The 288,358-nt window shown below is 46.5% G+C and overlaps 2 protein-coding genes and 2 long non-coding RNA genes across 7 annotated transcripts; 2 read left to right on the forward strand and 2 right to left on the reverse strand.

Annotated features, from left to right (window-relative positions):
* Positions 1-42,570: 42,570 nt before the first annotated feature.
* On the forward strand, positions 42,571-78,559 carry LOC146177672 (angiotensin-converting enzyme-like). The gene is made up of 7 exons (XM_084581614.1): positions 42,571-42,666; positions 74,141-74,311; positions 74,949-75,107; positions 75,229-75,314; positions 76,594-76,736; positions 77,733-77,921; positions 78,528-78,559. The coding sequence occupies exons 1-7, from the start codon at positions 42,571-42,573 to the stop codon at positions 78,557-78,559; spliced, it is 876 nt and encodes a 291-aa protein (XP_084437740.1).
* On the reverse strand, positions 71,672-198,332 carry LOC146177673 (uncharacterized). 4 transcript variants are annotated; one of them, XR_014701062.1, is made up of 5 exons: positions 198,147-198,330; positions 153,034-153,182; positions 135,695-135,792; positions 135,509-135,580; positions 71,672-71,690 (listed from the first exon to the last, which is right to left on the reverse strand). XR_014701062.1 is itself a non-coding variant. In XM_084580532.1 (5 exons), exons 1-5 carry the CDS (start codon positions 198,228-198,230, stop codon positions 114,255-114,257), a joined length of 444 nt encoding a protein of 147 aa, XP_084436658.1. In that variant the 5' UTR covers positions 198,231-198,332; the 3' UTR covers positions 114,066-114,254. The 4 variants fall into 4 exon arrangements, 2 of the variants coding, with proteins under 2 accessions (XP_084436658.1, XP_084436657.1); XM_084580532.1 differs by lacking the exon at positions 71,672-71,690 and adding an exon at positions 114,066-114,295 and having other exon boundaries at positions 198,147-198,332; XR_014701061.1 differs by lacking the exon at positions 71,672-71,690 and adding an exon at positions 114,578-114,878 and having other exon boundaries at positions 198,147-198,329.
* On the forward strand, positions 126,218-130,446 carry LOC146177674 (uncharacterized). Its single transcript, XR_014701063.1, has 3 exons — positions 126,218-126,523; positions 127,258-127,306; positions 130,280-130,446. It is a non-coding gene; the product is annotated as an uncharacterized LOC146177674 (long non-coding RNA).
* Positions 165,588-170,489, reverse strand: LOC146177675 (uncharacterized). Its single transcript, XR_014701060.1, has 3 exons — positions 170,157-170,489; positions 168,996-169,400; positions 165,588-168,269 (listed from the first exon to the last, which is right to left on the reverse strand). It is a non-coding gene; the product is annotated as an uncharacterized LOC146177675 (long non-coding RNA).
* Positions 198,333-288,358: the final 90,026 nt, after the last annotated feature.

Raw genomic sequence — 288,358 nt, forward strand, 5'->3', positions numbered from 1 at the left:
ACAGAGAATCAGTACTCATAAGAGAAGCGAACTGCCAAAAAACGAACTGAATCGTAAACGTCTTTCATGGAACCAAATAATAAGGGCCGATCGGTAAAATTAGAAGAGGCCACTAAGTTTGTGAAACGCACATCGTGGTTCTCTTTGTCTACCGTGAATATGATAGTAGCGATGACAATGACGCTGCAATTAGTGACAATGATGACAGTATCAATGATAATGACGGTGCATATAGTTGGTAATGATAATGAGACCAAACGTGATGCACCGAGTGTAGCAGCAACACTCCGGCTTTCGCATTTATGCAGTGTAGATTCCACAGTGCTATCGGAATTTTCACCGTGCATGCACATGACGTCTCGTTGAATAAAGCACGTCTCTTCCCTCCTTGCTGTCGTCGCGGGTTTCTTCACAGTGCATTCCTCTCAATGCGCTGAGTCACGGCTTAACCAAATGGGTATGATATTTGTTGGTTGGTTGGTTTGTGGGGTTTAACGTCCCAAAGCAACTCAGGCTATGAGAGACGCCGTAGTGGAGGACTCCGGAAATTTCGACTACCTGGGGTTCTTTAACGTGCACTGACATCGCACAGCACACGGGCGTCTTGCTTTTCGCCTCCACCGAAAAGCGGCCGCCGAGGCCGGGATTCGATTCCGCGTCCTTGGGAACAGTAGTCGAGCGCCGTAACCACTGCGCCACCCCGGCGGGGTGGTATGATATTTGTATTGCGTCAGGTTCGATTACTGGCAAACTTAAACAGATTGAGACGCGCTATAAAGACGACTACCATATCATGCGGGCTTGGCATGAATGACAGCCAGGTCCACTGCAAAAGAACCGAAACCTCGGTGAGTAGGTGCACCATTGAAAAACTAAAACTGCGCCGCAAAGATGGCCACGAACGGAGGACAAGCGCTCACTAACAACTCAATTTATTGAAGTAACACATGTATAACACATGTATTAATGCACTGCAACAGAACCAGGATGCACATGCTTCCCCAAATATTCTAATCATGAGAATCAAGAGATTTATTCTGACAGTCATGAAGGAGTACCGAAGCTGTGCTTACACACGTGTCACTATATATATGAATGTGATAGGCTTTAATTTTTCTCTTGTTAATTTGTTCCTATGCCTGCAAATAACCTTGTTTTCTTTTAAAAACGTTGCGCGCCATTTTTATCAAGGGAATCGGGGATATTACTCAAGGAGTAATCTCTGCAACGTAAGCAAGGTTGGAAGAGGGGTGACCTTTTAACGATGGGTAGGTGATTATGTCTACTTAGGACAGATAGTAACCGCAGATCCAGACCATGAACGAGAAATAACTAGGAGAATAAGATCGGGAAGGAACGCATTCAGCAAGTATTCGCTTATTATGGTTAGCTCCTTACCGGTATCGGGCTCAAGAGGAAAGTATACAACAGTTGCATCTTACCTGTACTCACTTCTGAAACTGAAACGTGGAGGCTAACGAAAAGGGTTCTGCCGACGTTCAGGACAAAGCAGGGGACTATGGAGCGAAACATGGTTGATGTAACGGTAAGAGCTAGGAAACGCGTAGATTCGGTCAGAGAAACACCTCCAGTGAATGACATTCTAGTAGAAATCAAGAGGAAGAAATGGGCGTGGGTGGACATGTAGTGCGTCGATAGGGAAACCGATGGGTGCTTAGGGTAACAAATTTGATTCCAAGGATTGGAAAGCGTAGCAGGGGGCGCCACAAAGTTAGGGGGTTGCATGGGGCAAGAAGTTCGCCGGGGTCAAGTGGATGCAGATAGCGCAGGATTGGGTTAATTGGAAGAGTATGGGATAGGCCGTCGCCCTGCAGTGCGTATAGTGCGGCGGATGATGATGATTATGAACAGTGATTCTCTTTTAGTTGCGGATCTCTGGAATCGCTAAGATAAAAAATTACCGAAACAAGCAATATGACTTCTTAATGGTTCTGATACTTTTTAAAAGTATGTTCAAGAAAAAAGGTTAGTAAGAAGCTAGTAAGTGCAGCAGTTATTAACTTCGAATAGGTTTTACTACCTTTTTACTGCCCTTGAACTAACCCGCAACTTTTTGAGGTAGTAACAGCTCCCATTACTAACAAGTGAGTTTCTGATAGTAGTTTCGACGAATTAAATGCTAGAATCCCTGGGCAACTTTACCATGGTATCTGGCTAGCATAACTTTACCAAGATTTTCAGAAATACATGTTTAGCTCTTCTTGCCAGTCATATATTAAAAGTTATTCCCGAATTAACGAGATACATTATTTTCAATCATTTAATGGCGATCGTTTTTTTTTTTTGAAAGTGGTTTGGTGCACATTTGAAGCTAAAGAAAGAAACATTAAAGAATTTGAGTTTTCGTGCCTAATGCGAGCTTCTGGCGGCGTCATGCGGTGAGGAAAAAAGTCAGAGTGACACTTAGCTCTTCCAGGAAAAGCCAGCAGTATAGTGAACTAGGACGCAGTCAGTCACGGACAAACGCTCAAGTGCGGATGGCGTCACTTTAGAAGCAATACATTTTTTAAGAAAATTGAAAATAATTTGTATTCACGTAGCATAGCACAGGGATTTTGCGCCTACTGCTGTTGTTTTGTTCATCTTAACATTGTGCTTTCTACCAGTGCAACAGTAATGCACAACGACACGAAATCAATACCTTTCCACCTCGCATGTAGTGCCTGCAATCAACTTTTATTCCATTTTCTCTAGGTATGGTCCAAGCATCAATACCCTCTAAGCAAGGCAAGCGCTGTGTTCGGCGCCTATGTTTAGTGATTTGGAAATACCGGAAGAGAGTTCAAGCCAGCGGGCAGCATCGGCAGGAAGATTTGATAAATGCTTTGCTGGATGGCGATTTAGGGATGGTGCAGAAAAGGTGCGCTTGGAGGTAAGATAATATGCGTTGTGGGGCTAGTTGGTTCATACTAAGATAGGGTTTATGCGCACAAAAAGACGACACAAAAAGACAAGGGAGACAGGACGGAGCGCATCCGTCCTGTGTCCCTTGTCTTTTTATGTCGTCTTTTTGTGCGCATAAACCCTATCTGAGGAGGTAAGATGCCCGTTTTCATCTTCATTGCCTGGAATGCAAAGACTTGCGAAATGCAAAAGTAATTATTTATCGCCATTGTTAGTAAATTGTTGCCGCGCGTTTCCTGATCCTGACAAAAAGTAAACGCCGTAGAAATAATGCCAACTCTGTTGAAGTGAAATAGAACAGAGTAAGCTGTAGTGGCCAATTGTTACAGACATTATGCTCAACGAAAGCGACACATTTTCAGAGGACAGTAGCACATGTTCTGTTGTCGCCTTTCTTTGTCCTGTGAAAATGCTGTTTTTGTTGAGGATAAACACCGCTGAAAGTAAAACGAACCTAACACCGTAAAAATTATGCCTTGTGCGAAGGAAGTAATGAATAATTTTGTTTTTATTTTTTTTTTTTGAACTCAGGTTTGCACAAATCTAACTAAATCATGTTTTTTCCGGACAGTGATTACATCGCAATTCTATTTTGTTTTTTTAGTAATATGTAGGTTTGTTGTAAACCCAAACATTGTGGACATTTTTTTATTTTTCGGCGCCCGCAGTCCTAGAATTGTTTTGTAGCAAAGTGTAGGTTTGTAGTAAATTCAAATCTTTGCTGACATTTTTTTTATTTGTCGGGAACATAAAACTTGGTCACAAACGTACTTCAAGACCATATCAGCTGAGGTTTCTGCTTCGTTTTATATAATATTATTGGGTCCTAGTGCATCTTCTCGAGCTACGCGCGTCTATAGAAATATGTTTCTGTAATCTGTACGCAGTCCAAACAATTCCTGCAGCCTTGTCGCAAACTGGAAATGATTTAGTCAAGTGAAACCAGTTGCTGGGCTAGTTGGTGCATTTCACGGAAAAGGAAAAATTCACAGTGCTGGCAATACACACTCACAAATAGACACATAAAATAGACGCCGACTCCAACTTTTTTTTTTTCGAAACGACAGGAAAAGGAAACTTTAAAAAAATGATTTTCTTAAGTTTGGAGCCAGCGCCTGTCCTGCATGTGTGTCTATTTGTGAGTGTGTATTTGTTAACGCTGTGAACCTTCCCTTTTCTGGAAATGATTGTATAAAATGTCCATCCCAAAGTTTATATCTGTGTGTATTTGTATCTATCTTTTCGGAAGAAGCTTCATTTTGGTGAAATGCACTTACTAGCTCAGCAGCTGGTGTTACTTGACTAAATCATTTCCAGTTTGCGACAAGGTTGTAGGAAGTTTCTGAACTGCATACACATCGTTTTTTTTTTTAGAAAGTTTCATTTTGGGGTTCTTTCAAAACCGAAGATGTAGTCAGCGCCTAACTTGTCACAGAGCAAAAACAGCGCAAACTTCACAATGGACAGAGAAGGGCAGACGAGACACAGGCGCTGCCCTTCTCTGTCCATTGTGAAGTTTGCGCTGTTTTTGCTCTGTGATGAACCAACTAGCTCGAGATGTCTTCTTCAAGCCTAACTTGTATGTGTGTATTTGTGAGTGTGTGTTTGTTAGCGCTGTGAATGTTTCCTCTTCTAGAAATTATTCTATAAAATATCCATCCCAAAATTTATATCTGGGTATTTATATCTATTTTTTTATTTTATTTTGGTGAAATACTAGCCTTGCAATTGGTTTTACTTGACTAAATCAGTTCCAGTTCACGACAAGGGTGTACGAATTTTTTGAACTGCATATATAATTCTTTTTTCAAAGACGAATTTTTATTGTGGTGTTTTGAAAAAAAAAAAAAACTATAGAGTCAGCGCCTGTCCTGTGTGTGTGTATTTGTTAGTGCTGTAAATCTTTCCTTTTCTGGAAATAATTGCATAAAATACCCATCCCGAAGTTTTTATATGTATGTGGTATCATAATTATATGAATTTTGCTTTGTGTTTAGCAAAAACAAAACAGCCTGTAAATCTGAAAGCACCGGAATATATGAAATAAGGGTAACAATTTTCTGTGAAATTTAGGTGTGTTCAATATATCTGCGGACGTATTATTTGAAAAAAAAAAATCTGAACAACAATTTCATAATTTCAAAGTCTTTATTGCTCCCTTTTATTGTCATTGAAGAAGTGGTTTTAAAGTATGTCAATTCTGTAATACTTGGAGATCACTTTGCTACTGAATGGTAGAACCTTTGCCTCTGCATGGTTGTGAATGAATTAAAAGTCACATTTCCTGATGAGGCCAGTAAGTATAAATGCTATAAATTCATTTATGCCTTCTAATTTCATTAACTTGAATGTTGCATTTTAGGATATCTACCCAGCATCGGAGCGCGTCCGGATGAACCCTGATGACGCCGGCGCAATATAAGCTGGGTTTGAAGATATTGTCACGGTGTTGGCGACCAGGGCTAGGTTAACAGAGCCGGCACAGGTGGAATTGCACGGTCCGAGTTTTAGGTACGTCCTGCGAGTCCGGAGCCGATTCATTTCAACGTCGTTTTCACTCCGAGCGCCCCCAGGCAATATGAAGGTCGAATGCTTGGACGTCATCGTGGGACTGACGCATGCCATTGAGCGCTACTCGATATTTAATGCCAGGCATTCACCGCGCAACGAAAACGTTTGCGCAGTGCTAGAGTATTTCTGCAGCCTAAGAAGCTCACAGCCACTATGCCTATTATCTCTCAGGGCGATTTCTGCCACTGAACAGGGCATAGCCACACTGCCTTTACAAATGAAGTGAGTGTTTGTTGCCCGGAGATTTTGTCGTCATCATTACTTGAAGAGTGGTGCAAACACGGCAAAATTACTTATCTTGTTTGCACATCAGCTCAAAGTTGCGCCGAACTTGAATCCGATGACAATTGACCGCATATTACAAGTAATACAATTATTCTAAATTACCAAAACTTCATTAAATATTCAATATTTTCACAAATATTTTACCTATCAATGCATATATTGGCTCCGTACAGGTAGCAATTGATAGTAGGTTTCTGCTGCAGTAAGCAGAACCTTTAGGCCATGTAGTATTTTATACTAAAGAAAAGTTTGCACATTATACTACCTTTAGCAATGGTAACCCATAATAAGAACAAGTTATATGTTGTAATAAGCACTACGACCTACGTAGTATGAATCTCTAGGTGCGGTAGTACTGCCTACTACCTAGAAGGTAGCATATTCTCCTACCCTTCAATTGCAAACTATAACGCACGAAGCTGTTTGTGTTCACTAACCTACTACTAACTGGCGCTAGTACTGTTCACTAACTTCATGGGGTAGTAAATTTCACTAGCTGTATTTTTACTACCTCGAGTAATTAAGAAGGTAGTGATCTATGGGACAAGTAAAATTTTAGTAGTTACTTAGTGAATTCTGTAACTTTTTTTAAAAAAAAGGGATACGGCACGAGAATGCAGCGTTTCACATTGCCGTGTAAAGATAAGAAAGTTATGTTCGCATGTGAGAACGGCATAAAGTATTGTGCAAAACCTCGTACAAAGCGGGCCGTGCCCAGAACGCAGCATATATGTACAATTACTACCGTATTCTTTCGGCCCAGCGGGCGCAATCGCATCACGACCACCATCGTACTGCTCCCGTACACTTCCACACACCGCCTTCTGCAGCTCGGCCCACACATCACAACAGAATACCTATTGGAACTCCAAAGGACAGACCAGCTTACGTGCCTTCGAGACATGAGAGTTGGCCGGGCCGTTCTCAGCCGACTAAGCTACCCACAACTGAAAACTTGATAACTCCATTCCAGCAGACGTTTCACGCCATCCAGCCTAAACCGGCAGCTAAGATTCGAGATGCGGCAGTCCTGAAAAGCATGCGTCCCAAACTTCACGCTGGCCCGAGGATTGACAAAGCCAAGTCACTCCTGCACAAACACAGTAGCGACCAAATCTTACTACATACCGATATGAATTATCCATATTGTAGAGACGCTATGGAGCTAGTGGTTATATACACTACTGGCTCAGTTAAAATTACGGCCTCCGTTCAAGGTAACAAGCTGGAAAAAGACGGCTGACGAGAACGCCATAACCGTCGCAGTCGCTTACACTTTAAGGCCGCAGGTTACAAACGCAAGAGCAGTCTGACATACAAAAATTAGATTTTCAAGCTGCGTGCATTCTTCGCGAAGACTGCAATATCTGTGTAAGCTACGCTCTGTTGTCGCCAGTATGTCAAGACACATTCCGAAACATTAGCATCAGGTTGACCCCCCTGTCACGCCTCTCTACCCTGCAAAAACACTGGGAACGCACTCGCTCGAAAAGCAGCGTTCTAAAACAGCGCACATAAAACACGAAAACACAGAGAAGCAGCCTTCCGGGCGCTGCAGGAGAAAGCGATGCAGGAAGTAAAAAGTAAGCACAAAGTTCACAAAATACTTCGCCGTAAACAAATAATGCTAACAACGTCTCAGCAAACACTCACCGATGTCGAAGATGTGGCATGGCGTTAGCAAAAAACTCATAGACATGCCCCTTGCTGCAAAGAACTCCGAGGTACATTATAATATTCAGCGATGATCTGCACAAAACCACCCGGCGGCGTTCCATCCATATATCTCTTCATGCCGTCCTCCTGTGAGCATTCCCTGGCCACACGGAGCTGACGACTCGGCGCCAAATGATCGAGGGGACCGAGAAAATATCGGTGGGGAACGGGACCATCGATTGAGAAGCATTTATATCTTTTACTGAAGCCACCCTCGCCAGCACCAACCTGCGAGACCAGTTACAACTGCTTTAGTGGGTCTGCAGGATAGCGGCGGTCCATTAAATCCTGGACAGTCAGCTCAACGCAGAAGAAAGAGATAAACGTAATAAACATTTTTCCTCCTCCTCTCCTCTGGGTACTTGTACCTAACAGCCCGCTGAAATCGTTCGTTCAGCACTTCCTTGACAGCTTGCTGTCTGGATATTGGTATGGAGATAAGAACTGTGAAACTTTGGGCCGCATTACTATCTGGCTACATATGTGGAAGGTTATGATGAATTATATCCACACTTTCCCGATAGGCCAGCTGACGCAAACATTGCAAAGTCCTTGCTAATTTCAAGATTCGGTGTGATAGGTCACTACCCAAGACCTGCAAAAGGTAATAGTTACCTCCATCGTTATCACCAATCATTCTTCTATCATGGCTGATCTGTACACCATCCGTAGATTAGACTCAAAGCTAGAATACAGCCCCTTTGAATTCAAGTTTTTTTACACGACACACAGGCCTACTCACGTAAAAATGGTTCGAAATAAGGGTTACCGGCAGTTTGGCTTGGCGCAGATGGTGCACTTGGTCTTCTGTTAGTTTTGCTAAAGAAGAGCGAAAAAGAACAATTGTAGCTTCCTGTCTATTAAATATAGAATAAATGAAAGCTGCAATTTAGAAAGTATAATACTGAGAGGCGGGCTACTTGGTGACTAGCATTAGAAATCATCTTGAAACCGTGCATTTTTTTCGCCTCGCAAAATGCCGTTGCCAGGTTCTGGCGCACGTCTTATAGCTGAAATGCAGTGATGCTCTAAGGAGAGCAAAATGTAGAAGCCGCCGCTGCTTCCTATATCTTTATGTTCGGCGGCGTCAAGAGCCAAATTAACTCACCTGGACCTCTGTACTCGTACACGCGCCAACTCGCTCCGCGCTTCCGCTGGTGACCTTGTATGAGACCCCAAGCTCGGTGCCGACCAGTCACGATTTAGTGTGACCGCACTACATTATCAGTGCAGTGCACAAAGAAACGGAACACACGGTGAACCTTATTGAAATTAAAAAAAAAAAAAAGTTTGTGAGGCCTGTGATATTCATACTTTCCGCTTCTCCCTGGCAGACCAGACAGTGTGTTTACGATGCTGAGCACGAATGGGAGGCACAAAACTAGAACATCTGGCTGCTTGTTGCGTCCTTTTAGCATTTTTTTATGTGACTATAAAATGATTTATATATGTTATTCCCAAAGGATAGACAATTGGGCGAGTTGGTATCCATTGATATTGGAAGGGCACAGCGCAAAAAGACACGGGACGAAAGGAAGAAGACGTACACATGAGTGTGACTCGCAACTAAATTTTTATTAGAAAGCAACACATCTTTATACAATTCTTCAATGACAATAATAACAAGTAATATAGCACTTGCGCAAAATACATTAGAAGGGGCCAACAAAAGATATGAAAAGTTATAATAACTGAATGATAGTTTTTTCCGACACGTTTTTCCCCCTTCTCCCTTGAAGGTTAAGGAAACGATTAAGAATTATCAAGGAACGCCACCTCTTTATCTACTAGTATGATCGAAGGCTGGCTTATACATTGGGACTGTCTTTTTTAGATCAGGTTTATTCGCCAAGGTTACAGAAGCCCGTACTTAATTATTCATCTGGCCATGCAAAAATTGTAAAAAATGTAATCCTTTTTTCTTGCATCCGCTCAGGCCTACTTAACTCGTGCCGTAACATACCAGAAAGTGTACCTTCGCAGATACGCCGGCTGGAAAACGCAGGTTTTCCAGTTTCTGTCATCTCGGCAACTTGTGAAAAGCTTGTACAACTGGTAAGGCAGGAGTTTGTGAATCCAAAAAAGAGAAATAAAGCAGATAAAAAAGTCGCTGTAGTTCCCTATGCCCACAAAGTAGCCCACAATTTGAAGAACGTAGCAGGGCGTTTTGATGTAGGCGTAGTGTTTAACGCGCCGCATAAGTTGAGTGGGCTCTGTCGTGCGATAAGTGATCGTCATAAAAAAATGACAACTTTTAACCCCTTTAAGTGCTAAGTGTCACACAGGTCAGCTACTGTACAGTGCGCATGTGCCGTAGTGTACGAAATTCCATTGGCATTTACCAAAGCTTACATAGGACAAACCGGAAGATGTATAAGTATTGGTTTACGAGAACACCATGATCCCTTTCTGACACTAATTACTCCCACTTGAAAAACCACTGTAGCAACTGCATAAAATATAAAAATAGAAACAAAACCAACGGCCGCCCTTTAGTTACGAACACAAAATTTTATTTAGACACCGGGATAAAGCAACAAGAGAGCTGATGGAGGCGTACCTGATCCAAAAAAGACAGTGCAATGTATAAGCCAGCCATCCATCATACTAGAAGATAAAGAGGTGGCGTTCCTTGATAATTCCTAATCGTTTCCTTAACAATTAGGCTTCTAAAGAGAAGGGGGAAAAACGTGTCGGAAGAAACTATCATTCAGTTATTATAACTTTTCATGTCTTTTGTTGGCCCCTTCTAATGTGTTTTGCGCAAGTGCTATATTACTTGTTATTATTATCATTGAAGAATTGTATCAAAAATGCGTTTCTTCCAATAAAAATTTAGTTGCGAGTCAGCGCTCGCGTGTACGTCTTCTTCCTTTCGTCCCGTGTCTTTTTGCGCTGTGCCCTTCCAATATGAAATGTGATTGCCCTCGAAACACAAACTTGTTCAGCTTAAACTAAGCCCAAGCAATACGTTTTGTTCGCGTACGTACGTTTGGATTGTGCTCTTATATTCTTAAATTCAACCCTAGCTTGCTCGTGCAGTGAATGAGAAGGAATATTCATAAAGCGCCGCTTCGGAAGCCTCAACATCGAGGGACTCTAACTTAAGCCTCTGGGTCAGCTACGGCGATCGTTGTGAATTCAGTATTGCGGGACATTTAGAATGCATTCAACTTCTATGTCCGCTTCGGGTTGCGAGTGTTTTGCCTTCTTTGGCACGACCTATTAACTAATAATATTGCCACGTGCCTAGCGCCGCGCGACAGCCGTGCTCTATGCCGACGACAACAACGAAGCGGTTGTTGGCACGAGCGGCGCACTGGTGCGGGACTCTGTGATCGGAACTACAAGACGACCTTATTCTCGGGTCCTCGTCTACTTGTACTTCACGGCTCCCTGTGACCTGAGTCGTGAGAACATATCTTTACTTTCTTACATAACTCTTAGCTAAATTCAAATGCATTATACAGTTTTTGCAGGTGAGCCAGGCATTGGTTTGCGACACAGCGACTCAAATCAGTGCCATCAAGTCAGTGCCAACCCTGCAAACACAACTGACGAACCTATTGTCGAGCGACTATTTCCTGCTTTATTCGCATCTAAGATTATTCGTACAATATTTTCGGTTCTTCTTTTTTCTTGATGCTTGTACCGTCTCTGCGATGATACCAGCTTTTTACTTGGTAGTCTGTGCCTGGTTATAATTTAGACTACTGACAACGCAAGTCGATATTTACGCGTGTCTAGTAGCAGGACCAAGCGGAAAGTGAAAACTGCCCAATTTCATGCCATCCTTACTTTTTTCTGCCTGCGATAATCGAAACAGCAGGCGTGTATCGTTCCATGGCATGTAAATCTGTTTTCTACGCACTTCGATGTCTGACAACTTTGTTTACTGCTTTTGTGTTCATCTGAAGACGCCTTACTTGACTCCCTTGCGATTTAGTCAGAAAAGCTGACTATTGACGCCTTCAAATATTCGTGTTCTGTGAATGCTTTGTCGTATATGGCTGGCCTGTGTTAGGCACTTTTATAGGTTTTTTACGTACACGGATGCTTTGCACCGAGCAGTAAGAAGAAAGTCAGCTTTACAAGATAGATCAATAGCAACGATGTTTCTCATTTTGTCATGACATGATTGGGAAACTAACAATAGAAGCGTGTTTTGCATGAGAATCCGTTAATAAAGAGAAAATAATTTCGGAATTTTGGAAACCTTTATGTGTTACATCATTCGTTATTATCATTTTAAGTGATATGCGTGCAGGTAAGATAACGTATAGAAATAAATACAAAATTGGTGTTTTTGTTGACAAGTCTGTGCTTGATTTTATTTCCTTCTGACTCAGACCCGACACTTGTTTGCCATAAGGCGAAGTGTTTGTCGAAAGCAGATCCAGGAAAAACAAAAAGAAAGGGCACGCGGCGAAAAGCGTTTCGTAGTGTGCTGTTTAGTCTTCGGCTCAACCAGAGTAGGTGTAAGGAAAATGTAAAGAAAAACTATATTGCATCATTCACTTTCCCGTAATAATGTAAGGCACCTGAACATACGATATGTGACGCAAATGTTCTCTTGTTCTGCTAACGTCAAAGCTATAGTAAAGTATGTCCACTGACTTAGGATGCTTGTAGATAACTTCATCATTTTAGTTCGATGATATATGCTTTTCTGCATTGCAGATTATTATAGCGATTGTAATAAATCCAGACTTATTTATATCCTTTATATTTTACCGTATTGTATATCAAACCCACGTTTAACAGCAATAAAAGAAGCCTTAGGGCAAGGAAATAAATACTAGGGGGATGATGAAAACACAACGTAATCACTGATAGCTCTAATGCCCTTTTAAAGTTCTGACCTCTCGACTGTGGACGAGATCGTGCGTGAGTCATCCGCGGAGTTTCTCGCGGCATTCTGAGCATTGGGCACGCAGATACTGAGTAACTACACTCGAAATCAACAAATCGCGTTAAATTAGGTGAACGCCTGCAAGCAAATATTTGACCGGCATGCTTTAGGCACGGTTCGTTAGGAAGTTATTCAAATTATCACAAATCAGCTGTTACTAAAAATTGGACATAAAATAGTTATTTTATAATATCAAAATATCAGGCGACGATAGAAAGCTTACATATTGGCTCTATAAGTATTTTATACTGCAAATAAGGGGCCGTCAGGACAGGGCAGCAGTACCGGCTTGAAGTATGCCTTGCCGATATGAATTTTGTGGCACTTCCGACAGGACTGCTTTGTTGGGTCTGTACCTCAAGCGAGTTTTATATAAGGAAAATTTTCACTAAATCCTGGCTGGCACTGCGCACAATGGCGCACGGATTAATGCTTGTATTATGAAGCTCTTATAAGAATTTTTCCTCCGGAGGAGCTGCAATTTTTAACCTTTCCTTGGCAGCCGCATCAGAGACCTAATGATTGAATGGCTATCGCAGCGTGTATTTTGCGCCCTAAAGAAATGTGGTTTTTGGATCAAGCTGGCTTCAAATTCCGTATTGTGCACGTTTATTTTCATCAGCAGTCATTAACAGGGAATAGAAGGTGATGCCTCGCATCCGCCTCCACATCCGCCTCGTATGCAAGAGGATCGGGGTTCAAATCCCGGTGCCGCGCAATTCTCCACCGGATGAAAAAAAAAAAAATCCGCTTGTCGATGGAATTGCATACACAGGTTTGGGGTGCGACCTGATGCTGGTGAACACCTCCGGCAACGCACTCCCTCACCAGAACAGGAGTTGGCCACCCTGGTGCAGTAATTGGCCGCAACCTCCTATGATAAGCTCCATAAAACACCGGCCCTCAGTCACCAGCGGCTGCGGAACAACTGACCACGGCGGCGGTCAGACCTGTGACGCAGCAGGGGGTGCTAAGAAAGCCTGGCTCCGCTGGACAGGCCGCAATTGGAAACTGACCCTGGCAACGTTTAATGCTAGAACCCTAGCTAGTGAAGCTAGTTTAGCAGTGCTGTTAGAGGAACTAGAGGGCATGAAATGGGATGTCATAGGGCTTAGTGAGGTTAGGAGGCCGAATGAGGCATATACTGTACTGAAGGATGGGCATGTACTGTGTTATCGAGGTTTACTAGAGAGGCGACAACTAGGAGTAGGTTTCCTTGTCAATAAGTATATAGCGGGTAATATAGATGAATTCTATAGTATTAATGAGAGGGTTGCAGGCATCGTAATTAGGCTTAATAAGCGGTATAAACTGAAGGTTGTACAGGCCTATGCACCTACATGTAGTAGTGATGACCAGGCAGTTGAAAGCTTCTATGAAGATCTAGAATCGGCAATGCGAAAAGTAAAGACGCAGTATACTGTACTAATGGGCGACTTCAATGCAAAGGTAGGGGAAAAAAACAGGCAGGAGACAAGGCAGTAGGTGACTATGGCATTGTTTCAAGGCATAGAAGGGGGGAGTTACTAGTTGAGTTTGCAGAGCGCAATAACTTACGAATCATGAATACCTTTTTCAGCAAACGGAAGAACCGGAAATGGACATGGAAAAGTCCTAACGGAGAGACTAAAAATGAAATCGACTTCGTAATGTGTTCAACCCCCGCCATTATGCAAGATGCAAGAGGTAATCGGGAAAGTGCGATGCAGTGACCACAGGATGGTGAGGTCCCGAATTAGCCTAAATCTCAAGAAGGAACGCAACAGATTAGTAAGAAAGAAACCCATCAACGAATTAGCGGTGTGGGGGAGGGCAGAAGAGTTCAGGATCTCGCTACAGAATAGGTATTCAGCTCTAACTGAGGATGGCGACATTACCCTAGAGGCAAGGAACAATAATTTCAGTGGTATCATTACTGAGTGCGCGGTAGAAATAGGCTGTAGGATGCTTAGAGAGGATACCGGTAAGCTGTCTAAGGAGACGAAAGATTTGATTAAGAAACGCCAGAGTATGAAAGCATCCAATCGAACAGACCAGATCGAATTGGCCGAGATATCAAAGCTAATCAATAAGCGCAAGGTGGCCGATATAAGGAAGTATAACATGGAGAAAATTGAGCATGCTGTAAAAAATGAGGGAAGCCTTAAAGCGGTAAAGAAGAAATTGGGCATAGGCAAAAACCAGATGTATGCGATAAGGGACAAGGCGGGCAACGTCATCACTAATAGGGAAAAGATAGTCAAAGTAGTCGAGGAGTTTATACAGATCTCTACAGTAGCCAAAGTAGTCAGGACCGTAATGAGATTGGCGGTAGGGAAAAACAGTCAGACGTTCCACTAGTGACGAAGAACGAGGTCAAGAAAGCACTAGAAACTATGAAAAGGGGGAAATCAGCTGGAAAGGATCAGATAACTACAGATTTGCTGAAGGACGGGGGGGATATCGTGCTAGAAAACCTGGGGGGGATATCGTGCTAGAAAGTGGCCACCCTACGTACGCAGTGCCTGGTATCATCGACGGTACCGGAACCATGGAAGAATGCAAACATTATCCTTATTCAGAAGAAAGGGCACTCTAAGGACCTTACAAATTACAGTCCAATCAGCTTACTGTCTGTTACGCATAAGGTATTTACTAAGGTAATCGCTAATAGAATCAGGACAACCTTAGACCGCAATCAAGCAAAGGAGCAAGCAGGGTTTCGGAAACGGTACTCTACTATCGGTCATATCCATACCATCAATCAGGTGATAGAAAAATGCTCGGAATATAACCAGCCTTTATACATACCATTCATTGATTACGAAAAAGCATTTGACTCAGTTGAAACCTCGGCGGTGATGCAGGCATTGCGAAATCAGGGGGTAGACGAGCCGTACGTGAAAGTGCTGGAAGATATTGCCACGTGCCTAGCGCCGCGCGACAGCCGTGTTTGGTGCCGACGACGACGAAGCGGTTGTTGTTGGCACGAGCGGCGCGCTGGTGCTGGACTCTGCGATCGGAACGACAAGCCGACCTTATTCTCTGGTTTTCGGCTACGTGTACCCTCACGGCTCCCTGTGACTTCAGTCGTGACACTGGTGGAGGTGCTGGGTAAAGCCAAGATGCCCTGAAGTTGGTTCGTCGTGGCAGGCCAGGAGGATTTCGTGCCTTAGATCAGCCGGTATGACTAGCAGGTATGTTTTTGCACTCGGCGTGGAATTCTTCTTATAAAGCACCCCATTGCGGAGGCAATACGACGACAACTCCCGAGCAAGATACCGGGGTATTGTAGGATGCCCACCTTCAAAATGGTCAACAATCAGTCGCAGCTCATCGTCGGCACGCTGTTTGGAGGCGAGATCGGACGTAGTGACTGCTCCGAGGAAGCTATCGTCGTCGGTGGCATATGACGAAGGAGGGCCGACGGGCGCGCGGGACAGGCTATCAGCATCGGTGAGCTTCCGGCCAGACTTATAAATAACATCGAAATCGAACTCCTACAGGCGCAATGCCAAGCATGCTAAGCGGCCACAAGGATCCTTTAAATTTTTCAGCCAACACAACGAGTGATGGTCAGTGATGACACGAAACGGTCCGGGCGGAACTTGGCGGAAAGGTACGGGCGGAACTCGGCAGCGGCCCAACTACCGCCAAACATTCTTTTTCAGTGGTGGAATAGTTACACTCAGCACGGGAAAGTGCACGGCTGGCGTAGGCAATTACTTTCTCGACCCCGTCTTGGTGCTGAACTAGAACGGCACCAAGGCCGACGTTGCTCGCATCCGTGTGTAACTCTGTGTCGGCATCATCGTCGAAATGTGCCAGGATCGGGGGTGACTGGAGCCGGCGTCGTAACTCGTCGAAAGCCATCTGCTGCTCGGCGCCCCAGGAAAATGATGCGTCATCTCGAGTCAGGAGAGTCGGAGGGCTGGCCATTTGTGCAAAGATTTTGATAAAGCGAGGATAATAGGAGCACAGCCCCAAAAGCCGTCGGACTGCTTTTTTGTGGGCGGGACTGTGCAAAGTTTTTGATAAAGCGACGATAATAGGAGCACAGCCCCAAAAGCCGTCGGACTGCTTTTTTGTGGGCGGGGACGGGAAAGGCAGCAACGGCAGCATGTTTCTAAGGGTCAGCTCGGATGCCATCAGCACTCACGATGTGCCCAAGAAACTTCAATTCGGTGAACCCGAAGCCAATATATATAGTGGCTGCACAGCAACCATAGTTCTGCATAAAGAAAGTAACAAAATTCCCATAAAGAAAGGTGTTAGGCAAGGAGACACAATCTCCCCAGTACTATTCACAGCTTGTTTAGAGGAAGTATTCAGATACTTGGAATGGTTGGTTGGTTTGTGGGGTTTAACGTCCCAAAGCAACTCAGGCTATGAGAGACGCCGTAGTGGAGGACTCCGGTAATTTCGACCACCTGGGGTTCTTTAACGTGCACTGACATCGCACAGCACACGGACGCCTTGCTTTTCGCCTCCATCGAAAAGCTGCCGCCGAGGCCGGGATTCGATCCCGCGTCCTTGGGAACAGTAGTCGAGCGCCGTAACCACTGCGCCACCCCGGCGGGGGGATACTTGGAATGGGAGCAGTTAGGGATAAGGGTAGATGGAGAACACCTCAGTAATCTGCGATTTGCTGATGACATTGCCTTGCTAAGCAACTCGGGGGATGAACTGCAAATAATGATTGATGACCTAGACAGGAAAAGTAGAAAGGTAGGTTTGAAAATCAATATGCTGAAGACCAAGGTAATGTTCAACAGCCTCGGGAAGGAACAGCAGTTTACATTAGGTAGCGAAATACTGGAAGTAGTAGGCGAATATGTCTACTTAGGACAGGTAGTAACCGCAGATCCGGACCATGAAAGGGAAATAGCAAGAAGAATAAGATTGGGATGGAGCGCATTTGGCAAGCACTCGCAGATTATGACTAGCAGCTTACCGGTATCGCTCAAGAGGAAAGTATACAACAGTTGCATCTTGCCTGTACTCACCTATGGGGCTGAAACGTCGAGGCTAACCAAGAGAGTTTCACTTAAGTTGAGGACAACTCAGAGGGCTATGGAACGAAAAATGGTGGGGGTAACATTAAGAGATAGAAAGCGTGCAGAGTGGGTCAGAGAAATAACTCAAGTTACCGACATTCTAGTAGAAATTAAGAAGAAGACATGGACATGGGCAGGACATGTAGTGCGAAGAGATGATAACCGATGGTCGCTGAGGGTAACAAACTGGATTCCAAGGGAAGGAAAGCGTAGCAGAGGGCGGCAGAAAGTTAGGTGGACGGATGAGATTAAGAAGTTCGCAGGGGTCAAGTGGATGCAGCTAGCACAGAACCGGGTTAAGTAGAGAAATATGGCAGAGGCCTTCGTCCTGCAGTAAGTATAATCAGGCTGATGATGATGATGATGAGAAGGTGATGCACCTGATTCCATAAGAAGCGTAGTTGAGAGATCGGAAAACGGACGAGGAAACGAACGAAGGGAGTTAGCCACGCAAAGAATCGCGGTGGTTGTCCCACTTATGAGGAGAGACCACACTAGAGACCTAGGGGAAGGCAATAATTCAGTGACTGGTAAAAAGAAGGGGTGTGCTTTGTTGAAGGCTGGTAAAAATTACGGTTCGCTTTGAATGTATCACTTTTTGGGTTGATTTGGGCACGTGTCAATACTTTCTCAATTCAGATCATTTTTCTTAGAATGGGGCTCAACTACGTAGTTGACAGGAGATGTTTTTGAAGGACTCGGTATGGACCGTGATACCGAGCAAGAAGCTTTTTTGAAAGGCCGGTAGTTGTGGTAGGAACCCAGAGCCAGACCAGGGAGTTGGGTGCATATGAAGGTGCCTCGCCAGTGTCACGATGGTGTTTTTGTTGCCACTGGTTTTCTTTTGTAAGTGAACGAGCGAGCTGACGGCATTCTACTGCGTACAGGGCGGCGTCCGAGAGTGGCGTCGATTCAGAAACATCAGGGTGGTAGGGAAAAAGCGCGTCCATTGTGCAGGTTGACTCTCGCCCGTATAGAAAGAAGAAGGCAGAGAATTCAGTGGTTGTCTGTATCGCAGTGTTGTACGCGTAGGTTACGAAGGGAAGAACCTGGTCCCAGTTGGAATGAGCGTCGTTGACGTACATGGCCAGCATGTCACTCAGAGTACGGTTGAAGCGTTCTGTCAGGCCATTCGTCTGAGGGCGGTAAGAAGTGGCGGTGCGATGAATGATGCGGCATTCTTTCAGTAGGGCCTCAAGAGCGTCGGACAAGAAAACGCGTCCGCAGTCACTGAGCAGTTCCTTCTGAGTCCCGTGGCGAAGAATCAAGTTGTTGAGAAGGAACAAAGCAACGTCTCTTGCAGTAGCAGAGGGTAAAGGTGTTGTTTCAGTGTAACGAGTAAGATGGTCTACTGCCACGATCACCCACCGGTTTCCAGCGGAAGTAGTAGGAAGAGGGCCATAGAGATCTATGCCAACGCGGTCAAACGAACGAACAGGACAGGGTAACGGCTGCAACGAAACAGGGGACTTCTGAGGGGTTTTTCGGCGTTGACAAGATTCGCAAGAGCGCACGAAATGTCACACAAAGCGGTACATTCCACGCCAGTAAAATCGCAGACGTAGGCGCGTGTAGGTTTTCAATACGCCACCGTGGGCACACTGGGTCACTACGGTACGCAGCACAAATGTCGGCACGGAGATGACGCGGGATGACTAGAAGCCACTTCCGTCCATCAGGCAAATAATTGCGGCGATAGAGAAGACCGTCACGAATGGAGAAGTGGTGGGCTTGCCGGACGAGTGCTTTGGATGAATGACCGGGAGTAGGACTTGAGAGAAAATCTAAAAGGGCATTGATCCAGGGGTCATTCCGCTGCTCGGTAGCCATGTCGATAGTGGCAAGAGTCGACAAATCGTAAGCACAGACGTGGTCAGACGAGGTATTACTTGGCAACGGCGAGCGGGAAAGAGCATCCGCGTCCGTATGCTTCAGACCTGATCGATAAATGACATGGATGTCATACTCCTGGAGGCGGAGAGCCCAGCGAGCAAGGCGACCGGATGGGTCTTTCAGAGAGGCCAGCCAGCACAAAGCGTGGTGATTGGTCACAACATAAAATGGTCGGCCATACACATAGGGACGAAATTTTCCGATGGCCCAAATAATGGCCAAACATTCTCTTTCTATGACTGAATAATTGGACTCTGCTTTCGTCAATGTTCGGCTGGCGTATGCCACAACATACTCGCTGTAACCAGGCTTACGTTGTGTAAGGACGGCACCAAGCCCGATACCGCTGGCATCAGTGTGGATCTCCGTAGGCGCAGTCGGATCAAAGTGGCGTAGAATGGGAGGCGAAACCAAAAGGCGGCGTAAAGTGTCGAAGGCTTTATCGCAGGCTGGATTCCAGGCGGAAAGGTTGGTGTTGCCGGCAAGGAGCCGGGTCAGAGGAGCAATGGTAGAGGCGAAGTTCAAGGTGAAGCGTCGAAGATAGGAGCAGAGGCCGATAAAGCTCCGGAGCTGCTTCAGGGAGGTTGGCTTCGGGAACTCTGCAACTGCGCGAAGTTTGGTGGGGTCGGGAAGAATGCCATCCTTAGAGACTACGTGGCCTAAAATTGTGAGTTTTCGAGCGGCAAAGTGGCACTTCTTCAAATTCAACTGAAGCCCAGCGTCAGCGAGACACGTGAGGACATGCTTTAGGCGGAGGTGAGAAGAAAAATCGGTAGAGAAAACTACGATGTCATCTAGATAACAAAGGCAGGTCTGCCACTTCAGTCCACGAAGAACAGTGTCCATCAGGCGCTCGAAAGTAGCTGGGGCATTGCAAAGGCCAAAGGGCGTAACGTTGAACTCGTATAAGCCATCCGGTGTTATAAAGGCAGTTTTCGAGCGGTCATCATCAGCCATCGGTACCTGCCAGTAGCCGGAGCGCAAATCCAAAGAGGAGAAATACTCGGCTCCCTGTAAACAGTCCAAGGCATCTTCGATTCGCGGCAGATAGACATCTTTGCGCGTGATTTTGTTTAGCCTACGGTAATCGACGCAAAACCGGATGGAACCATTTTTCTTAGTGACCAAAACAACCTGAGGAGCCCATGGACTGTTAGATGGCTGTATGACGCCCCGGCGAAGCATGTCGTCTACGTTATCAGCAATGACTTGGCGCTCAGAGGCCGACACGCGATAGGGACGCTGTCGTAAAGGTGCGCTTGTACTAGTGTCGATTGTGTGCGTAACGACAGACGTGCGACCCAGCGCGGTGTGAGGAAGGTCGAAGGCAGAAGTGAAGTTCTGTAGAAGAGCGGCAAGTTGATCGCGTTGTGTGGGTGGAAGATGTGCGTAAATAGCTTGTTGAAGAACATCGGGTGGTGTCGAAGCGGTCTCTATATCGCAAGAGCTGAGAACATTAATGTCTAATGAAGTAGGTGTGGCAGGAAGAGTATTTACAAGCGCAGGATCAAGTTCTTCAATACGACCGAGACACTCGCCGCGTAGCAGGACGGACGGGCACGAAAATGGATTTGAGACGTACATTGCACTAAGGCCATCTTCGAACTTCAGAACAGCAAATGGGAGCAGGAGGCAGGGATGGCGTGATGCGGCGTCGGAAGGTGTGAAGAAGACAGTCGAAGTAGTAACGCTTTCACAGGAGCGTGGAACGAGGGCAGCAGAAAATGGAGGAATGTCTGTGTCATTGGCGACAAGGAGTTTTGCAGACTGGGTAGGGACATCACACAAGACGGTATCACAAAGAGGTAAAAAGGAAACTTCCGCGCGGGCTCAGTCAATAATGGCACGATGAGTGGAAAGGAAATCGTAGCCCAGGATGATGTCCTGTGAGCAGTGAGACAGTACAATAAACTCGATGGTGTACAAGATGTTTTCGATGAGAACACGGGCCGTGCACGCCGCTGAGGGATGACTGCGCTGTGATGAGGCGGTGCGAAGCGAAAAGTCGGAAAACGCGGTGGTCACCTTGCGAAGACGACGGCAACGAGCTTCACTGATGACGGATACGGCAGCGCCTGTGTCGACAAGAGCGAGTATTGCGACGCCGTCGACAAACACTCGTATTACGTTAGCGGGAGAACACGGAGGACTTGAAGAGTTCGAACCATGCGCAGTTCTTGCCCCGCGAACTGCGACTGCTAGTTTCCCTCAACAGTGCCGGTAGAACGTCGTAGCGGAGATGGCGAACGGCGACGAGGGGAAGACGATCGGCGAGTGGTATATGTTTGATTGTCGCGAGATACAAAGTCGGAACCGGGCGGAGTTCTCGGCGAGGGCTGGTCGGTATCGTAAGAGTAGTTCCAGAGGTTAGGGCGAGGAGGTGGAAAGCGTTGGCGGCAAAGGCGTGCGACATGACCCGGCAGCCCACAAGAGTAGCAGATTGGCCGGTTGTCCGCGGTACGCGAAGGGTTCGTAGGGCGTTGGCGTACCCTTGGAATAGGGACATTGAATGCAGACCCAGCCATAGGCGAAGGAAGGTTAGAAGGAGCGGCCTGGTAGGAAAGAGGTCCTGATGGTATTAACGGCCTGGCCGCAACTTGGGCGCATGTTAGTGGTGCCGTTACTTGCGCGGGCACTGGGCTGGTCGGCAGCACTGGGCTGGGCGGGAGCACGGAACTGAGCGGAAGGACATCAGCGATGTGGCCTTGCACGGCACGCCGTATGGTAGGGGCCAAATACGGAGTAATGTCAGGAACAAGGCGGCCAGTATCTTGTAACTGAGGGACCAGTGATAGCTGGCGGGCGACCTCTTCTCGAACGAAGGCTTTGATTTGTTGAATCAAAGGGCTGTCCTCTGATGGAGTAGAACCGCCCAGAGCAAGTGTAGAGATGGCGTCGTCTCTAACACCGGACCGCCGGGTAGAAGCGCACTTCTTACGAAGCACGTCGTAGCTCTGACAGAGTTTGATTACGTCACTGACCGTGGCAGGATTTTTAACCCATAGCATCTGGCACGCGTCGTCAGATATGCCTTTCATGATGTTTTCTATCTTATCCGCTTCGGACATTAAGGGGTCGACACGCTTGCATAGGTCAACGATGTCTTCTATGTAACTGGTAAACGACTCTTCGGCCTGCTGAGTGCGCTCGCGCAAGCGTTGTTCTGCTCGGAGCTTGCGAACTGCAGGGCGGCCGAACACTTCCGCGAAATTATTCTTAAATGCAGAACAAGATGGCAGGTCTGCTTCATGGTTGCGAAACCAGAGGTTCGCCACGTCAGTCAGGTAAAAGATTACGTTACCTAATTTCGTAGTGTCGTCCCATCTGTTGTAAGTACTGACACGCTCGTATGCCAACAACCAATCGTCGACGTCTTGATCGGCCGTGCCACTGAAGAGGCATGGGTCACGCTGCCGTAGAGCTCCAGAACACTGGACCATGGTTGGCAGGGGCGGCGATGTTGAGGCAGTATCGTCCGGCATGGTGGAAGCAGATGGCAATGTGCGGCTTCCTAGTTCCAGGGTGGACGGGAACGTACCCAGCAGCACCTGCACCAATTGTAGGGTGTGTTTATTCGGTAAACCCAGATGGATCCAGCCGCTCAGGAGGAACTCGCTGCGGAGCGTCAGGCGTGGCGAATCAGCAAGGCAGCGACCCACTTCTTCGTCCTCGAGTGTGTCAGCACGCGGTGCATGGCAGTGGCTATAAAGACGAAGATTACCACACTGCACTATTAATAATGTTTTCTGTGTTTCCGCTATGAACCTCGTCAAATATATATGCAGTATTTTAAATGCTGTCTGTGACGTCGGTGCTCATTGCACAGTACATCATGGAGTTACTGTCTAATTACAATTCCCTTGATATAGGCTGATCCCGGGTCCCTATTATTTTAAGCATGGGACATATTCAATACGTGCTGACTTGACACCACCTGCTCGTTATCTCCGCGAAAGATTATGTATTGCATTTCAAAGTTACGACCTTTTTGTGGCTTTTAGTACCGATGAACTTTACAAATGTGGGTGTTATTGAATCGACAAATTAGAGGAAGCTCCAAGTGTGAGGGTTTGAGTCGACAATCTTAACCCGTCGGTGACGGAGTTTCTTACAGACCGTCGTTCTCATACGAGCTTGTTTTTGAGCATCAAATAAGTAATACTAAGGTTTATGCATGTTGTATCAGGCACATTCATTACTGAAGTGTCGTAAGCTAACAAATTATGCAAAATACCAATCGACAAAGACATTAAGCCGCGACTTACCCAAACTGTAATCATGCGCCTGCTTGACATCGGAGCACCACATCTGACACGAGATTATTGGATACCTGAATGTTCAATGGACCATTTGCAATACTCCTTCAAGCCAGTTTTACAGCGTAGCAAAAGCCCCTTTTACCATGATGGCGCGGGACGTCTCTGATCCAGAACTTGGGTGTAGCGCACAATAATTCTGTATCTAGCCTCCTGTTATGCAGAGACCTAGAGAGCAGCATTTTCTGCAGTTGGAAAAGAGAAAAGCTGGTGGTTTATGAATGGCAATGGCGAGGTGTTTGCTTGTTAGAGGACGGCAACAAAAGCGAAAGGCGTTCAGCAAATTGACTTGACCATTATTGTCACAATATACGTATCCTGCAATGCACTCGACTTCGGGTTTTAAAACAGGTTTGACCGCTATAGTGAAGGGGTTTCGCTGCGCAGAGAAGCTTACTTCCATTGTTTTGCCAAAGCCGCATTATATTCTTTAAGGTGCTATCGAAACAGGAGCTCATATTAGCAGGTCCATATCATGTAGTCTCATGAGGTCCTATAATCACTCAATTACTCGTTGCTCTCTCGTGTCACATGGTAAGCACCCACTTCTCCGAGGCATATCTATCGCCCAAAATGTATCCGATGGATATATATTGTGAGCGTAGCGCAAGAACTTTAACCCCCTCTACCAGTACACACCCACAATCATCATCATTCACCGGTGTTTTGAAGATCTCGCGCAAATTTTCCAGCTAGGGCCTAGAATAAGAACGTTTGTTCGAGCGATGGCTCACAAGTGGTGGAGGTGCTGGGTGCTTCTGCTAGCACTTGGGAAAGAAACGACTTCCCACGGTCGCTAATAAGGATACGGGGAGAACCATGACGCAAGACGATCGTCCATAGGAAAACCGCGGCAACTTCAGTAGCGGCACCGGAGAAAAAAGGGGCTGGCGGAAGAGGATAATGGCGGTTGCAATCCAATAGTGAGCGCCGGGCCTGAGAGGTAAGGGCCCGAATAATTCAGACAGAATCGAAAGGCACGGATGGGCAAGGCAGAGTTTGCAGGAAACTAGCAGGAAGAGAATTGACCGCTTATGATGCTGGCAAGGCACATAGGATACTTATTTGGTGACGCTGGTAGAAAGCCTGGGCCAAAAAAAGCGACTGATTAGAGTGTCCGATATGTCTTGTGGTAAACTAAATGACCGGTAGTGGCATTGCAGTGGTAAACATCCAACACTCCATGATGGAGAGAGCGAGAGACAACTGTAACCCATCGGTGACCAATACGGTGGTAAATAAAGTGGTAGAGTGTTTTGTGTTAAAACTGGAAAAGGTGGAGCTGATGACGCAAGTGACAGTTTGGGGCCGGTGATTGTCCGTGGAGGCGAGCGATGATAGTGCTACAGCAAAGATCAGCCTGCTGCAAAGCCGGGAATTGAGTGCTGATATAGAGCAAAAATACATCGAAGGGTGAAAATCCATTTCACAGAAGACTGACGTGACGGGCAGATTGTAGAGGCCGCATGTGATTTGGAAGGAGTTGAATAGAGCGGCAATAAGATCGTGTGTCTGCATCGTGGTGTTTTCTGACGGACTTGTAGGGGATGATGAAGGAATTCTCTTGTAGACATGGCATCCAGTGACCCAACCTACCTGATATGTTGTTTAACGGCGACAGGCAACAGAGTGCATGATGGTCTGTGAAGATGTCACTGCCTCTGCCAACAATGTCCACAATATTAACGATGCAGCGCATACTACGAGGACGAGAGGAGACACACACCTAACCAACATGCCCAAGCTTTTACCTTGTCAACATCCACAAGACATCTTCCAGCTACCATCCTCAGCCCAATGGGCTTGTTGAGCGCTTTCACCGCACCTTTTCCGGCATGATTTCCATATATGTCAGTCCTGATCATAACTGGGACAACCTATGCATACAATTCCGCCGTTCGACATACCAGTGGCTACAGCCTTGTCTCAGTTTATGGCAGTCAACCCACAAGTTTATTCGACACCCCCATCTTTTCTACTCCTTCCTCCCCAAGTGCATCTCTGGGCGACCAGTTTGATACACCTATGGCGCGTTATCAACAAATTGCTCTCCGCAACACCGAAGGCCCCCCGCAAGAACGAAAACAGCGCTTCACCAGCACCACCGTACTGTCCCCTTTTCGCTCGGTGATGACAATCTCCCCTGGACGCCAATCCGTACTCCTGGATTGCCCGAGAAGTTTCTCCATCACTACATCGGTCCTTACACCATGCTCCAACAAACAACCCCCGCGAACTGCCGCGTTGTCCTCTCGCATACCATCGCCGACTTGCATCAGAGCTCAGAAGAGGTTGTTCATGTTTCGCGCATGAAACCTTACGCCCACCGACCCACTTCCATCTAAACAGCGACCAGGGTGGCCGCCTCCTTGCCGGAAAAATTTGTAAATTTGTGTCACCACCGTGAAAGAACTTCCACCTGCTTTGCCTCTACATATCCCTCATCGTCATTTTATTTTATTTATTTATTTTTTATTTATTCGATACTGTTAATCCCATCAGGGATCGTAACAGGAAGGGCATAAAAATACAGAGGTACAAAATATAGTAATGGCAATTAATCAAGTACATGAAAGAATATGATACCAAAATTATGCATAACAAATTATACTATAGCAATAAGACAGACTGAGGAGCGTATGACAAGATTTTCGCGGACAAATAATACGACAAGTGAAACACAAACGGAAGGAGAAAAATTCGTAATGACATAAGAACACAGTAATTAGTCAGATGTAAGTAGCTTATGTTTCACACGTGTACTAAAAGCATTTAATGATGAATTATTAACAATGGATGTCTGTAAGGTGTTCCATTCGCGTATAGCACGAGGGAAGTATGAATATTTGAAAGTGTCAGTACGGAATGAAAACTTGTTTAGAGTGTGAGCGTGATTATTACGTGTTTGTCTTGTTTGTGATTTTGATATGTATCTTGAAGCGTCGATTTTTAAGTGATTGTGTATTAGCTGGTACATGGTTTTAAGGCGCGCTAGTTTTGCTCTGTTTTGAAGGGTGAGTAGTCCTGCCTGTTTGAGTAGTTCTGTTGGCGAGTCTGTCAACCTGTGTTTGTTATATATACATCTGACCGCCTTCCTCTGTACTGCTTCTATCTGTTTAGTAAGCTTGTTAGTGAAAGGGAACCAGACAACATTGGCATATTCTAGAACTGGCCTGACAAATGTCTTATAGACGAGTAGCTTTGTTTCCGATGGTGCTTGTTTAAGGCGTCTGTTAATGAAAAATAGCTGTTTTAAGGCGGTTGATGTGACAATGTTAACATGAGAATCCCATCTGAAATCAGAGGTCAGTGTTATGCCTAAATATTTATATTCGGAAACCGAGGCAAGGGGAATGTTATTTAATGTGTACTGAAAAACTGATCGATGTAACTTTCTGGTTATAGATAAAGTAACTGATTTTTTAACATTAATAGTCATTTGCCATTCTTCACACCACTTTGTCACTGCTTTTAGGGCGTTATTTAAAGTTATATGGTCATTGACAGAGTTAATTTAAGTTTGAAGTTTGAAGTTTGAAGTTTATTGTATTTCAAAGGTTAACAAAACATGAATACAGAAGGAGGTCCCAAAGTCAAGGACTGCGGAACGGGACCTCCTATGATGATTATTGAAAAGAAATACATATTGAGCAGTTGCAGAAATTATACAATATTTCGCATCAGTGGGTTGGGGCGAATGAAACATGAATTAGTACAGACGCTATTGATGTAATAACAAAGAATAAATACCTAATCACATAAAGAAAACATAGGAAACAATTCATAAAAAAGATATAAAGGATAACACATGAACAGATTACCTTGAAAATTACGATAAGTGTGATAACAAAAACTGACGAAGAGCGGATTTAAAGGCAAAAATAGTTAATGATTGTTTGATAGTTGTAGGTAATGAATTCCAAAGAGTGGTAGCAGAGAATCGGACTGATTGTTTCCCATAATTAGTGTTTGGTTTAGGTAGCAAGAAGTTGTTGTTGATGGCGAAACGTGTGTCCGTACGACGCGGAATTTGATCATTGGTGGTTAGTGAGAATGGAAGTAGCTCTCTAACAGATTTGTACATTAGGATACATAAACTGTAGTCGATTATTTTCATTACAGAAAGAATATTGTGTGATTGGAGCAAACGAAGGGCATTTTCTGATCGGTGACTACAAGTAATAATGCGTATAGCTTGATTTTGGATAATTTGCAGGGAAGATAAGTGCGAAGGGTACGTGTTTCCCCAAGATGAAATGCAGTACTGGATGTGAGTGTGGATGAACGAGTAATATAGAGAAATGAGCGTGGGAATATCAAAATACGGCCGAACTTTAATTAGCACTCTAATGCCATAAGCCATTTTACGAGAAATAGATGTGATGTGAGTCCGAAATTTTAGATGTTTATCAAGTTCCACACCTAAAAATGACACATGATCAGAAGCAAAGATAGAATTAGAGCCGATGTTAACAAACGGGGTTTCGCAGATAATTTTATGAGATGAGCTGAAAACTATAAAACTAGATTTGGATGCATTAATGGACAGCATATTATCCCGGCACCAGCTTAATACAGTGTCTGCATCAGCATTCAGTTTTTCAACCACAGTGTTTATGTGTGAACCCGATGTTAAGATGGTGGTGTCATCTGCATAAAGAAAACAGTTAGAATTATTAAGGCGCACAGGGAGGTCATTAATGTACAATAAAAATAAGAGAGGACCAAGAAGTGAACCTTGCGGAACTCCAATGTTTGTGGTCTTGTATTTTGAATATGTCTCCGATATGAATACCGCTTGTTTTCTTTCGAATAAATAGCTTTTGATTAGAGTAAGGGCAGGCCCAGTTATTCCGATAGCGTCAAGCTTATTGAATAAAATAGTATGGTTAAGGGAATCAAATGCTTTGGAGAGATCGATGAATAATGCACCAGCGATGTTACCCGCATCAATGACGGATTTAATTTGATCAGTGAGAGCGATCACAGCTAATTCAGTAGAGAATCCTAATCTAAAACCAAATTGGTTAGGCGAGAGAATGTCAAATTTCGATAAATAGCTATTTAGTCGGACAACAATGGCTTTTTCGATGATTTTACTGAAAAATGACAGAATAGCTATAGGGCGGTAATTTGAAATGTTATGCTTATCTCCCTTTTTGAAGATAGGAATGAGCTTAGTCTTTTTCAGCGCAGTAGGAAAAATTCCGGATTTGAACACCAGGTTAATAATGTGAGCGAGGACATCGCAAATGAGATGAGCAATCATCTTTATGTGAGAAGAATGTATATTATCCAGACCTGGACTGGTGTCCTTCAGATTGTGTATTATTTTGCAGATCTCGTCAGGTGACACAGGAAAAAGGAAAATGCTATGGGGAGATCGATGTAATGTATAACTTATAGCAATGTTAGAATTACCTGATGGTAAATCAAATGAGTCACTAAACGCTTCAGCAATGTCTACCGGGTTGCTAAATGTTATCTCGCCTGAAGAAATTGCAGATATGGGAATTTTTGTGGTGGTTCTATTTAGGAATGCTTTAATAATTTTCCACTTCTTGTTAACGTCATTTCCGGCTAGATTTAACTCTCTTTCATAGTATTTTTTCTTAGCTGTTGTGAGGAGCATGCTTAATAAATTAGAATAATTCTTATAGCGTGCTAGAAGTCTCAAGTTGAATGGTTGTTTTTTGCTCTTTTTGTAGAGGTTATCTTTTTTCCTTAAACTGTTTAATAGGCTGGAAGACATCCAGGGATTAATCGGAGCTGAATATTTTTTATTGCGCGTAGATACAGTGGAGCTTTGATTAACAGCATTAGAGATATTAAGAAAGAACTGGTTAAATGCATTATTTCCTGGTAAAGTACACAGTCATCGGCGAAAAGTTTAATATTGTGAGAAACACTAGTAGGTAAGTCATTTATAAACATTTAAAATAATACTGGGGCCAGAACACTGCCTTGTGGTACACCGGATGTTACATTGGCTGTTTCGGACCTCGCGTTGTTAATTTCGACGAATTGAGTACGGTCAGTCAGGTAGTCAACAATCCAATCTACTATGGGGCCAGCTCCAAAGGTTGCAGTTAGTTTCATAATAAGTTTAGAGTGTGATACGCGGTCGAAAGCTTTAGAAAAGTCTAAGAAAATTAGGTCGATTTGTTTCTGCTGATCAATGGCGAAGGATATGTCATGTGTAAGTTCGATTAGTTGTGTGACTGTAGAAACTCCTTTCCGAAAACCGTGCTGAAGAGGTGTTAAAATTTGATTTTCCTCTAAGTAGGTTGTTATGTGTTTTAAGATAATGTGTTCTAGTAGTTTGCATACTGTGCTGGTTAGTGAAATTGGTCTGAAATTTGAGGGATCTGATTTGCTTCCTGTTTTATGTATAGGTGTCACTTTAGCTATTTTCCATTCTTTAGGAAGGGTGTGCGCTGACAACGACTTGTTAAAGAGTACCACTAAAAATTTTGCTACCCATTCGGCATATCTACGCAAGAAGATGTTAGAGATTCCATCAGGCCCTGATCCTTTTTTTGTGTCCAAGTTTAGTAAGAGGTTTAAAACACCTGTTTCTGTTACGGTAAGGGGTTCTAGGTAATTTCCGGAGCAAAAATTAGTACGAGGCATAGTTCCGTTGTCTGTAGTGAAGATAGAAGTAAAGTAGTTATTCAGCGCGGCTGCAATATTTCGGTTTTCGTCTGGAGAAGCTTGGTTTTCATTTCTTGATTTAGGGCTCAGGTGACGCCAGAACTTTTGGGGAGCATCTTTTAAGAAGCGAGTCAGCGTATTAGTAAAGTAAAATGTTTTAGCTGTTTTTATTTTGGATTTCGAATCAGTGGTTGCCAAGGTTAATTTTTCAATTGTTCTCGGTGATGGATGGCGTTTTTGCACTTTTTTAAGTCGTCGAACTTTTCGTTTGGCATGAATTACGGCTCGAGTTATCCATGGACTACGTTTGCGTATTCTCTTAGTCTTGGTAGGCACATAATTAGTGATGCAATATGACACAACGTTTTTAAATCTCTGCCACAATGTTTCTATATCAGTGTGTATGTCATCCGAGAGATGTTGAAATGATGTTAGTTCGTGCGATAAAGTATCAAGTATAGTAGTGTCGTCAGCTCGGTTGTAGTCGGGATACGTTATTGTTGATTGCAAACAAGGTGCATTATAGTGATGCGGGACAGAACACATTACTACTCTGTAGTCAGACAGGCCATTTAAAATTTCCACATTGGTTTCTTGACAGGGGAAATGACTACTCAGGAAAACTAAATCTAGAATGTTGGTGCTGGTTCCTTGTACACGTGTGGGTTCTGTTACGATTTGCGAAAGGTTCAAAGAAAGCATTATATCAAAAACAACATCGGCGCAAGGTGAATTATGGTGCAGGGTGTTCCAGTTAATATCAGGAAGACTGAAATCACCTAAAAGTATTAGTCTCGCCCCCTTAACATGATGTTTCATATACGTATACAATGATTGGAGTATGATGGGATCAGAACAAGGACTAAGATAGACGCAACCCACAACGATGGTAGAATCAGAAAAGCAGAGTTTGCAAAAGATAGCTTCTACCCCTTCAACTTCAGGTAACGTAAGGAAACTTATATCTTTTCTTATCAATAATGCCACGCCTCCGCCTCGCGTCGGCCTGTCTTTGCGTGATATAGAATAATTTGGGGGAATTACTTCAAAGTCTTTAATTTCTTTTGTTAGCCATGTTTCAGTTATCGCCATGAATTCTGGCTTTAAACCTAATAATAAGGATTCTAGGGGACCGACCTTATTGATAATACTACGCGCATTAATGTTCACGAAGGTTATTTGGGACGCTGTGAACGGCGCGAGCGTAGAGTCCGTGTACCTGTGTTTTGGTTTTTTGTCTCGGTTAGTGAAGGTGTAACTGGAGGAGCTGCAACTGGTAACACTTCACAATTTTCGTTGTCCCAAAAATAAAGTTCACCGTTTATTTTTAGTTTGTCGTAAACCAGCGACACTTTCTCGCCGCGATCTTTTCTTGGTTTCCCGTATTTCCATAGCTTTTTTCTGATTTCGCGGACACGAAGCGAAAAATCTTCACTTATGGTAAACTCGGTGCCCTTTAATTTGTGACAGTTGCGCAAAATGTTCATTTTTTCCCTGAAATCTAGAAGCTTTAGTATTACAGGCCTTGTTTTGTTTTCCGTTGGTCTACCTAGTCTGTGAATGCGTTCTATTGCAACTTCTTCCAGTTTTAGGGATTCTTTCAAAACTTCTTCATTTACAGTTCGCTCCAGGGATTCGCTATTTTCTTCTTCCTTTTCAGGGATGCCATTAATAATAAGATTTGATCTTCTGGAGCGATTCTCAAGATCGTCTAGCTTTAATTCCAGAGATAATACGACCTGTTGAAGATTGGCAATATGATCGGTACATGACGAAAGTTTGTCTTCAAGGAGAGTAAGGCGTTCTAGTTTGTTGTCTATTGATGTTAACCTTTCTTCTTTTATTGTCTTTATGTCATCTGCTATATTCTGTAACTGTTGCGAAAGTTCTGCCATGTCAGGCCCAGGATTACTCTCAACGTCACCCGCAAGCAGTAACAATTTCATCACATGCACCACATCGCACACTGTGTCAAGAAGTACCGCATAATTCCCCATTCAGAAGATCGCCCACTGTGTTCCAGCTACAGCATAGAATGAAAACGCTTGTTTGTGCGGTGACTCAAAGCATGTGTAAATGTGAGGCCTATTTGTAGCAAAAGGAAAATGAGAGTAAAAGCAAGATTTAAATTAACGTTTAAATTTAAATTACCACATGTAGAGAAAATACTGTCCTAAATACACTAATTAATATGCAACACTACAAATTTGCAAATTATGTACAAAAAGAACACTAGGCGCTCCTCGCTCTCCACTCATTCGCGCGTGCACCTGTTTGCAAATATTACATTCGCGTGACTGTGGCAATCTACCTGTATTCTTCTCGACAGCGGTATCCCCCATCCATCGCAGAAGCATTACACTGGGGCATTGCGGTTGGCCTCAGCCACGGTGAGCTTCCGATGTTTTGTGCGCCTTTTCCTGAACTTCATGGTTGGGACGACTTGCACAGAAGCACTGCATCGCGTAGTTAAGCCTTCGATATTAGCTTGGGGCAACAACGGTTTTTAGAATTATGATGTGTTAGCTTCCTCAGCCAACACTTCATACATTACACAGATTCCAGCATATGTAGATAAAATGCAATGAGAAGCCGACGTCAAGGACATTGAAAGTCATTTCCTTATGCCTGCTTTACGTGAAGCAATAAAGGAGGCTAAAACAAATAGACAGCCTGTTCGGACGCCATTCGAATGAGGTGCACAAGAATATGAATGGCGTTCCACTCCGTCCAGTTCTAGACACTATTAACAAAGTATGAATATAATGCTGTGTACATGAGACCTGGAAATTGGTCACTGTGACCCCATTTCCAAAACCAGACAGCAACCCACGCACCTTGGACAGTTGGGTATATTTCGCTAACATCGCCACTGTCATCCTCATCTTCCTCAGCCTTACTATACCTACTGCAAGGCGAAGACCTCTCCCATATTCCTCCAAATGAACCGGTCCTGCGCTAGCTGTATCCACTTGACCCCTGCGAAGTTATTAACCTCATCCGCCCACCTAACTTTCTGCCGCTCCCTGCTACGCTTTCCTTCTCTTGGAATCCAGTTTGTTACCCTAAGCGACCATCGGTTATCCTCTCTTCGCACTACATGTCCTGCCCATGCTCATTTCTTCTTCTTAATTTCCACTAGAATGTCGGTAACTTGAGTTATTTCTCTGACCCACTCTGCACGTTTCCTATCTCCTAACATTTTTCCTACCATTTTTCTTTCCATAGTCCTCTGCATGGTCCACAACTTAAATAGAGCTCTCTCTGTTAGCCTGCACGTTTCAGCCCCATAGGTAAGTACATGAAAGAGGCAACTGCTGTATACTTTCCTTTTGAGCGATACCGGTAAGCTGCTTGTCAAAATTTGGGAGTGCTTGCCAAATGCGCTCTATTCCAGTCTTATTCTCCTTGTTATTTCCTTTTCATGGTCCGGATCTGCGGTTACTACCTGTCCTAAGTAGACACATTCGCCTACTATTTCCAGTGCTTTGCTACCTAACGAAAACTGCTGTTCCTTCCCTGGGCTATTGAATATTACCTTAGTCTTCGGCATATCTATTTTCAAAGCCTACCTTTCTACTTTTCCTGTCTAAGTCATCAATCATCCTTTGCATTTCATCCCCTGAGTTACTTAACAAGGTAATGTCATAAGCAAATCAAAAATCACAGCAAATATGTAGCCATACGACCTTCTTGGTGGCTGGGGTACCATAGTTTCTACCACAGTGCACGAATTGGCTTCCGTTCATCCATAGGTATTGAAGATGGTTTAGCTGTTCTGGGATCAACCCTAAGCAATAATGTACACTATTGGTCAGTAATATACAGCCGAAGGTGTTTGCTTCGAAGTGCTTCAACGTGTATCATAGGACTCCCAGTATACCGAAGCTTGAGAAGGGTAATGACCAGATTCATCGTCGCCCGCGAGGATGTGAACGCCATTGACTCGCAAAAAGCTGCATTAAATGGTTTAGAAGCAAACCCCTTGAGCTGCATAATGTTTTGCTAAGATTGTACGTACTGTTCTCGTCATAGATTTCAGACGCTTCCGACAACACATTTCACTTTACCATTCTAAATTCCATTGAGATGCTTTGCTTCGGTCCCAGAGTAAAGATTGTTATAAAATCCTTCCCAGGAGCGAGAAGATATACCATATTCCTAACTCGTGTCTGCACCGGTTCATTGTTGTCAGCTTGTGGTTCACCCTAGGGCTGGGTATGCAACCTAAGTTGTTTAATATTGCCTTCAATAAACAATATAGCGTTTAAATTATGTTCTTAAATTTATTTCTTATTGGGTACTGATAATATCCCGTAGTGCAGTCCGCACAATGATCTGTTGGCTGCAACGATAGCCCGATAGTCACCTTTACTATTTACGGTTGGTTATGGTATGTACATCTGTCAGCAATAACAGCTTTTCGTAAGCAAAATTAAGTTCATGTCAATCTCATAAAAGGAGAGACTCACAGCGCTAACAAATAGACACTCACAAATAGGCACAGAGGACAGGTGCTGACTGCAATTTCTTTTTCGAAACAACACTACATAGAAACTTCTTCAAAACACAATCGCTCCCACACCGTCGGCAACATATGTATATCAGTTTAGGCTTTCCCAATGTTACCAAATTCAAGACAACTTTCACTGCTAAATAGTGATACAGATGAGTCACTGATGCTTTCCGAACCTAACCTTTTTATATAAGAGGCTTCGAGCAATTCACGGGCAAGTGTGTCCCTGCTCCTGTCTAAAATCGTAATTTCTGTGAACTTCGCGGTTCACACTTTGACTTGAAATCGATTGGCAATTGGCAGGTAGATGTAAATTAGGACTGTTTTTCAGAGAACGATTTTGCATTGGAAATACCGAAGCATGATTGCTTGCAGTTTTAGCCCTAAACCCTAAGTTCACACAAAACAGTGTCTGCTAGTGCTATCGTCCCAGAGTTTGTAAGGATTTACTTCCTTACGATACTTCTCACACTACGATAATTAAGCGAGCAATCACGATGCAAGCGCTAACGCGTGCTTAGCAGAGATCCCGGTGTCACATGATGGAGAGCTTCAATAATCAGCTGAAAAGGCTTCGATCAGCAGGCTATCCTGAACACCTAGTGGTGGCCGTGACGGAGGCCTTGACGCAGAGTATGAAGGGACACAAACGTTTGCATAAAAGGCACCGTAAAGGGGAGGTCGGAACCAGACCTGTTGTTGCGCCCTATATGCCTAAGGTGGCTCATTATTTGAAGGAGGTCGCTAGCAAACACGGTGTCAGGATATCTCCGTCGGCCGAACATCATCATCATCATCAGCCTGACTATACCCACTGCAGGGCGAAGGCCTCTCCCATATTTCTCCACTTAAACCGGTTCTGTGCTAGTTGCATCCACTTGACCCCTGCGAACTTCTTAATCTCATTCGCTCACCTAACTTTCTGCCGCCCCCTGCTACGCTTTCCTTCCCTTGGAATCCAGTTGGTTACCCTCAGCGACCATCGGTTATCCTCTCTTCGCAATACATGTCCTGCCCATGTCCATTTCTTCTTCTTAATTTACACTAGAATGTGGGTAACTTGAGTTATTTCTCTGACCCATTGTGCACGCTTCCTATCTCTTAATGTTACCCCTACCATTTTTCTTTCCATAGCCCTCTGGGTTTTTCTCAACTTAAGTAGAACTCTCTTGGTTAGCCTCCACGTTTCAGCCCCATAGGTGAGTACAGGTAAGATGCAACTGTTGTATACTTTCCTCTTGAGCGATACCGGTAAGCTGCTAGTCATATTCTGCGAGTGCTTGCCAAATGCGCTCCATCCCAATCTTATTCTTCTTGTTATTTCCTTTTCATGGTCCGGATCTGCGGTTACTACCTGTCCTAAGTAGACATATTTGCCTACTACTTCCAGTACTTCGCTACCTAACGTAAACTGCTGTTCCTTTCCGAGGCTGTTGAACATTACCTTAGTCTTCTGCATATTGATTTTCAAGCCTACCTTTCTACTTTTCCGAACATTGCCTGACATATGCGTACGAGTCACGGTCGATGTCAATAGAAACCAAGGCTGCATTAAAAAGCACGTCAAGGCCTACGTCAAATGTTCCACCGGGTTTTTAAAATTCCCTTAACCTGTGAAAGGTATACATCGGCCAAACTGGCCGATGTGTGAACAATAGGGCTGCAGAGCTGAGGTGTTCTCAGAGAAATAGTCCGAATTTACATCTACCTGCCAATTGTCAATTGAGCAATTTCAAGCTAAAGATCGAATCGATGTTCACAGAAATTAGGATTTTAGGTAGCAGCAGAGACACTCTTGTCCGTGATTTGCTCGAAGCCTCTTATATAAAAAGGCTAGGTTCGGAATGCACTAGTGACTCAATGGTATCATTATATAGTAGGAAAAGTCGTCTTTTGAATTTTGTTAAATGGCGAAGGCCTAAGCTGCCATACATGTGTTGCCGACGTTGTGGGCGAATTTGTTTTTTGAAAACGTTTTTATGTGCTGTTGTTTCGATAGAGAAGTTAGAGTCAGAGCCTGTCCTGTTGATCTATTTGTAAGTGTATGTTTGTTATCGCTGTGTATCTTTCCTTCTATGAGTAATACACCAACTAGCCCACCAAATATTATTACTTGACTTCATGTCAATCGTTGCGCCGAAAACTCGTGGCAGTGCAAACCATTTCCAACCATCTTGAGAGGCACTTCAAAAAAAGTGCAACATTTAAAATACAGGGTATACTAATTATTCAACTGGGTATACTAATTATTCAGTAGGGAATGGGGAAAGCACTGCTTTCGCGGATTAAATGGCAGGTGATGAAGACTATGGGTCTAAACAGATTCATTATTCCAGAATCACTATTGCTACACACACATGTCGCACGGCATTTGTTGCACGGCTAGTCGCGTGATCGCGCCTCACAGCGATGTGATGCTCGAAGCTTCACTTTGCCGCGAGGCGCGAGATACTTGAGTATGCAGGTATGCTAGTTTTTATTTTACTCCTTGTTTTATCACTCTTCATTTTTTATGAGAATGCTGCGGTACATAAAACATTATTAGAGTAAGTTTTATGTCATCCACTGCACCACTGATCATCTCGTACAGCACAATGACGCGTATGTGGAAAGCAAATATATTATTTGTCTCAAAAACAAAAAAACGTGCTTGGCACACATTTAAAAACACGCCCATTTCAAAGAACATTTCTTTCGCGTATTGAGCATGCATACCACCACATCCTCCAAGAAATTGACTTCAGAAAGAGCTATGCATTAAGTAAATATTGAAAGCATGCTCTAAGTATTGGAATTGCAAATACTACCAGGTTAAATTTTGTCTTTTCAATAAAATCGAAATGCTTACAAAATAAACTGCAAGCAGAAACATTAAACTCAACGCGAACCGAAGAGAACCAACTAGGAAGAAACGAAAACAAAAAACATTGCAAGTCCTCCTTGCCCTGTCAGTGGTTCAAAGAAAAACGCGGAGAGCATTTAACAAAATTTTTGAGGACAATCAATAAATGAGATGGCTCACAAGTATTGACTAGACCAGCCTAAGAAGTACAACACACGGGAAAAGGGCCACCGATTTTTTGTCACAGGGCTTGCTAGAGAAAAATGTAATAAATTTTGAACAGCCAGGATGTCGCAAAAAAAGGAGGTGTCACATCATACGAACAGAATATAGATTAAAATTCAGATGTATATCTAATGCTTTTTAGTAAGGTTTATTTATAGAACACTCTGATTAACTTTGAACCAGCATAAAAATTCACAAAAAAGCCACGACTAAAAATTAGCATAATTGAAAAACCGGTGGAGCATACAGTGCAGTGGTTTGTGCATTTCGTCATGTGGTTGGTGTAAGGAACACTGAGGTATCTCAAAAACTTCAAGAGAGCTCCCCGAAATATAAAAAGCACATTTGAAGTGAATATTAACAATTGAGACAAACAAGAAAGAAAGATACAAGAACGTGGGAGAACATGTGTTCAGATGACCTACAATATAAAACCGAAATATATTGATGTGCACGTAACATTTACCTGGACAAAAACCACAGCTGCAAATACATAATCCAGAAAACGAAAAATCACGGCACGGAAAGGCACAGGAACCATTAATGTGAAGTGAATTTTATTTAATTTCTTTACAAGTAAACAAACCTAAATAGGACAGGCAATAGGTGTTTTGTACACCTGGCTAAGACGTGTCCTTCGAAACAGAACTTTCTTCACTCGCACTACACGGAACTGCTGTATCTGTAACTTCATTCGCTATGCATCAAACTATAGGCTCAAGTGCTAAAACTAATGAAAACCAGCTCCTACACCCTGTAACACTTAAGCCTATTGCTGCTCTAGATGTGCGCATATATAGGCACACCGTGGCATAGTCAAAACATGACCAGTTCCCCTCAGACGCCGCAGTGGAGGCCGGAGCACCTATAACAGAAAATTTCAAGGCCCATGAAAACAATCATCTATGTTTTATCATGACCGAGCAGTCAGGCCTCTCCTTTATTTTGAAGAGACGTGCCAAGATTTAAATATATTAGATACGCCACCTGAGGTTGCACATTGTTTGGCCCTGTCGCCTTGGTACACTTTTCCCACTGTATGCGACTTCACACTTGCAAAATTTAACGAATACCTAATACCACACGAACATGCAGGAGTGTTTTCGGTCTTAGCGAAAAATACAGAAATAGAACATTCTATACTGATAGTTCTAAAACAGGATTCTATGTATAGGCAGTTCCGTAGTAGAAGACAAAAGAGAAAACGGAGTAAGGTTGCCTCAGTGTGCTTCCATTCTCACTTCGGAGTGTTGCACAGTCTCCGCAGCATTAGAAAGAGCAATAAACGAGGATGTGAAGAACAGTATCATTTACACACATTCCCTGAATGCACTCGCCGCTCTTGACCCTTGAAATGCAGCTACACTACCAATCGGCACAACATAACAAAATCCACAACACGAGGACAGGCCATAAAATTCTGGGTTCAAAGCTACGTCGAAGTTAACGGAAACGAGAAAGAACAGTATGCTGCACAAGCACAACACCAAGAAACAATTTAGGCTGTTTTACAAAGACAGTTTGAATTTGGTATACTGCAAGTGGTGAGAAAAAAGGGAGTCAGCATGGAAAAAATGGAATATAACAATTAAGCTATAGCCAAAACCTATAATAGGAGAATGTAAGTCGTGCGCTCAGTAAGAACGTTACATTGAAGTAATTCTCGGTCGCCTGGACATCGGGCACACATACACGTAAACTGCTTTATTGTTTCAGAACAGACCGGCATGTGGACTGTGTGGAGATCACTTTCCGCAATTTTTGCTGGGAACGTTTTACACAATTCTTCCATGGCCACTTAACTTTTCATCCCCGCCTGCCCTTAGGATAAGATTCCCTCCTGAGTACTTCATGTACCTTTTTTTTATTTCTGAAAGAAGGAAATGTTTCAAATCAGTTTCAGTATTTTGAAATAACTCTTTCGATATCTCTCACCCAAACAGAACTCTAAACCTTGCGCTTGGCGTATTATGGGTTTAGTACCCTATGTGCCAATAAACCCAACTGAACTGAATGTTTTACGAGCAGCTAAATGCGGCGCTATGTTGGTACGAGCAGCAAATGTCTAGAAAAAACATAAATATTCAGGTAAAATTAAAAGTTCATTCACAGAGCATAGTACAATTGAATGGAGGTATATATCTTGAGTAATATAAATGCGGTTATATTTCAAAACTTTTTGTATATATTTCCGGAAAAAAAAACTTTTTTTGGCTTGTTTTACTTTCCAGCATATAAAACGTCTTAACATTTTACATACCTAGCTGCGAGCCTTCGACACAACGTTTTCACTGCTTGTTTTTTCGATCAAGTATTTTACCCCACGTGCTGTTTTAGCACCCCCATTTTGGCAGTATTGTTTTTTTATCCCGGCGCATTTTTCAGCTGTGCTGGGTTTCATGTGCTGTGTTGTATTGTGCTGCTCTTTAATGTCGCCTAATGTAAAAAAAGGGATGCTGTAGAATGCGCTTTCCTTTTGCCAAAGACTTTTGTGCTTTATTCGCGTCTACTATGGACAGTAGGAATATTTAATATATAGATATTGATACGTGGCAAGGTTAGTCCACGAAGGTTTGTCCAGGATGACACAGCACACAAATCACAGAAGCACAGCAGCGTCGAAGTTCTTCCAGCATCAACTGTTGCGACCACTTTTGTCTTCTTATGTATCACTGTTGCTGATCGTTGTCTTCTTCAACGCCCAGCGATGCAGGGCATATATGTCCAATTGGCTGGGTTTCGAACCAACCACCTCCCGCAGCCGAGACGGGCGCTCTAACCACTACACTGCAGGAGTATAATGCGGCTTCATTCGGGCGACATGAACAATCTCGGTGCGTGGCATAGAGGACTGTTGCGGTGGATGTACAGGCGCGATCTCGTATGTTACAGGAGCGACTAGCCGTAAAACACGGTAGGGTCCTGCGTAGCGTGACAAGAGCTTCTCACACAGCCCAACTTTATGAGCGGGAGTCCAGAGCAAGACGAGAGAGCCCGAAGAGTAGTGGACATCCCGGTAGCGAGAATCATGGCGCCATTTTTGAGAATTTTGGGAGGAAGCCAGTCGGCGGCGAGCAATAACACGAGCGGCGTCAGCTCGGGAGATGGCGTCACCAACGTATACGAACTGGCGTTAGCGGTGGGAGGCAGTACACTGTCAAACGGAAGGGGAGGGTCGCGGCTGTATAGAAGATAAAACGGTGAGTAGCCCATTGTGTCGTGACGAGAGAAATTGTACGCAAACGTTACAAACGACAAAGCAATATCCCAGTCACGGTGATCATCCGAGACATTCATTGACAACATGTCCGTGAGCGTACGGTTGATGCATTCGGTGAGGCCGTTCGTTTGTGGATGGTAAGCGGTGGTAAAATAGTGCTTAATGGAGCAGTACCGAAGAATTTCGTCGACTACTCGAGCAAGAAAGCAACGGCCAGGGTCAATGAGCAGCTGGCGGGTAGCACCATCGCTCGGGGGACAACGTAGCGCGTAGTATAATCCGTGGCCACCGCAATTCATTTATTCCCCGACGCAGATAGTGGGAAAGGCTTGAGGAGATCAAGGCTAACTCGGGAAAATGGGTCTACTAGGATGTCGATCGGCTGCAGGGATCCAGCAGGCATAACCGAGGGCTTTTTCCGTCGCTAACACCGGTCACAAGAATCCACGTAACGACGAAGAGAGCGATAAAGGCCTGGCCAAAAGAAGCGGCGGCGGACGCTGTCGTACGTACGAGATACGCCAAGATGACCTGCTGTGGGTGCGTCGTGCAGCTGTTGAAGAACGGTGGTAGGCAGGTGTTCGTGGATTCCGAGCAGAAGCTCGGCGCCATCTGGTCTCATTTTCCTTCGGTATGAGGTGCCGTTGCGGAGCACAAATAGAGCAAGGGTAGCATCAAGGTGATCAGTGCTGAGGCGATTCATAATGCTGCAAAGCTTGGGATCTAAGCGCGGCTCAAAGCGAATGTTTGAAAGGGCAGAGATGGCCAACACACATGTGTCGTCGTCGCAATCGCTCGCAAGTGGGGGATCCAACGGGTTGCGGGACAGGCAATCGGCGTCAGCGTGCAGCCGGCCAGATTTGTGGACGACAGAAAAAGAGTATTTCTGAAGGTGGAGGGCCCAGCGGCCCAGGCGACCGGTAGGGTCCTTCAGCGTAGAGAGCCAGCATAAGGCATGGTGGTCGGTGATGACGGAGAATGGGCGGCCAAACAAGTAATGACGAAACTTTGTAATGGCCCACACGAGGGCTAAGCACTCACGTTCTGTGATCGAGTAATTCCGTTCAGCCGCAGAAAGGAGGCGACTGGCATAAGCAATGACGCGAGTGCGACCCATCTGTTGTTGGGCGAGTATGGCACCAATACCGTGACCACTGGTGTCGGTGCGTACCTCCATTGGTGCCGAGGGATTGAGGTTTGCCAGGACGGGCGGGTTGGTGAGGGCTACAATTAGCGCAGAAAAGGCTTGGGATTGTTCTTGGTCCCAGCAAAATGGAGTGTCGTTCTTCAAAAGATTGGTGAGTGGACGAGCCGTCTCCGCAAAGGTAGGTACAAACCGCCGAAAATAGGAGCAAAGCCCGAGAAACCTATGCACGTCACTGGTACAACGTGGTGTAGGAAACGCACTTACAGCACGTATTTTGTCTGGATCGGGTTGAACGCCACGGGCGTCGACCACATGACCGAGCACCTTCAGTTCACGTCGGCCGAAGCTACATTTCTTCTAGTTGAGCTGGAGGCCAGCTCTTCGGAAGACACCAAGAATGGCATGAAGGCAATGGAGATGGCTCTCGAATGTAGAGGAAAACACAATGACGTCATGGAGATAGCACAAGCACGTCGTCCATTTCAAGCCAGGCAGGAGAGAGTCCATGATGTGCTTGAATGTTGCGGGCGCATTACACAAGCCGAAAGGCATCACCTTGAATTGATAAAGGCCATCGGGAGTGACGAAGGCGGTCTTCTCTCGGTCCCGTTCGTCGACTGCGATCTGCCAATAACGGGAACGAAAATCAATGGAAGAGAAATAGCTGGCACCGTGCAAGCACCATGTAGGCAGTCGAGGACATCATCTATCCTGGGGAGCAGGTAAACGTCCTTCTTTGTAATTTTGTTGAGGTGTCGGTAATCAACGCAGAACCTCCAGGTATTGTCTTTCTTTTTAACAAGCATGACAGGCGACACCCAGGGACTGCTTGAAGGCTCTTTAATGTTTTTTGCTAACATCTTGTCCACCTCATTTTGCATGACACGATGTTCGGAAATGGCGACTCGATGAGATCTGCGAATTGGGCTGGCGGCTCCGGTATCTGTGCGATGTGTAACGTGGAACGTTCGTCCTAAGGGGCGGTCAGCAAAACCGAAAATATCGCTGTGCGGGCCTCCGGAGGTGGAGACGGTGCAGGTAGTTTTGACACTTTACAGTAGGATCAGGTAAAAGAGCGGCCACTGTGACTTCAGACAGTGGGGACAGTTCGGCGAGAGTAATGCCCCCAGGAAGAGCGTGCAGAAAAAGTCCGAAGTTCAAGACTGGAGTATAAACGTTATTTTCTACGTGCACGCTGTTATGAGGGAGAGCGATTCTACGCTGCAGTGTCACGTCGGTTATGGGGCAAACAACGTAGTCGCCATCAGGAACGGAGGGGAAAGGCGACATGAGCACATACACTGCAGCTTCTGGTGGCAGGCGAGCGGAGACAAAGCTTTGAAGTATCAGAGGCCTGTTTGTCAGGACAAAGTGGCAGGTCCAGATTAAGCAGTCCAGAAGAACAGTCATGAGCGCGGAATGTGCAGTTAAAGGGTCGAGTCCTAATATAACGTTCTTGAGGGCAACTGGTTAGAACTGTAAATAGCACCGGGATATGGCGGTCGACCATGGTAATTCTCGCAGTACACATACCCATCACAGTAGCTGTGTTGCCATCAGCAACACGAACGGTAAATGAGAAAGCGGTTGTGAGTACTTTGTTGAGGCGTTGACGGAGCGAGGAACTGATGACGGAAATGTGGGCGCCAGTGTCAATAAGGGCAGAAACCGAGACTCCGTCCACAAGAATGTCAATGAGGTTACGTCTGATTGCGAGGGTTGTTCCGAGTTGACAGTCCTCGTCGGTAATGCGGCGTCACTCCGGGGCGCCGCACTTGCTAGTTTCCCGAGTAGGTGCCGGCATATGATGGGGAGGAGCTACAACGAGGCCCCGGTGAACAGGATCGACGAGGCCGTGCAGATGGAGGTCGGCTGGAGTAACGGACACTTGAGACGGCTTCGGTGTGAGGTTCATCTAGCTGAGGAGGGAAGTGTCCAGGCCCATCATATGCAGGGCGGAGCTGTTTAGGTTGGGCAGGGAAGCGTCGAGGTCCGTAGTAGTACCGACGGTCAGTGTTGTAATAAGAACGAGGTTTGGGGAAGGTACGACTGCGGCAATAAAGTGAAGTGTGGCCGGCTCGATAGCAAATAAAACAAATTAGCCTGTCGTCTGAGGTGCGCCGCTCTGCTGGATTGTGACTAACGTAGCGGCGTGGGAAGCTTGGCTATAGTGGTTGCAGCAGCCACTACATGAACACGATGTGATGGTGATGAGGGCGGTACGGGGTTGGAGGAAAGACCGACTTTGGCAAGTTCCTGGCGGACAACAGCCTGTATCATGGCCACGGTGTCGGGCAGTTGAGATGGGAGTGGTGCAGGAGCTTAAGCCTCGAGTTCTCGCCCGATGATCCGAGTCACGGTTGTGGACTGAGAAGGCTGTTGCAATGGAGCCAGATCATCGCAGGATGATGTAGCTGCCGTGTTCGGAAGGCGCTCAAAGCCATGTACCAGGCGTCGTTGTTTAGCCTGCTCGAATCGTAGGCAGACTTGAAGCACCGACTCGACGGTAGAGCAATCCGTGCAGAAGAGGATATTGAACACGTCATCTGCGATGCCCTTGAGGATGTGCCCTACCTTTTCACTTTCCAGCATGGAGCTGTTTGCTTTGCAACAGAGCGCGACCACGTCTTGAATGTAGGCAAGGTGGAATGGGCGCGAGACGAAATTTTGGTTTTGGCTACGAGAGCCCGTTCAATGGGCTTCCTGAACAAGTCGTGAAGCTTTTACTTGCAAATTTCCCAGGTCACCAGCTCGTGCTCGTGATTTTCGAACCACGTGCGAGCGGTTTCCGCCAAATAGAAAATGAGATTTGCCGGAATGATGGTTGCGTCCCAGTGATTGTTCCTGCTGCATCGCTCGTATTCATCCAGCCAATCGTCCATATCTGTCTTGTCTTCGCCATTAAAGATGGGAGGGTGGCGGATTTTTGTGAGGACGAGTGGCTGCACCGATGTTGTTGCGGTGGTAGGAGCTGCCTCAGAGGTCATAGTGGCCGTGATCCCAGGTAGGTGGCGGCCACTGCGCAAATCCAGCTTTCGGCTTCTTAAATGGATTTATGTGTGCACACGGGGATCTTTAGTCACCTCCACCAAGATTATACGTGGCAAGGTTAGTCCACGAAGGTTAGTCCAGGATGACACAGCACACAAAACACAGAAGCGCAGCAGCGTCGACCTTCTTCTAGCATCAACCGCTGCGACCACTTTGTCTTCTTCTGCGTCCCTGTTGCTGATCGTTGCCTTCTTCAACGTTCAGCGATGTAGGGCATATATGTCACAATATTATTTGAGATCCCTTTTGGGCCAAAATTATTGTTAGGAAGACTAAATGGTATTTAGGTTTACAATCCAGTAACAACAATACTAACTACTAAGCCTTATGCGTGGAGCTCGAATATGGGTACTATCAAGAACAACTTTCTAAGTGTGCTAACCACAGTACTCATTCCCGCTGATCGTTGACCTTTTCTGCCCATTTCTCCTCATGAGCATGGCTCTCGCATGTGGTATTGCGCAGCTTACTTCGTCAGTCACTGGTTGGTCGGCGGCTTATATGACTTTACAGAATGGCGCATTTAGTCCAAGTTGTCAAGAGCTGCCACATTGGATACTAATTTTGATATTTGAGTCGAATTAACCAGAAAGCATCGTTTCTAAGTTAGGCTAACTGCTCCTAGGCCACCGAGGCCCTCTCGGAGGGCTTGCCTAAAGCTGGGCTTGCAATTTATGTCGGGTGGCATTTAAGATAATGAGATAAACTCTGGCTGCATATAAATCAAAGTGATAACGAAAACTAGGCGACCTACATGGCATTCGTGTAATCAAGCTGATTGTACAGATTTTTTTCATTGGTAAAAAATACACCCCAATCGCTCCGACGTGGGGGAGCAGTGGTTAGGGCGCTCTATGGCTGTGTCCGAGAATTGGGGATCAAATCCCGGCTGCAGCAGTTGCTTTTCGATGGCGGCGAAAAACAAGGCAACCGTTTACTGTGCGGTGTGAGTTACAATTAAAGAGCCCCAGGTGGTCGATTTTCCCAAAGCATTTGTCAAGCATGTGTTACTTTAGGACGTTTAACCTCTTAAACCAAACCCAACCAAACCAGATACACACCAATAAGGCACAAGGCTCCCTTGGGAACAAAACACTCGATTGGCTCACATTACCTTTTAGGAAACGTAGCGCAAAGAAGACAAGGACAAAAAAGAATGAACGTTTCCTAAAATGCGAATGCACCAACTCGCCCAATTTAGCATTCTTGTGCGGCTCACATTACCTTCTGGGGCGGACCCGTCACGAACTGGGAGATCTGTGCAAGTAGGCTGCATACGCCTCAAGACTGCTAGCCATCAACACAATAGCACCGAAGGCGTTGCAATTCCAGGTGTCGCAGCATCTGATCACTTCCATTAGACCTCACATTGGTCACTGCTCCTAGCTCTTCCCTTTAACTTCCAGTTGCGGCATGGCTGCAATATATTCTTTAGTCTTCCGGAGCAGTTAGTCTCTTTGTACCGTCATACTTTTGTAGGTAACTTCAGACGAAACATTTGAGGCTAGAAAGCGTAATTAAAAAGTTAATAGACCGATTTCATCTCCACAAGAAATCGATGATTATACTCAAATTTCTGCGACATTGGTTCACAATCAAAGCTTGAACTCTGTCAGACAGTTTTCTTATCTCTCGTCTCTCTCGTTGATAATTTTAGGCAGGCAACATTAGTCACCGTGTGGTGTCTACCATTGAGGTGAGTAACTTTACTTAAACATCACGTTAATTACAGCCAGCTGGATGCAAAGCACATGTTATAACTCATTCTCAAAAGCCACCACCTGCAGCGAGGAAAGTCCTATCTTTTCCCCGTAGTTGCTAAGTGCAGGTGCGCACGTGGCAGGAAATAAAGAAGGGATCATCAAAAAGGAAAAGCAGACGAAGGTAAAAATTGTACTCAACGCGACATGTGACTCGCTCTTTGGTGCGCTAAGCGACAAGGAATGTTAGAGCATGGTGGAGGCAAAGAAGAAATAGATATCGGGGGAGGCACTGAAGCTGCTTTGTCAGCGAACACTTTTAAAATGTCGTCTGCTACGCTACCCACATTTTTTCGTAGGAAGATAAGATCAAGTAACAAAGAAAGAGTCGCTGTGCATTACAATTTTAGGCACAAAAGAGACGAGAAGAAAGCCCAAAAAAAGAGAACAACAAATGCGCAAAATGTTTCTGGCCTCAAGGTTACTGACGCTATATTGGAGACATCTAACTTCGTAGCAGTTAAATTAGGCAATCTAGGTACATTTTCAAATTCGTTGGTATTCTCTTGCACAAGCATGTTTAACATCCCCACCTACTCTTTGGGTCAAGGGAAACCATTCTTTTTGTGGTAGTATTAAAACCTCTAGAAAACAGTTACACTTCTCATTGTATGGACTGCAGAAAAAATATAATCTAGAGCGCACTGGATTAAAACAATTGTTTCGCAGCATCAAATCCCAAACGTTTCTTCTGAAAAACAGGGGCACCCCTGAAGAATCGGGCTTTCACATGTTCTTATCTGCAAAGTGCGTAAAATGGCAGAAAAGCAAGAAACTGGGGCGCGGTTTATAAGGAGATTATATAATCCTATGGATAATTGCCGGAAAATATAGCGAGGTTCAAGATTCACTGCAAGTAGAATGAATAAAATACAGCTGCTCGCAAATATCTGTCATTTTTTGTTTCCTAAAAAAAAACTAGTCCTAAGCCTCGAGGGGAAGCACCCAATTCAGATAAAGTGTTGCAAGTGAACAGAAATTGTCAGAAGTTCAAGACAACAAAACGTTTGAGTTTGCAGATAAAGAGCAACCCGAGAAATTCCATTGCGCAAACAAGATCATAGGCTTTATCAAGAAGCCTAAGACCCATAAGGCGTGTGGCATAAAAATATCACAGCATAAAGGAGTCTGACCTAGGTAGACTACGGCACATATTTTTTCACAACTGTATAAACCATTCGTTACCCAATCTCCACCCATACCCAGATGAAAACCAGATGATTGATTGTTTATTCTCTCAATTCTACAAGTCAGTATTCCCACTGTCAAGATGCGCGGCTGTTAAAACTTCAGTAAGGTGTGCACAATTCTCTCGCGAATCTAGTGGAAGAGCAGAAACATTCACAGCTAGAGAACGTATTGGAAACTGAAGTGGCAATGCACTTAATGGAGGGAGTAGTGATCCGACATCAATACACACATACACTATTGTATGTAGTGCCGCGGGCAGCTGAGATCTTCATTTTTTTTTCAGCAGCCTCCAGCATGCTGTCTTATCACTGCGAATGTAGCGCAGAAATCTATCCTGCAGTCTTTGGTCATGCAGGGTATCAAGAGACGCGCCTTTGCCAACTTCTTTGTTAAGCGAAATGCACCAGAATAAAATGATTGCAGGCAAGCACAACAACTTTCGTATTATTGCAGACATTTGTATTTTATATGTGGGAGTTTGCTTTGGACTTTAAAGTGTGCACTGCCGAATGAAACGAGAATTCAAAGTTCAGAGCAATCAGCACACTATCTGCTGGCTCTGAAGTTTACAGAAACCTTTCTGGCTGCCTTGCTCATTGGAGTCTAAGTCTTCAAGAATTTGACATGAGTCGAACATGCTAGTCGATTACCTGGAAGACAAGACCGCTTTCCCTCCGGCTGTCTTCAGACGTTAGTTGTCATCCTTCTCATCACACAATGGCATCCTCGTAAAGAACTTCGCACATAATATGACTACTCAACTTCTTGTTGTTTCTACAAGCCCCAGAGAATAATTGCTACAGGCATACCATGATGAACCGACAGCTGGTAATCTAAGGTTCTAACGAGCATTACGCCGAAGTAAACAGATGTATTATTTTCTGCGATTAACTGCCAACGTTGCATATTACATGAAAACGTGCCATGATTACTAGTGACGCAAGACGCTCTCAATCAGACCAACTGAGCTACTGAACCCTATACAGGCCATGATCCTGCCCTGTAAACAAATTTGAATTGATCTGCTGTTCCCTTTGCCGACATCATCAATGGGCCAACAGTGGATCATAAATCATAGTGGCCATGGACTACCTTATCCGCGAAGCTTAAGCGAAAGCCCAGTCTAATGCTACCGCTGAAGAGGCGGTAAAGTTTTTCGTCGAACGCATTCTCCTTCGCCATGGCACCTCTGAAGTATTCATTTCGTACAGCGGAACAGCGTTTACTACAAGCTCACACCACCTACCATAAAGTATAGCCAGACAAGCAATGCGTAGACGACTGCATACCATCGGCAGACTAATGGACTGAGACCGTCTGAATAAGACCATCGCCGATATCATTGCAATGTATGTCGACAGCAAAAAGAAGACATGGGACCCCATCCTGCCCTACTTGATCTTCGCCTATAACACTACCGTCAAAGACAACCAGGGCGACCCCGTTCTTACTTCTTTATGGCAGGGAGCCCACAATCATGCTTGGCGAAATGGTGGCGCATAACAGACAGGGACAACGTCGACGTCGCCGCCGATCTTCAGCACTCAGAGGAAGCCCGACGTCTCGCCCGGCTGATCATCAAAGCACAAGCGCCGGCGCACGCTACAATTTACGACGAACCTATCCAGAGCACAAGCGGCGAAATCATGGTGTACTGACGACGATTCGCCATAGCTATCTGGGTAAAAAGCTTTTACTGCGGTATCTCGGCCCATACAATGCCCGCTGCATACGATAACTCCACTACGAAGTAATCGACGGCGCTCCAGCATCCCAGCGACGCTGCTCGCGCCTAGAAATCGTGCATGTTGTAACCATTACGAGGCAGAAGACACTGATGAGTTGAGTAAGGGACCAGTTTTCACTAAACTTCGCTCTCGTCTCTCTCGGTAGCAGTGAGTGATGCAGCATTGCCCTCTCTTCGAAAGACGCGTCTCAATACTGGCATTGACCACAAACTGGGTACCCACGGGAGGAACAGGAAACACAAAGCTGGACACACAAACGATCACTGCCTTTCATTGTACGATTTCACCCACACAACGTGAACAGTTTTAGTACTTAAGCACCGCCTTGGTAAGGATTGTTAATTCCTGGGAAGATTTCATAGTTTACGTTACTAATACACCGAATAACCTCGTATGGGCCAAAGTAACGCAAACTAGCTTCTCGCAGAGTCCTCGATGGCGCACTCGTTTCCAGACTCATACAAGTTCATCAGACTTATAGTGAACGTATCGGCATCGGTTCTTGGCGCTGTATACGACACCGTGCGAGCTTGGGCGTTTCTTCGGCTCGTTGAAGGAATATGTCGGCGTCAGCACAGACGTTGTTGGCATCGTCGCTGTATAAATGGGCTGGGCTGCATAGCGTCCAACATTTTGGTGACAGGATGACCGTAGACTACCTGGAAGGGCGCAATACGTGTCGTCTCCTGTTCAGCCATATTATATGCTTAAGTTGCACACGGAAGAACTTCATGCCACGTGCTTTGTTTAGCGTCGACATACATGGACATCATGTCGGCAAGTATTTCATTTGGACGTTCAGTAAGCCCGTTCTTATGTAGATGATAAGCAGTAGTCTTATTATTACTTATGTGGTTTAGACTGAAGAGAACCTGCATTAGCTCGGTCGTAAAGGCTGTACCTCAGTCAGTAAACATAACCGACGTTGAACCGTGGGCCAGTATGATGGTCCTGAGAAACCACTTCCTCAGCAGTTGTACGGGAAGGTGAGTGTGTCTCGGCATGTCTTGTTATGTATTCCATCGCTACTGCGATCTACCTGTTTCCCGATGAGGATGTTGGGAAAGAGGCCAGATATGCATGTCCGCTTACTGGGAAGAAGCTGTCGGAAGCCCTGCAGGTTTCAGCAGCCGCTGGCAATCTTGGCATGACCTCACGTAGTGCTGGACTGAAGGCCGCAACTTAAGCCAGTGTACTTTTCTCGAATACGTGCTAATGTTCGCGTGACCCCTAAATGACCAGCCAAATGGTCATCGTTGCATGCGCTCAAGATTTCTGGTAGGAGGTCACACTGCAAAAGGAGAAAATAGTTTCCTTGTTTTCCTGAAGGTTTCTCGCACAGGAGACGATCGCGAAGGCTACAGGAGCATACATCTCGGGCGAAAGTACGTGGAGCAGCGACATCAAGGCCTTCTAGTGGCTCAATACGCGGGCGTAAATAGGAGTCAGCCCGATGATACTGGGCTATATCGCCATTCGTGACTACAGCAAAAAACGGGAAGTCGTTCGATGTCGGGTGGAGAAGCATCAACAGGTGGACGCGTCAACATTCGATGTCGTTGTGCTTGCGGCCGCACGTGTGCTCCAACTTGCAAGCCGTCGAAAGGAGTTTTTGAGGTTGGCAAGTCAGCATGACGAATGGTGGTCACTCAGAGCTCTAAAATAAGGTCGCCGAAATTACCGCAAGGCATTCCTTTTCTGCGTTTGAGTAATTCGCTCTGCTTCTGAGAGAGATCAGCTGGCGTATGTTACATCTTTCTCAATGCCTTCTTGCCACTAAAGCAGAATGGTACAGAGTACAAAATTACTGGCATCGGTATGAATACCTTTAGCAGCGTGTTCATCAAAATGGTCAAGTATCGGGATGGCCTGCTGCCGCCTAGTAGCTCGTTGAAGGCATTGGCACCGGAAAGAAGTTTAAAAGGCTCGGCAATTGCTGAGCAATTCTCGACGGAACGCCTGCATTAGGCACAGAGCCCCAAAAACCATCTAACGGACGTTTTGTCTGTTGGGCGCGGGAACCTTTGTACAGCAGCAGTCTTCTGAGGATATGGTTTGACCCCCTCAGCACTAATAACATGGTCAAGAAACGGAAGTCTTGGATTCCGCAATAGCCTTTCTGTGTTTTTGTTGTCAGTTGGGTTGAACGCAGGGCATTGAGCTACATTCACAGCCGGTCAACGCGTTCCTGGAAACTAGCCGCAAAAATGACAGCGTTTTCGAGGTACACAAAGCCCGCTTGCCATTTCAGTCCAAGGACCACTGTGTCTTTTTCATTGTCAGTACACCCTGCAGCGCCGAAGCATTATAGCAGGGGAGTGGGTACAGCAATAAAGTGACGAGCAGATAAACAAAAATATCACACGAGAGAAAGAACAAAAATAAAGAGGAGGGTAGAAAAGAGGAGCAACAGTGCATTCGGTCAACAACAATAGTTTGAAGGAACAGTATAATCACAAATCATTGATTAGCCCTAAAAATACATCTCGATGTACACTCACATCAACTGGCAACTTGTTCCATTCGGAAATAGTACGTGCAAAAAATGAGTACTTTTTGTAATTCGTTTTACTCGCCCTTCCCGTGTTTTAAAACTGTGGTCTGTCCTGTTAGAAATATAGTGGGCTGTTTTGAGATACTTTTCTTTATCAATGCCTGTTGTGTCGGTGTATATTGAGTGCAGGAGTTTCAGCCTTTGCTTCTGGCACCCTATCTGTAGCGGTTCAAGTTCTACGTATTTCTTTATCTGTGTTAGGCTTGCTTGTGGGGAATACTGCCTTGATATAAATCTGGCTGCGCTGTTTTGTACAGCTTCTAATTTATCAATCAGGTACCGCTGATGCGGATCCCATACTGCAGACGCATATTCCAGTTGATGCCTTACCAGTGACTTGTAGGCAGTAGTTTTAAGAATCTTAGGAGCAGTTCCAAGGGTCCGTATGAGTAGGTTGAGCATTTTCCCAGCTTTTTGACGGTCATATCAATATGATTTGGAAAAGAGAGATCAGCAGTTAGTGGAACTCCTAGATATTTCACTTCATTTGTCGTGCTGAGAGGGGTATCACTTAGTTTGTAGGTAGGTTCATTAGGAATCTTAGACTTAGTAAATGTTACCTGGTAACATTTGTTGGTATTCAGGCCAAGTTGCCAGCTTTGGCACCAGGAGCCTATGCTGTTCAAGTCCTGCCGCAGGTCATCTACATCTTATAAATTACTTATTGGTCTATAAACAAGCATTCGTCTGCGAATAATTTTATTTGTGAAGTTAGGTTTGACGGGCTATCATTGATATAGATTAAGAGTAGCGGTCCCAGCACCGAGCCCTGCGTCACTCCCGAAGTGACCTCAACAAAGGTAGAATTTTCGCCTCCAATCCACACATTGCATTCTGTCGCTCAGGTAGTCTTCGATTACTCTCATAACTTTATCGTCCAGGTTAAGAGTTCTCATTTTGTGCTTTAGTAGTTCATATGAGAAAGAATCAAATGCTTTGCGATAGTCGAGAAAAATTGCATCAGTACGGAACCTTTTTTCAGCAGTATCCGCTAGCTCATGAAAACGTTCCACCAGCTGAGTGGTACAGGACACGCCTTTGCGGAAACCACGCTGGTTGGGAAAGAAAAACCTGCTTTGTTCTAAGTGTCTAATTATATTGCTCTATAGTAAGTGCTCGAACACTTTACAGCATACGGAGCACCGAGAGATTGGTTTATAGTTGTTCACAGAGAATTCTGAACCGCTTTTAAAACTGGTACGACATAAGCTTTTTTCAAGTCTTTGGGTATTAGGCTGCATTCGAGCGTTTTGCAGAAAATTACTTTAAAGTACTGAGATACATCGAAAGAACAAGCTTTGAGTACTCTAGGAGAGATTCTGTCTGGACCAGTTGCTTTAGTTTCATCAATGGAGTTTAGGCACTTCCTGATACCCTCAACTGCGGTTGTTATTGAAGGCATTACGTTTGGCACTCTAGAAGTAGTAGTGGGTAAAGCATCTATTTTGTTCTTTTTTAGAAATACAGACTTAAAGTAGTCATTAAAACAGTCAGCTTTAGCATTACTCTCAGATATCTGGTTTCCATCGTGAAGAATACTCGGAATACCTGTTCTCTCCTTGCGTGTCTTTCTTAGGTAGCTCCAAAATGCCTTGGGATTAGTGTTAATAGATTCAGCGAGTCCGGAGAAGTAAATCTCCTTGGCGGTAGCGATAGCTGCGGTATAGGCTTTATGTAGCTCCTGTAGATGGCACCCAAGTCCGCTTGAATGATTCTTTTTGTATTTTTGATAAGCACGGGTCCTTTGTTTTATCTTCCGCTTGATCTCGTAAGTCATCCAGGGTTTGTCTACTTTAGGTTTGTCTGAGATTTGTTTGAAAGGAACGTGTTTTTCGACCAGTGATGATAGCATTGTTTTAAAAGAAGTCCACAGAAGTTCTGCACTCAAAGACGAATTTTCTGTAGGTAGGCCAAATACGGTGTGGCATAGTAAGCATTGCGGTTACAATTTTATGATCACTGATTCCAGGTAAAACACAAACGTCATGAACAACATTCGGGTCATTGCAAAATAATAAGTCTAGGGTGTTATTTCCACGCGTAGGGTTCACAACGTATTGGTGAAACCCATATTTGGAAATCATATTGCCAGGGGGCGCTCGCAGCGAAAGACGTTGAAGTGGCGCTCGGAGAAAAAAGGACGAAGTGAATCGGCTCCGGACTAGAAGGACGTACCTAAAGCTTGGACCTTATAATTCCACCTGCACCGGCTCTGATAGCCTAGCCCTAGTCGCCAATATCGTGACAAATCTGGTGGAGGTGCTGGGTAATCGGCCCTGCGCTGCCCATGAGGACCTCGCAGCAGATGGCGAAGGGCGAGCCCTGGGCGACGGTGATCGAGATTGCCGCAGACGAGACGGAACACCACGGCGCTGGTCATTGAGGAAATCTTCAACGGCTCGGGGCCGTTCGCCGTAGCGAGGCCGCGGAGAATCGGCGGAAAAACCTTCGAGGCCCAGTCGACGGTAGGGACAGAGCCGATAGACATGTCCTGGTTCGCCGCAGTGAAAGCATAAAGGCCGTCGGTCGGGGGTACGCACTCGTCTGCTTTCCGCCTAGACTGTCGGGAATCCGTTACGTACTGGATCACGGGGGCCGGTGTTGTTGGTGCAGCTACGTTAGCAGGAATTAGGGTCGGCGACTGGGGTGGCGAGTATTGTAGCACCTCGGCGTATGTGGGACGCTGGCACTCAGGTGGCGTAAGGGGAGGAGCAGGGTGAGGTTCACCGCTTGGAAACGGAGGCCGGAGCGCTTGCTGCACTTCGTCGCGGACAACGCTCGCAATGGAAGTAGAAGCTGGTTGGTGTGCGCCATACAGCAGCCTGAGTTCGTCGCGCACAATCGAACGTACGAGCTCACGTAGCGCCGATGCGTCCATGCCATGCGATGGTAACTTGGCAGAGACGGAGGTGGCGTGGACGGTACGATTCTGTGCCGAAGCTCGCTGCTGAAGCACTCTTTCTATTGTGGATGTTTCCGCAAGGAATTCTGCGACAGTTTTCAGTGGGCTGCGCACCAGGCCAGCAAAAAGCTGCTCTTTAACGCCAAACATAAGGTAGCGCAGCTTTTTGTCCTCGGACATTGTAGGGTCTGCCCGCTTGAAGAGGCGTGTCATGTCTTCGATATATGCCGCGACCGTCTCGTTGGGCATTTGAACCCGAGATTGGAGAGCGCGTTCGGCCCGTTCGCGGCGATCTGAGCTACCGTAAGCAGCCGCAAGATGACGCTTGAACTCACTCCAGGATGACAGCTGGTCTTCATGGTTCTCGAACCATGTCCGAGCGCCATCTTCAAGGCTGAAGTAGACGTTGCGAAGCCGGGCGGCGTCATCCCAGAGGTTGAAGGTAGCTACCCTTTCGTAGTGCTGCAACCAGTCGTCGACGTCTTCATAGGTGTCCCCGTGAAAGGTCTTTGGGACGCGGGGGTTCTGAATCGTCACGTAAGTAGGGGCCGCTCCAGGCATTGCGACGACGTCGTGGCTGCCGGTAGTCATAGCCGATGGGGAAAACACAGGTGGTAGGCCTCGTTGCCTGCGGCTGGTGCGGTGAACAGGCGTTTCTTCGAATATATGACCAGCACTCCTGCTTAGCGGAGGGGTACGGGACATCAGACCTGACCTCCACCAGATTTGTCACGATATTGGCGACTAGGGCTAGGCTATCAGAGCCGGTGCAGGTGGAATTATAAGGTCCAAGCTTTAGGTACGTCCTTCTAGTCCGGAGCCGATTCACTTCGTCCTTTTTTCTCCGAGCGCCACTTCAACGTCTTTCGCTGCGAGCGCCCCCTGGCGCTCGCAGCGCCCTGCGAGCGCCAGGCGGCGCTCGCAGCGAAAGACGTTGAAGTGGCGCTCGGAGAAAAAAGGACGAAGTGAATCGGCTCCGGACTAGAAGGACGTACCTAAAGCTTGGACCTTATAATTCCACCTGCACCGGCTCTGATAGCCTAGCCCTAGTCGCCAATATCGTGACAATATCAATAAATACTGAACAAGTTCCGTCTGAATGCATGCTGTCACCCCAGTAAAAGTTTGGAAAGTTGAAATCTCCTGCTAACACAACACGTTCATCTGGAAGCGAAGCCAGCGTGTCTTCATGGGAAGAGAACTTGTGGTCGTGCGCTTGGTGGGCGGTACACGACGCCAAACGCTATCGTTGCCTTATCAGGAGTAGTAAGCCTGCACCAGACTGATTCGTGATCATTGATTTCCATGTCAAATGCAGTACAATGCAAGAATTCTTTTGCCAAGACAAACACTCCACAGCCTCTCAATTTCCCATCTTTTCTAAATACCTGGGCCGGCTTGCACGATAAAGTCCGAGCTAAGTCCAGTTTTAAATGGTGTCTTTGGAAAGACCAAGCTTATTTAAGACGGCTCGTGTTCCGAACGTCGAACGCTTCGGGTTCATGTTCACCAGAGTGGATTCCCAGAACGGCCTCAGCAACCACTTGGGGCATTTTTCCTCGTAACACAATCTTAAGCCGCAAAAAGCAATGACACGGATTTTACACAACGCAAAATTGACGGAATGTGTACATCTTACAGTAGGGACAGTGCCAGCGCATCCCTGTATTTCCCTAATTTCTCTACCTAGACACCTGACGTCCTTTTGTCTTAACCAAGGCAGCACTAGAGTCGTAATCATACAAGCGACTTATTCAAGTCAGGACTGAAGCCCAGTCTTGACTCCAGTCTTAAGCGGCCATGCTAGTGGCCTATTCTTTAGACTCCAGTTAAGTCTGGACTTAGCTAAGACAGTCTTAAGATTGTTTTGTGCAAGCGGGCTCTGGTACGCCGAAGGAAATACTTCGCTGTCCCTTACTGGAGTCGTCTAGCCAGGATTCTGTTGCAAAAACGATGTCCGGATTAAACGCTTCGAGCAGGCCATAGGCCAGACGATGTCATCATCAGTTGGAAAGATGCTGGTGCGGAACCGAGCCCAAGGCAAGCACTTTATAATCGTACAGGCTGTCAGATGTGACGAGAGCTTTTTTCTCTCTTTCCTTTTCGTCCAGTCGTATTTACCAGTCTCCATTCTTGAGATTAAGCGACCAGAAATATTTGCATTACGGAAATGGTCCAATACGTCAGAGATGCGTGGGAGCTGGTGGCTAGGGCTAAGCCTAGTGTCGAAGCAGCTGTCCTATCGTGATGGCCTTCGTTGGAAACTCTGATGAGGTGCCAGGTGAATTGCGCACAAGTCGAGCGAGTAGTTACTGTTTCACCCAACACGTCACATGGCGGACTTTCTTCTCTTCGGCCATGTTTGGATCAGCTCACCTAAAAAGGCGGATCATATCCTCGTAATAGATTTCAACACTCGTTCGGGGCTTCGCGGCGAGATTACAGTGCTTACTCCGCACGCTCCTTCGGTCGCTGGCGGCGTAGATTACCAACAGCTCATGTCGAAAGAGGTCCCATGAAGGTAGCGTTGTTTCGTGGTTCAAGAACCATGTCCGAGCGGAATCATCGGCTGGCTGGCTGGCTGGCTGGCTGGCTGGCTGGCTGGCTGGCTGGCTGGCTGGCTGGCTGGCTGGCTGGCTGGCTGGCTGGCTGGCTGGCTGGCTGGCTGGCTGGCTGGCTGGCTGGCTGGCTGGCTGGCTGGCTGGCTGGCTGGCTGGCTGGCTGGCTGGCTGGCTGGCTGGCTGGCTGGCTGGCTGGCTGGCTGGCTGGCTGGCTGGCTGGCTGGCTGGCTGGCTGGCTGGCTGGCTGGCTGGCTGGCTGGCTGGCTGGCTGGCTGGCTGGCTGGCTGGCTGGCTGGCTGGCTGGCTGGCTGGCTGGCTGGCTGGCTGGCTGGCTGGCTGGCTGGCTGGCTGGCTGGCTGGCTGGCTGGCTGGCTGGCTGGCTGGCTGGCTGGCTGGCTGGCTGGCTGGCTGGCTGGCTGGCTGGCTGGCTGGCTGGCTGGCTGGCTGGCTGGCTGGCTGGCTGGCTGGCTGGCTGGCTGGCTGGCTGGCTGGCTGGCTGGCTGGCTGGCTGGCTGGCTGGCTGGCTGGCTGGCTGGCTGGCTGGCTGGCTGGCTGGCTGGCTGGCTGGCTGGCTGGCTGGCTGGCTGGCTGGCTGGCTGGCTGGCTGGCTGGCTGGCTGGCTGGCTGGCTGGCTGGCTGGCTGGCTGGCTGGCTGGCTGGCTGGCTGGCTGGCTGGCTGGCTGGCTGGCTGGCTGGCTGGCTGGCTGGCTGGCTGGCTGGCTGGCTGGCTGGCTGGCTGGCTGGCTGGCTGGCTGGCTGGCTGGCTGGCTGGCTGGCTGGCTGGCTGGCTGGCTGGCTGGCTGGCTGGCTGGCTGGCTGGCTGGCTGGCTGGCTGGCTGGCTGGCTGGCTGGCTGGCTGGCTGGCTGGCTGGCTGGCTGGCTGGCTGGCTGGCTGGCTGGCTGGCTGGCTGGCTGGCTGGCTGGCTGGCTGGCTGGCTGGCTGGCTGGCTGGCTGGCTGGCTGGCTGGCTGGCTGGCTGGCTGGCTGGCTGGCTGGCTGGCTGGCTGGCTGGCTGGCTGGCTGGCTGGCTGGCTGGCTGGCTGGCTGGCTGGCTGGCTGGCTGGCTGGCTGGCTGGCTGGCTGGCTGGCTGGCTGGCTGGCTGGCTGGCTGGCTGGCTGGCTGGCTGGCTGGCTGGCTGGCTGGCTGGCTGGCTGGCTGGCTGGCTGGCTGGCTGGCTGGCTGGCTGGCTGGCTGGCTGGCTGGCTGGCTGGCTGGCTGGCTGGCTGGCTGGCTGGCTGGCTGGCTGGCTGGCTGGCTGGCTGGCTGGCTGGCTGGCTGGCTGGCTGGCTGGCTGGCTGGCTGGCTGGCTGGCTGGCTGGCTGGCTGGCTGGCTGGCTGGCTGGCTGGCTGGCTGGCTGGCTGGCTGGCTGGCTGGCTGGCTGGCTGGCTGGCTGGCTGGCTGGCTGGCTGGCTGGCTGGCTGGCTGGCTGGCTGGCTGGCTGGCTGGCTGGCTGGCTGGCTGGCTGGCTGGCTGGCTGGCTGGCTGGCTGGCTGGCTGGCTGGCTGGCTGGCTGGCTGGCTGGCTGGCTGGCTGGCTGGCTGGCTGGCTGGCTGGCTGGCTGGCTGGCTGGCTGGCTGGCTGGCTGGCTGGCTGGCTGGCTGGCTGGCTGGCTGGCTGGCTGGCAGGCAGGCAGGCAGGCAGGCAGGCAGGCAGGCAGGCAGGCAGGCAGGCAGGCAGGCAGGCAGGCAGGCAGGCAGGCAGGCAGGCAGGCAGGCAGGCAGGCAGGCAGGCAGGCAGGCAGGCAGGCAGGCAGGCAGGCAGGCAGGCAGGCAGGCAGGCAGGCAGGCAGGCAGGCAGGCAGGCAGGCAGGCAGGCAGGCAGGCAGGCAGGCAGGCAGGCAGGCAGGCAGGCAGGCAGGCAGGCAGGCAGGCAGGCAGGCAGGCAGGCAGGCAGGCAGGCAGGCAGGCAGGCAGGCAGGCAGGCAGGCAGGCAGGCAGGCAGGCAGGCAGGCAGGCAGGCGGGCGGGCGGGCGGGCGGGCGGGCGGGCGGGCGGGCGGGCGGGCGGGCGGGCGGGCGGGCGGGCGGGCGGGCGGGCGGGCGGGCGGGCGGGCGGGCGGGCGGGCGGGCGGGCGGGCAGGCTTGAAAATCAATATGTTGAAGACTAAGGTAATGTTCAACAGCCTCGGGAAGGAACAGCAGTTTACATTAGGTAGCGAAATACTGGAAGTAGTAGGCGAATATGTCTACTTAGGACAGGTAGTAACCGCAGATCCGGGCCACGAAAAGGAAATAACAAGACGAATACGATTGGGATGGAGCGCATTTGGCAAGCACTCGCAGATTATTACTAGCAGCTTACCGGTATCGCTCTAGAGGAAAGTATACAACAGTTGCATCTTGCCTGTACTCACCTATGGGGCTGAAACGTGCAGGCTAACCAAGAAAATTCTACTTAAGTTGAGGACAACCAAGAGGGCTATGGAACGCAAAATGGTAGGGGTAACATTAAGAGATAGGAAGTGTGCATAAAAGTTTGGATAAGATTTAGGAACTCTGTGTAAGCTTTTGCGGAAGACATTAACTTGAAATATTTCTTATAGACCAGCATTGCGACAGGTGCGGATGAAAGAAGGAAACAGAAGACTATAGCTCTGACTCGCTGCTGAAGTTTATTCACTGTAAGCATGACCGATTCTTGGGTCAGTGCTCGTTCCGTGTTTCCTTCTTTCGTCCATATCTGTCACACTGTTTCACCGCTAATGCGTCGCCAACTCTCCCGTCTAGCCATAGCATTGACATGAAGTCGGTTAAACTGTAGGATTGCACATATGTCCATTCCAGTCAACGGCACGGTAATGCTTCTAGTGCCTTTGAAGCTCAAAGAAAGTTTGAGGTGACCTTTCTCTCACGCCACCCCTTTTATAAAGAAAGAAAGAAATGAGCAGCCAAACAAACATAGCTCAGAGTTGTGCGCGTGCGCTTCTGAGCAGTCTCAGCTTCTTTCTCGGAAAACTTAAGAATTGTTTAATGGCCTTAGGGCCTGCCAAGAAAGTTCACAAGTTAGAGGATTATCTCAGACAACGAGTAAGATGTGAGAGGTGGCTCTCTCCCGTGTATACCTCGGGGATCAGGAACAAGTTGTTGAGAAAGTGCGGGCAGCAGCGACAGCCAATAGAATCCTGGACAAGAGACACAACCGACATCATCCCTCTACCAAATTGGTAAACAATTTCGCCACCAACTCATTGTACGGTATACAGCGCCGGAATCGAAGCATGCTCCAGCAGCAGCAAAGCTTCCTAGAAAAAGGATAGTTTCATACTTGAAACGAAGACAACGCAAATTTGGACAACCACAGAAAAGAGGACACGATACTCTTCTGTGGTAGTCCTTATTTGCGCTGTCTTTGTTCCAAGTATGAAGCACCATATAGTCCAGCACCATGTCTTATTGAAGGATAATGTTGCTTGCGCAGCGCGCGCGCGCGCACACACACACACACACACACACATATACTGAGGAGGGTACTCTTGTTTGTTTGCAGGATACCTGCGTCGCTGTGAGGTAATTATCGCAGGGAAACAACTGTAGTGCAACGTGGCGTTAAATGTTTGGAATGATACACAGCAATGGATATAAAATGTGTGGACATCAAGTTCAAGCCAGACTATAATATGAACTATCGTGGGTAATACACACTTGAAATAAAAAGAGAACAATTGATCGCCCTGATAAATATAGCCAGGAAAATAGGTAGATATAACTGCGGGCTGTTTGCCAGCGTATGTAGTGAAACGTGACGATTCGCTGGCGAGGTGCTTTATTTAGGTCGCATACTAAGGGTCCACAATGTCCGCACAAGGCACAGAGTGCAACGCGAAAGTGACTTCCTCGCCTGTGTGGAGTTTTGTTTAATTTGTTTTGTATGTGTGGCCTGGGTATGCAGCATTCCTTATCATTTCACTTGCCTCCTTCAAAGCATTTTCCAGGAGAGGCCTCTAGCACACCTGCGTGACAACTGCCATGGATTAAAGACTGTCATATGCGCGGTTACTTCTAGGTTTCAACTGTTACGTCGGAAAGCAGAAATGTGGAGGTCACTAATAAGGCTAATTATGCAAAACAAAACATAAACGCGCTGAACGATGTTTCCCATGCGTGTATATGGATGCGAGGCATATCTGTTTTCATTACCAAACTATTAGTACAGTGGTTATGGAACTCTACTACTGTGCTCAACGATACGGGATCAAATCCCGGCTGCGGCGGCCGCTTTTCGATGGAGACGAAGGGCGAGGTGCCCGTGTGCTGTGCGTTGTCAGTGCACCCCACGTGGTCGATATTTTCGGAGCCCTTCACTACGGCGTCTCTCATAGCCTAAGTGGCTTTGAAACGTAAACCCGATAAAACAAACAAATCTATTTCCAGAAACGCATTGCATGTTTTGTATTCATGACCATAGGTGAGCTTTTCTTATTCATGAAATGCACCATAAGACATCTACGAATACGGGGTGTCCCAGCTAGATGTAACCAAGGTTTTAAAAAGTGCGGTGGACCACAGCCCATTGTTCAGAGCTGTTCAGAGTCACTTATGCTAATCTGCAGTATATTTTCATTCACCTAAAATAATTAATTAGTAAATACTAGGTAGCTAATTTGTTGATATCGCATTGACAGAAAAAGCATCAATACAAAAGTTGTAGATCTCGAGAAATGGCCAGCTCCGTAGTTTCCATCACTCTACGACTTACGCCGCCCTATTGATTGGCTTTCAAAAAATGCTGCCATGTGACCAGCTCTTAAGTTAAATCATTCTGCAAAGTGCGTAGAACGAGCTTCGTCGTAGAGAGCGCAGCCTAGAAAAGCGGACTTTGTTATCTCGGATGCGTCTCGAGGCTTTAAAGTGACGGTGCAGTTACGAGGAGGCTTTTTCTTTTTCTTTTTTTTTTTATTGTGCCAGACGTCGTTTTTGGCTGGTAAAAAAAAAAAAAAAAACTCTACGTAAACGCCAGTTTGATGGAAACAACATAGCTAGTCGTTTTTCGAGATCTACAGCTTTGGTATTGATACGTTTTCTCTCAAGCCAATAATAAAAGTAGCTAATTAGTCTTTACTCAATAATTATCTTTAGCGTACGAAAATGATACTGCAGATTAGCATAGGTGACTCTGAACAGTTTTAAAGTGACTTGACTGAGATATGGGTCACTGGGGTGTTATATATATATATATATATATATATATATATATATATATATATATATATATATATATATATATATATTGAAATGTGGATTTAATAGATGGTTTGAAGGTCTAGCGCTGGCAGTAAATCGGGCACAGCAGGATCGGATACCAGCCGCAGGGCACAGCTTCAGCGCGAGAGAGATGGGCGCCGGAGCCCAGCGATGGTGATGGCGATGCCGCAGCGTTTTCAGTTCTTTGTCTTCTTTACATTTCCCCCGCGTGAAGAAGTCGCCATCCTGGCGACTCAGGGGGAAGAGACGACCAGAGGGTTGTAATATGGCTTGAGGCGGCTAACGTGGACAACCTCGCGGCCGCGACGGCGGTGGTCGGAAGAAGGGGTGACTGGCTCGATGACGTAGTTCACAGGGGATGTGCGTTCCAAGACGCGATAAGGTCCATGGTAATTGGTGTCTAGTTTGTTGGTGGCAGGAACGCATAGCCAAACGAAGCTGTCGGCCAGGAACGTGGGAGCAGGGGTATCGGTATCATGCTGATCTTTGCGATAGCCTTGAGTGTTGCAGGTAAACGTGCAAGCTAGCTGACGACATTCCTCGGCCTTCTGTGCAATATCTGACAAAGCACTGTACTCAGAGGCATCTGGATGGTATGACAAAATTGTGTCCAGAGTACAAGATGGTTCACGGCCATATAAGAGAAAGAAAGGCGAAAACCCAGTTGTTGCTTGGGTGGCAGTGTTGTACGCGAACGTTACGAATGGCAGTACCTGGTCCCAGTTGGAGCTTCCCGATTCAGATGTAACATACATTGCGAGCATGTCCCCAAGCGTACGGTTGAAGCGCTCCGTGAGGCCGTTTGTTTGTGGGTGGTGCGCAGTTGTAGCCCGATGTATCGATTTACAAGACGACAGGAGCTCTTGAACTACTTCGGAAAGAAAGACACGACCTCTATCACTGAGTAGCTCGCGAGGGGCGCCGTGTCGAAGAATGAAGTGGTGGAGAAGAAGATGGGCTACCTCTCGGGCTATCGCCGCGGGAAGTGCAGCAGTCTCGGCGTAACGGGTTAGATGATCGACGGCGACGATCACCCATCGATTACCAGCGGCACTGCATGGTAGCGGACCATAAAGGTCGATTCCCACGCGATCAAACGGGCGAGCTGGACACAGTAAAGGCTGGAGAGGGCCAGCGGGGTGGCGAAAAGTCTTGCGTTGTTGACAGGCGGTACAAGAGCGAATGTAGCGCCGTACGAAATTGTACATTCCCCGCCAGTAGTACCTCTGACGAATTCGATCATAGGTTTTCAGCACGCCGGCATGAGCGCTTTGCGGGTCAGTGTGATGGTGGGCACAAACCTCGGAGCGTAGGTGGCGCGGAATGACAAGAAGCCACGTTCTGCCGTCTGAGTTGTAGTTCCTTCGGTAGAGAAGGCCGTCCCGAATGGTGAAATGGGAGGCCTGTCGGCGGAGTGCCCGAGGATGCGTAGCCGCGGAAGTAGTGCCAAGGATATCTAGCAGGTTAGAGACCCAAGGATCTTGTCATTGCTCGAAAGGCATATCCTCAATGGTGAGTGCTGACAAGGATGCTTGAGGAGGGGACGATGAGTTAGGCGAGTGCACCGGTGACCGAGAAAGAGCGTCGGCGTCAGAGTGCTTGCGGCGAGAGCGGTACACTACACGGATGTCGTATTCCTGAAGCCTGAGAGCCCAGCGCCCGAGTCGGCCAGACGGATCCTTGAGAGACGCGAGCCAGCAGAGAGCGTGATGATCTGTAACTACCTCGAAGGAGTGGCCGTATAAGTAAGGGCGGAACTTCGTTATAGCCCACACGATTGCTAAGCACTCATTTTCGGTAACGGAGTAGTTGGACTCGGCTTTGGTAAGAACACGGCTTGCGTAGGCGACAACGTATTCGGAGAAGCCAGGCTTGCGCTGGGCGAGGACGGCGCCGAGGCCGACACCACTGGCATTGGTGTGAAGTTCTGTAGGTGCAGTAGAGTCGTAATGGCGAAGGATTGGCGGTGACGTCAGAACATTGCGCAGTGTCGCGAATGCATCATCGCAGGCTGGCGACCAAGAGGAGAGGTTAGGGGTGCCTTTCAAGAGCTGTGTAAGGGGGGCTATTATGGTTGCGAAATTGCGAATAAAACGACGAAAGTACGAGGAGAGGCCCACGAAGCTTCGCAGTTGTTTCAAAGTGGTCGGTTTCGGAAAGTCAGCAATGGCGCGGAGCTTCTCAGGATCAGGCAGAAGTCCATCTTTGCACACAACATGTCCGAGTATTGTGAGCTGGCGGGCACCGAAGCGGCACTTTTTGAGGTTCAGTTGAAGACCGGCGCGGGTTAGGCAGGTGAAGACCTGGCGAAGTCGAGTCAGGTTAGTCGGGAAGTCGGTTGAAAAGACGACGATATCATCGAGGTAGCATAAACAGATGTTCCATTTTAGGCCGCGCAGTACAGTGTCCGTCATTCTTTCAAATGTGGCTGGGGCGTTACAGAGTCCGAATGGCATAACATTAAATTCGTATAGTCCGTCTGGAGTAATAAAGGCGGTCTTAGCGCGATGCTCCTCTGCCATGGGCACCTGCCAATATCCAGAGCGCAAATCGAGTGAGGAAAAGAATTCTGCGCCTTGCAAGCAGTCTAGGGCATCGTCGATTCATGGGAGGGGATACACATCACGACGAGTAATTTTGTTGAGGCGGCGATAATCAACACAAACTCTTATGGAGCCATCCTTCTTTTTAACTAGGACCACAGGAGAAGACCATGGGCTACAGGATTCTCTAATTACTCCGCGTTGCAGCATGTCATCGACTTGTTGGGCAATAACACGGCTCTCAGTCGGGGACACACGATATGGCCGCTGATGGAGAGGTGGATGAGCGCCAGTGTCGATGAGGTGGGAAACGGTCGTCGTGCGACCCAAGGAAGACTGCGGGATGTCGAAGGAGGAGCGGAATTGGCGTAGAAGATCAAGAAGTTGCTCGCGGTGGCGCGGCTCTAGAGCGCTGTCTACAGAATGGTCAAAAAGGTCCTGTTGTAGCGGATCGGAAGCCACACGAGTTGGGGTCAAGGCGTCAACTTGGCAAACAGGGAACGACTCATCATCAAAGGCGAACAGAAGGTCCACGGGCTCGATGCGGCCAAGGCACTCCCCTTCGATCAACATAGCGGGAGACGCAAGAGGATTGGCTACCAGGAGTGTGCTGGCGCCGTTGTTCATGTCAAGGACGGCAAACGGCGGCGGTAAGTGGCGGCGGCGGCAGACAACGTTAGAGGGCACAAAGAGGACTGTCGCGGCGGTAGTAAAAGAGACAGTGAGGGGAACCAGAACAGCGCTAACGGGTGGGATAGTTGTGTCATGAGCTACGAGGAGTTTGGCCGCAAAACGAGGACGCGGCTCGTGGAGCAGGGCATCAGACGGTGCATCACTCGATTCAATGAGCTCTACTTGAGGACTGGCGCAGTCAATGATAGCATGATGCTTGGACAGGAAATCCCAGCCGAGAATGACGTCATGAGAACATGTGGGGAGGATGACGAATTCGATGATGTACAAGGCTGCAGCAATGACGACGCGAGCAGTGCAGACAGCTGTCGGCTGTATACTGTGAGCGGATGCGGTACGAAGCGATAGTCCCTCGAGGGGCGTAGTCACTTTTCGGAGGGAGCGGCAGAGTTTTTGGCTGATAACTGATACAGCGGCACCGGTGTCGACGAGCGCAAGAGTATAAACACCTTCAACGATGACAGCAGTAACATTCGCGGGATTAAGACGAGGACTGAAATTCTGTCGAATACGCAGTTCGTGCCTCGCGAACTGCGGCGGTTAGTTTTCCGGCTGAGTAGCGGGTCGTCGGCGCATTGGCGAAATGGAGCGGCGACGTGGTGATGGCGAACGACGAGGCAGGAAGTCCGGAGGATCGGGGGATGCTGTTGGAGGACCTGATGGAACGGGGAACTGGGGGGCCAAACAAGGTGGCGCAGGCCGTGCAGCAAAGGCCATATTTATTCGGCGCCGGCAGTAGCGTGTAGTGTGTCCAGGGATGCCGCAGTGGTAGCAAATAGGCCTGTTGTCTGCAGTGCGCCATGGAGATGGTGTCTGACGCAAGTGGGGAGCAAAAGCTGTTGGTGCGGACCGCATCGGGGGCGCAACATAGGCATATGTTGGCTCAGGCGGTGAACTTGAAGTGACTTCGGCATACGTGCGACGCAATACTTGAGGAGAAGCCGGTGCGAATGCTGGAGCGTTGCTCAGTGGCGCAACGCCGGACGATGACATTGTGGGCGTGGGGTTCGACATTGAGGATGCGACCGGAGCTGATTGAGGAACAGGATTAGGGACGACTTCAGACACATGCTGCTGGATTGCACGGCGAAGCTCCGGAACAAGGCCAGTTGGTGTCGACTCCTTAATGTATGGCTGCAGAGACAGCTGCCGCGCGACCTCCTGCCGTACAAAAGCCTTGATGTCTTCAGAGAGGCTAGATGACTCCCTCTCCGCGGCAAGTTCAGCAAGTGATGCTTGAGACTGGCGAATCAAAACACGCTCCTTGCGGAGTTCGTCGTAGCTTTGACAGAGGTCGTATATTTCTTTGACCGTAGTGGGGCCTTTGGCGACGAGCATGTTGAAAGCACCGTCATTAAATCCTGTGAGGACATGACGTATTTTAACGGCCTCGGTCATGGTCGGGTCAACGCGGCGACACAAATCAACAATGTCCTCAATGTAACTGGTGAACGATTCACCGGGCAGCTGTAGTCGCGATCGAAGACGCTGTTCCGCGCGGAGTTTTCGGACGGTGGGGCGGCCAAAGACATCAGAAAATTTGGTCTTGAAATGCGCCCAGGTGGTAAAGTCGGACTCGTGGTTCCGAAACCACAGATTAGCGACGTCGCTCAAGTAAAAGATGACATTATTAAGCTTACGATTGTCGTCCAAGTTATTGTGGCGACTGACCCGCTCGTAAGTGGACAGCCAATCGCCGACGTCGTCATCGCTGCTTCCACTGAAGGTAGCGGGGTCCCGTTGGCGAAGGGAACCTGTGCAGGTGACTGGCGGATGTAGGTGCGAAGAAGTAGGCTCCGTCACTGGGGTAGTCAACGTTCTGCTTCGAAGTTCCAGGGCGAGATGGGTACAGGGAACCTCAGCTTGACCTCCACCAAGTGAAATGTGGATTTAATAGATAGTTTGAAGGTCTAGCGCTGGCAGTAAATCGGGCACAGCATGATCGGATACCAGCCGCAGGGCACAGCTTCAGCGCGAGAGAGATGGGCGCCGGAGCCCAGCGATGGTGATGGCGATGCCGCAGCGTTTTCAGTTCTTTGTCTTCTTTACAATATATATATATAAACTTGAAGTAGGTGACACACGGTGAAAAAACAACACTTTAATCCAACGTGTCGGCCGGGGTCCGGCCTTTGTCAAGGAATGTCTACACTGTCTACATTCCTTGACAAAGACGGACCCCGGCCGAAACGACGGATTAAAGTGTTTTTTCACCGTGTGTCACCTACTTCAAGTTTATGACCTACCGGACCCATTCGAGCTTCAACCCCCTCCCTATATATATATATATATATATATATATATATATATATATATATATATATATATATATATATAAAGTGCGTCGGTAAACCGCTATACGATTCTGCCACACTCTTGAATTGGCAGACAGAAAGTCGCAAGTCGTGTTCAAAAATAGACTAGAATCTAAAGTGCTTCCAGTTCGGCCTGGTCACTAGAAGAGCTAGGCGGACGTTAAACCAGCAATCACCAAATCAATCGAGCGCTGCTCACACGAAGGCGCCACATTGGCGTTTCTGATGTCGCCAACAAACCGGATATTTCCATCTACATTTCGAAGCTGTTTCGGGCTTATGCGCTGCAAGCGAAACGTGCGCAACAGCTGCGTTCACGAACGTCTGAACCACCTTCTATTTTGTTTTTGTTCCCCTTCCTTTTAATCTGATATATGATTTGGGATTTAGTAGCCTAGACGTTGTCGACAGCCATCTATGGGCTGCGTCAATACCACCTAGCTCAGGTTTTGATTTCCAAAGCAGCCAGCGGTACTGGACCAAATTTGTTTGCTCTAGGAAATTGAAGGTGAAATGGAGGTGTATTAAACCTCAGCGCGACTTACAGCACGAACACAGTTTACCCTAAGCCATTAGAGCCATCTGCCGAGTGCAGTACACCAATGAAGAAGTGCAAACTTGTGCGACAACACATTTTATTTCAGGAACAAAGGAAATAAATTTGCCAGCCGGCGAGCAAAAATGCTAGTAAGACCGCAAGGTGCTTCCTATTCTCGGCTTTTGCCGTGAGGAATACTGCACCTGGCACGAGGCATTTCTCGCGCGTCAAGTGCTATATCCATGCATTTAATTCCTTGGTCTAGATGCGGTACGGTACGGTATACACCTTTATTGAGATGCCGGAAAACGACGGTTTAATGCGCCGTGACGCTGGTCTAGCGTCGACCCGGGGTTATGCCCTACTCTGCATTATCTCATTTTGGCCCGTTCGTAGTGAGCACATCTGCATTTGTGCCAGGTAGCCTTGATGCAGGCTTCAACTTCTTGCTCTATTGTGCTGCACGCCTATAGTTCTTCCCCCCAACAAAACCACTGTTTTCATCGGCAGGTTCATTCATCAATGGAGTAAAACGTTTTCTATTTCGTCAACGTTCTTTTACTGACAGGGCCAACGTATTTAATCAAAAATCGCCTGTGTCAGTAAGCAGGATCATATATGGCGCATTACAAATCATTATCCGTACAAGGCAAGCACGATACCGCCACGTTAGCCTCACGGGTTTAAAAGAATCTGCAAGCGTGGGACACAGCAGTATGCAGTAGCCTAGCTGAAAAATGAGGTTCCACTTGGTTGCGTGTATTCAAAATGTCTCCGTTAGCGTTAGCCTTAGTGGTTACCGTTCCGAATAACATACCAGGTTTGCGTGCTGTGACAGCGAGAGTTTATTCTTCGCTTACTGTGCGCAGGTAACATCCGTCTTCCGCGATAAAATAGTAATAAATGTTCCGAAGAGCTGCTTAAACTTCTTGCACTCAGTGACGCCCATGATGTTTCTTGTATTTTGATATATGATCGAGAACAGATTCCGATGAGAAAAAATATCACCAAGATAGAGCGTCACAACATTTTGATTAATTGGAATTTCATCAGGTGAAAAGAAAAGTTACGAGTGTGCATTAATAGTGAGTCACGCTGTCCCTAAAACAGCTTGTAGGCACCGCATTCGGCAATTGCGCGGAAGAAAAAGAAAACATTTGTGGCCAGTAAAGATTACGTATCTGCTTAGCAATTTTAAATGGCATATTCCAAGGGTTTTTTTTTAACACAGACCGGGGAGGAAGAAGAATCTAAATGTAAAAATTGCGGACAAAAAGGCACTCTAAATCATATAATATGGCAATGCGCCGATTCCCCAGGCGCCGGCATTAACATTGATAGTAGAGAAGCCTGGGAGGTTTGGCTGCGGAGCGGAGATCCCACCGTTCAGCGGCACGCGACCCGCCTGGCGGCTGAGGCCGTGAAGAGTGCTTGTAACCTCACCTGACCTCAGCCTGCGGGGCCCTCCTGACCCGCTACCCGGCCTGCGTGCCGGGGGCGGGAGATGAAGGGCTCCTTTTCGGTGGAAATAAAGTTTTCATTCATTCATTCATTCCAAATTAAGCCACGTAAAACATACCTAGAAGGCAAAACTTTGACTATGCAAAAGGCATGCCCGCCGGGGTGGTGGTAAGACGCCCGACTACTGTGCCGGAGTACCCAGGTTCGAACCCGACCTCGGCGGCTGCGTTTCGATGGAGGCGAAACAAAGAGGCGTCTGTGTGCTGTGCGATGTCAGCGCACGTTAAAGATCCCCAGGTGGTCGAAATTACTCCGTAGCCCTCCACTACGGCTCCCCTTTCCACTGTAATTCCCACCTTCCTCCCTTCCCTTACGGCGCTGTTCAGGTGTCCACAGCAACAAGTGTGACAGATACTGCGCCTTTCCCTTCCTGTGAACCAATTAAAAAAAAAAAAGACGCATGTATCTCCTATATTTAGACAAATTCCGCTGCAACTGACACATAAACGAGGAAAGAGCTTCACCAAAAATGCATCAAAATATGAGTGCATACATTCTTATTCGCTTAATCTTTTGTGAGTCGAATGCTGAATTCATTGCACATAAAGCAATATAAGAGATGAGTCACTTCGCACTAAAAGGTGCCGAACTAATAATCGTGATCAAGATCATCTGCCGAACTTCACGGTAAAGTGGAAAAGGGTTTTGACTCGACACCGAGAAATTTCATTACACTTTCTCTCGATGTTTGTACATCTTTAGGTCGAATTGTATATTGTGTGTAAACGATCACTAGGTATTAGACATTTGGATATGTGATTGCTTACCTTCCCTCACGATGTTATATACGAGCAATTGATAATAGCACAATTTTTCAATGTCTGAAACAGGAGAGCTGTTATATGACGACTGGGCTGCAGAGGAAAAAAATAATCCGGAAGTATTCGGTAAGTGCGCAACTCCGTTACTAGACCAAATTCGGTAGGTGATTTCAGGTATACCTGAGAAAGGACACAGCAGCAGCTTCTCAGAACAATACTAAAAAAACGACGCTAAGGAAGCGCTTTCAACCGCAGGACCTAATACCAACGTAACACGCTGGCTTCATACAATATCTTTTGCATCGAGGATATGAATCAAGTTTGCGTCGGTAATAAAATTCAGGCACCATGTTCTCACGAGGTTGGCGCACAATGGTTCGCTCGCATGCTTACCGCTTTTGGACTGATCGGCATCGAATGATGTTCGTAGCCTTCAGGATCAGGTTCTTAAAACTGCCGTTCCAATAAGAAAATTCTGAGTGACCCTTCAACCATCTCGGCCTCACTCCTCCTATGAGCGCAAACTCTCAATGTATAAGTAAGAAAGGGATGCTGGTTAAATACAGCAGTGATAGCACAACCGCTGAACGCAGGCTTCAGGTTCGAGGAAAGCTAGAAAACATAAATTTGTACTTGGTGCTAAAGGTGTACGCACGGCCCGGTATCAATAAGCTGGACCCGGTCCTACTCGTCATCACTTCTGCCCGGATCCGACCACGGCCCGCTACCAATTTCTAATGACCGGTCATACTCGTTGCACATTCGACCTGCCCCGTGCTGGTATGATTACTTTCACACAAAAGTTTGCTCTAAAAAAACTAAAGAGGAAAACAACGAGCGGAAACCAAACGCTTGCAGAGCAGCTGAAGTTGCACGAAGCAAAATGTGCAACCGCGGGTTTGTACCACCGACGCATGTCCACTCAAGCTAAGCACGACCGAAAAACATCTGGCTTTAAAAGGAGCCCTGCATTCAGTTGTTTCCAATTGCTCGTCAGGCGACGCCATGGGCGGGAAATTTCTAAAAAAAGACAGCGGATTTATTTCAAGCGTTACGTAGTCGCCTTAAGCACGCCATGAACGCATTATTGCGGACTAAGAGTTTGATTCAACTATCCGGTAAGAGAAGCAGTCGGAAAAGACGCATAGGTGTTTTGAGTATTTAATTATTTGGCGACGTGAGTTGGAGCAGGAGTGAGAAATATCAAAACACATATCTTTAAATAAGGATAGAGCTCTGCTTCGAGCACGGCTGGTAGTTTTATAAAGTCCGAACTCTATTCAGAGCCAAAGAGGGGCACTCAAACTAAGGAACAATCTTGCCTGTTTTTTTTATTAATAATTCATCCTTTTCGGGCATCAAAATATGATTTGACTCCGCCTAGAAGGACTTTGTGACATACCAAACACTGAAAAAACATGCATGCTTTGATGATGGAACCATCGGAAGCGGACATATATAGATGTAATCCGCCTCTGACTGGAATTAAAGTCTGGGGCACGCTTATCTACGCAACGAACTCGGTCTGCAGTATGTGGAGGACGCAGCGGAAATACTCTTAAATATGTACTAATCAACCCGTCAGCATTTAAAGAAGTAGAGGCCATCGCTATCATACTGGTGATGCCGATTTCCTCGCTGTAAACAAAATGATCTTTCAGTGAACTGAGAATGCTGAAGAGACTCGGAGTAGGATGACAGAGGAACTGTTGAGCAGTATGACTATAGCACATGGCCATCAAGGTGCTATAGATAATATCAACTTGAATGAACTGATTGAAAAAAGTTTTCAGTGGCCACAGCCGTATTTGGTTTTCGGCACCCGCGTGAAAAGTAACAAATTATGCAGAAGTAATGCAAGGCCTTATGCAACGTCTGCTTGACTGGGTGAATTCCTATTGGTTTGGTGTTATTCCCAGCCCTTCTGATTTAAAGAAGATATTAAGCTAACAAAGCAGTTTTTGTTTGATACATTAGTGATATTTTTTATTTACTTCTTCGAATGACTGGGTATGTATATAGATGTTCGCAACCTACATTTTAGGCTGTAATAAAGTTGACGATGACAACGCTGTGAGTCCAATATTCTATTCTTTTTAAACTGTCCCGCATACAGGGAAACTGTTGCATCATCACGTAATGAAAGGAAGCGTATTAAAAGAATTGAAATCGGTCAACACCGTTAACTCTATTTTTATCGCGCATTATTTCAAAAAAAAAAAAAAAACTAATATACAGCAAATATTCAATATGGATGCCACAAGCGAGATACACGAGTAAATCCATAAAATTTGCTTTTGTTTGCGCCGGTGTTGTGTACGCTATAGAGTGATGGGTTGCCAGTGTCAGTGGATCTCTGTTCACAAGCACTCGCGAAAGGTATCTTCAATAGTTTTCCTCTTACGAGAATGTCTTCCAAGAAAATTGCTGCTACATTATCGTCTAGTTTCTTTGCGGAAGTTCGGAAGATCGGGCAGTCTGATCTGATTAAGCAGCGGCTACAGTGAAGGTTTTCTCTTGTTTGTTTTTTATTACTTCAAAAGGACACGTACCTGGCCACGCTAAAGAATGTGTCAGCTTTGATCACGAACGAACCCATGGGTGTTTGCTTCATCGAAGACCTGAACGTGCCGTACACCACGATGGAGCACGTATCGTCCTCGGCGCAATGGGACTATGCAACTAACATCACAGAGTACAACGAAAACAACACGGTAAGCTTCGACCAAATATGATTTTTTTTTTTACTACACGTCGCGCCTCAAAGTTTGAAGCTGGCATTTTTGCGCAATAACAATCTGAGAACCTGATAACAATCACCGAGCAACGGAGAGGCATAACACCCTTAAAAAATTCAGTTCACTTCACTAACACCTTAGGCACGTCGTGTCGGGGCCCGAACTATGTTGAATCAGGGAGAGTGGGATGCTTGAGAATAAGGCGTGTTCCAAGGAGCAATGCGTCCTTTTCTCAAAACGTAAGCCGTTGTCTTGCGTCACTGGAGTAGGGCGGCTAAAGAGCAGAGGAAATGATTTCCTAACATTTGAGAGAAAAAAAAAAAAACAAGTTCGGCCTATTTTTTACCGTTAATATTTTGCCCAGTGAATTACATAAATGCATTCTTGCCCCACTAAAGCTACTTCTTTGTTAATTTCTTAAGAACCAGTTTGCCTGTAATGCTCCTATTTGTTTTTATCCAACGTCTTTTCAGTGCGCTCTTTTTCTATTGTCCAATCACTGTCACTTATGCGGTGCGAGAAAACAAAGCATCACTGCCATTCACATGATGCAGTCTATCAAGCGTACTCAACGCACCTCTTTCTTTGCTATTTGTACTTTTTTTTTTTTCAGAATAAAGTAACCAACGAGAAAGCCACGCTTGAGCGCGAGTTCGGTTTGACAGCAAAACACTTCGACTGGAAGAATTTCAAGAACGCATCTCTGACTCAGTTGTTCAGGCACGTCGCTACAATCGGCCTGGCTGCGCTTCCAGACGACAAATTGGAGAACGTTAGTAACTCTTTTTACCTTCGGCACTCTTAGTTAACTGCGCGTGGCTTAATTGCAGTGGAAGTGAATTCTATGAATTTTAGCTGTGCGTTCACTTCTTTTATCCATCGGCTGTATCCAGGCGATCAGTCTAAGCTCCAAGATGGCTGCTATATATGGGTCGACGAAAGTGACTGTCGGAAAAGAAAAGGATCTTAGCCTGGAGCCCGGTAAGGAAATTGGCTAGATACTTGCGGTTATTCGCAGCCGGCGATCTGGAGCAAGTTTCATTGATCCACGTAACTAGATAGCTATTTCAATGGGCGATTTGAATACAGATTTTGAAATATTGCGGACTAGTGCAAAATAGACAAAGGACAGAAGAAAGAGATGACATGATCCTTTGTCTCTTTTGCGCTAGTCCACAATATGAGCTGCTTGCAACTTGCTCAATATATAGTGTACTGTAAAATACTGAATAGTGATTGGATCGAGACGGCACACTCCCCAAAATTACGAGACATCTTGCCCCGTCCTGAGTGAGAAGAGGGCTTTGGATCGCCATTTGGAATTCGCCATTGCACAGTACTTACTTCGATGTACAATAAACTAAAAAAATCAACAAATACTGAATGTTTTGCGTGATACATGTGCGGCTTTTTGTAATTACGTTAACGTACGCTTTCCAGCGTGTACGGAAGAATTTGCAGCGTATAATTTGACAAAGAAATTCATTGCATGTTGTGCGTCTTCCCTCAAACTGAACCTCTAGAGGTGCTCCCGGTGGCTTTCGAAAAAGAAAAAAACAGAAACAATGTGATTGTATAAACGTCAGCTATGAAACGCAGGGTAGGGGCAAGTGTCACCATGCCCGTTTCATACTTTGTTATTCTAACCAAACCGACCAACACAAGAGCAATAACTAGAAAATATATATTCGAGAAGGAAAGTAAATTCTGTTCACCACCGCGCAACCGCAATTTGAAATTTGGCGTTGTGTACTGCAAGGGTAAACCGTCACCTTTCAGTGGGAACGACAGCTGTTTCAGCAATGAAGCAATGAACTTTTGTTAAGAAACATTTTCACGTTCTTTTGGTGTGTGTGTGTGTGTCTGTGTGTATGTGTGTGTGTGTGTGTGTGTGTGTGTGTGTGTGTGTGTGTGTGTGTGTGTGTGTGTGTGTGTGTGTGTGTGTGTGTGTGTGTGTGTGTGTGTGTGTGTGTGTGTGTGTGTGTGTGTGTGTGTGTGTGTGTGTGTGCTTGTGCGTGCTTGCATTTCTGTGTAAACGCAGTGGCACTTCTTTTAGAAATGCTGACGTTTTACCTTTTCGGTGCACTTTTATCACGCTGTATTTCTTCTGTATTTGGTGCTGCTACCAGTGCTGGACTAAATATTTGCCTTAAAACCTTCCATGAATCTCCCAAGTGTAGCCATAAAGCTTCATTATGTCATACTTATATATAAGGCATGAAAACGTTTACCTGGTTTTCGCACCATTCTTTTCGCATTGACCTCGTTCGCATGATGAAAGAAGTTGGCGACTACTATAAACTGCGTGAAGTCTGGTTGGCGTGGCACAACGCCGTCGGTCCTGCTGTCAAGGAGTTCTTCATCCCCTACGTGACGTTATCCAATGAAGCAGCCTCATATGGTTAGTATAACAGTATAGCTTCCGGCGCTTCTAAGTAGCGTTTACAGATACTTATAAGGAGATTGCCATTTTAGACTGTATTGTCAGCACAGTAACAAAAATTAACAACTGTTTAGGGGAAAGAACAGCCACTGAATTCATAACCAGTGAAATTTTGCCATTTCCTTCAAGGACTAGCAGTGTTACTATAACTGTAAGTTAAAATACGGACTGTAACTCGTCCACATTCTAAGGCAGACACTTCACATCAAATGAATTATACTTTGGCAGAGTAGAACTGGCTCATTACCCTAAAATGAAGCACACTTCAATCCGGCTACGTTATTTACCGGCGGGGTTTCTATGCTACTGAATTCTGACTTTAACTACCACTTCCAATACGTCTGCCTCGGAAATCATCGCCAGCTTCATCTCGACATCACGCTCATGAACGGATTATCTTTAAGCAAAGTGGATTGTTGGGCGAGATGGTTGGACATTATGTTAAAACAGCGCTAGAAACACGGACAAATAGGAAGACAAACACAGCGCAATGTGTGTTTTTCTTCCTATCTGTCCATGTTTCTAGCGCTGTTTAACATAAGGATTATCTGGTTAGACTGTGACTCCCCACTGCTCGAACACTTACTTCCCGGAAACAAAGCTTATAGGCCGGATCCAAATATGGACAGTGTTTGTCACATCCCTTTGACTCACCCATGATAGATGCGCACAAGGGGTATTAAATGTTTAATTCCGGAAAGCTGCGGAATAATCCCTAAGTAATTCACCTATTAAGCGATATGATACCAATTTTAAGAAATTTTGAAGCGATAGGAACTGTAGGTTTATCGATGCTGTGGTGCAAGAAAAGTTCTTAAACACGATTATTTGAGTCATGTATTCGTACACGCGATAGGCGAGGACACTTTTTTTTTCTTTCAACTTACCGCACACAAACTGGCATTGGCTGCTCTGTGTTCATTCATTTCTTTTTTCTCTGCACTTGAACTAAAGGTTACGACAACCTCAAGGATGCCTGGCTCAGTGACTACGAAACTGACAACATAACAGAAATCGTAGATAGGCTGTGGGAGGAGCTGTCCCCTCTGTACAAGAAACTGCACGCTTTTGTCCGGAAGCAGCTGAGAGAGATATATCCAGGCCGCTTGCTCGAGGATGGCACCATACCAGCCCATATCTTAGGTGCGTGCGGTCATGTCATTACCGTTTTTATTTCTGATACAGCGCATGCGTGCTACCAGCGTACTTGGAAGTGTTGCAAAATCATGTCTACTTCATAGGGCTGAAATTAGCGCAGAAAAGCACATAAAAGGAGTGAGCGAGGGATAATGTTCATTAGGTAAAATACTTTTTTCTCTACAAAATAAATTCACAAAAAGACAACGAGATTAATATGACATATGGTGTTAGCGTTTGTTTTGTGGAGCACGCTACGAGAGTTTATATTATCGTCTACGTAAAAAAAAAAAGAAAGTCTACAGCAGAAACTGCAATAGAGTAAAACGAATGCCTGAAGTAGCGCCATTTTTGTTTTATGTTCATTCTTGCATATCATACTTTTATACAATAAGTTCATTTCGCTTTTGTTTTTATACGTTTATCTTTCATTTCTCGGAGCGCTCTCCTGTGCCGCTACGCTATAAAAGCAGAATTAAAGGTAAGTTCGCCGGAGGTCGACATGAGTTGGCTCGCTGGGGACATTACAGGATGGGGGTCCCGGCGTGGATATAATTTTTACTTTTTAATGAGTCCATGAGAACACACTCTGATGACACGTTCTGTACACAGCTATTGGTGACAGGTGCTGCACACGGCACTGATGGGCCAAGAAGGCTTTCGCCTTAAAACTGCGAAAGCGGCTCGCGACGTCGAATCGAGGCCGCCGCGAGACGGTATTTAGGCGTCACTTTAATTTTTTATGCCACACTAGACGCGTGGCCATTTTATCTTATGTTTATTTTTTTCATATCGTATTTTTATTTATAATTTCATTTCACTTTTATTTTGTACGTCTTTCTTTTCGTTTCCCTAACGTCCTCCGCTGTCGCTCCGCTATACGCAGAATTAGGTGTTCTAATATATACAGCAATCACGGGGAAAGGAAGAAGTGACAGAAGAAGGAATGGAAAGAGTGAGCAGAAAAGAAAAAGTCTAAGTTAAGAGGTTCGAGTGTAAGACACCCCAGACCACAAGAACAGCGCCCCATGAAGATCATACGACTAATGCTTTACCTTCAACGCACACTGCTAGTGGGAAAAGCCTACAGTGCTGCATTCATTTCATATCGCTGCCTTTTTCTCAAATGTACACTGGAAATGAACCGGCATATACCTCTTCCATCAGCATGAAGTATATAATTTAGCATGATGGGGCTTTCTCGAGGAATCACAGAGTGATGCAAATTTTGTCAATGCACAATGTTAAACATTTGCTGCCGCCGTTCATGAGTTGTTTGTTGCAGTCTACCACTTTCGTTTCAAAATGCGTTTGTAAACAATATCTAATTCCCGTAACTTATCGAAGAGGTTGACCACAAACTTGCGATGATTTCATCTGCTTCTATGTCATGGATTATCGCATCCAAAATGTATAGTCGCTACACGTACCTTTCGTTCAATTGAGTTGTTCTAAGACACAGGATGTCAATAAAGGAAGCATTGCATTATTTTTGTTTAAATATTCGTAAAAATAAACCTAAAATTTATAGCTTTTTTTCTCCTGCACCGCAGTTCAAGACTATTTGGGCTCGCCTTCTTTCGCCAACAAGGTTGATCTCTCAGCAAGCACAGTCCTGGCTTCAGTTATCGTCGTCTTGCTCTGCCAAATGTTTATGATGCACTGGAAAGTGCCTGTCCGGACCTGCTGCTGCGGCAGTGCCCACGGAAACTGGTGTCGTTGCCATCCGCAAGATTGGTGGCACTGAGAGTGTTTTCCACCGAGTTCAGTTTTACTTACTACGCTCATTTTCGCGCCCAAGTTGAAGTTTTGTATAGAAAGAGCAAACTGTTGATAGTGCAACCTTTGCATCGAAACGCGGCCTGTTACATTATTAACCGCTTAACTATGGAAAGGATGCGATGATGGCAACGGCAAACATGCCGCGTCCTCTAGACCTTCCGCTCGACCCATAAATTCAAGCCCTATATCATTCATAAACCATATCCAAAGTATGGTTTGTTTAAGATAGCTTTAAAATAATCCATAGAGTAGATCTTACACTGAGTGAGACGGCATATTTTAAGACCTTACGTTTCAGTATTCGAGGAAGTGTTATCGTGCCAATTCCATGCCCTACTTAATTGTGCAATTAGCGGAAGGTATCGGATGATCGACTTGGGCTGTAGCACTCTAGCTATTCAAAACTTGAACTTTGTGTTTGAGAGCCTGAGCTCCTTAATTAAGCGATCTATGCAACTAGGTTGTTTCTACCCTTAATATAATCTAACGCTTATCCTATGTGTTTGTCAGACACTGATTCAGTAGTACTATTCATTATCAATATAAACAGCGCGAACACGAAGACAAGGGACAAGAAACAAGAAGGCCACAGTACATGCGCTGACTCACAACTAAGCCTAAGCCGTTTACTCCTTAAAAGAACGCACCGACTGAAATCCCTGCCCAGCATGGGTGAGAGGAAGAGGAAGGTTGCAGTGGTACCATATGTGCACAGGATTTCGCATGGCCTCAAAAATGTAGGCAAGAGGTATAATGTGGACGTCGCACTGACCGCCCCGCTCAAGATGAAGAGGATCTGCCCGGCTGTTCAAAGGGAAAGAGAAGAGAAGAAGCAAGAATGTCGGGTGAAACATAGAAACCCATATGTTGGATGCAAGACAGGTGTTGTGTATAGGCGTCCACACTCTTGTGGAGCCAGTTATATAGGACAAACCAGACGGTGTATTAATAAGAGACTACAGGAACACCGGAACAACTTGGAAAGTGGAAACGACAAAACGTTTCTGGTATCACATAGCCAGTCATGTGAAATAATGAAGAAGGAGAAGAAGAAGTGCACTCCTAAGTTTGACAGTGTTAAGATTTTATATCGCAACAAAGAGAAGATAACGAGAGAGATAGTGGAATCGTATTTTATTTCAACGGACAATAAGTGTGTCAGCAAGACTTCTCTTGCTCTTTCAAGCAAAGAGGTGTCTTTTTTAAATGATTTTTTAAAGTATTTTTTTTTATGCAGCAGGTGAACCCAGGGGTTGTTTCAAGTGACTGTTTCGTTTTCTTCATGTTTGTTTTTCTGGGCCTTGGAGTAAACGGCTTAGGCTTAGTTGTGAGTCAGCGCATGTACTGTGGCTTTCTTGTTTCTTGTCCCTTGTCTTCGTGTTCGCGCTGTTTATATTGATAATGAATAAGTACCAACTCGCCCAACAAAGCATCTTGGTAAGCAGTAGTACTAGTCATTTCACCTGTGCCAACGTAAATGTATGTAATATTGTAATATCTGGGGACCATTACAGTGACATGTTTATTGGGGCGCATGAATGCTGTGAACGTTTCAAGAACGAATTCTTGCGGCGTGTTTTAATTGGCGATACAGCGCAGCTATCAAATTCATAGGGAAGCAAGATATTCGTTGCGGTTCATTGAGAACGTTTAATCTGAGTCCAAAATCGTCCATTGGAACACTATACCGTCGCTCTCGCGGAGTAACAAAAGATGCTCCGCATCACATTTTTGAACCGTTGAGTTGGTTTTGCAAAATATATCGAGTACGTATTACTGCATACCAGATGGTTCGAGTAATTCTCCATCGAAAGTTTGTGAACATGGTGGTTAAATCAAATGCATGTTCAAAACATGTAGTGAAAATAAGTTATTCAGTTCTGTGCATTCCAGGAACGGTTAATGGATAAGTTTGTTGTTGTAGCTAGGTTGGGTGTTCTACACATCATTACGAGCCCTTATTTCAAACTTATGCTGCATGGGCTCACCTGAAATTTATTTTCTTTATTCTGATGGTTGAGTTTTCTTTATCATGTGTTCGTTTTATATGTGTGATGTTTCTTTTCTTTTCATTGAGATATTCACTACGCTTTCATCGCAGTTAAAATAGTATGACATATCATGCTGATACATCATGATACATCATGCTGAAGATGTTTGAGAAAACATGCAGATGTTATGCGCTCTGACACATAAATGCGTTCATAAATAGTTTTCAGGTCATTCGCTATTGTACAAAAGAATATGCTAACGCCACATATGGTATATAGCGTAAAGAATGGCATTAATGCTTTATCCAGATTTGCATTCCAAAAATATATTTATTTGTATTGCCACCTGGTGTCCCCATGTTCTTGCTGCGCCTGGAAGAAGAGGACACTGAAGTTGACTCGCGTGCTGTGTGCCGAACTTTGCCTGCTGGTACAGTTTCGTCCCGTCGTCTGTCACGTCTAGCCCTGTTGTCCGTGACATATTTTGGTGTCGGCGCAGGGTATCGATCCCAGTATATGTCCCGCACTCCTCCGCATACCCAGGATTCAGGTCCTGTGCCAATTGACACGCTTGTTCACCGCGCTAGCCGGAGGAACCTAGGCCTACCACCTGAGAACGGGCCGTTGGAATTCACCACCGCAGCCGCCCCTCGACCTGTCATGCAAACTCCAACGTATTACACTTTCCAGAACCCACGACTGCCTAAGGCTTTCCACGGCTGTCAGACGGAAGACGTCGAAGACTGGCTCACCCAGTTTGAACGCGTCGCCGCATTTAATCAGTGGGACGACGCCGCAAAGCTGAGGAATGTCTTATTTATCCTGGAAGATGGCGCTCGTACTCGGTACAAGAATCGGGAAGGCGCCCTAACATCGTGGCGCGAGTTCTGCCGCTGCATCCTGGACACCTACACCAGCCCGGATCGCCGAGAATGAGCGGAAAGGGCTTTACGCTCTCGCATACAGATGCCGAACGAGACCATAACCATGTACGTGGAGGACATGACTAGGCTGTTCCGACGATCTGACCCGGCCATGCCCGAAGAGAAAAAGGTACGCCATCTCATGCACGGCGTTAAGGAACAACTGTTCGCTGGGCTCGTGCGCAATCCGCCGAGCACAGTTGCCGAGTTTCTTTCGGAGGCAGTCACGATGGAAAGGATGCTCCGGCAGCGGTCTACGACCTACGACAGGCCGGTACTCGCCGCTTCGCTCACGGAGCCGCATTCGGCCTTCGGGGCTAGTCCAAATCTTCTTCGCGACATCATCGCTCCATTTGGCGCGAAGAGCTCCAGACGCTCTTCGGTGCTCCCCAGCCGACGGTCGGCTCTATCACTAGTATTGTCCGAGAAGAGCTCCAACAAGCATTTCGGCCTTCGGTACCATCTGCTAACCCGCCATCCTTTTCCACCGAGTCCTGTCGGCCAACCTATGCGGACATCTAGCGACGTCCCCCAACTGATTCCACACAATTACCGCCACCCGACCAAGGCTCGCTGTATTCAGCCCACCCCGAGCCGTACATCGACAACCGCCGACCACCCCACCGAAAGGCAGACCTATGGCGTGCCCCAAATCGGCAGCGCCTGTGCTTCCACTGCGGAGAACCTGGCCACCTGTATCGACAGTGCCCATATCGACAACTGGGACAGAAGGATTTCCCCATCGACATGCGTAGCCCTCCTTTAGGCTAACGACCCCGGGATATTGAGGACTACGTAGCCCAGCAGCGCATGGCGCCAACTTCTAGACGACAGTCACGATCTCCGTCTCCACGCCGACTATCCTCGCAGCCCAGCTCCTCCTGGATGGCGCAGCGACGGCTGTCTAGTCCGAGCCGGGAAAACTAGACAGCGACCTCAGGGGGCGAGGCCGCTTCAAATCGACGTGACGAAGACCCCCCGACGACGCCACCTGTGAGCGACCGCGACTTGACGGCCCCGACGACAGTTCGTACACGTGAAGATAGACTTTCGCTGGATATACCCGTGGTCCTCGACGGCTATAAGGTTAGCGCATTGGTAGACACTTGTGCTGATTTTTCGATTTTAAGCGGGAAGCTAGCGGGGCTTCTAAAAAAAATGATGACGCCATGGTCTGGCACGCAGATTCGAACCGCTGGCGGGCATGTCGTAACTCCGAGCGGTCAGTGCACGGCGAGAGTCCAAATTCGCAACTCCACGTTTGTTGTCAGCTGCCTTCTAATACCTGACTGCTCCCGCGACTGTATCCTTGGTGGCGATTTTCTTCGGGAGTATGGGGCCATTATCGATCTCCGGACGCGTACCGTGACCTTTCCGACCGAGAAAGCTGATGATACTGACACCGCAGACCGCCAAAGCCACGCCCCGCTTCGAATTTCCGCCGAGAGCGTTTCTATTCCGCCACGTTCCAATGTTGTTTTTGTGACCGTTAACTGCGATGAACTTCGTGACGGAACGGCGGTTGCTGAGAGCAACCAGTCCCTTTTGCTCACCCACGGCATCACCTCGGCGCGGAGTCTCATCCATCTCCGTAACGGCCGATCTGAGCTCCTGGTGACTAACTTCACGAACGAGCCCTGCCATCTTTTCCGCGCTGCCGCAATCGCATTCGCCGACGCCTTAGCGGACGTTTCTGAATGTTTTACGTTCGGAGAAGTTGAAAATGTCCACCCATCCCTTGGTCGTCTGGATATTAGTACAGATCTCTCGGAAACACAGCAGCACGACCTACGTTCTCTCCTTCTAAAATACAGTGCTTGTTTCGCGACATCATCGAAAATTCGGCAGACGCCTCTTGTGAAGCACCGTATAATTACTCCCTACGATGCCCGCCCTATACGCCAGCAGCCGTACCGCATCTCAACGACGGAACGTGAAGCGATTCCCACACAGGTTCAGGAGATGGTTCGTGATGGTGTCATCCAACCCTCCAACAGTCCGTGGTCGTCCTCTGTCGTGCTTGTGAAAAAAAAGGATGGCACCCTTCGCTTCTGTGTTGATTATCGAAAGTTGAACGACATCACAAAAAAGACGTCTACCCGCTGCCCCGTATCGACGATTCGCTCGACAAGCTTCGTCGCGCCCAGTACTTCTCCTCCATTGACTTGAAGAGCGGGTACTGGCAGATTGAGGTCGATGAGTGGAACCGCGAAAAAAGAGCTTTTGTTACTCCAGATGGACTGTATGAGTTTAAAGTGCTGCCATTCGGCCTATGTTCAGCGCCGGCTACTTTTCAGCGCATGATGGACACCGTTCTCGCCGGCCTCAAATGGCAAATCTGTATAGTTTATCTCGACGACGTTGTCGTGTTCTCTGAAACCTTTGGAGAACACCTCGAACGCCTTCGAGCAGTATTAGATGCCCTCCGGTCAGCTGACTTGACGCTCAAGCCCGAGAAGTGCTACTTTGGCTACAAAGAGTTGAAGTTTCTTGGTCATCTTGTGAGTGCCGCAGGCGTTAGGCCAGACCCCGACAAAACTGCCGCTGTCGCAAAATTCCCCGTTCCTACCACGAAGAGGAGTTTAAAACGTTTCCTGGGTTTGTGTGCGTACTACCGCCGCTTCATCGCCGATTTTTCCAAGATAGCCGCACCCCTCACCCGCCTCACGCTGGATGATACACAGTTCGTGTGGGCCGCCGAGCAACAGGAGGCTTTGGCAGAGCTACGCAGACGACTGCAAACTACCCCTGTTCTTTCGCACTTTGATGAAGACGCTGCCACCGAAATTCACACCGACGCCAGGAACATCGGCCTTGGCGCTGTACTCGTTCAACACCAAGCTGGCGTGGAAAGGGTCATTGCCTATGCCAGCCGCACGCTCTCCCGCGCTGAAACAAATTATTCTACTACGGAAAAGGAATGCCTCGCAGTTGTGTGGGCAACTATGAAATTTAGGCCTTACCTCTATGGCCACCCGTTTAAAGTTGTTACTGACCACCATTCTTTGTGCTGGCTGGCCAATCTCCGTGATCCATCGGGGCGCCTAGCACGATGGAGCCTTCGCCTTCAAGAATTTGATTACTCCATCGCGTACAAATCTGGTCAGAAGCACGAAGATGCTGACGTGCTCTCGCGGTCACCCGTCGGATTTTTCGATAACGCCACGGATGACAGAGGTTTTCTTGACTACTGAATGCCTCAGACATAATGACCCGACAGCGAGCTGACCCAGACCTTCGACCTGTCATTGACCATCTGGAGAATCGCGCTGCTGACGTCCCCCGCCAGTGTGGAAGGCACCTGTCTGCATTCTGTCTTCAGAATGGCGTTTTATTCAAGAAAAACTCCAGCACTGTTGATCGAGCGCACCTCCTTGTCGTGCCGGCCGACCTTCGCGACGATATCCTTTTTGCTTGCCACGATGAGCCCACCTCCAGCCACTTGGGCTTTGCACGCACACTCGCTCGTGTTCGTCAAGCCTATTATTGGCCTAAACTTTCTGACGCCGTCCATCGCTACGTCAGAGGCTGCCGCGAGTGTCAACGTCGAAAGGTACCTCCTCTCAAACCCGAGGGTTTGCTACAACCTATTATTCCACCTCGGACGCCGTTTGACCAAGTCGGCATCGACCTACTGGGCCCATTTCCGCTGTCATCGATAGGTAACAAATGGATTATAGTCGCGACCGACTATATCACACGTTATGCGGAAACCAAAGCAGTGCAGCGGGGCACATCAATTGAGATCGCTCAATTTTTTATGCAGCAAATCGTGTTGCGTCATGGCGCACCGTCCCTAGTCGTAACCGATCGAGGCACCGCGTTTACGGCACAGCTCATGCACGACGTGCTCGAGCTTAGTCATACCAGCCACCGAAAAACTACTGCATATCACCCGCAGACGAATGACCTCATGGAGAGACTCAACAAAACCATGGCCGACATGATCGCAATGTACATAGACTCGCAGCACAAAACCTGGGATGAAATTCTCCCCTACGTCACATATGCCTACAACACGGCCACCCAAGAGACGACGCGTTTTACACCATTTCGCCTAGTCTGCGGACGTGACATTCAGACGATGTTGGATGCTATGCTTCCGAGCTGCACAGATGAGCATCCACTCACGCCAGACGCCGAACAGTTTGCTCAGCGCGCTGAGGAAGCACGTCAACTTGCCCGCATTGACATTCAGCAACAGCAGGGCACGGATGCACGCCGCTACAACCTCCGTAATCGACACGTCGCCTACCATCCCGGAGGGAAAGTTTGGGTGTGGACCCCGGTGCGTCGGCCCGGCTTGTGTGATAAACTGATTTCCCGTTACTTCGGACCTTACGAAGTTCTTCCAGTGGGTACTGTGCAGCCCTCGCGTCGGCAACCACGCTCCGAGGTCGTGCACGTCGTCCGCATGAAGCTCTATTTCACGCGGTAGTGCGCTATGCGCTTGTTTCGTTGTCGCGTAGGACACCTTACCTCGCGCTCCGTCCCTTATTTCTTTTTTTTAAGAGGGGGAGTAATGCCACCTGGTGTCCCCATGTTCTTGCTGCGCCTGGAAGAAGAGGACACTGAAGTTGACTCGCGTGCTGTGCGCCGAACTTTGCCTGCTGGTACAGCTTCGTCCCGTCGTCTTAGTCACGTCTAGTCCTGTTGTCCGTGGCAGTATTTACACCTAGTGTGGCAATACATCGACTCTAAACTCGGTTCGCATTCCAAATTTACCAGTTGGATCTGATATACCAATGTGTCAACAACCTCGAGGGTTTTTTTTTAATCATCGACATAGGCTCGCTACCAGATTGATATTTTTACTGATATCTCACTTACAGTGAGCACGTCTTTCTGCAAGCTCCCATCTGATGCACCTGTGTGACTTCTCATAGATGCTGATACCGGAATTAAAGCATACTTGATAAGTAAACTAGGCAAATTATCCTCTGAAAACATTTGTTTTGAGGATCGTCGTAGTGCAGATAACTCCGCGCGCTTGGCAGTACGACGCCTGCGCTGCCGGGATATTTTCTTAGGAATCAGCCGGATACTAAAAGCAAATGAAATACTTTAGCCTTATGTTAGAAGTTGGGTTAATCGCAGGCAGGAAAACTTGTGCAGGTTTTTCACTTTTATTTCATGTGGAAGTGAAGTATATGAAAGGCCAAAATCATCAGCCATAGTGGTCATTTGACTTTAAGTCAAAGCACTTATGAAATAAACAACAGGTGAAAAATTCAACTGTCGTTCACTACATCACATGCCTTTCTCTTCAACTACGCCTTCATGTATAAAACAGAACTTATATAACGTTTCTTCTTATTGTCTTTGTGAATGTGAGATGCATGGGTAAATCAAATCAAATAAAGGCTTTGTAAAGTTATTTGTCCTGTGTCTCGTACAGCCGGCCATCAAGCCAGGAAGTTTAAATAAGGCATACCTAATAAGCTTTATTGCAGCTTTGATGTCATAGGTACCGTAAAAGGTTTTATCGCGCAGCTCACACCGTACCCGTTAGAGATAATGTTCCTCCTGCCACTCGTGGTAATACCAATTCAACTACGTCCGCCACCATGCACGATAGTGGCATTAGTGAGAACTGTCAAGGATAAGTTACTCGCGACGTGTATTAACACCTACGAAAGTAGACAGCTGAGAAGCCTTCGCCATAATTCTGTCGTTAAGACCACCGGAGACGAAATTTGAGGGTCGTTGGTTCGGCTACTACCGGTGGCATGTGTTTTTTTTTCTTCGACTTGGTAGTTAACTATCCACACGATCGCATGATTATTATACATTGATAAACAGCACAAAAAAAAAAACATACTTATGCACGCCGGGGTGGCGCAGTGGTTACGGCGTTCGACTACTGTTTCCAAGGATGCGGGATTGAATCCCGGCCTCGGCGGCCGCTTTTCGCTGGTCGCGAAAAGCAAGGCGCCCGTGTGCTGTGCGATGTTGCACGTTAAAGAACCCCAGGTGGTCAAAATTTCCGGAGTCCTCCACTACGGCGTCTCTCATAGCCTGAGTCGCTTTGGGACGTTAAACCCCACAAACCAAACAAACAAAAAAGAAAACATACTTTTTTTTGGTCTATCTTTCTGCTGGCTCGATCTGTTTGTAGACAGTTATATCGGTGACGGCCAACACAGTTTAACGATTCAGTTTAATAATATGCACATGTGCTCCATTATAAGCTTCGTTGTGAACATACTTGTTCTTAATACTCGTTCTAAATAAAGTGGTTACGAGCGATGAACAGCTAATTTACATGCGGATAACCTCAGCACAAGTCAAGACAGTACATGCAACCCGTAGCGCACCTATAGTTAACGCAAAATAGACAGTTTATCTCTGTAGTCTCTATTACCGCAGGAAGAATTCGGCACAGCAAAAGCGCTGCGGTCGGTTCTTCACGTAATCCGGAACTCATGCAGTTTTTCTATTTGTAAAGAAATTAGAAAAATTATCTAAGACAGAGTAGAATACAAACAAGGAATCAGCTAAGTATATTGCCGCGAAGCATTCAAAGCTCTACTTGTACTTTCAGCAGCCGCAGGCATGTGGCCTTATCACTGTGAGTTTAGCGCGCGGATTAATTTGTTTGTTTGTTCGTGCTTGTTGTCACAAGACGACGCTTTATCACTTTCTTTGTCGCGCAAGATGCGTCGAGATGTATCTCGAAGACTCCAGCCACTCGCGTGCGTTTCTAATGTTCCGCGTTACGCTAGTCATCGTTTGCAGCTTTATCTAGATGCTTCCTCGCCGCCTTTAAATTGAGCGTTGACGCGAGCGACAGGCATTCGTAGATCGATGACCGACGAGCATGCTCACTGCTATCGCCGCCGCCGATTCGCTTAGTTTGTTTGCGGACGTGCAGGACAAAACTCAGCCCAAATAGAGAGGTCATTCAGTCCAACTGAATGACCTCTTTATTTGGGCTGAGTTCTGTCCTGCACGTCCGCAAAAAAACTAAGCGAATCGGCGGCGGCGATAGCAGTGAGCATGCTCGTCGGTCATCGATCTATATATATATACTTGTACTCGTATACACAAGAAGCAGAATGAATTTCTATTCGACAATAAATGATTTAAATAACTTGTATACCGCTATCTTAAGCAGCAGTAAAAATGCGCTTAAAAGGAGGATGTATATAAAGTTTATTTCCTTTGCCCTTTAAGTTCAATAGCACAGTAGATAACAGTTCAGACAATACTTCGTACTGTATCATATGTATGCCTTGTCGCTCGTGCCGATACGAGATGCTGTCATCTTATAAACACGTCTGCAGCTGAGCATGCATGTCAGGCACGTAAAATGATAAACAGACATAATACTGTGCTGCTATTTCCCTGGAGTTACGGCGGAGTGGACAGGCGCGAGGATTGGTAGTTCCCTCGTCCTTTGAGCAAAATTCAGTTCGAGTATTCTGGAACCGACATCTATAGGCATATAACGGCGAATGCAGAAGCAAGCAGCCAGTACGCTCAAACAACCAGTCCACTTCGGGGGTACCTGCAGCACTGAAATTTTAAGTTACTTAAATTGTTTTGTACTTCACTTTGCCTTGATCATCTGCAAAAACAGCGTTCCATTATGACCTTTGCGCAACCATATAAGCGGTAATGTACATTTAGAAACAACAACCACGACAACCATAAAAAAAAAAAAGAAACGTGACAAAATAAAAATTGTCATGTTAGGCTTGGATCCATTATAAGGTAAGTATGAAAGAAAGTGGAAGAAATACAATCTTAATTTGCACTATTTATAAGCGAGCTTTTCCTGTGCGAAAGCATCAGCAGGAATATTTAGGAGGAAAATACACCGTCTCTCGAAATATGGCTTCATTTTAAAGAGTGATGTCAACCAACAACAGCACATTCTGAAAGTCCTCTGCTGACAACTTCCTACCGCAATCAACTGAATCAATACGAAAGGATTAAAAGGGAGGGAATAATGGTCTTGATCCAGAACTAGCATCCTGGAAAAGTACCGATTTTAGGCCGATAGTTTTTTTTTTTTCTGAACAATTTACAAGCAAATCTTAGGTCGGCTTACAATCGACGATTTCGTATCATAAACCACGGCAACTCAGCTGCTTGCAAAGCCTCTGTCATATCTTTCTGGGTTCTAACCGTGGGCACCTGGCCGACGCAGTAAAAGCTGCGCTCGCCAGAGCCGGTACCGACACCACGGTAATACCCGGGGGCATGAAGCACCCGCTAAACGACTTGAAATTTGCCCAAAGAAGACTTTTAAGGATCAGCAGCTGCACAAGTTCTACGTTGACTGGTTGAGTGAAACCCGCGAGATAACATCAACAGGCCGCATCACGCGCGCGTCGTTAGGAGTTGTAGCTAGCTGGATCGCTGAAACCTGTGAGGACATCCCAAAAGGCTTGGTTGTGCGCTCTTTCCGAAACTGTAGCATCTCCAATCTAGTTGATGACACATAAGATTGCGCACTGAGCGATGAGGACAGTGAGATGAAGACCAGCGGTAAAGACGACAAGCGAGTGAGAGCAAATTCGTGAATAGAAAGGTCGCTTGAGCGCTATCCTTGTTTTTGTTCTCAAATTTTTATTTTGGCCGAAGCTTCCGAAGAAACCCCCTTTTTTTTTTTTTTTTTTTTTTTGAAGGGTGGATAAGGGAGGGCAGGGAGTTTTCAACTTTTGGGTTTCGGCTTAGATTCGAGTAAATAGTCATGAAGCCACTTGTTGACGGCTACCTACCACAATCAACCAAATCACAGCAAAAGCATTAGCAGCCTTACTGGGAGGGAGACAAATGTGGCGTCTTAAAACCGCCAACAGTAAGAGGTGTTATTAAAAAAGTGCCTTCAAAAACAACTCGACAAATGTGATGGGATTTCAATAGGAGCGCCATAAAAAGCGGTGTGATCCTTCAACAACTGATATAGCAGAAACTCATGATATAAATACGCAAGCGCAAACTGACGAGGCACAAAGAAAAATAAAACGCAAAACACGCGATTTTTCTTTGCGCCTCGTTCACTTTGCGCCCACGTATTTATATCATAAACAGCCTGCACCTAGCCCGACTTTCCATCCTATTCTAACAGAAACTACCAAAAGTTGCATCATCACTAAAAAACTGGCATCATAATACCACATGCCAAAAGTGATATGTCACTTAAAAAAGGGGCGTCTTCAAAACTGGAGTCATCCTTCAATAAGTGGGGTCGTAAATTCGCCTGCCAATTATGGCTTCATCACTCAAAAAATGGCGTCGTCAAAAAAAGGCGTCCAGGGCACAAGAGAGTGACCTGTCATCTGTTGGGCAGCGCGCGAATGTAACTGATGCCATACAAGAAAACATAATAAAAGGAAGTACCACCTTGACGCAGGTACCAACAAATGTCGCGCACTAAAAACAGAGGAGGGGAGGACAACTCCACTCCTCCAGAGCGTATAAAAGGCTCGACTTAGTACTGCATGCCTTAGTGTTAGCATGCAATCAATTCGATTCACGAATATCTCACTTGATTTAGAAAAAAAAGGAATGTCTGAATATATTACCCCGACATCTGTCCCCGATAATTTTCGTCCTATTGATTTGTCCGTCTTGAATAGATGGTGGCACAAAAGGGACATGCTCAATTTGCCACATTATTTCGTCCGTCTAGGCACAAAAATGTCGAACCAGAAACCATTTCAATACATCTAGCTCATAAAAATATGTACGAGAACCTGATAATATGAGGTTAACGAAACCCTTACCCTCCTGCTTCATCCTGCATTGCTTGGTTTCAATCGGATGCGAGATATGAACACTGGGCCTTAGCGGAGCAAAAACATTCTTTGTTTTCATTGGGCGTTCATATACAAGCCCCAAATAAATTTTTCTCTCTTCCTTCTAAGCACGCGCTTGTCAACGGTTAACATGTGCAGGCTGCTTTCCTATATGCCAGCTCATCCTGCTGCATTTTTTACCGCTATACTGGAAAGCTAGTACTGCAATGCTTCGGCGCTGCAGCTGTTCGGGGCTACTTATGAATATATGAGAAGGAACAGTTAGCGCAGTACCAAACAGTTTTTATTCTGGAGAATAAAAGAATATAAATTTAAAGAATCGCATGATAGAAAGATAGCTTACATTCGATAAAATTCTCAGGCGCTGTTGGGCTGTTTTTCCTGTTTTTTTTTTTCTCGGATTTTTCTTTTATCGATCACTATCACGTTATCTAAGAATTTCCCTGCATCCGTTTCTGTTAAGTCTCCGTGTAATGTATGCACAGTTAGATCATCTTCATCGAATGTAAGGCAGCAGCCGTGACATCGGTGTCCGGAAACGGGCATGTAGATAAACAGCACTGTTCCTAGCCGTCCGTGCAAAGGCGATTTTCTCGGCTTTTTTGTTTGTTTGTTTTCGGCATCAGACATAGGCAACGCGGGTCACTGTGAGTTACGTGCTTTGCGCGCTGCTGGATGTTTGAGGCGGCGGCAAGCATCTGCACCAACAAGGCCGAAAGCGGCGGAGGGGGGGGGGGGGGTATGAGGAGCTCATTGGTCCTTCTAAGAAGACCAGAGGGAAGCATCCTCGGGCTGCGCGGCTGTGGATTAGGGCGGAATACCAAGAACTTGAAAGGGGCTGCGGCGTTCAGTCTTCCGAAGGGGGGTAACCGACGACCAGGAGGTGCGGCACACCAATGTGTGCCGCAATACGCACCGCGTCGGTACGCTCGAATTTCGCCTCAGAAGAGACGCTTTTAGGAAGAAGCTGCGGCGAATGCAAAAAGCATGAACCTCATAATTTCGACCTTACACAATCACGACCTCACTCAACCTCAAACTCACGAGATTGGGGCCAAACTCCGTGACCTCACCCAAAAAGTATCGAGCTGTCACCGCGTTTACCTCAGCCTCACCTTCCTCCGTTAGGCTGAGGTCGACCTCATGAGGTAGGAACTTCATGATGTTGCCCACCTTTTCTCCAAACTACCGACCACTCTGCTATCGATGCGGCCAGCCGGGACACCTACACCGACATTGCATGTACGTCGTATGGCCAGCAGAGAGTTCCGTGTCGTTTGGATGCACCACATCCACAGCCTGGGCAGCGACCCAGGGAAATCGACGACTATCTCACCAAATCTCACGGCATGACACGCAGGTAGCCTTCCTCACGTCGTTTCTGTTCTCGACGGTTTCACGATGACTTTTCGCAGCGAAGGTCTCCAAGCCCCAACCAGGAAAACTAAAAGGAGGAACCTTTGAGGGGGAGTTTGGTCATCGGCGCTACGCACGCAATCCTCATACGCCGTAGCTAGGTGGCCACCTGAGACCGTGACCGACCGCCACCCAAAACTGATATGCCAACTCAACGCCACTGCCACCACATAAATTGAAGCGAACCTGCGCCTTGCCGCAGCTGTGACCGGACACCGCTCCGTACTTCTCATGCGATGTGTACTATAACCAACTTCAGCATTCCCCTCGACAGAACCAAAGTCATTGCATTTGCGGACACAGTGGGCGATTACACGTTTCTTAATGGGCATTTCGCCACCGCTCTGAAAAAGATGACCACTCCTTGGATCGGCCCGCAAATTACTCCGGATGGGACTTGTACATCATGAGTGACAGGTGAAGGAGGGTGGAGGGTTGGGCGTGCTGGTTTATGAACATGGTTGGAGTAGCGCTAACACGGGGCGGAGAGAGAACACAGCACAGCGCTTGTGCTGTGTTCTCGCTCCGTCCTGTGTTAGTATTGTTCTCACCGGCAGTTGAAGGAGCCACGTACTTAACATTTGTCATACTCTAACATTGCTCATATGACGGCAATCTCAGTATGAATTTCCTGACTGAGGACGGCGTGGTCATCGCCCATCAAAGTTCGTATGCTTCTTCACGGAGAAAGCATACACAGATTCAAACCTCCCGACCGTACTGTACGTACTGGATGACCATTTCATCATTTCATATCGTCCAAGCGTGATGTTATCTGTCGGCTCCAAGAAAGGAAGATAGGGAAATAGAATAATAGAAAGGCAGGGCGGTTATCTAGGCTATACCCAGTAGGCTACCCTACACGTGGGTACGCGAACACAGGGAGAAAAAGGAAAGAAAGAGAGGCAAGGAAAGAAGTTTGTCACATGTCCGAGATCTAGTATGAAGGGGGTAGAGGGCGTACACGTAAAGTCTAGAACTCAACCCCGAGCCATTTAAAAAGTTATGCAGTGCCTCCACCGCTTTCCTTTCTGATTATGGTGCCGTCCAAGGGCCTAGAATCTTACCTTCTGTAAGAGGCGAGAGACTAAGCGGCGGAGTGTAGCAGCCAGGAAGCCACGCTGTCGCTCACTGAGAGCAGCCACAAAGTATGTGCGCAAGTTTCTTCACACCTGCACTGCTCACACGTTGGAGGGTCTGTCATTGCGATGAGATGGAAATAGGCGTTTGTAAAGGCCCTCCGAGCCACAGGCGGCACAACACTGTAGCATCATAGCGGGGAGGCTGTACGGTATACGTATGCAGTTAAAGGAATTGGTCAAAGCGGTACGAGTGGGATGCCCATCCTTCAGACGTAGACCATAATTGTCTAGTCAAGTTTCGGGCGAGCAGTCGAAGGTGTCTCGCTGCGTCGGTTCTTGTCAAATGGTATATCTGGGCAATGTTGGTTGTATCGTTAGCCGATCGAGCAGCATCGTCAGCTACGTCATTGCCACTATGACCTGGCAGCCAGTGTAAGATGATTTCGTGACCCTCGTCTAATGCCTGGTGACGCAGATGTCGTACCTCCACGATAAGCTGCTCCTGGCCGCCATGGCTCAGAACAGATTGAAGGAATTGTAGGGCAGCTTTAGAATCACATAACGTAGCCCACTTTCGAGGTGTTTCTTCAGAGATATATTTAAAGCCACACAAAGTGCAGCCAGTTCTGCTTCAGTAGAGGTAGTCTTACGCGAATTTAGATAGTAATTTTTTTTTTTCTGTCTCGCAGGAACGACAACGGCGTAGGTAGAAATAGAAGGGGTTACTGAGTCATCCTTGTAAATGTGAGTACGGTCGACTTCAAGAGTCATTGTGTAGCATGAACAGTGTCAGTTGCTGAATGGCTGGCGTTGATAAATTGGATATTTTCGATATCCCCAGAATGGCACGGCACACAATATGGGAGCCATAGACACCACAGTAGGGACGGAGGTACTGCTGCCGGAGCGAACTGTTTTGCGATTTATGACTGGTGCGTTGCTCTGATCTTTGCAAATGCACCATGTGGTCTCTGCAGAGGCATTTGTGCAAGGTGATGGTGTGGAACCATAGAAATATGTCGTATGTTTATGTTGGCGCCAAGGCTATTAGTAATATTAAAGGCGTCGCTGAAGGCAACTAGATTTTGTTTTTTGCTAGTTGCCAGTATGAGAGGTTTGACTAAGGATATACCATATCGACAACCCAGTTACCGGCAAAACTTCACACACCGCCAGGTTCGTTTCAAGTCAAATTTACACTTATTTATGAATGTCCTTGCTTGTAGCATTAATGCAGTCAACGTGGCATCAAGAGTTGTTTTCATCTCTGAATGATTTTGGTTTTCAAGCTTGATGTCAGCTGGTGCGAACCATTTGATTTCGCTGCTGAAACAAATATTTGCGTCGCTCCACACCCTGCAGCACCATGGTTTGCTATTTGCTCGCAACTATGAGCTGACAGCGGTTTCTAAGCAGATATCTGCGGCAAAGAAGAAAAAATCCATTCTCGTGAATGGCTTAAAATTTTCCATTCTCTAGAGCGGTGGGAGGCTAACTGGCCAGCTCAGACCCGTTGACGCAAGTTCGGGCTACTAAGTGGGCTCATAAGGTCGCCGGGAGCAACGGACTTGAGGCCATCTAAGTGTAGTGCCCACAAATAGCTCATTGCTGACAATAAATGTTTTCGAAACCAATCCATTCAGACTAAAGACACAGGTGCGTCTGAAGACAAAACAAACGCCGTACGACAACAAATGCTTCGCACTGCCCGGTGACAAGCGTCTGACACTCATGTTCATTTTCAGCTCTGTGCATTCGAGTTCTACTGCGAAAGAGGTCGCGTTGTCTGCCGCTTCCTACCCCGCCACTCTGATTTTACTGATTCTTGTTCATTCTCAGCATCCACTACTTGGTTTCCGGTCGGGTCCATCTCAGCTTTCATTGATGAGTCGCGGGTGAACTGGCGGATTCCGAGGCATCAAAAATGGCCATTGCAACGTTCTACGTCGTGATGCATGGGTCGAATACATCGAATATAACATAAGCGGCATGCGTCGTATTGACTTTATAGCTTCGTTTTTCCTATTTCCGTAATAAATATATAAGCTCCTTTCTACCCCTCTTCCTTGTCTCTTGTGCATTGCAGCATTTCTAATCAACGTAATTTATTCTTTTGCTGAAACATGTCTCTGGTTAAATGGATTCAGTGTGGGAACCTTCAAGAAAAACAGTACAAGGATTGCAAGAAAGTAATAGTTTATTTTTTGTTATTACAAAGCAAACCTATTTATTGGCAAAATTCCTCTCTTAAGCACGACTTGTACTTGTCTGTACTTCCTCTCATGAGTACCCGATGACCGCAAATTGACTTTTTATCCTAAGCGTATACAGCGCATTCGGTCCAAAAGGAGTTGCCATTGCCACAACACATAATTAAGCAGAATGTGGCGAAAAAATGTGCACGTGATATCAGAGCGCCTTTTTTACCTAACCGTTTGGCTGTGAAACCTTCATGGTGGTGTATGCTATTTATCTTCAAATTTAACATCCATGAACTAGTCAGGTTGGAGGCTACATTCCGATAGGGATTCAAACGCCGACTTAGTACTGCCAATCATATGTCGTTAATTGTACGTGTAGGTGTGCACCAAGAAGTTAGATAGATATACTCTGAATTTCTCTCCCAAAAATGAGACCATATATAGACGTTTACAATTCGCCGAATTGCAGTTAACTTACTAGGGCCATTTCTTTAACCTACACCAGCTACACCAGTGTAGGAAATCTTCTATACCTACAATGAATTTTTGCTGCAACGGTGTAGCCGGTGTAGGTTAAACAAATGGCCCTACTAGTTCACTATAGCCGAACTCTGTGCCAAGCTCTCAATGATAGAGAAAGCGGAATGAAAAAGCGGCATTAAATTGCTATCACGTCTGCTCTTAAGCGAACCTTAAGCGTCCTCCTAATTTTTCTTGATTCACTTGCCGTGATGGTTCAGTGGTTTTGAAGTTTGACGACTAATCTCAAGGCCATGGGTACAATGTCGAAAGTGGCGGCCGCATTCAGGTTCGGGAAAAAGGTAACAGGCACCCATGTACTCTGTGACATCGGCCCACTTCGAAGAGACCCAGGTAGACTAGACTTATTTATCTGTTTGTTTAAAATAACATCAGGGCCATTCGGCATTACAAAGGGCAGGGGTTATACACATTAATATAACAAAACCTAACAATAAGAGCATAGTTTTACAAAAACTTGCTGATTATACAATTTTAGCTAATGCGTTCGTGAAATAAACGGGTAATATTAATTAGTGCCAATGATTCAAGAAGGTAATTTCTCTCTCAGAAACGAAATTCACGTAACCCCATATGAAATTTGGTACCTCCCGATTGGAAGTGATGAAGGTGTGCCGTTTGATATGTCTATAGCCCTGGGCCTTCAAGGTTTGTTGAAGACAAAAATGGAGGTTCACACGCAGATGTTCATGTAGGTCCGACTCGTGATAACTTAATTGAAAGTGTTTCGTTTATTAGGTAAGTATATCGAGCCCGAAACGCCGATAACCGTCTGAGTGGGTGAGCATTATTGACGATTTGACACGCCTGAAGAAATTTAAATATGTCAGTGTCCTTTTGTGTGGCGCTGATGCAATGTACATATAGATTTGTTTATGCGTGCTGTTGTCTAAGCAAGCAATAAATAAAAAAGCAAGTTCGGGGCCTAGATGTTGCGTGCCCACTTGGCCTGCAGATGGCCTGGGTTTGAAACCCAGTAGCAGTACATTTATTTTATTGAATTACTGTCATTTTTTGAAATACACCTATTAGAGGAACCGCCTCACCAAATTGGGTTCCATTTGGACCCTCCCCCCAACTCTACAACTTCATTTCAATGTGCGGTGTTTGAAATTCCCGCGCTAGCGAGACACAAACTGTATTGCGAGCAACACACAGTAAACCAATAGGACTCCAACTTCTCAATGCATTCTCATATAATATCATATCAGCTTTCCATGATGCCTCTGGTGTGCTTGACATCACGAGACGCTACGCATGCGTGGTGTGGCCTACGACACATCAGCAGTCCATACACTTATGCTATTTTTGCATTGTACTTTGTACACTGAATCGTTAGAGGCACCAATGAAGAAAAGGGTAAGCATAATACCGAATTTATATCTGCGCCGGAGACCCCGGCTCGCGATATGATATCGCCTTAACAAATGTCTCCTCAAGTGTCTTTACCAATGTTTCCTGCAGTCTTCGCAAATTTCGACTAAAACCAGTTTGATTCTTCTTGGTAAAATAGGAAAACGCGGTACCACTCTATGTGTGTTTTCGACTGTGTGTATTGCTCGTAAAGCGCCAGTGCTGGTAAGACATACGGCTGCTGAAATCTGAATGTATATATGGAAAGAAGCACATCAACTGACATATTCGTGTCTTCTTGAAACCGACCTGGAAAGACTGATTGTCAGTACCATTAACTACCGTCCTGCCGTTGTGCTACAGTGGTTAGGGCGCTCGAAGTCAGTGCCCGAGAATTCGGGATTGAATCTATGGCGCGGCGGCCGCTTTTCAATGGAGGCGAAAAGCATGGCGCCCGTGTGCTGTGCGATGTCAGTACCCCTTAAAGAACACCAGGTGGCCGAAATTTCCGGAACCTTCCACTACGGTGCGTCTTCCAGCCTGAGTCACTTTGGGACGTTAAACTCCTAAACCAAACCAAACCAACTAAGGACTAGTAGAAGCTGGCCCGCGCTTTGGTCGCATGGCACTCGACTCTGGGCGGCAAGATAAAGAGGCCGGCTGTATGTACCGTCTTTGCCAAAAGTAACCAGGCTGCACGTTTTGCTTCTTGCTTGTATTGTAAAACCAACAGGAGCTTGTCTTTACTTTGGATATATTTGCAGCTTCAGAAGTGGTAGGAATACTCTACTACCCGACTGAGAAGCGGAGCCCGCTGCCTGGTTATTTTTGGCAAAGACCTGGCTGTCTTCCCTTTGCCAAGGAGGCCGCCATAGGAGTTCCGACTGTCATGAATGAGCTAAAAGTTGTACGGAAATGCAACCCATCGAAGAGGACCCGGCGGCCCATGTGGCATATGTGTATACTACATGCTTATGAACCAGACCATCGCTATTTCGCGTCAGAGGGAAGCGGAGGACAAATGTAAGGCAATCTATTTTGACGTTTGTTAGCATTTGGGGTATCTCCTTACTAAGATACTGTATTGGGTGAGTTGGTAAACATCCATTGTTACTCCCCGTAACTACCGCCGTAACAATATAAACAGCGCGAACAGGAAGACACAGGACAAGATAAAAGGAAGCCACAGGACAAGCGCTGACTCACAGCTCAGCCTAAGCCTTTACCCCAAGGCCCAGACAAAAACAAATATGACGAAAACGAAGCCTTCGCGTAAAACACCCCTGGGTTCACCTGCTACACAAAAAGTCACTCAAAAAAGAAATAACTTTGCTTCAAAGAGCAAGAGAAGTCTTGCTGACGCACTTAATGTCCCTAGAAATAAAATACTTCAACTAGTTCTCTCGTCAACTTTTCTTTGTGGCGGTACAAAATTCTAACCTGGCCAAATAGGGGAGTACACTTCTCCTTCTTCATTGTCCCAAAGGAATGGCAATGTGATACCAGAATTGTTTTGTCCTCACCACTTTCCAAGTTGTTTTGGTGTTCCAGTAGTGTCTTGTTAATACAGCGCCCTGTTTGTCCTATATAACAGGCTCCACAAGAGAGTGGAAACCTGTACTACACAACAACAGTCTTGCATCTGACAAATGGGTCTCTGTTTCACCCCACATTCTTGCTTCATCGATTCTGTTTCCCTTTGAATAGCCGGGCAAACCCTATTCATATATAGCGGGGCGGTAAATGCAACTTCAACACCATACCTCTTGCCAATATTTTTGAGGCCTTTTATCTTTTCCTGTGTCTTCCTGTTCACGCTGTTCATAATAATAAAAAATGGGGGTATATGTTTGTTTACTGCATTGCCTTGTTACCGATAGTAATCATTAACGCATTTGCTACTCTCGATTGTGCTGCAACTATTGTACGCAGTGATTCTTCCGCGAATAATGCGGAGGACAGGGTTAGTTCTTGTTTATATTGGATCGGCCTTTACCTGCGTTCTCTGCACAAGTTTAATTAAAATGCATATGCGTTACAAACATGAAGCAGTTTTCAATCACCAGTTTCCTAAAGTGTGACGTCGTTTCAGCCCTCACAGAGGTAAGTCAGGGAGGGTGATGCAAATTCCGCTTTGGCGGTGCGTCATCGGTGGAATGGTAACTGTCGGTCGTTGCAAAGGACCTAACACACATGATTCACGGACACATACGCAGGATTCGAGTGCGTGACACAGTTGCGGTTCAATCTGTTTACAGACCACAAATTCGGCTACAGAGTTAACACAACACAGTAGTCTGGGCAGATGTGTACTCTCTCTACACGAAGCCGCATTCCTTCGTGCGGACGCTTGTGCGTGGGAAGTATACGGCTCCCTTAATCCAACGGACAGCACGATTCCAGCCTACCTTCTAGGTAGCAGCACAATTCCACTTAAAAGTGGAATTGTGCTGCAACCTAGAAGGTAGGCTGGAATCGTGCTGTCCATTGGATTAAGGGAGCCGTATACTTCCCACGCACAAACGTCCGCACGAAGGAATGCAGCTTCGTGTAGAGAGAGAGCCAAAGGCCAAGAATATATTTTCACCTTAGAATTAAGGAGCGAAACTCTTTATTGATTAGAACTGCAGCGTTTGTGTGGGAGGAACCCTGAATTAGGGCCGATTAAAGACGGTGAAGGTTAGCCTTCGCATCTCTGCCCGACAGTCTCGAAACGCAGGTCTGCAGGGTTTGAGCTGGACAACAAGCTTTCCCAAATGCTCCATCGTCAAATTCCTTATGTTTGGCACTGTCGTATTCTGTTGATAAGATCATATAGCACGGTAGAGGGCTGCGTATTGCCCGCCGTGCGGGGCACTTGCTGCTGTAAGCTGTCGGAATGTCTGCGTTCCAGTTTGAGGCGCTCGAAACATCTTGGAGACTGCTCAACACAGTCCACTGCTCGCTTCTGGTCGTTGTATGTCGTTGCAAGCGTACAGTACACGTCAACCGACCATTCTTGCTGTTGAGTGCATTTGCGGGTGCATATTCTTCGGGAAGAGATCACTTCGATCTTGAACTTATTCTCACTATGTGTGAGTTTGGCTTCTTTGAACAGGTTTTCGCCACATTTCAGCTCCTTTTCTAGATTCCTGCAGCCTGGAGTGGATTTCATCAGCCTGATTTTTTATTTGGCCAGTAGCGCTTCAATATGTTCCTGTAGAGTGTTGTGTACGCCTGCTCTGAACCGTTCGCCATTAAAGTTGTTAGTCGGGAGCCCAAGTGTAGATTTATATGCTTTCCTAACGGCGACTTCCAGTTCTTCCTGTTCCGGTTTGAGGAGGATTTGGAAAGGTATGCTGAAGGACTATCGACGAACAACATATATAGCCATGTCTGAAGTAGCGGTGGCATTGACCGCGGATGGGTCTGGGTGCATGAAGGGATGCATTGTTAAGGTTCGGTGTGTGTGTGTGATACGGCCGCTTCATCGCGCCACCCTGTTCTTGCCATCCCTGGGAGTTTTAGGAGCATCTGGCGAGCACACACCCACCACCTTTTCTCGCAACCGAACAAGTATATGCTTTGGCATTAAAAAGTAAGAGAACATTTGGCCTCATCAGGCGTGGTGTCTATGGATTATGAATATCAATCTGGCATCCCAGATATCGACGTGACCGCTCAATATGCGGTAGCGCAAGAGTCCCATGTTGCAGTCGTCGGCATCATTCGCTGTGGAGAATTAATCCCGATTGGTCAACAGGGCAAGAAAGTACTGCGTACTAAAGAACGAGCACGCAAGGAAAGTAACCACGTGGCACAAGAGCGCTCGTGTGTCTCGTCAACGCTTTCCCCGTGTCCTCGTCCGTTAGTGCATGGTTCATTACTGTCACGCGAAACCAACATGCCCAAGCTGCCACGTTAGCGGTCAACTCGTTCATGATGCCACAGCCACGTGTCCTGGTGCGACAATCGCAAACTGCAGTGTGTGCTTCACACACTCCACAACGCCCATGTGAGATGTGAATTTGTCGAATAAATGTGACTGCAAAATGAAATCAGATGTCATGTCGCCGCACCGCATATATAAAATTATGTAACTTTAGTTACTGAAAAATTTGAAGTCGTAGGCTGGATGCAAACCCACGAGCTTTTATTTGTGAACCACACGCGTTGCGAACTATATATATGGCATTCAAGGCACGCTTGTGCGGCTTCAGAACAAGCTTTTCCTTGAGGTTTTCGTGTGGTACCTTACGATTGTATCCTAATAAGTATGCACTCTAAGAACTAATAACCATGAGTACCATGCCTTCTCTGACACTTCCTATCTAGCCCGGAGTAGATTTTAATCTCTAAAAATGCTGAATACTTAAGATTGACCACGAAAGCAGGTTCGGACCTGAAAACATGTGAATCACTCGCAGTTAGAGATCTTAGCCAAGCTTTCATCACCATCAGCCTGACTATACACACTGCAGGGCGAAGGCCTCTCCCATATTTCTCCAATTAACCCGGTTCTGCACTAGCTGCATTCACTTGACCCCTGCGAACTTCTTAAGCTCATCCGCCCACCTAACTTTCTGCCGCCCCTTGCTACGCTTTCCTTTCCTTGGAATCCAGTTTGTTACCCTAAACGACCATCGGTTATCCTCTCTTCGCACTGCATGACCTGCCCATGCCCATTTCTTCTTCTTAATTTCCACTAGAATGTCCTCAACTCGAGTTACTTTTGTGACCTACACTCACGCTTCCTATCTCTAACGTTACACATTTTTCGTTCCATAACTCTGTGCAGTGTCTTCAACTTAAGTAGAACCCTTTTCATTAGCATACACAGTTTAGCTGCATAGATGAGTACAGGTAAGAAGCAATTGTTATATAGTTTACTCTTGAGCGATACTGGTAAACGATACCGAGGTTTCACTTTCCCCTAATTTCTAACCTCAACATGTAGTGCCACATCTTCTGTGATTACTAATTACATGAAGTGAATGCTGTTTCGCAGTCAAAAAACTAAACTACAGAAAAGTTATATTGTTATAAAAGAATTTCTGTGCGGTTTTGACAGCAAACCTGTTGGGACCACATAAATATCGGTAGTTAACATCAGAACTTTTTGTTCTTAAAACACAAAAGTACTATTACATAACTGCATACTACAGAAAAGTACTATACACAACACTAAAAAAGTCTGAAGTTTAGACAGATCTACAGAATAATTTACCGTATTTTTGACGCGGCCCTGTCATTTCCTTTTCAACTAGGTTGAGATCGGAATAGGGTTCTTTGCGAGCAGTATAGCATTCCGTTTACCGAGTGCGCAAAAATCTACCACGCAGCTTAAAAAGACTACCATGCGTCATGTCTCGGTATCGAAGAAATGGGTGGTGTAGACGAAATAACAAAGAGCGCTTGTTCTTGCTACTTGGTAGGCCGCAACTTGGTTACATTCTTTGGTTGAAGGGTCCACGCTAGTGACTTTTATAGCCAGCAGGGACCATGAGATAAGCGGCAGCCGAACAGAGCGCATGCTCTTGCAGTACGCGATAGCGATACGTGTGCTTCAGGTCGCGCGCACACATCTGCTTCCTCTAAACGCAACGTCCTTTGCCACTTTGTACAATGGAATGACACTATGGCTGATATCTATCCCAAGGTCGCCAGTCCCGCAGTCGGTAGTGGCACTCCTTTGGAGGGTCGCTTATTACCGCAGGGGTCGGAGCTAGAGGCGGCACGGTGTCGCTTTCAGGATCCCTGAAATCAGGCGCAAAGCCAGTCATCCTACTCTGCTTTGGGACCTCGATGCTGTGAAGGAGTTGGTCCTGATGAGGGCGCCAGATGAATACACCGTGATTCGTAACAACTCGAACCTTGAATGAAATATGACCAGACTGCTTGAAAATCGTACCAGGGAACCATTTACCAGGACCTGTGTAGTTACGCACGAAGACCTCATCGTGGATGTTGAAAAGGGCTTGACTGCGTCGAGTCTTGTTCGAAGTCCTACCTAAGCAAAGATTTGCTGGCGTTTCTGCTGTGGTCGCAAGTGGCGAGTTGCGGTATGTCATCAAGAACGACTCTAAGGTGTCTTGCAGAGAGCCGTCTGGTCATCCTTTCCGTAACACAGATTTCATTGATTGTACAAATCTCTCTGCAAGGCCAATTAGTGCTTTGGTGGTACCCTGCACTCACAATATGATCACCCCGAAGCCTTTGACAAAGCTCTTGAAGTCTTCAGAAAACAAAATACTGGACCGTTGTCGGTAACGGTGGTCTCGGGTACGCCGAAACGAGGGAATAGGTCTTGAAGACACTGGGTTGTGTGTTAGGCCGTAGTCTTCTCCATAAAGTAGACTTCCAGCCATTTTGAGTGTGCGTCAACAACAACAAAGAACATTCTAGTTTTCATGAGTCCAGCGAAATCCAAGTGGGCTCTTCGTCAGGCAGACGTCGGCAAAGACCAAAGATGAAGCGGAGCTGCCGCTGGTTCGTTGCGTTGCTGCTGACATTCTTGGCATCTCTTTACGTATTTTTCCAGGTCAGTGTCGATTACCGGCCACCGGACATAGCTTCTCGCGAGTTTTTTGTTGCTCACGGTACTGGGTGACCCTGATGCAGCTCCTCAAACAAAACGTCCCAGTGTTTTGTGGGCACGAATACTCTCATACAATACATCAAACTCCCTTGATGGACTGTGAGCTCCAAACGCCTGTCCAAAAAAGGTTTCACATCCTTTTACGAGACGTGCGCCGACTAGCCAGCGCTTCCTTTCCAGTACTTTGCTTAATAAATAGACCCGCCTCACGGCGGGCGTATTCACGTGTTCTATATATTGTGAGCCTTCCATGGATGTTCTTTAATTTGTGCATGCCATGATCTTACTCTTTCATTTGTACATACCATCATCATCGTCCCGCGGCACCGGCTCCGGCACGCGCCTGGGTTTTGTCATCGGATTAAAACGCTAGACAAGGCATCGCTGGCCTTGCCGTCTCGACCTAGCCTTCTTTCACAAGTGGTGAATGTCAAATTCGATCCCCTTGCTGCCTTGGGCCCTGCCTCTCGCTGGAGTTACGTTCCGGTCGCCGTTTGGCAACTGCCACCATAATAATGTCCACCGAGAGCAATCCCGACCCGGCCGGGCCCTCTACCTCGGCTGCACCAACGCCTCCAACTCTGCCCACACGTCAACGCGACCCGCCGCTGTTCGCTGGTCGTCGCGACGAAGGCGTGGATGACTGGCCCGACACATATGAAAGCTGCAGTGCCTATAACCGGTGGGACGATGCTTTAAAACTCCTCAACGTTTCGCTCTATCTCATTGAGGTCGTCAGAAACTGGTTCATTAGTCGCGAACCCCACACAACCTTCAAACAGCAGTTCCGACAGTACTTCGCCGACCCGGCAGTTCGGACTGAGATCGCGAGAAACAAGCTCGCGTCCCGCCTTCAAGGTCCCGATGAATCATATGCGTCTTACATAGAGGCCGTTCTTGCACTTTGTCGGCGCATTAGTCCCACCATGACAGAACCTGAACGTGTGCACCACGTATTAAAAGGGATCAATTCTATGGCTTATCACACCTTAGTTGCCCAGAATCCTTCAAGTGTTGATTCAATTATTACGACCTGTCAACGCCTCGACCAGCTGCAGTCCTCTCGATTACAGCCCGGCTTCGCAACTGGTCCGACCTCTGCTTACCTCGATCTGCGGGCAATGATTCAATCAATCATCCGCGAGGAGCTCCAAGCCCTCAATCCTTTCTGTCGACATGGGTGCGATCATTCTTCCGCACCTTCTAATGACGTCGTTCCCAGCAAGATGATTAAAGAAGAGTTAGCAACCGTCAGCCACCCTATGGCATCCGAACCTTCTGCAATCCGCCCAGCGCCGACCTACGCGCACGTCTCTGCATTTTGGTTCCCCCGCCCCGACCGGCACCAACCTACAATCACGTCAATGCAATGGCGATGGCCCAACCTACACCACCCTATTACGCACCTTGGCGTCCCTCCCGACCAGTCTGCTATTACTGTGGTATTCGAGGACATATATCCCGCTTCTGTCGTCGCCGCCTTCAGAACGAGCGCCGTGGTTACGACACCTTGGAAAGTGACGTGCCTTCAACCTCGTATTATCAACGCCGGTCTATTCCAAGCCCACCGCGATCCTCTCCACCTCCAGTATCTTCCTCTGAGCCTCGTGAGAACCATGTATCCCGACGCCGGTCCACATCCCCATACCGCCGCTCAGTTTCCCCTCTCCGCCCCGCAACCGCTCTCCCTGTCCGCCATCCGGAAAACTAAATGTTGCAGTTTCCGGAGGTCAAACTGCACTCTGCGAACTTACTAAAAGTCCTCCTGATCGCCCGTATAACGTGATTGCTGTTATCTCTGAAGGTTTACCGGTCGTAGCTTTGATTGATACAGAGGCTGCAATTTCTGTTATTCACGCTGATTTGTGCTACCATTTGCGAAGAGTGACAACATCATATGATGGGCCTGAACTCCGTGGAGCCAATGACGTCTCTTTGCGCCCTTCAGCGAAGTTCACCGTACGAGTTGTTATCGACGGCATCCGCCATCATGTGCAGTTTGCTGTGCTCTCACCTTGTGCGCATCTAATGATTTTTCGATGGGATTTTTTGTCAACCGCTTCAGCGTTAATTTCTTGTCGTGGCCGTGTTATCCATATGACAGACAGCGATTTTTCATCTGACTTTTCTGGACGACATCATCCCCTCGTTGCCGCCGCTGATACTGTTTTGCCTCCTCAGTGCGAAAAACTGCTTACTGTTGTTTCTGGCCACAATGCTGACGGGGACGTACTCATATCACCATCATATAGTCATCTTACACGCGGCATCGCCTTCCCGTCAAGTTTTGTCCGGTTCCACAACGGCTCAGTGACAGTATGGCCACTAACACTTCACGTGAATCCCTCGTTTTCCCAAATAGAACTTCTCTACATTGCATGGTGGATGTTCAACCTTTTTCCTTGATGGTGTTCACCGCCCCTCCGCCTCAGCAACGTGTTCCGTCAGACGACTCTCTGTCTGTTCTCGCAGACTATTGACCCTAAACTCACGCCGAACCAACGCCAATAACTGCTGACATTGCTACGACAGCAGCAAACCATTTTTGATGCCACTTCCACACCACTGGGACGGACTAGTGTTGCGCACCATTGCATCATTACTGAAGGTAACTCTATCGTTCGCCGACGGCCTTTTCGGGTTTCCCTCTCTGAACGAAAAGTAATTGAAGAAAATGTAAATGACATGCTCTATCGCAATATAATTCGTCCCTCAACAAGCCCAAGGTTCTCCTCAGTAGTGCTAGTTAAAAAAAAGGACGGCTCGCTACGCTTTTGTGTTGATTACCGCGCACTCAACAAAATTACCCGCAAAGATGTATATCCGATGCCGCGAATTGAATGCGCCCTTGACTCTCTCCAAGGCTCCGAATATTTCTCGACCTTGGACCTCCGCTCAGGTTATTGGCAAATACCTATGCACGAGGACGACAAAGAAAAACGCGCTTTCCCAGCACCCAATGGCCTTTATGAATTTAATGTTATGCCTTTCGGACTTTGTAACGCATCAGCGACATTTGAAAGAATGATCGACACTGTACTGCGTGGCCTAAAATGGAGAACCTGTTTGTGTTACTTGGACGACACTGTGGCTGCTTATTAAGAGAGAACGCGTGTTATTTTGTTCTCTCTGTTACTAAGCCACCACGCTGTACATATACGCAGTATTGTGACACCTTGTGCGGCCTTGTGGAGCCTTGTGCAGTTTTGTGCAGCCTTGCTGCCGTCAGACTGTACAAGATTGATGTGCTGTATGAGGTACCATGGCAATGCGCACTGACATCGGTAGTACGGAGGAAGAAACAATCTTGTGGATCTTTTGAGCCCGTATACGCATTCAGATGTCATCCCCCGGAAGTCAGCGAAAACTTACAAACGCCAAAAAAAGTATCGCTACTACAAGATAAAAAACAAGAAACTGAGAAAAAAAGGAACCAATGCACAAATTCCACTTCTAAACGCAGGACTGCGCATCAGAAGTTATAGTGAACGCTGACTGCATCGAAAGGGAAAAAAGAAACATTAAACTTTGCTTGAGCGACAACAGTGACATATCTCGTAAGCTGATATGAATTACGAGGAAAGCTAATGAGCCGGGGGAATGCGAAACCAAACTGCCACTAGTAGAAAAAGCGCAAGAACGAATAAATATCTATTGGCCGCGGCTGATTTTTAGTTTCATTTTTGGCCACGAGATGTCCGTTGATACAAGCGAGCCACTGTAATTGGGCTCCGCCAGCTGTTTCAGCCACATAGGTGAGTACAGGTAAGATGAAACTATTATATAGTTTCCTCTTTAGCGATACCGGTAAGCTGCTAGTCATAATCTGCGAGTGCTTGCCAAATGTGCTCCATACCAATCTTATTCTCCTTGTTATTTCCTTTTCACGGTCCGGATCTGCGGTTACTACCTGTCCTAAGTAGACATATTCGCCTACTACTTCCAGTGCTTCGCTAACTAAAGTAGACTGCTGTTCCTTCGCGAGGCTGTTTAATCTTAGTCTTCTGCATATTGATTTTCAAGCCTACCTTTCTACTTTTCCTGTCTAGGTCATCAATCATTATTTGCAGTTCATCCCCGAGTTGCTTAGCAAGGCAATGTCATCAGCAAATCGCAGATTACTGAGGTATTCTCCATCTACCATTATCCCTAACTGCTCTCATTGAAAGTCTCTGAATACTTCTCTATGCAAGCTGTGAACAGTACTGGGGAGATCGTGCCTCCTTGCCTGACATCTTTCTTTATAGCTATTTTGTTACCTTCTATATGCAAAACTATGGTTGCTGTGCAGCCACCATATATATCTTCCAGCACTTTCACCTACGGCTCGTCTACACCCTGATTTCGCAATTGCTGCATCACCGCCGAGGTTTATACTATGTCGAATGCACTCAAAGAGTAGGAGGACGAAATTGTTAGTGGTTTCGCTTGGCAACGAATTCATGTATCCTATATCCCAGGTAGCACAGAATGTGGGGCCCCAGTAGGTCCGATGTAGGCAAGTGGGGCTGGGGCAACCATCATAAAACCTGCATCGGTCCCCGATGGGGCAAAAGTGGGCAAGCCCCATTTGGGCTTGCCCCTACTCCTCCTGTATGGCTCCAATAGCGGCGTTTCTTGGGCTAATGCAGAGCACAATCCTGCATCCAGACCACAAGGGTCCCTTGCCGGATATTTGAGGGCAATCCAACCTAAATGTGGGCTGCTATGGGAAAGCCCTCATAGATCCGAAATGAGGCCGCCCCCATTAAATCTTTGTGGGACCAACATCGGCCGTAGTGGGGCAAGAAAACGGACATACCCGCATGCTGCCCCAATCGGCCCCTTGTAAGTTACGTGAGGGCAGGTGAAATATGAATAAGGGCTCAATTTGGGCAAGCCCTCGTGAAGCCCAAATGAGGCAGCCTTAGCTAAACCGCTTTAGGTCCCACATAGGATGTAATGGGGCTGGAAGGCGGGCGTGCCCGCATGGTACCAAAATCGGTCCTTTGTGGGGACTTTGAAGGCACGTGCAACAGCAAGTGGGCTTTAGGTTCAAAACCAACACCAAGCCCAATTGGGGCTGCCCACACAAAACCGCTGTAGGTCCCACATCTGCCGTAATGGGGCTAGAAGGCGTGCGTGCAATTGCGTAATCATTGTTTCCAACCTTTATTTGCATTAGATGTTGCCCTAAATTGCTATTATAGATGATTTGTATAACAGTTGTTGCCATGTTTAGTCGATTAGAAATTTACGTGGCTTTAGTTCTCGCGCTCATGCAAATTGCGCTACAAATACTAAAACAAACTGATTGCTAACTGTTGCCTCTTATGTGGTTGCTTTGGACAACCTGCAACTCCCAGCACAATATTGGTGTTCAGAACACACATCTCCATAGCCTGAACAAGATGTACATGAAGTCATTTCGGCTAGATGAATGCTATGAATTATTGTAAAGTTTAATATTGTGGCTGTTTAGAAAGTACAGATATGTATAAAATAATTAATTAATTATGTGCATAAATATTGATTGGGAAAACTTGGAATAGGGCTTTCCATCAATTTCCTGCGTCGGACCCCTATGAGAATAATGTGGGCTGCGGCTAGCGCTATAGAACCCGCATTGGGCCTATGTCATTTTCTGATGGGCTTACTGAAATAAAAAAAAATGTTCCTCCAAAGCGGCTGCCCAAATCGGTTTAAAGTAGGACCATCGCGGGGAGTTGGCGGGATGTGCCCTTTTGGCAATGCGGGGAAAATGTGGGCAGCCCCGCAAGGGCAGCCTGCATCGGCCCCTAGTGGGGCCCATTGGGGCTTTGTCGACAGCCCGCTTCGGGCCTACGTCGACCCCTCTTGCAGCACCCACATTGAGCCAACCAAGGCTGTCCTGCATTGCCTACATCGGACCCACCGGGGCCCACCCTTCATAGCCCACTTTGTGCTACCTGATACGGTATACCCAAAAGCTGGAATATGTCAACAAAATGACGGAGAAGCGCTTCACGAAGAAGACACTGCGAAAACATGTACACACTGTGCTCTCTACCGCCACAACACAAACAAGTTGATCGCAAGCTGGCGCGTGTGAACGCCGGTGCCTTAATGGGGACGACTCTCCTAGGAAAGCGATACAAAGGACGATCTGCTTGCTTCCAAAACGTCCGCCGCTATGTACCGCCAGCTGGGCTTAACATTAACAAGGTCATACTGGCTGAGGTGTGGAGGAAGACTTAGAGTGAGGAGCCTAACCAATTTCTTGAGGGGAACCGAATGACATCGATGTCCGCCTCCGCCTTCAGGGGATGCTCAAGGCAGGTGGCTGCCTATGCATAAATGGGCGACCGTGGCACGCAATGAGAATACGTGCTCTGAGCAGAAGTGGAGACGAGGGCTCAAAAATATGAAGTCAGGCTTCGATTCAGAGGCATGTCCGAGCTCAGTGCCACTTGGGTCCACCTGACGTGCTATGTCGAGGCTACGATGCCCAGGTCCGGGATGCCAAGGCCACACTTATCCCTGGGCAGCTTCACCACAGGTCGTTTGACGGCGCCGAACTGCTTGCCCACACCGCGACGAGTAGGCCTATCGCGAAGCCATGGGGTTCGGACCTGCTATTTCGGCGGTTACAGAGCGCGCGCGCATTCAGAACCTTTACTGGCTTCATCTGCCATCGTGTGTAGTTCTAGCAATAGTGAACGCAAATCGATGAAAGGGGGAACAGCGCTAACACAGGATGAAGCGAGAACACAACATAGGCGCTGAATTGCAACGCAAGTTTTGTGTTCTCGCTCCGTCCTGTGATAGCATTGTTTCCAACATGATAGTAAACCAACTTCCAACTCTCCACTCTTCTGACCCAAAATCGACGACTGCTTACATCTCAAAAGGCGTGCACATTGAGTGGGAAGCGTCGACGTGACCCTGGCGAGGAATACTGATCGAGTTGCTGCCGGCAGCTATCTGCGCCGCTTGTGGGTAACCTGTGCAGTCAGGAGAAGTAGCATCATCGGCGCTTCTCGCAGCGCTGATGTTATTTGTAAACAAATAAAAGTGAAATTGGTGTGAAAAGAAGAGAATATATTTGGTATTGCTAGCTCAGCTTGCATTTTATACCGTGCGAATGAGCAGCATACATTCTTTATATAAAAAAGCTATGTTAACAAGAACGCTGTTGGAGCAGTCGTAATCGGCGAATCGGCGCATTTGCAGGGGCTTTGAGCTCGCACACTAAATACTAACAGGTGTACACTGTAAGAAATAATTGTTTAAGCAATCAAGTGAGCTCCTCTCACACAATCTCCCGGAAGATGTGCCGAAGGCGCTCTCCGCTCACAGATACGCTGCCGTAGGGGCTTGCGTAGACCGGTTGGAGCGGTTCGATCCTAGTGGCGCATTCTGGTGTCCATCGTCCTGTCGATCGTCGACGCTTCAGTTTCAAATTCCGCCACTGTTAGTGGCGGATTTGTGACAAGCCCTGCAAAAAGAGTCTGTTTAATGCCTCGCATTAAAAATCACTTTCTCCCCTTCGGTCAAGTTAGTGTCGGCGCGGCGAAAGAGGCGCTTCATCTCCTTAACGTAAGCTAGATAGGCTCGTTAGGGAGTTGAAGTCTTGATTGAAGGAGGGCCTGGGCCCTTTTATTTCGGACGACACTTGCAAAGGCGGTCATAACCTCTTTCTTGAAAATCTCCCAGTCCTTCAAAGAAGTCTCGGGATTTTTGGAACCAAGCTCGGGCATGTCCTTGAAGAGCGAAGTAGACGCCTGAATTTGGCAGCGCCGTTCCAGCCGTTGAATTCTACCACACGGTCGAAGATGTCCATCTTGTCATCCACATCTTCAGTGGACAGTCCTTGGAAGATGGGGGGCTCCCGGGGCTGCACGAAGACAACCGATGCTGTTGACTGAGCCATTTCCAAAGTTCATGTCTTCCAGGGTCGAACAGGGTCAGGCAATATACCGTGTTCGGGTTGGAGCCCTTGAAGTCGGCAGCTGGCTCGGTGACATGTAGGCTGGTCCCCCAAGGCGACAGGAACAAGGCTGAAGTCTTCGCTTGAAGGATGAAGGGCAGCACCTCCACCAGATGTCAGGTGGTGGTTACAAGGTCGATGACACAAGTGAAGAATCTGTGAGTGCACAGAATAAGCTCTTTATTGGACTGACCTGCGCCCGCAAAAGAACTAAGGGAATTGGCGGCGGCGATAGCAACAATCGTTCTCGGCGGTCGTCGAACAAAAAATGCCTGTCACACACGTCAGCACTGAATTTAAAGGCGGCTCAGAACCATCCAGATAAAGTCGCAAAGTGTTACTAGCACAACCTGGAACTTTATGAATATACGCGAGTGGCCGGAATTTTCGATATGCATCTCGGCGCATTTTAAGCGACAAAGAAACTGATAAAGGTGTGTCTCATGACACTGAGTATTAACAGACGAAGAATCCAGAATTGATATGCGTTTTGGAATCACAATGATAAGACCGCACGCCAGTGGTTGCTAAAAAACAACACATACAGTTTGAAGGTTTCGCGGCAATATATTTCCCGAGAAATGTACAGCATGTCGCCAAAACTGTCGTACAACCTAACGTGCCGAAACCTTTCAACATCATATATAAAGAATTCATTGAAAACAAAATAAAAATGTTCACAGCGCTTATTCCCGTTCTTTTCCACGCACATCCATATGTATATCTGTATTTTTGGAACGATTTTCTGAGGCTTCATTACCGCGGTGTGAATAAAATGTCGTTTAAACTGCACAAAGCTGCAAAAGATAAGTAGACAAATTTTCATGCGCATATAGTACATATTTATGCTTTTCAGCATGTGCTCATAATGAAATCATTGCTCGCATTGCTTGCATTTATTCTTGCAACATCTGACCTGTTTGCGTAAACATATCTCTCAAGCTATAATGATATCCTTACAGTACATCCCGTCTTCTATTTTTCATAGATTACGACCAAACCTACAACAGCACTTAGCAAAGAATCACATGAGGCATTCACGGGTATTATAACGTGGTTTGCCATCTCTGCAGAAGTTCACTATACAATATAAGAATTCACGAAAAGTCTGACTTAATTTTTTATTTTGAATACTGCTCCGTCATATAATGTTGCCAAAAAATAAGACAAGACTTCTTCCGAATGCATCACATTGTTACTCAGGAGATGATATATTCACGTATTGGGATTAAAGCCAGGCTAGGCATATTTCATCTTCTGTCAGTGACTTCTCGCAGTCTTGAAATTTTGCGTCGCAGTCTGTGCTTGGCGCTGAAGTAGTTGGGCATATTGCATTGGTTTTGGCAACCTGTGTTTGAGTAATCTTGAAGAGATAACAACCTATAAAAAGATTTCTAAGATCAATTTTTCTTAAAATAGAGTATGATTTTATCACGATAATCTCGAAGCTTTACAACTTCCTGCTTTGAGTTTGCTAAGAAGCGACAGCGGTAAACCACTATCACACAATCCAGAGTCAGATTATGCGTACAAATATGCGTGCTTTCTCTATTCTCTTGCTCACGCTGCACATATTCTGTTTAGTCGACGATATTGCTTACCTTAAGTAAGCATGATGAGGCTCGTAGTTTTGTAATGCAGGTTTGTCACATTTCATGAAGGAACTTCAATTCAGTAGGCGCGCGTTCCGGGAAAGTTCATTATTACATACGATTATATGAAAGTGCATCTCCTTCACTGAATGCTGCAGCATTTTGACTTCAACACTCGTCTCAAATGTGTGTGTGAGTTTGTGTGTGTGTGTGGGGAGGGCGGGGAGTCGTAAGCACTGGCTCACAATAGATGTTCTTAGCACTGCTGACGATCACCAAACTCATATCCCCCCCCCCCCTCCCCCCTTTCCTGCACAACCAGTATACTACTGCCAGCCGCGCTTGTATGCTCCGGCAGCATGAAACATAACCCTCCAAAAACGTATTTGAAGCGGAGTTCAACATGTATGAAATATAATATAAAACAGCTTGTGTCGTGCTGGGTTTAATGACGTATAAGTAGCTCGGGCTATCATGAATTGCTGAAAGGCAGGGAATGTCATAGTAAAGTTAAGTAAAGAACTGTTTTCTTTGCGTTTCAAGTATTGTGCATCAAAATAAAATGTGTTTTACGGTGAGTTCGTCTCCGCAATCTTCACAGAGGTGTTTGTTTTCTTTTCTCAAGAAAAAAGTTGTGTGTCACGGGTGGGTGGCGAATGTGAAAACGGCATAATACCACTTTCATAAAGCGTTCCTGATGATGACATGATTTCCATTCCCCCAAAATTGGCTTCACTAAATCCAGTTTATTTACCTCCATCAACCCTTACTCCACAATGATTGCCATTGTTCCGTTTGTTTATTGTGCACTAGCGTCATGCACTCTCTGTACGGCATATTTATGTTCTTGACTTGTTTTTCATGGGCTTGAGGAGAGCAAAATACAGCTTTCTCATTGCCTCCATGCCGACATGACTCTGGACTCAACAAAAATGTTGTCCTTAAGCAGAGGCTGTTCATACAGTAGACTCTCATTAAATCGAACACTAAGGGACCCCAGGATTTTGTTTGAATTATCAGAAGCTCTCGCATATATGACTCTGAGCAAGATTAGAGCGTACATTACAATTTCGTATCCACTTAAATCGCGTTTTGCCCCGCCAGAGTGGCGCAGTGGTTACGGCGCTCGACTACTGTTCCCAAAGACGCGGGATCGAATCCCGGCCTCGGCGGCCGCTTTTCTGAGGAGGCGAAAAGCAAGGCGCCCGTGTGCTGTGCGATGTCAGTGCACGTTAAAGAACCCCAAGTGGTCGAAATTTCCGGAGTCCTCCACTACGGCGTCTCTCATAGCCTGAGTTGCTTTAGGACGTTAAACCCCACAACCCACAAATCACATTTTAAGCACTTCTACTCTTTTAATACACAATAAAGACAGCAGAGGAGAAGGATCCAGAACAAGTTTACTGGAAATTTATGGCTTACTAGACCGTTTGAAGAAATCATGAATTGTTGATTGCTTCTTCTTTACATGTGCATTCAGAACAAAGTTCTCTATTCCAGTAAGAGCAGCCAGTTCTTTTTCAGAATTTTCTGCTGCAGTCAGAAATTTCCGAACCGCGGCAAGGTAGTTGAAGGCTTGTGTTGTCACAGAAGATTGCTCTTCTGATTCCTCCTCTTCGATTTCGCTGCTGTACTGTGCTGGCAGCGCCTCAGCTACCAAGTCGTCCAGAGTGTCTTCCTTGCACGTGTACACATAGGTTATCGTTACAAGCTGGAAATTCACTGAAGTCAGCAGCTATGTTCTGTGCTTGGAGGGCAGAAAGCACTAGCCCTGCATCATCGCTCTCCGTTTGGAGGCAGTCTTCATTTTCTTTTGGAGCGCAGTTAGGCAAGGTATCACTGCTGTGGCCTGGTATACGGAAGGCATGCTGGAAGCAGTTCCATATCGTTGCTGGCGTTACTACACTCCATGTGTCAGCCAGCATTCCCACCGATGACAGCAGTGTTACCCTGTACGATATGGAATTGTCCATGCATATTAGCAACCTCTTAAGGAGTAGCTTCCTGTAGTTTGTCCTCAGACATTTGATCACCCCCTGATCCAGGGGCTGAAGAACAGCAGTTGTGTTTGGAGGGAGGAATTCAAGACGAATTGCCTCCAGACCCTCCACATCACCGTGAGCGGGACAGTTGTCAACAATCATCAGCACTTTTTTTTATCGCGCTTGAACACGTCAAGTTTTCGCAGCCAATCTTCAAACAAACATTGCGTCATCCACGCACGTGAATGAAACGGGTAGAGTTCAGACGTCTTTAAAGCACTTCGGATGCTTTGATTTGCCCACAACGAAAAGTTCGGGCTTGTGGCTACCACCCATATTGGCAGAAACCATGACTGAGTCGCTCCTTGCTCAGCTTACCGCGGGTACAACGTTCCCCCTTCCGACAGAATGTTTGCTGAGGCAGGCACTATAAGAATAGTCCCATTTCATCAGCATTATAAATATCAGCAGGGGAGACTTCAAGCAGTCGGCTATGAAGACGCGTCTGCTTCCAGTCGGTAGTAACTGCCTCATTCACCGCCCCCGCTTACAGTTTTGAAAGCGAGGCCATGTCGCTCCTTTAATCGCGACACCCATCCATCACTACACATGAAATCGTCAATTCCAAAGCGCACAGACAGTTATTCGGCCTTCTCTCGCAATATCGGTCCACATACTAGTAGATTGGAGCTCCGAGCGCGCTTAAGGCAAAGGAGAACCGCCTTCTCAAGCTCCGGATGCGCCGCCTCCCTAAGCCTTTTTCTGTCACGAGCGAAGTGACTTGCGATGTTTCGCAGCTCGTCTTTCGCTTTTACATTCGTTGTTAGCGTACTTTTCGTTATCCAATACTTCAATGCCACATCAGTCTTCGTTTCACCGTCAACTTCTACTATGGCTGGCAATTTTTCCTTTAGAGAGAGCGTCCGATACTTCCCTCGCGGAGACACCGTGCTACCGGCACGGGAAACCGACCATGGAAAAGAAAAGCATGAGCGATCACGTGATTCGCAGTCGGCAGATGATACTCACTTCACTTTCGCATCCTTTTTTGTTTGTTTTCCGTTTTGATAATTTTGACAAGCGCAGGCTGACATTCGTTTTTTTTTTTCCACAAGTTTTGAGGGTTAAGTGTTTTTTTTTAATTTTGAACTGGCTTGCTTGCAAGCCACAAAATGTTGAGCAGCGCCCTTCGGGAGGCTTTTGTTTCGTTTCAAACGTTTGTTTGTTAGGCTCTTCTTCGCTTTCTTTTCTTTTTTAAGTCATAGTGCGCCTATTTTCACATTTTCCACTGTTGTAGTGTTATAAGAACTCAGACATTTCGCCTGTGGCGGAAAAGATAGCCGATAATTTTCCGGTATGGACAAGCAAAAAGTACGAATAAATCGAATTGCGGTGTTTAAACTCAGTGGCGTTGAAATACATTGAAAACATGACGAGCCAACCAAAAATTTGATTTTTGTTTGAATTAACCGAAAGTACGAATTATCAGAGTTTGAATTATCGCGTCTACTGTATTCCGTATGCTATTCCGAAGTATTGGCGAACTGCGTTTTTGTGGTGAAGGGCTGCGAGAATACGTAAGGAGTAAGTGTAAACAATGCTGTTTGTTATGTTCTCGTTAGCTATATTTCTCATAGCCACAGAAGTGCCTAACATTCACCAGTGAAAACACTTGCACACTGAGATAGTCTCTTCGTCCTTCACCGTTTTCCTTGTACCACTGCACTACAAATATATTTTGTTATCTTGGAGGCTCAAAATTGTGTGCAGTTCTCATAATTTTCATTAGAGATAGGAGTTGTAGTTTCTGTGTCAAAAATTGAGTTAGTGTGAAATCACAAACAATAGGATAGCAGTACTATGGTAGCAGTAGATTGTGTCTCTGATGAAATATCAGGGAGGGCATCTAAAATTCCTACCTCTTGGAATTTATCCTCAAATCGAAGTAACAAGGGTTTGATTGACTGGGGCCTATCGTTAAACAAAACTCTGGAAGCGAGTTAGTGACAATAGGGTAACATATAGGTTATGGTAGGGAGCGTATTCTTAGAATGTATGAAAATGTAAGCATGGTCCTTCCATATTCTAGGAATGGTTCGTTTGTGTCTACATAAAGACTGTTTGCAGGTGATGTCCTATAATCGCCAGTTGAAAGACGCAAACTGGAATGATGTACAGGGTCCAAGCAGTTCAGATATGAAAGTCTTGCCGACCCATATACTATGCAGTCATATTCCAAAGACAGAGGAGCAGATGTGCAAAATGCAGGTCCGGTCAGACCCCAGTGCTTGTCTAAGAGGACGTTTTGTATATTGAGATATTCGGAAGATTTCTTTTTGAGGGTGTTTATGTGAGGAAGGAAAGTGAACTTCCCGCCGAAAGTTAAACCTAGAAATATGTCTGAGTGTTGTACTGGTAGTGCAAGTTCGTTTAGGCAGATGGTGGGCTCAGTGTGCAGTCCTCGTCTAAGAGAAAAGAGAACATCTACAGATTTTTGCGTGGAAAATCTGAAACCATTCCTATCTTCCCATAATCCCAGCTTATTTACTGTTAGCTGAACTTGCCTCTCGTATGTTGCCATGTTAGATGATGCTCACGCAATTTGTCTGTGCACAGTCCTTATGATACGTTCAAGTTGTCAACGAAAATATAGTTCATTAGAGACTTCGCTATAATTTTTATTCAGTTCATTTTTACTATAAAAACTGCGGGACATAAAATGCACCTCTTAGGCACACTATTTTCTTGAGTGAAGATTTTACAAACGGTGGAAGTAAGACCTACTTGAAATGACCGGCCAAACAAAAAGTCCGCCAGACGTTTTGGCATTCCCCGAAAGCCAAGCTCTCATAAATCACCCAGGATCCGGAACCTCCACGTAATGTCATATGCTTTTTCAAGATCAGAGAAAACGGCAGGGCAGAGTTGCTTAGGTATAAACGCTTCGTGAGTAGAATTTTCGCGGCTCACATTGTGATCAGTAGTGGAACATGTTTTCTTGTAGCTCCACTGGTGAATGTCAAGCAGTTTTCGGGAGTAGAGAGCAAACATCCATCTTATATAAAGAATACTTTCAAAGCACTTTGCAAGACAGCTCGTCAGGTCTATTGTCCTGTAACTGCCTCGGGAGTTTGGCGACTTCCAAGCCTTCTAAAGAGGCATTAAAATGCTTTCTTCCAGGTCTATAATTTTCTCGCATATCCAGATTTTATTTAAGTTTCTACAACGTTTTTACAAAGGTTTACGATAAATGAGATAGCATTTCGTACTGAATATCGCCGGGCCCTGGTTCAGTGCGTTTCCCAGCTAACAGTACTCTATTTTGTTAGTGTAATTAAAGCAATAAAAGGTTCATTTAAGATAGCAGTCAATGGAAGCTTTTGGTTTTCAGCTGTTAATTTCTACTTTAAAACAAATTGTGTATAGTGTGCAGAGCTTGAAACTGCAGCAAAATGTTCTCCCAATGCGTCTGCTTGTTCGTCTATACATTTTTGCTCTCCAGGGATTTTCATTAAGTCGTACTGTAAAAGGGGATATTTTCCATCCAGTTTATGAACTTTTCTCACATTGTTTTTTCATATAACTGAGCTGTTGATGGAAAACACATAGCTCTGCTATGATTTTTTTTCAGCTGTGCAGCGGATATACCACGCTTAAGCTTTCGCATTATTGAAATATATAAGGTTTTCATGCGTGCGTAGCGTCGTAAAAGCCCACATGCTTTATTTTGTTCTTTCTTTCTTTATTCTTGCGTGTACCAAGCTGTACGATTCTCTCTTACAACACCCGAAGTCCAGGGAATGGCTATATGACAGCGGCAATAATACATGCTTTCAACAGTTCATTTAATTTGTCCACATCATATTCACCCGAATAGATTTTTTCTAAGGCAGCCTTTTCGCGGAAGAGTTCCCAGTCGGCCAAATTTAGCTTCAAGCGCCGTGGTTTTGTTAGGATGATTGATGGTGATGATGCTAGGCTGATAATGACTGGAAGATGATCGCTCCCATAGGGGTTGTCAAGAACGTCCCATTTAAAATCAGTAAAAACATTCGGTGAACAAAAAGACAAATCTAGGCAGCTGAATTTGCCAGTGCTTGGAGAGCAGTATGTGTGTTTCCCCATATTTAACAAACAGACATTGTTGCACAGAATAAAATCTTCTAAGACGTGACCTCTGGCGTCAGTTTGTCTGCTTCCCCAAAAAGAGGAGTGAGCATTAAAATCCCCAACTAAAAGATATGGCTCTGGTAGCTGTATTAAAAAGACTTTCTAAGTCGTGAAGTGTAACGGTTAGATGAGGATCAATGTATATGGAACATATTGTTATGGTTTTAAAATGGAGCACTGTGACCGCACCTCTTTTTCTACTTTTCTACTTTCGACACCACCTTGGACAACGATAGCAGAGCCTCCAGACAGCCTGCTTGAGATTTTTTGGTCGCAGTGAGGGACCGGGTACTTTTTCAGAATGTTATATTTCTGTGTTCCTAATTAGATCCCTGTAGACACAATGCTGCCGGAGAGAATGCATTTACAATATTTGTTATGTCGATGTAATTGTTTAAAGTGCACGACAGTTCCAGTGAACTAGGAACGCCAAGTTAAATGTTATTCGGGGATAGGTTGAAAAACCTAAGACTGTAGGTCCTTTGGACCAGTTATTGGGATTTTCTTCCTTTGTTTTTGCTAAAGTGGGCATTGCTGCCTAAAAAGCGGGGGTGAATTAGCTGTGTTCATCGCATCTTCGGATGCGGTGGACAGCTGTGTAGAGGGCACAGGTTTATCAGTTTTAGACCTCGCCTCATGGGTCGAGGCCTTGTGCTGGCAGACCTGGGGTCCGCGTAGCCTGCTTTGTGAGTGGTCGTACAGCGCTAGTCGTCTCTACTTAGGGCGCATATGACGCTGCCCTGGCCTCACTGCATGTTCCCTGAGCAAGCGCTGATGATCGCTATGACTACGCTCCCTGCTGTGTAAAAATCGCAGTAGGAAGGCTTTCCTGGAAATGAAAGCCTCTTCCGTGCTGCCGCGTAAGTTAGATTTTCCGTGACATGCAGAGTGATTACCTCTTTTTTTTTTTATTTCCACGCTGGCGATGAGCGAGAGTAAGCTGAATTATTTTCTTGTCAGTTTGTACGCAGTTGTGGTTGCACATCGCAGTTGTCTGTGGGGTGATGGTGGCAAACCCATTTGGCATAGGTTATTGGGCCCCGGCTGATCTGTGAGCTTCGGCCGTACCGTCGGCAGTCGTAGCATCTACAGTGATTTAGGATCTAAGGCCGGGGCTTAAGTTTTTGTATAGCCGTCTTCGAATGATTCTAGGAGTGTGCTTGCCTTGATGGGGAGTGCAATGTGCTTTGTTTGTATCTCTTTGTTGTCGCGCCTGATCTTTGTCCCGTAAACACCTTTAACATGCCGTTCTTTTAGGTCATCAAGTAGTTCTTGCTCGCTCTCATACATAATGTGAGTTTTTTGTCGAATGTTACTCCAAAAATTTCTGTTCACTCTTTACTGGCAACTCAGTTCCAGTTAGGTGTAGCTTGGGATTGGTCTGTATGCCTCGTTTGAGCAAGGACATTACCGCCGCAGTCTTGTGTGTGGAAAATTTGAACCCTTTTTTATCGGCCCATGGCACTGGCTTATTTATTGTAAGCTGTACTTCTCTCACGAATTGATATGTTTGAGCATGTGCAAGATATCTGAAGGTCGTCGACATACAGCAAGAACATAATAGATTTTGGGATTACCCTTCTAATTGAGTTCATTTTTAGAACAATCAGAATTGTGCTTAAAATGCACCCCTGAGGTACCCAGTTCTCCTGAATAAAGTTCTTTGACAAGGTGGCGCCGAGACGTACTTTAAACGGACGACATGAGAAAAAGTCCATAAATACATTGACCACCCGGGCCCGGATGCCTAAATGTGATATATCGCATAGGATTACGAACCTCAAAGTTGTGTCGTATTCTTTTTTTACATCAAAGAAACCGCCAAGCGCAGCTTTAGTTGTGTATGAAAGCTTCGCAGGTGTTTTCTAGGCGCATTAAGTTGTCTCTCGTTGCGCACCCTTCTTTAAACCCACATAGATGGATATTACGAAGTGTAATTGATTCTAAAGCTAAGGCTAATCTAATGTTTAAAACACTTTCAAAATATTGTGCTAAAACCTAGTCAGAGCCATTGGCATATAGCTGCCAGCTGAAGTTGGTGGCTTTCCAGGTTTTAGAAATGGGACAATATAATAGCTTGTTTCCAAATTCTGAGAGTTTTCCTGGAGCCCTTTTTTTTTTTTCAAATTTCACAAGTGCCTCTATAGAGGATTCGGATGGATGCGCAGGCAGTTTATAGTAAATTTCTTCAGGGCTAAGCACAGTCTCTTAACCAGAATCTAGGACAATCTTTACTTCTTGGAGTGTAATAAAATTATTGTATGGTTCATTTCTGCCACCACTTGTTGGAAGACTTTGTTTCTCAGGTACGCTTTTGTACTTTAAAATATTTCTGTGTAGTGTGAAGAACTTGACAAGTTTGATAAATGTTCACCTAGTATATCTCTATGTTCTTATATGCTATTTTAAGCATCAAGGGCTGTGACAATGGGAATTCTAATGGACGAAAAGTTGCCACTGAGCTTATGAACGTGTTCCCAAACTTTCGTAGATGTCATTGAGCTATATATCTACGAAACAGGTCTCTGCTATAAATATTTTTCGGAGTCCTATAACTCTAACTGTAAGGTTTTTGTGTGCGGTTATCTTCCGAAAACACCCCATGCTCAATTTTGTTGCTTTTTAGCATACTTGCATTCCCGTGATCGCCACAGTTTGTGGTTTTGCCGCACCAGACCCTAGGACTGTGGAATTGCGAGGTGTCCGGCAGTCATAATACATGCCGGGAGCAACTCATTAATTTGTGAACACTAAGACTGAAAAAATGTTTCGATAAATTTGCCCGGAGTTTAAAAACCTCCCAATTCGCTAAGTGAAGTTTCCACCACGCGGTTTTGTCGGCATGACTGATTATGAAGATGATAAGCTAATTATTGCAGGGAGGTGGTTGCTATTGTATGGGTTACCCAGTACGTCCCATTTAAAATCATTAAAAATGTAAAATTAACTATATGCGAAATCTTAAAAACTCATTTTTGCTGAACTTGGAGAGCCTTGCTTGGGTTCATATGAGTTCAACAACCAAACGTTTTTACTAAGGATAAGGTCTTATATAAGCTGGCCACATGAGTCGATTTTTTCGATTCCCCATAAAGTAGAGTGTATATTAATATCCCCAACTACCAGGTGTGGCTCTAGTAGTTGGCTAAAAAGGCTTTCTAAATCGGGAAGGGTTATTTGAAAGTGTGGCTCAAGACACACAGAACAAAGAGTACTGTTTTGAAAGCAAATAATTGTGGTGTCTACAGCTTCGAAAGTAGCATTTATTTTGTTTCTTTAGATGGAAGACCACTTTGCAGTATGATGGCCGCGGCGCCCGAAAACTTGCTTGCTTGCTTGCTCTCGATCTCGGCTGGTAACCTATTTTTTAGTATATTTGCGGGCTTGAGGCCTACATTTGTTTCCTGTATGCATAGTGCAATTGGCAGAGAGAATCTAGGTTGTCTTTTACGTCATTTATATTTGTTAGAACTCCTCTACAGTTCCATTGTAGAGCCATCTTATTCCCTTGCAAGCTGGAAAGCTAAGTTACAATTATGCGGGGCGAGTGATTCGGGCCTTGCCTGGTTTTATTCGTACCAACGTGCCAGAGGCACGCGTTTAGTCTTTTTAGACGTTGCTTCGTGAGCAGAGCTTTTGTGGCCCCTCGACCCTGAGGGACGCATAGCCTGTTCTGGTAGTGGTGGAGGAGCGTGAGCCACTTCCACCGGGGCGAGGGATGGCACTACCTTAGACTCATTTTGTGTGGCCTAAACAGGTACCGAAGGCCGGTGTGGTGCCCCGCCCTGTCGCACAACGTCGGCGAGATTTGGTTCGGCATTGAACTAAAAAGCGTTCTTGATCTGGTTGTATCTGGTGCATGCTTGTTTTTATGCGATACTTTGTGTTCTTTTCAGCGTTATGATCGGCTTTACTTCTTTCCATATTTGGCAGGATTGAGAGTAAGCGGGGTGGTCCCCCTCACAGTAGGCGCAGTATGATGCTGCGGTGCAGTTGTCAGAACTGTGGTCTTTCGCGGCACATTTCGCACACGCTTTGCAGCCCCGGCATGTTTGCTATCGATGACCCTATTTCTGGCAGTTAAAGCATCTCCTTGTATTTGAAATATACAGTCGAAAATTTATTTTCGTGTACCGCGCTTCAATTGATTCTGGGTGGCTGCTGATATTGAAAGTAATTGAACCACATGTTTTGTAGGGATCTCCTTGTCATCCTGTCGGATTTGTGTTCTCTACACAGCTATGACATTTTCGTCTACTTATCCTTCTTCCTTTTTATTTTCGGTGAGAGCAAAGTCTATTCAGGTATTACGCCTTTTACTATGTTCAAGGATCGGTGGTGAGTGATGGTATGGGGATGTCCCCTAGCGAGAAAATGTGTTCTAGGTTGGAGTACTAGAAAAAAAGGTAGTAAAAAGGTAGTAACGGCTGCCGTTACTACCTTTTTTAACCGTTACTACATTTGTACTACCTTCTTAGGTAGTAACATGGTAGTAACTCCTGCTGTTACTACGTTTTTTGACTGCAATACCTTTTTACGACCTCACTTACTACCTCTCTGGAAGCAGGGGTAGTAAATGTACCTTAACTGTTTTCTACCATGATCAGAAGATATCTGATACTATATACGATAGGAATATTGAAGTATTCAATTCTCCTGATTACATTGCTACTCAATTTTGTTTTTATGTTTATTTATTTGCCATACCTTCAATCGCCAAGGCATTATAGAGGGGAGGGGGGTTATATAAATGAGCCCTGGACTCAAACTGTGCGCTGCCTTTTCATAAAAAAACAGAAAGAAAGAAAGAAAGAAAGAAAGAAAGAAAGAAAGAAAGAAAGAAAGAAAGAAAGAAAGAAAGAAAGAAAGAAAGAAAGAAAGAAAGAAAGAAAGAAAGAAAGGAAGATCGCCTAAACTGGCTTCCGAAACCGAAAATTCGTCTAGGAGGCGACAGTTAAAAAAGCCACAAAAGCCATTGATAGGTCAATCCGAACCAATCCGAAGTCATCAGTGGCGGAGAGGTGCGATGTCATCATGCTGCCTTTGTTGTCGTGCGGTGCGATTGTGGACGCTGTTTCCTTGCGTTGTGCTGCTTTTTTTCTGCTGTGGTTCTTTGAATGGGCCGCAGAATTGATGTGTGACATGTGCACTTCGATAGGTGTTCTGAAGTACGTGAAGTAGTGGTAAATAGATTCACTGTCATACACCGCTTGCACCGTGCCGTGGCAACGCCGGCTTCAACACGGAAGAAGGAAATGGACTGGCGGGATTGGTTGAAAATGTGAGTACGCTGCTTAAAATTATTGTTTGTTTAATGTTGCTATTGAATGAGGTACGCGCTCTTAATACTGTTGCGTGTGGTCTCAAAACCTCTTCGTAATACAACTCTTCGAAAGCTGTCGCTTTTCATGCGCAAGTTCGTCCCTACCGCGAAAAAGTTATGTTATGGCGTATATCTCGTGATATAATCTTGGCGGGTGTGTATTGGATGCGTTAGCGGTGAATTATTGCGCCGGGAATTCCCGCCTTGGCTGCGGCGGTGTGAACCTTGAACCACACGTGAGCGTCCCGTCCCGTGAGTGCGCCAGGGAACATGTAAACCGACAACCCCCCACCTGCAGCGTGCCTTCGACGTGGCGGCGCCGGGCCGTCCGTGTTTGCCTTATTTCGGTTGTGGTGTTTTTTTTTTTTTCCTTTTTGAATGGGCCTAGTGCGCAGCAAATAAAGCTTCCATGTTTTGGTGTGAGAGTGCGCGATCACGGTACTCAGAGCAGCAGTGCGTCGTCAATGGGAGCGGACGCTGGAAGAAAGGGCGAAGTAGTGCGCAGTGCGGCGTCAAATAGAGCTGACGCTCAACGAAGAAAATGTGCGAAAGTGCGGGAGAAAGTATGAAATTTTAATCAAGTTATCTTTGTTATTGCGTTAAATATAATCTTTACTGTTGTTTTTTTTGTAACTTTTAATGTGCGTTGAGTGTTTCCTTTTCCATATTCCCCCCCTTTGTTTTTCTAACAGATGTGATCAGTACCCCGAACGAGCTGTGACCTGTGTGATCCTTTTCGAGGTAAGTGAGTGAACGAATAAGCTTTTATTTTGCCATTTATTCATCTCTTAGTATAACCATTGTGGTTCTCAACCTTTAGATAAGTATTTTCTTAGTCTGGTTTTAAACTCGCCTTTTTTTCTAACAGGTGGGTGCATTAATGCGATGAGTAGAAACAGCGCGCAAAAAGCAGGTTATTGCGGTGTTGCGCATGTTTCACATTGGTTGCTGCATTTAGTTCTGGTCCTTGTGTGAAAGTACAAAAAATATTCCTCTCTGTAAAACATGGTCGGCTGACGCCAAGGTACAAACTCGTATACTACTCAGCCGATAGGTGTTTAGCAGGAGAATGGCGATTCGAAAGAATTATTTGAGTGCCCACACGTAGTCAAATGTGCATTACAAGAGTGATTGCTTTCATTACTAAATAAGACTTTTGTATTTTTTATGAATTATGCGTATCTTAGTGTTGTTCACAGCACAGGCGGGCAGTTAGCAGTAATGGTCAGTTGCATTCGTTGATACTTTTGATGGAAGCTTTACAATGCTGCAGTAGTAAACAATTTCAAACCAGAAATGAAAAAGTCATTTCGCTTCCTTAATGTCTTTCGTGTTCGCTGCGCTTGCAGCTAGTTTGATCTTAGAGGCCTTTATTTGCGCAGTTTTTTGGTTGCCTTAATATTGTACACACATAACTCAATACACCGGCAATGAAATTAGTTTTGTGCTATTGCTAGTATTTCAGAAGGAGAAGTGTGACTGACATCTTGGCATAAGCAGCTTTTCGGTGCATGCACTTTTTTCCAACTTTAAAATCAATTTGGATTGAGGTATGCAGGCACTGATCAATCAATATTTTTTTTGTGCTTGGAGCAAAAGGGAGAAAGAGTGTAGAATGTCAGGCACATTTCTTATACTGTGAGAAAGTCACCACTTAAAAAAAAAATCAGATGTGCCACAAGTGTGAAAGAAGGCCATTTTAAATTTTTTTTTTCACTGTGACTGTAAGGCGCACCTGTGCAGAATGGATAACCACTTGATAGCGAAATGTTTGCGAATATCTTTTTTTTTTTGCATATACAGAATGCAGCACAATAAACACTGTCCTAAATTCGGTGCATTTCAACATAGTAGTCTTATTCAGGAATTAAAGGAAAAAACCCCATTCCTAATTTTTCTTAAAATTAACGATCAAGTTTCTAAGAGATGAGAAAGAATATGAGAAAACATGTTGCATTGTATTGTTTCCGGTAAGGTTATCAAAGCTGAAACTTTTTTTTTCTTTTTTCCGAGCATTGGGAGAAGGGCGTAAAGTGAAGGCACAAAATCAACATACAAGACTCCCCGCTTCACAGAATATTGCCCATACGCTAATCCTGCTACCTTTAACATAAACAGAAAGCATACATGATTATGCCTTTGTAAGCCAAGGCTGATCTGTGACAAGCGCAGGCTGTGGCGGTGTCACTATCCATGGGTGTGGATAGCCGCTCGTGGCACCACCCTTAGATATCCAGTTGTAAAGGACAGTTTTCAGTATATATATATATTTTTTCACAGTGTATCGATGATTTCTTTCGCATACCCAGATTGTTGCTATGTCTTTCCCCTGTGGGCATACTTGATTTACTTTTCTTTTGTAACAGGCATTTTTCATGAAGTACATGTTGGAGATCTTTTGCTCCCATTAATTAAATTTATTTATTTCTTCGTAGAGCAGGCATTTCCACACTATTTCTTAATTTCCTGTTCAGTTTTGCCCATTAGAAGTACTACAAGATAAGGAAATCAGGTTGCCTTGTTTAAGAAATTTGAAGAAAATGTAGATGTGTGAAATAAATGGGACAAACAAGTTCATGTTGGAGTTATTTAAAAATAATGGCTTTGAAATGACATCTTACACAGCCTTTTTTTTTTTGCTCTAGAATGCACCTAGTTATGATAAATTAAGAAAATTGCCATAGATGTGCCATAGTTGCAGTCTGAGGCTTGGAAATTTCAAACCAATAGTTTACGTGCATTCCTATGGGCGTCACTTCACGTCCTGCACCCACAAATTGCTGTGCCGCTACATCCTGCTTATGTAACAAACCAGCAATTGTTTATAATATTGTAATCACATATCCTGCCTTTTTACAGTGCAGGTCTCAGCCTTAACATAAGCATAAAATTTTAGAAATGGGCATTGTTTGCTAATTTTCCACCTTTATTCAAAGAGTTGTGATGATGCTTGATAAGCCGTATGTTTCATTTTTGATAACATTGTTCGAAGCAGAATAATGCAATGTGTTCACTTAGACTCTTTATTCCTCTCCTCCAGGAGACTAGTTCCTGAAACATAAGACAATTTATGGAGGAATTTACGGGGCGATTGGGTAATTTTTCTTTGAGTTTTGAAGCAACCTTCTCTGTTCAAACATGCCATAATTGGGAAAATGTTTCATGTGCTTTAATTTTATGCATAACAGAAACATTCATACACATTTAGAGCACCAATTGTCTTATCCATTTTCTAATCTTAAGGTAGGTGTGCCTCACATTCATGGAGTAAAAAAAAAATATGATTAAAAATAGCCTCATTTGAGACTTGTGGGATGTTAGAAATTTTTTCTAAGAACCAGGCTTCGAGGTTTGCCTATCATCCATATTGTGAAGTGCTTATGCCACCTCCCATTCTAAACCTTCGAAGGCAAGGTAAAGCCTTAACTGCCTTTCATGACCTTTTCATCTTTAGGGAAACTGTAAAGTCTCTCCTATACGAGCGAGAAATAAACCATGCTGGCTGGTTACTTTTGGCAAACACAGTACATTGTATTGAGGCTGAAGTCTAGCATTTTTTTCATCATGTTGTGAGCAGTCTTGTTAAAGTTGCTTGCCCAGAATCCTCTTGATTGATCGTAGGTACTGAATTTATAACTGTCTGTTTTCATTACTGGGAAAGGAATTGTGTGCTGGGTCTCACTTGTTAATTTTTTCCCCTCTTTATATATGCAGTTACCTGAGCTCTTCAGACTGGCCAATGCCTGGAACCTACCTGCTGCTCACCTACACACCACAGCACAAACGAGGGACACACTAAATCATATACCAGCAAGCACACTGCAGTGCCCTTCTGCAAGCCATCACACGTTCAGGGATGCGCGATTAAGGTCATACCCTAAACACTGCTAAAGATGCTAGTATGAATGGACAGCTGCCTTGGTCTGTCTGCATTATTTATTTAATAATGGAGTAGGCAGTGAAAAAAAAATCATTCTGAAGCAAATCTATTTACATTGTGGTGGTTAGCAAAACCAAAACCTCAATTCATATGTAATGTATCTGAAAATTATGGTTTTGTGTTGGTTGTAAATGCCACAGCATGTTTATCTCACCAACTATTAACTGCATGAGTTTGAAATGTACAGGTACCTGGAAAATACTGCAGACCATGCCTCTTGTATTTGAAATTATCCCATGAGTTTTGTAGGGAAGATGTGATAGTTACTTGGCTCCATACGTGAATGCTTCAATGACGTGCTGAAGTATGTGCAAGGTATCTCCCAAGAGTCATTAGGTGAAATGTAACAAATAGTTTTATCACTGAGTTGTGGTTTGTATCATTATAGATCCGACTGCGTATTTAACATTTTGGTTTCCACAACATTTATTTTTTTTTTCTTCTAGCAGTGTTGTGCTTTTCCTTGTGACATTAAGCTTTGTTCAGCCGGTCTCCACAACAGCCTTTCAGGTCTGCACTAATGCTAGCCAGATTTTGATGGTCTGTTAGATTTCTGGAAGTAAGCTTCACATCCTAAATTTTAGGAGGGCACCCAACTCAGCAATATCTGGGCATAGATATGATGTTAGCTGTTTGTTGACACTGCAATCGAGTAAAAAATCAACAATAACAGTTGATTGATGCTTGTGGTCACCTGTGTAGGATTAGCAAATGACAAATGTATAGTAATCTTTATGCCTGCACTTTCTTCCTCTACACTGACCATTACATACATGAAAACAATCTGGAAGAAGGCATACAATTCATATAAAATGCCTTTTATTTATCCACTCGAGTTATAGGCAAAACTGTTTTCTAATCAACACTGTTCAGTCTACACCAGTCAATATAAAATACACCAAGGTGTCGCAAGGTATCGAGCTTTTAAAAGACAATGTCCTAGAAGTGAATAAGACTGGGCGTGTTGGTTAGACATTGTAAATGAAAGAGCATAGCGCGGGAACAGAAACGGAGACGACGACAAGACAGGACAAGCACTAGCTTTCAACTGAGGGTTTATTGCAGAAATGATCATATATATATATACACTTCGGGATCGGCAATGACTGAGGAAACAAACAATTACTATCATACAGCCACATGCTAAACCAAGAATTCAAGCTCTTCTCATGGCAGTGTAACAGACGCCTTGCTGACATATTTATCCCCTATTCGAGCTATCTCCAGTGCTTCTGTTATCTCCCTTGTCAGCTCGTTACGATCTCGATACATGATGATTGTCTTTTCAAACGGGATGGCAAGGTGGTTCCGCATCACATCTTCTGCAGTGCGCAGCGAGATGGCAGTCTGTAGCAACGCTGCCAACTTTTTATTGGGTTTCAGAAGACGCACGTTTAAACATCAGCCAGTGTTACCAACGTAATGCCTTCCACATGAAAGTGGAATTTTATAAACAACCCCCCTCCTGCAGGACACGTAAGGGTCTCTGTGTTTAATCGGACACCCAGCCTTCAGCGTTTGCATAGGACAGGTTTTTCTGCACAAACTCAAAAGCTTTATTGGTGCAGTAAACAGGACATTTACGCCAGAACATTGCCCCACATTCCTTAAGGTATGAGAAACCTTATGCAGGTAGGGAATGGCAACGGCAACTACTTTTTCTTTATTCCTTCTTTCCTCCTTTTCTTCTCATGCGGGATCCGAAGCAAACACCTTGCTTTTGCAGGTAAATTTTGTTGTCATAATCAACAAAAGTGGATGTTAAGAATACCGATAAAAGCTCCAAAAGTTTCTCATTTGTCACGCTACGCGCATTTTAAAAGTCGACAGCTCAGCTTTGGTCGATGGCGGCTTCGACGCAAGACAGCCATCCCTTATGAGGCAACGAGTAGAGCGAGGCTTTAATTCCACTGAAAAAGCAGTGATTTTTCTTTTATCCTTATGGGCCTTAAAAGTCCAAGCAGTCGACATCGGTTCTACCAACAGGATCCCCCTTTCCCCAGACACGGCTATGCCATGCACGGCTAAGCGTCGGTGCTCGGGGCCTGTGGTGTCGCACAGTATAGGACGCCTGCTTTAACTTATGCACCATGCGGGGACGTGTGCGTTTTGCGTCACTATAATCTGTACACGGCCCCGCAAAGCATTCATTTCAATAATTGACAATATTGGCAAATAAATTATCAGTGCTGATGCCTCTTAGTGCACAAATCTCGAGACTGCCAAAGGTAACGGCTATTACCAGTCATTTGGGGAGCTTGCGCACGTCGGTTTCAAGTGAGTGTGCTCGTGATTGCAGCAGTCTTACCTTATTCCACGGGACTTCGCGGTCGACACCGCTCTGTATTTCGAAAGCTTTAAACATCTGCCGGACAAAATTAATGATTCCCAGAGGGTAGGTTGATGTACGCACTCCTGGTTATTGTATTCGTCGATGACAGGCGACCTTTTGCCACCGTTAGGCGCATTGATAATTGAATGGAAGGGCGTGTGGCCTAAGCAACCACTGCCAGTAAGCGACTGCGTGTAGATGTGCCCAATTTCACTTGAGTGGAAGCATTAGCATCTTTTGTACAGCGCATGCCGCATATCTCCTCTTTCAACTGATGGTTGTCGTCTGTACTTGGTGTGTGTCTGTGTTAAGGCTCCTCAAAAGTGCGAACGAGCAGGTTTACAAAGGGCGTGGCCACTGTCGAACTCCCAGTAGAGCTCGGTACTGTGACGACTCATAGTTCTTCATGCTCAGCGACAGAGCTAATATCTTGCTGAATGCTACATGTATATCCAATTAGAGTCATAGAGTTGGACGTACAACACGGACCATTTGGCCAGTCTATAATGGTCGAGTGAGGCCATCGCCCGCTCGATGGTGTCCGCGGCTGCCCTGCATAGCCAGAAAATCTGCATCCAAGTTTTTTTTTTTATCTCCATCTTGACCCCATCGACTTCCGCCTTTGCAATGAGCAATAATTCAGCAAGGCATCCGAATGTCATTTTGCCATTATATGCTCATCAAAAATCCCAGACCAAGTGTGCACATCACGGCATATACCTATATTATTCGTGGCTGTTTCAGATCAGAAGCGATGCCGTTCTTGTAAATTGGAAGCGGCGTGTGGTTGAAGTACATGAGGCCTCTCGTAAGATGCTTTCTGCGTTGTGGTTGATTTGTAGCGAAAGCTACACTGCACTACGTTTCCAAGCTGCCGGCGTGTTACTGTGGCACCGTGGAAAACGAAGAAGAGGGAGAAGAAGGAAAATAAAAAAGAAGAAAACAAAGAGTAAAAGAAGAATAAATAGAAGAAGAAGAAGGAACAGGAAGAGAAAAAGAAGGAGAAGAAAAAGGAAAAGAAAGGAGAAAAAAGATGAAGAAGAAGAAGAAGAAGAATAATAAGAAGAAGAAGAAAAAGAAAAGACCAAGAAGACATAAAAGAAGAAGAAGGTAGATAACTCGGAAGTTGGTAGAGGCGAACGACAACAGCGAGTTGCTAGTATACAGAAGGTTTGTTCAAACGTTTTGACGGCGGTATGCACCGAAGATCGACGCACAGACGATGTCATACCACTAGAATTCCTCTATACCCGAGTAAGAATGGTTAAGGACGAAAGGAGAGAGGTGCTTACACGTGAAGTGATTCCCCTATGGCATAAATAAAGCTGAAATCAAAGCAAACTACTATGCGCAAAAGCCATGTTTTTACATTGAAGCCGAACCAGCGTAGCCATGCAGATTGCTTTCACGTAACTCCAGGTGAACCACAAGCTAAACAACAGCTAATTTATTTTCCTGGAAAGTCACTAGTGGCTTTACACGAACCAGCAAACGAAAAACAGTGCTTACTTTGCGTAAAATATGGCACATTATCTCTTCTTTCTGCGTGAAGAGGTAGGCCAGTCTGAACAGCGTTCAGTTGCTACTTAACAGTCGGTAACTATGGTCCCTTCGTACAATTGAATGCGCTATCCTTAAAAGAGGGCCGATCTTTTTCGCTTTGATTATTTGATTTCAGTGGTGTTTGACCAATCTGGAGTTCATACGTTTTTAACTGTTCTGGGCAGGGTATCCTTGTTACACCCAAGATTTCCCTATACTTCGTAGCATGGTTGATAAAGAACATCGTCTTCTGTATGCCAATGATATGGGCATCGTAGCAGTGAGCAATCGTCTTGTTTCCTTTCTGATATTCTGCTCGAGGCCTATAATTCATTGAAAGCAGAAGGGGTATCCTAGCTTGATTCAACGGCAGTGCAGCCTGCTTTTGATGGAAGTTGAGATAATAGTTTAAAGATGTTTTCGCTGATTGTGGTGAATGCGCCCGTCTTATATAAATGTTATTGTTTTGCTCTAACAGCTGATATTTAACAAAACTTTTTTCCATTAACAATAAATGACGGTCCATGCAGCGGGTTATAAAGCTTGTTTCCTTACGGTGTAAACCGGTGTATTACGGTGTAAACCGTTCCTTACCCAAAGGTTTCTGTAATATTTAGCCCAGCAAAGGCAGCTACTGGAGTTGAATTGAAGCATATATTTTAAAAGAAAGGGAACTACCTGCCCATTGTCCAAATTACATGAAGTCTTCTGTAAGTTCAGTTTCATGAAAAAACAATGACGTACTCATTTTTTCTTATTGCTGTTGTGGCTACATCTTCAAAAAATGCCACATTTCTCAGCAGCATTTTAGTGCATAAGAGCCGTCATATAAGAAAAAAGAGCTTTATGCGATGAATGTCAGCGTCTATCAGTGAACCCTGTGATGCATTCACATCTGTCAACATTTTGGCTTTAAATTATGCGTGGCTATTCTGCAAGACACTGCAACACTAATCGAAATATCACCTCTAAGCGGACACTGCATGCGCCTTTATTACCCAATGCCAGAAACGTTATTTGGAAGCGAATTCTTGACCTAAATTAACAGCAGCACACATTCTTTCTAGGCCTATTTCCTCTTCGTTGGAATATCTGAGCAAATGTATCCCTGAATAAAAGGCAACCTTACCTGGAATGGATGAAAAGGTCTTCCTTAAAACGAAGCATTTGCCTGGATCTGAGTGCTCCAGTCTGTATGACTCTGCATTTTTAGAAAGATTTGAAAAAGCAAAACGAAGGAAATTTTTGATTTGTGTAACTACTATCTCTCAAGAATTAATTACCAATTGCGAACATGCGCAGTAGAAATATTCACCAGACACAGCGGTGTCGTCTTGAGTACTGAGTGTAATAACGTCAACTGGGTACGGGCCAACGGAAGTTGATAAAGTTGCTGTATATGGCGCTACCTCCCTATACGAAGAAAGCAAACAGAAATGAGTCAATTTTGCGCCTTTTTTTCTGAAGCGAACTTCACGTAAAAGCATTCCACCTCATTCTACAGTTGAACAATACAATCATTCAATAACATATCAAATGCATAACGTTTGATAACTGACAGGTAATCCCAAACTTAAGTAGATTGAAAATAGGGGAGTAATTCCATCCAAAAGCACGTTTCCATAGTAGCCTTCTCTTGAAACATGATAGCCTAATACCCACTCATATGACACTTCTCCGATGTCTTAAGTGAAAACGATGTTTATGGCCTTAAAGGAGCAGAACCAAACGGAGCGGTGGCGCGCCTACACGCCAAGTGCAGAAAAGAAAAGCGACGATAATGATGATTCATGGGTGGGTAGATGGATGGATGTTAGGAGCGTCCCGTTTGAAATGAGGTAGTGATAGTCATCACTATGCTGAGCTATCGTTTTAATGCTTTTGAACCAAGATAACCCATAAAATTTAACAACCGTACTTTTAGGCACGGGTTATCTTTAAATACCCGTGTTTAATTTCCATTTAGCATCCATGCGTACACTTATTGCTAATTATCCACCGATATTCCAAACGTCTCTCTCTAACCTCTACCGCCGATTAGTTCACGTTCCTTTGTTACCTCTAAACCCCAGGGCCTCGGCTAGGGCGACTATGTCCGCATCGGCATCTGGATGGATACTGACACAGGCATGATAAGATGCTCAATTATTTCCAGGCATCTACCGCTCATAGCAGTTTAATCTTCTTGAATAAACTTTCTTTCGGAGATTAGGGTTCTAAAACATTTTGATCTAGCTTTAAAGAGACGGCCGCTGCTTCTTGAGTTGAAATAGGTTTTCTTCTTAATCCGAGTTTTCCCATTTTCTGTGCATGTCTAGAGTTTGTCCCTCTTCTATTGGATTGTTCCAGGTTTTAGCCTCTTTGTTCTTTACGCGTCGTTAATGTTTTTTTTTATTTCTCTGCCCTGCCTTCCTTGAATACTCACTGGTTAGTTTCCTGGCCATTTTCCGCCACTCTAAGTCAAGCCCTTTCAGTATAAGTATTTAAGGGGGCCATTACTCATTGACATCCACCCTAACGCAGCCTTACGGCTACAAAGGAAAGCTGTACAGCTTTCTCAAAAACTTTGTAGTTTAAAAAAAAAAAGTCATCCTGGTCTGGGGTCTCGGACCAGGAAGAATTTTTCTATAACTACGAAGTTTCTGTGAAAGCTGTATAGCTTACCTTTGTAGCCTTATGGAGTAATACAAAAAGTTGAGCTAGGTGGTACATGATTGCAAATTACGAGCGCTGCGACGGAGAACAACAACGAGCGCCTGTCCTTGTCATTACTCTCTCGTTGTTGTTCTCCGTCGCAGCGCTCGTAATTAGCCTTATGGCTGCGTTTGGGTGGATGTTAATGAGTATTTCCGCCCTTAATACTAATCTACTCAACTTGGGGGATTCCCCTCTAAATATTCGATCAGTATTTAAAGATTGTAGCTACCCACCTATAGTAGTCCATTTTCCTGAGGCATTATCCGTACAACAGTTTGCTATCAGCCTCTCATGCCTGAAAGACGCCCAGCCATTGTCTTCCTGTAGTGGTTCGTTTCCAGTATTTTCGTGGGTCAAACTGCTAACCTTCCCACAGATCTCTGACTTTTTTAAATACCCACGTGTAGGGTAGCCTACTGGGCATCGCCTGGTTAACATCCCTGCCTTTCTATTCTATTTTTTTAGCTCTATCTCTCTCTGATTTCTTTCTAACCTTAACTGCACTTCTGCCTTTCAGCACAATATTGCGTTACCTGGTACCATTATTCCTTTCCAAATACTTTTAAGTACTTCATGTCTGTTATACCCCCATAATGCCCCATACTTCATTATCGCGGCATCCCTTCCTCCCTTCGCCCTGGTGGCCTGTTCATGTTTTCCATATATGCCTGCACTTGTTTATCCATATCCCGAGTTATATATATTCTGCCAGTCTTGGTATCTCACTTCCTAGTATTGTAAGCGTTTTATCGGTGAAATTGTTGAATACCAACAGACCTGACTTAATTGCACTGAAGGTAAAGCCGACTGCATCTCCCTCATAAGCACATATATTAACCAGCGCTTGTAACTCTTCCTGGCTATTGGTTAGCAGAACAATGTCATCCGCGTACATTAATCATAGATGCGTTTGTTCTACGTCTGTTGCTCCCACCTTATACGAGAAATTAAAACGAAGGTTGTCTTCTTGCACTCTTGTATATTCTTAATATAACTTATGAACAACATGCGATGATAGCGGACATCCTTGCCTTAGTAGTGTGCATACCTCGAGAATAGACTAACTACTTAACCCCTCTCATCCAATCTCAACATTATTATCTCCTTATATTTTCCTTAGTAATTCAAATAAGCATTAGCCGATGCCTTCAAATTCGAGTATGTTCCAAAGATCTTCCCTATTTGCGTTATTGTATGCACCGCTTATGTCCAGATAGGCTAAATAGAGCGGTCTGTTTTGCGCCCTGGCTATTTCTATAGATTGTCATTATGAAATGCTATTATCTAGGCGCCTACCACTTCACCCGTTTTGCAGTTCGGCCAGTGTATTATTACTTTCTAACCATGCCTGCATTTTAGCTTCACGGCCTGCATTGCAAGCCTATACGTAACAGACGATATTGTGATCGGCCTCAATGATTTAATGTTCTTCCCATCTCCTTTTACTTTATGGATTACCTACATCCATCCTACTCATGTGCAAGCGGTCCGGAATTCTTGTATTTGTTATGACTATTTCCAAAGTCTTTAATAACGTGTCCTTGCTTCTTGGACCAAGCTCATTAACCAGCTTGATTGGAATTTCGTCCATCTCTATTGTTGTACACACAGGAAACCACCGTAAGAGCCATCTGTCGATGTCAAGTCCTGATAAATATATAAAGCAGTTCAACGGCGGGGTAGTAGGAAATAAATGATAAATTAGCGAGCAAGCTTTTCCAAACGAAAAACACGCGCACAGCAAAAAGTGGACAAAAAAGAATACAGCACGAGACGAAAGCTTGCAAAGCGAGGCATGTGTATGCCGATGCGGTTTCTGAAAACATTGGAATACTTCTACCAGCACTCCAGATGTTTAAAATACATTGCATTACAAAATTAACATTGCATATAACTAATCAGGTTTGAATATAATATTCAAAGTTATGTTTGCGCAAACGCTCTTTCCTTTACGTAGCTTAAAGGGTGCTAACGACAGCCTTTCCCGCTATCGGGAATTTTCGCGAAGGTTTTGGGCTTCCCCATATACTTCACGCCAGCCGCCATTGGAGCACAGAGTCTTAGATCACAAAGCCTTACAAACACCCGCGTGGAAAGAGTAATGGTTGCGTTTATGCCATAAATCCTAACACAGCCCTTAGTAGCCACACGTATGTGCTTGGGCGCACGTATATGAGTAATTAATTATATTACCGGCTGCTGAAGTGGATGTTCGCCACCTGGTATGGACTTGTGCAGGAACAAGGGCGTTAAGAACACAGACTCTCAAGGAAGTAAAACTGTCGGCGACAAGGGAGGACGATTTCTTCAAGCGGCGAACGGAAAACACTAAAAGCAAAAGCCTTCTCCAGTTTCTAGCAGAAAATGACTCACATGACATTCTATAATGTACCTTATGGCAAGTTTGCAAAAAAAAAAAAAATACTTCACTAAACGCAGTAGCCAAATACCTTCATTTCCACATGCATCAATAAATCTTCGTAAAAAGAACTTGAGACAACGATTTATCATCATCAGTAAGTTACTATTCGTCAAACATTCCCAAATAGAGCACCAAAATGTTTGATGTGTAATGAAATCATTTATATCGGTCTGACACGTGCGAGAAGACTCCAGCGCTAGCTGGCACTATCGTATAAGGATTGTGCCAGAAGATTCCGCAGCAGGCAGTACTGCAGGGCTCAGTGCTCGTCTTAGGATCGGTCGCCATCAAACATTCATTCAACCTCGCTCATGACTTCATTTTCCATCAGTTCGCCTACCTTTGCAATATTTTGTGCGTGCCACGAAGCAACCAAATGCGCGTTACTCTGTGCTGACAGTTTATTTTCGTGCCACGAGAACAAAGTGCTTTAAACGGGCGCCACTTTGAGCGCAGACCCCAACACAAGAACAACACAGCAGTCCGCCTTGTTAGTGATTGTATGGAGGCGTTTGCCGAAGCCTAATTATGTATATGAACATTATCTATCAATGTAGATGCATGTGTAAAATAAGCACCAATAAATAAATTCACGCGTTTTCATCTTGCAGATTTTTATTGTGCTAAATTCTTCATTCTAGGCAACCACATCACTGTTGCAGTGGATAACCCGTCATTTATCAGTATTTTATGCAGCATAATGTAATTTGCATTTCATTATTCTATGTCCGGTATTGTTTTTTACATTACTTGTACTCGGACATAGCTGTTAGTTCTAACATTTTGACGTGAATGCGTTAAAGGCCCCGTTCACCACAAAACACTCAATGTCCGCGAATAGGATATTAGTAAACAGCTTCAATGACTCCGTCTGCGGCACCTCCAGCCACCATCCATCCATCCACATACCTAACCGAGGCACACCGCAGAGTTCAGTCCTCTCACCCATCTTCTTTAACACCGTTCTCTCTCCCTTAGCACGGATACTCGAAAATACACTCGATCTTCAACACGCAATCTACTCAGACGACATCACTCTATGGACTACTGAGGGCTGCCCTGGCCAAGTTCAATATACTCTGCAACTCGCTACGGATGTCACCCACACATACATACGTGCTGTAGGTCTTACGTATGCATCGCAGAAATCTGAGCTACCCGTCCTCAAACCTCCTCCACGCGCCCCAACCATCACCGTACACCTCGACCGTGGTCCGACTCCCACAGTGCCATGACTCCGACTGCTCGGTCCTCACATTATACAAGAAGAAAGCCGCCCACACCATACACCTCCTGCAGAGTCAGACAAACCAGGTCACACATCTCATTCAGCGCATTTTAAGTCATAATCATGGCCTCAAAAGAAAGAACACTTTACGACTCGCAGACGCCCTCATCGTCAGTCGACTAGCCTACCATCTCCCCTACCACCACCTTACCAAAACCCAAATCACAAAGTCCTAGGTCGCTCCGCCGTTAAAGCTGTCCTCCATTGTTCTCGTCATACCAGTACGATTCGGCGTCTTCAGTTAGGAATACACAACAATGTCGAGGAAATCATATGATTTCCAGCCAACCTCTCCAGCCAACAATGTAGACTCCGCATACCTACAGGAACTCACCTCCCGCGCTCAATGGACTACAGTATTTCTGATCCTTCACATCACACTCCAACAGCCATCCCCCCGCATCTGCGGAGCCTCCTAGAACTCAACCACCCTCAAAATATGGATACCGAACAACACAATTATCGTCGCGCAGCTCGGGCCTCATATCTTTCTAAGTATTACTCTGAACACCATGACGTCATCCACACGAATTCTCCACATAAAATACCGACCGTCCTCCCATCTGCACTGCCGTGTTCACGGACATTCGCCGCTCAACATTCATTGTGGCCTCCATTCAATGCACTAGCTTCGCCAAGGCCGAATGCCTAGCTATAATACTCGCAATTGCACACATCAGTCTATTCCAGACTCAGCACACCACAATAGGCCTAGACTTCCAAACAGCATACCGATATCTCTTGCGAGGGACCCTCCCACACTCATCCGCTAGAATACGGCCTACACTACCTAACCCTCCCGATCCCATCACCATCACATGGGTGCCTGGCAGACAAGGCAATAATTGAATTACAGTGATGAAATTACTGTAATTGAATTACTTTTTCGGTAATTTGTATGTAATGAATTACTTTTTGGTTTGGTAATTTAGTAATGTTATAAATTACTTTTTTCGTAGTAATTTCGCAGCAAAAGTAATTAATTCCTTTCGAAATTACTTTTACTGAAGTGCTCCACTACTCCTTCAATAGACCACAAAGAGTGCCGCAAAAGCAGGAACGAGGTGCGGCAAGTCGAAGGCAGCGTAACAAATAGGCAAAAGGAAACAGAATTGAGCTTAAAAGTGCGTCTGCGACCTCGTGTGTAGCAGGGGCACGTGCGGCTATCCCATGGTAACGATTCTCCAAGCAGCAGAATACATGGGCGTCAAGGGAATGCCAAAGTGAGAGATGGTGAAAGAAGGCTGGGCTTGAAGACTAGTTGGGAGAGCGGCGCAGTGACACTCCCTGTTGCGTCGGCTAGGGCACAGTGGTGCCTGGTTACACTTGTCGCCACGGGGCTAGAGAGGATCGGGGTGGGGAGAGCTGTGCAAAAGGGTCCATGGCAGGAGCCGCCGTGGCTTGAGCATTACTGAGGAGTGAGCACAAGGTGCCGACGTCGATTCTTGGGACTGCGGAAGCAATAAATAACCTAGCTTCTTCGGGCCCTTCAAATGGCGGAGACAGCTCCGGCCCAGCAATACGCTGGTTTCGCCGGTCATTTCACGAACGTTCGACAATGCTTCTGCTTTTGTTGTTTTCTTTTTTTCTGCAGTTGTCTTGTTTTTGTAATGACAAGTGCTGTAAGAAAGAGGGAAGGAACAGCTCTCTCTGGGATTGAATTTGGCGGGAAGACGGAAGAATGCGCGTGCTTTCGCATCTGGAGAACAAGTTGTTTTGTTTTCTAGTTTTACTTAGTTTTTACATGAATGGAAACTATAACGTAATTTAAAGTAATTGAAATACTCAGTGGAAGTAATTGTAATGTAATTTCATTATTTTAGGGAGATATAATGAGTAATGTAATTTAATAACTTTTCTGCGAATTTCTGCAAATTAATTGGCAAAGTAATTTATTTTCTTTTCAAAAGTAATTTTGCCATGTATGGTACCTGGGCATAAGGCCATCCTCGAACATGAGCGCGCTCATGCGTGGATGGCCTCCCAAAACCTTCAAGATGCACCTTCATCTAACCCCTTGACTACATTACGATTGTCCATCCCTATTGTCGTTGCCGCGTCACGTAAATGCCACCCAATCACACGCTCAATCGCATCGAAAGCACGTTCTAGCGACAGAATTCGTTCCCATCTCTTCAATCTGCCCACAACTTTAACCCCACGGTCTTCCCACCGTACTGCACCACTTACAACGCTATCGCACCCATTCTCTACCGTTACCTATGGGAATGCCCGCATCCCGTCCGCGTTCCTCTCATCCGAAACCCCAACCCCTTCTCCAGGGAGGCTGCTCTTCTGGCCACGCCATCCGCCGATCAGCTACAACTGGTAGAGCGGGCTAAGCTGGAAGGAACGCCCAGAGGGATCCTGAATGAAGGGGCCCTCTTGGGAGTGCATGACTTATTTTCCCTTTAAAAAAAGCATTTCCTCCTCCTCCTCCTCCTCCTCCTCATCTTCCAGTAGATCTTGTCCGCATACCATTACCTTGCTACTCGCTTGGTGTGTAGTCCCTCAGTATGTGCTGCATTATCTAGTGCGCATTTATTAGCGCACAGTGAGCCTAGCATTAAGATTTTAGCGAAGACAACCAAATTTGCTGTACCTTGTTAACTCGTTACTTCACAAGACAGGGTTACAAATCAGTCCCTACCATGTCATTTGCGAGCTACCGACCACCTTCCGGAGCCATATTTTGCTCACAGTGCGACTTAAACGCACAACGTATTCAGATATGTGGCGTTATTTTAAACGCACAAGGTGGCCCCGGATTTTAAAGCTATAGCATTAAGTCTCCTTTTACGAAAACTCCGGTGTCGACGGCCAGAGGCTGTCTGCCAGCAGTGGAGTTGGGAGTGAAAAATAACAAGTATAGCGCTGGCAGGCAGCCAGTGGCAGCTGACGTGGCCGGTCATTGACTGGAGGTAGGGTTGCCTGACGTTACATTTGGCAGGAGCTGCCAACGTCTTCCTCTATTATTTTATGGGAGGGTGACATCACAATCAGCATGCCAAAAATCTTGCATTCACATTACCACTATAGGCCACGCAGGCACGTTCATACGGCGTAGCTAACGCCGGTCTTCATATGGGGGCTAGTAGCGTACGCTGTCGCGTCATATTCCCCTAAACACTGAACTTATTTGTCCCCTAACTTTTTTCAGCAAAGATCCTTTAAGGCTAGCGCTTTAAAACTCTCCATGGGTGTTGTCACTGAAACATCCCAGATCTACCTCTGAGAGGTGTTTTTTTTTCTTTTTTTTTTGCAGATGTCATACATATCCCTATTGAAAATTTTGTGCGTGATTCAATGCGCAAAGTCAGTGCCTGGTTATCAACGCGCACAGAATAGGCATTTGTGCACTCGCACACTACGTGGATTTGCACACTCGTATAATGCGCGTACTTGTGCATTCGCATAGTACGCGGAATCGCGCACTCGGGCACTACAAGTGCGAACTCTGCTTGGTTATCGACCCGCGTACTACAGCGACTTACTCACTTATATATTCCAAGGAGTAAGCAGACCAGGAAGGTACTAGACAGCAGTCTGATCTTGCAGAAAAAGAGACATCGTGGCATCGAAACATCAGCATGGCATTGATGATACTTTGCGTTTCTCCAAGGCGCCTACATCACTCCTTATGTTTGTGCTGCCCCTGACACTCCCGGTGTCTGCTAGCGCGTCGAGGAAAGCGATCGTCGTGCCCTTGTTAAGGTGCCGGTTTTCTTCGGTGAAGTTCGGCACCAGCACCTAAGCTTTTATTCCCCAGAAACTGTCGATGCTGCTTGCAATGCGCCGAGACCACATTCTAAGAGCAACTGGTTGTTTTCTTCGACGACGTCTTCGGAGGTTTTGATGTTTTCGCTATCCACGCAGATTGCAAAACTTGTTCGAGGAGGCATGTTCAATTCTTCATCGAGGATGTTTAGAGCGACAGGATGCGTCGAAGTCATCGCTGTAGGTATGACGTTGTTTGTCGAAATCTTGATGAGCTTTGATCAAAGTCGTAAGCTTGATGAGCTTATATCGAAGGTCGATGATCACTCGTTGTTCACTGAGAAAATCTTTTGGCGATCAGATCTGTAGAGCCACGAAGCTCGTAGGATAAGTACGACATTCATTGTAACTCTTGCGATGCATCTCAAGGAAGGCGTAGTAAGTTTACCACCAGCTGTGAAGATTAGCCGGCCATTTCAAGTGGTCCCCATTTTCTAGAGCTGGGCGGTGAACGCTCCACTGAGGACAGAATGGGAGTCGCTGTGAGCTGGAATACGTGCGGCGCAGCAGCCTAACGCTCGAGAGAAAACCTTCAAACTGGCGTCGCACATCACAAAGCGGCATAGTGTGTGTGACACATACATAATACCTATAACTGCAGGGGCAGCTTAATCGCGGTTAGCGAACACAACTTCGGTTATCATGAATTGGGATTGGCCGATATTAAATTGCACATACGGCTCTTCGAACGTCATCCGTTTTTAGTTTTTCCGCCCCGCATGTTCGATCCTTGTTCTCACAATTTCGCCTAATTTTCCGCGCTTCTGTGGTCAAACTTCGTTCGTTTACATGTATCCGGACTATTTGCATGAATTTGTCTGCGCTCGTACAGCAATGTTCCAAACCCTTAAAGGCGCAAACACTGGGGTATAACAGGTTGCAGTGGTTACAGCTGGAATCGCCACGCACAATAATGCGCGGTTCACGCAACGGGAGCCTTGCGCTGCTAACATCTAATTGCCAAAATGCGCGTCATCACGACGAACCACTTGTTTTTGGTGCGTCACCCAATGGCGCGCCAACAACCCGGTTTTTTAGATAACAATACTGAACGGCCACGCCGGAGTGGCGGTTGACCGGGCATGTATATATTGGAGGCTATATATACATGCCTCCTATATATACATATAGGCATCCGGTGCTGCGACCGCGGCGAACGTGTCTACATTCACAATGCGATGCTGCTGCATGGATGGGATAATTACGCTGCTGCTGCGCTGGCGTTTCGTGCTCTCAGGTTGTATAAAACTGGCGTCCGGCGGCAGTATTGACGCTGCCTATTTTATCTGTGGCTCTTTAATCATGATTTTCGATTTTTTTTTAAGCGCAATGCAACGAGAAACGTAGTACCATACCGCTGGCCGAGACTGCCTTGCCGTTGCACGTATTCGCGGCATTGAATTTCCCTTCGTCGCTTGATGCTTGCGACTCATAGCCATAAGCACTGATGTGATTCCGTGGGTTAACGCTTTCTTCAACTCCAGAGGTGCTCATCGTGTCTGGTGAAATGACTCCAGTCATGACCACTAGGTTCCAAACAACTAGCTGTGCGGGATCATACTTCGATTGACTGCGAAAAGCTAGCGGTCGGACGAGGGAGTTATGACGTCAAACTCTCCGCCTCACGTCTTCCGGGCCGGCGGGGGCGGCTTGGCGCGCTCTCTCTGAGCGCACAAAACAAAATCATGAGCTGCAAAATATTCAAGCTGATTTTATCATTCAATAAAATCGGCATACCAAGAGTTTATTTTCATCATGTTCTCCAAATTTTCAAAATTTTCTTCAGTATCCCTTCAAGATGATCACAATATTGTTACTAGAGGTATTCGCTGGTCGTGCTCAAGAGAATGATGAAGTGCGACAGATTGTCAAAAGGCGACGCTGACGGTGAAATAATCTGAGCTGCCATAACGGCAGAGGTACGGACTGCTATCGCCTGTGGATCTTCCCCGTAACATCTCTTGGTGGAGGTGAATCTATTCAATCCTCTGTGACAAGCTGGATCTCCGCAGAGGCCGCCACGTCAGTATACCACCACCACAATGTCTACAGACGTCGCTCGCTCAACGTCCGCTGCACCTGCTGTCGTCATGGCCAAAACCCCGTGAACCCGGAACTTTCTGCAGGACCGACGATGTTGATGTAGACGAATGGCTGGTCTATACGACCGCGTGAGCAAGCACAACAGGTGAGATCCCACACTTATGCTGGCGAATATCATCTTCTACTTGACTGGGACCGCGCGTGTCTGGTTGGAAACTCATCAAAGTGGCTTGACATAATGGGATGTCTGCAAGCAGAAGCTCCCCGATCAGTTCGGAAAGCATATTGGCCGCCAACTGGCCGCCAAGAAAGAGCTCGCCTCTCACGCCCAGATGTCCACAGATCAATATCTCACTTACTTCCAGGACGTCCTGTCTCTGTGCTGCAAAAATGACCAAACCATATCTGAGGCGGATATAGTCGGCCACATACTGAAAAGAATTACCGACGATGCTTTCGACCTGCTATTGTGCTAAGATTGTTCTACCGGGGACTCTGCGCAGCAGGTGCGCCGATGGTGCGCCGATGTTGCGACCTTGTGAAACAGAAGAGCATTTCTCACCGTTTCGACAGGCTGCCGAACACAGCTGCTAGCTCCTCCTGTGTGGAACTTCCTACTCCTCAGCCACCTCCCAACGACACTACTTTGACCTGAATCATCCGCCAAAAACTTCAGAACTTCCCTTCCAATGATTGCTGCTGCCTCCTCCAACGCCGGCTTCTCACCTGATATCGGTTCCAAGATCTGAATTAATGGTGTACCCCTGACAATTTTCCCATCTGCCTAACTGTTCACACGTTGGCCATATCTTCCGTCACTACCGCAGCAATTGGTACACGCCATCTTGTCAGTTCACCTGCTTCGACCACCGCGGAGACTATACCCCTCAGTATTCCTCATCCCGCCCCGACTAGTCCCGTGTTTACCCTGGTGCAGCTGTTCGTGTTGCCAACCGTTCGTCATCCCTTGCGTTCTCCTCTTCCTCGCCGCAGCTGTTCATCGTCTTTTCCCTTCTACTTACCGGAAAACTAGCCAATGCAGATCCTGGAGGTGAAGCTGCATTTCTGACCCGGACCGAAAAACCTCTGCTGACCTCTGCACTACACAATAACTGTATCGTTTTCCTTGTGGATGGAGTTTCAGTTTCAGCACTTATTAGTACCGGCGCCCAACTGTCCGCTCTCCGCTCCGTATTTCGCCATTGCCTCAAGAAAGTCCGTATGCCAGCCGTCTCGTCCACAGTTCGCGTCGCCAATGGCAGCCCTGCTTCTGTGGTCGGCATGTGTATGGCGCGAGTAGTTACCATTGCGGGCCACCATAGTTCACCGTCCTACAAGAATGCCCCCCGGTGTTATTGTTGTGAATGACTTTTTAATAGACCCCTTTACCCTCATTAACTGCTCTACCGGCCTACATTGCTTGGACCTTCCGCTCTGCTCTGAAGACCCCGCCTGCTCACTCCGCCTTTGTTCAGCATAGTTCTGATGCCATCCTCCTGAAGCTGTCGTTTACATCCCTATGTCGCTATTTCTACCCATCCCAGACGGTGACTATCTCGCGTGTCCCGTTACTTTTCCTCATCTAATTGTACATATCTTGCAGAGCCGTACCACTCTTTCTGTCTTTAACTTCAGCTTGTTAACTCAAGTTTTGCCCAAAAGAATTTCACTTGCTGCGCTGTACCCCCGCTGACCGATTGTGCCATTTCAGCTCTGACTACGGATCATCCAGCTGCCGTCCCTGCAGCCAGTCGCTCGTCCTCCACATCGCGTCCTGATCCTGTTAACAGTATGATTGCAGCTGATCTCTAACCTACATTCGCCGCAGAGTTACACAAGCTTTTGCTCCCATATAGTGACCTTTTTGACTTCGATATCCGCCATTGGGTAAAACTACAGTTGTCACCTACTGCATTGACACCGACGATGCTAGTCCTATTTACAGGCGGTTCTATCGTGTTTCGCTTGCCGAGCGATGAGTCATTGAAATGGAGGTCGACAAGATGTTGGCGAATGATATAAGCGAGCCTTCCAGTAGCCCATGGGCATCCCCTGTTGTGTTGGGCAAGAAGGAAGATAACAGTTGGCGATTTTGCGTTGACTACCGCCATTTGAGTAAGATAACCAAAAAGGATGCCTATCGTTTTCCGCGTATCGACGACGCGCTTGATAATTTGCACGGAGCCAGCTACTTTTTACCTATCAACCTTCGTTCCGGCTACTGGTAGATCTCTGTCGACGAAAGAGACTGTGAAAAAGCAGCGTTTATCACCCCTGACGGCCTATACCAATTTAAAGTCATGCCTTTTGCCCTTTGCAATGCCCCAGCAACCTTCCAACGCATGATGGACTATTTGCTCCGAGGCTTCAAGTGGACCACTTGCTTGTGTTACCTTAACGTTGTAATTGTTTTCTCATCTAAATTTAACAGCCACCTCCATCCCCTTTCTACAATTTTTTTGCGTTTTTTTGCCGAGCCGGACTTACACTAAACTCCAAGAAGTGCAGCTTTGGTCACCGAGAAATTAAAGTCCTTGGTCACGCAGGAACGCAGGAAAAAGCTGCGCTCTAAAAAGCCAAGTGCCGCAACAGAAATACTCTGGCAAGCTGCATGGATACGCTCTGGCAGATGAGGATTGAATTTCCTGGCCGCCCTCTATCCTTCATCGAATATTTGCCCGAGTCCTGCTTATCTAGCGGGCAGTGGTTCCACGGCGCGGAATAGATAATACCACGGCATTCGTTGTTTGTTTTCGTCGTCGCGTCCCCCCCACAGGTTTGCAGCATTTTTCTCGATTTAGTATCTGTTCATTTTTGTCGTTGGAACACGTTTGCCAATATTTCTGCAGGCGGGAAAAATCCTAGAAACACTTATTTAAATGTTTGAGCCCCCTGCATTGGACTGCTTTTGATAGTCAAGTGCCCTGCTGAGAGACGAAAGCCGTATCGCATGCGCGTAATGACATTTGGGCGCTCAAGGTACGACTAAGGAGGATTGTCGATGTCCGGCGGAAACCGGCTGCAAAAACCTCACATTATCAGCGAAACGTGTTCGGGAAAACGTGCACCACCACTAAGGCTTCCACTAATCCGAAAAGACGTTTTCTATCAGTCACTCGGGGTTTGAAAAAAAATAAAAGATAAAAAAGACCATATCTGGGTCGCGATTAGTTTTAAATCAACGGTCCCCATAAAGAAAGCTTCGGTGATCGCTATATCAACGCACTGCGCAATAGCCATAGCCTAAGGTATGTTTCTTTAACTGCCACTTTCACGCGGCTGTGCATTGCACGCCATCGTCATCAACTTAAATAGGTGCACAGTGGATCGAAAACACACTGCTATCGCACTGCCCTCTTAAGATCATTAAGGGGTCTAAAAAGCTTATGCTGCGGCACCAGTGCTGTCCCCAGACACCGATTTGACCGATCCTTGCCCGAAGAATCAAGCTGAAACTCTAGTCAGGAATCGAAAGCAATGAGTAAATGACGTGCAAGCTGTAGCACACATATTTCGCAATTGGCCAAATAAATTAAATCCGCTGGAGTTTTTGCTTACATGTTTGATGGCATTCAACGACCCCGAGACCGGAGACCCAGCCGATAAGGTGAATGAAGAGGAAATTATCCAGGACTACATTCCGCTATCACCACGTATCCATTGGACGAAGTTTGAGCGTCATCCTTTTTTCATTTATGCAACACGAAAATGAAAAGGGTGGTAACGTGATCACGGTAAGCCTGCGCCGTGCTAATACTCGGATGGTGCTCACAGGCCTATGACTGTAAACTCTAGAGGTGCGAGTGAGACTACGAGAGTGACGGGCAGTAGAGATGAACTGTGCTTTTTACCGTGCAGGGTGATAGATTTATCCCCGCAGGATTTACTGCTCCAAATCAATAGGGAAATCATTGATCCCCCTTTCGGCAGTTCAGGAGACAGGGTTATTTTAGCCATGGATCTGAAGGGGACCTTTAAAAATGTTAAACACAGTAAAATTATCAAAAATTTAAACGCCACCAATTGTGGCAAGAAAACATTTAGCTACATAAAAAACTTCTTAGAAAATCAGAAATCTTATATCAGATTGAGCAATGAATAATTCGGACCCATCGATATGGGAATCTGAGGAACGCCTTAAGGAGCTGTTCTCTCTCCGCTGCTCTTTAACGTTGCCCTCATAGGCCTCCCGGAGAGGCTCAACGCTGTGGATGGCGTGCGCCACGCCATCTATGCGGACGACATTGCCACCTGGTCGTCCCGAGGCAACCTCGGGCAGATGGAGGAGACCCTCCAAGAGGCCGCCTCGGTAGTAAAAAACTACGCTCGGAATTGTGGCCTAGAGTGCGCTCCGAATAATTCAGAACTTTTGCATATTGCAAAGCATAAATACCCAAGATAATGCATACACATTTACGTAAACGGCAATCCGGTACCAGAGGTGAAGACACTTCAAGTATTTGGATTACAAATTGATAAACGGAGTAACAACGCCACAGCCCTAAAAAAATTAAAGTCCACCTGCGAACAAATTAGTAGAATGATTGGGAGGATATACGGCAAGCCCGGTGGACTTCTTAAAAAGAAACCGTACGCCTGGTTCAGGCGTTCATCGTTAGTCGTGTGGTGTACGTGGCGCCCTACCTCAAGCTGAGGAAGAGCGACCGTGGGACGCTGGACGCGATGATTCGGGCGGCGGTTAAAAAGGCTTTAGGACTCCCGACCAGCGCGTCTGCGGAGCGACTGCTCATACTTGGGATCCATAATACAATAGGGAGCTGAGTGAGGCCCACAGAACAAGCCAAATTGCTCGGCTGTCGGTGACCAGCACCAGCAGGCAAGTCATTCGACACCTCAACCTCGGGCTTCTCCCCACCACAGAAAACAGAGTGGACATCCCGGAAGTGTGGAAAAATACCTTGACGGTTAAGCCGCTCCTCAAAAACATGAATTGGGATTATAATCAGGGGACGCATGATGCCAGGGCAAAATTTATACAAAATAGATGTGGCAGTAAGACAGACACATATTACGTGGATGCAGCGGGTCCCACTGAGGATGGCATCTGCACTATTGCTGTTGTGCACGAAGGAAAGCAGGTGAAGGTGCTTTCAGTAAAAACTAACTAAGCGCTAACGTTGGAGGAAGTGGTGATTGCACTGGCCGCCACTTACTGCGACGCAGCCTACATATGTCGGACTCTCAACAGGCCTGCCAAAAATACGTGCGGGGTAGGATAGCGCCACTGGCCCGCAAAATATTATTGGCACATACGAAAAATTCAGATTTGGCTACTAGTAAAATGTAGGTTATATGGGTGCCCGGTCACTAGGGCGTGGATGGGAACGAGACCACTCACGCGGCTGCCCGAGCGTTTTTCCCCCAGGGTTCCACTTAATCCTCCGGTTTTACTGATGCAACCCTATCAATCCCGCGCATAACTTATAGGGACATTACAATTTTTTTACGCCTGTGCGAGAGGGCACTCCCGGGACCCGCCAAAAGTCTCCACAGATCTGAGGAGTGCCACCTTAGACGGCTCCAAACCGGGCCTTTTCTGAATCCCGCCATACTAAAACACGCGGACCCGATATGCACTGGTAGGTGCAAATTCTGCGGGCCGTATGCTGACCTATATATATTACACAGTGTAGGCCTGTCAGCAAAATACAAAAATAAAAGCTATAAAAAAGCCAACTAGCCGGGAGGGCTGGGAGGCGGCCCTGTCGAGCTCGGACCTGGAGGCCCAGGCTGTCCTGGTCCAGAGAGCTCGGGCAGCGGCGGCGGCCAATGGCGTCCCGGCATAGGGTCTGCCACTCAGCTCCACAACCATACGCACTTTCCTTCTCAAATCATTTCATTATAAATAAATGTTTTCTCCACCTCCTTTAAGCGGTGATCTTTTTTAAGCTGTCACCCTGACTAAGTCGTTCACTGAAAGTTCTGCATTGTCACTTCGGTTTTCAGGACTGATCGACACTTTCACGCAGTCAAAGACTTATGACCTTATGCAAGATTGCGAGCCTCTTGCAGCGGTGAATTCAAACGTGTCCCACACTTGGCACCAGCGTGATCAAAATGTGATCTATTACTGTAACATGAAATAAAATTCTCCACATGTCTCAAGACCTTCGACTTTACAAACAAGGATTAAGTTGCAGGTGAGATTCTAAACCGCGATTCTGGCTGCGAGCCAGGTACTCTACAGAAAACCTTACACAAGGAGCGCTTTTCTGACTTGCCACAAGCAAGCTTTTTCTATCTCGTATTTTCCGAAAAGAGGTGTTATCTTGCGCCAGTGTGGCGATGAGTAAGTGCGCCACAGGCCCACCGGCCGGTATCGCCACGTATTTATTTGACGGAGTTGAAATGTTCCCCCTTTAATTCGTGTGAATAGATAGAAAACAATGTTTCATCCAGTACTCACCACTTAGAGGCATTTATATAGTCCATTACTAACTGATAAGGGCGAGAGCTCTTGACAATTTCGAGCGTAATACATTCCGAATGAATTCCCATAAAATCTAGTTTATTGCTTTCCAAGAGATATTTGACAGTATTGTCCACCTCTAGAAGCTGCAAAATAATTTGTGAAAGCTCGTATTACCGTAAATATCGCAAATTATTTTTCTATTGCTAAAAAGCATTAATAAAAGCTGCAGTGCATGGTGAAATGATATCTTGTATTAGAAAATCGGAGCACTGTTGAGCATTTTCCCAGCCCCATATCTTCCTTTCAAGGAGATTCACACCCACTAGGTTCTGATAGATGTCGAGGATGCCGTACTTGTGTATACAACCTGTAATCAGTCGCAATTACTCTCCTAAAAGCCTCTGCGAAAAAATATGGGTAACCATTTTAGTACTCAGTGATGCAAAAATGAAGAGCAGCTTTACCGTAATTACATTTTTGTTGCATTATCAGGAGACAACTGATAATTAAAAGCTACTTTATATGCATTTACTGCTTATCAATATTTTCTCACATTACCATCACTGCACTAGCTAGCATTGAATTTTTTCGAAGTTTTTTAACGTAATAAACGCCTAACTTTATCAGCTTCGCGTAGAGTGGTTCCCGAGTATTGTGGGCGTATTTTCCTCTTCTGGAAGCACCTCTAACCTTGGAACGTTTTGTCACACACTTAAGTTCCACCTTTAAAGCTAGACATACTAATTATACACAAATGAAGCCCCCTTTTCGAATCCATGTTCATGTTCATGCGCTTGGATAATACCTCAACTGCTTTTTTCACACATCCACTGTACCGCTTGGTGTCAAAGGCCATTCGACATAGATTTTGAGCATCACTTTAACCAAGACGTTCAAACTACACTGCATGGCCTAAAGTTGTGTAAAACAGGATCCAAGGGTCTCGGATTTGAGTCTAGTCTCATCTTGCCATTTTCCAAAGGTGTGCTAGCAGTCTATACTCCCTCCGTGCTTGCAATCCATGTTACCTGCTAATTCCTACATATCAGAGGTATATGTTCTTGATTTTTCGCTCACGACACCGATTACAACATCCACGCCGAATCGTAAGCCGAACGATGGAATTAACTCTCCCACGATAGTATTGCGCATACTTCTCGCGAGTCCAATCGCTCTAGTCACAGAGAGCAAGTCACAAACCCATCATTTTGCCCCTCACCTGCTCTACCCCTTCCCTCTCTATGCATATAGGATTCGTGTCTCCGTTTATAGATTCATCTATCTGCTAACATTTGCAGGTGCGTTTGGCTCCGCTACAGTCCTGCACGGCTGTTAAGTTCGTGGTCAAAGTCAAACTGAAAGTATTTTGTTCAGACATATACCTACGGCAGCAAGCACTCAGAAGGCAACATAAAGGCTAAAAATGCCTGACTGAGTGTCGACCCCCTCCCTTCACACACGCATACACATCACTTTACAGCAGTGCAGTAATAGACAGCGCGGGAACGTTTCGGCACTTTTCCCCAGTACCATTACAACAAAGTAATACATTTGGACAGACAGCGAAACCAACTATTAATAACGCGAGACATACACAGCTATAATATCATTATATATAAAATACAAGAAAATAGACATTGATCATCTAAACACATTAAAAAAGAGCCTATGTCGAACGTGTTACTTGCCACTTTGAAGAAAAGACAGCATACAAACGCTCCAAGTTTTGTGCCCAGAAGCACTGCATTTGCGTTTTTTTAATCCTTACGTAACATACTTTCTCTAATGATATGCATAGGTTGGTTATCATTATTCAGAAAGTCAGAAATATGGTGCGGTAATTTTTGTGCGCTTGTACGGATCCTATCGTTGTTATGAGTGGTATGTCTTAGGTTATGTAGATTGTGTTTATTTACACAGCTTTCTAAGCATCGTCATGAATTGTGTTTTATTTGAGAATATATAACTATTGCAAACTTGTTAGAGAATATATATGTGTTAGTCAAGATTCTGTGCTTTTGAAATGATGGAGCTGTATATGCTGTGTGGAACCTTTTTCTATTTTGCGCAAAATGGTTTTTAAAGGTGAACGCCTTGAATGGATAATTCTGTCGTAGACAAAGCGTATCCTGCTTTTGCGGCGTTCTGATTGGCCGAGGCGGGATGCGTCCCTGTCATCTACAATGCTACACTTGAACGCGCGCCAAGGAACGCCACCCGACAGGAGCGAAGGTGTACTGTCCAAAATCACACTTGCCGGAGAAAGTGTGATAGATACTGCGCCTTTCCTTTCCTGTAAACCAATTATAATCATATGTAGCACTGCTACGAATGCCGACAAGAGGCTAACAATTGGAGGCAAATTATAGGAGAGGAAGGGTAGGCTTTTAGAGAACCTCTAACTTTAAGGCGATAGCCTTTAATGGCTCATACTGTCGTGGACAAAATGTGTCCCGCTTTTGCGGCGGCTGTCGCGTGGAGTTCCTTGGCAGGAGTTCAAATGTGGGATTGCAGATGGTAGGAACGCTAGGCAAGATGAGACTTCTGAAGGAAAGGCTCACACAAAAGGTCACACTTTCTCCGAGAAGTGTGCGTTTGGATGGTACGCCATCGCTCGTGTCACGTGGCGTTCCTTGGCGCGCGTTCGCGTGGGATTGCAGATGGCAGGAATGATCGACAAGATGAGGCTCTCAGGCTTTCGCCTTTGAATACTGTAGTCGCTAGTCTCTCGTAATTTCTTTTGCTTGTCGTAACAAAAGCACGTTCTCTAAATTTGTTTTGGTGGTCGTACCCTAAACAAGAAGATAATGGTGATATATTTGCTTCTTCATCCTTTTATTTGTAAGTGACATACATTGATCGTGAGATGTGCGTCTTTATATTTGCAACATCTGCAGATCAGTTTAGGTACCCCTGAAAAATTACACCTCGGAACTTGTGGGATTAAACATGCTCAATCGCTCATTGTCAGAATGATTAGAGATACTGAACATAATAAAATTTGATTTGTTCGTGCTAAGAGCACATTTATTATCATTGAGCCGCATGTAAAGTTTGTTTAGCCTGCTATTTGCTCGTGTTTCTATATTTACTATCTGCTCCTAAATATCTTAGTATCATCAGAATACAGAATAATGTCTGGTATTTGTGTGATAAATAATATATTTAATAAAAACAAGAAACAATAATATACCTAGTACTGAGCTTGGGGCTTTCATAGAGATTACATCAATATCGGATCGCGCTTAATTTACAATTGTATACTCACCTGTTTACCAAATAGCTCTTAACCCTCTCATGCATGAATGAAACACATGTGATAAAAAAGTTTACTCGCAAAAAATAACGCTCTAGACTACAAATTTCTCTGAAACGTTTATTTGAAATATTCACCAACCACCTTTTTATATTCTCATTGTCTAAAAAAAGGAATTACACCTTCCAGTACTTCAAGCATCAAAGTTCGTGGGCTTATACACCGACGGAAAAGAATGAGTGTTTTAAAAGCATCATGCTCGCAAAATTTGAAGCTGATGCATAAAATCACTAAAAAACATCTACATACCATTAGCATTAAATACATTTGATCCCTCTAGACTCACCAAATAGCCGGTCGTATTTAACTAAATATACATAGCAAAGAATAGGAACCTTGCACGTACCAATGAAAATGCAGTCTTTTTGAGATAAAAGCTATCCTACATTTACCAAAAGTTGAATTAGGGAAAAAGTTATAATTCGAAAAACCGTTACACCCGCAGAATTTTGGAAGACCACCATTCCGAATTCACAGATGAATTCCTCAATCCCCTCGAACAGCTTATCTTGCAGTAGAGAGTGATATAGATATTTCATGGCAATTGACTGTTACTATGCAACGATGACGAGGCTCTTTCACCTTATGCAACACCTCACATCGAACTCTGTATTTGCAGGTATGGCTGCGAAGAATTGGCTTCTTACTGAGATGCGTCTAGGTTTACGATGTCTGTGCGTTACATGTCACTGGGTAGTCAATCTGGAGCGCTGAAATGCGGCGCATCGTTTCTCAATTGAACTGCCTAGTCAAAGAATCGGCAAGATGGACACGCCAGGGCACTAACCTTGTTTGTAAGTTGAATCAGCTAAACATTACAGGCATCCATAAGCCAGTAATCCTTTCGGCCTTCCCATCCATCTTTTCCACCAAGAGCTCGAAGCCGTATTCCTATCTCGGTAGCAGCGAAATAAACAGTATAACCTGATAAAAACCCTACTTTCTTAAACAGATGGGCGACCTCAGCCCCCTTCGCTACACTAGGAACTGCCTGAGAGCGCGTCTACAACCCTGTTACTGACAGTTCTGGCTCTACGGCAAGGTCGAGATTAGCGCATTGTTTTCAATGTCAAGTTATAGTGTGGTACATCAGTGCTCCCTAGCATTATGCCAAGAAATCGCAACGGTACTGCATTGCGAAGACGTCGAAAAGCCGCTGCGCCGCTGGCGGGTGGCACGGTGATGCCAGATATCAAGTTCAGTCATGTTGTATTTGCAAGGATATAGTCGTTGTCATCTCAGAGGTATCGCCAACACGTAATTAGGTCTCAAGCGGTAATACACGTCCATCGCATGTCTTCCGAAGTTAATTTGAAAGCACAGAAATGACACATCGCTTGCAACTAGCATAGGACAGATTTCGTGCAAACATCCGGCACAGCTGGCACGTGCACTTCGTGAAAGGTAACTCGCTGATGCCGGAATATTCCCGTATCAGAGAACTTCTATGTCCTCTCTCGTCTCTGCCTGTCATGTTACTCTTCGAAAAGATACCCAACAAATATTTACACAGACGCACGGCATTTAGAGAGGCACCATAACTTCCCGGAATACATGCATATATATATATATATATATATATATATATATATATATATATATATATATATATATATATATATATATATATATAGGCTACGCTCACCACCTTTCTCAAAAGTGGATGCCATTTCACAGGCTGCAGTATGTGACTACAGGTGCAATATGAAGAAAGCGCTCCAAGGTAGACTTGCTGCTACTAGCATGAGCCTACCGTTCACGGAGCTGCGTTCTGCCCAATCACTACCAATATAGATTCGTGCTCTGACGAATTAGCACCTAGATACAAGATCTCATTAAACATGCCGAAAGCATTATTGTTTCGTCGACGGCGAGTGATCAAAGGCGATTTTGCGAATATCACAACTAATAAGGCCATTTTTGTTCTTGCTGCCCCCCAAATCCTACGAGGTGTTCCGCACAAGAATCCTGAAGCGCATGTGGCTGATATATCTGGCTATTCACGATCGCATATGTCGAACTTAACATGAAACGTGTCAAGATATTTAAGAACTACTCAAGTAGGAAGTCTCATATATGCACCATCTCTGTCAAAGGAATTCCAATAAGTCTCGTTTGAATAACTAGATCCTTTTATATAGTCGGATACGTCATTGCGAAGCGGATAGTCGCAGAGACAGATTACTGCGCGCAATCCCGAATGACATCACTCTTGAAACACAGAGCAACTGCTGCGGCAATACTTTTACTGGAATATATGCTTCTTCGTCACAGCTCTCTAGACGTTGTCACAAAGCATGGGATAATGGTACTTAGATTCGAGCGAGCTCAACCTTGTCTACCGTATCACCGCATTTCTGCTGCTTATCGTTCGCAGACAATGCAGGTAACAGAGCAACAGCTGATCAAAATACTAATGCATATTCATATTTGGATGGAAAACCGAGAAAAAGTACACAGGAAAACGGAAAAAGGAATGCACATCGACCAGCGCTAAGCGCAATATTTTCTTTAAGAAAAACATACTTAATTACGTGTTTATTTATCTATTTATTAATTTAGTCGACACAGTAGTCAAAAACAAAACAACGGAACAGATTTATTGTCCCTTCGTTTACAACACTCGCTCGCACGGCGTACAGAACACACACTGACTAAGGCCTCATTCTCACAGCCGGTGCTCCTCTCCGTCGCGGCGGCATCGGCGGGGGACACCGCACGACGGATGGAGCGGCGCGATGTTCAAACAGAAAGGGGCGCCGGACGCCGTCAAACTTGTTTGGGCGGGGCCTCGCTGCTCACACGCGAGCGTTTTTTTTTTTTCTCCTGCAAGAAAAAAAAAATGCGGAGGGCGGCTGCCCTCCCTGCAGCGGTGGAAGTCGTGTGTTCCGCGTCTGTACAGAAAAAAAAAAAAAAAGAAGCGCGCTGTCTCACGTGCTCTAACAGCAGTTTGGAGCTAGAACGCGTTTTCATCTCAGCTTCGGTAACGGTACAAACACCACGCGTACTGCGCCAAAGCAAAAGAGTATAATTATAGCAACCATGTATTAAACCGCAGAAAATTATGCTCCCTCCAATAACATTATTCTCACAATCAGCGAAATTATTCTTCTCAATCAGCACAATCACAGAAAGCATAATGAACTATTCTATCAATAAAATAATTGTTCGCGACAGCATGGCAATATGGTATTGATACAAGCATTAAAAATCAAGTTAGAATGGCACCGACTGAAATAATATTTCACGCAAATCTGTTGGAAGTCGAGGTTAGCTGTGCTGTCCTGCATATTGCAAAATTAAATAAAATCGGCATTTTTTGTTAGCCTCTTGTGCTTTGGGGCTGGAAGGCATTGCTGTACGCAATTCAGTAGCTGTACGCAACTCCACAGTTTACTGCAAAGCGCCGCGCGTACAGCACGGAAGCAAATCGGTACGAGTATAAGCAGCGAGTACTAAAACGTAGTGTAAATGCACACTAGTTATATTACTTTTGATAAGCAGTTTCGTCACAACTTTCATAAAAGGGGTTCTCTGCCTGGCAGGTAGACTGCGGCCTTTTCTTGAATTTGTTTTTTTCCCCATTGGTATGCTTTTTCTTTATTTCTTTCCTTAGACCTCCTCCCATTCATGATGTTTCCTTGCCGCGCCATTCACCCACTGTTTGCTTTTTTTTTTCTCTTTTCTTTGTTCCGTTTTCTCCTCTGCTCCTTTCCTCACCTCACCCATTACCTCTCTCTTTTCCTTCACCTGTGCTCTGCGGCAGTCATTTTGACCTCTTCGCCTGCCTAGCCAATAGATTTTCCGCCCGGCCGAATCTTTACTGTCCCAAACCTTGTTTGCTACGCCGTACTTGTTTTTGTTTCTGGTTTGTCTATATAATGGATCTTAGCTCAAATTATGAGCCACATGCCAAGCACTTGTTATGCGTTTGGATCGGCTTAGGTTTGCGAGAAAAACTACCCGCTTAACTGCTTGCAACGAGGTATCGTTTGCGTAGCTCCGGAATGGAAGGGAGTGAAATTCCAAATCTACTACTTGAAAATAGTACTGTTACTTCAAAAAACAAACAAAAAAAGAAATCCCCGTCTCTTATATTCCACATTTAGTGTCGCGACTTCTCGCAGCAGTTCGGAGTTGGAACGCCTTCTTATCTCAGCCTCAGTACAAACATAGCGCGTACTGCGAAACAACAAATGGGTACGAATATATATCAAGGCAGTATCCAAGCTCAGCATAAATGCGCACTCCTATAATATTTATAATATTATTCATGGCAGTCAGCGAAATCGAAGAAATCTATAGGTACATATAAATAACTCTGTCATCAATAAAGGAATGGGTCGCCAGAACTTGCAAGATTTCTTTTGATTCAAATATACAACTGAAACATCGTAAAGTTTTGCAGGAGGTCATGTTTATCTGCGACACCGGGTGCATTGAGAAATGAAAAAAAAAAGGAACAGCATTTGTTGTCTGTTGTCAGAGCGCGCTTCGCGGGGCACCAGACAGGAGGGCAACCCCCGCTTTTTTTTTTCTCTCTGTGCTCGCGCACCGCCGTCTGCATGCGAGCCCGCGATGACCGCGCGGCAGCTCCGCCGGCGCTCGCTTGGTCGCGACACGCAAGCCGTGACGTAGAGTCACGTGAGAGAAGCGAGCGCGCTCACTGGACCGTCTTTTGTGGGGCGGAGTCCGACGTACGCCGGACCGGCGGCGCCTTGGAGCGAAACCCCACGGCGCCGGCCACCCGATTTCGGGGAGTACTGGCACCATCAACTCCCCTTCTCGGGCGAGCGCCGGCGCGACGGAGGCGACGGAGGAGAGAAAAACCGGCTGTGAGAATGAGGCCTAAAAGGGTCCGTTTCGGTGGCGGCACGGTCAACTCGGTCCCTCTCGGCACACCCTCTCTAACCAGATGACCGGGGTCGGAATGGCCGAGTAACCCGAGGGCTACTTCGCAGCGCGGAGCAGAGCACCGCCCGTCAAGTCCGAGGCGGGACACCGGAGAGGGTCTGCACGAATTCCGTCCGTGGGCCGAAAGTGCGTGGCGTCTCTGTCGACAACATTCGGCCATCCTTTTCTTTTCAACCGCCCTCGGTTGGAATGGGGTCTTGCGTTTTCTCTTTTTTTTTTCTTACTCGTAGGCCGCTTGGCCCTCATCGCTTGCGGTGGCTTCTGAAGAGGAATCTTCGCTGGCCGCGGTTCCCAATGTGAAGCGCCTCATCCGGTCCGCCGCCACGACGCCTTCGTAGAATCGCCGGGTACGCTGTACTTCGGAGAAGTCTTGCACTTTGTATCGGTCGTTGGGAAGCGTTTCCACGACCATGTAGGGTTCTCTGTACTTTGGGCAGAGCTTGCGCGACTCTCCCGTTGAAACTGGCTCCCTCTCGATCAACACCATGTCGCCTGGTTGGTAACTGGGCGCTGTCTTTCGTCGCTTGCTGAAACTCTCTCTCCGTTTCTTCTGGTCCTGACGAATATCGTCAATTGCCGTCTTCCGTAGCTTAAGTAGGCTGGCGTCAAGCTTCAGTGCGATGGCGTCATCAACTGGGTCTCCTGTCACGTTTCGTGGGTGAAAGTTGAAAAGCAGACTGAATGGCGTCGCTTTCGTAGCTCGATTTACGGCGTTGTTGATTCCCCATTGCACTTGCATTAGAGTTTCGTCCCAGTCCTTTCCGTCGCCTGGTTTTGATAGACTGGCAATGGCGGGCGTTATCATTCGGTTGTACCTGTCGACCTGCCCGTTAGACCTAGGCGTGCCCGTTGTGTTCTTCACGTGAATTATGTTGAGTGACTTGCAGTACTTCTCGAACTGTCGACTGGCGTAAGCGGTTCCCTGGTCGGTGATCAGACTTCGTGGAGCCCCGAAAGTGGCAACAAGGTCTCGGAGAAAACCCTTTGCATAGCTTGACGCAGTGCTTCTCACAGCGCGAATGGTCACAAACTTTGTAAAGCCATCCACTGCCACAATGACGTGCGTATTGCCGCTAGTGCTGCGGATAAATGGGCCCAAGTGATCAATATGGATCGTATCGAATGGCACGGCCACTTTTTCGATGCTGTGCAGCCTTCCCGGCTTCTTTCCGGAAGTAGCTTTTCGATACAAACATTCCAAGTAGCATGAGATGTACCGTTTTACGTAACGTCGCGTCCTTGGGAACCAGTATTTTCTTTCTAGTAAGGTCATGGTTTTGTCAACTGCGAAGTGTCCCACATCGTCGTGACACCGTCTCACAATTTGCCAACGTGCCGCGAACAAGCGCTCCTCACCGTTGTTGGATGATCTCCTGAAAAGCACGCCTTCTACCAGGGCATACTCCATTCTTATGCGGTGCGCTTCTTTCGTCTTCGACGATCCCCTCAAGGTGTCTGCGATAGACTGTAACGTAGAGTCCGTTTTCTGTGCTAGCGTCAACCAGTCGTCGTCGGTGGGTTCCGTTATAAAGACATTAATGCCTCTTGCCACATCAGTCTCTTCAGCTTCTGAGGCAGGCGCCCTGCTGAGGGCATCAACGTGGCTCATTGAAGCTCCCGCGATTGCCTTTGTCGGCTTTTTTTCGTTGCAGCTTACTAAAATGAAGGGTTTAGAATACTCTTCTTCCATGCTCAATGTTCCCCTTGCGATTTTCCGGTTTTGCGCGATGATCAGCGGAGACTCTGAGACATTCGCTACAGGTAGGCATAGCTCGCACCCTTCGTTTTCCCTCAGCACACAGCTTGGTACGTATTGGCCGCGTGGCTCGTGCAGCTTTCCGTGGACGAAGATGTCACTGTGAGTAACGTTGTCGCTGCCCAGTGCAACGAAGCCGACGTAATTCGGAGGTATGACAACAGCCTCCTTTTCCCAAAAGTTCACTCGGCGCGGTGGTAGGGCTGGTACAGCTAAGTTGGCCAGAGTCCCGTCCTCATCCTCCGACTCGTCATGATCCTAGAAAATGCGCACTGTATTTTTGCGGCGCACCACCGTTATGTGCGGCTGTTCGGTAAAGGGTTGCCCGACAAGCAGTGGGACAGCTTGAACATCATCTCGGACAATGTGGATCTGGACGTCGGCTGTAGCCTGATCCACCGTCAATTTTGCTTCAAAACTGCCCATTGGCGTCGTTTTTCCCGATCCGTACCCGCTGATCGTAAAGGGACGGCTTAGAGGTTCGTATGAGAATTTCAACTTTTCTGCTTCGCTCTCCCGCATCGTTATGCATTGGCTTCCCATGTCGACGTATGCCTTAATCTGCCTACCGTTTACGTTGGCACTCATAGAGTACTTCTGATTTGGCACCATGTTGCCCACTGTATTGTTGCTCTCTTGCGCAAGGATAGCTGGGCCCGCTTGCACGATAAAGTCCGCGCTAAGTCAAGACTTAAACAGTGTCTTTAGTAAGACCAGACTTTTTCAAGACCGGAGTTATTCAGGGCTGTCTTAACATACCCATAGAGACAGTGGATACCTAGTTTGAGGACAGCGGGTACCTATACATGGGAAATCTTGGCCCCTGCTTAGGGAACGCGCCGTGGCACCTGACGGTGCTTTCAGTCTGTCACGGCGTGGTGAGGGTGAAAAACGTTATTGAAGAAAAAAAAAAAGAGTGCACGTCAAGGGTCCTTTATCGCCCCAGCCGGCAGAGGACACCACGCTACCGCGCGCACTGGGTTTTGAATCGGCCGAACGCGGACAGCACAGTGGCGCCATCCGGACGACGAAAGCCTGGCTTCGTATGTGGTGGACAATAGCTAGACGCTGATGGTGTTCATAGCAGCTCTACCCTATCCCTTCTCATTTCTCTCTCTCTTTCTCAGTTTCTCTATTTCACCCGGCTAGGGCACATTACTGAGCCCACCCGATACAAAGGGTGCAGCCACAACGCATCATCATCATCATCATCATCATCATCAGCATGAGTGGAATGCCTAGTATGGGAGGCCACTGGACAAAGCTATAACCATTGCCCGTTGGCCAGGGCCAGTTGGGACTCTAGCGATGAGCAGCTAAGCAAGGCCGCCTCCAAAGTCGATTTTTTCTGCATGTCTAATCTCTTAGGGGGCATGATGCGAGCGCACGTTAAAGCGTGCTGCAGTCGTTGCTGTCTAAAACAGAGCTCAACTTCGCATGCATATGACGCGACGTTCACGTCTTAAGCAGCAGAAACCGTAGCCGTCGTGCGTGCTTCATTTGCAATCAGAATGTTCATTCTAGCAATGACAATTAAAATGTTAAGCCGCTAGTTTTTCTCAAGCATTTGCCTCATTTTGATTAACTACCACGTCTTTGCTTGGGTATTTTTTTTCCTCTCATAAAATGCCTACAGGAACGCGCCACGCCCTTCCACAACACGTTTTCGGGATGACTTCAAAAAGCCTCCTAGGGCAGCGGTTATATGCATTTGGGGAGCTTTAATCAACTGCAGTCCTCAAAAGCAAGTATTGTGCTGACGTCAGTGCCGGTTGAATTGCTACTGAGGCGTATTATAGGAATCGACCAGTTACATTTAGACGCTGTCCTAACAGCTATCAAAAGCTAGGAGAGTTGTCTCCCACAATTTTAGAGCACTCTACGCACAGCAGCTACAATTGAGGTTATGTGCGCCGCAAATGTGACCTAAAATCAGGTTGTGACAAAAGATGCCGTATTGGAAGGCTCACAGAATTTCGACCTCTCTAAAGGTCGCTCATTCACGGATCGTGCGTTTTATCTCGACGCAAGATTCACCAATCATGCATTTTATCTTGACGCGAAACTCGAGTCGCTCATTCACCAATATCAATCCAATATTCAATATCATTCCGTTTTTAGAAAACGCCTCACTAGCTGCCACGCTCACACATTCCAATTTTTGGAGCCGTCACCACATCCTTTCTTCGACACGGTTTCCTTACCCACTGCTGGCACAGGCTCGTCGCTCGGAACGTTGCCTGTAAACCTATTTACCAGCGGTATACAAAACGGACCGCAATAGCACTAAAAGAATAACTTGCGCTTAGCAGCGGCACAGGTTGAAACACATGCCTGCAACATCCCTGAATAGAAAACGGGGACGTATTGACGAACTTCAAAATATGCGGTTTTCGTTTTAGAGGGGCTTCGCGAAAAAATCTATACAATTGAAATATGCTTGTTAATCTATCCGTCTTCTGAAAAGTTGATTTGAATTTGTGACTAGTGTAAAAATACCAAATATACCGTTAATTTCTCAATCACCTTACTTTGAAAGCTTCCACGCTTCACAGTGTAAAAATACCAAATATACCGTTAATTTCTCAATCACCTTACTTTGAAAGCTTCCACGCTTCACCGTGATCGCGTGGACCATGCAGTGAAGTATTCTCAAAACGCGACGGGGCCGTTTCGTAAAGAGGGCCATTGCGACGGTGTGCCCAATAAAGCGCTTTACGAAAACCGATAATAACGTCGTTCTCAATACGCTTTCATTTAAAAAGCAGACAAAATCGCGCAAGTGCACGTCAGGTACAAATGGTTTCTGTCAATTTATTCAGGCCCCTTAAATAAATAATGCTTTCTTATAAAGCGCAGATTTTTCTGGATCCTTAAAGGCTGATATAGGTATATGGAAGTTCACTGCATTCTGCCACGATATGACAGCTCCCACTAGTTTTATGCAGGGCCTTATTGAAAAAAAAATTGTATGTCCAAAGCTGTGTAACATTTGTAATGTACTTTTAGTTTCGGTGTATGCCTATGCACAATATCAGTCATGTGCAAATGTTAGGCAAAAATGACAAAATTTTATTTCTATTATATTTTATTATTTTTGCACCAGTTTGTAGAATATTTATTCTAATGCATTCTTCCCCACAAATGTACTCGATTTGTATATCAAAATGTCAGTACTCCACACCCCACTTTCTGAAACATAAATGAACACAAATATGTTACAGTATTGTTGACAAATACAGCTGTTCATATGACTACAGCAGTTGCCACCATGACAGTAATGTGGTATACTTGTGCAACCACACCATTTGCTCTCACCGTTTTTTCCTGCAGATAAACAAAAACGACCAGGTACTTTTCTTCCAGTCATATAATTTTGGCCTGTTCTGGGTGTTGGATGTGCACAGGTTACGAGTGGTATTGCAACCATATACCGATATGCAAGATCAGTAGCCCTTGAGGTGATTTAATGCAAGCATGTGACCAGCACCAGCACGACATTGAGCAAAGTCATTTGCATATACTATTCTCGCAGCATACAATTGAGGAAATGATGGCCCACATTGGCAAGAAATATTATCATACAAGCAAAACAACATATACTTGAGAAAAGTACAAAATGACAGTTGTAGATGCCTTACACACACCAGACATGCTGATATTTGTTCTGCTGGTCACGCTACATAGTGAGCAGCAGAGAATAAATAACAAACAACAGTTTGTAATGGTTACAGGTATTGGTCTCAAAGGGTGGAATTAATACTTTTGAAGCACTTGCAAGAGTATAATGCAGAAAAGTTTAGTTGACATAAAAACTTGACACAACAAAACATGCACATGATTTGAATCATGGTGGGTGAGGAGTGCTACAAAAGGCTATAAACATTCTAATACAAGGTTAACCAAAATGTTGTTGAATATTGTACCTGCAAATAATAAGACAGTTTTCTGTGGCCCTATATATACTCTTCAGTTGTCGGAACTGTAATTGCAATGTAAGCACTGCCAATAATACAGGTGTGATCACTGAAAGTTGATGGCAAAATTACTCGTTACACTTTGAGCAGGTAGTTCGCATTTTATTTTTATGCCCCATGGCTCGTCCGAGCATTGCTGCCATGGATGCCATCCGAGACAATTTATACAAAATCTGGGGCTGTGAACACCTACCACAATATGGTAGCCCGCGCTTCTACTTTTGCATACATTCACCAAGTCTCCCAGAGTTTACCATTGCACTCTGATGCCATGCAAGTATTTGACAAAATGGCAATCTCTGAGTGATGGAAAAACATATTGCATGTTTAACAATTTACTGCACAGACTGTAACAAAATATATATTGTAGGTATTAAAATAACAAATTCCCAGCTTAAAAACATATGTGTAATCTGTTAAGTACCATACTTTACCACACTGAACCTACTCTTGGTGTAACCGATGTTAAGGTTACGCTTGGTTTCATTTATTGGGCTTAACATCCCACAGTGACTCAAGCTATGAGAGATGCAGTAGTGGAGAGGTAGGAAAATTTCGACCACCTCGGATCTTTTAACAATCACTGACATTGCACAGCAGACGGGCGCCTATGTTTTTGTCTCCATCGAAATGTGGCCACCATAGCCAGGATTCAATCCTTCATCTTCGGGTGCAGTAGTTGAGCACCCTAACCACTGTAACTCCACTGCAGGTAGACATTAAGCTTAGTGCTCAAATATAATCTCCTGTTTACATGTCTCGAATTGGACGTTACAACCAAAATGAAGTAAAAAGATGTTTATGCTCCATATGTTATGCTCTATATGTACTGCAATGTTAAACAGCTCAACAGCAAATACTTCAATGCACACTCTTGCGTAGGCTTCAGGATGTCAATACAAGACTGACGAAGCACATAGTGAAATAAGCACATTTGCATAGTTATCCGGTCATGAGAAGTCACCCAGTGAAAACATTAAACTCAGTGACTAGCACAGGCATAATTCATTTCACATAACTGTACTTAAAGCAGGAGAAATCTTGCTGCACCATGCCTTTGCGCAGCATAAATCTATAACCCCAGTGAGGATAAGCATGTACAGACACTTCATCTTGCACTTCCATTTGCTTGCCTATGCTGCACGCATACTCCTGGGACACGTTGTGGAGTTAGCACCTCGTCATGATGCTGGTCCACACATGGTCCAGTGACATGTGCTGCTGATCGTGGAGGGAATGGAAGCAGCGTTTCAGCTGCCCTATTGTCCTACAAAAAAAAAAAAAAAACCATCGTGAGTGGGCTATGCAATGCCACTATAAAGTTGGTGACGCGCGTAACGCAAGTTGCTGCAGTAAAAGTGAATGCATATGCAGAATAATAAAAATTTTCTCTCCATCATGATGCATTTTAAATAACGCCACATCTGCTCTGAGTAACCTGTGGTTTATGGAACTGACAGCTTCTTAATATGCTGTACATGGAATGTATGTTTTGAGCATTCGTTCTTCCAGGCTATCACACAACCTGTAAACGTGTCCGGTGAAATGTAATGCAGTAAATACCTTTGCATCATTAATGAATGGAAATATTTCGATACCTTCATTTAAGGAAATATATAACGTGCTCAAATGACAAAATAATGCTATGATTTTTGAACAAATCTAGTTGCTAAGTAAATATTGATATGTGAGTTGCTAAGTAAATATTGATATGTGTCATTCAACAAATATAACTTGACTGACATCCAACCATAATTTGTTTGTTTGCTGAAAAGCTTCCCCCCCCCCCCACAGGCTTGGCCAAAGTTATTTGACTGCAGTGTTATTTAACTAGTAAACAAATGCGACATCAAAGTTAATTTCTTTCAGCATACATTGTTCGCTCAACAACACTTGCAACTGTACCAAGCTGTTCGAACAACACGGACATCCACAACCGGTCAGTGTCCGGGATACCATGCAATCCAATATTTAGAATGTGCTGCGCACCTACCTTTCAATCACTGCTCTGGTGGTGCCGTGAGCTGCACTGTATTGCTTTTTGCCACACATGTCCGCATTCTGGAGCCAAAGTCTGCATGGATAGCCACTGCAGCAGGATGCCGGTGTAAGTGCCCGGTTTGAAGAGCTGAGCGAGGGCGCTGTGTGTGAGCACTCGTGCGTCATATGTGCCACCGGGCCACTTTGCGACCACATCGAGGATCTGGCACTTGCTGTCCACCGCAAGCTGCACGAAGATGGAGTGGTAGAAATGCCTATTTATATGTACGCTCCCTCGTACAGCTCATGGGCCTGGATCTTGACATGAGTGGCATCGATGGCGCCCACGATGCCAGGGAAACATCCAGCAGCACAGAAGTCGCTCATGCAGCCCGGCAGCTCATCCTGGGATGGCCAGCTGTAAAGCAGGAAACCTGTATCATTTCTGGTGCGCATATTCATCAGTTACAGTTGCAGGTAATCATGTGGTGGCACAAAACCGAGATTGAATTCCACGCTGATGCTATTGCGTAGCAAGACATGTCGTCCCTTACTCCATCGGTGACGTGCCGATGAGGCTCTGAAGAGGATGCAGTGCAGAGCACATGCCCTAAGTGTCCAAGGCCAGCTGCCGAGATGGATCTTCACCACATTTTATGGACATGCCCAGGAATGCAGCCGTCAAGAATAAGACGACTACAAGAAGTTGGATCGGCTGTCGGCTACACAGGAGGAACATTTACACTTGTGGCTAATGGACAAATTAAGAGCCGGAGCTTGCTCCGATTCCTTGAATAAAATAGACTGCATGATTCCCTTTAAGTTAAAAGACAGCCTCATTCTATGCCACATGGCAAGCCTTGAAAAAAAAAGCAGAAAAAAAAACTTGTCGTAGACCCTGTATGATGCAAACCCCGTCAAGGTGCGCAATCGGTACCGTTGTGCTCGATCAAGGCAATAAACGCTTATGACCGTAATAGGTGAAAAAAATAAACGTTCCTGAAAATATTGCTTCGCTGTTGCTAACGTCCGCTATGGGCCCTGTATATCACAACAACCGCTAAATAAAGGTACACGATTTAAGCACTTTCTTCTATTTCTTCCTGCCTTGACTCTACTGGTCAAGAAACATCACAATAGGCAAAATGGGTGAAATGACAACGGCGGCTCTTACCGTGTCCAGGCTGCGGCGTTCCGTTTCAGTGCGACAACGACTCTTCTTACTGCTCGGCTTGCCGTCGACTCGTCCACGCCGACCGGTTCACTAGCCTTTATGAGAAAGCCACCGGTAGCAAAAACTTCAACGCCAGAAGCACCAGGCAGTATGAAGTTACCGCATGACTGCGATGAGTCGGGCTCGGTTAACGGATGCTGACCCTGCCGAAGCGAGATCGCAGCTGCAGCTCAAACTCGCAGGGATATTTCCTGTCCCTGAAAGCACGTTCACGACACAAGTGGAGATCTGCAACGGGCAGCACGCGATACTGACGCTCCGCAGGTATTCGACGAACGAGAAAACGTGAGCGAACGCACACCACGCCGATCAACACACAACGAGTGACCATCTATTTAGTTTTACGGCCTCCCAAAACATGACGACGGGATTTAGTGCAGTTTCAGTTATTTTGTTAAGCTGCCGAGAAGCGGCGCGCACATCCTTATTTGACAAAACAACGCAAGAAAGGCAAGGGTTTAAAACAAAAACAAAAACGCGTATATGAGCGTCAAGCCAAGCGCTACTTCTAAGGCATTGCCACCTCTCGGTGAAATATTGCGGCAAACGTCGTGACTGTCCAGCTCGTTCATAGGCTTTGTGCAGGCATCAAGTCTATCTCGGTTGGCTCTCTATGTCCCTATGGCCAGCGTTCTTAGCTTAGATTTCCCTACGGCTTAAGTCGCTTGCACAAAACTTTCAGTGCGCGTTTAAGACTGCGGTTAAGACGGAGCTTAAAGACAGCGTTCAGGCAGTCTTAACTGCGAACTTTATTAAGATTCAAAATGGCTGCAGTGCGGCTGCTACGGCTGGATACACATGATAGACCCCTTCGAGCGTGGAAAACGTGCAACTAAGTTTTTCTGTACCCCTTCGTGTTGATGCAGAGGTGACACGCGTCCTCTCGGAGTTGTTTAGTGACTGGGAACTTGTGTCGACGTTCTTCCGTTGCTCTTTGGACTGCCATGCGAGTCGCGCTGGCTTCGTCGGCTTGAGGTGAGCTTGAACATTTTCGCCATTCTTTTGCGCGGGTGCTTTGCTATGATACGTCTCTCGTGTATTAAACGGTGAATGCAGTAAAAAAAAATAATAATAGTACGCGAAACGTAGTGATGCTGTTCATCACCGTTTTGTTTGTGCTATGATACCGGGCGATGCAGAATAATTGATGGTGCGTTTCCGAACCCATTTCTTGGTTGCCGTATTTGTCGTCGTAGTTGTTGCGACGCACATATTTCTTTTTTTTCGTTTCCCCTGTTGTGTGTACTGGCACCGTATATCCCACGGGGGCCTTTAGTGGTGTGACTATACGGCTAAACGCGGCACGAGCTGCCGGTTTCGAACCTCGCATGAGTCTCGCTTGCTAATCGCCTCTTTCTTTCCGCTCAGTGTGTAAAATGGGGCGTGCAGCTCAAATATGCGTTCGTACCGCTACATGTAGGTTCCATATCAAGAGCAATTGAAACATGTGTCACAAGTGAAACACGTACGTCTTCTTTCCAGCCGTCATTCTCCGGAGGATGGGCCTGGCGTGAATACATCAAAGCTTTGGGAGGCTTTCAACGTGTCGTGGGCGCCATCCATTGCACTCTCTTCAAGATCCTAGTGCTGGGCTGCATCTGAGAGCGTGCACAAACCAACTGATCGTCTTCGCATTAGTGCTTCAGTGATTTTGCGCTGTTCAAACAGCACTTGTTCTGCCATCTCAGGTAGCAGCTCGCAAGTAGCTCGTTGATGGTTGGATGTTTATACGTCCCCGCTGCTTTTGGTGTCAACGCTGCGTGCTTATTGTGTGAAGCCCTTCACAGCATCACCAGAAGTGAGACCAGCTGCAGATCGTTTTGATTGCTCATGTGTGCTTGGTGTCAGCACTATGTGTTCAGTGTGTGCAACTTGGATGTTCACAGTGCCGCTAGAGAAGTGAGACCCGTTGCACCTGTGCTGTTGGTGTCAGCCTTGTCAGCTTTGTGTGGTGCCGAAACAATCAGTGTCAACACATGTGAAGCTGCAGCTGCCAATGGACTTCTAACATATCTAGCAAACCTTAAAAGTTGCTGTATCAGGCTCCAGCATATTTAAGCACTCACTTTTGTGGAGGCAATTGGTGGAGTCCTGACCGGCCTGCTTTTAAAGTGTGATTCACAAGAATGCAGATGTTGGCAAAGTGTTTATGCAATTAAAAAGGCAATTGCATTCATTTATAGCAAAGTATCAATACACTGTTTAAAATGTATTACTGCATATGCAACTTTTGGAACGCTTTCATTATCCCACAGAGTTCACATACTCAGACTCCTGTATCCAATGTGAGCAATGTGTTTTGAATACTGATACTACCTGTTGCTGCAGGCAGGTACGTTATGTGTTTGCCAAGAATGTGAGAGATGTTTCCAACTCCCTTGTATATTCTGTCCCATGTCTCGAAGACCTTTTTCTCAGGCTGTATTACCACGATAAAACTGTGCTGTAGCAAAATCCAGCTCTGAACCAAGGCTTGTCCTTTATGCATTACTTATTTATGTATTATGTTACTGTGAAAGCTACTGTGGCAATCAGCAAAAGACGCTAAAGACGCAGGCACAAAAGTTAAACTTATCCGTGACAAACTGAGAGTAAATGGTGTAGCCTATACCTGGAACATGGAAACTAACAGTCGTGTTAAGCTGAGCAGCACTTGCGGCAGCTCATGCGATAATGACCATTGACAAATATTCAATAAGGGACTCAATCTGCTAAATGTTAATGCCCGCAGTATTGTTTATAAGCCTGAACTATTCGAATTTTTGTCAGTGTTGCACGAACCGCACTTAATTGCTGGCACAGAGACTTAGTTGCACTACGACGTGCAGAACGCTGAAAACCGTCTCATCTTTATTTGCCGTTGGCTCAGGCTTTTTCAGATAGTAGCATCACAATATTTTACATGACAAACTACAATCCTTCAACATTCAACCCTTTAAGGCTCATGATCTTTTTAAATTGCTTAGTTTTTCTTTAGGTTATTGAGCAGGCTGAGTGCATGGAAACAATGTGCACAACAGGCTATTTTGCTAAGATTCTGCATCATGATATATTAATTGTATACATTTCCTTGTGGTTGTGCTATGCCGCACTTCACTTCCAAATGGTCATCATTGAAATATTCATGGGAATCACAAAAGGCCAAGAATTGAGTGTAATGATTGCAATATGCCAAGTTTGAAAGCATTTTGTTTCAACACATTCCTGCTTACAAAAATTTAAATATTTCAGCAGAGAAATAGCTCGATTATGGTACAGCAGAACAAAATTGCATACTGTTCTTCACGTCAGCTCTATAAGTGCAGTATCGTCACTTGTCTAGCATCTTAATCTTTGCTTTTGCTGTTAAGTGAAAGCCTCCTACAAAGCCTCCAGGCATGAGGTTTTCAGTGGTTTTCAGCCTCCAGGCAGAGGTTTTCAATACCTTTAATGATTACAGCAGACAAAGTAGGTCACGGTCACAACACCCAGCACCAGTAAATGGTTGTTGACATATTTATGCACTCTCCTTCGTACCTGATTTCATAAGGGACGTTAAATACCGTTAATGAAAGTATGTTCTTTGTCCTCGCTAATATCCGAACACTGTGATTCTTTAACTGCATGTGCACCAGCAGCTCATATTGACAATGGTTAACCTATTATTTGAAAGTAGATGGGATGCTACAATTTTAATGGGGTGTTTGGCTGGGTTTAAATGAAACTTCAGGGGAAAAAAAAAGGGGGGGGGGGGACATGCCCACCAATATGGTATACAGAGAAATACCGTAAAGCAGTCTTTTAGGCCCCCTTCTTTTTATTCTCTACAGTAATGATCTTGTTTCCATAGATTCATCTGCAAAACACATTTACGCTGATGATACAAGTCTGTTTTTCTCTGTCACTCGGGCATAGAGCTATCCAGTCGGGCTAACATAACCTTGGAAAAAAAACTGAACACTGAGCGTGTCAAAACAGTCTAAAACTCACTGACAATAAAACAAAAGCAGTTCTCTTCCATCCCACAAATAAAGCAATCGAGCTCTATCAATACACTCAGTGGCACTAAAACAGAAATTGCTCTCTGTGAAAACGTTAGGCGTGTACTTCTCAGGGCACATGACATGGGAAGTTCACATAGAATATTTAGTCAACAAACTACCACACACAATAGGTTCTCTACGCAGACATTTCCCAGTATTTCCACTTACCATTAACATTATGCTTTATAATTCACTCTTTTCGTCAGTTCTGAACTACTCCTTGCTAGTATGGGCAACAACAACAGCAGAAAAACGTACAATAAGAAATATTGCTAAAGCTTCTTACCTCGAACATACAGGACCAATATTTAAGCAGCTAAAAATGGGTAAAGTAACATCTTTGTATACCTACAGGCTTTTGTGATTATATAAACACGACATCAATAAAAAGGACAACACACTAACACTCATAGCAGCGCTTCAAGACAACACACACATACGACACCCGTAACCCGGAGCATTGGCACGTTACAGCATGCCGGACGAACTATGTCAAGCAGATGCTTCGCTTCAGGCTTTCTACCATATTAAATCAATAATTCCCTTATAGTGGTCAAGATTTCTCTCTTCCTTCCATTAAATTAATCCGTAAAATGTTCTATGAATACATATTTTTAAATTAAGTGTTCTATTGTGCAGCATGTCTCTGTATTATTTTCATGTATTTTTCCTAATTTACCTTGTGCTTTTTTGTAATCTAATTATTTCTCCATTCATTATTTATTCATTGTGTAAGCGTGACTTCTCTGCTGTTAAATGCCATCACATACAGGGGCAGCCGGGGCGTCAAGCTGCTCTTCGAAGCAGCTTTTTAGTGGCTGCTCCTTTCCTTGTATTAAAGGAAAAATAAAGCATATTATAATATTATTATTATTAAATTGCTGTTTTGTATTTCACAATGTGATGCATAGTGCACTGAATTTTTCAAGAGGTACCTGTGTAACATTTAGAATATTACAATGCAATTTTTATTAAATACATTAAATATTAAATAAAATTACATAAACATGCAACATTCCTATTCAGTGGTCCTTGTTTGGAAATGCTGACAGTTATTATTAAGACTGTTGGGAGGGGGGGGGGGGGGTCACTGATTTCAGTCTACTGCATGTTTCCTTTTTTCAGCCGTTCTATGAACACCTTTGCCGATGTCATTGTGCAGGTGCATGCAAAATGTTTTCAGCCAGCAGCAAGAGACTCATGCTAGTTGGTCACTGTCTAATAAGGCCAGTGCCCAGCAAGCATTTGCATGCCTGTTGCTTATGAGTTTTTTGTTGTTGTTTTTTTTCAAGAATAATTTTTCTCAGTAATTTCCTCTTGCAAAATAAACTGTTTCCTTCGTTAGTTGCCTTGTTTTCAGCCTCAATAATTTCTCATTACCAAGCCTTTGTGTTGTTCCTAGGCCCTAAATTACATTATTCACATCACAGCTTGCAGCTCGGCGGCCTATGGGTACTAATGTTGTCTCAGCACAACGCAGTGGCCCAGTTTATGGAACTTGACTGCTAGATTTGGAGAACCCTACTTCGATTCTGCCTTGGTGTCTGCGTTTTGATGGTGACTAAACACAAAGCTGGCCGTGCACTGGGCAATCTCAGTGTATGTTAAAAAAAAGGCACAGTAAGCTTGTGCACATCCCGACTATGACATTGCTTAAAACTTGACATGCTAAATCCTGTAAACAAAAAAAAATCATGTTCTCAAAACGTATGGGCAGAGGATGTACAGACAGCACTAAATGGGTGCTTGAATGAAGACATAGTCGATTTGTTAATTTTCAGTAGGTGAGCGGCGGACCGGTCACCGGGAAGTGTCTGTCATATGAGAACAGGTGAAAGGAAAAATGATAGTGGTATTATTAGAGGTTATGACTTGTGATGACCCACATGTGTACCGACGACCTGTAATTGCAATTGATTAGAAATGAATAAAATGACTTGTAATGACCAAATGTCTAGCAATGACTTGTTACGACTACAATTGATGCATGAGTGCTTGGTATTCCAGCCAAGCGGCAACAAGTCCTGTCATTGACACCGCTTAGTAAGAGTCGCTTAAGCACTTGATGTTTTATGTGCATGCGCTGTTATGTGTATGCACGTGTATGCCCTATTCACAAATGTGGAGCACCACCAAATCGTCAGACAGCTGTTCCGATTTTTGAAGACATGTGCCACGCAAAAAGTCCTGTCTGTCAAGCTTACTATATTTAATCAACATCAAGCAACACAGGTAATGAATATACCCCTTGTTAGCTATCAAACTAGACTGTTTTCTGCAGTGCAACACACCATACCGCAATCCCTATTATGTCAAAAGGTAAAAATACGGCCAGCAAAAACAAAGATAATAGCAAGGTTGAGTCTTTCCCAATCTTCATACAAAGAACATATCTGTACTAAAGCGGGGGGAAAAATGGTAGCACATCTGTGGCGCACATTGCAAAAATAAAGGAATAAAATAAAATGCTGCGATAGCAGCAACTAGTGAAAACGTGGTCTGTGCGTGTCTCTTCCCGATTTTTCCTCACATCCAACTTCATAAAACCTTTCTTGCCATTTGTGCGTTAATTGCAGCGCGAATGTTACTGCAATTCACGCCAATCGCAGCCCAAATGCTTTGTGAACACAAACACGACCCAAGGACGAAAGTTTGTGCTGATCACCGGTCGTTTACAGTACGGAGACAGTAAAATGGAGGCATGTAGAGAGCACAGCATTGCATTAAAGCCACCGATGACCACAGACGTGACACAGGCGTGATCACGCGCACAACTCATCACCTTGCCACGAGACGTATGCACACGGTGCAGAGCACGCACACATAAGCGCGCACACACACATACGTCGAATAAAATTACACATCACAGCATGCGCGTTGGACGCGGAAGCTCTTCGGCCATCACCGGAGACGCACTTAGTCACAAGGACGATTTTATCGCACATTCTATTTTTTTCTTTCTTTTCACTGAACGCTCACTGGTTAACGATGTGCTTGGCTGCCTTACTGCGCCGCGAAAGGGGCCCAAATGCTTCGTACGCTTGCAGCCGGATGCCGAAACGCAGAACCAGTGATTTCAACAGTTGCAGAGAAATAGACTGCTGTAGAACGAATGCTGACAGAGGAAAAAACGAACTAGTGAGCGCACAGGCCAAACAGCAAAACACCCGACTGCAATCTTCGTTGCTCACTTCGGCTCGGCCCGTGTTCACCAGAGTAGCTTCCACGAACACCCTCAGCAACCACGTTGGCCATTTTACCTCATGACACAATCTTTAGCCGCAAAAAAGCAACGGCACGGATCTAGCACAACGCAAGAATGGCAATGTTTACATCTCAAAGCTGGGACGGGGCCAGCATGTCCCTGCTTTCCCCTGTTTCGCTACTTAGGTACCTGCCGTCCTTGTGTCTTAGCTAAGACGGCACTAGAGTCGTAATCTTGCAAGCGACTTATTCAAGTCAAGACTGAAGTCCAGTCTTGGCTCCAGTCTTAAGCAGCCATGCTAGCGGCCTATCCTTAAGACTCCAGTTAAGTCTGGACTTAGCTAAGACAGTCTTAAGATCGTTTGTGCAAGCGGGCCCTGGTTTCGTCCCGTTGATAGTTGTCGAGACTTTCTTTGAATAACAATCTTTGGTCTCCTGGCCCGATTTTCCACAATTTGCGCATCGCGGTTTGCGTTGAGGTTTTGGGCATGCTACCGAAAATGTCCGTATAAAGAGCAATTAAAACAAAGGGGCTCGCCTTTTTCATTGTATTTACGCCCGGATGCCTTTGCCGATTCACCTCCGGTGTGAGGTGGACGTTGAGCAGTTGCCGCTACGCAGTCGTTGCCCTCTTGGACGCGGTGTGAACGTCGAGCTTTTAACGGCTGATAGAGCGTCTTAGGTCTTGTCTGCTTCATGATGTCCGTTCTGTCGCAGAGCCGTTTCATCCACTGGAGCAACTCATCTCGGCTTGCGTAGTCTCGAACGCTGAGGGTCCGCACCAGATCTTCGTCGTTGAGTCCAATGATGACGTACTCGATACAAGCCGCTTCACCGATGTTGCAGCGCCTTGCTTTGGCCAGCTTGTCGTAGAAGTACGCTTCAACACTTTCGTGTCGCTCCTTCTTTCTCGATTCCATGTCTCGGAATGCATCGTTGAAAACTGGATGCCGAAGGAAACGCGCCCTCTTCATTTCAGCTTTCCAGTCGGCCCAAGTTCGTTGGACATCTGTGAGCCCATCATACCACGTTTTTGCGACGCCCTGGAGCTTCGTGAGGGCAAAGCAAGTGGCCTGCTGGTGGCTCTAACTGTAGGCTGCAGCCAGATTTTCCACTTTGTTGAGCCACGTCTCGACCGTTGTCTGATCGTGCAAAGATGGGTCGAATATTGACACCAGTTATGCGCTCGCCATGGCCAATCGTCTATCCGCGACGCCCGATGCACCTGCCGACGGGTGGTGTGGTGGCGATTGAGTCGATTGCAATAGCTGGGCTGCTCCCTGCACTGCCTCTCGTAACGCCGTCTGGATCGCCGCCAGCATCAGCGCCTGGAAGTCGAAGGCACTTGGGAACGGGCACTGCTTCGTTGGGGCTGTCCATGTCGTGGCTGCTTGCCGTTGTAGCGTTCATGGATCCCCTTTCGACGCTGGGCTGCGTCTCGCCTTCGTTCTGTACGCTCTCGTTCGTCGAGTGAGCCGGTCGCGATACCTCGCCCTCGGGTCCTCCATTCGTTGTCTTCGAACGTAGTGCCATCGTGGCTTTTCGTGGTCGAATAACTTCAGAGGCACTCGTTGAGGAAGGTAACTGGTTGCAATCCCACTTCTGAGAAAAGTTCTGTAGTCGACACAGTAGTGAAAAATAAAACAACGGAGCAGATGTATTGTCCCTTCGTTTACAACACTCGCTCGCACGGCGTACAGAACACACACTGACTGAAAAGGGTCCGTTTCGGTGGCGGCACGGTCCACTCGGTCCCTCTCGGCGCACCCTCTCCCACCAGATGTCCGGGGTCGGAATGGCCGAGTAACCCGAGAGCTACTTCGCAGTGCGGAGCAGAGCACCCCCCGCCGAGTCCGAGGCGGGACCCTGGAGAGGGTCTGCGCGAATTCCGTCCGTGGGCCGAAAGTGCTTGGCGTCTCTGTCGACAACATTAATAATTTAACAAAGAGCTATAAAACCTGCATAAAGGTATTGTAGCTTGGCTTTAGGCAGAATAGAAGGTATAATAAAAGGACGAAATAAATCTAAAGTACCTGGACATGCACATTTGAAACTGAAAAAAGCATTCGTATGATGCAGCACCACAATTACTCTTGATAGCCTATTGTATTTCCTAATGGCTTAAGGAAGAAAGATATCCTATAAAATTAGGTTTTCGTTGCCATTTATGGGCCTTAAAATCATGGTAAACATAGTTGGATTTATAAAGCGACTGTTGCAAAAACGTATCGCGTTTAGCACGAACAGTTGAATTAGATAGCATGAAAAATGTCGAGCGTTATTCACTCATTAAATTCATTCCTGACTTGAAATCAGGAGCCAGTTACGCACTTAAATATTTATATTCGAACATTGTTTCAATGTTTTTGTTAATAATAATAACAAACGTTTCTTTCTTGTAAAGCTGATATGAACTGTGTTAGGCAAATTCAAATTCATCAAACGTTGGCGCACCAATCAGCGATAATATTCAGGTCTTCCTGATAGCTTTCATCCTCTCGATCACAAGTGTCATGTCTGGCCATCGAAGAACTGGACGGCGTTCAGGAAACAACTAAGAGCGTTTATTCCTGCTACTTGCAAGGCCGCAAGCTGGTTACATTCTGGGATGAAGCTTCCGCGCCAATGGCTTTTATAGCCAGCAGGCACTATCAGATAAGCAATAGCCGAACAGAGCGCGTGCTCCGTTCGGCTGAAGCACACGCGACAGCGTCACGTGTGCTTCAGTTTGCTCCCACGCATCCTCCTCTCAATTAACTGTACGTCCTTTGCCACTTTGCACAATGCAATGGCACTACGGCTAATATCTGTCCGGAGGTCGCCGCCCCCTCAGTGGGTAGTGCCGCTCCATTGGACGGTGGCTTGCTACCGCAGGGGCTGGAGCTGGAGGTGGCTCGATGTCGCTTTCAGGATCTCTAAAATCAGGCACGTAGTCAGTCATCGTACTCTGCTTCGGACCCTCGATGCTGTGATGGAGTTAGTCCTGAGGATGAAGCTAGGTGAACACATCACGATTCGTAAGAACTAGAACCTTGAATGAAACGGGGCCAGACTGCTTGACAATCGTACCGGGAACCCATTTGTCAGGACCTGTGTAGTTGCGTACGGGGACCTCGTCGTGGATGTTGAAAAGCCGCTCTCGCGCTCTGCATCGCACTGTATCGGAGAGATTTTGCTGAGCCACTCTTCCCCCGATTTAAGGCTTGACTATGTCGAGTCTCGTGCGAAGTCTCCTAAGAAAATATTTGCTGGCATTTGTATCGTGTCGCATGCGGCGTGTAAGGTGTCTTGCAGGAAGTGTTTCGGTCGTCCTTTCCACAACGCAGATTTAATTGATTGCACAGATCTCTCCGCAAGGCTATTTGTGCTTGGGTGGTACAGTTCACTCACGATATGACGACCACTGTTGTGGGTAACGATTATCTCGGGTACGCCGAAACGAGAGGTCTTGGAGACACTGGATTGTATGGTAGGTTGTAGTCTTCTATATAACGTACACATCCGGCCATTTTGAATTTGCGTCAACAGCAACCAGGAACATTGTTTTCATTTGTCCAGCGAATTTCAAGTGGACTTTTTGCCAGGGACACGTCGACCAAGACCAAGAATGAATCGGAACTCCCGCTGGTTCGTTCCATTGCTGCTGACATTCTTGATATCTCTTTATGTATTGTTCCAGGTCAGTGTCGATTGCCGGCCACCAGACGCAGTTTCTCGCGAGTTTCTTGCTCCTCACAATACCGGGGTGACCCTGATGCAGTCACGTTGTTTTGGAGGCACAACTACTCTTATGCCGTACATCAAACGCTCTTGATGGACCGTGAGCTCTAGACGTCTGTCAAAGAAAGGTTTCAAATCCTTTTAGGAGACGTCCATCGGCCTGCCAGCACTTGCAAAGTCCAGTACTTTGCTTAATAAACGATCCCGTCTGGTTTCACGAGCGATGTCCTGGCCTGTGACAGGCAGCGTTTCGAAATGCAGCGAATAGAAAGTCTCACTTTCTTCTGCCGATTTCTGCCTACGGTTTTCGAGAGGCTACCGAAATAGGTAATATGCCTTCGCGTTATCACTCGATTTCTTGAACTCAAGAGCGTGTTGTTCGCTGACAACGTCACTGCCCAACGCTGCCATCGCGGGAATGCCAGTTTTCGGGCCAAAAATCGTTTGCAATGTTTTGTAGTCAGTCACGAGCGTGAAGAACCTTCCGTAGACTTAAAACTGGAACTTTTACGCCAAATACCAGGGCAAGGGCTTCTTCGATCTGGCTGTAGTTCTTTTCGGCACTTCATAATGTGCGGGATGCAAATGCAACTGGTCGCACAGATCCATTTGCCTTTTTCTGCGAAAGAACTGCACCTATGCCGCGTTGGGATGCGTTGAAGGCGAGTTGCAGGGGTCGCTTCGGATCGTGAAGGGCGATTATTGGAAGACACGCCATAAATGCTTTTATCTGCTTAAGGCTAGCTTGAAAAATTCATCCCATGTCCACTGCTCGTTTTGTTTAAGCAGTTTGTAGAACATGTGGGCCGTCGTCGTTCACCATCCTAAAGAAATACTGTAGTTTCTGCTTGTCTTTTGGAGCAGGCGCATTTAGCAGTGCCGATACTTCTAAGAGGATGCACAAACACCATCCGTGTTTTTTATATGGCCCAGCTAACAGAGCTGTCGTTGCAAAAACAAGTACTTATCACGCGGATGACTACACCACGTTCTAGTAATCTTGACAACACGGCTTCCAAATTGCGGAAGTCTTCCTCCTTGGTGGGTCTTATCCATGAACAGAATGTCGTCAAGATAGTAGCTGAATCCGTTTAATCATTTCAGCATGTTGTCCACAATTAGTTGAAATACTCCGTATACAATAGGGATTAGAAGCTGTAGGGTCCCTTGCAGCGGTAAAGAATGGTTGGAGACTCTCATCTTTCCTCTGCTCAGTGCGGAACGTACGGGTATCGGGGAATGGAGGTAAAACCGCAGCGATGTAATGATCAAAATTGTCGGCGTCACATTCCGTTGTGGGAAGCGGTAAACGTGAGAGACAGTCCGCGTCAGCGTGCCGGCGTCCACTCTTGTACAAAACTCTATAATCAAACTCTTGTAAACGGATTGCCCACCGTGCAAGACGGCCAGATGGGTCACGGAGGTTTATCAGCCAGCACAGGGAATGATGATCAGTGACCACTGTGAAGGGCCGCCCGTATAGATAACAGCGAAACCGCTGAACGGCGAAAACTACCGCGAGGCATTCTTGCTCAGTAATTGTGTAATTGCGTTCAGGTTTGCTTAAGGAACGACTGGCGTAAGCAATAACATGTTCCTTGTCACCGTAACGCTGAATCAGCACAGCACCAATGCCAACACCACTGGCGTCCGTGTGCAGTTCCGTTGGATCAGAAGGGTTGAAATGTCGGAGAATCGGATGTGACGTTAGTAAAAACTTGAGCTGGCAAAAAGAAGAGTCACACTCTGATGTCCACTCGAAGGGAGCGTCTTTGTGGAGAAGGCACGTAAGCGGGTTAGCAATGCCAGCAAAACGGGGAATGAAGCGGCGGAAATATGAGCACAGTCCTAGAAAACTTCGGAGTTCCTTCGCGTTCTGAGGTGTTGGAAACGATGCAACGGCCGCGGTCTTTTGAGGGTCAGGTCTGACGCCTTCACGATCGACGAGGTGTCCTAGTACCAAAATCTGACGCTCACCGAAGCGACACTTCTCCGAATTAAGTACTAGACCGGCGTTTTTGAAGCAGTCAAGCACGAGAGCGAGGCGTTCGTTGTGCTCTTCGAAGGTCCGGCCAAAAATGACGACATCATCGAGGTAGCACATACATATTTGCCATTTTAGTCCCCGTAGGATAGCGTCCATAAATCTCTCGAAAGTTGCAGGAGCATTGCAGAGCCCGAAAGGCATTACATTAAATTCAAACTGGCCATCGGGTGTGATAAATGCCGTTTTTTCCTTGTCGCCAGGGTGCATAGGGATCTGCCAATATCCCGATCGCAGATCGACGGATGAAAAATATGATGCCGAGAACAGACAATCTATGGCGTCATCGATCCGCGGAAGGGGATACACATCCATCTTTGTTGCAGCATTCAGACGGCGATAGTCGACGCAAAAGCGCCATGTACCATCTTTCTTCTTCACCAGAATTACAGGGGCGGCCCATGGACTGCATGACTCTTGAATAACACCCTTTTCCAGCATATCCCGAACCTGCTCACTGATGACCTGGCGTTCTATTGGTGACACTCTGTACGGCTTCTGTCGAATTGGGTGTGAGTAGCCTGTGTCAATGCGATGCCGGGTACGTGTCACGGGAATGCACCGTGAGCCGCTAGGCTCGGAAAAATCAAATATGGAAGAATACTTGACCAGTAAGGCCTCCAAAGCGTCACGCTGGTCCCTGGTTAGAGAGCGGCTGATCATCCGATGTAGTTGCGAGTCAGGGGCTGGAGCGGCAGCACTTTCGCCAGGTGCATCAGTAACCAAAGCCACCGACGGGGCGTCGTCTTGGCTACAGGTCGCAATCTTCATATTCACAGGCAAAACTACTGGTTGCTAAGAACAATTAATGGCCCACAGCCATAAGCAGCCCTTGACCACCGACAGCAGGCAATGAGGAACCAGAATGTATTTCTTTGCACAGTTAGAATGAAGCGGTGCCACTGTAGCGTCGAAGGTGTCGGAAGCACGGCTGGGGCACAAAACTGGGACGCACACCATAGACAAGGCTGGCACACTGGTATCCTCTGTTACACAGAACACATCCTCACGCACGTGTGGCTTCTCTAAGAGTCCAGAAGGAAGGGAACCATTAACGCAGAGTTCCCCAGAGCGGCAGTCGACCGTAGCGCCACACATTCTCAAAAAGTCAATACCTAGAATTATGTCATGCGTGCATCGCGAAAGCACTGCAAACTCCGCTGCGAATACCGTTCCACCCAGGGACACCGAAGCACTACACATTCCCAGGGGACACAACACCTCACCACCCGCGCCATGAAAATTCACATTTCTGTCCCAAACAAACATAACTTTGCGTCCTAACCGCTTCTTAAACGATAAACTCATTATTGAAATGGTTGCCCCGGTATCCACTAAAGCCATTGTCGCCACACCATTCACAAGCACATAGACCGTGTTCTTTAACATAACAACAGATGGCGGAATTTCTTCAGGCAGCGCACAGTCTCCAGCGGCCTGACCTACAGCGGCCGCGCTGACTAGTTTTCCGGCAAAAGCGATGCCGACCGCCGTCGTGGCCGTGGTGACGGAAAGCGGCGAGCAGAAGAGGCAGGTGGTGGTGAGACACTTCGTTCGGAAGCAGGAGAGTTGTTGCGCGGTCCATTGGTCTGGGGATATTCATACGAAGATGGGGGCCATTGCCAATTAGAGTCGTAGAAACGGTTACGTGGCGGAGCATTTTGGACGGGCCGATCGTAATGGGTGAGTGGGCGGCTGCGGCAGTATCGAGCTATGTGCCCCTCAATGCCGCAGCGTCGGCACACGGGGGCTGTGCGACGAAAAACTTGTTCCCTGGAGGGCTCCGAGGAGACAGGGTGCTTTGGGTAGCGAAACTCATCTTCAGGTCTTCGGGTTGGACGCCGGAAATAGCGAGCAGGTGGTGGTTGTGGATGGTACTCATAGTGCTGATCATAGTGCGACAAGAAGTTAGTCGGGCGCGAGTCGTAGCGAGGCGGGTGACCAGGGCTATCGAACCTTGGCGTCGGGCTGTTGGAGCAAGCGTCCGCGTGTGCCGTATTGATAGAATTCACAACGGGCGTCGAAGGGAGCAAGGAGGGAGGCTCTCGAGAGCCGACAACGTCAGATGGCAAAGATGATGGAGACCGTACAGGGGGCTCAAACCGCTGCAGTTCCTCGCGAACTATTTGCCGGATCGTCGACGACAAGTCCATAAAGTTGTCTTCAATGCTCGCCACAGATGGAACGTTGGCGAGCCGCCCAAATTTTGGCGTTATGCGACGAGTCTTCAATGTCTCGAATGTGCGAACATGCCGAATTACATCACAGACGGCGTTCAGGTCATCTTTGGCAATTAGAAAATTATAAACATCATCTGCGATGCCCTTCAGAAGATGTCCTACTTTATCTTCCTCGGTCATATTAGCGCTTGCAGTTTTGCATAGCTTCAGGACCTCCTCTATGTAAGTTGTGCGTGTTTCCCCAGGTAGCTGAGCTCTGTGCGTAAGCGTGTGTTCAGCTCGCTTCCTTCGTGCAAGACAGTCGCCGAAGCCCTGCCGCAATTCAGTAACGAAACGGTCCCAGGTGGTAAGAGTCTTCGTGGTTTTCGAACCAAACAAGAGCGGTATGGGTTAGAAAGAAAACCACGTTTGCGAGCTTACCTGCGGAGTCCCATCGATTGTAGCAGCTCACCCGTTGGTAGTGGGTCAACCACTCGTCAACGTCCTCGCCTGCCGCTCCCGCGAAAGTCCGGGGCTCCCGATAGTGATGCGAAGAACTGTTCGCTGTGCCCGCAGGCCGGTCTTCATCCTGGATCACCGCGTCACCACGGGCTGCTTGCGGGTCATCGGCCGATTGCCATGGCGCTGGTTTGCGGTTCGAGGCCCGCAAGGCGACGACTCCGGCGAGGCTCCAGTTGTGTCGGTGCTGCCTGTAGCGCCAGGGATCGTTACCCGGCTTCTCCACCACAATGTTACGCCCTTAGCGTCGCGACGGAGACGTTCTAGTCGGTTCAGTACGCTAGGTACACACGGCTAGCGGGAACGACACAAGTGCCACAAGACAAAGGTCGAACGGGTGCGCACACTTCTTCTTCCTCTTCCTTCTTTCTTCCTGCATGCTCTGTTTGAGAACAAGTCCGTAAAAATATGCTTGGCGTCGAAAAACTGCCGAAAGCCAAAAGGGTCATGTTGAACAAACATTGCCATGACGAACACACCCGACCTCCGCCAAAGCTCGTACCGCGTATCACCACCCAGAACGCCAGGCCATCCGCGATGAAGTTAAGGAAATGCTTCGCGATGACGTCATACAGCCCTCGCAGAGTTCCTGGGTGGCACCAGTGGTGCTAGGGAAGAAGAAAGATACAACACTTTATTTCGGTGTCGATTACCGCCACTTGAATGGCATAACGAAGCAGAATGTCTAACTGCTCCCACTCATCGACGACACACTGGATCGGCTTTGCAACGCTAAGTACTTTTAATCGGTGAACCTAAAAAGCGGGTACTGGAAAATTAAGGTTGATGAAAAAAACCGCGAGAAGACAGCGTTTATAACACCAGACGGCCCTTCGGCCTCTGTTTCGCACCAGCCACGTTCCAGCGAGTAGTGGATACTGTACTGGCTGGCTTGAAGTGACAAATTTGTCTGGAAGTGAAGACAACGACTTAGATAATGTCGTTGTCTTCACTTCTAGCTTTGAAGATCACCTGAAAAGTCTTCGGACAGTGCTCGACGCAATGAAGTCGTCAGAGCTAACACTGAAACCCGAGAAATGCCAGTTCGCTTATGAGGAACTGTGGTTTCTAGTTCACATCGTAAGTAAGGATGGTGTTCGCCCAGACCTAGAGAAAACATCTGCTATTGCATAGTTTCCAAAGCCCGTAGACAAGAAAGGTATGAGTAGGTTCCTTGGGTTGTGCGCTTACTATCGACGATTTGTTAAGAATATTTCTCGCATCGCCGAACCGATGACGTTGCTTACAAAGACTGATAGTCCTTTTAAGTGGAAAGCGCCTCAGGCAGAACCTCTGAGCGAGCTTAAGCGCCGCCTACAGTCTTCTCCTGTCCTCGACCACTTTGATGATAACGCTGAGACAGAAATTCACACCGGTGCAAGCAGTGTGGGCCCATGTGCCGTTGTCATTCAGAAGAGTGGCGGACAGGAGAAAATAATCACGTACCCTAGGAGGTTCCTCGCAAAAGCTGAAGCCAGTTATTCGACGACAGAGAAAGAGGGCCTCGCGATAATCTGGGCCACTTCAAAGTTTCGCCAGTACCTATGGGCAACCTGCCATGAGGTTTGCTGTGTCGATCGCCGCGCCGTAACACATATCCTAGCGAGACGAGCAAATAATTCAAGGCGGCTGTTTAGGGCGTTTTCACGCCACCTGCATGAGCTTGCAGGGATCAGATTTCACGCTCTGTCGAAGCTTTGCGTGGCGTGTGTCAGGTAACTGGGCTACATTCAAAGCGCCTGGGCAAGGACGTTATCTGACCCACGCGTACCTACAATGCTGCTGAACATGCTCGGTCGTTTATCGCGAACCAAGCGGCTAACAGCAGCATTTTTGAATCACGCTGCGGAATAATATCAGCGCTACCTATACAGTGAAGGTTCCATATATGGCCGACCATTTAAGGTGGTAAGCAATCACCACGCACTCTGCTGGTTTGCAACTTGAAATACCCCTCCGGTCGTCTTAAACGATGGAGCTTACGCCTCCAAAAAATTGACATCAAGGTGGTCTACCAGTCTGGTCTACAAGTCTGGTCGCAAGCATTCCGACGCAGACTGCTTGTCAGGGCACTTTTTGAAGCAGCCCCGAAGGGGGATAACGATGATGCCTTCTTAGGTCCGGTAAGCACCAGCAATTTTGCGCAGCAGCAGCGCTCGGACTCTCAGCTGAGACACCTAGCGGACTATCTAGATGGCAAGACCGTTTCTCCCCCGATTGTGTTCAGGAGTCAGTTGTCATCCTTCACATTGCACAGCGACGTCCTAGTGAAGAGCTTCGCAGCCAACAGAACGACATATCTTCTTGTGCCGAAGCAACTACGAAAAGAAGTTTTGCAGGCTCTCCACGACGAGCCGACACCAGGGCATCTTGGAATGGAGCACACCTACCTGCCGATGTCTCACATTACAGGTAAACGTGCCGTGAGTGTCAGCAACGCAAAACGCCTCCAATCAGACCTATTGGGCTTCTGCACCCCCTGCCGTCCCCGAGCAAACATTTTCAGGAGATTGGGATGAATATCCTCGGCCCCTTTCCGACTTTATCTGCGGTTAACAAATGGATCGTCGTGGCAACTGACTACTTCATCCGCTACGCCGAAGCAAAAGCACTGTTAACTGGTACCGCGGAAGAAGCCGCCAAGTTTTTCGTCAAGCGCATTCTCCTGCTACACGGCGCCATCGAAGTACTCATCACGACAGGGGAACAGCATTTACGGCGGAACTCACTGAAGCCATCTAGCCATTTTACTATTTTATTCGTCCTCTCGAACTGAGAAAAAAAAACATAAAAAAGGAGAGGGAGCCCGGACAAACAAAAGCATTGCCAGGCCTAAAACCAATTGAAAATAAAAGAGCAGAAGCTCCAGATAACAAAAACTCTTTTTTCAAAAAGCGAAGTAAGGTATTAAAAAGCAACTAGGTCCATGTCGCAAGGTGGTCCACCCTGGCCTAAGAAGAATAAAAAGAAAAACCAGAAGGTACATTCCGCACCTGCAAATGAAACAGAAACAGGAACCAGAACCAGAAAAGGAATACTAGCAAAACGACAGTCATACAAAATGACGAATAACGTACGGAGAGAGAAGCAGACGTACGTACTTCTAGCTATAACGCGGCTGCCCATGTGCGCCGGGAACCACGTGTGCTGCGTCCTCCGTCATTTTGCGCTCTCTTTCACTCAAACGTGAATTACAGCCAACTAGCCACAATTTACCATTAAACTACTAACGCACATTCTGCCATCACAAACAGGGCCACCTTTTGCCTGTTCCTTTGTTCCTGTAGCAGTGTCTGCGCGGTTAGATCTCCAGTCCGCTTTTAGACAAGCTGCGGTACAGAGCGGTGTTGTAAGGCATGCTTGCTGCACAAGAGAGGAAGAATAGATTAGAAAGGCGGGGAGGTTAACTAGGTGATTCCTAGTAGGCTACACCGCATGTTGGGAGGGGAACAAAGGGAGAAAAAGGAAAGAAAGAGCGCCAAGGAAAGGAGTCTGTCACTTGTCCAGAGATCTATAGTAAAAGGGGGTAGAGAGCGTAGGATTCTTGAACTCAACCCCGAGTCCATTAAAATCTTAAGTAGCGCCTTCACCGTTTTCTTTCCTAATGAAGGTGTCGTCCAAGGCCCAGGAATCTTAGCTTGTGTAGGAGGGCGCGAGTATAAGCAGCCGAATGTAGCAGCCAGGAAGGCACGCTCACGCTCAAATTGAGGGCGGTCACGAAGTCTGTGCGCATTCATTTCAACACACCCGCCCTGCTCACACGTTGGAGAGTCTGTCATTCCGATAGGCGTTTATAAACTCCACTCGTAGCCACAGCGACACAACATTGTAGCATTCACAGCGGGGGAGGCCGAATGGTACCTGCGGTTGAAGTAACTGGTCAAAGTGGTACGAGCGGGACATCTAGCCTCCAGGCGTTGACCATGATTGTCTAGCCACATTTCAGGCGATGAGTAGAAGGTGCCTTGCTGCGTCGGCTCTTGTCAATCGTATCTCGACAATGTTTGTTGTTTCGTCAGCCGGTCGAGCAGCGTCGTCAGCAGAGCTGTTTCCAACAATTCCACTATGGCATGGTATCCACTGGTAGATGATTTTGTTACCCTCTTGTAATGCCTGGTGGTGCAGGTGTCGAACCACCGCTACACGTTGCTCACGGTCGCCACGGCTCAAGACCAATTAAAGACATTTAGGGCAGGTTTGTAATCACGGAACACAGCCCATTTTTGAGGAGTCTGTCAAGCGATATACTTTACAGCAGCGCACGAATTGGGGCTAGTCCTGCTCCAGTTGAGGTAGTCTTACGCGAAATTAGATGGTAATGTTTGCTTGTCTCGCAGGAACGACAACAGCGCAATCAGAACTTTTAGGGGTTACCAAGCCATCCGTTGAAAAGTGAATACGGTCCCAAAAGTGACTGTTTAGCATGAAAAGTGTCAGCGTCTAAAGGGCTTGCGTTGATAAATTCGATTTGTTCGATATCACCGGAATAGCAAGGCGCACACATGGGAGCTGCAGACACCACAGTGGCGACGGAAGTCGTGCTGCCAGAGTGAGCTGTTTTGGGATGGAAGACTGGTAAGTTGCTGTGATATTTGCAAACGCAGAATGTGGTTTCTGCAAAGGCATCTGCGCAAGACGATGCCGTGGAACTCTTGCAATATGTTGTATGTGCATTCGCAATGAGTCTAGGGCAATATGCGTCGAAAGCGGGTAGCCTGGCGAGTGCGATACTTCCCATTGTTGATACGTTCGGAGAGAGGCCCAGAGATGTGCGAAGGACCTGATCCATGCACTGCCTAAAGGGCACGAAAGTTATTCTTGCACGTGTTTGAAAGTGCGGGCGTACTGTGGCGTACGGGCGGGCATACGTATATGAATTCATAGATTTGCGTATAATGCCACTGGCGCGCACTTTTCCGCTGAAACACTGAGACCTTGCTTCTGAAGCTAAGACGTAGTTGGTGTTGCTGCCCTTTGAAGTCTTGCACTCACCATGTGACGCATCGCAGAGGAGGCCCAAACGCAGATGTCATCGGCGTAAAATGATATCTGGACAGTGGAAGGGAGGTTCTGTGGGAGGACGATGAGTGTTATATTAAACAAAGTAGGGGTGAGCACATTACCCGGGGGCACACGTCGCGATGGGTATAATACTGTGGAGGCGAGCCATATTTAATCAGAATAAATAATGGTCTTCTTGTCAGATAGCTCTCTATCCTCGCAAACATCCGACCACCGATGCCAACAGTTTCCAGCTCATCAAATATGGCTTCATGGGCCACGTTGTATTAGGTACATTGGACTTCAAGAAAGAGCACCACGGACAGACGCTGCATTCGTTTCTATTGCTGAACCGTGAACACGAGGTCAACGAAGTTATCAAAAAAGGAGCGCCCCCCCTCCCCCTGAAAGCCGGCCATTGCTTTGGGGAATACTGTAAAGTGCTTGCGGCACCACTGAAGGCGCGTCAAAACCATTCTTCTCATAACCTTTCCCACAAAGCTGGCCAAAGCTATTGCCCTGTAGGATGTGAGCTCGAGCAGAAAACCAGGGAAATCTCTGCTCGAGCTCTTGCTGTGCAATAATGGCAGCAAATCATAGGCCTGGGTTCCACCGCATCGAACAGCGCTAGAAAACACGAGGAGATGTTAGCTGAGAGTGAACGCTCATCCTGTGTCGTCCTTGCTTCCGTCCTCGTGTTTTGCCGCACTGCTCGATGCGATGGATCGTTACCACCTCGCACAAACTTTTATAGACATAGTATACCACGCTGTCCAGTATGCGGGTTTCACACATTACAACCAGCGTGCTGGGCTCCGCTCCAATTGACGTCTCTTAATAGCTAACGCCGACGGGTTGGCTAACGCGTTAAAGGGGTCATGCAATGCCTAAAACGGGGTAAAGCAAATCGGTCGAGAGATAGGTACTCCCCCACAGGTCAATTCACCGCAAGAATTTTTTAGCTAGCTTCATCAACACCAGAGATATCGGCGAATAAAAATGGCGCTCCTCCTCGCTCCCCTCAACTCAAGACTCCGAGACACCAGAAAAAAAAAAAACGAAGAAAACAGCTCGGGAACTCCGCCCCGCTAGCCCCGCCCACGAAGCTTCATCGGGTGACGCTCGGTTCTCAGACTTCCGGTCGTCGCGCCTGTTTTCCCAGGAGCGTCGCCCATGCATTCACGGTCTCTGCCTTTCCCGTCCCGTCTGCGTTTGCATTGCTTTCAACCTTGCCTGCTGTCTTCCTCGGCCGCCGGTGTCTTCAGTTTCTTGACCTCTCGGAATTGTGTGCGACAGCAGCCCGAACGACTCGGGTCGTTCGCGAGCGCATACCTGCAGGTGGGAGTCCACACATAGCGGCGGCCGCCGCGGAGGGAGCACTTTCCTTCATATCCCTGTCCCATTCAGCGCAAATTAGCGTGCACTCCTGCCGAGCACGGCTTTCTACAAGACCGCTTTCTTCTCTCGCGCTGCCTGGGTCAGTCTGTTTGGTACCGTCTTCTGCGGTTTGACCAACGGCGGCCGGTGACCCCTCGCGGAGTTGACGCGATAGCATCGACTCTGCATGGATGCTGGCAGACGATCGAGCGTGCGAGTTGCCCGCGTGCAAACATATGTCGTCGTCACTTTTAGTCCGGAGCTGCTTTCATTATGGTCGGCGAGAGGCATCTCTTGTGCATAACGAATGGAATGTATACGCGTAAGTACGTATCACCGACGAGAGCACGGACGAATGATCACTACAGAGTTGATATCGGATGACAGGTGAGCACGTATTAATTGTTCCGCGAATCTTAAAATTGAGGTTAACAAAAAGAATAGTGTAGTGTTTTTTTTTTGTTTTTTGACGTCCTTTCGAACATCGTTTAAGAAGTGCCAATGCGCAGCGTGCACGCGTGTTTATCTCATGTGTACGCATCGTCCGAGCCAGAATCGACAGCGCAAAACATCAGCAAAGCAGCTCGGCACATTCAGTTCGGCAGCGCAGGTTGCCACTGATTTTCGCAACGACACGCAAGAATCGCGCACATGAGCATGCGAGCGGCTACGCTAGAGACGCAGCGAAGCGGGTGATTCCAAAACGCCGTCCGCCGTGGCTTCGACGCAAATAAGGCCTAGCGACGACCAGGGAGCAGCGCACGATCGGAGTGCCGTCGGTCGCAGCGCCCGCGGACGGCATCTCTGCGGTAACCTGGCGACATCCGGTGCTGCACATAAGCGGTGCGAATTTGTGTACTTTCGCGATGAAGCTGAGGACAGACCTTTTTTGACGCACGTTTCATTTACACGAAGGTTAATGCTGCCTTTTTAATCGGTACGGTGTTGAATCGGACCTGCGTGCTCTTTTCGCACTGCTGCACCGACGCGCACTTTCAGTCGGACGCACATTTACTTATTTATTTATCTATTAATACTGCAATCCCAGGAAGGGATTTTCGCAGGGTGAGCATACAGAAAATAGGTAAGTACAAATATTACAAATAAGTACAAAGTCCACAAATTAATAATAAGCAACAAAACACGACAGCAAAAATGAAAGGCTCAATGACGTAACACAACAAAAAAAGTACACTAAGGTTTGGGGCATATAAATACACTACTATCAAGTCATCAGTGAACATGGTCAACAGGGAATTAATTAAATGAAGAAAGAGCACCAGAACGATCACAATGTTAAATTCAGTTCAAAAATGGGAACCGGGAATGCATGACAGAGGACATTATTGTGCACTGAGGTTGCCGATGTTACAGATAGCTGTAAGACTTCGTTGATTCCACTCCGTTACTGTTCGCGGAAAAAAAGAATATTTAAAGCAGTTATTACGCTGGGTGAAAGGGGTGATTGTAAGATTGTGACGTTGTCTTGTAGAATAACCTGAAGAGAAAGATATTAGTCCATGAATGTTAATTTTAAAATGACCTGTGACCAATTGGTATAAGAACTTTAGTCGGGAAACGCGATTCCTTTCGGTTATAGATATTAAAGCAGCCCTGTTTAAGAGGTCACTTACTGATGTGCGTCCATAGCTGTTGTAAACAAAACGTACTGCTTTCTTTTGTATTTTTTTAATTTTATTTACGTTTGTTTTGGTGAATGGATCCCAAATTATTGCCACATAATCTAATATTGGAAGGACAATCGATTTATACGCTAGAAGCCGAACTCGGGGTGTGGAAAGTCTCAATGCACGCCTAAAAAAAAAATAGTTTACGGTTTGCATTATTTACAGTTTGATCAATATGTTTAGTCCAGTCAAGGTTGTTAGTAATCCATAGCCATAGATATTTGTAGTGTGAGACTTCGGAAAGAATGTTGTTATCAAGTGAATATTGGAACATCAGTGGACTTTTCTTGTGAGTGATTCTCATATACACGGTTTTTTGAAAGTTGATAGGCATCTGCCATGCATCACACCAGGCACTAATTTTCTGAAAAGCCTCATTAAGTTTTACCTGATCGGACATATGTTTAATTTCGGAGTATAGCACACAATCATCCGCGTTTAGTTTAATATTAACTGGAATGTCTTTCACGATGTCGTTAATGTATATGATAAACAAGAGTGGCCCACGAGATAGGAAGTGCTTAGTTTAGGAAGTGCCAGTGCGTAACGTGCACGCGTGTGTTATCTCATGTGTACGCATCGGCCGATCCAGAAACAACGGCGCAAAACATCAGCAAAGCAGCTCGCCACATGCAGTTCGGCAGCGCAGGTTGTCAGTTTTCCGAAGCTACACGCAAGAATCGTGCACAGGAGCACGCGAGCGACTACACTAGAGACGAAGCGAAGTGGACGATTCTAAAATGCCGTCCGCCGTGGCTGCGATGCAAAAAAAACAAGGCCTATCGACGAGCAGGGAGCAGCGCACGACCGGAGTGCCGTCGGCCGCAGCGCCCGCGCCTGGCGGCATCGGGTGCTGCACTTAAGCGGTGCGAATTTGTGTACTTTCACGATGAAGCTGAGGGTACACCTTTTTTTGACGCTCATTCCATTTAATTATTAACACGCCGCACAAATGGTCGATGCGGCAAAGACGAGACGGGACTACAGTACGCTGCTGCGCCGTCGGTCGGTACATAAAGGTTGATACTGCCTATTTAATCGGTACGGTGTTAAATCGGACCAGCTGGTGCTCTTTTCGCACTCCTGCACCGACGCGCACTTTCAGTCGGATGCCACCACCTTTTCGGTTAACATCGCGAACCGAAGCGCCAAGCTCGGGTTCACGCATGCATTGCAGCACTCGAGCAGACGACTTTCACAGCTACCGGAAGTGTGTCCGTGACGTAGTGGCCGTCGCGGCTGCAGCCAATGGCAGCCTGTCGTGGCCTGTCACTCTGGGACTGGTGACGTAGGAAATCACGACAGAATAGTCCCAAATTTCGCCGACACGCGGAAATGGCGCAGCTCGCGAATTTCAAAAAACGCTGCTTTTAAAAATTAATAACAAATCGCTGCATTTTTTCCGATGAGTTTTACTTTGAACGAATGCTCGGAAGCATTTGTTCTGCGCATTGAAAACGTTTGTCAGTGGCCTTTCTAGCCGTTTCATGCCCCCTTTAAAGCACTCGAATATTGAACACAGGAACACGGATTTGAATCGACGCCGTGGTTGGCGCTTTAAAAATACAGATGGCTTAACTCAGTTAATCACGGAATATCGAGCAACAGCAGCAGGGCGTTTCGGAAGGATTGTGTTTGCTGTGTCTCAATTATTAAACATCCCGCGCCCCTTGTCTAACACGACCACAGTTGCGTTGAACGCCTTTAGGTTAACTGGGGTTCTATATAATTGCTCTGCAGGAAAGGAAAAGCGCAGTATCTGCCACACTTGTTTCTGTGGGCACCTGAATTCCCTTGGAAAGGTCCAAGATGAAATGGGCTTCAGACATCGAGTTCTTGCGAGAATGCGGGTAGTAGTGCTGCAGCACTACAAATGCAGGCGGAAAGTAAGCCACCCGTGAACTGTGCGATGTCAGTGTACATTCAAGAACCACAGGTGGCCACTGTATGTTAGTAAGGCCCTACGCTATTTCATTCCTTAAAGATAAGAGTGCCAGCGAGAGGAGCATATGGATGTGGAACCTAATCTGTCACCCTCGAAGCCAAAGCGAAATCTTGTACTTTAGTATTCTGGAATATTAAGAATATTTTCTAGACGTCACTGTGTAATGACTTTAAAAGATTTCTCGAAAGTTTAGTTACTATATCATGTGCTCTCTTACATGGTCGAAGTTAATCTTCATCACAAGTGTGCTTTTCTTTGATACCTTCAATTTGTATCGACCTCGTATCGGCCTCATAGGATGCAGGGCATTATTGGTTTCAGTGTTCATTTTAAAGAAATATTTTACATTGGCGACTATGGAGTCTTGTCTTCAGATCAGGGCTGTGGCGGGGCGATTGGCGACTATGGTAGCCTTGTCTTCAGATCAAGGCTGTGGGCGGGGCAGCGGTAGCTGCGGTTGGTCGAATCTGGGCGGAAAGGCTGGGGCGAAGCTGCGCGGCCATATCCCCGGGCTCTCGGGCGATGGTCGCGGCGTACGCATGGCGTCGACGCTCCAAGGTGAGGATGATGATGACGTATACCACACCTTCAACCAAAATGTTGCGTGGCGACAAGCAAGAAAACGGCACAACATGGCGACAGGGTGATAGATGATTTAATGGCTGGCCTAGCGCGAGGGCTCCTCTCGCTCCACTGCCGATCTTCTTTCCCGGAACAATATTATACAAGAAAATGTCATAATGTTACCGTACCCCGCCGGGGTGGCGCAGTGGTAAGACGCCCGACTACTGTGCTGGAGTTCCCGGGTTCGAACCCGACCTCGGCGGCTGCGTTTCGATGGAGGCGAAACGAAGTGGCGTCCGTGTGCTGTGCGATGTCAGCGCACGTTAAAGATCCCCAGGTGGTCGCAATTACTCCGTAGCCCTCCACTACGGCTCCCCTTTCTCTCTTTCCACTTTCACTCCCACCTTCTTCCCTTCCCTTACGGCGCGGTTGCGGTGTCCACAGAAAAGTGAGACAGTTACCGCGCTTTTCCTTTCCTATAAATAAATGGTTGGTTGGTTGCCGGGGTGGCGCAGTGGTTACGGCGCTGGAATACTGTTCCCAAGGACGCGGGATCGAATCCCGGCCTCGGCGGCAGCTTTTCGATGGAGGCGAAAAGAAAGGCGCCCGTGTGCTGTGCGATGTCAGCGCACGTTAAAGAACCTCAGGTGGTCCAAATTTCCGGAGTCCTCCACTACGGCGTCTCTCATAGCCTGAGTTGCTTTGGGACGTTAAACCCCACAAACCAACCAACCAACCTAAATAAATCAGTTATACTCCTAATGTTACCGTGCCTTTCCCTTCCTATAAATAAATTAGTCATAATGGTACATGTTAGCGCAAGTTAAAGATCTCCAGGTGGTCGAAATTACTCCGTAGCCCTCCACTACGGCTCCTCTTTCTCTCTTTCTACTTTCCCTCCCACTTTCTTTTCTTCCCTTACGGCGCGGTTGAGGTGTCCACAGAAAACAAGTGAGACAGTTACCGCGCCTTTCACTTCCTATAAATCAATCAATCATAATGGTACATCTTTAGCTTCGCCATTGATAGTGCCGTGCTCTTCGCATATTAGGCCATGACCACTTTTCACAAACAAAAGACTTACCGGGCTAACGTTTAATTTCGGATTATGTACTACTTAGATGCTGAGCCCTCATATAATGAGATATAATGAGATAAAACCCAGGCATTTCACGAGGTGAAGTGCCGATCTTCTAAATAGCATTCTGATATGGCTTCAAATTGTGGTGCGGCTACAGTAAGCAACCCGCCGCCCAAAAACATATGAAAACTTCACGAAAAGCTCCTTTATATAATTCACACGGTTGGAGAATGGCAGGTACAATGTTAAGATATAGGAATCATGCAGAGTGGGTCAAACAAATAACTCGAATTAATGAAATTCTAGTTGAAATCAAGACGAAATGGGTATGAGCAGGGCATGTAGTGCGGAGAGAGGATACCGGATGGGCGTTAACAGTGACATATAGGTTTTTAAGGGAGGAAAACTGTAGCAGGGGTTAAAGAAAATTGGATGGGAGGATGAGGTAAATGGGTTATCAGGGATCAAGAGGATGCAGCTGGTACAGGATCGGGGTAATTGCAAGAATATGGGAGTACTCTGCGCTGCAGAAGGCCTAGGCCGGCTGACGACGAGAATGATGATGTACTATTTTCTGATTGCGTACAAAAATATACGGAGGCTTACCTTTGTGGCCTCGCTAGAAGATTCTTCTGCAGCTGATTTGCTAAGTATGTTAGCCATCAGGAATACAAAGCCTGAAAAAATCATAGCTATAATAATCTTTTCACGATTTTCAGTAACAATTGAAGACCTCCAGCTGTAACGAACTACTATGGTGACGAGCGCTGCAAGAATACGTATACTTAGCAGATTGGCTTCTCTAAATGCAGCAATCTGTAGGAACAGCTGCAGAGTTTTTCATCATCGTAATCACGAACTGCCACGCCTGCAAAGGGCAAACTATTTTCATCGAGAAATGAAGCTTCTGGTGCTTATTGGCTTGTCAGCATTGTGAAAATGTAAATGTCAATCTCCGTATCTTTTGATCGAATTAAGCCTACAAAAGTGTACTATTAGTAATTTGCCTTCGTTATTTTTCTGCGAGTTTGATTTTCACAATAACGATGGAGGCATATAACCCTTTCGTGCGCCCTATCGGCTAGGAGTATATTTGCTTCTAGTATTAATGCTTGCTCGTGACATCTTTTAAACCTACTTGAGCTAGGAATATTTTATAATTTCTAACTTCTGAGAAAGAAGCTGCGAAAACACTGCTTAATAATTGTACAAAGTTGTTGCCGCCACCAGATGCTCTAAGAGGCTTGTAGATGCTGTTACTGTTCAACTTTCTTGAAATTGTCCTCATTTTTGCTTTTTTCTGCTTCTAATTCTTCTGATGCTTCTTATGATTTAAAACGAGCTGCAGAAAAACGTTTGAAATCCGAGAGCATCCTAAGTGGCATGCTCATGTAGTCACTGCCAATAAAAAATATTGGTATACAGGGCGGTCTCACCTACGCCTTAAAAGGTAGCTGTTAGGGGTACCTATGTGTCAAAGTCACTGATACTGCGCACAAAAGAAAGTAATTAGGCATTATACCTGCTAAATATACGTGTGAAATGAAGAGAGACCAATGGGCGCTCGAGAAAGATTGGTGTGCTAGCTTGTTAGTTTGTGTTTTCTTTATTCGTCCTGATTTGATTTTGCATGCTTATCATGAGAGACATTCTAGTGGAAATTAAGAAGAAATGGACATGGGCAGGACATGTAGTGCGAAGAGAGGATAACCGATGATCGCTGAGGGTAACAAACTGGATTTCAAGGCAAGGAAAGCTTAGCAGGGCGCGGCAGAAAGTTAGGTGGGCGGATGGGATTAAGAAGTTCGCAGGGGTCAAGTGGATGCAGCTAGCACATAACCGGGTTAAGTGGAGAAATATGGGAGAGACCTTTGTCCTGCAGTGGGTATAGTCAGGCTGATGATGATGATGATTTGATTTTGTACTGTATTAAAAAATGCGTTGAAACCAAAAGTATTCATGCTTTTCACCACCTTCAATTTACTCTGCAGAGGGCAGTGACAATTGTTGCTTACATTTAAAGCGTTCGGGAAATCTCGGCATTGGACACAGGGCTCACTAACTGCCCTCTCATTTGGTGTACATGCATTTGTTTCAGCATTGGGGAGTTAAAACTTAGCCACACCCCTTAAACTATACCTCTTTTAGCCGCATCCGCCGCTTCCAGAATCTAAAATGTTGTGTGATAAAGTGCTTCGGGCTAAAGTAGTACCAACACTATGCGATTGAATACTCGAACAGATTTTATAATGACCAGAGCCAGCCCGATATTATGAATGCTAAACACAAATCGGTACCTGTTATTGACGACAGCTACAGTAATAAATGGCAAAGCCTTGTTTGTCATACACATGTATATTTATCATTGTGTACGGGCGTCGCATTAGCTTGTAAACTCCAAATAACTAATATTTCAGGAGTAAAAGTGTACATAAAGCACAATTGCCACTGTGTAACGCCAGATCGACCGAAAATTGATATGGTATTTTCTTTTTCAGACGCATCGATGTAACATATTCTACAGATTCATCCATGCCTGTAAAGCTATACATAAATTCGTTTTATGTTTCTACATGAGAGATCTTGAGAGGAAATTACTATAAGAGGATGGAGGAAAAAACTTCATTAACTCACGCAATGGCTTGCGTTCGAGATAAGCGTTCGATATACTGCTATAGTTTGAACATGATCTTCAGATAGACGTGCATTGCTTGGATCCATGAGCTTAACAGTTTGCGTCCTCTGAACGTTGTGTTTGCAATCGCTAGCCGCACGCGTATTCCTCAAGAAGAGAAGGAGAAGGCATGATGAGTCAATGGCTCGTGGACGGGGACGGTGGCTGCTTCGCTGTAACGTTTTCTGCAATCTCATTCTATCGCGATGTTTGTATGTCACGGCTCCGGAAGGGGTGCGAGACACCTTCTCGAACCGAGGCAAAGGTAGTTGCATCTTTGACACCCAGCGTTAGCCGGTTATGTTCAGCGTTGCGAATGAGAACAGAGCCACGAAGTCAATGATGGAAAAACAACTATATATTCTCAGTATTATACACTGGATTACACGACGCAAGCATTTACAGGCATTTAAAGGGGCCCAGAAACACCTCCCGAGCATTGCTCGCAAACTATCTCTGTCGCTAGGTTATGCTGCGATATACATCTGAACGTATTAAAACACGTCTACGCGAAGCACAGGTCCCGCAATCCTATTCGAAAGTTGGCGCTCTCTTTCCTTCCACTTTTGCGGTCCCCCGTCTCCTCCGTGCAACGCGTCTACGTACACGAGTTTTCGAATGACTATTGGTCTGCTTCTTTGCTACGTCACGCATCCACAAAGCTACCACTTATGCCAAAATAATTGTAATACGCTTAACTTTTAGTTATCAGGAAAGAAAATTAGAATGTTTTGTAGACAGAAACATATTTTGAAAGTTTTTTCCTTGCACTTCCAGGGGCACGCGGGCACCGCGGTAACCACGGTAACCACGGTAACCACGGCGCGGTTGCGCGCGGCGACCTCGTTTCAGTTTCCTTCCTATGCGAAATGGACTTCGAAATCGGCTTACCGGTCTCCAGCATTAGGTCGGTGCCTTAAATGCCGTGCCCCAGTGCACCGCGCCGTACGTAGTGCAGCAAATGTCGGAGTCAACCGCTCCGTTCCCGTGTCCACCAAACCAAAATACGCACCTCGGATCGAGTCAAGGCGACAACATACGCTGGTAAGTAATGTGTTTACTAGCCTGAATAAAGCACAGATAAACGACGGTTTAACGGGTGCAATGAGTTAGGCATTGTTGTGATGTATCAATACTACGGCGGCTTTTAAAATCCTACCGCTTCAACTGTTGACTTGATTGCATCAAACTTGTTTTGTCACGTAGTAAGTTTGTAGCGTATGAACTTTTGTCATATAGTAAATTAGCTAAGACAACTGTGCCTACCTGGTTCGGCCGTGCGCCATGCGCGAACCCGTGGTATCATGTGCCGACGTTGGCAGCTTTCGGCCCCTGATACTGGCGAAGATTGCGGGTTCGCATTGTACGCAGCAGCAACGAATTAAGCACCCTTACATAACTTACTGTGAGCAAATAAAAGTTACCGCATATCAAAGCTCCGTGTGCGGTTTCACCACAAACTACTGAGCGGTTAGGCCGGAGAGATGCAAGACGCCGCGGTAAACACGTATTAGGATTCGCATGCTGTATCTGTCCCTTGCAAGGTTTCACATGACGTGCAGTGTTGAAGAGGCACCGAAGAAACAAAGCAAACAACTTTATTTCGAGAGAAGGCCTACAGCATTCCTCTAGATAAGTCCTAGAGTATATTCCATTATGTCCTGAGGGAGTAAACAATTGACTTTATAAAAAAAAAAATCTATCTGCGGTGAAGCGCTGTGTCGCTCCGCAGTATAAATTACTGCTACGAACACAGTATTATTTCGCGCACATAGTAATAATCGGCGAATTTACACTGTTGTCTTGTTAACTGTGCAGATTAACGGATGGGGAACAGCGAGCCCGTGAAAAGAGACATGTGACATGGTCGCTTGTGAAGTCGGCTCACTTTAATTACTGCCATTTACTTCCAGCTTGACCTCAAGAAGCTGAACAACTCTGATCGGCATAATTATTCGCTATCTAGCTCTACACACACACCCTGAACCCACAATTGCTCTGTCTTTCCTACTTTTTGTTTCAAGCGGCAGCTTTGATGCAATACTTGAAGGGCTTGCGAGCGGTCGCACACCATGCGGATATGCCGCGATAAGCAAACAGCAACATGTTTTGTGTGCACGTTTGCTTGGCCGCAGCCAGAAGCGAAACACAGAGACATGGGTACAAGACTGCACTCACTACGACAAAAAAAAAAAGTCATATGAAACTGCGCTCCAGCTATTGTTAGTCGCAGCAAATTTATTGAAACAATTGTTTTGGCTCCAGCGGCCAATTCTGTGCCTGGCTAATACCAGTCTGTTGAGCATTTGGGTTAAGTATACTGACAGTTCTGCTGTGCAATTGAACAGTCATGATGAAGAACAAATCTGTGCCTGTGTGCAGCAATTAGTTCTTTTGAAGTTCTTTCATAGGCATCAGTCATAAGGTGGCGCTCTGAAGCTATGCTTGCAGCTGTGTCTCTGTGTGAAGAGCCCTGAGACCGTTATCCGCATCCTGGAGGAGTCTCTGGACGTACGCTGCGTGAAATAGTCATCGTGATTACAACATTTCTCTTAGTTTTTTGTGTAATAATATAAGTAGAACAAAGTTTTACCTTGCAAAAAGTATGCTCCATTTTCACTGGAGCGGCACTGAAATGTCCTTTTCTTGATTTTGCCATTTTCACTTTCCAGCCGTCCTCTACTTTCTTTTTCTGTGCCTGGAGCTTATAAGAATTTTCATTGAAGTGAATAACAGCCAGATGTGACCTAAAAAGAAGGTAAATATGAATGAATTTCTCATACTTCGGAAAAAAAATGTGTTTCTTGTTGCCTACTAGCAAAATTATGCCAAGTAGAGGCTACTATAAGAAACCATTATGCATTATATTCACAGCACTGCAGCAGAGATTTCTTCTGTTTTAGCTTCTATATCCAGCGCTTTTATATCAAATTAAGAATGTGATGCAATGATCTTCAAGCAGCCAAATGAATGTATGACATGCGCTATACAACATCATATCGTGGATCACCCGTGTTCTCCCTGCTGTTGTATTCTAGCGATCATCATTAGTCCAAGTGATCAAGTGAACCTTGAGCATTCTTTCAGTTTCAATACATTAGCTTCGGGACATTCGAGACGGTTCTAGAGGGTTCAGAAACTTGCGCTGATAACTTCCAGTTCTTTAAAAACTACCTTTGTCTTGGGACTGCACTAAGATGAGGAGCACAAAAGAGAGACGAGGTGTTTTTCCAGCCAGCCCTCCATGCTTGCCCTCAACTTTGTGTCATTGCAGTGTCTCAGCTCATGTCATTTCTGCCTGTATGTGTTCCTGGTGCACTGTTCTTTATCTCATCCCATCTGCATATTCTAATATAACAGCAATGACTTTCAATGAGGACCCTTGGTGGCCTGTGCAGTACGTCTATAGCCTCCTGTCTCACGTTTTCCATGGAAGGGGATTACAGAATGGCTAGTGCTACCATTCTACCAAATATGTTTTTACCATATTATATGAAGCACACTTGAATGTCAGAAGTGTGCACTGCAGTCTTCTCCAAATGTATGATAACTACCTTTGACATAGCAGCGTTCCAAATTTCGAAAAGAAAGACACAAGGTAAGTTCAGCTAATTTTACAACAGTGTATTTACTATCAGGATGGAAGGATTGTGGCAGCTGGCTCATAAGGTGCATGGAGTGCCTACTTTATGCAGAAGTTGGGATTGAGTCACGTGGTGGGCACATTTTTTTGGCAGATTTCAGGGTCGACTCCTGTGAATCGCAGTTGTAGGGTCTCGTTTTACCTGGCCTGATAACATGAGAGCTCCAGACTAAGCCCTGCACTAAGGAGACTGAAGTCAAGCCCAACTTCCATAAAAAGAAGGCGCCAAATATGTCCAGTAACACAGCAGCTTCCCCCTCCTCACATTAAAAAAAAAAAAAAAACCTTTGAACTCTTTTTCTGAAAACGTCAGCACTAGACCATTAGAAAGACTGTTTTGAGGTGCTTGAAATTCGTCACAAAGCAAATTTTTCAACCCTCCAGGACTATTCCATAGCATGAACTAAAAGCGATCTGCTTAGTTGCAAATTCCAATGGGCTGCTTAGCAAGTTGAAGAATCAAAAGGAGCAAAAGGAAATGGAGCAAATGATATGAACTTCTGTTTTTCTTTTTCGCACTGTTTTATTTCCTTTGGTCTCTGTTCCTTTTATAACGACAATATTACGTACATACATTAAAAGCTTTATGCAAGGACTTATTGTTTGCACATGCCACGCAGAAAAGTTGGACTACATAGTCACACTGGAGTGACAAATAATGTCTTAGTCTTCTCTTTCATTCAACAAACATTACTTGCATCCCACCATCCGAGTATGCAATTGATTTGGGAGCAAACCTGATGACAAAGTTGTGAAAAGATTCAAGGGAAGATGTTTGGGCTTTGGGAGACAGTTGTTGAGTGTCAATCAAAAACCGGGAGTTCTTCAGAATGGAGTTCAGCTTCTTGAAAGCACATGAATCTGTTTAAAATATATACATAAAATATATATATATAAATATTTGGCTGATGAGTTGCAGTGCTGGTGTGTGTTCTAGTCAATCGTAGATGCTGAACCTGCTCACAGCTGCTGCATTGCAGCTGAGAACAGTTTTAGCATCATATTCATAAAAAGACCCCAGGTCTTGTACTACTATATTACAGAGAAAAGGAATCTAAGAGATGTTGTCGAGCAAACATGCTACACTTTGTCTTCTTTAAATGTCAGTATAGGACAGTCTGGAAAATCCCATTGGTGTTCCATACTGGCATGTATAACCAAGCTGCCTCAGTATTAAAATATCTTGCAGTCTCAGCACTCACATTTACATTATTTTGTTTCTTCACTTCATTAGGGGTTCCTTTCTCGGCTATGCCATATGTGAACTTGCTGTTATGTGCGGATGTGTACAAAGTTTTTTCCGTGAAGTTCTATTTGCATTACCTATCTCTTAAATTTATCATTGGTTGACAAATGCCACAAGTGTGAGCCGTGCACTTTCCAAACAACATCAAAGTGAAAAGTTTACAAAAAAAAAAACCTATACAAAACAGATTACCTCTGCTCATCCATTGCCTATTTGCAAGGAGCTAATGCAGGCATTTACTGTTTGGCCTATCATGGCTATCACGCTTATCGCATGTGTGGTTCAACAGGCTGCACCGCATGCTGATGATTAGGTCACCATTACCCTGGCCCAGGGCAGCAACATAGACTCGTGATTATCTGGATCCATGGTTCGATTGCTTCACAGCCCTTTGACCTGCTCACAGCTTCCATCTTCTTAAATGCAGTATAGAATAATGTTATTACCATGTATTCGCCCTAATTGTTAAAGCAAGCAACTGCATGCATCTTTAGTAATGCGCCAAGCATCAAAGTAGTGCTGTATGGGCGATTTGCTGCTCTTGCAATATGTTCGGATAGCTGGGTGGCGGTCTGTAGATCATCATCACCATCAGCCTGATTATGCCCACTGCTGGGCGAAGGCCTCTCCCATATTTCTCCACTTAACCCGGTTCTGTGCTGGCTGCATCCACTTGACCCCTGCGAACTTCTTAATCTCATCCGCCCACCTAACTTTCTGCCGCCCCCTGCTACGCTTTCCTTCCCTTGGAATCCAGTTTGTTACCCTCAGCGACCATCGGTTATCCCCTCTTCGCACTACATGTCCGGCCCATGTCCATTTCTTCTTCTTAATTTCTACTAGAATGTCGGTAACTTGAGTTATTTCTCTGACCCACTCTGCACGCTTTCTATCTCCTAATGTTACCCCTACCATTTTTCGTTCCATAGCCCTCTGGGTTTTCCTCAACTTAAGTAGAACTCTCTTGGTTAGCCTCCACGTTTCAGCCCCATAGGTGAGTACAGGCAAGATGCAACTGTTGTATACTTTCCTCTTGACCGATACCGGTAAGCTGCTAGTCATAATCAGCGAGTGCTTCCCAAATGCGCTCCATCCCAATCGTATTCTTCTTGTTATTTCCTTTTCGTGGTCCGGATCTGCGGTTACTACCTGTCCTAAGTAGACATATTCGCCTACTACTTCCAGTATTTCGCTACCTAATGTAAACTGCTGTTCCTTCCCGAGGCTGTTGAACATTACCTTAGTCTTCTGCATATTGATTTTCAAGCCTACCTTTCTACTTTTCCTGTCTAGGTCATCAATCATTATTTGCAGTTCATCCCCCGAGTTGCTTAGCACGGCAATGTCATCAGCAAATCGCAGATTACTGAGGTATTCTCCATCTACCCTTATCCCTAACTGCTCCCATTCCAAGCCTCTGAATACTTCCTCTAAATAAGCTGTGAATAGTACTGGGGAGATTGTGTCTCCTTGCCTAACACCTTTCTTTATGGGAATTTTGTTACTTTCTTTATGCAGAACTATGGTTGCTGTGCAGCCACTATATATATCTTCCAGCACTTTCACGTACGACTCGTCTACCCCCTTTTTTCGCAATGCCTGCATCACCGCCGAGGTTTCAACTGAGTCAAATGCTTTTTCGTAATCAATGAATGCTATGTATAAGGGCTGGTTATATTCCGAGCATTTTTGTATCACCTGATTGATGGTATGGTTATGATCGATAGTAGAGTACCGTTTCCGAAACCCTGCTTGATCCTTTGCTTGATTGCAGTCTAAGGTTGTCCTGATTCTATTAGCGATTACCTTAGTAAACACCTTATACGTAACAGACAGTAAGCTGATTGGTCTGTAATTTTTAAGGTCCTTAGAGTCCCCTTTCTTGTGAATGAGGATAATGTTTGCATTCTTCCATTGTTCCGGTACCGTCGATGACACCAGGCACTGCGTATACAGGGTGGCCAGGTTTTCTAGCACGATATTCCCCCCGTCCTTCAGCAAATCTGTAGTTATCTGATCCTCTCCAGCTGATTTCCCCCTTTTCATAGTTTCTAGTGCTTTCTTGACCTCGTCCTTCGTCACTGGTGGAACGTCTGACTGTTTTTCCCTACCGCCAATCTCATTACGGTCCTGACTACTTTGGCTACTGTAGAGATCATAGAACTCCTCGGCTACTTTGACTATCTTTTCCATATTAGTGATGACGTTGCCCGCCTTGTCCCTTATCGCATACATCTGGTTTTTGCCTATGCCCAATTTCTTCTTTACCGCTTTAAGGCTTCCCCCGTTCTTTACAGCATGCTCAATTTTCTCCATGTTATACTTCCTTATATCGGCCACCTTGCGCTTATTGATTAGCTTTGATATCTCGGCCAATTCGAGCTGGTCAATCAAATCTTTCGTCTCCTTGGTCTGTAGATAGATGAAATCAAACCTCATTACATAATAATATATGTCAGCAAATGCATATCTTCCCCAATAGTTTGCAACAATGAAACATTTTGTAATTCAATTGTTTGTATTATATAATGATTAATTTGATTCTTTTTATGTATAGACATGCAAGCAGCACTTGCCAAGGGCACTCATGGTGAGGCTGAAAATAATTTCTTCTAATGATAATCAGAAATTGTCGCCTACTGTTAAAGACTGCACTGAGACTCGTTAAGTTGAGGCCAGGCCCCATGCTCGCACTATTGGGCACTGCAGCTGACTTCACACGGTTAATATGAATTGCAGCCTGCCAATTTTCGTATCGCAGCATTGTCTTACCTCTCCTATTCTTACCTGTTCCTATTGTAGAATATGGTCAGTCTGATTGATAACGTTGTACGTGCAGTACTTGGCGCTCTAGCCCGGAGAGTCGCAAAGCCCATCTCCTGCGAGGTCCACTTCCATTCCATCCAGCTGGCTGATGATATGCACCCGCTGCTCCTGGAAAAGCTGGGACAAAAATAAATGTAAATTTGCGAGCCACTTGTAACATTGTGCCGGACTGTGTCAATCGAACGTTGCACTACTGCATGCGCACGCTGTTTTTTCTTTTTTTATTACGCAAGCTTATCATAAGGCATATTATAAGAACCCGTGCAAATTATTTTTGGTTAGGAACCGGTGAAGGCTCCTGCTCTTATTGCTGTCGGTGAGCCATTTGCAGAAGTCCTCTTCCCTTGTTGCGGTTTATCCCCCCCCCCCTTTCCGCAGGAAAAATCTAGTTGTGTATAACTCCTGTCTATGCTCCTGTCAAAACCAACTCTTACACTTCCGATCGGCAGCTGATCGCTTAGGGATACAGAGGCACAACTTTGAGCGACTAAGCCAGTTCACGCGAGTAATAACGTTTCATTCGCAACCCCCCCCCCCCCCCTCCTGCTGAAGGGTAAAGCCTCTTGGCACTTTTTTTTTCCGTTTCCATCGCTTCATTCCTCACAGTGTCCCTCCTTTCTTCTCTTTGTTCTTATCAACGCCGATCTCGGTTTTCACGTGTTTCTAATTCCTGACCGTCTCGGTTGGTGAACTTGGACGCGACTCCATCCGCGCGACATTTGAGGGTGCGCTCTGTAAAAACACCACACGGCGTAAAAAAAAAGAAGAAAAAAAAAAAGGCTACAGGGCAGGAGTCATGCTGCGATAATAATCGGGCACCGAACAGAGTTTGTTTACTTCCTGTCGGCGCGCGCGTTCGCCGTTGCAGTCAGCTGATGCCGAACCGCGGCTGACAAACTACACCACAGCGCACAACTACGCAGTCCCCTTCTCCTCATCCCCTTCCTTTTTTTTTCTTTACAATCGATCGTTATCTTTCACGAAGGGGCATCGTATAGTCAAAAGCAAGAGGAGCCTAAACACGAAGGTTTCAAGGTTCGGGCAAGGTGCACGAGAGAGTTTCCCTCCCCAACGCCCTGAAGACCGCACTCTGCGATCTCGATTCTGAATTTCTAGTCTTTCGCTAACATCTCATGCCCTTGCTGCGGTACGGGTATTATGGACCCCGAGCTCGAAACGCGACTTCGGCGAATGAGTACCGAGATGGGACTCGACCCCCATAAGTACACGCCGTTGCAGAATCCGCTGCTGAACTCCGACGATGATAGCATACGGCTTATATGGGTGCATTGGTGCGTGGGGTCGACTAGCATAACATTAAAAAATAATACAATCCCATCGTAAGCTCGCTACTGGTTTATTTTGAGCAGTGTAGTTCACAGTGATCATGACAAATCTTGCTATATGCATGCCACAACGCCGAGCAAGATCGGCTGAGTTAAAAAAAAAAAAAAACAATCCACACTTTACTGTGATAATGCGTCTAAAGCTAATATTATCACAATCTTTTCATTTTACACTTACCGGCTGGGTTGGAAGAAACAGCGTTGGTACCGCTCCTTCACGCAGACTCAGTCTTGTTGGGATCCCCAAATCGCGAACCACATATCCGGGTAAAGCAAACGTAGATAAACGCTTTCTTCACCGATGCTGGCTATCCGATGAGCTGTAGCCACTGTTTCCGGAGGTTGGCGTTTTGAAGCACTTGGTGCAGAATATTTTTCCTGCCGTCACTAGCAATACGTTCGCAGCCAGGGACTGCACACTGTAACAACCTCCCGATGTCCCGTCAACAACAACAATTCAGCGCTTCGATAACTGCCTTCGCGAACTCAAGAGAGCGACCATCTAGCCCAGAACTGTTCTGCACCCGTCGCGCACACGACGTAACACAAAATTGAAAGTGAGGTAAACACAAGGGATGTATAGCGTGGCAACAAAACTTGCTAGTTGTGCCGAAGGGCGATGACGATGAAGCAGACAAGAGGCCCCCGGCGGCGCGTCGGCAAGCAAGCGCGACAAAACGGAAGTTGCGGCGTGCGGCGCTAAGCAAAAAAAGTAAAAGCGCAGATGCGTCAGTTGTGACGTGTCAGTGGGCGAGGCCTTGGAGGAGGGCCAGCCGTTGCGCGCGCTAAAACGTTGAAAAGAGGAGGAAAGCCGCGAAGGCGCCGATATTCAAAATTTGATTGCAAATAACTCTGCTTGCAAATGCCGCATTTAAAACATTTTTGCGGGAAGGTTATCTTACATCGACATTCTTTCACATACTAGGCACAGGGAACTGTACCTCTAAGGTTGTTTTGGGTCCTTTTAAAACACCACAGTTAAGGTAGCGTACATGAAAAAACTAGCAATTACAAACACATCAGTCAAAATTCTTACTATCAAGATACATGCAAATTGAACACTGACGTTTTAAAACAAGATAAGATGAGTGTAGAAAAAGTTCAGGGGAAATTAGGAAACGGGAATATTGTCCGACGAGTGCGGCGGCACTCCACTCACAAAGACGACGCAGATGGGGAGCTCTCGAAGGCGATGGTCCTTCCGGAGCCCTGGGGCGAAGTCTTTGTGGTGCGATGCGGCGGCGGTTGGGGAGCCCGGAGTGCTTGGAGGCGAGAGGCGCACTGCCGTTGGGTCCGAGTCGGCTTCTTTTCTAGCCTTCGGTTGACAATGCGTAAGACACGCCCACACAACAGTTCCCTCCCCAAGTCAGGGTCCGTAGAAACAAACACGCACAAGTGCACACGCAGGAAGGGGCACACTGCATGGCCGCCATGTTGCGGGATGAAAAAACGTAAGTCACAACCAAAACAACCCAAAGAGGATGCACGTACGCCAATAACTTCGGCCCTGCTAGGGGTCACTTTGCAAAACAAACTGGGAGGACGTCCCCGCTCGCGCGCTGCGAGGGGATTTGTCTAACTGCACGGGAACTACCCCGCGAGGAGAACGCGCACGTACGCGTGCTCTTGACGTTACCGACAAGGCAGAAGCACACAGAATACACTGAAATATGTCAATAAACTCTTCGAGAATACTACATATGGTCAATTGCAATATTATAAAAAATATAAATGCTGCCACTTTTGTGACATTGTAGCTTGTACCTTGTTGGAGGCGGCAGTTTTGAAATTTGAAGGTCCGCTCATTATGCATCGTAGCCAACGTCGCTTCCGTCACGCGCCACACCGTGCTTTTGCTACGCCTCCGGTGAACGTTAACCTTTGAAGCGAAAACAACTCGCCCTTCCCAATGCTTGCGTCGATCCTAACATGCTCGACGCCCGGGCGCCGTCTGCATCGCCGGTAACATTGGCGAAAAGCACGCACGGTGTTTTTTTTTTTCTCTATTTTATTTCTCCTACCGTCAAGAGACAGAACCTTGACTTAGCTGAATGTTGCAGACTACATTCGTTTCCTAGTGGCAACCGCTCGAAAAGATGTAGTTATCAGGCTGGAAAAGCGATAACAAGGCTCGACGCCAATTTGTCCCGGATGTCGTGTCAGCGCAATTTCTCCGAAACCCGATAATTTGGCGATAGCGATATGGGAGGCGTTTGAATTAAAAACCAGCTGAGTCAGCGTTCTTTTTTTTTCGTTGTATTTTGTGCCCCGTATGTTCGTGCATCAGTGTACCGGGTCACTCGTTCACTCTCCCTATGTCCACACATTCGTTCCCTAGTTCACACGTTACTCTCTTCCTTAATTCAGAGGTTCTCAGTTGGCTTCCGCAGACTCCCACTGAATTGCACCCCCCCTCCCCCCCTCTCACTTTGCCACGCTTATGGACTAGTCACAGTGCCTAGTTTGTTGAAACCCACTTTGCAGCGTTAACGTTTGTCATGCTAACTAGTTCATCTGTTTCACGCCATCAGCGTAGCCAAGATGGTGTGCGCCGACTGCAGGTAACTAAGATGACGGGAGCACCGGGGGCAGCTGCCGACCAGGCAAACTTAACAGCGTGCCAATTTCCTTCAGCATTACTTGTACGTCTACAACCCTGAACGAATTTGTAAAAGGAGCATGGCGCGCGCATTATGTTACGCGTTTTGGAGTCGTGCGCATGCAACTGAACCTCTCAACGATTCAGCAGAGTTGGTAAAGCCAAGTCAAGGTAGAGAAACACGTGTGCTCTTATCGAGAAGTTTTCCGGGTGTTTCGACGGCGGCGTCTGGGAGAACTTCTGCCGCGTTATTTTTGAGTTGAAATATCCGAGTTTAAGTGGGACGTGGGCATTTAATAAAAAAAAAACTGCGGAAACAGAAAAACAAACACATGCATACGAAAGAGGAAAAAGCGACAGAAATGAGAGGAAGGGTCCATGAACACACATCGCTCTATTGTGTGCGACCGGGGGAGATAGATTTCTTAGAACATAATTATGGCTGTTGAAGTTCATTGAGGCAAACAATTCTTAGTACCCCTGCTTTAAATCACTGCGGCATTTGTGCCGGTTGCCTTACAAATCACTTGTTCCTACTTTTGTTCGTCCGTCGCATTTCTTCATTCAGTCGTTTGCACGTTAGGGATTTGTGATATATAAGCGGTTGGGGGGGAGGGGGGGGGGGCGCTGTTGTATTTTCCGGCGGTAAAGAAGGCCGTCGAGGTTTTTTATATTTTCTCTCGTTCGCCTCACCGAACGAGGGAAAGTTTTGCAATATGCTTTGCACAATTTTCTTGCCTTCTTTACTCTTCATAAAATGAGGAAATTATTTTTTTCCAGCGCCTAAGATGGAATAATCAAGTCTCCATGATCCGGTGATATGCTCCTTACTCCATTGTATTGCAACGTAAAGTGAAACTGCAATTTTTTCGTCGCTACGTAGTTAGGAATAAAATTGTCATTACTATATTAACACGTAAATAAATGATTCTGATCATCACTTCAGCACTGATGAAATGGTCGAACCCAAATTTCAAAGAGGTGCATTGAAATGAGAGGATGATACTTACTTTTGATCTACTTTTTGCTGTACTGTGCGCTGATATGACAATTTTTTTCGAGCGTCATTTTTGCGTTACCGCGTTTCGCTAGCCTTGGCTTCCCTACGCATGCTGTAACTCACCTCATTGTTCTTACAGTATTTTTTCTACACATAAAAAGAAACTAATTCGGTCAAGCGTTAGTCTCCCCCCACCATCAAAGTGTTGCTATTGCGATAGAAAGACTGCGCTGAAAATATATGCTCTCCGAAAAGGTTCCTTGTTTAGCTTGCGAAACGTTTATCCATTGCTGCTGGGCGGACTACAGTTTCTTAGAAATTCAGTAAAACACTGAAATGAAAGGAAAAGTGTTCTCAGTGAAAGAAGTTTTATTTTTCACTGCCCTTCATATGCACAGTTCAGCTGAAAGATGACATATATAGAACATAAAATGATAAAAACATGCAAGACATGAGTGCACGAGGCTGTGAGGTGTTTTATCGGTTACAGAGCCTTGACTGCTTCTTCTGGCTGCTGCTTTCTGTTATAACATTTCGTGTTTTCTGTCTGTAGTACTGACGCATTCTCATTAGAATGTAGTACCGAATAATTCTGCCTATACAGCGTCATGGTTATGCTCATAGCAGGGAAATGTGATATTTTGGTCAACGACGTGATCAAGTATGCTCCAGAATACGTCAGGGTCAGCAGCATTTCTCGAGAAGTAATCCTCAGCTTCCTTCAAGAGGAAGGATGATTTGTAATTTGGGTGGGCCAACTCTCCTCTTGACTTTGTATTTGTGAATGCGGCTTCTGGCGAATCACTTGATGGTACCGCTTGGCTGCCTCTGCATACAGGGCATGAGAATATTCTCTGCATCCTTAGACTAAGGAAACCCTACACATAGTATAATACGCATTCCGCGGCTTCTGGCGTCCTACTTTCATCGGGAAGCACATCCACGCATTCTCATGCGTCCGTATCGATTAGACCGTCCAGTTTTCCACGATTGGTTTCAAGCTATTTTTTGAGGGACACCATTCTGCCTACTAAATGTTTTTGAAAGAGCCAAAATCAACTATTAGATCTTCTTCCTTTGCCTCACAATTCCAATGCTTCGGTGGTCTAAGCAGCGTGCGGATGCTAAACGATCTGTACAGCTGTAGGAATGTGGGCATGTTAGGATGGTCGTTCTCTCGGCCCCCGCCTGCCGGATGTTGCTGAAAAACCTTTCCAACGGATCTTCATTAAACTTGGGCGTTAGAACGTATAGGAATTTGCATTTTCGCAGCAATAAGTAGCTAAGAATAATAGCTGACGACCGTGTAACTCTGAGTCCTTCAGCGATCTGCCGTGTGAGAAACATGTTGGACGTTTTAAGGCCGGCCGCAAGTTCTTGCTCCCTTTGATAGAGCCAATTTATGCTTTCCTCCATAATTGTAATATCCCTGCTACCATACTTCTGCTGGGTGCCGACAATTTATAGCGTGAAAAGATTGTTGAGTCTCACTGTGAACTCAATGGTGCCCTCAAAGTTGGGCAAGCTAGCGAAACCTAGCTCTTGGTATTATTTAAGCCCAGCATTCATGGGTGCGCTAAAAATTGCGCCGCAAACATCGCGCACGTCTTGACCATGCTGAAAGGGTGCAAGCGGGGGCGAGTTATTCAGAAGCAGGTTTTGAGTTTACCTGTATTTAATTCATCTTCTTTCAACACTGAAATGTAGTCTGCTCCATTTACCTTCCTTCCTTTTCACTTTAAGACATTTCTGGCTGAGCAGCCTATTTCGTATGCATTTATACAGGTGGCATACATCCTAAAGCCTGCACACCTTCCTCTCCTCATCGGCTGGGTGCTCGAAGAAGCTCCTGCAGTTGTTTATATCACCGCTAAAGCATATAAACCTCCACATGGTGCGATTCGTGCTGGCTCCGCCACACACAACTGCCTCAATAATAGCTCCAGCGTCTTCAATCTGCACGATGGCCTACAGGAGGAGTTGACGCAACACAGGGCTTCGGATGACAGTTTTGGATGCTAAAACTGCGACAGGCTGCACATAGTTCTGCGCGAAAGGACAAAACATGAAGACGAGCACATGACCTGCCAAACAGATGCTGAGTTTCTCGTGTTTGCCGTCGGCAACTAACTCATCATAGGTTAAGGTCTGCCAGTTCACGCGTTTGCACTACCTGCATTTCATTGAGCAAGAGCATGTCGCGCTTGCAAAAGCCAGACTTTTCTTTTAATTTTTCCTTCAAAGCTGCGACAAACTCCTTGTCGAAGACAAACTTCATGCCAACCGAATATATATACCTTCTAATGGTTTTGATGAATTGGAGGGAAAGCACGTCACTCTCTCTGAGAAACCTGTACCCACACGGTGAAAGGAGACACCATAGCAGCCAAATGTCAGTGTACTTCCTTTCTCTGACTTCGGTTGTGCTGCCGACAAGCATTCTCGTACTAGCATTCGCCGCGCTGCGGAAAGGTTGGCTTCCTCACAAGCTTTTAGAATTGAGCCCTCGTCAACCTCCCTCAACTTTTCTCGGCACGATGATAACTTCAAGAGAAGTGTATTTTTAGTATTAAGCAGTCGTGTTTTCATTTTGCCAGAAACAGTCCGCTGATTCCTTCATCTTTCAGTCGGCTTTCTCCTCGCAGTACTCAGCGGTACCGTGACTCTGCGCTGCTTGATGCTCTTTTCTTTCCTTGCCTTGTGAATTCGAAGCGTGCTCTCCAACCTACAGCAAAATTCGCTAGGCGCTTTCTTTTTCTGAGTTAAAGGGCGGCGGTTATGCCTCCAAGTATTGCTTGAGTCTATGTTGCCGCACTCGAGGCGTACATTTGCATGCTTCTTATGACATGGTCCGCCAGGACATACGTGCAGTTCATGAAAACGTTTCAACGCTCGACTGACAACGTCCCAGTCCTTTTGACAGCGTAGCTTCAAGGCATCGGGAATTACTGTTATTTGGAGCTTACAGTCTAATATAAAAGTGTTCAAAGAATACTTTGATTTGTCACCTGTTTAACGAGCAGAGTATTCAAAGGACCGGGCTCTCCTGATGGTGGCAGGCCAACTAGATTGAAGCGGTAGCTGTGAAGGCTGTTTATGCACACAATATTAGTTCCAAGCAGCGGTGGGCAACTGAGCAGCCGATGGATCTAAACAGACTTTCAAATCATTCACTGTGGAGATGGCTCGTGTTTCTATACCTGTAGAGCCCTTGCTGGGTACTGTATCAACATACAGGAGGGGATCCGTGCCGTTCATCATATTGAGATCTTCCGTAGCCATCACAATTCGTGGTGGATTCTCCAGCTTCCCGGCATTTTTTCTGGGTCTTGGCGGTGGAGGTGACTTTTTGCTCATGGGTGGCTTCCGCTTTCGTGCGTATGGTAGTGGGGAAATGCAAGGTATGACCAGGACGGTTCTTTTTGGAACGTAGAGCAAAATTTCACCAAGCGATTCAGCGAATTATTTTTTTAATCATCATTTCTCGCTTAAAATTCTTGCTATAAACAGCATCATTTATACTCGGCGCACGGCCTTATAAGGAACAGCTTCTTCCCACTCTTTTAACCACTTCTGTTCGGATGGATATTAGACAAAGTCACCATTTTGTTTGCAGCTCGCGTAGCCACTGTTGCAATTTCCGACAAAGCACTTGAGGCCCATAACTAAAGATTACCGAGCCGCTAGCGCAAAATCGCACCGAGCTTGTTTACACGGTTACGGTGATGCTTCTGGCGCCGGCAAGGTAGATCCCATGGTAGCGAAACTAGCATAAAGCCCCATGGGAACCGACTGAGTGAGGCACGAGTTTCTTTGCACCACCACGCCAACCTGAGAACTGTTCGAAATACTAGTGCTAATGAAAAAATGAACAAAACGCAGACGTCATAGTGACGTATGTTTGGCGCTGATTTCAAATAATATTTCTCGTAACCACGAAATACAGGGCCAAGGACGACGAAGACTGGACGATGCTCGGTCAAGTCGCAAAAAAACAGACCCCTTAACTGTTGTGGGAATTAAGTTGTACACAAAATTGGACAGCCAATTTAAGGCAACTCTTGTTGTTGAACAGGGTTTATTCTTAGCCGACTTGTCCAAGCATCGGTCAGTCTCCGTCGTCGTGAGACTTGCTTTTATGTGCGAATCATATAAAAGCATGCAGCTTTACACAGCTAGTTACACCCACCTTCATTCTTAAGGCATACACTGGCCTGATGAGTGACAAATGCGCCGTACTGCTTGCTCACCACGAAAAACGCAAAGGCAGAGTGGAGCATCAGAGAAGCAACAGCAGTTTACTGTCAGCTCTCGGACTTGATCAAGAAGCAAATGAACACAATGCTATAAAACAAGATGGAATACATAGCTCCAATAATAACACAAATTAGTATGTCGCAGCAGCAGTACGGCCAAGCTTGAAGATGAAAAAGGTACATAACAAACCGTGTACTGTTAACATATCTTTTATGTGTGTATAGTTATTTACAAGATAAATTGTGCACTACTATGTACCCACAGACTCGGCGCATACAGGTGAAGGAGAGTTCGCATGGAAACGAACGCGCGGGAGCCTCTACAACAATTACGTAATGACAGCACTCTGTGCAAATACACTGTTACAGGAAAGCGTATAGTATTTGCTAGAATGCATTCTTTATAAATAGCACTCAGCTTGCACACATCATGCCAAGGCAGTAAGATTCCCATCAACCCAATTATTACGCATCAGAAATATACGCATGCCACAAAACAAGCCTTCACTAACAGGCGCAATAAAACGTCGGACACCTGATTAGAGCCAAGTACTTATCTGTTGTGCCTGTGTGCTGCTTTCGTATGAGCAGCCACGTAACAAAATTCGGCCTTTCTTTGCCTTGAAAAACAAATGAAGCCTAATTCTTGAGAAGAAGGAAAATATTTCATCATGTACATTACCGCTGCGGACTGCCAAGAATGTTATACTTTTTCATCAAAGATGGAGCAAACAAAGGGGTTTACCGAAAAGAAGGGTTATCTCGAGATACAAGGCTCTCAATAAAAGCCTTAAAAAGAAGGCATTCACACGCACCAAAACTAAGCAAGAAGCTATTCCAATCACATTCCAATGCCTCTAGACATGAACGCCAGTGCCATTATTGGAAAGATACCACCCCTGCACGCCACATTATTCTACAAGGCCTTCAAACCGATCAAAAGGAGTGTTGCAGGACTTTTTCTGAATGCACATCTCATCAAACATTAGTGCATCCACACCCGAGAGCCAAAACGAAGCTCCTTGCTTCTTACTAGCTAAAATATTTAAGAAAAAACCTATTTTCGAGGGAACACACCGTCAACCTGAGCTGCAGTGTCCTAACTTGTGTTCACATGAAAAACTGTCTAAATTATCTATAGCTATTTATAGCCCTTTTGGGATAAAGTGAAGTTCCAGGGCAATTGGTTTGCTGTAGCTGCTGAAAGGCAACCCCAGCGTTTAACACTGCTGAGCTTGAGGTGATCTTCAGCCATGGCTGCAATTGATAAAGATACATGTGTGCTTATATCATTTACTATTTCGGCGAATGTCCTCTGGCGACGCCGTTGTGCGGAGTGCCAAAGATTCTGGTTGCGCTCTTGAAGCAGATGGTACTTCTTTCTATGCTGGGAATGTTCCTGGTTGCAGAATGGCGGCTAGGCTGCAATATGTATTAGGAACAGTTGAAAGAAATGCGTGCCACTTCACATCAGATGTGAAAACCGAGTAGCGGGCCTCTGCCGCTACCAGTGTATCTCATGTATAGTACGCATTTATCAAGTCGGTAATATTCACCTCTGTAAGCTCATGAATAAGCGCAATAAAAGAAGAGTAGACATTCTACGAAATCCTAATTACCACTTCTATTACTGTTCGTTGTTGCCAATTCACATAGACCTCATATTCTGTATTTAAAGTTCTATTCGAGCAATATAATAAATAGTGCTATCAAGTGCCAGAGGAGCAAGTATGTTATATGAATGTGTTATGAAACGTACCAAAAACGACAACTAAGGAACGCCAACGAGGAATTCACAGCATTCTTCTGGGCTCACAGAGGCGCGAGACGTCACCGCCGTCTCGGAAGCTTAATTTATCACCAACACGTCTTGCGAACATATTCATTAATGCAGCCTCGTAAATAATGTAAAATCATGACTCGCGCGCCATCCCGTCAGTAACAACTCCTCGAGCGAATTCATGCAGGTAATGCTGGTTAATGCGACGCAGTAACAGAAATGAGCAGCAAAACTAACGGGAGGAAGACTATGTAGAATGCCAAGCGCGCCTAGAAAGGATTTTAAATGATCGCTGGCTCACCTTCTGAGCTGAAATTCCAAAGCGACGCATTCAGACGCCGTTCTAGCAGTGCATGCCGCCACATGCCGCGTCGGAACGTCTCTCCGGAGAAGCGCTAACGCTGCACGGCTCGAATAGATTTACACGATTCGAGCTTTGACGCAGCCAACATAACAATGTAAGCCTACGTCTGAAACATTAGAAACTAAGTTCAAGTTGTGCGCCGTTTCCAAATGCCAAGACGAAGACGTGACGGCACATTTCCTTCCTTCATGTGGCGATACAACGAAGAAAACGCTGAACCGCCATCTTCTCGCACCACGTTCATCGCGTTCTGGAAGGTTCCGCTAGGTTTGCAAGAGAAAAAAAGGCTGCTAAAATAAAAAAATCTGTAATTACTGCACAATAACTGTGCCGGGATCTTTTAAAGAAATCAAAAAGCTAAAAAGTGTCGACACCCCGCAATGGTCCATCCTCTCCCCCCCTTTTTGTTTACCGTCACCCTAATCCCCCTCGCCAGAAAACTGTCAGACATCCCGCATCTGAAACACACCCTCTATGCCGACGACATCACGCTGTGGACCACTCACGGCAGTGATGGCGGTATAGAAGACACCTTACAGGAAGCAGCCACTCAGACCGAAAATTACGCAAGGAGCATCGGAGGGTCTTGCTCCCCAGGTAAGTCCGAACTGCTGCTCATCCGCCCCAAGAACCGCCATTCCCCCCACTCTCCTTACGATTGACCTGAATGGGAGCCCAGTACCGGAGGTTGAAACCCTCCGCGTATTGGGCCTACACATCCAGAGCAATGGTAAAAACACCACCACCCTAAAGAACATCGGGCAAGTTGCAGGTGCGATATCGCACCTCATTCGCAGAGTTTCGGACCACCATAGGGGCATGAAGGAGCGCAACATTTGTCGTCTCATCCATGCCTTCATCCTCAGGCGTGTACTTTACACTACTCCTTACCTACAACTGTCCAAGCATGACATAAACGCTTTGGATGCCTTGATTCGCAAGGCATACCACGGCCGGGGTGGTGCAGTTGTAAGACGCCCGACTACTGTGCCGGAGCACCCGGGTTCGACTGCTACCTCGGCGGCTGCGTTTAGATGTAGGCGAAACAAAGAGGCGTCCGTGTGCTGTGCGATGTCAGCGCATGTTGAAGATCCACAGGTGGTCAAAATTACTCCGTAGCCCTTCACTACGGCACCTCTTTCTCTCTTTACATTTTCACTCCCACCTTCCTCCCTTCCTTTAAGGCGCGGTTGAGGTGTCCACAGAGAACAAGCGAGACAGTTACCGCGCCTTTCCCTCCCTATAAATCAATCAATCACGGCATACAAGGCCGCATTTCACCTTCCCCTCAACACACCCACAGACATTACATCAGACTCATGCAAACATCCACTGGACGGTATAACCTAAACTCCCTTGGAATCAGGATACCGGCTAACGACCCAACCCTCCTCTCCATCCCTCGATACATCCACCAAAAACTAATTATCAAGCCACTCCCGAGCCCCGCCGGGGTGGTGCAGTGGTAAGACGCCCGACTACTGTGCCGGAGTTCCCGGGTTCGAACCCGACCGCGGCGGCTGCGTTTCGATGGAGGCGAAACGAAGAGGCGTCGTGTGCTGTGCGATGTCAGCGCACGTTAAAGATCCCCAGGTGGTCGAAATTACTCCGTAGCCCTCCACTACGGCTCCTCTTTCTCTCTGTCCACTTTCATTCCCACCTCCCTCCCTTCCCTTACGGCGCGGTTCGGGTGTCCACAGAGCAAGTGTGACAGTTACTGCGCCTTTCCCTTCCTGTGAACCAATTTATTTATAAAGCCACTCCCGAAAAATATGCACCCATCCTACCATGATCAACGCCGTAGAGTCCGCGCAAAGGCGCTCCACCGATATTATGGAGGTCAGTCGGATGCCATATGGGTGGACGCTGCATGCACGGGGTGGTGCAGTTGTAAGACGCCCGACTACTGTGCCGGAATACCCGGGTTCGATCCCGACCTCGGCGGCTGCGTTTCGATGGAGGCGAAACAAAGAGGCGTCCATGTGCTGTGCGATGTCAACGCACGTTGAAGATCCCCAGGTGGTCGAAATTACTCAGTAGACCTTCATTACGGCTCCTCTTTCTCTCTTTCCACTTTCACTCCCACCTTCCTCCCTTGACAATAGCATTGACAATAGCTTCACAAACTTTTTATCGACGATCCTGCAAATAGTGCCGTCTGCACGGTGTCCCCCATTCGTGTCTGCTGACGTTACCGTTTCTCGAGAGGATCCCTTGATGACCTGGATGAACTCCGTCAATGTGGCACACAGTGACGCTAGCAGCATAACGGCAAGGGTCGATAGCTATAATCATCCGTCTCGCTACAACTCTCGTCAGGCTCTCGCAGCACTACGAGCCGTGTTATGAGTTCCGTACATCTCCACTGCCCGCCCTTCCCGGCGTCGAGCCCCATGACCTGCATATACGTTCGATTATCAAATGGCCCCTGCGTCTTTGGAGTTTTCCAGGGAACAAGGTCTTCGCCGCACAGCCCCTGTCTCTCACCGTTGTGGCGTTGAGAGGCACACCGCTAGTTCCTGCCGCAGTCGCCCACTAAACCGCTACGATCGCCTCGTCAACCAAACCCAGCCCCGTAACATATATTACGGTCCTTCTTGGCAATGGCCTCCATCTTCATGCGATTTTCCGAATACCGATGGACCACGTAGTCACTCTCATTTTTCTAACCGCAGCTACTCACCACCACCTGTGACTTCTGCGCGCCGCGTTTGGTCACCACGGCCATGGAGGTGGTCTATATCACCTATGCTGGAAAACCAGTCAGCGCAGCAGCTGGAGGTGAGGTCACTGGAGACAGTGCGCTGCCTGTAGAAATTCACCCATCTGTATAATGCTAAAGAACGCTGTTTCTGTGCTTGTCGACAGTGTGGCGACAATGGTTCTAGCGGAAACGGGGGCATTCATTTCAATTATGAGGTTTTTGTTTAAAATCCGCCTAGGCCGCAGCTCACATGGGACAGAAATGTGAACTTTCATGATGCAGGTGGTTAGTTGTGTCTTTTTGGAATGTGCAGTGCTACGGTGTGCTTTGGCGGAACGATATTCACAGCGGAGTTTGCAGTGCTTTCGCGATGTACGCGTGGCGATTCTCGGTATTGATTGTATGCGAATGTGTGGTGTTACGGTGGACTCTCGCTCCGGAGCTCTGCATTGACAGCTCTCTTCCGTTCGATCTCTTAGAGGAGTCCCCAGGCCAGGAGGATGCGCTTAATAACTCCGAGGATACCAATGTACCAGCTCTTTCTACGGTGTGCATCCCAGTTTTGTACCCCTGTCATGCTTCCGACACCTTTGATGCTACGGTGGCGCCGCTTCATTACAACTGCGCCAAGAAACGTATTGTTCCTCACTGCGTGCTGTAGGTGGTAAAGGGTGACTCACGCCTATGGGTCATCAATTGCTGTTCGCAGCCGGTGTTTTTGTCCATGGATACACAAGATGATTCTACTCCGTCAGCGGCTTTGATAAAAGACGCGCCTAACAGTTACTTCTGCTTCAGCGCCTAAATCGCACCTGCACCGAATGATCAGAAAATCTCTAACCAGCGAATAGCGTGAGGCACTGGAAACTTTTCTATGGCAGATAGTTAGGTGGGCGGATGAGGTTAAGAAGTTCGCAGGGGTCAATTCGATGCAGCTAGCACAGGACCGGGTTAACTGGAGAAATATGGGAGAGGCCTTCGCCCTGCAGAGGGTATGTTCAGGCTGATGATGATGGTGATACGTATTTGTCTAAATTATATACGTAGGCCTGCCAAGAATGAGCTCTTGTGCGCGTATCACGGCGGATACCCGAACAGCAGTCACTGCAAAGGAAAACAATTTTGCAAAACTAGGGATACGTGACAGTTATGTAAAATATAAAGATGAACCTACTTAAACTTGAAATACAATCGCTCCGGCACCCTGAAAAAATAAAAGTCGCACATTACTTCAGTACAAAGGCAACGAAAATAATGTCGTTTAACAACGCTCTTCAAAATAATCTGACAAAAAGAAACAGAAAGAAAGGCCCCATTCTCCAGAAAAGGTGGCATCGTTGTCGTTTTCAGTAAAATACCATGTGGTAGTTGGCAAGTGACATGGCAGGGCCCTGACCGTTTGGCGGATTCTGTGACGTCACAAGACGCCGTGACGTGGCAGGAGCTGCCAACTTGTGCTATATCTTCGAGGTGGGAGGGTGAGACTGGAATCGAATCCAGTAGGACAGTAGGATCCCGTGTCATACACTGCAAACCCCTTAGCCTAAAAAGCATTTTCATATCATAGCCCAGGTGCTTAAAGCAGGGCTTTACATCTATTTCCTTAATTAGCCAATTAACATTGTGCATGTACGCGCACGAGAATTCGCAAGGATAGCCGCAACGGGAGCCATTACCGCTATGACATCACACCCTTAAGGGAGGAACCTAGAAAGACCAATTTATTAACAGTGACGAGTTTAAAAATACTGGCATCAAGGAAGCAAATGTTTTAAAGGAATTATAGAATAAATATACATCACTTATAAGCTTGTGCTTGGCGCATGATAGCCTGAGCTGCTTATGCTCCATTAAATCACACACAACAAATGTGTCCCGCTTTTGCGGCGGCCCTGATTGGTCGTGATCAGATGACGTCATGGAGCTCTCGACCAATCACAGAGCACCACCACAGTTTGCGCGAATGCGTGCCTTAATGTCAATATGCCACTCAATGAACAATTACTAATTAATGACTAATTATTTCAATTATTTAGTAGCGAATAACTAATTATTGAGAGTAGGTTTTGACTTAGACGTTTCTAGACGTTGTGTAGACCATGCTTTCGCCTTTCACTACTTTGGTCGCTAAAGTACCTAGTAATTTTGGCAGCCTGCATTGCAGGCGGTGCTCCACCGTGTATCCTTTGTGACGTCGTATGAGCAATTCAAAATGGCGGTCGCTGTCGATGGGAGGAGCTTCCGATACCGATTTCTATTGCGTTTTCAGTTTTTTTGTAATATGGGCCGCACGCTAGGCACAAAAACTTCGCGAGTACACATCACGGACCTGTATATTATGCATAGAAGTATAAAACAGCAGTACATCAACGACCCTGTCATCAACCCTAAAATAATCTGGCGTGTTCTATAGACATGAATAAAATTTACTGCTGTCGTTGCCTAAGGCGGTGAACGTTATTATATTGTGACATATATGCCCTGCATCGTTGGACGTTAAAGAAGACAACGATCAGAAACAGTGACACAGAACACCACAAAGTGGTAGCAACGTTTAGTGCTAGAAGAAGGTTAACGCTGCTGTGATTCTGTGCTTTGTGTGCTGCGTCATCCTGGACTAACCTTCGTGCACTAACCTTGCACGTATCAATATATTCGCGAGATATTATGCTGTGGTGGCGTGAAACCTTCTATCTCCGTGGCCTGAACGCGCTTTAGTACATCATTATGCCTGTTGGGTTCCCAAGAACTTCTGAAGACATGTGGTGACCAGGCCCGCGGTGTCTCTGTGAGTCACGGTCCCGGTTGCGTCTTCGACGGCGCCGGTGGAGCGGGACCCTTTGACAGGCGACAAGGAGCCGGCGGGCGCCCCGCCGGCCAACAGGATAGCGGAGCAGTCGTTGTGCCGTTTCTGTTCTTAAAAAAAATGAAACAAAATGGTACACAACCCGCTGAAGAGGTCTACGCACTACGGGGTGACCACAGGCGAGCCCCACAGACAGAAACTACCGCTCCGTATCTCGGGGTAGCGACGGATGCTGGGGAGACGGACGACACGGCAGCTTTCGTAGTGTGGGAGAAGACGCGAGCTGTGACGGGCGAGCAAGAAGGACGTAAGATAGCTCTTGTCGACTCAGCGATGCTGGACCTCCGCGCAGCTATTGTAAACTGACAGCCAGTCGATGCGTCCGAGAAGCCCGATGTTCCGACCCGTTACAACGACTCCCGCCGAGACGCCCCGGGGAAGAAGAAGCGAACGCGTCAAGCGCCGAGCCCGCAACCAGCGTCGACGAGGTGAACACCACCCCGCATGACGAGAGCGAAAAAAAGAGACCTGACAGAGTCCTCCAACAAGCCAGTGGTGATCACACCTTCAGCCTTTCCACACCGAACCGGGCGGAAATAAATAAGGTTTCATAGAACTTTGTATGTTGGCTCGTTTCTTCTCGCTTCAGCAGTACCAAAAGTGCAACCCAGCGGTTGCGTTGTGATCGTTCTAAAGGGAAGTTCACAATGTTGCCACCGACCATATTAGTATACCTTGAGACAGATAAAAAGCCTGCAACTCACATTGTATAATATCTCAAGGAAACTCCGGTGGTGGCGCTTTCATCGGGATTGCTTCTTTTGGGAAAATCAAACCAGGTATTTCAAAATGCTTGAGGCGTGACCACTTTACCCTTCCCACAAGGTTTTGGATTGTCCTGTGTATTTTTGCTGTTGCGAGAGTTAACGGACCAACCACAAGTGTGTAACTATACAAATTAAGCAGAATATAACGTCTAAGAGGAGGTCTCTCCCACATCACTAACGTATTGCGGAAGTGAGGGGCCCACGCATAAAAAGGAAAGCTGATATGAGTCCCAAATGAAATTGGGAATTTAGAAGTCCACAGAGGAAAGCGATGGGAAAAACAGCGCAGTAAAAGAGGTGGAGGTACATATATACCGCCATCGATCACATCCTATTTTCGTAATGGCTATCAGGGGCGTTTGTTGAATGTTTTTTTTTTCTTTTCCCCCTTTTGGCGTTTTCATCCTCCTCTCGAATGTTCCTTAAGATTAGAGAGGTGCCTCATTTTCTCCCTTTGGCAGAATCTGTCTCCTGTATTGCGGGCTATAGTCTGTGGGAGAAAAAAGCCCACAGTCGATACAGCTTACAAGCTAGCTGAATGCGAAGTATTTGTGCTAGCAACTCGTGTTTAGTATCGCTTTTGGTTCGAGGCTAGGGATATCAGTCCTGACGTTTCAGACAAAGATGGGTGAAATCGGTGACAGGGGACCTTAGTTGTAGCCCAGTGTATTAAGGCGGATTGTAGAACTAGCAGGCAGTACATTATTATAGTCTGCAGTAAAGAAGAGACAACATTGAAGAACATACAGGCAATTTCAATCCTGAACTGACATTGACTTTTTTATTCTAAACGCCCGACTAATATTGCCCTCAATTGCCGCCAGTTTTTCATTTCTAGTCCTTAGCTTTATCTGCCGGCATCATCGCACAGGAAGTTCCCATTTAGGCGCACAGATGGCGTGTTGACCTACTCCTCACCGGAAACTGTTGTCGCAACAGAAGCAGGGGGGGTGGCATTGAGGTATACTTTAAGGAATCACTGGCGGTCTCTAAAGTTAGTGTTTCCTTTGGCACAGCAGAGGTCATGGCATTTGAAATATCCTGTTGTGGTATTTTATTTTACCTTCTTGCTATGTATCGACTTCCTACTTTAAATGTATCGGGACTAAATAGCTGCAGAAACGCCATGACGCAGGAGAATGCTGTGGACAAAAAATTCGGCGACTTCAGCAGAAGTGCCGTTTGGAAGTGACGTGGTCTCAGCGTACCGTGTCAAATATTCCGTCGCGACCACAATCCACCGTTTTGCTCTGGACGACTTCGGAAACAATTACAAACAATATTCAAAACCAAAATTGCTGGGAAAGGCCTGTACATGATAGAGAACCGCAATATCGATATACTGAAGGGTGATCGCTTTGCCACTGAAAATTACTTCACTGTTCTTGCAGAATTCAGCATTGAACCAGAGATTAGAGATCCTACTAGAGAAGTGTTTCTTACCAATAGCATCACAACTACTAATATTGGTCATGATAACGTGCGTGCGTTGGAAATTTCCTCGGTGTCCTAAGCTGTACTCAGACAGAAACTTGCAGAGCGCTATTACATTGCCTGTCGCCTTATGAAAACAGACTCTATATGCTGCACACTGACTCCAACATGTGTTTGCGACCATTCTGGAGCAAAAGAAAAGTTTGATAAGCTTGTTACTGAATACGACTGGAATTCATTTGCTCTAAGTAACACTAGCGATACCGCGTACGATATTTTAGTCAAGCTATTGGGAGAAATAAAGAACGTATACAAAAAAAAACCTTGCTCTGTGAAAAAGCGTGAAATTAACTGTCAGAGGCGGAGCGCTCAAATCCTGGAAGCTATCAAAGAAAAAAATACCATCTGGCCTTGGTGCCGCAGGCCACCAAAAATGACAGACTTCGAGCAGAATATCATTGCATTAGAAACAAGGTAACTGCACTTATCCGCTTATCAAAAAGAAAGTTCGTTGCACACCAGTTTCAAAACGCTCGTCGTGAAGTCTGAACATCTGGCCTCTGATAAACATGTTGCGTGGTAACCATGCATGCTTGTTCATCCATGAGTCAGTGGAGCGAACGTTCGGTGCTGCGTCGCGTATTTTGCCGAATGAGTTCAAGAAGGTTTTCCTCAGCTGCGCAACGGGTCGCAGTCCAAACTGTGACCTCTACGAAAAGGGCAACAAGTGTATCGCCATCGGCTCTCCTTCCTCTTATCACAGAATATGATCTGTTCAGCCTTTTGGCTTGTCTAAAACGTAGCAAATCTTCCGGACTCGACAATATTTTCGTAGGTGATATAAAATAGAAACATTGTAGCTCTGAGAAAAGCTTTGCCGTTTATTTTGAACATAATTAAACATGGTACATGGCCAGAATCACTGAAGAGTGCTCACGTTGTTCCTCTTTACAAAAGTGGGAAGTATCCTGTTGTCAACCAGCACCATATGTCTGTTGTTTCCTGCGCATCCAAGATATTAGATAACATGTAATTTATCTGATGTATGTATTTATTGCTAAACATGATCACTGTGTGTAGCAGTGTGGATATGTCATTCGGTCAGGAACACATGTGCTAATAGAAGATCTTCCGATTTACTGCAACAGCACCTGGATAACAATGAGGTGGCAGTAGCATTTTTTTGGACTTAAAAAAAGCTTTCAACACAGTAAGTCATGACATTTTATGCTCTAAATTGTATTCATATTGCTTTAGGTGTCATGTTTATCATTAAATAAGAACAATCCTTACAATCATTCTCAAATAGTCGTGATTGGCTTGCCTGCAGTGACGCTGTAATTCTGTTCTGTGGTGTCCCGCAAGGATCTATTTTAACCCCTTTGCTGTTTAACTTATTTTTGAATGATATTGTAATTGTTGTTACACTAAAGATTACTTCAACCGCTGAACCAGGGCGCCGAGAGAGCTGAACCAGGAATGAGAGCAACGGGAACGGGCCGACACTTCGACGTCCTGTACTTCTACCGCTTGCGCTTCTTCTTCATCTCTAATGCACGTGTCACTGCCCCCTCCTCTGAAGCATCGCCCCGATGCGGTGTTACCTTCAGAGAGAAGAGCGGGGGAGGAAATGTGTTCAAGAGTTAAACCCCAATCTGACAACACGAAATAGACTACATGCAGCCTGAAAGTCAGTCGGGGGTCGCTCGTAGTATGGCTTCATTCGCACCACATGCACAACGTCGCTATTGTTCGATGAACGAGCTGGTGTGGCTGGTGCAACCTCATACGTTACGTCGCTGAGGTGGCGGACAGCAAGGTAAGGGCCAAAGTAGCGGCGCAGTAACTTTTCGGACAGCATCAACCTGCTGCTGACGATGAATGCGGTGTCTGGCCAGTTGCCGCGCTTCTTCCGCGCGCTGAACATAAGTGGCGACGTCGACGTCAAGTTTACTCTCACTGTCAGGGGGTCCACTGGGTAGCATAGCATCCAGGGGGTGGTAACATGTCGACTGAAGACAAAATCGAACGGAGTGAACCGCGTTGTTTCTTGCTGCGCGGTATTATGCGCGAATGTTGCGTAATGAAGAATTTGGTCCTATGTTTTGTGCTCTATATCAACATACATGGAAAGCATGTTGGTCAAGGTCCTATTGAGGCGTTCCACCGAGCCATTTGTCTGCGGGTGGTAGGCCGTTGTGCGTCTATGGCTGGTATGCGTGAGCTTGACCACAGCCTGACTGAAGCGGGCCGTAAATGCAGCTCCACGGTCAGTAATGTAACTGCAGGAGCGCCATAACGCAGGAGAAATCTGTGGACAAAAAAATTCGGCGACTTCAGCAGCAGTACCGTTTGGAAGTGACGTGGTCTCAGCGTACCGTGTCAAATAATCTGTCGCGACCACAATCCACCGTTTTCTTGCGGACGACTTCGGAAAAAGACTTTTTTTTCGTGAAAGCCGGCATCTCCTTTCTCAAATTCTCGACTGAAGTTTCGACGAATCGAGAGGATGGCGAAGCGGGCCGCCGAAAAATGTCGATAGCTTGAAAATCCAAATTTCCTGTGACGTTAAATAATCGCCTTTATTTTTGCAGGGGAGATACTAGTAAAATGCTTAAGTGCTCCGAAACTGATCTCTAACCTTGGATATACAGCTTATGCCACTGTTATGCCGATCTTATTAATGCCCCCAGAGTCGTGTGCAAAAAAAAAAAGCGCAGTTGGTAACAGCCAAAAATGTCTGCTGCACTGACGTATCGCAGCAGTAAACAAAATCAGTTTTTCTATGTCTGTGAATGTCAAAACCGGAAAATACACCAAAAAGCATCAGCATGTAATATCTCCCCTCGGTTACCTTTCTGCTTACATAACAAGGAAAGTTTTCACAAGAGGCTACATTTTTTGGCGGAAAGAATTACCTGTGGCGCTCACAATAGACTTGAGCTGTATCTGATTTAGCATTGATTGTTTTTCACTACGTTTTGCACCTGACAGTCAAGAGTTGCGCTTCGCTTCATAGTGCAAGATTCTTGAAGAATATCTAATTGTGTATTATTTTGTGGTTAATAAATATATTAAACTTAGTCATTGCTCTCTCCAGACAGTGGCTCCTGACCAATGACGGCGTCAAGTTAGCGACGTCGGATTCACAATATCCCGTAACGCTTGAGCACCTATAGAATTGCTGGTAATAACGCACTCTGAAACACAGTGCGTTATATGACTAGGCTTCCTCTTGAAAACTGCTAAAAAAAAAAGACCTTGCGAACGCGAATAAAAAGATTTATTCCCACCCCCTTCCCCGGTACCCCTGAGCCAATAGCGGTGTATTTTTTTTACGTTTTAAGTGTTATTATTTTTTGGGCATTTTACAAACACATTTATATAACTTTTTTTTTTCAGTTTTCACTTTTATTCTGCATGTATATATAACAGCCCTGGGGAGGCACAAACATAACAAACGCTATAAACACTACATAACACTTAAATACGCAAACACAATGAACTATTTACATATGTGAATCAACATGCTAAGATGGACTATGTACAGATGCACGCTGCGTCCACCACGGGGTCATTTAAAGGAGCGAACAGGGTTTCGTCATGTATTACTGCTGCCACCACTGGCGCCGTATATATACACAGTATATATAGCGTCACCGGCGCCATTATCCGTACATACACAGAGTGTACATACATTACAAATGTGGATGAAATACATAAGCATGTTACAAACACTAGAGCACAATAACGAGACATGTACAATACTATATACATATATACGTGTATATACACATGCGTACACTGCTACTGGCTCAGAGGTACACCCACCCCACCCCTGTTGGCGCGAACGCCAGCATGGGTCGCCATCACCGGCGGCCCATATGTGATCCACCGTTTCAGATGCACGCTTGCGGCGTCACAGCCTACCACAAGCGTACACTGCTAGCCTCCGAGTGCTTTACGCACCCGGCCGTGGATCGGGCCGATTGTGTAAGTGCTTGTTTGTGCATATATGTCTGCCAACTTCTTCTAACAATAAAAAAGGGATCGCGCAAGGAGCCACAATCACAAGCCGCCGACTGACCAGAGATCGGTCATGTCACCTGCCAAGGCTACGTCTACAAATGGCACTCATTTTCGCGTCCACAGTCCTTCTAATGCAAGGATGTTGAAATCTATCTTTTAATAAATTCTACTAATTTATTATGCAGATATTAAGTCCACTGCTGTGCATTTCTATCCTTCGCCATTTTTCGGTTCACATGACTGGCCAAAGTTTGTAGCAAAAGCCTCCGTTTGATAACGATAAATTTAGAAAACATTAAGAAAAAATGAAACCTACTTTCTTTAAAGATTCGACGCAAGCACTGATAACACGTGCATGCAGTACAATTTTGAGACAAGTAGGACCACCTATGTGTACATATGAAGGCGAAGGCCACTCGCGCAGTGACGCCCGATACCCACTCTTCCTCCTGTGAAGCGTTCCACGATGTGACTGCCAGCGTGATATTGTTCCAGGGGCATTTATATGGCCAGTTGACCCAATCTGCTTTATCTAGCACCGCGGGAAATAAGTATCACTCAGTTAACCGCACATAGTAAAGTGTCGTCATCTCTCTGCACAAGCCCTCCATTCTTCGTCACATGATCGGACCCACTTCCTTGGAAGCACTCTCCCGGTTTGCTACGGCGGAAACGGAGAAGGCAGCTGGTAAGGCTTGAGACGGGCCACATGGACAATCTGAGACTCCGGGTGGCAAGGGTCTGGGTCCCAAGGGTTCAATCTCGTAAGTAACAAGAGACAATTGGCGAACAACATAGTGAGATCCTATGTACCGCGGTAGAGCTTTTCACTTCGGCAGTCATGACGGGACGGGAGCCCCAGCAAAACAAGAGCCAGATGTATATTGGACGTCAAGATGGTGGTTGTCGTAACGGCTTTTCTGAGCTTCCTGAGAGGCAGAAACTTGGCTGGGGCCTGTTAGTCAACTCTGTTATCAATACTTATTTTCTACGGACCTCCTACGGTCACCGCGGCGGACGCCGCTGGATAGTGTTACGGAGGTTTGGTATCATTGCTCATCGACCTATGGTGGTTATCGTGGAAGCGTTGTCTTCTAAAGCACTACTTTGTTTTCGTCATTGGATGAGCGCTAAATATCCAGCTTCAAGATAAACAAATGTCGGTTGTCCGCGAAAACACGCCGATGGACGAACAAACTACTGCGAGGTCTGAATAATCCGCCTTCATCTAAATATTTGTTTGCCTAACAAATTTTCTAGATAGCTTTTCACTGTTCTTTGAGGAGTGACAACCGTCCTGCTAAACGTGACCAAAATAGCTGTTTTTTTTTGTTTCGAACTAGAATGGGGGTGTGAAAGGGTGTCAAAGGGGGACGTGACTGGTTGCCTGATAGGTTTCGAAAATGTCGGTTTTTGCGTAAACATTTCGCATGTGCTTAAGACTGGATTATGTAAAGGCTACAATAGGGGTTTCAAATTACACAAAAATAAGGACTCTATTTTTTTTTTGAAAATTTGCCAGACCTGTTCCCGTTAAGCAGTTCTGTCCGCGTATGATTTGTTCCCTTTTATTCAAACCCCCATTGTTTAAAGGTGTGGTAAGCAAAGTTGAGTTCTAAAAGCATCATCAATTTACTACACCTCTCACAGTGTCTCATGGGCGCCTTCACACACCGCATTTCAAGTTGTTTAGCGCCCTAAGAGCTATATTTACCGATCATTTTTCTAGTCAAAATCTGCATTTTCAAAGTTTGAGCACGTGTTGGGTTTCTTTTTTTCCTGACATTTCGATCGAAAAAATCCGAAACCATGGTGAAAATAGAATTCGAATTATATTTTGAACATTGTATTGTGCGTGTGTGTGTGTGTGTGTGTGTGTGTGTGTGTGTGTGTGTGTGTGTGCGTGTGTGTGTGCACATGCGTGCGTGCTGACTAAGAAATTAAAGCATGTTGGTGCTCACAGCTAGAATACTACTTAGTTGCGTTTGACTTCCTCGTAAGTATTGACAAATATTAGATCTCAATTAGCTTTGCAGTTAAAAATTTTGCAACTAATATCAAACTCCAACGTCATGGAGTTAATGATTTCAATTCGAATCACTTCTTTATTTGCCAGCATATGAAATAGTCTCAGGGGCTACATTAAATATGGCAATCAGCAACTCACCTAGGCCCTGGAGCCATTTACAAGGCAGCAGCAGACGTTAGCTAAAGAGTAGGGTAAACATTGCATATTTGGATAAGAAGCTAGATGCTGCGAAAGAAAACGATGTTGGTTGGTAGGGCGCGCGCAGAGCCTGACAGACTAATAGCTGACAAGGTGTCTCTGAAACCCCTTTCTTCGTGAAGGCCTTCGAGCGTAACTTGGTGGAAGCCTGCTGGACACGACCTCATCAACCACGGATCTACCGCTAGGACCTCGCAGCAGTCGAGGGCTTTCCGGCTTACCACCTTTCGTCACAAATATGTCCTTGGACGGAGACTCCGCGTCCAGGTCAGCATCGAGCTCCTTCTGCCCGCATTAACGCGAGCACCGCTCATTTGCGGGTACCACCGGAGAGGACGCGGACGAATGGTTGACGCACTACCAACGCGTCAGCCGGGATAACAAGTGGGACGCGAGCGCACAGCTTACCAACGTGGTGTTCGCGCTAATAGGCACGGCTGTTACTTGGTATGAGAAGCACGAAGACTCTTTCACATCCTAGGGACGCTTTTTACAATTGCTGTCCAAGTGCTTTGGTGGCTGCACGGCGAAAACGAAGCCGGGCAGACACTGGCTCAAAGAGCACAGCTCCTGGAGAGACCTGCACTCAGTATATCGAAGCGGTCCTAAAGCTATACAAAGTTGTCTCTCCTCGCATGTCCGACAAGGACAAGGTAGGCCACCTACTGAAAGGTTTTGTCGAAAATATCTATGCCTACCTTATCAGCAAGCAAAACCTGGCATTGGTCTCGAACGTGATTGAGCATTGTCGCACGTTTGAGAACCATAAGATGTGGCGAATTACGCTGCAGTTTGGTCGCTTGCCTACTGTACCAACGGTGGCAGCCATTGACTCCACTTCTGCAGCCATCTTGCCGCTAGTATTCGTCAGATTGTACGTGACGAGTTAACCCGCTGCCAGGATTTACCTTGCCGTCCCAGCGATCAGCCATGTGCGTATCCTATGGCTTCGCATCAACCCTTGTATGTCAACGCAGTGGACTACGAGGGGTACTCGGTGCCCCAGCTGTCTCGACAATTCTGACCGCACCACACCTGTAGATCGCTGCGCGAACAACCTATGCGCTGTAGTGAGCCGCCGCCGGTCACCTACGAGGAAGAAGTATGATGTGATGCTTTCCCTACAGGCCCCAACACCGCCGATGTTTTGCCGAGACCGCCTTCTCTTCGCCTTTGGTGCGCTACCAGTGTGGTAACCTTGGCCACATCTCCCGGTTTTGCAATCGTCGCCACTCACATGGCTATGGCTCCACGATCCACACTGCGCGGCCCGTTAATCAGCTTCTTTCAAATGAGCTGTCTTTCAACCCAACCGCTGCACTGGACAATTGGCACGCCAACTTGAGGAACCTTTCTCCTGTTTCAGATCGCAGCATGACCTCTCATTCCTTATCCCGGAAATGCCGACCGCCGTCACCACGTCGGCGCTCCTTATCACCTCATCCGGAAAACTAGCCAGCGCGACCGATGGAGGTGTGGTCCCTGGACGTCTGCTGAGCACCGATCTACCTCCCTCTGTTTTTATGCTTAAGGATAAAGTTAACGTGTCCGTCGATGGTGTTTCTACATCGTCTCTTGTCGATACCGGGACAACTGTTTCAGTTATGACTTTAGGATTTAAACGGTTGCTAGGCCATACAGTGATGTTTCGGTGTGCCCCTAAATCGACGTTGCGTAGAGTGAGGTGAATTTTTGCGGCCTTTGGGAGTGTGCAGTGTGGAAGTCAAACTGGGTGGATCCGTTTTCCAAGCAGAATTTATCGTTATTACCCGCTTCACTTATGACATAAATTTAGGGTTCGATTTTTTTGAAGATGTGTGGCACTGCAGTTGACTGTCGTAGTGGGGTGGCTTATTTCGAGCACACCCTTGTACGTGGTCTCGTGGGAAGTTCGCGCGATACGGAAGTTGTGTTTAGCGTGTTCCAAGACACAGTCATGCCATCGTTGACTGTAGTCTGCGTCCCAGTTTCCCAATCGCTTCGCGGCGGTCACACGTTTGAGGCTGTAGTACAACATATTTATTCAGCGTGTGTGAAGAAGTTCTTTGTATCTCATTGTTTGGTCTCTGTGGTGAACGGCCACGTCTGGTTGTGAACTATTCATTCCTCCTCCGAACCCACCGTTCTGCCAGTTGGCTTGAAACTTGCCTCCTGTGACCACGATATGCCCTCCGCGTTGGCATCGGTCGGAGTCGCTCCGGCCAATCCTATTCCGAAGGCTCCGGCAGCAACCTCCACTATTACTCGCAAGGTGTACAACAGCATAAGTACCCTTCAGCGCCAAGCCCTGGTGGACTCGCTGATCCAATACTCATCTGATTTAAACTTCGCCCAGCCCACCGGACCGCCTTCTATCCCTGCGTCTCGCACTTGCCACTCCATAGACACCGGTTCTTACCGCCCTATCCGCCAGAAGTCCTATCGAGTGTCAGCATCCGAGCGCAAGGTGATCAATGAGCAAATCCAAGAAATGGTTCACAAAGGGGTAATTCTGGAGTCTTCGTGTATTTGGGCGGAACCTGTAATCCTGGTGCACAAGAAGGATGGTGCGTGGAGGTTCTGCGTCGATTATCGCCGCCTGAAGGCCATCATTAAATAGGATGTAACCCACTATCTCGTATAGATGACGCCATTGACTGCCTTTCTGCTGCCTCTTCATGTGTCCCGATCTAAGATCAGGTTACTGGCAGATCCCCGCGCACCGTAATGACAAGGAAAAACTGCATTTATCACGCCGGGCAGACTTTTTGAATTTAATGTTATGCTAGTCGGACTTTGCCACGTGGCCGCAACCTTCGACATATTGATGGACACGGTGTTGCGCGGTTTGAAGTGGAATATTTTTATGTATCACCTAGACGATGTAGCATATTTGGAAGGACCTTCAATGAACATAACGTACGCTTAGCTATTGTGTTGGACGGTTTGCGTAACGTTGGCCTCGTCTTCAATTCTGAGAAGTGCCGGTTTGGCCTGCGCCGGGCATTGGTGCTGGGATACCTCGTTTACGAGTACGGGATATAACCTGATCCCCAGAAAACAGCAGCGGTCGAGTCGTTCAAACCACCCAAGACTGTCAAAGAGCTCCGCAGTTTCCTTGAATCATGTTCTGATTTCTGTCATTTTATGCACCGATTTGCTTGAATCGCCATCCCGCTGATAAGTGTATTACACACGTGCGCTTTTTTTGAATGGACCACCGAGTGTGAAGCCTCGTTTCTTCAGTTGAAGTTTCGGTTCACGTCGCATCCTATTCTACGCCACTTCGACCCGGCCACGCCCGCAGAAGTCCACGCGGACGCAAGTGGTGTTGTCATTAGGGCTATTTGGGTTCAGCGCTGCAACGAACAAGAACATGTTATCGCATATGCAAGCCGTTCTCTCAGCAAGCCTGAGTGGAACTACATAATCATGGAGCAGGAGGAGTGCGTTGCAGTGGTCTTCTGCATCCAACGCTTTCGCTAACGCTTACACTGACGGCCATTCAGCACTGTAACTGACCACCATTCTCTCTCTGCTGGTTGACAAACCTTCGGGATCCTTGTAGTCGTCTTGGGCGCTGGGCCCTTCTCCTTCAAGAGTATACTTTTGACGCTGTCTAAAAAAGCGGCCGGCGGCACGTCGACGCAGACTGCCTTTCGCGGCTTCCCCTAGCCACCATCGAGTGCGACGCCGACAACTTCGACAATTACATTTGTGTCCTGGTTGCAGACTTTCAAGTTTTTTAATCGGAACAACAGAAAGATCTGTCTCTAAACTCTCTTCAACTCCCCGCCGACCCGTCGAGTTACCGGCCATTTTTTGTACGTGATGGTCTCTCTTCTGTGGAAGAACTATTCATCTATTCATCCGTTTTGCACGTATTGCATGTCGACACCACGTCTGGTGATCTTGGATCGGCTCGCACGCTCCGCTGTGCTCAAGAACGGTTTTATTGGCCTAAGATATGGGATCGACCTTGAACGCTACGCGGTCAGTTGCACACAGTGCCAGCGCCACACGTCTTACAGTCGCTCCTGCTGGGCTGCTGCACCCTGTACCGCCTCCTAGCGCATCCTTCGAGCAAGTCGGCATCGACCTTCAGGGTCCGTTTTCAAAGTCTTGCTTGCAATCGCTGGATTATCATTTGCACCAATTATATGAGTCGGTACTGCGAAGCGGCCACTATTCCATCGGCTACGGCATATGTGCCTGTGTTTCTGCTGCGCTCGGTCATCTTACGTCACGGGCCACCACGGATTATTATAAGTGCCCGCGGCCATCAGGTCAGTGCGGATGTCGTCGAAGAACTCCTGCGTCCCTGCGCAACAACTTCCTGCCACTAGACGCCGTATCACCAGCAAACAAACGGCTTGACTGAGTGCATGAACCGAACTTTGAGCAATATGATGTCAGTGTAAGTGGCCGCGGATCACAAAAACTGGAACACCATCCTGGATTTTCTAATCTACGTTTTTAACACTGCGACCCATGAAAAAGCAGGTTACAGCTCTTTCTTCTGTACGCCCGTCCACCGTGCTATACCCTGGATACAAACTTCTGCCAGTGACTGACAGGTGCCCTCACTGTGACACTGCACCTGACGTCTGCGATGTGCGTCACTTGTTGTGGACGTGTCTATCAACGACTCACATTAGACAACGGATAATCATGAAGGTGGGCCTGCGGTGGAATCGCGATTGTGATTATGAGAAATGGACAATGGACAATCGCTACACTGCCAACCTCTGCGAATACATAAGTGCAACTGGACTTCACTCCTTCTTTTAACTTTCTATCTCCTGCATCCCATTCCCCCTTTCTCAACTTATGCCTTGTGGCAAACTTTTTGAAAAAACACTCCTGTGGAACATATTAAAAGAAGGTATCGGTTATTAGATAATAGAGTTCCTACAGGAAATATACCGGGATAACAAAGTAGAAATTACGTGGGAAGGGATAAGAAGTACTGAAGATGTCAAAGTATGCAAAGGATTAAGAAAAGGCTGTCCTCTATCACAGCTGCTGTTCATGCTTTATATGATAAACCTGGAACGGAGGATACAAGACAGTAACCTAGGTTTTAACCTGTCATATAGATTAGGTGGAAAGGCGGTAGAGCAGCGCCTCCCCGGTTTGATGTATGCAGACGTTATTGTGCTGCTAGCTGAGAGTCTGGAAGAATTGCAAACTCTAGTTGAGTATTGCGGAGACGAAGGCGACGCTCTAGGCTTCAGTTTTAGCGCAGTTAAGTCAGGTCTGATGATTTTCAACGGCTCAACTGATCAGGGTCTTAAAATACAAGGCCATGAAATACCTAGAGTAGCAGAATATAAATATCTGGGGGTATGGGTAAACGAAGGATTGGCATACATTGGAAAGCATGAGCAATCACTTAAGGCCAAAGGGCGAAGGAAGGCCGGGATAATGAAACTTAAGGCATTCTGGGGATACAATAGGTATGAGGTTTTCAGGGGTATTTTGAAAGGAATTATGGTGCCCGGTCTTACTTTCGGAAATGCGGTTTTGTGCCTAAAATCAGAGGTAAAGTCGACATTGGAAATAAATTAGAGATCCGCTGGACGATTAGCACAAGGTGCCCACGGCAAAACTATAAATGAGGTCGTACAGGGAGATATTGGCTGGGCATCTTTCGAAGTACGGGAAGCTCAGAGTAAAATATTATATGAGGAACGCCTGAGGAAATTGGACAGTAACAGATGGGCAGCTAAAGTATTTAATTACCTGTACTTAAAAAGCGTTGACTCACTATGGAGGAAAAGAACTAGGAAACTAACTAGTAAGTACGCTAGTCACAAGGACGGAGAAATAAAGAGCATTAAACAACAGGTGAAAAACACAGAAGGTAAAAATTGGATAAATTCGACGGAAAAGAAACAGTGTGGAATTATACCGAAAGTGGAAAATGCAGATCAGGAAGGAAGATTTCTTTGATAACTCAAGAGGCAGTGCCCTACTTTTTGAAGCTAGATCAGGGTGCCTTAGAGCACGCAGCTAAAAAAAGAAATATAACAATGGAGATGACGCATGTGCTGCATTTGATAACTCCAGTGAGACAATTGACCATATTATACTCGAATGTAATGGTATCCATCCGGAAGTTGATGCAGGCGCAATCACTGTTCCTGAAGCTCTGGGGTTTAGAGATACCTGTGGCTGTGTGAATAAACCGGCGGTGGAAACTAGCAAAAAACAAAAAACGACTGGAAGATTGGTGGCTTAAAAGCAGAGAAGTGATATAATGTGAATAATGTAGAAACAAAAATTTCATAAATAGAAAGATGGTTTAGTTAACCAATCTAAATCAATAATTAAGATATAAGAAAAAAAATGAGCATGATAGCTACTGCTACCACCCCGTTTTAAAGGGGACGCTCCTATATTCCATCCATCCATCCATCCATCCATCCATCCATCCATCCATCCATCCATCCATCCATCCATCCATCCATCCATCCATCCATCCATCCATCCATCCATCCATCCATCCATCCATCCATCCATCCATCCATCCATCAATCCATCCATCCATCCATCCATCCATCCATCCATCCATCCATCCATCCATCCATCCATCCATCCATCCATCCATCCATCCATCCGTCCGTCCGTCCGTCCGTCCGTCCGTCCGTCCGTCCGTCCGTCCATCCATCCATCCATCCCCTCCCTTAAAGATTATTGTCCTACAATATTCTCAATACATACGAGCATCGCGCGCACATGCATGCGCTCAAAAACTTCTTTAACTCCAGATACATTCAATATAGGCCGCTACCCGGCAACACTGCGACACACTCTTACAACAAGAGTCGCACAAATTCAACCATGATAGGTTTCAAGTACAGATTACTGCACTTTGATTCATACCGCCCGCGCCGTAAGGCAGCGTACAATATACATAAAATACCAGGTTTTCACAGTTCCTCATTTGTGGGTTCCAGTTAAAACCTAAATCATTTTCCGGGCATTATTCCAACTTGCTATCAGTGAGGGACACACTTCTATCTGTCAGGAATTCTGTCTTCGCTCTAGGCTCTAGCAATTTAGGTGCTTCCATGTCCCTAGATCGGGCTACTGCAAATTTCTTAAGGCATGACTGATAGTCACCTTGCAAATAACACAACCAATGTGTGCCGATAAATGCCCCTACAACCAGTAACGCCGACGGATACGCGGGAACCTGTGCCAACGTGCACAAACCCACAAAAAGAATCACTGTAGTAGTGTTCTTTCCTAGGCCCCGGTATTCCCTTGTGCGAAGATTGAATATCCCCAGAAACGCCCCCATAAGCAGGAGAAAGTCTTTGGCTACCTGCATCAATGACGGCCTAGGCATTCATGACCTAATTTCCTGTGTCGTCTCTTTCTTTTCGGTTTGCTCCTGAGGTGTTTTCTTTTCTTTATTCTTTTCTCGGAGCTTTTCTTTCGGCTTCTCATGGCCTTGTTGCCTCGCTTTCCATTTTTCTTTTCATATTCACTGCAGCGCACAGGTGCGGAACTTCGATTAGGATCCTCGGGAAATGTTGCGCCCTTGATATTGCCAAACAACAAACCGTACATAGGACGTTCCATGAAAAGGGCTGTCAGTTTTCCAGAATATAATGGCGTCTGCATTTCAAATTTTGTCTCAGGTAGCAACTGAATTGAGCCTTCAATTAGCCTCACAGGGCATGTCTCACCAGTCAGATTATTCTCCTGAATCAAACTTCGTTTATTGATTACGGCACTGCTACCTGTATCTCGTAGCACAGAAACTGATTTTCTTCCTATCTTCCCCCCGAAACCAGCATCCGATTCCTCGCAGATCCAGGCTGTGCATGTACTACGGCGTTCACCTCCCGGATTTTTTGTCCTTCTTTCGAATAACAACCTTCTCTGCTTCCTCCTCCGCCGTGCACCACGCGGACTTTCCTGCCGTTCTTAAGCTCAACAAAGCCATCGGCATCTTCTTCCTCCAGGCGACATTCCGACTCTAAGAGAGCTCTCGCGCATGCCGCTTGTGGAGCTGCCTTGTCAGCGCCGGGATGGGCAACGCTTTGCGGCCCTTGTGTCCGCATTTCCAACACATGGATGGATTGTTGGTTGTAAGTTTGCGGCAGTTAGGTGCATAATGGCCTAGTTGTCCGCAGAGATAGCACCTCGGGGGTGACTTTACGCTAGGTTGTGTCTGCTGGAATTCGGGCTTTTGAGGGGCTTTAGAATTTACATTCTGGCTCAAATTTTCGCCTCCCAGAGCTTTCAAAAATATGTCTGCGAGATCCATCATTTCGTCCAAAGTATTAGCTTTACTTTCTTTCAAATACAGTGACAGACTTGGGTGACGCTGCCCAGGAATTGTTCCTTAATTAGGAGTTCACGAAGTGCCTCATCAGTTCAGTTCAGTCGTTCAGTCGTGTCCGAATCTTCGTGACCCCATGGACCATATCACGCCACGCTTTCCGGTCTCTCACTATCTTCCTAACATCACATGACTTTGTGAAGAACATATGATAATTTGAGAAAAGACGAAGAAAGAAAATCACGTTTGGAGAAAGAAGAGGAGAAAAACGTGGAGGTTGACTCGAGGAGCGCGAGGCACGAGCAGGGGAGAACAAGCGAGCAGCGGAGCCGATCGTCTGTCCAAGGAGCTCGGAGCGGTGCGTCTTCTGCCAGGCCTGACCCGGTGATCCAGACCTGGGGCCTGCCGGCCGTATCCTGTCCTGTCCTCCTGTCGTCCACGAAACGCGGAACGGTGGTCGGGCCCGGGAGTGCCACTGTGCCAGCTCTACACTGGCACGAGCGCTCGGCGCCGTGCTGAGCCCAGGCACGTCGGGGAGGCCTGACGCATCGGCCGTGGAAAGGCAATCCGAGGCCTCGTGCCTCTACTGGGCCCCCGTCCGGTGGCCTAGCCTTCCGCTGGGCTTACTGACCACCCGGAACGTCTGCACCGGCTTCTCCACCCAACGAACTAACTGGTGACTGTAGATAACATAGTGTTAAGTCCTTGACCTACATGCTTGTCCTACTCTCTTCCCGTCCATATGTGTGCATAAATTATTCGTTGTTAGCTTCGTCAGTCTGGTCGTCTATTTAGATTGATGTCTCGAATAAGCCACAGAATAAGGTGGCCAGAAGACTTAAAGAAAAGAACCTCACAATTTTGGCGTCCACGACAGGACCAGACCGGCCAAGCAGCATTTTCCCGCGGCTAGAAATTGGAGAAAAATGAGTGCACCAGAGTTGCTCGCGGTAGGGGAACGTATAGGTTTGCAGGGAATCGAGTTGTGCGAGTGGGTTGAGAAGGAATTGCAAAAGGCAAGGGAAGACAAAGCTGCCGAATGCGAAGAGAGAGCTGCAGAACGCGAAGCGAAAACTGCAGAACATGAAAGAGCGAAGCAGCGCTTGGAGCAAGGAAACGAGAATTTCCAGCTACGAATACGACTTGCTGAATTGGGAGAAAACGCCCCTAGTGCTGGAAGCGCTGAACACGGTACCGTACCAGCTCCGCCTTTCCCCATTAGTCCTCATGGATTGATCCCAATGTTTAATGAGGAAAGGGACGATTTGGACGCGTATTTGAAGCGTTTTGAACATGTCGCCATTGGCCAAGGCTGGCCGAAAGAGAAGTGGGCCACGGCTTTGAGTCTGTGCCTCGGCGGAGAAGCTCTCAGAGTCTTTGGACGACTCTCTCCGGATGACTCAGTCAATTACGATGTAGCGAAACTTGCCTTACTTTGGAGCTTTCGATTCACGGCTGAGGGCTACAGAGAGAAGTTTCGTGGAAGCAAGCCGCAAGCTGGTGAGACAGCTTCCCAGTACACCACAAGGCTGTTAAGTTTTTTTGACCGCTGGGTTGAGATGCGAGGACAAGGTCGCACGTTTGAAGTGGTTCGGGACATGATAGTGGCTGAGCAGTTTTTAAACAGCTGTCACAATCGTTTAGTTCTCTTCTTGCGAGAACGTGATTGTAAAACGGTGGACGAGATTGCTGAGGCCGCCGATCACTTTCTTGAGGCTCAGCGACAGAATAACCTCGCGATTTTTAAAGATAGAGCTGAGCAGAATTCTGCGAAACTGCAGGACGCAGCCCCAAACTCAAAGACTAGAATTCGATGCTTCATCTGTGAAGAGATCGGACATAGGTCGGTGGATTGCCGTACAAAACCGAAGCCCCCATATTGCACATTATGTCGCAAATCTGGGCATTAAACCCATTTGTGTCGATACGGAAATTCAAATGACCGGGAGACGTCTGCTTGCTGCACGTCCCCTCGAGATTCCCGCCCTGGTCGTCAGCTGGGAAGAACATGCCTAGATGTTCGAAGGGACGATTCGGCTCTTCGTCCATCTCAGATTATTCGCAACATGCCAGTGAAGCATGGAGAAGTGTTCGGACAAGCAGTGTCGGTGCTGCGCGACACTGGTTCTAATGGCATCGTGGTGCGTCAGGCTTTGGTGCCCGAGGCTGCATATACCGGTGAGCGAGCATCTTTACGTTTAGTGGATGGTTCTGACATCGAAGCGCCTGAGGCGGAGGTTATTATCAAGTCGCCATACTTCACAGGCAAAGCTACTGCTAGGTGCCTACCGACGCCATCATATGACGTAATTATCGGCAACGTTCCGTGTGCAAGCATCCCATTCGCCGACGCTCCAACAGTCTTGACGGGCCAGAGAAGCATACCTGGCATTGATGATGGGTACAGTGGTTCTTTTCAGGTTCTGGCGGCGAAAGTTTCAGGGACTGGTTTGCATGCCACTCAAACCCCACTCCACTTATCTCGGTCTGTTTTTCGCAAGAAACAAGAAGAGGACGCTAGCTTAGACGTGTGTCGTCGCAAGCTTAAGAAAACCTATCACGGAAAAGGGCAGACGGCCTACACCTTCCATCTAAGTGACGGCATTTTGTACCGGACCTATCAACTTTGTCCAGGAAAAACAAACGGTCGTTCCGAAGGTTTTGCGCCGTCAGGTCCTCGTGCAGGCACATGGGAGTGCACTTGTCGGCCACCAGGGTGTCAGAAAAACTACCGCCAGAGTGCTTGATGACTTTTACTGGCCAGGGGTGCAAGCTGACATTAAGCGGTTTGTGAGGTCGTGTGATGCATGTCAGAGGACTGTCCCGAAAGGAAACCTGAGGAACGCTCCATTAGGACGCATGTCCATTAACACAAAAAGCTACGAAGAGCGCCAGCCAGTGAATGCCCTACAAACTTCATCCTTCGTAGTTCTTGATAACGTCGAGTCGAAAACTTCGTTGCCAACGTGCAGTGAAGAACCTTGGTCCCAGAGTGGACTGGGGAACCGAGACTCGATACAGAATAGTCAACTGTTGAATCGAGAATGATACGGGAGACAATGTTAATCTCTGTGCTGTCTTCCAACGCCGTTGGAGATATATCGTCTTAGAGCACATTTCGTACAAAGCTTCTGGAGGTGTCGTCGTGCTGTTCATAGTATGTTTCTAAGAGTTTATTTCTTCTGACAAGTGTTGAGTGAGTGTTAATGTTACTTGTATTAGCACGAATGGTTTTTTTTTATTTTGTGTGCGCCAGTGACTCAGACTCTCAGCAGACAGTAGCAATGGTATGGCCACTCTGTGGGGTGTGCAGTGATGGGTGCAGAAGTGTTGTGGTGTGCGGTCGTCCTCCGAAAGAGTGCATCAGTGTCATGGCCCCAAGTTTTTTTTTTCCGAAAAAAAAAATCTCAAAGGGGGGGCATATTTGTGAAGAACATATGATAATTTGAGAAAAGACGAAGAAAGAAAATCACGTTTGGAGAAAGAAGAGGAGAAAAACGTGGAGGTTGACTCGAGGAGCGCGAGGCACGAGCAGGGGAGAACAAGCGAGCAGCGGAGCCGATCGTCTGTCCAAGGAGCTCGGAGCGGTGCGTCTTCTGCCAGGCCTGACCCGGTGATCCAGACCTGGGGCCTGCCGGCCGTATCCTGTCCTGTCCTCCTGTCGTCCACGAAACGCGGAACGGTGGTCGGGCCCGGGAGTGCCACTGTGCCAGCTCTACACTGGCACGAGCGCTCGGCGCCGTGCTGAGCCCAGGCACGTCGGGGAGGCCTGACGCATCGGCCGTGGAAAGGCAATCCGAGGCCTCGTGCCTCTACTGGGCCCCCGTCCGGTGGCCTAGCCTTCCGCTGGGCTTACTGACCACCCGGAACGTCTGCACCGGCTTCTCCACCCAACGAACTAACTGGTGACTGTAGATAACATAGTGTTAAGTCCTTGACCTACATGCTTGTCCTACTCTCTTCCCGTCCATATGTGTGCATAAATTATTCGTTGTTAGCTTCGTCAGTCTGGTCGTCTATTTAGATTGATGTCTCGAATAAGCCACAGAATAAGGTGGCCAGAAGACTTAAAGAAAAGAACCTCACAATTTTGGCGTCCACGACAGGACCAGACCGGCCAAGCAGCATTTTCCCGCGGCTAGAAATTGGAGAAAAATGAGTGCACCAGAGTTGCTCGCGGTAGGGGAACGTATAGGTTTGCAGGGAATCGAGTTGTGCGAGTGGGTTGAGAAGGAATTGCAAAAGGCAAGGGAAGACAAAGCTGCCGAATGCGAAGAGAGAGCTGCAGAACGCGAAGCGAAAACTGCAGAACATGAAAGAGCGAAGCAGCGCTTGGAGCAAGGAAACGAGAATTTCCAGCTACGAATACGACTTGCTGAATTGGGAGAAAACGCCCCTAGTGCTGGAAGCGCTGAACACGGTACCGTACCAGCTCCGCCTTTCCCCATTAGTCCTCATGGATTGATCCCAATGTTTAATGAGGAAAGGGACGATTTGGACGCGTATTTGAAGCGTTTTGAACATGTCGCCATTGGCCAAGGCTGGCCGAAAGAGAAGTGGGCCACGGCTTTGAGTCTGTGCCTCGGCGGAGAAGCTCTCAGAGTCTTTGGACGACTCTCTCCGGATGACTCAGTCAATTACGATGTAGCGAAACTTGCCTTACTTTGGAGCTTTCGATTCACGGCTGAGGGCTACAGAGAGAAGTTTCGTGGAAGCAAGCCGCAAGCTGGTGAGACAGCTTCCCAGTACACCACAAGGCTGTTAAGTTTTTTTGACCGCTGGGTTGAGATGCGAGGACAAGGTCGCACGTTTGAAGTGGTTCGGGACATGATAGTGGCTGAGCAGTTTTTAAACAGCTGTCACAATCGTTTAGTTCTCTTCTTGCGAGAACGTGATTGTAAAACGGTGGACGAGATTGCTGAGGCCGCCGATCACTTTCTTGAGGCTCAGCGACAGAATAACCTCGCGATTTTTAAAGATAGAGCTGAGCAGAATTCTGCGAAACTGCAGGACGCAGCCCCAAACTCAAAGACTAGAATTCGATGCTTCATCTGTGAAGAGATCGGACATAGGTCGGCGGATTGCCGTACAAAACCGAAGCCCCCATATTGCACATTATGTCGCAAATCTGGGCATTAAACCCATTTGTGTCGATACGGAAATTCAAATGACCGGGAGACGTCTGCTTGCTGCACGTCCCCTCGAGATTCCCGCCCTGGTCGTCAGCTGGGAAGAACATGCCTAGATGTTCGAAGGGACGATTCGGCTCTTCGTCCATCTCAGATTATTCGCAACATGCCAGTGAAGCATGGAGAAGTGTTCGGACAAGCAGTGTCGGTGCTGCGCGACACTGGTTCTAATGGCATCGTGGTGCGTCAGGCTTTGGTGCCCGAGGCTGCATATACCGGTGAGCGAGCATCTTTACGTTTAGTGGATGGTTCTGACATCGAAGCGCCTGAGGCGGAGGTTATTATCAAGTCGCCATACTTCACAGGCAAAGCTACTGCTAGGTGCCTACCGACGCCATCATATGACGTAATTATCGGCAACGTTCCGTGTGCAAGCATCCCATTCGCCGACGCTCCAACAGTCTTGACGGGCCAGAGAAGCATACCTGGCATTGATGATGGGTACAGTGGTTCTTTTCAGGTTCTGGCGGCGAAAGTTTCAGGGACTGGTTTGCATGCCACTCAAACCCTACTCCACTTATCTCGGTCTGTTTTTCGCAAGAAACAAGAAGAGGACGCTAGCTTAGACGTGTGTCGTCGCAAGCTTAAGAAAACCTATCACGGAAAAGGGCAGACGGCCTACACCTTCCATCTAAGTGACGGCATTTTGTACCGGACCTATCAACTTTGTCCAGGAAAAACAAACAAACGGTCGTTCCGAAGGTTTTGCGCCGTCAGGTCCTCGTGCAGGCACATGGGAGTGCACTTGTCGGCCACCAGGGTGTCAGAAAAACTACCGCCAGAGTGCTTGATGACTTTTACTGGCCAGGGGTACAAGCTGACATTAAGCGGTTTGTGAGGTCGTGTGATGCATGTCAGAGGACTGTCCCGAAAGGAAACCTGAGGAACGCTCCATTAGGACGCATGTCCATTAACACAAAAAGCTACGAAGAGCGCCAGCCAGTGAATGCCCTACAAACTTCATCCTTCGTAGTTCTTGATAACGTCGAGTCGAAAACTTCGTTGCCAACGTGCAGTGAAGAACCTTGGTCCCAGAGTGGACTGGGGAACCGAGACTCGATACAGAATAGTCAACTGTTGAATCGAGAATGATACGGGAGACAATGTTAATATCTGTGCTGTCTTCCAACGCCGTTGGAGATATATCGTCTTAGAGCACATTTCGTACAAAGCTTCTGGAGGTGTCGTCGTGCTGTTCATAGTATGTTTCTAAGAGTTTATTTCTTCTGACAAGTGTTGAGTGAGTGTTAATGTTACTTGTATTAGCACGAATGGTTTTTTTTATTTTGTGTGCGCCAGTGACTCAGACTCTCAGCAGACAGTAGCAATGGTATGGCCACTCTGTGGGGTGTGCAGTGATGGGTGCAGAAGTGTTGTGGTGTGCGGTCGTCCTCCGAAAGAGTGCATCAGTGTCATGGCCCCAAGTTTTTTTTTCCGAAAAAAAAAATCTCAAAGGGGGGGGCATATTTGTGAAGAACATATGATAATTTGAGAAAAGACGAAGAAAGAAAATCACGTTTGGAGAAAGAAGAGGAGAAAAACGTGGAGGTTGGCTCGAGGAGCGCGAGGCACGAGCAGGGGAGAACAGGCGAGCAGCGGAGCCGATCGGCGGTCCAAGGAGCTCGGAGCGGTGCGTCTTCTGCAATGCCTGACCCGGGGATCCAGACCTGGGGCCTGCCGGCCGTATCCTGTCCGGTTCTCCAGTCGTCCACGAAACGCGAAACGGTGGTCGGGCCCGGGAGTGCCACTGTGCCAGCTCTACACTGGCACGAGCGTTCGGCGTCGTGCTGAGCCCAGGCACGTCGGGGAGGCCTGACGCATCAGCCGTGGAAAGGCAATCCGAGGCCTCTTGCCTCTACTGGGCCCCCGTCTGGTGGCCTAGCCTTCCGCTGGGCTTACTGAGGCCTTACTGCACCGACCCTGCAAAACTCTGACCACCCGGAACGTCTGCACCGGCTTCTCCACCCAACAAACTAACTGGTGACTGTAGATAACTTAGTGTTAAGTCTTTGACCTACTTGCTTGTCCTACTCTCGTCCCGTCCATATGTGTACATAAATTATTCGGTGTTAGCTTGGTCAGTCTGGTCGTCTATTTAGATTGCTGTCTCGGAATAAGCCACAGAATAAGGTGGCCAGAAGACTTAAAAAGAACCTCACAGACTTCATCTGCAGCGTCTCGAGGATACCATCTAACCATCGCGTTCGCTGCCTACCCCTTCTCCTGTGACCCTCAACCTTTCCCAACATCAAATCTTTCTCCAGCGACTGCTCTCTTCTCATCCGATGATCAAAGTAGCTTAGCTTTAACTTTCGAATTTGACCCTCCAATGAGCAGTCAGGGTTTGTGATCGACAATATCGACTGATGTGATCTTCTGGTCGTCCAAGGAACTCTCAATAGTCTCCGCCAGCACCACAATTCAGTGTCTCATACTCTACTTCAATTTTTGAGAGTTCCGTCCAGCGGCCAAAATAATGACTCAATCGCGTAAAATACTGCGTAGCCGTTTCACCGTCCATAGGTTTTCCAGTCCTGAACTTCTCACGAAACCCATCCGTCGTAAATCTAAACCTTTTAAGTAATGCAGCTTTCACCTTGTTATAGCTGCCTGCATTCTCTGGAGGAAGTCTTCCAAATACGCTTAATGCTTCGCCACTAAGGCAAGTGCTCACGATGGTAGCACATTCACTGTCAGTCCAATTTTCATTTATGGCGATCCTTTCGAAGCGCAAGAGCAACGCGTCGAGATCGTCGTATTTCGGGATCAATTTTCTTGCGTCTATCCGCAAGGTGCTGTCCTTCACTGGGGCTATGCACTTTACCTAAACCGTTGTTGTTCCCTAAACTTTGGAGCTGAAGTTTCATAGCAAGTAATTCCTTTTCCCGCTGAAATTCCTCTTCTCGCTCTTTCGATCTTTCTCTCTTCCTTCCTCGGCTTCTTTTCGAGCCCTCTCTTGTTCTTTCTCGGCTTTATGTCGAGCTCTCTCTCAATTTTCCTCGGCTTCCTTTCGAGCCCTCTCTCATTCGTTTTCTGCTCTCTCTCTTTCTTCCTCAACCCCGTCGGGGTGGCGCAGTGGTTACGGCGCTCGACTAATGCTCCCAAGGACGCGGGATCGAATCCCGGCCTCGGCGGCCGCTTTTCGATGGAGGCGACAAGCAGGGCGCCCGCGTGCTGTGCGATGTCACTGCAAGTTTAAGAGCCACAGGTGGTCGAAATTTCCGGAGTCCTCCACTAACGCGTCTCACATAGCCTGAGTCGCTTTGGGATGTTAAACCCCACAAACCAAACCAAAGCAAATCTTTCTTCCTCGGCTTCCTTTCGAGTACTCTCTCGTTCTTTTTCTGCTATCTCTTTCTTCTTTCTCCCTCTGGCTAGCCCATTTGCGCAGTTCGGCACCGGACAACCCCAGCTGGGTGCCAGCCTCAATCAGCTCTTTCAAATTCATATCTGAAGCGTGAACCGTTTGGGTGTAGCCTAAACTTTGTTTAGCGAACCTCGCCTAAACGCTTCCACGCGGCACTACCTCTCGCTATCGCTCTGCTGCTACACTGTTTACGACCTCTGCGTAAACTTTTCCAACTCGTTCTCCGTCCTCTGAGCTTGAGTGCACCAAACGTCCTGTCGCGGACGCCAGCATAATTGTCACCCGTTAATAATTAGAAGGTGCTATTAACGATGCGCCCTTAACGGTGCGCATACTCCCAGGCACCCTTAGAGTGAGTGGGGGTAGCTGTACCGGTCGCAAAGGAGATGCCCTCGACCTGCGTGGCAAGCTTAGCCGGAATTCAACTACAGAAGGGGGTGGCCATTTGGTGCCCAGCCTTCGCCGGTTCAAGCCAGAGTAAGGGTCGGAGTGAGAAGTAACAAACAAAACACACTTTATCCACAGCAAGATACGATACACAGGAATACGCAAGCACTAATATTGCACAGATGAGGGGTGCACAGAGAAACAAACGCTAAGCATGTAACTACACCGGTATTCAATACCACAGAGGCTTTACAAAACAGATCAAACACGAGAGAGTCCCATAAACAATCTCCAAATTGTTCACCGGGCACTGTTGCAGACCGACGCCTCGAGAGTCACGATGTGGCCGCCATGCAAAATGAGCACCGCTCCATCGCAGGTCCGCGGGCTTGCCAGCAGTGGGTGATCTCCGGGAGTCCAGTTGTCGCACTTTCGAACGCGCCACAACCACTGACTGACTGACTGACTACACAAACGGCGCGGCCTACATAAATAGGGCGCGCCGCGTGGCGCTCTAAGGCTAGCGCGCACACACACTTAGCTTCGCTACCTAGAGCACCCCCGTCGAGCCGCGCGTCGTCATTGGCTAGGTCCCATAGAATGTTCTGGAGACGATTGGCATTTTCCGGACTGATGAATCACCGTCATCATCTGGTAACGAGAAAGAGGGCGACGGTGACGTGAACAAAGCTACGCGCTATGTCGCGCGGGGAAGGAGGTTTTTCTCGAACCTTCCATGCGATGCCGCGCGGGTCTCGCGCCGCGCCGGCTTAAAAAAATGTGCGCCGATTTCGTGACAACTGGAGTAATCTAACTAGTGATGCAGTAACGCAAACTTCACTAAAAAGGTTTGAAAACCACCTTTAACTTTTTTATATTGTTGTACCGCTACATTCCTGTGTTTCCTTTGTACTTTCGCAATTGTGTTGTTAATATTTAAGATCGCTGTGTTGTTTCCAGCATTGGTGTACTTCCGTATTGCGTGCCCACACTGCGAAGGTCTTGTAAAAGATCGCAGTATCAATAAATAAATAAATCGAAAAAAAATTAAAAACACTCAATTACTCGTTGCTCTCTCATGTGACATGGTAAGCACCAACTTCTTCGAGGCATATCTATCGCCCACAATGTATCCGATGGATATATACTGTGAGCGCAGCGCAAGAACTTTAACCCCCTCTACCAGTACACAGCCACAATCATGATAATTTACCGGTGTTTTGAAGACCTCGCGCAAATTTCCAACTAAGGCCTAGAATAAGAACGTTTATTCGAGCGATGGCTCACAAATGGTGGAGGTGCGGGGTACTTCTGCTAGGACTTAGGAAAAAGACTTCCCACGGTCGCGACGGATACGGGAAGAATCAGGACGCAAGACGATCGTCCATAGAAAAAAGGCGGCAACTTCAGTAGCGGCACCGGAGCAAGAAGGGGCTGGCGGAAGAGGGGAATGGCGGTTGCAATCCAATGGTGAGCGGCGGGCCTGAGTGGTAAGGGGCCGAATTATGCAGAGTTTGCAGGAGGCCAGCAGGAAGAGAATTGACCGCTTACAATGCTGACAAGGCACACAGGATATTTATTTGGTGCTGCTGGTAGAAAGCCCGGGCCAAAACTAGCGGCTGATTAGAGTGTCCTATGTCTTTTTTTTTAAGTCGATATTTATTGCCTTGTGGTAAACTAAATGACCAGTAGTGGCATCGTCGTGGTAAACATTCCAACACTCCATGATGGAGAGAGCGAGAGACAACTGTAACGCCCCGGTGACCAGTAGGGTGGTAAATAAAGCGGTAGAGCGTTTTGAGTTAAAACTGGAAAAGGTGGAGCTGATGACGCAAGTGACAGTTGAGGGCCGGTGATTGTCCGTGGAGGCGAGCGATGATAGTGCTACAGCGAAGATCAGCCTGCTGCAAAGCCGGGAAGTGAGTGCTGATGTACAGCAAAAATACATCGAATGGTGAAACATCTATTTCACAGAAGAGGGACCTGAGGGGAAAGTTGTAGAGGCCGCATGTGATCTGGAAGGAGTTGAATACAGCGGCAACTAGATCGTGTGTGTGCATCGTGGTGTTTTCTGCCGGACTTGTAGGGGATGCATTATAAAGGTATTCTCTTGTAGGCATGGCATCCAGCAGCCAGCCTACCTGATATGTTCTTTAACGGCGACAGGCAACAGAGTGCATGATTGTCTGTGACGATGCCACTGTCGCTGCCAACAATGTCCACAATATTACCAATGCAGCGCATATTACGAGGAAGAGAGGAGACACACACCAACATGTCTAACCAACATGCCCAAGCTTCTACCTTGTCAACGTACTCAAGACATCTTCCAGCTGTCATCCTCAACGCAATTTTAGCGCTTTCACCGCACCTTTTTTCCGGCATGGTTCCCAAATATTTCAGTCCTGATCATAACTGGGACATTTTCTGTTTTGTTACCTATTCATATAATTCCGCCGTTCCATATAACAGTGGCTACAGCCTTGTCTTAGTTTATGGCAGTCAACCCACAAGTTTATCCGACATCCCCATCTTTTCTACTCCTTCCTCCCCAAGTGCATCTCTGGGCGACTAGTTTGATACACCTATGGCGCATTATCAACAAATTGCGCTCAGCAATACCGAAGCCCCCCAGTAAGAACGAAAACAGCGCTTCCCCAGCACCACCGTACTGTCCCCTTTTCGCTCGGTGATGACAATCTCCTCTGAACGCCAATCCGTACTCCTGGATTGCCCGAGGAATTTCTCCATCACTAAATCGGTCCTTACACCATGCTCCAACAAACAACCCCCGCGAATTGCCGCGTTGTCCTCTCGCATACCGTCGTCGACCGGCATCAGAGCTCAGAAGAGGTTGTTCATGTTTCGCGCATGAAGCCTTACGCCCACCGAGCCTCTTTCATCTAAACAGCGACTAGGGTGGCCGCCTCCTAGCCGGGGAAATTTGTGTCACCGCCGTGCACGAACTTCCACCTCCTCTGCCTTTACATATCCCTCATCGTCATCATTCACCATTCAGAAGATCGCCCACTGTGTTCCGGCTACAGCCTAGAATGAAAACGCTTTTTTGAGCGGTGACTCAAAGCATGTGTAAATGCGAGGCCCATTTGTAGCGAAAGCAAAATGACAGTAAAAGCAAGATTTAAATTAACGTTTGAAAACCAAAATACACGCGCAACACATGTGGAGAAAATACTGTCCTAAATACACTAATTAATGTGCAACAAGACAAATTTGCATATTATCTACAAAAAGAACACTAGGCGTTCCTCGCTCTCCACTCATTCGCGCGTACACCCATTTGCACTTATTACATTCGCGTGACTGCGGTAAGCTACCTGTATTCTTAACAACGGTATCCCCCATCCATCACAAAAGCGCTGTACTGGGGCGTTGCGGGTGGCCTCAGCCACCGTGAGCTTCCGATATTTTGTGTGACTTTTTCTGAATTTTATGGTTTGTACGACATGCTCAGAAGCACTACATAGCGCAGTTAAGCCTTCGAGATTAGCTGGTGGCAACAAATACTTTTAGAATTATGATGTGTTGGCATCCTCAGCCAACACTTCAAACATTATATAGATTCTAGCAAATGTAGAGAAAATGCCATGAGAAGCCGACGTCGAGGACATCGAAAGTCATTTCTTTATGCCTGTTTTACTTCAAGCAATAGAGGAGGCTAAAACAAATAGATAGCCTGCTCAGACGCCATTCTGAATGAGGTGTGCAAGAATATGAGTGGCGTTCCATCCCGTGCAATTCTAGACACTATTAACAAAGTATGGATATTGCCAGGAGGCGCTCGGAGCGAAAGACGTTGAAGTGGCGCTCGGAGAAAAAGGACGAAGTGAATCGGCTCCGGACTCGCAGGACGTACCAGACGTATTCCACCTGCACCGGCTCTGATAAACTAGCCCTAGTCGCCAACACCGTGACAAATCTGGTGGAGGTGCTGGGTAATCATCAGGTCTGATGTCCTGTACTCCTCCGCTAAGCAGGAGTGCTGGTCATATATTCGAGAAAACGCCTGTTCACCGCAAGAGCCGCAGGCAACGAGGCCTACCACCTGAGTTTTCCCCATCGGCTATGACTACCGGCAGCCACGACGTCGTCGCAATGCCTGGAGCGCCCCTACTTACGTGACGTTTCAAAACCCCCGCGTCCCAAAGACCTTTCACGGGGACACCTATGAAGACGTCGACGACTGGTTGCAGCACTACGAAAGGGTAGCTGCCTTCAACCTCTGGGATGACGCCGCCCGGCTTCGCAACGTCTACTTCAGCCTTGAAGATGGCGCTCGGACATGGTTCGAGAACCATGAAGACCAGCTGTCTTCCTGGAGTGAGTTCAAGCGTCATCTTGCGGTTACTTACGGTAGCTCAGATCGCCGCGAACGGGCCGAACGCGCTCTCCAATCTCGGGTTCAAATGCCTAACGAAACTGTCGCGGCATATATCGAGAACATGACACGCCTCTTCAAGCGGGCAGACCCTACAATGTCCGAGGACAAAAAGCTGCGCTACCTCATGCTTGGCGTTAAAGAGCAGCTTTTTGCTGGCCTGGTGCGCAGCCCACCTAAAACTGTCGCAGAATTCCTTGCGGAAACATCCACGATAGAAAAAGTGCTTCAGCAGCGAGCTTCGGCACAGAATCGTACCGTCCACGCCACCTCCGTCTCTGCCGAGTTACCATCGCATGACATGGACGCATCGGTGCTACGGGAGCTCGTACGTTCGATTGTGCGCGACGAACTCAGACTGCTCTATGGCGCACCTCAACTAGCTTCTACCTCCATTGCGAGCGTTGTCCGCGACGAAGTGCAGCAGGCGCTCCGGCCTCCGTTTCCAAGCGGTGAACCTCACCCTGCTCCTCCTCTTACGCCACCTGAGTCTCAGCGTCCCACATACGCCGAGGTGCTACAATACTCTCCACCCCAGCCGCCGACCCTCATGCCTGCTAACGCAGCTGCACCAACAACACCGGCCCCCGTGATCCAGTACGTAACGGATTCCCGACCATCTAGACGGAAAGCAGACGAGTGGCGTATCCCCGACCGACGCCGTTTATGCTTTCACTGCGGCGAACCGGGTCGTCTATCGGCGCTATCCCTACCGTCGACTGGGCCTCGAAGGTTTTTCCGCCGATTCTCCGCGGCCTCGCTACGGCGAACGGCCCCGAGCCGTTGAAGGCTTCGTCAATGACCAGCGCCGTGGTGTTCCGTCTCGCCTGCGGCAATCTCGATCACCGTCGCCCAGGGCTCACCCTTCGCCATCTTCTGCGAGGTCCTCATGGGCAGCGCAGGGCCGACTGCCCAGCCCCCAGCGGGAAAACTGAAACCAGCGACCTTCGGGGGTAGGCTCGCTGGACATCCACCACGACGCACCCGCAACGACGACGAATTGCCGGTGAAACAGACGACGCAACAACGCACCCGCAACAACGACGAATTGCCGGTGAAACAGACGACGCAACAATGCACCCGCAACAACGACGAATTGCCGGTGGAACAGATGACGCGACAACGCACCCGCAACGATGAAGAATTGCCAGTGGAACGGACACCGCAACAACGCGCCTGCAACAACGACGAATTGCAGGTGAAGCATACCGCGTACACCGACGCAGAGCACTCAAACACTCAGAAGCCGGATATTCGCGAGCAGCTGTCGTTGGACATACCAGTAATACTGGATGGCCGCCATGTTCGAGCTTTGTTGGATACTGGCGCTGATTATTCTATTTTGAGCAGCCAGTTTGCCGCGACTCTCAAGAAGGTTTTGACTCCGTGGGCTGGCACGCACGTTCGCACTGCGGGTGGTCATCTGGTTACTCCTCTAGGCATGTGCACGGCCAGGGTTCAAATTCAAGAGTCGACATTTGTGGTAAGCTGCCTCGTTCTGAAAAGCTGCTCACGTGACCTAATTCTGGGCGTAGATTTTCTTCGTGAATATGGCGCAGTTATTGACTCCGGGATTTTAAGGTCTTGTTTTCTACTGAGAAAGCAGTGGCCCTCAGCAGTACACAGCGACCACTCAGTGTGCTTCGAGTTTATGCGGACAGTGTCACGCTGCCACCCCGAACCAGCACCTTCGTTAATGTCAAATGCAATGCGCTTCACGATGGTGATGCAATAGCCGAAACTAACCTCTCGTTACTGTTGACGCAGGGAGTCTGCGTGGCTCGCAGTTTGATCAATCTTAACTGTGGTCAGTCCAGGGTACTTGTTACCAATTTTTCGCACGAGTATCGACACCTTTTTCGGAATACTTCCGTAGCTTTCGCGGAACGCATATCTGAAGTCTCCGAGTGCTTGTCCACAGAAACCGTGCCACCGCCCACATCCCTCGACAACCTCGACATTAGCTCAGAGCTATCGGTGAGCCAGCGTGAACAGCTGTTTTCATTGTTACTCGAATTCAGAGAGTGTTTTGCATCATCGTCAAAAGTGCATCAGACTCCCATTGCCAAGCACGAGATCGTGACGTTCGATGATGTGCGCCCAATTCACCAGCACCCCTACCGCGTCTCTTCGACCGAGCGCGAAGTCATTAAGTCAAAAGTTAAACAACTGCTCGAAGATGATGTTATCCAGCCTTCGAATAGCCCATGGTCTTCCCCAGTCGTTCTAGTTAAAAAGAAAGACGGCACGTTACGTTTTTGCGTCGATTACCACAAGCTGAACGCCGTAACCAAGAAGGATGTTTACCCCTTGCCGCGGATTGACGACTCTCTCGACCGCCTTCGGCGTGCGAAGTACTTTTCGTCAATCGATCTGAAAAGTGGCTACTGGCAGATTGAGGTAGATGAGTGAGATTGTGAAAAGACGGCCTTTGTCACACCTGACGGACTCTACGAATTTAAAGTTCTACCTTTCGGACTTTGTTCTGCGCCGGCCACATTTCAGCGGATGATGGACACTGTCCTCGCCGGGCTAAAATGGCAGTGTTGCCTAGTCTACCTAGATGACGTGGTGGTCTTCGCATAATCGTTTGCACAACATCTTCAGCACCTGCGGTCAGTACTTGAAACCCTTCGATCCGCTAACTTGACACTTAAGCCACAGAAATGTCACTTTGGTTACCGAGAGCTTAAATTCCTCGGTCATGTCGTAAGCGCTGCCGGCGTGAAGCCTGACCCTGACAAGTTTACTGCTGTTGCGGAATTGCCGATTCCACGTGACAAGAAAGCTGTTCGCAGATTTCTCGGCTTGTGCAGTTATTACCGCCGTTTTATCGATAACTTCGCTGATCTTGCTGAACCGCTTACTCGGCTCACCCGGTGAGACGCCCCTTTTGTTTGGAGTCACGAGCAAGAAGCTGCTTTTACCGAGTTGCGTCTCCGTCTCCAATCGCCGCCTATTGTAGCCCATTTCGATGAGCACGGTGAGACAGAAATCCACACTGACGCCAGTAACATTGGCCTTGGGGCGGTTCTCGTGCAACGTCAAGAGGGTGTGGAACGAGTCGTCGCCTATGCCAGCCGTACTTTATTCCGCGCGGAGATGAACTATTCAACTACTGAGAAGGAATGCCTCGCCATTATTTGGGCTGCTGCAAAATTTCGCCCCTACCTTTATGGTCGCCCATTTAAAGTGGTCACTGACCACCATTCCTTGTGTTGGCTGGCCAACCTGCGTGACCCATGCGGCCGCCTGGCGCGATGGAGCCTTCGCCTACAGGAGATTGACCTCACTATAGTCTATAAGTCCGGACATAAGCATGAAGATGCTGACGCGCTCTCTCGTGCGCCCGTCGAGCTCGCTTCACCACACAAGGGTGACTCCGGCAGTTTTCTCGGAGCTGTTGATGCTTCAGATATGTCTCATCTGCAGCGTGCTGATCCAGAGTTACGAGCCCTGATCGATTATTTAGAAGGTCAGCCAGCCACAATACCTAAATGCTTTTCTCGGAGCCTATCAACTTTCTGCCTGAGAAGAGGTGTACTCTATAAGCACAGCTCTAGATCCGAATCGAGAACCTACCTCCTCGTGGTACCCGCAGCTTTGCGAGAGGAAATCCTTTCCGCGTGCCACGATGAACCAACTTCTGGCCACTTGGGCTATACTCGCACACTTGCTAGAATACGAAAGACATTCTACTGGCCCAACCTTTCCACTGTTGTCAAGCGCTATGTCAAGAGCTGTCGGCAATGTCAGCGTCGGAAGGTTCCGCAATCAAAGCCCGCAGGCCTCCTCGTGCCCATAATGCCACCACGCGCACCGTTTGATCAAGTCGGCATGGACCTTCTCGGTCCTTTCCCTCGATCTTCCGGGGGCAACCGCTGGATAATCATCGCCACAGACTACTTGATTCGATATGCCGAGACCAAAGCGTTACCTAGTGGTACAGCATCTGAAGTTGCCCATTTCTTTGTACACCAGATCATGCTGCGGCACGGTGCTCTGACCTGTATTATTACTGACAGAGGGACTGCCTTTACTTCACAAATGATGGCCGAAGTTTTTCATCTCAGCGGTACGGCGCATCGAAAAGCTACTGCTTACCATCCGCAAACGAACGGGCTGACGGAAAGGCTTAATAAGACCATTGCGGCCATGCTGGCGATGTATGTCGACGCCCAGCACAAGACTTGGGATGCTATCCTACCATATGTGACATTCGCGTACAATACGGCAGTCCAAGAGACGACACGCTTCACGCCGTTTCGCCTAGTTTACGGCAGGGAGGTTCGGACGATGCTGGACGCAATGCTCCCTTGCGAAACACATACCGAACTTTCTACCGACGCCGAACACTTTGCCCAAGATGCTGAGCAAGCACGCTAGCTAGCACGCGTCCACATCGCCCAGCAAGAGGACAGGGATTCACGCCGGTACAACCTCCGCCACAAACAAGCTTCCTACAGCACCGGGGACCAGGTGTGGGTGTGGACTCCTGTTCGACGCCGTGGCCTATCAGAAAAGCTGATCTGCCGTTACTTCGGACCATATAAAATCTTGCGGCGCCTCAGCGACGTTAACTATGAGGTGCTCCCAGATGGCCCAGAGCAGAGAGGTCGTCGGCTACCTCGTCCAGAGACAGTTCATGTCCTACGCATGAAGCCGTATTTTACGCGGTAACTGAAAGACGGCATCTGTAAACTTCTTTTGATTTTTTCGTTTGCTTTTGTCCACCTGTGTGCACGTGTGCCGTGTGCGTCACGCTTAAGGAGGGAGGAATGCCAGGGGGCGCTCGGAGAAAAAGGACGAAGTGAATCGGCTCCGGACTCGCAGGACGTACCAGACGTATTCCACCTGCACCGGCTCTGATAAACTAGCCCTAGTCGCCAACACCGTGACAATATAATGCTACGTACTTGAGACCTGGAAATTGGTCACTGTGACTCCCTTTCTGAAACCAGAGAGCAACCCACGGATCTTGGCAAGTTGCGGTATATTCCGCTAACATCGCCACTGTCATAATCATCATCCTCAGCCTTACTATACCTAGTGCAGGGCGAAGGGCTCTCCCATATTACTCCAGTTTAACCGGTCCTGTGCTGGCTGTATCCACTTGACCCCTGCGACCTCATCCGCCCACCTAACTCTCTGCCGCCCCCTGCTACGTTTTCCTTCCCTTCGAATCCTGTTTGTTACCCTAAGTGACCATCGGCTATTTTTTCCTTGCGCTACATGTCCTGCCCATGCCCATCTCTTCTTGGTTTCCACTAGAATGTCAGTAACATGAGTTATTTCTCTGACCAACTCTGCACGTTTCCTATCTCTTAACGGTTTCCCTACCATTTTTCTTTCCATAGCCCTCTGCGTTGTCCTCAACTTAAGTAGAACTCTCTCTGTTAGCCTCCACGTTTAAGCCCCATAGGTAAGTACATGTAAGAGCAAGGCAATGTCATAAGCAAATCAAACATCAAAGAAAATATGTATGCAGACGAGGTTCTTGGTGGCTGGAGTATCGTAGTTTCTACCACAGCGCACGAATTGGCTTCCGTCCATTCATAGCGATTGAAGATGGTTTAGCTGTTCTGACCCCATTTGTTCTGCGATCAACCCGATGCAATAATGTGCACTCTTTGTCGATAATATACAGCCGAAGGTGTTTGCTTCGAAGTGTTTCAACGTGTATCATAAGACTCCCAGTATATCGAAGCTTGAGATGGGTAATGACCAGATTCATCGTCGCCCACGAGGATGTTAGCGCCAGAGACTCGCAAAAAGCTACATTAAATGGTTAAGAAGCAAACCCCTTGGGCTGCATAATTTTTTGCCAAGATTGTACGTACTGTTCTCGTCACAGATTTCAGACGCTTCCGACAACACATTTCCCTCTACCATTCTAAACTCCACTGAGATGCTTTGCTTCTGTCTCAGAGTAAAGAATGTTATAAAATCCTTCCCCGGAGCGAGAAGATATACCATATTCCTAACTGGTGTCTGCACCGGTTCGTTGTTCTCAGCTTGTGGTTCACCCTAGGGCTGGGGATGCAACCTAAGTTGTTTAATATTGCCTTCATTAGACATTATGGCCTTTAAACAATGTTCTTAAATTTAGTTCTTATTGGGCACTGATGATATCACGGAGTGGAGTCCGCACAATGATCTGTTGACTGCGACAGCTGCCCGTTAGTCACCTTTACTATTTACGGTTGTTTATGGTATGTACATCTGTCATCTATTACAGCTTTTCGTAAGCAAAACTACGTTTTTATCACTCAAGAGACCGCCGTTCAGTCAGCATTGGACGTAACCTCTGATTACGCATCCTCCATTGGCCTTCAACTTTCTGTGTGTAAAACTTCATATACGTCAGTCGCCAACCGCTGGGAACGCCGTAAATCTAATTCATCTCTCTCTATCAGGCACCCCGCTATATGAAAGTTCGAGCCTGAAACTTCTGGGCTTAACAACTCACCAATCTGGATCAGCGACTGCTTGGCTTTCTTATGCAAAAAAGCAAGCCCATAACACTATGAGTTTAATAAGGAGAATTGCACTTAAAACGGGTGGCGCTGGCTCGTCTGTTGCACGCCAGTTAGTGAGGGCGGTTCTGCAGCCATGTATTGTTTATCAGGCCCAGTTCCAGCATCTTACAAGAGCACAATGGGATCGCCTTGAAGCCGTAAATCGAGAAGCTATGAGGACCATAACATGTCTTCCACGACTCACACCGGTCGTAGCGTTACAGGAGAATGCGCAGCTCAACACCATCGATGAACTGGTGCAGCAGCGCCGTGATGCTCGCAGACTCAAGGCCACTTTGTCACATTCCACGCAGCCACTGAGGGCGTATGCAACGTCACACATTATTTTTCAGCCACCTGCGCCAGTTCTCTCTCCCTGGAAATTTGTACAGTTAGGAGACAACAAGCCAACTGGTATTTGCAGACCAACAGCTGCCAATTCGGCATCATTGCTTCGCCAGAAAGAGCAAGGTACTCACCTGCCTCAAGATTCCATAGTAGTGTACGTGGATGGAAGCCTGCAAGGCTGTGAAGCCAAAACAGCAAACTACTGCACACGGAGACAGCCTGAATTAGACCACCACGTTTCACATTTCAAAACCACTTACATCTTTCTGCGCTGAGCTCGTGGCAGATCAGGAGGCAATCTGCTCCGTGGCTTCCATAACCATGCTCCCTATAGCCGACGTTGTCATCCGCACTGACGCACTTCAAGCAGTACGTCTGCTCCGACGTGTCAGCCGCTGCCTAAAAATTTGCCAAGACATCCACCAGCTTGCGGCGCGCATCCCACAGTCAGTACGCATTGAGTGGGTCCCACGGGATCTGCTGCCTTCCCAAAGTCAAGCTGATTTAGCAACCCACCTCGTGAACCAAGACGCATGAATCCCACGGTTCATTGAAATGGACGACACTAGCCTCCTTTTGTCAAGGAAGGAGCACCTCCGGCGCCGCACACGTGCACTTATCCCTCCGTGTGCGATATCCCTTCCCCGCGGTCTCACCCGTGCAGAGGAGGTTGCGCTTAGGAGGATCCGGGTCGGTGTCGCCCTCACACCAGCTGTCAGTAGGACGTGGCGTCACTTCCTACACTTATACTCCCGCCCAGGGTGCCCGATCTGTAAAAACGAAGATGTTGAGGCCGACATCAACCACTTGCTGTGGGACTGCCCAGCACTCAAACCAACACGAATCCGACACCTGAGATAGGTGGCCCTACAGCTACTAATCCTGCCTCATATGTCACTTGGACGCACAGACCTCATGATCGCTCACTTCTGGACTTCATAAAATCAGCCAGCGTTCTTCCATTTATTTAGTCATTTATTCATCCTTCATCTCATACTCTACTGATGCCCTGAGGCAATAAATATCGATTAAAAAAAAGCAAAACTATGTTCATGTCAAAGTCATAAAAGGAGAAATTCACAGCGCTAACAAATAGACACTCACAAATAGACACACAGGACAGGCGCTGACTGCAATTTCTTTTAGAAACAACACCACATAGAAACTTCATCAAAACACAATCGCTCCCACACCATCGGCAACATACGTATGCCAGTTTAGGCTTTCCCCATCTTAACAAATTTCAAAAGACGACTTTCACTGCTAAATAGTGATACAGATGAAACACTGATGCATTCCGAACCCATCCTTTTTATATAAGGGGCTTCGAGCAATTCACTGGCAAGTGTGTCCCTGTCCTGTCTAAGTCGTAATTTCTTTGAACTTCGGTTCACACTTTGACTTGAAATCGACTGGCAATGAGCAGGTAGATGTAAATTCGGACTGTTTTTCAGAGAACGTTTTTGCATCGGAAATATCGGAGCATGATTGCTTGCAGTTTTAGTCCTAAATCTTAAGTTCACACAAAACGGTGTCTGCTAGTGCTATCGTCCCAGAGTCTGTAAGGATTTCTTACAATACTTAGCATACTACGAAAATTAAGCGAGCAATGACGATGCAAGCGCTAACGTGTGCTTTGCAGAGATCCTGGTGTCACGTGATGGAGAGCATCGATAATCAGCTGAAAATGCACCGATCAGCGGGCTATCCTGAACACCTAGTGGTGGCCGTGATGGAATCCTTGACGCAGCGTATGAAGGGACACAAACCTTTGCATAAAAGGCTCCATAAAGGGAAGGTCGGAATCAGACCTGTTGCTGCGCTTTATATGCATAAGGTGGCTCATAATTTGAAGGAGGTCGCTAGTAAACACGGTGTCAGCATGATCTTTTCCGCCCGCTGAACATTGCCTGACATATGCGTACGAGTCGCTGGTGATATAAATAGAAAACAAGGCTGCATTAAAAAGCGCTTCAAGGCCTACGTCAAATGTTCCACCGGGTTTATCAAATTCCCCTAACCTGTGAAAGGTATACAACGGCCAAACTGGCCATTGTGCGAACAATAGGGCTGCAGAGCATAAGTGTTCTCTGAAAAACAGTCCGAATTTACATCTACCTTCCCATTGCCAATCGCGCGATTACAAGCTAAAGATTGAACCAATGTTCACAGAAATTAGGATTTTAGGTAAGAGTAGAGACACCCTTGCCCGTGATTTGCTCGAAGCCTCTTATATAAAAAGGTTAGGTTCGGAATGCACCAGTGACTCAATGGTATCATTATATAGTAGGAAAAGTCGTCTTTTGAATTTTGTTAAATGGCGAAGGCCTAAGCTGCCATACATGTGTTGCCGACGTTGTGGGCGAATTTGTTTTTTGAAAACGTTTTTATGTGCTGTTGTTTCGATAGAGAAGTCAGAGTCAGAGCCTGTCCTGTTGATCTATTTGTAAGTGTATGTTTGTTATCGCTGTGTATCTTTCCTTTTATGAGTAATACACCAACTAGCCCACCAAATATTATTACTTGACTTCATGTCAACGTTGCGCCGAACACTCGCGGCAGTGTAAAACCATCTCCAACCATCTTGAGAATCACTTCAAAAAAAGTGCAGCATTTAAAATACTGGGTATATTATTCAGTAGGGAATGGGGAATGCACTGGTTTCTCGGACTAAATGGCATGCGATGCAGGCCATGGTTTTAAACAGATTCATTACTCCCAAATCGTTATTGGTACACACACATGTCTGGCGGCATTTGTCGTCGCACGGCTAATCGCGCAATCGCGCCTCACAGCGATGTGATGCTCGGAGCTTCACATTGCCGCGAGGCGCGAATAATTGTACCCGATTACGCCGCTGCTAGGCGCGAAATACTTGAGTATGCAGGTATGCTGAGGTTCTGTTTTACTCCTTGTTTTGTGACTCTTAAGTTTTTATGAAAATGCTGCTTTACATAAAACATAATTAGAGTAAGTTTTATGTCATCCACTGCACCACTGATCATCTCGTACAGCACAGTGACGCGTATGTGGAAAGCAAATATATTGTTCTTCTCAAAAACAAAAAGACGGGGTTGGCACACGTTTAAAAACACGCCCATTTTAAAAAAAACATTTCTTTCGCTGATTGAGCATGCATACCGCCACATCCTTCAAGAAATTCACTTCAGAAAGAGCTATGCGTTAAGTAAATATCGAAAGCATGCTCTAAGTATCGAAACCGCAAATAACATCAGGTTAAATTTTGTCTTTTCAATAAAATCGGAATGCTTACAAAATGAACTGCAAGCAAAAACATTAAACTCAACGCGGACCCAATAGAACCAACTAGGAAGAAACGGAAACAAAAACATTGCAAGTACTCCTTGCCCTGTCAGTGGTTCAAAGAAAAACGCGGAGAGCATTTAACATTATTTTTGAGGACAATCAATAAATGAGATGGTTCACAAGTATTGACTGGAGCAGCCTAAGAAGTAGAACACACGGAAAAAGGGGCACCGATTTTTTGTCACAGGGCTTGCTAGAGAAAAATGTAATAAATTTTGAACAGCCAGGATGTCGCAAAAAAAAAGAAGGTGTTCACATCATACGAACAGAATATAGCTTAAAATGCAGATCTATGTCTAATACTTTCTGGTAGGGCTTATTTAAAGAACACTGTGATTTTTGAGCCCGTATCAAACTTCACAAAAAAGTCACAAGTAAACGTTAGCATGTTCAAAAGCCGGTTGAACACACAGTACAATGGTCCGTGCATTTCGTCACGTGGTAGATGTAAGGAACACTGAGGTATCTCAAAAACTTTAAGAGAGCTCACCGAAATATAAAAAGCCCATTTGAAGGCAATATTACCAATTGAGACAAACAAAAAAGAAAGATACAAGAACGTGGCAGAAGTTGTGCTTACATGACCTACAATATAAAACAGAAATATATTGATGAGCACGTAACATCTACATGGTCAAGAATCACAGCTGCAAATATATAATCCAGAAAACGAAAAATCACGACACGGAAAGGCAGAGGAACGATTAAAGTGAAGTGAAATTTATTTAATTTCTTTACAAGTAAACAAACCTAGATAGGACAGGCAAAAGGTGTTATGTACACCTGACTAAGACTTCTCCTCCGAAACAGAACTTTCTTCACTCGCACTACACAGAATTGCTGCATCTGTAATTTCATGCGCTGTTCATCAAACTACAGACTGAAGTGCTAAAACGAATGAAAACCAGCTTCTACACCCTGTAACACTTGAGCCTGTTACTGCTCTAGATGCGCGCATATATAGGCACACCGTGGCATAGTCAAAACGTGACCAGTGATCCACAGACGCGGCAGTGGAGGCCGCAGCACCTATGACAGAAACCTTCAAGACCCACGAAAACAATCATTTATGTCTTTTCATGACCGAGCAGTCAGGCCTCTTCTTTATTTTGAAGAGACGTGCCAAGATTTAAATATATTAGATACATCACCTGACGTTGCACATTGTTTGACCCTGTCGCCTTGGTACACTTTTCCCACTGTATGCGACTTCGCACTTGCAAAATTTAACGAATACCAAATACCACATGAACATTTATGCAGTAGTGTTTTGGCTCTTAGGAAAAAAATAGAGAAATTAGAACATTCTATACTGATAATTCTAAAACAGAATTTTATGTAGGCAGTTCCATAGTAGAAGACAAAAGAGAAAACGGGGTAAGGTTGCCTCCGTGTGCTTCCATTCTCGCTTCGAAGTGTTGCACAGTCTCCGCAGCATTACAAAGAGCAATAAACGAGGATGTGAAGAACAGTATCATTTACACACATTCCCTGAATGTACTCGCCGCTCTTGACGCTTGAAATGCAGCTACACTACCAATCGGCACTACATAACAAACACCACAACACGAGGACAGGGCAGAAAATTCTGGGTTCAAAGCTACGTCGAAGTTAACGGAAACGAGACAGAAGAGTATGCTGCACGAGCACAACACCAAGAAATAAATTAGGTAGTTTTACAAGGACAGTTTGAAGTTAGTATACTGCAAGTGGCGAGAAAAAAGGCAGTCAGAATGGAAATATGAAATATGATGATAAGCTATACCTAAAACCTATAATAGAAGAATTTAAGTCGTGCGCTCAGTAAGAACGTTACATTGAACTAATTCTCGGTCGCCTGGGCATCGGGCAAACATACACGTACACTGCTTTATTGTTTCAAAACAGACCGGCATGTGGACTGTGTGGAGATCACTTTCCGCAATTTTTGCTGGGAACGTTTTACACAATTCTTCCATGGCCACTTAACTTTTCATCCCCGCCTGCCCTTAGGATAAGATTCCCTCCTCGGTACTTCATGTATCGTTTGATTCCTGGAAAAAGGACATATTTCAAATCAGTTTTAGTATTTTGAAACCCCCCTTTTGATATCTATCACCCAAACAGCACTCTAAACCTTGCGCTAAGGCGTACGATGGGTTTAGTAGCCTATGTGCCAATAAACCCAACTGAACTGAATGTTTTACGAGCAGCTAAATGCGGCGCTATGTTGGTACGAGCAGCAAATGTCTAGAAAAAACATCAATATTCAGGTAAAATCAAAAGTTCATTAACAGAATATAGTACAGTTGAATGGAGGTATATATCTTGAGTAATTTAAATGCGGTTATATTTCAAAACTTCTTATATATATTTCGGAAGAAAACTTTTTTTTTTCATGTTTTACTTTCCAGCATATAAAATGTCTTAACATTTTACATACCTAGCTGCGAGCCTTCGACACAAGGTTTTCACTCCTTTTTTTCGATCAGGTATTTTACCCCACGTGCTGTTTTGGCACGCCCATTTTGGCAGTATTGTTTTTTTTATCCCGGCGTATTTTTCAGCTGTGCTGGGTTTCCTGTGCTGTGTTGTCTTGGGCTGCTCTTTAATGTCGCTTAATATAAAAAAGGATGCTGTAGAAAGCGCTTCCTTTTTGCCAAAGACTTTCATGCTTTATTCGCGTCCACTATGCGCAGTAGGAATATTTAATATATATATACATTGATACGTGGCAAGGTTAGTCCACGAAGGTTCGTCCAGGATGACACAGCACTCAAAACAAAGGAGCACAGCAGCGTCGACCTTCCAGCATTAATCGTTGCGACCACTTTTGTATTCTTATGTGTCATTGTTGCTGATCGTTGTCTTCTTCAACGTCCAGCGATGCAGGGCATATATGCCAGATTACCCCCCCACGAAAAGCACAGTCCCGGTGCGCACTAGGACGAACTACTGCAGGGGTAGTACGGCTTCATTCGGGTGACATGAACAATCTCGGTGCGGAGCATAGAGGACTGTTGCGGCGGATGTACAGGGGCGATCTCGTATGTCACAGGAGTGACTGGCCGTAAAACACGGTAGGGTCCTGCGTAGCGTGGCAAGAGCTTCTCACACAGCCCAACTTTCCGAGCGGGAGTCCAGAGCAAAACGAGAGAGCCCGGAGAGTAGTGGTCATCCCGGTGGCGAGAATCATGGCGCCGTTTTTGAGAATTTTGGGAGGAAGCCAGTCGGCGGCGAGCAATAACACGGACGGCGTTAGTTCGGGAGATGGCGTCACAAACGTAGGAACTGGCGTTAGCGGTAGGAGGCAGTACGCTGTCAAACGGAAGGGGAGGGTCGCGGCTGTATAGAAGATAAACGGTGAGTAGCCCATTGTGTCGTGACGAGAGGAATTGTACGCAAACATTATACAAACGGCAAAGTAATATCCCAGTCACGGTGATCATCTCAGACATATACATTGACAACATGTCAGTGAGCGTACGGTTGAGGCGTTCGGTGAGGCCGTTCGTTTGTGGATGGTAAGCGGTGGTAAAATAGTGCTTAATGGAGCAGTACCGAAGAATTTCATCAACTATTCGAGCAAGAAAGCAACGGCCACGGTCAGTGAGCAGCTGGCGTGGAGCGCCATGGAGCAGGATGACGTCATGGAGAAGAAACGCAGCCACATCAGTTGCACAGCTGGTGGGTATCGCTCGGGTGACAGCGTAGCGCGTAGAATAATTCGTGGCCACCGCAATCCATTTATTCCCCGACGCAGAAAGTGGGAAAGGCCCGGGGAGATCAAGGCCAACTCGGAAAAACGGGTCTACTAGGATGTCGATCGGCTGCAGGGATCCAGAAGACATAACCGAGGGCTTCTTCAGTCGCTGACACCGGTCACAAGAAGTCACGTAACGACGAACAGAGCGATAGAGACCTGGCCAAACGAAGCGGCGGCGGACGCTGTCGTACGCACGAGATACGCCAAGATGACCCGCTGTGGGGGCGTTGTGCAGCTGTTGAAGAACGGTGGTACGCAGGTGTTCGGGGACTACGAGCAGAAGCTCGGCGCCATCTGGTCGCATATTCCGTCGGTATAAGGTGCCGTTGTGGAGCACAAACAGAGCAAGGGTAGCATCAAGGTGATCAGAGCTGAGGCGATTCATAATGCTGCAAAGCTTGGGATCTAAGCGCTGCTCAAGGCGAATGTTTGAAAGGCCAGAGGTGGCCAAAACACATGTGTCATCGTCACACTCACTTGAAGGTGGCGGATCTACGGGGTTGCGGGACAGGCAATCAGCGTCAGCGTGCAGCCAGCCAGAATTGTGGACGACAGAAAAAGTGTATTTCTGAAGGCGGAGGGCCCAGCGGCCCAGGCGACCAGTAGGGTCCTTCAGCGTAAAAAGCTAGCATAAGGCATGATGGTCGGTGATGACGGAGAACGGGCGGCCAAACAAGTAAGGGCGAAACTTTGTAGTGGCCCACACGAGGGCTAAGCATTCACGTCCTGTGATCGAGTAATTCCGTTCATCCGCAGAAAGGAGGCAACTGGCATAAGCAATGACGCGAGTGCGACCCATCTGCTGTTGGGCGAGTATGGCACCAATACCGTGACCACTAGCGTCGGTGCGTACCTCCGTTGGTGCCGAGGGATTGAAGTGTGCCAGGACGGGCGGGTTGGTGAGGGCTGCAATGAGCGCAGAAAAGGCTTGGGATTGTTCTTGGTCCCAGCAAAATGAAGTGTCGTTCTTCAAAAGATTGGTGAGTGGACGAGCCGTCTCCGCAAAGTTGGGTACCAACCGCCGAAAATATGAGTAAAGCCCAAGAAAACTACTCACGTCACTGGTACAACGGGGTGTAGGAAATGCACTTACAGCACGTATTTTGTCTGGATCGGGTTGATCGCCACGGGCGTCGACCACGTGATCGACCACCTTGAGTTCAAGTCTACCGAAGCTACATTTCTTCGAGTTCAGCTGAAGGCCAGCTCTTCGGAAGACGCCAAGAATGGCATCAAGGCGATGGAGATGGCTCTCGAATGTAGAGGAAAATACAATGACGTCAACGAGATAGCACAAGCACGTCGTCCATTTCAAGCCGCGCAGGAGAGAGTCCATCATGCGCTCGAATGTTGCGGCCGCATTACACAAGCCGAAAGGCATCACCTTGAATTGATAAAGGCCATCGGGAGTGACGGAGGCGGTCTTCTCTCGGTCCCGTTCGTCGACTGCGATGTGCCAATAACCGGAACGAAGATCAATGGAAGAGAAATAGCTGGCACCGTGCAAGCAATAGAGGGCGTCATCTATCCTGGGGAGCGGGTAAACGTCCTTTTTTGTAATTTTGTTGATGTGTTGGTATTCAACGCAAAACTTCCAGGTATTGTCCTTCTTTTTAACAAGCACGACAGGCGACGCCCAGGGACTGCTCGAAGGCTCTATAATGTTTTTTGCTAACATCGTGTCTACTTCATTTTGTAAGACGCGACGTTCAGAAATGGCGACTCCGTAAGGTCTTCTGGGAATTGGGCTAGTGTCTCCGATATCGATGCGATGTGTAACGAGGGACGTTTGTACTAACGGGCGATCACCAAAATCGAAAATATCGCTGTACGAAGTCAGAATGCTCGTAAGTGCTGTAGCACGGTCGGGCGCAAGTTAGATGCGGCCATTCCTGATATGCGGGCCTCCGGAGGTGGGTACGGTGCAGGTAGTGTTGACAATTTAACAGTAGGGCAGGTAAAAGAGCGGCCACTGTGACGTCAGACAGTGGGGTCAGTTCGGCGAGAGTAATGCCCCAAGGAAGAACGTGAACAAAAAGGCCAAAGTTCAAGACTGGAATATAAGCGTTGTTATTTCCTATGTGCATGCTGTTATGAGGGAGAGCGATTCTACGCTGCAGTGTCACGTCGGTTATGAGGCAAACAACGTAGTCGCCATCATGAACGGAGGGGAAAGGCGACATGAGCACATACACTGCAGCTTCTGGTGGCAGGCGAGTAAATGTAGAGGAGCGGAGACGGAGCATTGAAGTATCAGAGGCCTGTTTGTCAGGACAGAGGGGCAGGTCCAGATGAAGCAGTCCAGAAGAACAGACAATGAGCGCGGAATGTGCAGTTAAAAAGTCGAGTCCTAATATAACGTCATGAGGGCAACTGGTGAGGACTGTAAATAGCACAGGGATATGGCGGTCGGCAATGGTAATTCTCGCAGTACACATACCAATCATAGTAGCTGTGTTGCCATGAGCAACACGAACAGTAAATGAGGAAGCGGGTGTGAGGACTTTGTTGAGGCGTTGACGGAGTGAGGAACTGAGGACGGAAATGTGGGCGGCAGTGTCAGTAAGGGCAGAAATTTAGACTCCGTCCACAAGAATGTCAATGAGGTTACGTCTGGGTGCGAGGGTCAGTTCCGAGTTGACAGTCCGGGTCGGTAATGCAGCGTCACTCCGGGGCGCTGCACTCACTAGTTTCCCGAGTAGGGGCCGGCGTATGATGGGGAGGAGCTACGACGAGGCCCCGGGGAACGGGATCGACGGTGCCGTGGAGGTGGAGATCGGCTGTAGTGACGGACACTTGAGACGGGTTTGGTGCGAGGTTCATCTGGGTAAGGAGGGAAGTGTCCAGGCCCATCATATGCGGGCCGGAGCTGTTCAGGTTGTGCAGGGAAGCGTCGAGGTCTGTAGTAGTACCGACGGTCAGCGTTGTAATACGAACGAGGGCTGGGGAAGGTACGACTGCGGCAATAACGTGAAGTGTGGCCAGCTCGACAGCAAATAAAACAAATTGGCCTGTCGCCTGAGGTGCGCCACTCTGCTGGATTGCGACTAACGTAGCGGCGTGAGGGATCTTGGCTATTCGTTGCAGCAGCCACTACAGGAACAGGATGGGATGGTGACGAGGCCGGTACGGGGTTGGAGGAAAGACCGACGTTGGCAAGTTCCTGGAGGACAACAGCCTGTATCATGGCCACGGTGTCGGGCAGTGGAGATGGGAGCGGTGCAGGAGCTAAGGCCTCGAGTCCTCGCCTGACAACGCGAGTGATGGTTGTGGACTCAGAAGGCTGTTGCAGAGGAGCCAGATCATCGCTGCATGATGTAGCTGCCGTGTTTGGAAGGCGCTCAAAGCGATGTACCAGGCGTCGTTGTTTAGCCTGCTCGAATCTTCGGCAGACTTGAAGCACCGACTCGACGGTAGAGAAATCCATATAGAAGAGGAGGTTGAACGCGTGATCTGCGATGCCCTTGAGAATGTGCCCTACCTTTTCACTTTCCAGCATGGAGCTGTTTGCCTTGCGACACAACGCGAGCACGTCTTGAATGTAGGCAAGGTAGGACTCCATGGTGGATTGGGCGCGAGACGAAAGCTTGGTTTTGACTTCGAGAGCCCGTCCAATGGGCTTCCCGAACAAGTCGTGAAGCTTTTGCTTGCATGTTTCCCAGGTCACCAGCTCGTGCTCGTGCTCGTGATTTTGGAGCCACGTGCGAGCGGTTCCCGCCAAATAGAAAATCAGATTGGCCAGCATGATGGTCGCGTCCCAGTGATTGTTCCTGCCGCATCGCTCGTATTCATCCAGCCAATCGTCCACATCTGTCTTGTCTTCCCCATTAAAGATGGGAGGGAAGCGGATTTTTGTGAGGACGAGTGGCTGCGCCGATGTTGTTGCGGCGGTAGGAGCTGCCTCAGAGGTCATAGTGGCCGTTGTTGAAGTTGTGATCTCAGGTAGGTGGCGGCCACTGAGCAAATTCAGCTTTCGGCTGCTTAAATGGATTTATGTGTGCACACGGGGATCTTTAGTCACCTTCACCAAGATGATACGTGGCAAGGTTAGTGCACGAATGTTAGTCCAGGATGACACAGCACACAAAAGACAGAAGCACAGCAGCGACGACCTTCATCTAGCATCAAGCTTTGCGACCACTTTTGTCTTCTTCTGTGTCACTGTTGCTGATGGTTGTCTTCTTCAACGTTCAGCGATGCAGGGTATATATGTCACAATATTATTCGAGATCCTTTTTAGGGCAAAATTTTTGTTAGGAAGACTAAATGGTATTTAGGTTTACAATTAAGTAAGAACAATATTAACTACTAAGCCATAAGCGTGGAGCTCGAATATGAGTACTATCAAAAACAACTGTCTAAGTGAGCTAACTAAAGTACTCATTCCCGCGGATCGTTGACCTTTTCTGCCCAATTCTCCTCATGAGCATGGCTCTCGCATGTGGTATTGAGCAGTTTTACTTCGTCAGTCACTGGTTGGTCGGGGGCTTCTATGACTTTACAGAATGACGCATTTGGTCCGAATTGTCAAGAGGTCCCACATTGGACACTAATTTTGAGATATGAGTCGAATGAACCAGAAATCTTCGTTTATAAGTCAGGCTAGCTGCTCCTATGCCACAGAGGCCCTCTCGGAGGGCTCGCCTAAAGCTGGGCTTGCTATTTATGTCGGGTAGCATTGCAGATAATGAGATAAACTCTGGCTGCATATAAGTCAATCAAAGTGATAACGAAAACTAGGCGACCTACATAGCATTCGTGTAATCAAGCTGAATGTACAGATTGTTTCATTGTTAACAGATACACTGAAATCACCCCGCCGTGGGGGAGCAGTGGTTAGGGCGCTCTACGGCTGTGACCGAGAATTGGGGATCGAATCCCGACGGCAGCGGTTGCTTTTCGATGGAGGCGAAAAACAAGGCACCCGTTTACTGTGCAATGTCAGTTACAGTTAAAGAGCCTCAGGTGGTCGATTTTCCCAAAGCCCTCTAGTACGGCATTTGTCAAGCATGTGTTACTTTAGGACGTTTAACCCCTTAAAACATACCCAACCAAACCAGATACACGCCAATAAGCCACAAGGCTCCCTCTAAGTTCTTTCATCGTTAACAGTGCTGTTTCAGTCGATTTTCCTCGACGGAAACCATGCTGATGCTCTCGTAGTATATTATGTTTAGTGAAGAATTTTTCTATGCGTATCAACAAGATTTTTTCTAAGCCCTTTGAAAATACTGGCAGTATAGACACCGGCCTGTAAATCGTAACGTCATTTTCTTTGCCGCCTTTAAAGATGACCGATACTTTTGCTTCTTTCATGCGACTTGGGAAGCAGCCAGTTGTGAGGACCAGGTTGAAAATATATACTAGGTGAGGCGAGATAACGTCAATTACGAACTTGATAGGCTTGATCTGAATATCGTCGACATCAGTTGAGCTGGTATTTTTCAGGTTAAGGAACGTGCTAAAAATTTCCGTTTCGTCCGTTGGCTCAAAGAATACGGTTGGATTTTGTGTGTACCTAGTCGTTGACCCTGTTTTGTCGCCGGTTGGTTTCGTCATGTTTACAAAATGGGCATTGAAATGTTCGGCTAAATCGACATCCGAAATACATTTGCCATCTTTTGACATTTCAAGAGGGCTGCACTTGCGATGTTGTCTTTGAAGAATTTCGTTAATAATCTGAGGTCCATTTTTGAGGCATCAGATAGGATGTTATTATACTAAGCAAACTTTGCTTTTATTAACTCTACATTGAATTTATTTCGATACTTCTTGAACTTTGTTAGTGCTGTCGTTTCTTTGGTAGGCAAGAAGTCTTGGAACAGTTTTTGTTTCTCCTTAATTATCTTCAAATGATCAGGTGTTATCCACGGCTTTCTTATTTTATTCTTTAGTTTTAGTTTCCTATATGGAAAACATTTATTATAATGGTCACAGAACAAGACTAGGAATTTGTTGTAAGCTTCAGAGGCATTATTCTCATTGTAAATAGGAGACCAGTAGTTGTATAGTAGGCGTGCCCGGAAAGATTCCAGATTACTTTTCGATATGCTCTTATGCATGGGTTTGTCCTTGCTGGTTTTTTTCGTGACCTAAAGCTGGAATACACAATAAATATTGGACAGTGGTCACTAAGTCATAGCATATGGTGCCAGCGGAGTGTACGACGGTGTCTTGGTTGACAATGAAAAGGCCAAGGACGGATTCGCCTGGCTCGGTCACTCGCGTTGTTGTGTTGATGACAGGATGAAAGCAAGACGCCAACAGTTTGTTACTGAAATCAAGAGAATGGCAGTCATTTCCAGCTAAGTTAATATTGAAGTCACCTCCTAATAGCAGACGGTATTTATGAAAGGAAGCATACTCCAACAGTTCTTCGATGAAGGTAAAAAAATAGTTTTTGTTTCCAGAAGGAGGGCGACATACCACTGCGAATATATCTTTCCCGCTATAAACACACAACGCCTCCAGGTCAGTATTACTATGCGTGAAATGGTGCTTCACCTCGCAGACACATAATCTCTGATAAGCATGGCGACGCCGCCGCCACATGCCTCAGTTCGGTTTTGGCAATAGTCTTTATAACCTGCTAATGTTAATATCTGGCTTTTTTCATGGTACTATGTTTCCGTTATTATGAGGACATGAATCCTGAGCCGAAATTCGTCAAGAAACGTAGTAAATTGTTCTCGTTTTGATGCAACGCGCGTTGATATGTAAAGCTGACGTTATGCCTGGGTTGGTGCCTGCAGTATGATATCAGTAGGTGAGCAGAACTCTCGATAAAACATAATGAGGATGAAAGCAAGGAACTAACTACGCATCAAATCACTCAATCTTTGACAAGCCTTTTTCGAGCTCAATTCGCACCACGTCGCTTCCCTCTGCTTTTCGCGCAAGAACTTTTCCATTCCTGGCCCATACAAACTTCCAATCAAACTCGCGTTTCCTTTTTATTGCCATGGAAAGAAGTCGCTTCAGGGTTGGGCAGAGATGTTCATTTACAAATCCACTTTCTTTATCTGGGATGCACACTTGTTCATTCGATAATTATACTCAAATTTCTGCGACATTGGTTCACAATAAAAGCTTGAACTCTGTCATACAGTTTTCTTATATCTCGTCTCTCTTGTTGATAATTTTAGGCAGGCAACATTAGTCACCGTATGTTGTCTAATATTGAGGTGAGTAGCTTTACTTAAACATCATGTTAATTACAGCCAGCTGGATGCAAAGCAGATGTTATAACTCATTCTCAAAAGCCACCACCTGCAGCGAGGAAAGTCCTATCTTTTCCCCGTAGTTGCTGAGTGCAGGTGCGCACGTGGCAGGAAATAAAGAAAGGATCATCAAAAAGGAAAAGCAGACGAAGGTAAAAATTGTACTCAGTGCGACATGTGACTCGCTCTTTGGTGCGCTAAGCGACAAGGAATGTTAGAGCACGGTGAAGACAAAGAAGAAATAGATACCGGTAGAGGCACTGAAGCTGCTTTTTCAGCGAACACTTGTACAATGTCGTCTGCTACGCCACCCACAACTTATCGTAGGAAGGTAGGATGAAAAAACAAAGAAAGAATCACTGTGCATCACAATTTTTGGCACAAAAGAGATGAGAAGAAAGCACAAAAAAGAGAGCAACAATTGCGCAAAATGTTTCTGGCTTCAAGGTTACGGACGCTATATTGGAGACATCTAACTTCGTAGCAGTTAATTTATGCAATCTCTGTACATTTTCAAATTCGTTGGTATTCTCTTGCACAAGCATGTTGTTTAACATCCCCACCTATTCTTTGGGTCAAGCAAAACCGTCCATTTTGTGGTAGTATTAAAACCTCTGGAAAACATTTACACCTGTCATTGTATGTAGTTCTGAAAAAAAAAATATAATCTAGAGCGCAGTGGATTAAAACAATTGTTTCGCAGCATCAAATCCCAAACGTTTCTTCTGAAAAACAGGGGCACCCCTGAAGAATCGGCTTTCATATTTGCTTACCAAAAAAGTGCTTAAAATGGCAGAAAAGCAAGAAACTGGGGCGCTGTTTATAAGGCGATTATGTAATCCTATGGATAATTGCCGAAAAATATAGCGAGGTTCAAGATTCACTGCAAGTAGAATGAATAAAATACAGCTACTCGCAAATATCTGTCATTTTTTTGTTTCCTAGAAAAACTAGTCCTAAGCCACAAGGGGAAGCACCCAATCCAGGGCCGGCTTGCACGATAAAGTCCGAGCTAAGTCCAGACTTAAATGGTGTCTTTAGAAAGACCAAGCTTATTTAAGACGGCTCGTGTTCCGAACGTCGAACGCTTCGGGTTCATGTTCACCAGAGTGGCTTCCCAGAACGGCCTCAGCAACCACTTGGGGCATTTTTCCTCGTAACACAATCTTAAGCCGCAAAAAGCAATGGCACGGATTTTACACAACGCAAAATTGACGGATTGTGTACATCTTACAGCAGGGACAGTGCCAGCGCATCCCTGTATTTCCCTAATTTCTCTACTCAGACACCTGGCGTGCTTGTGTCTTAACCAAGACAGCACTAGAGTCGTAATCATACAAGCGACTTATTCAAGTTAGGACTGAAGCCCAGTCTTGACTCCAGTCTTAAGCGGCCATGCTGGTGGCCTATTCTTTAGACTCCAGTTAAGTCTGGACTTAGCTAAGACAGTCTTAAGATTGTTTGTGCAAGCGGGCCCAGATAAAATATTGCAAGTGAATAAAACTTGTCAGAAGTTCAAGACAATAAAACTTTTGAGTTTGCAGATAAACAGCAACCCGAGAAATACCATCGTGCAAACAAGATGATAGGCTTTATCAACAAACCTAGGACCCATAAGGCGTGTGGCATAAAAATATCACAACATAAAGGAGACAGACCCAAGTAGACTAAGGCAGATATTTTTCCACAACTGTACAAACCATTCGTTACCCAATCTCCACTCATGCCCAGATGGAAACCAGATGATTGATTGTTTACTCTCGCAATTCTACACGTCAGTATTCCCACTGAAGGCAGCAGCTTAAGCCAGTGTACTTTTCTCGAATACGTGCTAATGTTCGCGTGACGCCTAAATGACCAGCCAAAGGCTCATCGTAGCATGCGCGCAAGATTTCTGGTCGGAGGTAGCACTGAATAAGGAGAAAAAGGTTTCCTTGTTTTCCTGAAGGTTTCTCGCACAGTATAGGCGATCGCGAAGGCTACAGGAGCATTCATTATTAATATAAACAGCGCGAACACGAAGACAAAGGACGAAGGATTAATAATAAATAAGTACCAACTCGCCCAACAAAGTATCTTGATAAGCTACAGGAGCATACATCTCGGGCGAAAGTACGTGGAGCAGCGACATCAAGGCCTTCTAGTGGCTCAATACGCGGGAGTAAATAGGAGTCAGCCCGATGATACGGGGCCATATCGCCATTCGTGACTACAGCAAAAAACGGGAAGTCGTTCGATGTCGGGTGGGGAAGCATCAACAGGTGGACGCGGATACTGTATGCTGGTAACAAATGGGATACTGTATGCTGGTAAAGATGTAACAAATAATGAACCGATCACCCGATCGAAGCAATCATATGCCATGCATCTTAACCTGAATGAAGAAGGTTAGGAATCTGGGCTGAGTGGCAACAGGTGCTGCTTCATATTTAATTTCAACTTCAATGTCTAGTTATACTTTTACTTCGCACAAAGCTTACTGCTTGAATTGTAGTTTTTTTTTTCAGTTGTCTGTAAAAATGCCATCTGCGTAACAAAATTTTCTAACAGGCAACCTGTTCAAGCCTACATATGCAAGGGCTGCTGGCAGCTGTTGCCATTAGAACCAGTCGTAAAAGACGTATGCTAGTGACGCTGGCTTGAAGAACACTTCATGATGTTGGCATAAACTCAGCGCCTTCCTCTAAGCTGAGACCGAAACACGTTGACGAGAGACACAAATTACCTGTGGCCGTAGAAATCGGAAAGTGTCCTGCTTAAAGTTTGTCACCACACTGCACTATGTAACACTATAATAAATCGTCATCCAAAGAGCCTCTCAGTTAATTGCCTTCTTTCCTTGCATATTACCCGGATGATGTATTAAATAATTACCTGCATGTACCTGGACAAACGAAAACTGTACCCTGTGTTTGGTGTATGATAGCCTCAGTTGCCTATTCGCCATAACCCATAATACCAAAAGCTTATAAAGCGGGATCACTTTACTAAAATGTTGGATTTACATTTCCATTATGATTGTTCAAATGCCGTATTTTGTATTTGACCCAGAATAGGATTCTCGGTTCTCTTACGGGGTTTGTCGCATTTCGTCTTTATTTAGCTGTTGACAATTTGTTCACTTTTTCTTAAGCTACTTGCGGTTTCTTAAATCCTATATTCTGTGCTTGACCTGGTACTACCGGTGTAGGTGGTCCAATTATTTTGTACAAATGCTTTCTTGAATCAGAAGATAAATAAACCTTGATTCTACTCGACTGATAATAGAAACGGTGCACTATAATGTGATTGGCAGTGACTCTGGCCTGATGCCAATAATGCAAAAGCCTTATTATCTGCCGTGTATCTTAACTTGAGCGAAGAAGGTTAGGAATCTGAGTGGCAAGAAGTGCTGCTTCATATTTAATTTTAGCTTCAAAGTCTAGTTATACTTTTACTTCGCACAATACTTTCTGCCTAAATTGTGGTTTCTTTTGCGGTTTTATGTACAAATGCCATCCGCGTAACAAAAGATGCAAATAGAAAAAATTAAGAAGGGTTCAACGCTGCTGAACCGAATATGGAGCGAAAGCAATAGCTGCGGATGACCGAGCGCTCTTCTTCTTCTTCGTCTGACGTCACACCACCAGTTAGGCGCAGCGCCGGCTCGGGGACTACGGACACGGACACGGCACGCAGCGACGAGAGCTTAGACCTGGCGTAGTATTGCTTTCGCAATAAAACCTGTTCAAGCCTACATATTCATATGTTCAAGCTAGCATGGACTGCCACCATTTCGAAAGCTTTTTCTTTGCGACCGTGCCTCGAAATTCCGCGGCTGGTCGAGTGGGCTAAGCTAGAAGGAACAACCAGAGGGCTCCTGGACTAAGAGGTCCTTCTGTAAGTGTTTACATTTTTTTTTAAATAAATTTTTTTTCCTCCTTCTCCTCCTCCTCCTTAACTCAAGTGTGTATTTTTCGCACGTATACTTCTTTGAAGTAAGTTTTTTTTAGATATATTTCATACCAAATTAAGGCCCTTTTTCGTTTCTTTGCCCAAGTTTCATTCGCTGGCGTGAAAATTGAGATTGCAAATAGGGCACCCTTGAGCCAACATAACAATTTCTTCTCGAAAAGAATCTGAAGGAAAGCTGTTGGCACCCTTAAACAACCTTTTGTTGGCTCCCTGAAGTTATGTATTCTCTCAAATCAGCGTTTCGATTGCTTGAACTTGAATCATGTTGGTAATTTTAAGTGAGTATAGTAACGAGTGTTCTGAAAGTATGAAGTGCGATAGTGTTTTACAGGGCTGTATTTGTGAACAATTATGGCTTCATTCTTCTTTAGGGATAAAACATGCTTTCAAATTGCGTAAAACTAAATTTACAAAGTAAATTTGGGGTAAATTTAATTAAAAGTTAAGATAAATTATAAACTAACAATAAAACAAAATTAAAATAAAATCAATATTACCTGAAAAATAACAATTATGACCTGATAAAAATTGCCCCCCCCAACGGAAATAAAAGTTACGAAGTCCCTGCCTAAGCCCCTGCTTTGCCATCCACACTAGGGTTTCGGTGCCACCATGAGGACGGGATATTTAGTCTCTTGCTCTTCATGTTAGTACTTCCTAATACCTCTACATTGTTGTGCGATTTGCATTGCCTGAAAAAGCGGCACCGAGACCCAACTGTTCTTTGACTGTTTGGTCTCGGCTGATCCTGTCCGGGGATGTTGAAGAGAATCCTTGCCCGTTTTCTGAAGCAAAGCAACAAGAACTGCTGATAGCCATTATAGCTTTGCCAGAGTTATAGACCAGAAAAGAGTCTTTGACGAATTGCAAGAAATAAAAGCGAACCAGAAATCGGTTGATGAAAAACTTGCTGTACTGGCAGACCGCATCGGTAAGATAGAAGATGGCGTCATATTGCTACGAAGATGACGAAGCGGGCAGTGGCGTGGGGCGGAGCGCTCGCGCCAGGTCCGCTGGCCACTAAAGCATATTTCATCGTCATGTCATCAGGTCGTTCTGTTTCTGTTGTGTCGCCGTGTTCCATCGCTTGTCATGCCACCACGTAACATTTGGTGGAGGTGCGGTTCATCTCCATCCTCGCCTTGCCCCGTCGAAGCCAACCGTACGCCGGGTCCATCGGCCGAGAGCCAGTGGAGATCGCCGCCCAGCTTTACCCAAGCCCTTTTTGCTCAGACCCGACCAGCCGCTCTCCCCAGCCCCGTCCCCAGCAATAACCACAACACATGACGACCAGGAAGAGCCCGAAGCCTACCCGACCGACCATACGACGAAGCGGCCTCACGACCACTCGAGCGAAGACAGCACCCCCGCACAAGCCGTTCGGCGTGTCCATGAGCCTTGGCCTTCGGCAAACGGTGAAGACTGAACCTGATGCTCCGGGGCAAGCATTCATCCCATCTTCGCATTCATTGTGGTGTCCATCATTTCATGTCCTAATCCTGTGTCTGTGTTCATCGTCACTTGATGCAATGGATTTCTAGCAATCGATTGGGACGCTCGCCCGGTGGCCCCGGGTAGTGCTACGAAGATGACGAAGCGGGCAGTGGCGCGGGGCGGAGTGCTCGCGCCAGGTCCGCTGGTCATTAAAGCATATTTCATCGTCATGTCATCACGTCGTTCTGTTTCTGTTGTGTCGCCGTGTCCCATCGCTTGTCATGCCACCACGTAACAATATGTTTGAAGAATGTGGGCACTGATATTGGACAACATAAGACACACAATCTAGCCTAAACCACAAAAGTGGAGGCAGTCATGGCTCATCAAGACGATATTGATAATAGATCAAGGAGGACCAACTTGGTCTTTTTTGTGCTGGAAGACAGCGACTCGAAACCTGGGAAGAATCTGGACGTAAAGTTATCAGTATCTGTAGTAAACATTTAGCTTTATCAATTTAATCGCTGGCAGTTGGGCGCGCTAAAGGGATTGGTAGTTTTTCTTCGGACAAGAATAGGGCCTCAACCTGACCATCGGCCTCAGGTCCAGCTTGGTGCTCCCGGTTCTTCAGCAACAGCGCCCATTCAGCCTTACCAAATTGCACAACAGCCCGTAAGTGAACTGTTCTTCGGGCGGAGCACGGCTATGACCACCCAGCTAACACGCCGAGATGGACATCCAACAGTGCGACCTGAAGAGACGTGCTCTCCAATGGACTTATCGGCTCCACCATCCGTGTCAACGAGCACCCGTGCCCCTCACAAGCGTGCTTCGGAAGATAATCAACCGAATTTGTCCTCGGCAAGTGGGGGCTATCAAGGAAAGCGCTCCCGTTTAACTACTATCGAAAACCAAGTTGCACCTACACAGGGATCGTCATATTACAAAGTGACGATTAAATCTCTAGCCAACAAAAGCCTCATCGATAAACCAAACAGGATCATCCAGGCCAACTTGGACGCGTGTCTCGGAACCAGAGGTTTTCGGGGCTTCACGGCAAGGAAGAAGTCAAACACTGTAGCTGTGTGGCTCGCGACACTTACTGCGGTGGAACTTATCAAAACGCTTAGTTATATTTCAGTCGCAAGTGAGATCTCAGTGCCTGTGCAAGTGTATCGAGTTGAAGACTCTGACTTGCAGCGTTGCGTCGTTTACGACGTCGACATAAGCGAAGATCAAGCCACCCTTCAGCGTGAGCTGTACTGCCCAACGCACCGAGTCATACAGGCCCGACACATAGGAAAGGGTCGTTCCTGCATGATCACCTTGCAAGGCCCTCCGACACTCCCAGCCTGTCTGTACTACTACGGCTGTATATTAAGGCCGCGACCGTATAAGCCGAGTGTGGCTTACTGTTACAACTGTTTTCGGGCAGGGCACATGCGCAAATCTTGCCCCTTTGCTACTGCCGATGAAGGTGCTTCTGAAGGAAAAGTTACGTACCGATGCGGCCTCTGCAAATCGAACGACCACGAGATAACACCTCAAAGTTAACGGTGCTCAAGAAACGCCGTCAAAAACAGCCAATACAGCAGCGTACTGATCTACCAGACGACGATATGGCTGTAGTGGATGAGCAAATCCATCGTCTCTTAGCAGAGGTCTCTAAGCTCCGACAACACCGCGAAATGCTTGCTCGACGTCGGCGAGCTGCAGAAGTAACCGCCAGATCTAGTAATTGCCCAACATCGCTGCCTTCATCCCGCGCAACAGGGTTATTTGCTGCATATTCCCAGTGTACCACAACGCCCAATGATAACTCTGCAACATCGCTGCTCTGCTATATGGTCAACCAGTTGTCCAACCTGACATCTGTGATACTGCAGCGCTTGGACTAGCACACGAAAATGGCGAAATCCGGTCGTCCTGGTGTACTACAATGGAACTGTAGAGGCATTTCTACGAAGGTGGCCGAGCTCAAGACCCGACTGCAATTTAACAACCTTCGGGTGCGGGCTATGGTACTTCAGGAAACAAACGCCTTGCCATCTATTCCGGGCTTCAGCGGCTACGTGTCTCCTTCAATGACCGACCGTCGCGTGCAGACTGCTTCTCCCCCGGGAAAGGGGGCGGTATATGTTGAAACGCGTATTCCTCATGTGCGCCTTTCTCTCGAAAACTGGTGCACATCATACCAAGAGGTAGTAGCAGTTGCTGCAAAATGTCTGAAAGGAACCGTTGTTCTTGTTTCATATTACGTTCGACCAGCTGGAGGCGCCTCTTCCCGTATTAATCTTGGCTGGTTATTAAGTGTTCGTCGGCAGTACCCCGGGTGTCCAATTTTAGTCGGAGGCGACTTTAACGCCCCTCACCCGGATTGGGGTTATTCGACTGCAAGCCTTCGTGGTAGGCGTGTGCGGGACGCCTTCACTGATGCCCTGTTTGTTCTGCTTAATCAACCTGGGACAGCAACACGGCCTGTGCGTCCCATACGTAGTGCTGCCTATGCTCCAGACTTGACGTGGTGGTTGGGCGCGGAAACTCCCTCATGGCACATGGAGCCAGACTGCTGGGGAAGTGATCACCACTCTATCCTCATTGGTCTCCATCCCTCCCGTCTCCGCCCTTTACGCCGCAAATGTTCTGTAATAAACTGGAACAGCTTTCGCTCATGTCTCGACAGTATGTTTTCAGATTCGCCATCACTCCTTGTTGACCGTATACAGAGAGCACTAAACAGCGCTACGACTACTACCTGGATTGATGTAGGTCGACCGGCACCAGATCTCGGCCTGCTTAACTTGTGGGCAGCCCGACGTCAAGCTGAGCTGGCTGCTACGCGAGACCTTACTTCGGGGCAGGCACGTACCGGACTGAATTATCCTACTGCGAAGGCTCGGAGATATGAACGCGATCTATCGCGGCACCAGTGGCATGCATGGTGTGAACAATTTTCTGATAAATCATCGAATGCCTCACTCTGGCGAACGTTTCGTGCAATGGAACACGGTTGTCGTTCTACTGACGCAGCAGCAACAGCATGCTTTGCGGGTAATCTGTCGCTCGGCGATTTCGCCAAAGAAGCTGCTCGAACATTTTCCCCAAAATACGATATACTGCCTCCTTCAGCTGCAAATCTTAATTTGGCAGGTATCCCTGCAGACGCATGGAAACTACCATCTGCTGCCGACGCAGATGGAATTGCGAGCTCCTTTTCGATGTGTGAGCTGCTGGCTGCAATTGACGATGCGAAACGGAAAACAGCGCCCGGCCTGGACGAAATTCAGTACGAGGTTTACAACAACCTCAGTACTGCTGCACTTTCTCAACTACTAGACACCATAAACAAAGTGTGGCTTGATGGTGTCGCACCCGAGAGCTGGAAAACCGCTGTCGTGATCCCTATTCCCAAACCTGGGAAGCCTCCAACAGACCTCGCCAACTTACGACCAATCTCCTTAACATCAACGCTTTGCAAGCTCGCAGAGAAAATGCTATCCACACGACTTTCTTGGTGGCTTGAACAGCACGGTTTTTATCACCCTGCTCAAATTGGATTTCGTCCATACATAGGTACAGAGGACGGGTTGGCTGTCTTGGCATCAGCAGTTCTATCATCTACCCGCAGCCCCAATGTACGTACCATATTAGCAATGGACGTTGAAAAGGCATATGACAACATCAGTCATGCTGCAATCCTGAATGCCATTGACATGCTACATCTCCCTCCGAGAGTTCGCACTTTTGTCGCATCATTTTTGGACGGAAGAAAATTTGCAATACGCCTCAGCGGTGACACTGTTGATTCATTCGTTTCAATACGTGGCGTGCCGCAGGGATCAGTATTGTCTCCGACCGTGTTAAATATTACTTTCATCCCACTTGCGTGGCGCTTACATGATATTCCTGAAATCAAGTTTTTGCAATACGCAGATGATATCACGGTATGGAGCCCTCTCCATTATCTTCTCACTCAAGAGACCGCCCTTCAGTCAGCATTAGACGTAACCTCTGATTACGCATCCTCCATTGGCCTTCAACTTTCTGTGCGTAAAACTTCATACACGTCAGTCGCCAACCGCTGGGGACGCCGTACACTTACCTCAAATTCAATCTATCTCTCTCTATCAGGCGCCCCAATACAAGAAAGTTCGAGCCTGAAAATTCTGGGCTTAACAATTCGCCAATCAGGATCAGCGACTGCTTGGCTTTCTCAGGCAAAAAAGCAAGCATTTCGAACTATGAGTTTAATAAGACGAATTGCACCTAAAACGGGTGGCGCTGGTTCGTCTGTTGCACGCCAGTTAGTGAGGGCGATTCTGCAGCCACGTAGTTTATCAGGCCCAGTTCCAGCATCTTACAAGAGCACAATGGGATTGCCTTGAAGCCGTAAATCGAGAAGCTATGAGGACCAAACCAGACCTTCCACGACTCACACCGGTCGTAGCGTTACAGGAGAATGCGCAGCTCAACACCATCGATGAACTGGTGCAGCAGCGCCGTGATGCTCGCAGACTCAATACCACTTTGTCACATTCCACGCAAGCACTGAGGGCTATGCAACGTCACACATTATTCTTCAGCCAGCTGCGCCAGTTCTCCCTCCCTGGAAATTTATACAGTTAGGAGACAACAAGCCAACTGACATCCGCAGACCAACGTCTGCCAACTCGGCATCGTTGCTTCGCCAGCAATTTGAAGAGCAAGATACTAACCTGCCTCAAGATTCCATAGTAGTGTACGTAGATGAAAACCTGCAAGGCTGTGAAGCCAAAACGGCAATCTACTGTCTCCGGAGACCTAGCCTGAATCATACAACTACGTTTCAGCTTTCGGAACCACTTACATCCTTCTGCGCTGAGCTCGTGGCAGTTCAGGAGGCACTCTGCTCCGTGGCTTCCATAACCGTGCTCCCTACAGCACACGTTGTCATCCGCACTGACGCACTTCAAGCAGTACGTCTGCTCCGACGTGTCAGCCGACGTGCCCTAAAATTTGCCAAGACATCCACCAGCTTGTGGCGCGCATCCCACAATCAATACGCATGGAGTGGGTCCCACGGGATCTGCTGCCTTCCCAAAGTCAAGCTGATTTAGGAACCCGTCTCGTGAACCAAGACGCATCAATCCCACGGCTCCTCGAAGTGGACGTTTGTCAAGAAAGGAGCGCCTTCGGCGCCGCGCACGTACACTTATCCCTCCGTGTGCGATATCCCTTCCCCGCGGTCTCACCCGTGTAGAGGAGGTTGCGCTTAGGAGGAGCCGGGTCGGTGTTGCCCTTACACCAGCTGTCACTAGGACGTGGTCACACTTCCAGCACTTATATCCTCGCCCAGGATGACCGATCTGTAAAAACGATGTCGAGGCCGACATCCACCACTTGCTGTGGGACTTCCCAGCACTCAAACCAACACCAATCTGGCACCTGAGCATAGCTGGCCTTTCAGCAACCAATCCTGCCTCATACGTCACTTGGACGCACAGACCTCATGATCGCTCACTTCTGGACTTCATAAAATCAGCCACCCTTTTTCCATTCATTTAATCATTCATTCGTCTTTCATCTCATATCCTACTGATGCCCTGAGGCAATAGATATTGACTTAAAAAAATTGCGATAGCAATACTGCGCCAGGTTCCGGACCGTCGCGTTGTCCCTGGAAGGGTCACGTTTGACTTAAGAAGAAGAAGAAGAAGGAAAAGGAGGAGGAGAAGGAGAAGAAGAAAAAAAAGAAGAATACTGTGCCAGGTTCCGGCCCGTCGCGTTGTTCCGGGAAGGGCCACGTTTGACTTTAGAAGAAGAAGAAGAATGCTCGGTCACCGGCAGCTAATGCTTTCGCTCCGCATTCGGTTCAGCAGCATTAAACTCTTCTCACTTATTTGTGGGCTGGTAGCGTACGCTCTCGCGTAATATGTTAAAGGGTGAGCTTAAGAGTCCCCAGTATTGTAGCACCTTACGCATATAGGGTGCGATAGGGGAATAATGTAGCAGGCAAAAAAAGCTTCCGCCGTTGCTATCGCAGTTCAACTAGGGTTAACCAGAGTTATACCAAAACTAATTGTTTTCATTCGAAGGCGAAGACAAGGTGTTCGCTAGTGCATAATAATTCAAGGACGCCTTGATATCAGTTATCGAGGAATTTTCTAGTCACGTGCGTTCACAAAGGAAGAAACTGTTTCGCTTGCTAAAGAACAAGGCAACAAAATTATACGCTTCGTTTCAACAAGTTGATTATAGGAAAGAAAACTTTCATTTATAACACTACTCCTGAATGGTCGAAGGTGTTCAACAACAATAACAATCAAAATCCGCTGTCCCAAACAGCACAACTTAAAAGTACGACCTTTAGTTTATTGTTGTTAGCTGTCAAAGCATCGAATGAAGTTGAATGGGCCTTAGCCAGCCTTGCTAAGAACAAAGCTAGCGGAATTGATGGCATTCCAGCTGAGTTGCTTCAAAACCTCAACCATGACGCTGTTAACATTCTGCATACATTATGTCAGAAGATTTGAACAACCCTGCAGTGGCCACAGGATTGGAGGAGGTCACTTTACATCCCCATCTCAAAGAAAGGCAGTGCCAAAGATTGTTCCAACACCGCACGATCGCGCTTATTTCGCATGCTAGCAAGGTGATGTTGAAAATCCTCCAAGGTAGGCTGCAGCAGTATGTGGATCGGGAGATTCTGGACGTGCAAGCTGGGTTTCGCAAGGACAGAGGGAGTAGAGACCAAATTGCCAACCTTCGCTGGATCATGGAAAAAGCAAGAGAGTTCCAGAAACCCATCTACTTCTGCTTTATTGATTATACAAAAGCGTTTGACTGCGTAGATTACAGCAGATTGTGGCAAGCTCTCCAAGAGATGGGAGTTCCAATTCACCTCATCTG

The sequence above is a fragment of the Amblyomma maculatum genome, chromosome 10, assembly GCF_055883805.1.
Source record: "Amblyomma maculatum isolate TAMU_Amacu chromosome 10, ASM5588380v1, whole genome shotgun sequence".
NCBI classification, from domain to species: domain Eukaryota; kingdom Metazoa; phylum Arthropoda; class Arachnida; order Ixodida; family Ixodidae; genus Amblyomma; species Amblyomma maculatum.

What these genes read in the sequence shown, in the direction of transcription:
- LOC146177672 (XM_084581614.1), top strand. Translation starts at nt 42,571, where the DNA reads ATGACCGAGCACCTTCAGTTCACGTCGGCCGAAGCTACATTTCTTCTA. An exon ending in CAGACGACAAATTGGAGAAC is followed by an intron (nt 75,108 to 75,228) that starts GTTAGTAACTCT and finishes GGCTGTATCCAG; the next exon opens with GCGATCAGTCTAAGCTCCAA. An exon ending in CAATGAAGCAGCCTCATATG is followed by an intron (nt 76,737 to 77,732) that starts GTTAGTATAACA and finishes CTTGAACTAAAG; the next exon opens with GTTACGACAACCTCAAGGAT.
- LOC146177673 (XM_084580532.1), bottom strand. Translation starts at nt 198,230, where the DNA reads ATGATTTTTTCAGGCTTTGTATTCCTGATGGCTAACATACTTAGCAAA. An exon ending in CTTCTAGCGAGGCCACAAAG is followed by an intron (nt 153,183 to 198,146) that starts GTAAGCCTCCGT and finishes ATTATTTTGCAG; the next exon opens with CTTCTAGAGGTGGACAATAC. An exon ending in GACCTTTTCATCCATTCCAG is followed by an intron (nt 114,296 to 135,508) that starts GTAAGGTTGCCT and finishes TATCTTTTGCAG; the next exon opens with CTTTGTGCAGTTTAAACGAC.